Source organism: Corvus moneduloides, chromosome 4 (genome assembly GCF_009650955.1).
Source record: "Corvus moneduloides isolate bCorMon1 chromosome 4, bCorMon1.pri, whole genome shotgun sequence".
NCBI lineage: Eukaryota > Metazoa > Chordata > Aves > Passeriformes > Corvidae > Corvus > Corvus moneduloides.
The window spans coordinates 18,033,443-18,319,018 of NC_045479.1; the positions used below are offsets into that span (position 1 = coordinate 18,033,443).

Below are 285,576 nucleotides of genomic sequence, written 5' to 3' on the forward strand. Positions count from 1 at the left end.
TTTTTTACTAGGTTTGATTGCATGAGGTGATAGGCGCAGGTTTAGTTTCCCTCTTCTTTGCAGTATTCAAAGCCTTGTTGATGGTGGTTGCAGGAAGATAACTGATACTTTCAGACACTAAAATATTTCAATGAAATAACATATGATTGTCTGGCAAGCATATTCTGTGAAGTGGAAGAGAGCTTTGTTAAAGCAGAGCAATGTCTGTTATGTCTCTGGTATGAAATACTAGTTTTCTGACCTGATTTTTCATATGGAGGTTTCAGAGAGAGACATGGAGCATCCTCTGTTTCTCTGTGAATGGTCTCAACATATCACTCCTTTTCCAGAGCTATTCACCACCTAATTTCACTGGTCTCTGGTGTGACTAGACCCCAGGGAAACATCTTATGTGCTTTTTCTTCCCTGCAAAGCAGGAAATTGCCAATTTTGCATTATCAAAGGAATAGAGAGTTTGATGGAGACCTCTCTCTGTGCTTCACTGTGATACACAGTTATGCAGTAAATTTGCCAATGGCTTCTGCTGCCCAACAGAATTCCCACCCTAAAGCTGTGTGGCAAATGTTCTGGTTTTGGAGAACACGTCTAGGTAATGCCTCTGTGATCTTTAGAGACAAAGGATTAGCTGTGGCAGTCTGCTCATCCTAATGCATAAGGGCAAGACCTACCTAGTGTAGTCGGCCCTGCTGGGAGCAGGACATTGGCCTGGCTGACCTGCAGAGTTTCCTTTCAGTCCTAAATTATTCCATGGTTCCTGTAAAGCTGCCTGAGCATGTAGCCAGAATCAAAGGTGCTTTGTACAAGCAGTGCTGGAGCCATTGGTGCTGCAGCTGCCCTTGGGCAGAAGTTTGTCTCCAAGTGCTGCCTTCATTTCTCATGAGGAGCATGGAGGCACTCAAGAGATACAGTTTTGGGGGCTGTGGTGTGGTGTGCAGGGATCGTGCAGCCTGAACACTCCAGCACATTGCAGTCCTGACATGCCTCTGCCTTCCTGCATCCCATGCTTAGTTCACTGCTTGCTCCCATGGATGTAGCTGGATGGCTGCTTTTCTGCAGGACTTACACTGAAGAAGAATCCACGCAGCCAGACAGAGCCCCGTTGGGCACCCGTGGTGTTTGTGAAAGGCTCAGGAATCTCCAGGTATGACAAGCTAAGGCTGCCTGTCACCCCACCCAGTGATCCATTGCTCTTCACTATGAGTGGGTTTTTCCCTGTGTTCCTCACAGGGTTGCTGGTTGCACAAGCCAGCACCAATTAATTCGGGGGCAGTCCTGCATCTTTACTGGGATGCAGGTTTCACATGCCCCTTTCCACTGCTTTCAAACAAGATAAATCGCACAAGACTTTAACCTTTATTTTCTACACATTGTCTTTTTCAGTGCTGTATACCATGAAACATCCCTATAAACAGGCAGGAACTGAAAGAACTGGAGTTGCTCTGAGTTATATGAAAACCAACTTTGAGCCCGAATAGTGGCATTTATAGAGGCAAGTGGCTTGTTGAATAGTTGCTCAACTGCAAGCCACGATACTAAATGTCAGTCTGGGAATGCCATAAATCCTATCTAAAATGTGCTCAGGTTGTTTTACATTTCAACATGTTAGCCCAAAACTCTTCAGACAAGAAAAGAATAAGCAGTGTGGGTGGCATAATTGTTACTTTTTTAGATCCCAACCATATGCTTTTAGCAATCAGGACCTCATAAATTTTCCCTCAATGCTTGTCAGTGTTGCTTAGGTTTCCAACTAGGGGCTTTGAACTCTGCTGGCCCTTCTCCAGAGCTATCATCTTGCCTGAACTGATGTCTGCAGTTTTGGGGGTCTAGTGAAAATGCTCCTGTGGAAAAAAAAACACAGCCTTTATTGCTGAAAGACAGAACTTGACAGGTAGGACTGAGACTTGTTCCCATTTTAAATGGGCCTTTCTTTACTAATCACCCTCTCCTTTCTACTCCCACCCCTGCCTCAAGCTGTGGCTGTCCTATAGTTTGGTCCTTTTAGTTTTAGCCTTTGGCAGCTTGTGCTGCTCCTGTACTCATTTCCTCAACAAGTTTCCAACCAGGTTGGGATTTGGAAATCCTGCTCACCCCCCCAGGAGGATCTGTGTGAGCAGGGCCACCAGATTTCAAGGCTGTTTCCTTCTGTGGCCCATTCTGACCTGCAGATAAACCTCTGTGAAGCCTGCTGGAGACAGGCTGCTGCAGGGCTTGTAGGAGTTCTCAGGGAAAGGGCTTTGAATTTGTTTTGCTTTCATATGAATTATTTGTTTGTTTTACCACATTTTTAAAATTTAGGGGGGGGGGAGGTGCTTAGGGTTGGGGTTTTTTGGGTTTTTCGTGGTTTTTTTTTTTTAACCTCCCAAGTTTTGCCCGGTATTCAAAGCCTTTTGACTGGTGCCTCCTGTATGCTGGGCTCTGATGGGTTCTCAGCAGTGCCTCTAGAGCTATCTCCTGCTTATTTGGGGTGTGTCTGATGACAGAGGAGAGAGGGCAGAAGTGGGACATGGGGTTGTTTGCAGAACCCTAAACACATTCCTTCTGAAATCTTTTTTCCTCCTGCTGAAATCAGATTTCACCTTGATAAGTCTAACACTGTAGCAGACCCACCACAGGGATTTATGTCATCTTTACAGAGGAAGAAAAATTGCAGGAAGAATGATGTAGTGCTGCAGCTTTTCAGTGTGGTAAATTTAAGGTACTCAATTTACACCATTATAGCTCTTCAAAATGATCTAAGAAAAACACCTCTGAAGCTCAAACTTTGCTTACTTCTCAAATGCCAAGATTAACCTTTTGTGAAATCTTCATGTTAAACCTAGCTGCAATTTGGCAGAAGTTTAGGGAGGAGAGAAGGAAATGGTCTGGAAAGATGATCATGATTTAAGAAGCTGTTCTCAAACAAAGTGACCTCGTTCTTTTATTTCTATTTATCTAGCCTGTCTTCCAGAGAGCATTTTTTGGCTATCAAAACACATTTATTTAGATCTCTCTTTTCTGTGACCAAGACATTGTCAGCCAGTTCCTGAATTTTAACTGCTTGATTCTGCAACCTTAATATTTTTTTAACATTGGTTTGTATATAAATTCATACACTTAGTTTTAGGAAAAAATTGAAAAAAACCAGCTTTCCCAGCATATGGAACCATATGTACCCTCACAGGGGCCAGCAAAATGGCTGAGCTATTTAGACTATCTAGCAGAGACCTCCACTTGAGTTAAGAGTGTGCAGCCAGAGCACTGAAAAGTTGTTTTCTCTGGCAGGGTGGTCTGCAGCCCATGTCTGTCAGTGGCTGTAGTGAGGGGTCAGCAGCTCATCTGCAAGGGATGTATTAAACATCAAATTAAGTGTAAGTTAAAGGTGGAATATCCTGTTTGAAGAACAGAGGGTGTGCTGTGGATTTACTGTGAACCACTGGGCTGCAAGGTTTGGGAACTACTGGTCTTTGTGGCCAACTCATAGAAGAAGGTGGGTCACATTCTTTGCTAGGGATTTCTTCAGATCTGTCCTCCAGACCTCTTCTGGAGAACCTGAGCTTTGTCTCCAGTTGCTGTGAAAGAGTGGATGCACAGACATCCCTCCTGTCTCAGCTCCTGCCACACTCTCTTTCTTGTGAAGGTGGTCACCTCCCTTTACCCGTACTATCTAGGTGCTGTCACCAAGAGAGAGGTACCATCTGTGCATGCTGCTGGTTTGTCTTACACCACAGTGATCCCCAGCAGCAGAGAATTACTGAAATTCCTGCTTGGTCCTTGGTCTTGTTTTAAATTGGTGGTGGGCTGTTAGACCTTTTAACTTGAGAGGTCTGATCCAGCCTAACTTTTACTGTTTCTTTGTTGTCTAAAGATTGCTCATGTACCAAATACATAATTCTGCGGTATTTTCTGTATTTCCTTAGAGATGAGCAGCTGAAATTAATGTAGCTCTGCCTAAGCAAAGACAATAGAAGGGGTTTTTTGGCAGTGTTCACCAGGGCATTGCTGGTAGTTGTTTATAAAAAAACCAGAACAACAAACCCCAAACCAAACAAAAAACCCCCCAAGCAAACAAAAACCACAAAACCACACAACTTTAACTTAGGGCAGTTTTCTCACTCCCCTCTTCTTTCCTTCTCCAAAGTCTGCTGGTTGTCCATATTGCCCAGCTGCCGGCTCTGGCCTTCTGAACTCACCAGCCTCTGCTCACTGCAGCCTGCAGAGCAAACATGATGTGCTTGTGTCCCAGAACACTTCCAGCATTGATCACTCCTACTAAATGGTGCTGTAAACACCCACTGGGGGTTTGCTGTGTGATGATGCCTTGTGTGAGCACAGAGATCTCTCCACACATGGGCAACTGAGGGCCTGGTGCACAGGAACAGCCGAGTGTGAACTGCTGGGTTTGGGCACATCTCCTTTGGATTGTGGACAGATTTCCAAAGCAGCAGCATTCCCAGTATCCACTCCTGGAATACAGCACACTGCTTCCTTTCAGTGTTTGAAAGCCTTGCTTCAAAGCTTCAGAACTTCTAAATAAGGCAGGCAGAGCCTGCCTTATTTAATATTAGTGAAACACTGTGGTTTTCCCTAAATTCATCCTCCAAATGGCTGGGCTAATTTTGCTGGAACTCTCTGAAAAATATTTAGCCTGAGGCAAGCATATTAGAGGGGAAATTTTTGCCTGAACACCGAATGTTTGACAGTTGCAAGCAACTGAAATCAGGGTCTTGTGACAGGGAGTAGGAGGCAAATTTAACTATTTCATCTGTGCCAGGTGTCTGCCTGTACTAACATTTCTGGTTGGATGCATAAGTAATATGTGCAAGTCCATAATATATCCTTTCTCTTTAGGAACCAGCTTTATTCTGGTAAAACTCATTTAAGTCTATGGAATTACAAGACCACAAACCTCATATAACATTGGGAAATCAGGCTCTATGGATGTGCTCTGTGTGTGGTATCAATCTATTTGCATTGTATATATCAATAAGGCTTGTGGTGAAATGAGAAAAACAAGCTGCTTGTATATCATCTAGGAATGAGCCCTATGTTATGCTTAATATTTTCCAGAGACAAATGTGGTGACAGTCTTATCAGAAACACTGGCTGAAATGAAGCTGTTGGTCCAAACATCCTCATCATCCTTTATCCTAAAGCCAAAGCAAAAATGAGATGTCCCAGTGGGTGTGGGCCATGGTAACATTACTTTTTATCATTATTATTATTATATTCAGATGTTGGTTGTGTTTACAATTACAGTGCTGGCAGATGGACTCTATTAGAACTGCCAAATCTGATCATCTAGCCCCAAATCTGATCATATTACTGAGAACACAGTCTGGGATTTTACAGGGGCCGGAGACAAATTGGCTTTTTCTTCCTCGCCAGCTCAACTTGCCATATCTGTTTCAGAGTGAGGCACAACATCTATTTTATTGAGCCTCTGCCTCTTGCTCTGGATCCTTCTGGGTGGCTGCTGAGCAGAGACCAAGAAAAGTCAGTGGCTTTGCACTCTGGAGGGAGCAACACATGGGTATCCTTACAGATTTGGCAGGTAAGTGAGCTCAGGTTCACTGTGCATGAAAGACGAACAAGGGCTTGCTTTCCCATTTTGGCATTCCTTTTTTTTTTTTTTTTTTTTTTTTGTAACAAAAGGAGATGTGGAGTTGAGGAGAGGAAATTCCTTACAAGCCAGTTTATGTCATTTCTCTGTGGTCAGGCTGATTATTTTTCTGTCCCAGGAACAACAAGCCAACAGCAGCACTTGCATGGTGTACTTTTGATCCAAAGAGTAAAGTGGGCCCAGCAGTTAACTAGGACAAAAAAATCCTTCTGGCAGGTCTAGCTGCCAGCACTTAAGCGAGTTTCCACTACACAGACTCTGTTCCCTGGGTTTGATGGCTCACTGAGTGAAAATGAAGAAATGAGAAGGTTAGCTTGCTCTCTGGAGAGTGAGAGATGCTCTTTGGAAAGCAAGGTAGATGCTCTGATTGTATGCAAACAAGGAACAGACAAGGAAGCAGGAACTGCAAGGAAATTGCCATGTGCTAAAGGATTATTCTGATGAAACACTATAGGGTAACTAGTGGAGCAAAATCACTTGATCCTGACTCCAACAGAAGGCCTGTTGTCTACTCTAGGAATGACTCCCTGCAGCTGAATAGTAAAGACCCTCAAAGGTAGCAGAAACCTTCCACTCCTGCTTATTAAATCTTAGGACAGGAGTTCATAGGGCTTTGTGACAGCAGCCATTCTCCTGTCCCACAAAATAGGGAGCCTCCCCATTTACCTGACATGGTACTGGAAGGGCATTGGAGTCAGTCAGTCCAGCCCTAATTTAGGGAAGGGGATTTCTCATATCCCAGCTGACTGCCAAAAACTTGGTCACTGAAGTGGTCTGTGGCAGCATCTTTTTTCTTTAGGCAGGCAAGGGCTGTTACAAGTGGAGGTCCTCTAAAGGAAAAAGTTTGATTTGATGAAGATGGAATTTATGGTCAAGTTTTTTCCTTGGAGAAAACTGCTTGCAGGCATCCTAGGGTTTCAAGGAAATTGAAATTGCTTTTTTATTAGCAAAATTATTCATTGCATCCTACCCTGCGTTGTACAGTGCTTCTGGCATGAGGAGCCTTGGAGAGGGGCTGTGGCTGCAGACTCAGCAGGGAACACTTTCAGGAGCAGGCAGCCAAAAGCAGCTTCTCCTCAGAGCAGAGAGATGCCATGGGAGACAGGAATCTGCTGGATTCTGAAACTGGTGGGAGACAGATGTCAGGAATCTGTTTCTTGCAGAGATGAGATCTACCTTGGGAGGGTGCAAAGGTCTTCTGACACATAGTTTGCAGGGTATCCCAGATTCCTAAGCGCCACAGTGGGTTGTCGCTGCCATTTGTGGAGGCAAGGTACCCAGTGGAGCTGAGGCAGAGCTGCCAGTTCTCTCATAGCAGCAAGACCCTGGACCCAAAATGTCTGCTCTATTTTGACCTCAAGAAAAACTGTGATCTTGCTTTGAAAGTGGTGGGATTTTCCTGATCTATTCAGCTCAACAGCTGGGAGAGCATGAAGGCCAGGCCGGGGGAGAGAGGAGGGTGATCCAGAGCTGCTGCCCCTCAAGCAGCTCAATAAAGCTGTCAACCTGCTCCTTCAGATGGCTGAGTCCTCACAATTGCTCTTCCTGCCTTCCAGGGCTCAACACTGGAAGCTGCACCATGTTTCCCTTTGAGCTGGTAAGTTTCCTCTTAATTTTCTTTGGATTTTTCTAAGCATGCGCTTGACTCTTTCTAATGGATTTAATAATTGATTTTCATTGATTTCCTGCATGGTGTTTCAACATAATGTGAGAGACAATCCAAATGGGCTGAGTCAAAACCACTGCCGTGTGTGCAAGGGAAAGGTGTAGATAGTGCTATCAGTACAGCTCATGGAGAGGAGCCACTTTCTCCTTTGCCCTCAGCAATAGGTATTTAGGTTTTACGTGACTAAGAATGCAGCATTATCTTCTCCTTAATTCTTGCTTGTTGCTACTTAGCTGTTGTCTTTTTATTTGAATGAATAAGCGCCTCTGAAGAGGAAATATAGCTGTTTGGTGTTTTCCTTTTTTTTTTTTTTTGTCCCCTGTGGACAAATGCAGGGAAGCTCTGCTTAGATGTTATTTTAAGCAGCTCGTTTTTGCTGCCTGACCTATGTGACTGAGTTAAGGTCACAGGAAAGTGCATCTTTTTTCCCAGATTGCATGATGTGCTTCATGCTTTGGGCTATGCTAATAATTTTGATTTCTGGGACAGAAGGTAGAGATAAAAAGGCACCTTAATTCTACTAGTCCTTCCTAAAGCTTCTCAGAGGAATTCTATAAGCTTCCTCTGTAAACTGCATCATCCTTTAGTTTCATCTTGAAAAGTAAGGGCATCGACTACCCCGTGAAGGACAGCAGCACAGGCTGTTTTCCTGCAGAAGGATGAGTATAACAGAGCTGTCAGTTCTGCTCCTCTCTGAGTTTATACAGTACCATTAAGCTGACTATCATCTCTTCCATAATGTTGCTTCCAGTTATTTTGTATATTGGGAGTAGTATATGCAGGAGGGCAAGGCTGCTGTCATTCAGGGGGACATGAACAAGCTGGAGAAATTGGATGGCAGAGGCATGAAATTTAAGAAGGCAAAGTCCCACAGCTGGGAGATAATAACCCCATGCAACAGTACAAGCTGGGGAATGGTTGGCTGGCAATCAGCTTAAACTAAAAGGACTTGGAGGTTTTGATGGACATGAAGCTGAACATGAGTCAAAAATGTGCTATTTCTACAAGGAGAGCCAACCACACCAGACATGAGGTGCAGTAATACCAGCACAGCTGGCAGGTCAGGGCAGGGATTGTTCTCCTCTATCCAGCACTTGTGAAACCACATCTGGTGTAATGCATCTGGTTCTGGCTCTTAGAAAGCATTGATAAAAGCATTGATAAACTGGAGCAATGTTAGTGAGTGGCCACTAACATGGTCAGTAGGCGGGAGTTCAATGTTCAAGGAAGGCTGATGGAGATGGGTTTGTTCAGCTTTAAGAAGAGAAGATTCAGGTGGGACCTTATGGTTACCTTGAACTACATAATGGGGATTGCAGAGCTGCTGAGAGGTGCCCAGAGAGAAATGACAAAAGGCACCAGGCACAACTTATACCAGGGGAAATTCCTACTGTGCCTGAGGAAAAAGGGTTTCACCCGAAGAGAGATGCAGAGCTGAAGAGGTACTCAGAGAGGCTGGAGGCCCTGATTACCAAAAGTTGACTCTGCAAGACCATGACAAAATGTTGAAGGTAGTCCTGCTTTGAATGGAATGGCTGGACTAACTGTTCTCCCTATCATTCTATGTTGCTCTTTTATTTAGTGCCTCTGTATCATATCTTCTCCTAGTTCATGAGATTTCTCTATCAGACTGTTTAGATATTCAAGTTACAGCTGTTCATGGTCTCTTACAAAGGAAATACGTGTTGCCTGCAACTCTTGCAACGTAGATAAAAACCTAGGCCTGTGAACAGCTGGGTATGTCTTGGTGCTGCATTGTGTGTCTCACCCTGCTCTCACTGAATGCAAGTGCCATGTTCAGTGGCTTCAGAGAGGTTCTATCACTCTTAATATTTGTATTTAATTGATGTCATTCGGGCTTTCTTACAGATTAAAATGTTAAATCTTTACAGAAATGAGTGATTTCAGACATGAGCTCTTGCTTTATATTGAATGGCTGCTTCTTAAATACATATTTCATAGGAGGTGTGTTAATTTTGCCTTGTAATTATAATTACCATTTGATTCCCAAAATGGATTTCGGGAAAAAAATACCATTGTTACCATTCCAGTTCCCTCACTAATGGTTCCCACTCCTTTACTTGTCCCCAGGCCCAGGAACACTAGACAGGACTGTGGTACAGGTCTACTGGGAAGATCACATGTAGCTGGAAAGGAGTGGGGCTGTGGAACTTCTCTGGACAGTTCCCTGTGAGCCCCCCATGGCCCACAGTGTGCCCCTGCCCTCCTGAAGAACCCTCTCACCCCCTCACCCACCCCAAACATCAGATTATTCCCTTGTCTGGCCCTGGTACAAGTGAAAGGGCAAAGAGGGCTGGTGTAGATGGCTGGAGGAGAGGTGGGAACACCTTCAGACTACCATGAAAGGAGAAGCCGATGGAATCGTTCCCACCTGGGCATCAGCAGGCAGGTTACTGTTCCACAGCTCTCCTCGGTATCAGACAATCTGTCATTTGCAAAGGCAATTAAGAAGAGCACCACAAGAGCCTGCTCAGCTGAGCAGAGGGAGGAAAGTGCAGGCTCTGTGAGACGAATATGACCAGGAGCTGTCGGAGGTGCTGGCATCAGTCCCCGAATGATGTCAGTGGGAGAGCTGCACGGAGGTGCCTGGAGAACATCAGGCTGCTTATCTCATTTGCAGCCCATCCTTGCTGAGCTACGGGAAAGGTCACACTCCTCACTGCTGCATTAGGCTTCCTTCAGACCCTGCCCAGCTGCTGTGAGTGGATATAGAAGCAAAAAAAAGAAACGAAACCCGAAGCCAGCCTTGGAAAGAAGGGAAATGCAGCCACAGCGTGTTAATGCACTGAGAATGCAATGTTTGCCAAATACATCCTGCTCCTTTTCCACTAGCATATAAACCCCAGGGAAAACAAGCCTTTGCTGTTGCTGTCAGCTGGTGAGGTTATTCCTTTGGTTCCCACTGAGAAGTCGGGGCTGGAGTTCCTGGAGTCCCTTCTTGCTTGTATTACCTTGTGTTGCCAGGGGTGTTACAGTGGCTGTAAGCTTCCCTCACTTGCATTTTCCCTTAAAAACAGCAAGACTAGTCACAAGGAGACGAAAGAGAGGGGGACAAAGGCGTCAGCTTGGTCACTTCTGCTTACTTGGTAATGGTGTGAGAATTTTTTAGGAGGAAGTCGAGCAACTTGGGGTTTTTGAGGGCAAAGTTTTATGAGGTCCTTCACACTGATTATGTGTTCTGCTACCCTTTTGCAGGGGAAGGACACTGTTTTCACACCAACAGCACTATACTACCTCACTCCATTTCTTGGTGTATCTCAAACATGCCTCTTCTAATAAATGGGGAAAAAATAAGAAATTAATTTTCCCTCTTCTCAGAATCTACATGATGCTTCGACCAGTGCCTCCTTCAACAAAGCCATTCTTATGTAATAGCAAATACTGAGATTTTATTTCTTTGATTTTATTTATCTGATATGATACATTTTTACTTCACAGTAATGTGGCACAGCAGTTGAATTTTCAGTGCCAGTGTAAATAGTTCCTGCCTCATATTACCAATGATTGTATGATACTCTGACACATCCCTAAAGCTTACCTGCTCTCTTGAGTATTTTGATGTTCCCTCATAAAGCCTGAGGAAGATCTCAACCTAATGGAAATGCATTCAAGGCAAAAATGTTTTGGACATGTATTTGTTTCTTTGGGCTGCATTAGAGCACCAAGAGGAGAATAAAGCTGGGAGGAGGATAGAGCCTCCACATCCTCAAGTTTCTGAAATGTTTGCAACCAAATTGCAGTACTGATCTGTATATTTTAACTGGGTCACTGAGTGAGAGCCATTTGAATGCTTCATGCTCTGCATCTTCCAAGTAATTGCAGTTTAAGGATTCATTTTAATGTTAATTTTCCCACTTACATGTTTGAAGCTGAGCTTGGAGTTATGCAAAAAAGAGGCATTCTCGATCTGTTTTGAATCTGAAACTAACCAACTGTCAGTATAAAACCCACCCCGCATTATAACTGTACACAGTAAAACCTTTTACATTGTTCTTTTGAGGTAGTGAATGACAAAGTTTTCATTTAAAAAAATTACTCTGTCTTAAAGAAAGAAATTGGTAAGTTCTTTTAAGAGCCATAGGACAAGACGGTGCCTCACACATTCATGTCTAAAACTCTGGTTATTTCCAAGCGACGACTGAATGTTTAGACTCCTTCATCTGACCCACATCCCATCCAGATTCTCAGTTCTTTTTTTTTCTTTGTGACTTTTTTTGCATCTTTTTCCAAAACATGGCTCCTAAGATCAGTCCTGTCACCTCTAGACATTAGAACTGACAGGACATTGAGGAAAATGAAAACCAAGAGAAGCTTTTTGTTGATTGAGTGGGATTTAAAGCTGAGGGTTGGGACTCCTGGCTCCTTCTGCAGACTGCACCCCAAAGCCAAAAGGAGCATGAGTATTTGGCTCAGGGCATCCTCCCTGTTCTGGCCATGTAAAAGGGGAATTACAGCTTTGAGGAACTTCAGCGAACTGAACCTCTTGACTTCTTTCTCATAGCAGCCAGCACAAGTGTTTCAGCGGCTCTGTCTCCCCTCCCTCTGCAGCCCCGAGGGCAATGCAGTTCCAGACTGTGCTTTCTTGTAGAGTCTGGCAAAGTTCTTCCACTTGGATGGGGGTGGTGGTTACTCTGTTGGCTTCGCAGTAATGCTGATCGTGTGTTAAAGTCCTTAAGGGAGAACAGATACTTCCCCAAAAGAAGAGGAGCAAATTCCATCGACAAAGGGGTTTTGTTATGTAAATGAGTGCTTTTGCCAGGTGACCACTGGGAAGAGGCAGCCACTTGGCATGCTGGTGGAAGTGACTCTTGAGGCAGTGGGACAGCCTTAGTGAGCAGAACTATCAGGAGTGAGTTGAAGTGGTCACTGATGGCAAAAAGCAGCTGGAGCCACAAGTGGGATTGTTGGGATGGACAGAATGAGGAGAGGCTTTGAAGATAAGGAAAAAGCAGCTGAGTTAGATTAGGAGTTCAAAGCAAATGGCATTCTTTGAATGACCAGTCAAGAAAAGCAGCTTCAGAAGCAAGACGAAATGAGAGCTGGACAGTAAAGAAGGCCAGTAAGTGAATGATACAGATTCTATTGCAGAAATATGCAGCAAAAGAATGTAATTATAGTCATGATTTATTAAAATGAGCTGGGAAGCGTCCCAGTTTAAAGAAGCTTTTTATAGAGGAGGCAGCCCACATATTGCCTATCCAATTAACAAGAGAGATTTGTGGACACAGGATGTGGGAACTGGCACCCACAGGGTGAATGGAAGTGTGTCTGTAAATCACATTTTGACAAGTGAGGGAGAAGGCCTGGCTCATCACAACAACTCTGCTGTCTCTCTCTCTTTTTCTTCCAATCCAGAACTGAAGTGTTTGTCCCTTCAAACAGCTGTCCTGCCTTTGCTTCTTTTGATGCTGTGAAGTTCATCAATATTCATCAGAATTGGAGAGAGACTAATTTTCAGCAGAAGCCGCTGAATGGCACACTGGCAACACCAACACTGGCAACAAGGCCAGATCCTTTGCCTTTTGGCATCTCCCACCCTGGACACCTACCCTGCCACCACAGTGCTGATGGCTGGAGGAGGTTTGCCAAGGATTCAGATGTGATACCCACACTAATCCTACCAACTCCCAGTGAGAGCACAGGAAAATCTAAGCAAGCTTGCAAGGTGATGGGCAGAAGCTTTAAAGGGTGTGCCATTGTGTCTAGCTTGTTGGCAAAGGAAAGCCTTCACAATTCTTCAGAGAACTTGTCAACTAGCTGGTTGGATTATCTTTTTTTTCCTTTTGTAAATTATTATTGTTATTTGGCTTTTAAGTAGAAATTATTTTTTTAAACCTGTGAACTTCTTTTCCAAAGTTCTGGTCTGAGCAGATCAACTCACGTTCATCTTGCTCTACGACGTGGCTTCCTAGCTGTTAAAGAAGATAAAGCATCTGCACTTGTTTTAGGATTTGCTAATATTGTTCATGTGTTATGTGCACAGCTCAGTATTGGGATGAGAGTGTAAAAAGAGCTTAGAGCCTGTTTTGAAGGCATCACTGTCACTTAGGGCAAAGGCAGTTGTTAGAGATCTGCAGAGGTTTGTCACCCTGGGAAGAGAAGCCGTGGGAAGTGTTGGGCAGACACACCTTGCAAGGCTTGCAAGACAGCTCTGTCTCAGCAGTAGAGACCAAGCCAGCTCTGAAGCCGTGGTTGCACCGTTCAGTGCCTTCACTAAGCAGCTGTGGTGAGGTGGGATGGTGAGTTCAGGGGCAGCAGGAGCTGCATTTAGCAATGTCAACCTAAGCCCACAAGACTCTTGCTCCTCGTGATGGTTTTGCTTGCAATGGTTCCCTTCAGATTTGGGTCCTGGGACTCTGCCTAGACTCTGCTGGTGTCTATGGGTGCTACAGGTAGATGTCTACTTATTATTCCCTGGGCAATGACACATAGCTTGGCTTTTGCCAAGCTGATCCATGGCTGGTTGTGGCAGATCAGAAGTGATTCCAGACCTACCACATCTGTTACTTCATCAGTTTGCCACTGCTCCCTGCCAGGGAGAGTAAAATCTCACAGCTTAGCTGAGAACAAGGTGAACACTTCTTATTATTTCTTTACTACGAGTAACTTTTTTTTTTTCAGAAAGCCCCCCTATATCAACCAAATTAAGACATTTCTCCTATACCATCAGTGGCAGTCCGAAAATTCTGATTTGCTCTTGGAGTTTCCAGTAAAATTGTTGTGCCCTCAGGTTGTAGCTCAGTGAGCTCAGGTAAGGGCTGTGGGTACCCCAGAGTCTGAAGTTTTACATTAGCTACATACTTACCTTACATGATTGGACCTATTCATGGAAAAATAATATTCTTCTCCACTTGAAAATTTTATCAGATGGAGATTTCCATAATTCTGCATCCATAAAAACAGAGCAAGACAGAAATGTATCCCCAAATGGTTAAGTGCTTTCTGCAACTGTCTGATATTTAGGAATTTCATTTTGTGAAGGACATGCAAACTTCTGATTTTTTTTTTTTGTTTGGTCAGATCCATTTGCCACCAATCCAGATTTACTATGGATTTGGGATGTAAATGTGAAACTGACCCAGCCTCACTGAGATTTGCCTGGTTTCATGTCTGAGTTGGACTTGCCTTTGGCAGACGGGCACTTGCAGCTGATCCAAACCCATTCAGAAGCTCAGCAGATGCTTCTCTGAGCCTCTTCTATTTTTTAAAATGGAAACAAAGCCTAAAACCAGGTGCTTTCTGTGCTGTCTTGAATTACAGATTTTATTCTTCTTGTTAAAACACATCTGACACATCTTCTAGTTTATAATTTTCAAACGTGACAGAGTGTAAAACACCAAGTCCTACCTGACAAACAGTGCTGGGACTCCAGGAACTGCTCTTTTTTTCTAAGGCTCTGGGCCAGTTCTCCTGAATTCAATAGCAATTGAATTCAATTGAGGGAGACTGAATTCAATCAGCAGGGAGTGAGGGCTCTGTGTGCTGCAACACTGCAAATAAAACTGAAATTAGTCATGGACTTTGCAGAGACCCTGCATTATGGAGGAGTTTGGATAAGAAGGTCTTAACAGTCACTTTTAACCTAATTCTTGAGGAAAAAGGAACCCACATTTTTGAGATTAACCATCAGAGGATGTTTTTACAAAAAGTTTTATGAGGAGGCAAACCCCTCCTTTAATTATCTGGTCTGAAAATATCAGCAGGGTTTTGTTTCTTGAAAACGATAAAACCATTGCCACCATGCCTGCAGGTTTGCAAAAATTAAGGGAAAATGGGCTGCCATATCCCAGATATTCCACAGGCTGCTTGGACATAATAGTGTTATGATAGGTTTTGCATTTATCAAGAATGATCACCCTAATACTGAGCTAAAATGCTAAGTGGATAAAAAACTATTATTGTCGTGACTGACCTGAACCTGGCAGGATTCTTTGTTGCTTGTGGCTTATGTTGTTGAAATTGTTTCCCAGCTTCTAGAACTAAGGATTCTCTGCAAGCTGAGCTCAGACAAGATAGGTCAATAGCAGGAAAAGGAAAACCTGCTGCAAACCCATCTGAAGGCAAAAGGTTGGAACCTCTGGCTCACAGTGACTTGCAGGAAAGCCACCATCATTTTGTTTGCAGTGATTAAAGGTGAGCATCTTAGCCCTCTCTGGGATTTCTTGCCTTTGAAATGCACTTAGTTAATTATTACATCTTAATTTATTTTCTACTGTGGAATAAACCTTGCTGTGGGCAGCAGAGCATAGGAAGCACAAGATGGTGCCTTTCAGTGGCAAAGCTTCAGCTCTGGCATCCTTTTTCGCAGTGTTAAACCACAGAATCCACAAGGGAGGTGCCATAATAGCAAAATGATGTTAAAAATGATGGTGTATTTTATAAGAGCTTCAAGCGCCTCTCATCATATTTCCAGATAATCTCAGTTTGCCAATTCATCAAGTCATTATTCTCCATCTGTGATACCCAGTGATAACCAAATAGATTTTTAATCCATTTTTATCAACATTAGTGAGTTCATCACTAATGTGTTGAAAAAAACAAATGCAAGCATTAAAAGCAGTGTGAAGACAATATATTGTTATTCTAGCATGTGCTCAAACCTGCACAATTGCAAACTAAAATGTCCAGGTTTTCAATTTAGAAACACAGAGGAGTGATCTGTCTTTGGACACCACCATCCACACATATGTTGGAATTTTCTTTCTAGGGTTAGTGATCATGGGCATGCTTTGTCTGGCTTGAGACAAATCCACATAATCAGGTGCATAAATGAAAAGTCAGGGGTTGTAATTAGGCATTCACTCATACCAAATAGACTGCCTCTAGCCAGTATGAGCACGTGGCCTTAGACCCATGAATGGCAGGCCCTTTGCTGTCCCTGGAGGGGAACACAGGGAAAGTGTAAACCTTTTTTTCCATGGCCTGAATGCGGACAGACATCTACACACATCCTCTCCCCACAGACTGAGCTGGAGCCACTTCATCAGTGCAGCAGAAGTTCCTTTAAGGAACAGGCAGAGAAATTGGTGGCAATGAAGGAGACCTCTGTGCTGTGCCTTAAAACTTTTGAGTACTATTTTTCGACGATAGTGATATTAAGTAGCACTTTCCACATTGCGCGGTAGCACTGGGGACCTGAAGAGACCCAGGCCTTCCACTGGCACACGTGTTGGATCACGTTGTGTGCTCACAGCATCCTCCTCCCGAGCTGCACTATTACAGCTGGACACTAGAGAGCTCCTTGTACCAAAAACAGCTCCACAGGACGAGGGGAGGCTTCCCGAGAGGCGCCTTCCAAGCAGTGCCCCCCCTTCTAGGGGAATTTTAATTGAGTATTATTTTTGTGCTAAAAATTAATATTCTCAAGGGAAAGCTGTCTTTGCCAGAGCGATGGCTGCAGCTGTAACTCCACACCTCCTACCCCCACCAAGATAGAGATTTTGCAGTTGCAACTTGGAAACTAATTATACAGATAGCAAAAAGTAAATCAAATGCTGCCAGCTTGGAAATGATAATTAAGTTTTCCTTGCAATAACAAACACACTCAATATGTGATTTATTATGACTATTGCTGTATTAATGATAGCAATAGTCTATGTCATGCACCTATGCAGAATACATGTTTTTGTTTAAATTGCCAGATTACAGTCCCAGATGCAGGCTGAATTCTAACTAGCTCTCTGCAGTCAGTCTGCTGATAACCTTAAGCCTTACAACACACAAGCTATTGCTAAACACTACTCTATTAGCAAGCAATAAAACAGGATGAAGACTGGGTCTGCTTTTTTCATTAGCTGTGTTTGACCTGTCCCCCACAGTTGCCTTTACCCTATCAATCTTTTATTCAAAACCAAAACAAAATTCCCTATGCTGTCACTGTAAGGGCAGATGCATTCCTGCTTTGCAGCCTCTGACAAGCACAGGCTGCTGCAAGATGCTGTAGAGAAGTCACAGCCCTATGGTATTCCCATAGGGATTTTGCTCTAGGGTTGATTGGCAGTAATCTTGTCCTGAGGTCAGCAGCAGGAGGGCACAGGATTTTAGTGGGAATGGCTCAGGATTTTGCCTCCCAAGCAAGTCCTGCCTCACTCCCATCTCAAAATCCTGGAACGCAAAGACTGAAAAAGTCTGTTATGAAAACTGCTGAAAGGCTGGGGAAAGCCTTGTTCCAGCCTCTGCCATGCACTGTAGTTGTGCTTGGCCAGGACAGAGAAACACCTGGCACTCCTGGGACCTGTAACAAGAGTCCGGTTGAGAGGTCGGTGTCTGTGCTGCTGGTGGCACAGCTGGGAGACCAGGCTGGCACAGCTGGCAGGGTGGTGCCCAAAGTTGGAGGCTTACTGTTGCAGTTGCTTAGTGACACTTGCAGCTAGATGGACCAATTCATTATGAATTAAAATGTTCCAGATCCGATTAGATTACTTGCAGGCAGTCTGACAGGGCAAAAATAGTTATTACTGTCTGTGCCTGGATGTTGAGGAGGATATTCTGCAGGAATGAGTCAGATCTGATTGGGTTTATGTAGAAAGCCAAGGAATCAGTATTGAGTTCTGAGGAAGCTTCCCTTCCAGCACAACTTGACCGTGTTAGTGACAGTGAGCTGAATTGTATCGTGAACATCTTGTCACTTGGTTTCCAAAACCAGCATGTGACAATGGTCGCTGAAAACAAACTCTACTGCTTGCTTCTTTCTTCTTTCCCACCCACTGTCCTCTGAAAATGTACAGATGACTGGAAAGAAAGAGGATTTTCAGTGTAGGGCAGCTCCAAAGAAGGACCGTGTGGGAGGTGAGATGAGCTGCCTTTTGATTCCTCTCTTAGGAGCTGCGCTGGGTGAGCCTGGGCCGTGTCGTTCCACAGGCCCGTGGCTCCCATACATGCACAGCAAGTCCCCAGCACAGCCAGCACCCATCAGCTATCTTCCTAAATGACCTGGAGCTACCTGGAGGATTCTCTCCTACTTTTGTGAACAGACAGCTCGTAATGATAGAAAATGTAACAAAATCAATCAGCAGCAACTTGCTGAACTGGAGCTAACAAAATGAAAGGGTGTGGTGAAGTCAGAGCTTGCAGTCTCTTGCAAAACCCCATTCCTCAGAAAATTGTGTTTTATTGTTTCCATCCCTGGGAGCTCACATTACACCCCAGCTAAACCTAGCAGGGCCCTGTCATTCATCAGTCAGTTTTATGGCTTGACAGGAGTCTGGAAAATTAGAAGCCAGTTAAACAAATTAAAAAATTTAATGGAATCCTCTGTTTGCATCTTGCAAAAGAAAAAAAGGAAATGCCTTGGGATATCTTTTTCTCATAGGGAGGATCATATTGGCCTCCAAAAGGCAAAACATCAAGGTGGCCACTGGAGAGAGAGAGAAAATCTTGCAAAATTTTATGAAGGAAATGAAAATGTGATTCCTGTCAAGTCACCCCTCATAAGTCCGTCTTTTCTCATCAACATCTTGTACCATGTGATATTCAGAAAAAGTGAAAACACTAGTGGTGGCTATGAACTACTTTTCCCCTCTAATTTTACTTTGCTTCAACTGTCCAGAGAGCAAGTCTTTTGGGAGGTATCCAAGACCTCAACATCTAAGGAACCCTTTCTAGAATCTAAATATAATAGCTCTGCCAATTTACCTGACACATGTGGTTATTTCAGTGACAAAGAACTCTGGGACCTTCTAATCCCCTTCTCAAAAAAAAAAAAAATCCTCCAGTATCACTTTATTTATCTCCCCAAAATATTTTGGTATGTGGTCTTTGGGAAAATGGCTCATTTAAAATCATTGCTGTAAACTGTTATTGAATGGATGGTGATCCACAGGCTATTCCTTTCATCAAGATGTCACCCACTGTCAGGTCTGACTAATAAGAGTTTATAGACCAGTGATGAGTATAAGCAGTCTCAGTGACATGAATTCAAACTCAGCAGCTCAGCTTACTGCAGCTTAGCATGGATTAATTTCCCATGGCAGACACCAGCCTCATGCCAAAAAAAAGACTAACCCCTATCTTTATGATTTTTCTCTTCTTCACAATTGTCAGTCTATGTAAGTACAGAGATAGCAAGAAACAGGCCCAAATTACAAAGCGTGGATCTCTGCAGCAGTTCTTTGAAGTTGGGCTGTACCTGAGTTTTCCTTTGGGCTCCTCTCCAGTCCTTTCCCTTATGAAAGGATTCATTTTCATGTGTTTTTACCCTCTTCACCAGTAGGTTTGTTTAAGCAGCAGTGATACAAATGAAATTGGCTCTCAGGTAATGAATTTCTTTCTCTCTGTCTTTTCCCAAGGAAGGACTAAGAGTACAGAGGTGAACTGTGGTTTGGTAGAATGCTGTGTTTGCTAGTATTATCTTTTTTGTTTATACTGGAGAGTGTTGGCCTTTTTGCCCTGAGAAGGTGATATTGATGAGGGTCAGAAAAATCCTTAGGTCTTGCAGAGAATCACTCATTATTCTTGAAGCAGCTTCCAGGGAAGCTCTGTCTCAGTGTACGTGACCTCTATTCTGCAAAAGAAAAGGTTGCCTTGTGCCTGAGGACAGAGCTGTGGCATGAACTTGGCAGTAGTAAAGATGTGCTGGGCCATGGAGCATCTCTGGAAGCCTCTGGACAGCACACAGGAAAAACTAAGAAGGACCTAGGATGTGTCAGGGAGGTCAGATGAACCTGAGACAGGCCCCTGAATTTGATGTGATGTCCCAGGGATGGAAGAAAGGGGCAGCTGTAATGCACTAGGAGTGGTCTACTAGAGATGACAGAAAACCCTGCAGAGAGGTGTTGCCAAGCAGGTTCAGTAACACTGAGTTTGCTAGATTTGCTCCCAAATTGTGACTTGTTTTGGTTTCTATGTGTTCCAGGCTCCGAATGCTGTCCGGAAAGCTTCCAGACTTCTGTTGAGGGATCCTATGAGCATTTCAGCTGAACTGCAAATGGCTTTGGGCTTTGGGCTGAAGTTATGGCAAGTTTTGTAAGCTCTAAACTGGTAAAGCTCAGTACCTTGTTTTTTAAACTCTTTAGAGGCTAGAAGTTCTACTGACTGAGAAGAAAGCTGGAGTGGAATCAGGCAGGAGAAATTATCTGAAACACATGAAGAGAGTGAGAGTGGCCATAAGAAAGCAAGCGAGACTCATCTCCTTGGAGAGACTCTGAAAGGAGGGAGTTCTGCAGCCCCCATCAGCAGGAGGAGCTGGAAACGCTGAGCTCACAAGTGTGCGCTTGTCATAGGGGAAACTGGGGAAAGTCACATGTATGTCTCCCTAGAGCATGTCAGGAGAGCCAAGAGTTTGCTTTCACTTGGATAAAAGGTGTGTAAGTATTGTTAGAGCACATGGCTCATAATTCTTTTCATTGCCATATTTGCAGCCCCAGAACTCTGCAGTAACAATGTAACAAATCTCAACGTGAGCTAATGGAAGAGGGAAAGGTGATTTTAGCCAAAACAAAACAGGATTTGCACATGCTCTCACACCCTCATGTGTTCTTCATCCTGTTCCATCCGTGGATTACGATTTATTTTTCTCTCCTTGTCTGGGTGTTTGATGGCTCTAAGCCTGTTCTTTTCTGCCTCTCACCACTTCTTTAGGGCTTTGGTCTATAGTCTGTCCTCTGTTTCACTCTGTTTGCAGTTTAGGGGGGTCCTGATAAGCTGTACATAGATGTGCTGGCATCTTGATGCCCCAGGTGTCATCCGCACCTGCCTTCTCTGTATCTTCACAGCACTTCTACTGCTCCTTCTGGTGCTTCCACATCTAGATAATCACTTCCATTCAGAATGGGCTTCATATTTTTATTAAAAATTCCTCGAGTATTACAATGTATTTTACCTGTCTGCAGCAGACTCACAGGAGTGCAGGTGACTGCTGAAGAGCAGGGATCACTGGGGAGAGATCCTTTTATCCTACCACCAATCTGAGGGTCGCTTAGATGCATGGTCTGTGGAAACAATGGAGAGGGAAAAGGGAACACAGAAAAGCTACTCCAATCATTCCCAGCTGCCTCCTTCTCCATCCTGCTTCCTCCTGATGCTGCCCCTCTCAATCAGGCTTTTCAAATTGCTTCCTCTGAGAAGCTGTACAGGGTTTTACTGCTTTGAGTTTTAACTGATCTATTGGCTGGCTGTTAATTTCTCAAATGCCTTGGGAAAACAGCAGGGACAGAACCATCAAAAGCTGACTGGTGGGATAGCTCCCCAGCCAGCACAGCTGGTTTAGGTTGTTGTGACTGTGCTTGAGGACTTACCTGTGCTTTAATATAGCCAGAGCTCCTCAGTACACCTCAGTGTGAGAGAACCAGTGAGCAGAAGCAGAGCCCAGAGTGAATGACTGATGCATTGTTTTATCTGGAGTGTTTGTTCAACATAAATACTAGATAGTTAACCTGATTTGAAGTTATTTTATTGTAAAATAAAACTGTAGCTGCTTGCAAAAGTAAAATCCAAAGAAGTAACCTGAAAAAAGATGTCATATTCCTTTTGCAGTAGCTTTTATGGAAACTTTCACCCTCCTCAAATTACAGTGACTCCATGTGGCTTATTCTACAACATAGATTTTAATATTTGTGGTAAAATTTATTCCAGCTGTTGCTAATAATAGAGATATGAATAATATTATTACAGAGAGTCTTGACTGGGCTTGGTGCAGATTTATTAATTTGTAATTTTTCCATCCTGAACCCAAATATTAAAAAATGGATGAAAAGAAAGAAAGGTAATTGCAACTACTGGCTTCTACTTCACCACGATGAAATTGAGCTTGCCCGGTAATCAGAGAATAAATGGAGAGATTTCCTGATTTTATCCAACAGTCTGATTCTATCAGACCTTTTGCAGTGAATGCAATTCAGTCAAATGTAGGGATGCCAGAAGATCTTTTGTATAAATCAGTTACTTTTAGGCTGCTGCATTCTGGCTCAGAGATTCAGAGAAAACAAAACCAACTGAATCTGAATAGGGAACAGACTTGGGGTCTTTAACCTCTGTTTTTATTTTGACATACGGACTTTCAAGAGACAAGTGCAATGGGGAACCTACAGACAACTCTGAAGCCTGAGTATAGGGTCAAACTAACTGTTCCAGTACAGTCCAAGTTGAAAATGCCTCCTTTATCTCACCAAAATCAGATTCATCTTCCAATTCCAGTGTCTCCCTACAGGAGCAATATGAATCCCAACCACTAAATATTGATCGGAGTTTCTTACCCTGCATTTGACCTCGGCAGCTCAGCATCCAACTTCACAGCCACATGACAGTACACATGTGTCCTTGCACAGCCTCGTGGGAAGCATACGGTGTCTGAGCTACTAATGTCCATTTCTCAGGAAAGCTATCCTCTTTAAACAACTTCTCTCCAGCTGGATTTTCTTTAAACAGCCTCACGCACACTCTGCTTGTACTCAGAAACAATGTTCCAGGAAAAGTGAAAATGTCATCCAGGGCTATGCAATGTAAGTGAAAAAATGTTGGGTCATTTAAGAACCCCTCATTTGCTTATCCAGAAGTGGGCCTATCTTGGGTTGGGTTTTCCCTTTTTAAGTTTTATGGTTCTGAGCCATTAACTGATTTCCATGAAGTGCATGAAGATATTCAGCTTAAACTGTCTTGTAGTTAATCAGCAATAAACAGATGACTGTTACAAGTGATAACTCTTATGACTCAAGCCCTACTGCCTACACTTTTCCCTTGCTCTGCTGCAATAAAAAAGATCTGTCAGGCAAGGGCAAGGCTGAAGACTTTCTTTGGCTTTGGGAGATTTCTGCAATGCTTCCAGCAGAGGAAAAGTGCAGATCCATGCTCAGTAAGGAAAGAAAAATGCTTTTGCTCCTCCACTCCCCATTTCATCATGGGGTTCTGAACACCCAAATCATGCACACAAAAATGGAAAGTACTGATCTCCTTAGCTGATGAGTGAACCTGCTGGAGTGGGCAATCTCATCTGCCTATGCCATAGTCTGCCTCCTCTCAGTAGATGAAGAATCCAGTTATTCTCATTATTGGGGCTTGTCCCACCTTTGTAATGTCCCCGACCTTTAAACTGAGATGTTCCGTCCACTGTGGGGGTTCAAAGACTCTGTCCAGTCCTGCCCATAGACTAATGCTTAACTCAGGTCTCTTCAAAGGCAGAAAATGCATTTGTTGTATAAGCTGAAAAAGAGATTCTCTCTAATCCAGTAACAACTATGGCAAGCTTTTTCTGAGCTTGAAATCTCTCATTTTACACAAGCATATGAAACAGGTGACAAATGGATGTGAAAGTGGGTCACAGAGCATTCTGTGTTACTTGCTGTCTGTGTCAGGGGTGGGAAATGAGCATCCATGAGGATTCACCAAGCAGTGCTTACCATGTGGTACCTTCTTGTTGATATATAACTTTGTAAATACTGGCGAGTTTGAATTTTCAGGACTAATATTTAGCACAGTCTGTGACTGCCATGACGAGAAGGCTTATTAGGGGGTTGTGGGCTGAACTTGAAATACTATATCCTCTTTGAATAGGAGAGGTCATCCTGAGGATATTGGATTTCTTTGTCTCCTAAGGATCACAGGACCAAGGTACTAAGTTTTCCTCTCCTGCTCGTTCTGGCTCTTGGCCACAGCTGGAAGTGAAAGCAAAAACATAGGAACTTTCACTGGGCTTTAGGAAGAATTCACCAAAGAGAAACTCTCTGTCACTTGCATAGATCTAGAAGCAATTTGGTAACATGGAAAAAGGATCATAATTAGGAATTTTCCAGCTAATCTCAGTACAGCCTTTCACCATTGTAGTGCTCCCAGTAACTCCAAAGTGCAAATTCTACTTGACTAAACAGAATTATGCCTGCACTGAACTCCTTGGAAGGGTTCAGGCCCACATGGATTGCTCTCTGTCTCTCCAAAGCTCTTCCAGGACAGGCAGCACACTGGATTTAAGATGCCAAACTCGGTTCGTTTTTAACCATAGGAACATAATCTGTATCCACTGAAGATTCCATGCATGGCAGATACAGAGTTTCATCCTGGGGCAGCTGAAATGAATTGCAGTAACTGACTACAAGCAGAAATCAATTGGACCAGTTACCAAATGACTTAGTTTAAATGTAAAATTATTTGCTCAGACAGCAAGAAACTATTTACATGTGCTACTTTTGAAATTTACCTCTAGCTATGACCATATGGTAATTTAACTTTTAAATTGTATTTACTGCATTTTTATACTTTAATCAGTCAATGCAGAGCTAAACTCTTCAGAACTCTGCGTTTAAGGTTGAGACTCAAAACATTTGCAGTTTCTCTCTGCCTTTGAGCAGTTGCAATTGTCAGATAATAACAGATCAATCAGTGCTCAACCCTTTGAAGTGTATCTGCTCAAATGTGTCTCCTGCCTTGTACAGGCTGCCGTATGTTTTACTCCAAGTGGAGGCTAAACTTTCCTGCTTTAGAAGTAACGAGCTCTGCTCAATTAGCAGAGCAAGGATTTTTTGAGCATCGCACATAATTAGTTTCAAGGTCTCTAGTTTTAACAGCTATTTGTTAATCTTCTTTATATAGCTGGCACAAAACTTGGGATTCAAATACAACGAAGCAGGCAAATATCTGGAGTACTTCAACTACACACAATCCCAGAACTCAGCTTGGCTTTTCTGAGAAGCAATTTGGCTTCACATTTCAGAAGTGATGACATGGTTACTTTAGGTAGAGAAAGAACCAAGGCTTGCAGAAGGAGGAAATACTTCTTATTAGAAAACATATTTTTGGAAGTGGCAAAGCAACTTCAGAGAAAATCATTCCATCACTGTATTCTCTTCTTTCTCTCTCTCTCTTTCCTCTTCCTCTGTGTCTACGCCTGCATATATATGTACAGATCTGACATCCAGAATACAGCAGTGTTCAGTATTTGTTCTTCTGCTCTCTGAATTCTTGCTGCTGTTAGTGTTTTTATGAGTGGACAGGACTTCTAGCAACAGACAACATCTACAATTCAATCTGTGATAGTGACTGCTGCATGACGACATAGTGTTTCCCTTTGTGGAGAAAGTAGAAGATGATGTGTTTGTGTTTCAGCAGGTCTTGGTGTGAAGAACAGGAGGTCTACCTCAATGGCTGGCTGGAGCATTTCTTTGTTTCTTTCAGATGTTGGTTTGAGGGAAGAAAGGGAAGAACTGGTCTGTCTTGGAGAAGTGAGAATAGATTTTCTTGTCATATAAGGACTTGGCAAATCAGTGTTAACTACATGTTATGCATAACATTTCAATAAGCACATAAGAAAACAGTTTAAAAATAAATAGGGTTTTTCTCCATTGCAAAGTCTAGGTCTCTGTGCCAGATGAAAGCCAATGGTCAGTGTAGGTGCCCTCCTAAAGAGTGTGAGGGGAAGGAGTCTTGAGTGGGTCAAGACTGCCATCTCTCTCTTTTTGGTGTTAATTGAGCATGGTGGGTTATGGAAGAGAGCAGGATATTGTAGATCTGTATGAGAAGCAATGTTATTTATTCCACAGAGTGTGCCTGTTGTACTATGTGATGTTAGATGGCTGTGTATGATACTGTCAGGAGATATTGACAGGAAATTCCTTAATGGGAAAACTATTTTCTATCACCTCTTCATCATTTACTGGTTTAGAACTCTGCATTTTTTGTGAGCTTTTTGTAAAGAACTAGTTAAGCTCAAGGAGTGGACAGCAGGGCTTGTGACACAGCAGGGACATGTACTACAGTCCTGCATAACAAATGGAGAGACTTGTCCCTGCCCCCATGCCAAGTTGCCTGATGGCAGCCCTGGGCCCTGTCTTGTGGCAGGAGCAGGCTGCCAGTGGGCTGCCCCCAACCTGTGACGATGGAGAAAAACAGAAGGCTGCAAGACATTGATGAGAAAGGCTGTGTGGACTCTGATCCCTGGAGGTGAAGGACCAGAGGTATGGGAGTCTTGTTGGGAGGGACAGCCTGCTGAGGCTCAGCTGGGCTAGGGGACTGCAGATTTTGTTGAGCTGAGTAGCTTAGAATTTCAAATATTACCTGCAGTCTACTGTAAGGCAATTTCAATTCTTAAGTCTTACACACTGTTTTTGCTTTCATCAACACTACAGTCCATTCTGCTCTATCACCACCCCACCCCCCCCCAACCAGTATTTTAATTTATGTCAACCAAAAGTTCTGATTCCGCCTCTTAGGCACGTGTGCAATAGTGAGGTTGTTTCCAGAGCGGCTGGGTCCTTGTGGGCTCTGGTACTTCAGAGCCTCTGGATACCAGGCTGTTTCTCTTCCTGTGCCAATGCATCGACTTTGGAGTCTGGCTTTGCATGCCTAGACTTTGAAACTCTGGTGAAAATGAAGACCAACACACTATCACGAGTGGTCTCCCATTGCTGATGAAAGCTCCGTGCAGCTAACTGCCTAAATGTCATCAGCTGCTTAAAGACAAAGTTTGAATTAATGGCTCTGATTCTGGTGGAGTTTCCTTCTGTCCCGGATATAAACACACTGTCCTAGTCAGAGTTAACTGTTATTTTTAGCTACAACAAAAGTGCACCTGAAAAGCCTGTTCTGTTGCACTTGGAAAATACCAGATCACTAGAAGTGCCAAATATGCTGGGGGAAAAAGCATTCCTGGAGCGGGCTTGCCCTGGACAGCCTGCATGAACTTTCCAAGGCTTCCGCTCCCCTCTTTTCCCCACACGCAAGCAGGCACGCTCACACGCACACACAGGGAGCAGCTTGGAGCTGCACAGGCTGCTGGTGAGCCCTGCTCAGCGTATCTTTTCTCAAGAACAAATTCCAAGTAAGTCCACTATGTTCATTCACCTATTGAATCAAAGCCTCTTTGCCAAGTGGTGTTATTGCTTTGTTTGGTTATAAACAGGTTTTCTTTAAAGGGTAAAACCCCATTAATGGAGTCCTTGTTTTTCTGGTTTTTGAAAAAAACTATGATTACATAGTTCTCATACATGGGTGAATAGATGATCTGACCATAGCCTTTCCTGAAGTTATTGAGGCTTGTCACTAGCACAAGAAAAGTCATCTGTGGGAGGGTATGGACACATTGCAGCTCTCAAATGATTTTGGAAGAGGGACAGGCAATGTACCAGAGTAAAGGAAACAAGTTCTGTAGCACCAAAACGCCTTTTCCTCCAGCAGGACACAGTGGGGGGCTGTTTGGCACAGCCGACGCTGCAGCGTGGAGGACGTGGGCCAGCACTGATGCCGTGGAGCAGCGTGGATGCGGTGCAGCAGCATCGATACCGGATCAGCATGCACGCTGTGGATGCTGTGGAGCGGCGTGGGTGCCGTGGAGCCAGCCGGGATGCTGCCGCTGCTCAGGTGAGCACGGTCACAGGGGAGCCGCGGAGGGGGCTGCCCGCGGGGGTCGGAGGAGGCGCTGGCACCAGGCGGCAGGACAGCCCTGCGCCCGTCTCCCGGGAGAGCAGCGACAGAGGCGACCCGCCCGCTGCAGCGGGACTGCGCTCCCCGCCCCGCAGCGCTCCCCGCCCGCGGGCGGCACGGCCTCGCCTGGCTGCTGCCGTGCCGGGGCGCGTCCCCCTCCCCGGTGTGCGGCGGGGCCACCGCGGGCAGAGCCCACCCCGCCGACGGGCTGAGGAGGTGGCGGCGGTGTGACAGCGCGGCAAGGAGCATGCGTGCGGGAAGGGGCGCGGGGGGGGGAGGAGGAGGAGGAAGAGGAGGAGGAGGGATGGCGCGGGGAGGCGGCCGCTGTTTATTTGCAGCCGGGCGGGCTGCGCCTCGGCAGAGCGCGAGTGGCCGGCGGCGGTCCCGCTGCCCGCCCCGCACCATGCGGGCGCCGCTGCCTCCCCGCGCCGCGGCGGCGGCGGAGCCGGGGCAGCCAGCGCGGCGCCCCGCGCCATGGTGACGGGCTCGGCGCGGGGCTCCCGCAGCCGGGACCGAGCCGCGCCGGCCCCCTGCCCGTCGGCGGACGGGCGGCGCGGCGGGGCGGCGGCGGCGGCGGTGCTGGCGGGGCTGTGCGCCCTCTGCTACGGCAACTCCCTGCGGGGCGAGTTCGTGCACGACGACGTCTGGGCCATCGTGAACAACCCCGACGTGCGGGCGGCCGCCCCGGTGTCCGCCGCCTTCGCCAACGACTTCTGGGGCAAGCGCATGGCCGAGAACACCAGCCACAAGTCCTACCGGCCCCTCTGCGTCCTCACCTTCAAGTGAGTGTCCGGCACCGCGGTGGGGCGGGCGGGCGGCTCCTCCTCCGCACGGACCCTCTCCCGGCTCCGTGCTCCGTGCCCGGGCGCGGGGGGCGGCCGGCCCCGGGTGGGGGTCAGGGGGAGCCCCGCGGCCCCGGTCCCGCACCCTCGGCTTCGTGATTCAGCATTTCTGCCCGGAGCTGTGCGGGACGGGGGGCGCCCGGGGGCGAATGGGGGCTCAGCCGCCGGCGGGGTCCCGCGGCCCAGCCCGGGGCAAGTTTGCTAGAGAAGAGGAGGGATGAGGCGCCGCTCCGGGGGAGACCGCCGCTCTCCCGGCAAGTCCCCCGCTTTCCCGGCTGTTTGGGAGCAGGTGGCGCCTCTTCCCCGGGCTGCCGGCGGGATAAAAGGGAAAGCGGAGCGTTTGGGAAAGCGCTTTCGACTGGGGAAGGTGCTCACATGATTTCCCCGTGAGTTCCTCCTGTGCTTTATCTCGAGTACTTTTTCTCCGCGGTTAAGCGATCGTGCCAGAAACTTCCCGCGTTGCGTTTTGAAGCAGACCCATAGTCATCCCCACCTTTGTTCTTAGCGCTAAGTGGAGGGGTCATCCCCGCGGGTACCGCGCCGTTCCGTGCATCTCTCCTGGCAGCTGCCAGCCTCCCGTGTGAGTCACGGAGTTGCAGCCTCCCTGCTTCAGATGTTCTTTCCCTGTGTACCGGGCAGAGTTGTTGAGGAGCAGTTTCGGTTTTACAGAAATAAAAGTTGAGCAGCAACAAAGTGACAGCTGCCTTCGCTAATCCTAGAAAGAAAACTCTCGCCGGCCTCTCTCCCCGAGGAGAAGAATTTGTGGCAAATCAGCTCAGTTACAATCCATACAGTTTGTCATTCTTTCCATTAGCTTGTTGTCTTTTTAATTTATTCTGATGCAACATTAACGATGGTGATATTTAGCACGTTTTAGCATTTAGAAATGATGAGCGGTGCTGAAGAGCTGATGCTCTGGGATCGGTAGATGCTCATTACAAACCGGCAGGAATTGGGAATAAAGGGTATGGACGCTGGCAAGTCTGCCAGGGGAACGTGTTACCGGTTCCTGGCTCACTCTGCTGATTGAGTAACTCATTAGCACACTGGATATATGAATAGAATTTCACGAATATGTGGAAACTGAGTGTTTCTGTGAAGCCAGAGCAGTTTTGGGAAATGGAACAACCCTTTGGCACTCCCACAGAGCACTTGCTGCTCTTTGGTTGTAAAGGTGGATTTGGAGCCAAAAGCTGTCTGTATGGGCTGTCTGGGGAAGCACGGCTGTCTGGGTAAGGCTGGCATGCTTCTGATAAAGGAAAACTGAATAGATCCTTGTAAACTGGATCCTTTAGAACACGTTTTGTACCTTCTCCTTGAAGGGGGTCTCAGCACATTTCTGTAAAGAACGAAGGGGGAGTAGGTAGTCACAGGCAGAGCTGGTGCACACAGAGTGCCTTCTCCATTGTGTGTCCAGCCAAACTCTTGTAGTTGGGGGGATCCGTGTAATTAATCCATTCCTTCAGCAACACAGCTGGGGGTAATTGGAGAGGGGAGTGAACCTGTGTGTATCACCACTGATCCCGTTGCATACAATTATTTATCAGGGCTGGAGTGCTGGACTTGGCCTCCTAGATCAGGTTGCAGGATTGAGATTGTGATGCTAATGAGCAAAAGAAACTTAAACTTTAATAACAAAATGGAAACTAAATGTTCTAGATCCCATTTGTATGTATTTGAACTGGTTTTGCCTTTGCTATTTAAAGGGGCGTGTGTGTCAAAAAAGGATGAAGTGCTGTCTCTGCCTAGTCCTTTTTGGAAGGGAAGTGAGACTAATTTTGTGAACAAGATTTCATCCTCTATGCTTATAATAACCGTACAGCCAAGACATTGGGTCAAAGGCAGAGTCATTTGTTCGCCACTTGGCATTGCATTTGGAATAGGGAAGGAATCGTTTATCTTCCCTGGCTGCAGAGGGAGATTATTTCCACTGCATCCCAATTATCCTTCCAGCTTTCCAGTTTCCACATTCTTCCCATTTCATTTCTACCAGTAGGGTGTCAGAGGAAGATGTTAAGAACTGGGTGGAGTGAATCCTCCAAACCCAGTGCTTCCAAAGAAGCCTCGGGCAGCTTTTGCCAAGCGGCACTGAACCTGCGGCTGAGCCGTGTTTTGCCTGCCTGAGCCATCCACCCCTGCCTTGCCCAGCAGGAGGTTGCTGGTTGCTCTCTGCCTTCCTGCAGAAGGAAAAAAAGAATTTACCCTGATTCTTGTAAAAAGCTCAGCAGCAACTGATATCTAACAGAATGGAAATGAATGTTGCTAATACTTTTGTTAGAATTTACTCCACCCACTCAGAATACTCGAGAAAATTGTGTGATGTGTGCAGGAAGGAGGGAAGAGAGGACCAAAGTATTCTGGTATCTTTGTTTTTTAGATGTGCTCGTTTTGTTTAATTTATCTTGTTGTGCTAATTTGGTCAAATCTAAGGCATTTTAATAGCAGCATGAATCTTTATATCAGCCTAGTGGCTCTGCTTCTCTTGCATGAAACTTTCATCTGTAAAGGCTTGTTTTGTGTCTTGCTGTACTAAGATTAAAGAATCTGGGAGATCTCCAAACTGCATGTACAGAACAGATGTGAAGGGTGGGCTGAAATTTATATCTACAGATTCATCAATCTACAGAAACTTTGTCTCTTTTCTGCCTTTTGTGCCTGTGAGTATGAGAGTAAGAGGCAGGACTCAAGATGCCCTGTGGACTTCTCATTAGGCTGAACATATCCTACATATAAGCTACATATTCCTGAAATGACCGCAATTAAAAAAATTTATCACCCGTCTCTCAGAAAAATCTGAAGCAGACATTGCTGAAATTGTGTAACAGTAGTTCAGTGTCCCTGATGAATTGGAAATCATAAGTGACAGTCCTCATTCCACTAGACTAATGCTCTGGAGCCAAACAGTGAAAAGAGCTCAAGTATTTGACATTATTCACACTGGATCTGACAGTATGAATGATCAGAGGAAAAGAAGAGTGGCCCATGTTACTGGAACCATTAAGCAAAACTTAAAATATTCACAGAATTGCTGCACTCTTTTGTGTGGGTTAACATTGGAAGGGGAAAAAAGCCTTCATATGGACTGTTGAATTAAATAATGTTTGCTTTGTGTCTTTGGACTTTACTTATCTTTTCTCTTGACTTCTATAAAATAAAGGAATGTAGATTGAGTTGGTTCAGAAGCATTCCTATTACACATGGGTAACTGTTAGGTGACAGGTCCAGCACAGGAATTGAGATGGTAGGTAGTGGTTTTGCTTAGTCCTTCAGAAGAACTTCATGCTCCCTTCTCCAGCTGCTGTCAGAGGTGTTTACCTGCAGGTAATTTCTTCTCTAAGAAGTGATTCAATATACTTCTTTCTAAAGAAGGCAACTTTTTGGACTCAGAAGATACTATTTTTTTGGTATCTTCCTTACAAAATGTTAAGATGAAAGGTAAAAAAAAAAAAAGAACTGCCAATTCTGTAATTCACTCAGGATTTTATATTTAAACTGCTTTCTGTCTTACACCTTGCCTCCACTAACAGAAGTTCACTGAATCATTTATTCCCTCAGTAGCACTTAAGTTACTCCTTGTTTCCAGTGGTTTTGCAGAAATGTTTCTCAGCTGCTGAAGCAGAAGGTGCAATCCTCAGTGCTGTTTCCCTCCCTCTTTCTCTTTCTGTCTGCCAAATCCCCATTTAGATAGATTCTCCAACCCAGAAACAAACAGGTGATGAAGATTTGGTGTAGTCAGCAGCACAGTGAAGGTGTGCAGTGGTAGAAAATGGTGAGAACGGAGCCTTTCAAATCCCCTGCATGCCAAGATTTAAAGACTTTTAACCAGATATGAGCCACTTGGTTTGCAGGTGGCTGAGAAGTGAAGGCCCTGTGTGCTCAGCCTCCTTGGTGCTGCCGAGGCAGATGCTGGTGAGGGAGGTGCCTCGAGTAACAGCTCACAAGGGACAAAAGGAAAAGGCCATGTGGCCATGACAAAGACTTGGGAGGATGGCATGGCAGGGAAGCACAGCAGACACCTGATCTTCCTCGAAGGAGGTGGGAGTGACTGTTCCGTGGGAATGTGCTTGTCTCCGTGGGAAGGGTGTGAGAGTGTCCACTCCAGCTGCTGCTGGTGGCCTAGGAGGAGAGGAGCTGAAGGGGGAATAAGCTGCAAAAGGGAAGGCAGCTCTCCCGCCAGAAAAGACGTAGACACATAATTTGTGCAGAGAGCCATCCTACTAGTACTCTAGCTGGAAAAAAAAAAGTGGGAAAAAAATTAAAAAATCTGGGCTGTGCTCAGGTGCACATGCACAATGGATAACCTTCCAGGTCTGCCCACCAAGGCTGCTAGCCAGTGATGGCTTGGGTATGTACCTGCCTGGGAAGTAAACGGGGCCCTTCAGCAGTGGCTCAGTATTCTGGATTGGCACCGAGAGCCTCATGTGAGGCTACCGGTGGCTTTGGATCAAAGCCTTAAGTGGATGTGAGCTTGGGTTAGATTCTATAACTCACTGTCAGCATTCTGATCTGTCTAGTTGTTTACAGCTGATCCTTCTGTTTTTTCAGCTGTATCAGTGGCATAAGTTTCAAGGACAGGGAGCTGAAGAAAACCAAAACAACCTGGGGAAGGAAAAAAGACCTTACGTTTTCTTTGTTACTGATTTAATGCTATATTACAGCTTGACATTGCAGGGTAATATAGTGGAGCTATAATGTGTCAGGTTAAATACACAGTGCACAAGTATTTTCTTCACTCTGTACATCACAATGTTTAAAGATTGTGTCAGTATTTCTCTTGTACAGCTTAGTCTACTATTTCTACCCGCGCTGTGGCAGTCACTCTCCACACTGCTACTGTGATACCTGCCATGAAATTGATGCAGTGCTGGTGTAGCCACACTGGATGAGGTGGACTTTGTGAAGAAAAGCAGATGCTCTTGTAAGACTGGTTGTGTTAGAGCTAAAATATACAGACACATCTTTAAGCCCATAAGCTTTTCTTCTGACTCAGAGCAGAGTGCCTTGCTGCCATGTAGGTTTTTTCCAAAGCTTGGTGCCTCGAAGCTTGGGTTTTTTTCCCCAGTTCCAAGTGCACAAGAAGTCTCCCTCACAAATGGAACTTTTGTAGCAGGTGTCTGATGTTTATGGTCATTAAGTTTGGGCTGTGTTTCTCTAGGGTTGCTTGCACTCCCTGGAAGGAGGATAGGACTCCCATGAAGGGTTAGGGGAAGCTCCCTGCCTAGGGATGGGGAGTGCAGACCTGGCTGGGGGCTCATGCTGTCGTGCTGCTTGAAGCCAAGCCCAGAGATGAGGATTTGCCCAGTAGGAGAGGTGTGTATAAAGCATGTAGGATTCTGCCTTCACATTTTCTCAGTCCTGAATAAAATTTGCCTGTCTCTTGAATGAAAAGCCTTTTATGAGGGAAAGAGTTCTCTAATTCTCCTGAACGACTTGGCTGAGGTGAATGCAGTCATGCTTATCTTTGTTGCTTGCTTTAGTGGTGTCTGGTGTCTATTTAACACCTACCAGTTCCTGGGGATTTTCTCTCATCGGGCATTCTGTTCCTCTTGCACCAGTGTCACCCTTAATTTTCTTTGGCCATCTTTTACCTAAAAGGCTCAGCTTTCGACCAGCTTTCTTACCCACAGGAGCATCCTTGTCAATACTCTTTAGAGTCCATGGAAATAAAGTGCTCTGGCTGCTGCTGGTTAGCTAAAGGCATTTCTCTGCATTTCCTCACTGTTTCTGACTGCTTTCCTGGACTTTCTCTTTATTGTCTCACAGACTTGAAGAAAGAAAGGGAAAAGAAAAAAAGGCTGTTCTCTTTTCACTCACTATACCTTTTTTTTTTTTTTCCTTTTTTCTTTGCTTCTTTATAAGTTAGAATGGCATTTCCTTCACGGTCTTCAGCTTATTTCAAACTTACTTCAAATTTGGTGAAGAACTGTTACATTCAGTTTGAAATACTGTCTTTAGGACTAATAACTTTATACTAAATTTTGGTTACTATTGCTTTCTCTTCTTGATAAGTGACTGTCCTAGCTTGGTTTTTGATCACATCTCATCCCTTTCTTTCTCCACACTCTGATGTATGGCTGCTGAAGAGTTTCATGAGATGTTTGTGTCCTCAGCGCTTGCTGAGATGCTACTTAAGAATAATTTATAAGACAAACTGCATTTTGTTCACAATCTAGATGAAATGACACCTGGTTTGTCAGTTTGCTTGCCATCAGCTGGGTTTTTTCCTTCTCTAGTTTTCCAAGGCTGCTTGTGGAGGCAAAGTGTGAGTGGTGCTCTTGTTATTCATAACACAGGAATGATCATCAAATCACACTTTCTGGGGCTTCACTAGAAAATTCTGCCGTGGCACATTTGCCACTTTCAAGGTGCTGCTTCTTCCCAGTCTAATTGTGTCTTCTGTGTTCTTTTCCTACCCGTGCTGGAAAGCAATAACCTGCTTTGAATGCCTGCACTTAACTAGTGCTCTTGTAAGTGATGACTTCTATTCTCTGAGGGAATTGCTGTAGCTTGGGAATTGATACGGCCTCTGTCTTCTCACCCTTTGCCATTATAGCAACTCAAGGACCAAACCATTTAAGCCTTATTGTCCATATAATTCTTAGGCATTGTACTGTACTATGGAAAGATTATCAGCACAAATCAGCACGAAGTGCTGTTGCACTTTGTGGTGGAAACTGGCCATTGCACGAACACCACTGCAAAGGGGCTTATTTTCTGTTTACTGCTGCAGGTTTTTCATTAATCTTTGAGCTGTTTCCACATACAGCTTTAACCATTATTGCCACTGCTGCAGCTGCACCTCTTTTGGAGTGCAAATGCTCACTTTCCTGGCACGCAGTACATGCATCTGTGGAGTTTATCAGGAGATTCCACCATGCGCTGAAAGCGGGTATTACTTTGCATAAAGTTTGCCATATTTAACACACAATTTGAACAGGAAAAGATAATCACAGGAAACTTAATCCATCCTTATATATTAGATTAATTTATATAAATCTGCATATGAGCCTTCCTTTATAAAAACTGGGGGTGGGTTTATGAGGTGTGGGATGCTCTGAGACTTTCCATTAAGTGTTACTTGCTATAACAAGCTACCATTATTATCCTATGCATTTCTATTTCATAACATGTTGTGTTTCATTGTTAGTCTTTTGAAAATAATAAAACAGATTAAACTAAACAAGAGCTGCCTAGGGATAATAACAAAGTCTGAAAAAAGAGAAACTCTCCAATTATGGTTTACAATATTAATAAATCATAAGAGGCCTTAAAAAAGGTTGAATGAGTCTTCATGTGTACAAGTGAATGAAAAGCACTATTTTAGAGCCTGGGGGTGAGGTGCTGGTGATTATATACTGTAACTGGATATGTATGGGATTTGTCTGTGAGCATGTGCTCTTGCAGCATAGACTCCTCTGGTTCTGCGTCTGTGAGGATGAAGTCACTGAGTTCCACTCCATTTCCAGGCCCTCTTTGTGGGGAATTGCTTACCCAGAATGGATGTGTCCCTGTCTGATAGCTTCTCTAGAGGGCAAATGGTTACCTGGGCATGCTGACAGAGGTTACTTTTAAGAGACAGAATGATTTCCTTTCTTTTTGAGAGCTGTTGTACAGGCTCTACTCAGTGAACCTTCAGCAGCTGGTGCCTGTGGAAGTCTCTCTTTCTGAGAATGAAGCTGTGTAATTCCTTTTCCTAGAGTGGATGGTGGAAGAATGGTAGAAAAACTACTGCAGGTGGCAAGGCAAGCTATACTATTCCACTGTTCCTGGAAAACATCCATTAGCCTTAAAAAATCAAGGGATTTCTTAATTTTGGTGTACCTCCTGCATGGGCATGTAGTTTGGGCAGTGCTCTGCCTTGGGTGTGACATGCTGTGCCACACATGCTGCAACACTGGGGCCCAAAAAGAGTGTTGAGTCTTGGCTTGAATCTGTGTTTCAGCACAGCCTCTCTGTCCTGATGGGACATGTGATCAGTGCTGAGATTTCTGTAGTCAGTTCTTATTTTGGTGGTGGCGGGGGGATGCTGGTCAACTCTATTAGAAGATACCTGTCAATGTCACCTAGTACTGAGAGACTTCTCTTTGGTGTACATGCTCTTCTCCTTCTTTCCCCTGGGTCTTCTGAGGGCCTTTGCATTTGAACTGCCATTTGCCATTTTGCCCGAGGTTTAGCAGAACTCTGCTTCCAGGGACTCGTCCAGCAGAGATGTTAGAGCAATAAAAACTCTTCTCCAAGTATTTCATGGGTGGCTCCTCTGAGGAAAGACCTCCATGTCTGAGATGGTTGTATCTCCTCTTTCAAGGGTCTCCATTCCTAGGAGAGACATCACTTGCTGTGTTCAGCCCCAGATCTTTAGGATGCAGTTTGCAAACACATCTCTGTTTTGAGGAGCAGCCTGTTCAAGCAGCCTGGCCAGCCCACAGTATCTCCTCTCCTCCCTGTGTGCTCTACCAAGGCCATAAGATATATCTGACAAGTTGTGCTTTAGCTCAGACAGAAGCTATGATCTTCATGAAGAAATGGCTAAGGTCTTCCAGCCCACTTGATACAATTTTCCCCATTTGTGGGGCAGTAAAAGTATGGAAATATGAGGACAACACCACCCTCACCTCCCTCCAGTGGAGTACAGTTTTTGCTTGCCAAAACTTCTGTTTATGAACATTATGTTGGAGAAAGACCACTTCTTCCTTAAGTTTGAGATTCCTATCTCTGTTTTACTTCCATTGTTTGCTGAACAGTCTGCTGTGTATAATTGCTGCATGCTGCTGCCAGTAAACAAGACTGACTCTCTCTGTTAGGGTATTAAAGATTAAGAGGGGAGAAGTAATGTTTTATTTACCCATCCCCTTCTGCTCCCTTGCCCAGGAGTTCCTCCACAGTTCCTCTGTGGTGGAGCAAATTTGGCGTTCCATGGTAGGCTGCCTTTTGTCCCCCATCGGTGTGTGAGCTGGGGAGCTTTGCAAAGGTCTTGTGACTTGGATTAGAGCTGTTTGAAGACCCAGACTTGCTCACCTGTTTGACATACAATAAATTTAACCACTGCTAATGTTTCAACATCATTCTGCTGGGATTGTTTCAGGACAAAAGAATGTTTCCTTCATTGCCATGTGGCCTAATTTCTTATGACAAAGAGCTTTAGCAGCAAAAAGCACTGGTGTGAATATAGCACCTGCACACACTCACGTTTAGTGTTCATGGACCACCAAAGATGGTATTTAAAACATACTTGCAGTCTGATTTTGCTGTTTAATGGAAGAGTTACCTGAATAATGTGGTATTATGTTTGTGTTTTGTTCTGCTGTTTTTTATTTATTTAAAGAATGCACGGGGGAACAGCCAAGCTGCGAGGCTGATGCTTTTACAGAGCTGTTTTTAATAATTTGCATCAGGTAACTCACAGCTTACAAGCCTCATTGACTTGATGTTCACCCTAAGAAGGGGCCTGAAGAGCACACCCTGCCTTTGGGATAGGGGACTTGATGGGGGCACGAAGATCCCTTGCCTACAAAGTTCTGCCTCTCCTGCCAGCAGACCTGTTTTGCAGGATGGGAAGCGGTCAGATGTGATCTATGGAAATTAATAGTAGATTTTTCAAGAATATTGTCAGGTATCATAGGTTTGGTGATTGGTTCTCACAACTTGGCCAATCTCTCCCATTTTGGTGTATGAGTTCATATTACCTGATATCCTGAGCACTTGCCCTCACCTGCCTTCATCTGCTTTCTCCAGAAATCAGGTTGCCAGATCACAACTTTGGCATTTGAGGGGGAGCAGTGGATTGTGCTCCAGCTGATTTGCAGCCAGAAATGATTCATTTGTATAAAGAATGTGTCCTGCAGAGGGTCCCTGCCATTGTGTACATCTGCAGGTGTCTTGGAGTGAACTGTGGCTCCTTTAGGGCAGGGTGGCCCTGTGCTGCCCCTTGCTCCCCTCAGCATGCTGAAAACAAGATTCAGGCCTGGGGGTTCCCACTGCTGCAGCGTATTTGCAGCTGAAACTCTGGCTGGATATCTGTTACTGCCATTTGTTGTGGTTTGTCATTCAGTGCTGGTAGAAATAAGGGAAAGTGATGGATGTTGGTGCCCTGAAGTGGCTTGCAGGAGAAATGGGATAAAAAAAGAAAAAACCTCAGACTCTTCATGTATTCTTGAATCACGCAGACTGATGTCTTGTCAAAATGTAACTGCATCAACCCATACTTCAAAGTGAAAGGTCAAGTCATGCCAAAATCTCACATTCTGCGAACTCTCTGGGTTTCATCTGTTACCTCCACAAACACTCCAGTGGGAGCACAGCAGGAATGCACAAGTAAAACTGTTGGTCTGGTAAAGTTAGACTGACCTGGAAAATTCAACCCAGGACAGCTAGCACTTCCTTGCTTATGAATAAGAAATATAGGGAGTTATTTAGAAAAAAAAAAGCTGTCTGGCTCTCACAGACCTCTTCACACCTCCTCTGTCTCACAAAAAATACCTAAGGTGTTTTTTTATAGTAGCAACAGCTCAGTGGCCTTGCTGTTGCATCGTGCTTGTCATGGGAGACCTGGAGTCTCTTAGTAACAACAGGAAGGATTATTGACCCTATAGCATATTTACAACTGCATGTAAAATATTTAGATTGAGTCTTCTTTTCACTGGTTATCTTGTCGTTTGTGTAAAAAAAAAAAAAGCCCTTCACCATTAGTTAAAGGACATTTTTCCAGATTCTTTGCTCATATATGGAGTCTTCCCTAGATAGACACCATGTGTATGTGTGTGTATTTGTGTGAGTGTATATATACATATATATATATCTGTCCATCTGTACAGATGTTGTTAATACTGAAGAGAATTATCTTCAACTGAATGTAAGGCAAAGCTTGTCAGCAGCTGTTAAGCAAGCTGGCTGTAAAAAACAGTGACCAGAAGAATGTGTTAATACACGCTGTCAAACAAATGTCATAACAGCTTGTTACATTTTATTTTATTTTAATGATCAACACAAATAATAAACCCTAATTGTCTCACTGAGTCTAGGGTGATGTTAGCTAACTTATCTTTGCTATCAATGTCCTTACAAAAATGATGCAAACTATTAGACAAGCTTCTTTATGTCAGTAAGGCATTTAAATACAGGCTTAACCTTCAGTGTGTGGCACTATTTTGAAAGTTAAATGGGAATAAACGCTCATGTTATGCCAAGCAGATGCTCCAGTGCTTTACCAAGTCCTTGTCTTGGCTGTTCCTGGGCAAAAACATCTATTCTAGAGCAGAAAATAACTACCCATATTGTATAGCTGCCACATGGCCAACAGAACCACAGAAGGTGCCAACAGGGAAATAGGACAAGTGCCGTGGTGTTGGCCAGGGTGATTTGCTGCTAAGGAAGCACAGGCATGGTCTCACTGCAGTAAACTGCGCTGGGAGGGCACAGGACTCTCCCATCTCTGTCAAAAAGGTTGCCAAACACAACCACATAATATAAAAATTGGGGAAATAGTTTCTCTTTAATCAGATAAACCAGAAGTTTAGAGTGATTTTCAGTAATTAGTTTAATAGCACTAACATTAGATGGCTGCAAATGGGGCAAAAGGCATAATTTAGAGTATTTGAAAGATGTCTTGCTGTTGCAAGACCTCTCAAATCTAGTAATGGTTTTGTTTTGTTTCCTTATAGATTGAACATATTGCTGGCTGGCATGAACCCCTTCTATTTCCACGCAGTGAATGTAATTTTACACTGTCTGGTGACTCTTGTGCTGATGTATACTTGTGACAAAGCTGTGTTCAAGGACTGTCGACTTGCCTTTGTCACGGCGCTGTTCTTCGCTGTGCATCCCATTCACACCGAGGCTGTAAGTATGTGCCACCAAAGCTAAAAATAAACTCATTCTTCAAAATTTTAGGGGTTTTTTTAAGGAAATCTCTGAGTCATACAGAATGTTGTACTTGTGATTTTTTGCTGTGGGGTAGCAAAGGTGAGAATGTACTCTATTTAAAATAATTTGCAGGGGTCATTAGGAAAAAAGTGTATTAATACTTGCGGTCTTTGTGCTCTGGCACTGAATTCCAAATGATGGTCCTAATCAGCCATGCTGGGAATAAATGGACAGTCGTGAGTCTTCTGAATCCAGAGACCCCAGTGAGGCTGTGCTCTCCTGCTGGGGTATTGTTGCATGCCTTCAGTCATCTCCTATAGCCATCAATTTTAGGGAGAAAAAGTGAAGGGAGCATTAGTGTGTATTCTGGACGAGCCCTCTCAGACAGAGGTGATGTGACCCATGGATTAATTTATATTTATTTCAATTAAAAGCTCGGAGAATCATCTTCAGAAAAGAAGTTGTTAACGAACACCAGCATAAGTTTACAGAGCAACAGCTCATATTGGGCATCTTTCCCTTCATTATAAGGAAACATTTAAAGACATAGTCATTCCAAAGCTGCAGTCTGTTAGCACGAGGAGACACTTCTGTAGCTACAAGGAGTCTTGCTGCCTTTGAGAAGGAGAGGCAATGTCCAGTTCTCCACACTGTAAAATAGAAGTACACTTATTAGCTGAGATACCACTGACATCACACTACTCTCATTCCAAGCCTTTGTAAATGAGGGAGGGAAACAGCTCCTGTGGCTGAGAACTTTTGAGGAGAGATTACCTTAATAACAAAAAGCCACAAGCTTTGGAGTTGCTCCCTGTGCTGCGTGTGTGAACTAATCAGCTAGGCTCCCTTTGATAATACAGCTTTATATTTTAAGGGAGGTTTTAGAAGAGGCACTCTTGGAATTTATTTTTGTCTGGGTTAGAACTTTAAAAGGTTAAAATAAATGCCAGAGCTCGGAATATAACTTAATTATGTAATCTCAAAAGGGGTGAAATTTCAAAGGGTCTTTTATTTGCTTTATGGGTGATTTTTAGATCTGTATGAAATAGGATATTGAAATAACTGTAAAAAAGAGTGTTTATCCATTCTTCTTCAGTATTCCCTTTTTTATAATAAGATTTTGTTAATTAATATGTAGAAAAAACTCTCACAAACTCAGATTGTTCAGGAGCAATAAGTTCTATAACACTATCCCTTTTTGGTGATAAAGTTCATTCAAATGTTACTTATTATATGTCTTTAACAAATTTCAGTACTGGGAGTTGGATACCTTTCTCATCTAAGCCTTATTATACAAAATTAAAGCAGATCCCTAAAATTGGCATTTTCTGTGTAATTGTATTGGTATTTTATTGCGTAAAGAATGACTTTACTGTTGGCTTACTCATTTGTTTTGCCAAGTATGCAAAGAAATGCAGCAGACAAAACTGAGTGTATCCTACACTATCCAAGTAACATTTTGCTGTGCTGGGGGAGGATAACACTGAAAGGTCAAAAGCTTAAAATAGTAGCAGTGAGCATGGATTGTGGAGGCAGTCACTGAGTGTTTTAACATTTTTAGATGTGTTTTTACACCTGTGTGTCTCTTTTCGTTTCAGGTAACAGGTATAGTAGGCAGAGCAGATGTCCTTGCCTGTCTACTCTTTCTGTTGGCTTTTCTCTCCTATAATAGGTATGTGATAACACTGTGAGATTCTCTCATCTGAGGAGGGGAGCAAAGGCAAACCTGTCAGTGTTTGATGGTTGTTGGCAGAGGTCCTTCCCACAGCACTGCTGCGTGGAAGCGTCCTGGCCCCTGCTTGCAGCCATGGTGATGCTTGTGAGAACAAAAAAACATAAAACCAGAAGTCAACATTGACAATCCCTCTTCCATTGACATTGCAGCTGACCACACACCAGAGGAGGGCTTGTAAAACTTATAAAGAAATGCTTTCAATGGAAGGCAAATTGTCTGTATGCAGAGTGAAGAACAGACAGACACATGCCTGCCTTTCAAATGCTTGCTGTGGCTGTGGGACTCTGGAGCACCTGGTCTGGGAGAGTTAAGGAGTGTGTCTAGACCATTAGTCATCCTTTTCAGATGAAGACTTGGCACTGCTTGCTGCTCTGTGTTCTAAAACTGTAACTGAACAAGTATAGGTACAGAAATAGCTGACTTGGATGGGATTTCTGCACCTTTTGCATTTATTTGCAGTTAGAAATAACATTGCTTGCAGTCAGAAATAGCACCATGTCATCACAGCCATGGGGAAAAACTGCTTATATCCCTCTGGGGCTGTGTGCTACAAACCCACAATGCTGTTTTCTTCAGAAGGTTTTGAAGGTGTGAAACTGGTAGTGACCCCGTAGGAACCTGCCTGTTTGATTTTGGTTCTTTCCTACCTTCTCCCCTGTGACAGAGGCTTGCTGCCCAGTCTGTTAATGATTAGGACACATCTCTGACTCAGGAGAGTGTGGGTGGGATGAAGGAATTTTTGCTTGCGTAGTGCTTTTGGTCCCATAAGGAGAATTAAGCATGTGTGTTCCACATGACAGAAAGCAGGTGTTTTTTCTGCCTTCTCTGTACTTACTCTGCTTTCCTCTGACTGTTTCAAGTCTACTTTATTTTTCTGCTTCTCTTTTTTCCCCCTCTTGTGCACCAAGAATTCAAGCAGCTCCCCATATTTGTGTCTTTCCTTCCTGTCCTGTGTCTAAGCCTTAAATCATCTTAGATTGTTCATGTCTTAACATGTTTGTGTCAGCCATCTTAAGGCATTAAGGAAAAGTGTCTCAGTATTTGTGTGACTGTAGTAAACATGAAAAACAGAGCAGTTGAGATATTTTATGTCAATTCTGTTTTTCAGGAGTGTGGATCAGCTTTATGTTGGGGAACATTTCCCTCCCACTGCCTCCCCATTCTTTTTGCTGCTTAGTTTATTCCTTGGGACGTGTGCAATGCTGGTGAAAGAAACTGGAGTCACTGTGTTTGGTGTGTGCTTGGTTTATGACTTCTTTTCCCCCTCCTACAATGGACTCAAATTGTAAGTAACTTGTTATGCTCATGTTAAGTGTTATGTGCTTTTCAAGTGTTTTCACCTGTTGAGTCTAAAATATGTATGATTATCATATACAGCACTGGGGGAGCTGGACTTGCCCTGCTGAATTAGATGGTCCACAAATTTGGAGGGCACCACGATTTCATTCTGTGGTTTTGGGTTTTTGTGTTTTGTTTTATTGTTTTCAAGTTTTTTTGTTGCTCTCTTGCTACCTGATAACTTCTGTTGGGTAAATAGACCGGATGTGAAGAACTGATCCCTAAAATTCTAAATTCACCCAGGCAAGACTAACATTTATTTTTAGTGTGGGAGTTCTGACTGAAGCATCAACATCTTAAAATTTCCCTGGCTTAACTCTTTCCGTTCACAGTGTCTGCTTGATTATTCAGTTCCAATGCCATGGGTTTAGAAGTACTGTATGATGTTTAGTAGTGAAACCAGGTTTGATATTTTTTCCGTCCTTTCAGAATGGAAAAAGGGGGAAAATACCCATCCAATTCTGGTTGGAATAATTAACAGCTCTCAGCAGCTACTGGAGAAAAATTAAATACTTTGAAGTTTGTATCCCTCACCCACTATGTCACAAATAACTGCCATTTTCCATCTCCTTTCAAAGTCAGAAGTCTTGTTTTATTAGAAGCTGTTTTTTATCAATTTGTCTCCCAAAACATCCCTGGTGCAGATTTGTGAATGAACATAAGAGCTCACTGCTACTGGGAATGGGAGGTCTCACTCCTCATATCATTTATTGTGTTCCCACTGGTGCTGCCCCACCAGCTCTGGAACCTGTCACACCCTGCATGAGCTCGTGTGTATCTGGGTTATAAAAAGGACACTGAATTTGTGTTTCAGCAGTGAATTAAGTGAACAGAGCTGGCACAAGGCAAGAGCAGCAACTGCAGGGAGGAGAAAGGGGACTCCCAGGAGTATCCTGGCTTCCCTCCCTTTGTGGCCCTTTCTCTAGCCCCTAATGGGGATAGACCATGCCCTCTGGCAGCAACAGCAATCAGCGGGCAGGTACAATGGATCGGCAGGGGATTCCTCCTCTTTTCACTGGATAAGTAGTTCTTAGTGGTGTGACTGGTGGGCAAGTAGCCAGGGAGATTTCTGGGGACTGACAGCCAGCTTGCCGGTTAACACTTGCATTTACAGCCTGACAGGCCTGTTTTAGGAGCTGCCTGGCTAAAGGGAACACAACTGTTAATTAACTGGAGGAAAATCTGTGCCTTCCTCCTCCCTCCTTTCCTCAGTCTCCCCCTTCCCATAGGCCCACATAAATAAAAGCTTGACTTCTTCAAGCTATTTTTTTGTTTTAGTGGTGGCCAGTTGCCCAGATGTGGCACTATTTAGCTTGTAGGAATGAAGCTTTTTAGCCCAGATGTGCTGTATTCTCATGTCTTCTCTTGTTGCTCGTATTGTGCATTTATCTCTCTGTTTGTGATGCTCAAGATTTTATGAGTGTATTTGAATTTAAGGGGCAGGAGAAAACAAACAGTCTACTACGTGTTGCTGAAAACTTACCTGCTCCTTCTTCCAACCTGTACAGATTTGTTTTCTGTTTAAAAGTGGTGGGACATCATTTGTTTTCTGGAGCAAAAAATTAGGAATGACAGCACAGTGCTTCTCATCTTAACAGAGGTCCAGAGAACAGCTTGATACAGGAGTGCTCATCTTCTGTTGCTGTCAAGTCTCTTCCTCTAGATCTAATTAGGAACTAATAAATACTGTCCTCTCAGCACACAAAAACTTTGTTTTGGATTAAAGAAATGTTGTCTGTTGTAGTTTGATACCACGTTGTGCCGATTCCATAATGTTCAACCTTTTGATAAGTGAAAGTGCAACAAACTAAAAATCCTTAAATGCTTTTCTTTCCCCTTTCCCTTCTTTTTCTCCCTTTTCTCAGGAGAAACGGGGGCATTCTCCAGAGGCCTGCCCGGCCGCCCGTGGCCTCTCGGTGTGGCTCTCCGCAGGTGCCCCTGTCGGGCCGGGAGAACGGGAAGCAGCGCTTTGCTCACCGGGGCGCCTGGAGCTCCTGCCACCCGGCATCGCCCGAGGAGCAGCCGAGCGGGGGCCTGGCCGTGCCCAGCAGAGCCATGTGGGCCATTCGGAGGTACTGCTGCCTACTCCCGCTCCATTCCAGTGTACTTTGCAGCTGCCTTAAGATGTCGACTCGCTCACTTTGTTTTAGCCATTTTTATCCTGAAATTGCTGTGATTTTTCTTGTGCTGCTGGAGAGGGAAGACAGGAGGAGGTGGAAGGAGGGTTAAGGGAAAAAGGAGGAGAGAATATCTGAGGACTTGTCAGTGTTTTTGTTCTTTGATACTTGTATTTGTCTCTGTTTTCCCTAATGGATAGTATCACAGAATTCTCTAGAAAAGACCTCTAAGATTATCAAGTCCAGCCATTACCCCAGCACTGCCAAGCCCACCACTAAACTATGTCCCTAAGTGCTGCATCTACATGTCCTTTAAACGCTTCAGTGATGGTGACTCCACTGCTTCCCTGGGCAGTCTGTTGTTGACAATCCTTTCAGTGAAGAAAATGTTCCTAATATCCAATTTAAGACTTCCCTGGCACAACTTGAGGCCATTTCCTCTTATCCTATTGCTTGTTACTTGGGAGAATAGACTGATGCCCACAACAGGGGGCAGGAGGTTATCAATATAAAAAAATACCTCCTGTCTTGCTTCATGATCTTGTTCCTTGTTTCTTCTACTCATGTTTCTTCCTTTCTTCCTACTGCTCCTTTCTCCCCTCCTTTGCTTTGTGCTTTTTCCAGACACCCTCCCTCTTGCCCCCGCTTTTGGGAACATCCCTTTCTTACACAAGGGGAAAGCCTCTAGTTTGCCAGCCTCTTCAGGAGAGGCTGCAGAAGTTGTGTTGGAGAGCCCATGCACGTGGGATGGCTTCAGAGTGAGCTCCTCCACGCTGCCAATTGGCATTTGCTTCTTGGCAGCTGCCTCTTCAAGTGTTGTGAAGGATTTCTGCACATGGCAAATCAAGCCCTGCATATACATAGCTACTTTCTGTTTGAAAAGGGGCTCTCTGGTGGTGTAAGCTGCTCAGCTGCTCTCTTCTCAAGTGACTGACTGTGTACAACACACTTGCAACAACTTGCTGTGTGAGGGTTAGCCGTGGGATGCCCAAAGTGGAGCTGGCTTGGTCCCAGTGGCTGAGAGGGAAGCGTGCCTGTGAGAGCTGTGCTGTTGACATATTATATGATATGAAGTAGGAAGAACTCAAGACAATTTCTCTATTAAAATATATTCTGCGTTAAAAAAAAAAAGGAAATCCTTGCTATAGAAGAAAAGAGAAGGAAAAAATGAAGTTGCTGTCAAATCTAAGATTAATTGCGCAATTTTTCCTTGTAATTCATGTTGGCTTGTGTAGGTCTTCTTCCATGGCAAAAGGGGGAGGGGAAGACAAAGCTTTAAATATTTCAGAAGCTCCAAAATTTGTGGACAGGTTTGGTACAGTGTTCCAGTTTGGCTTCAGGTATCTTGTTTAGTGCACCAGATTACTAACTGGAAGGTTTCAATTAGAATAAAGTAGTAGTGCAATGATCTATACTTTTAAGTACTTGTAATGTGATCAAGTAGGTTTCTATTTAATAATAATTTATTATACATCTTCTTACTAGAGCTAACTGAAAAATGCAGGAAGATGTAATGGAGGAATTAAGGGAATTGGTCTAATTAGCAGCAACTGGAGCTAGTTATGTAAATTCTTGGTGCAGAGATATTTTTGTTCTTTATTGTCACTTGCTCTTATCTTCAGCTATCCAGTGAATATGTGGGTTGCAGTCCCAGTTGCCTTCAGGAGTAAGGAATGAGTTAGTCTGGATGAAATTGTAGGTTTTATCACCACAATTTATTGCAATTTTGAGTAATGCTGGCGTATGCTGCTGAAATGAGGTAACTAGAATCTCTTGTGGGTTGGATCCATCTCCCTGAGTTTTAAAACCTGAAAGAGGCTTGTGAGTGTGTGTGCCTTTGCATATGATAAAAATAGGGAAGGACAGACAGGAACTTTCATGTCAGGCTTGTACTTCTGTTTGGGGTAAGTGTCCTGTTGAAAATCAGTGTCAATGGCCATCGTCACTCATTCTCTTTTTCATGATTTGTTGAGGCCACTGAAAACTGGAATCTATTTTTTTACCTTTTTTCTTTTTTTTAATTGGCTTTGGTTGTGCCAGGTCCTACGTGCCTCGCACTCTGTGTTGCTGTGTGGTCCAGCCCACAAACACCTGCATGCCACCTAATCACTCTGATGGTTTTGAGCTGTGTAAATGAGCTGAGAACTGCAGTCTAAGCTTCTTGAAAAACAACACTCCACAATAGCTTGCATACTGTTGAAACTGAAATCTCTGTTTCTCTTTGGTGTCCTAGAAGCTCATTTTTATTGTGTCTGCTGGTGGTGAGACTCTTCCCTTGGAATGGACAATAGAGTGGAATTAATGCTGCTGTTTTCCATGTATATGAACTGTTGCATGAGGTTTTTTTGTGGGTTATTGTAGCAGGTTTGGTTTGAACCGGGCAGAAACACCAATTTAGTGTAGTGGTTTGGTCCAAAATACTTATTACTGTTTACTTTCTGTGGGATAAGAATTAGGAGAAACACAGAGCAGGCACCAAACTTGAAAGAATAAAAATAAGTAGATTAACAGACCTAAAAGGAGGAAAAAAAAAAAATCATACCACACCTTCAAAACTCTTCTCCTCCCCCCACCTTCCTCCCTTCTCCCACTGCCAATGTAAAAAGACAACCCTTGAGATGCTCAGTCTATTTACCACTTCCATAATAACCTTGTTCAGTCCATTTAGGAAGAGGAGTCTCTCTTGCTCGTGCTATGAAAACATTATCACAACGAAACAGCCGCCCGGGGTGGTTCTCTGCTCACATCATGTGAGTCCCTTCCCCCTGACTTGCAGCTTTTCCCACAACTGCTTTCGAGGGTCCACTCTTGAATTACTGGGGTAGAATTCTAAGGTTGAGCCGTTCAGAACCAAAGTTTTCTTCACCCATCTCTGGGAGCATTTAATCTCTAAGAATAGAGGCCCTCCTCCTTCCCTGAGAGCAAAGGGTCCTCATCTTCATCTCTAGGACTATCTCTGGGAGCATCTCTAGGAACTGAGGCCTTCTCCTTTCCCATTTGGAGCAAAAGTCCTCATTGTTTCCATCTCTCCCTGTTCAAACTTCTCATGAAATTACAGCTGCTTCAGCATCTGCCTATCTCAGCGCAGGTGCTTTTGCTTACGAGTTGAACACTCCACCCCCCATATCTTCATGAAATTACAACGGGTACTCTGATATATCATAGCTTTACAACAGAATTTCAGCTTTAAGCATCTCCTCTTTCTCTTCCCTCAGGTTTTCAGCTCTTCACAGCACTAAAAGGGTTAATCTCACCTTGGCCTTGCAGCTGGAATTTTGCTTATCACTGTTGGTCACATGAACTTTTGCCAGACAGCAGGGCAGCTTTCGGCTGAATCTTGGCCGCACTGGAGAGGGGGAGCCGAGCCGCTCCGGCTGCTCCCAGCAGGGCTGTGGGGGGGTTCCACGGGTGGAACAGGGCCCATCGGCTCCAGGATGGCCGTGGCCCGGCCCGGCCTGGCCCGAGCAGGGCCTGGGCTGGGCCCGCTGGCCCCCCCACGGGGCCCGCAGCCACCTGTCCCAGCACCGGGAACGAGAGAGAGCTCTGCCCGGGGCTTGTCTATTCGTAAGTGTGGATCACAGAGGCAGTCACAACTTTAAGTGGCTCAAAGAACTGTCCATATTCAAACTGGCCAGCTGATAGGTTCTGTCAGGTCACAGAGGAAGCTGTAAGCACCCCTTTGCAAGAACATCACTTCCAGGACTATGCTTTGCTAACCCATGACAGTTATTTTTATTTATGTATTTTATTTTAATTTTTTTTTGCCAGGTTACAGAAAAAGCAGGTGTACCTGGAGCTGTGCCCAACAGCATCACTTTAAATCTGTGTTGTATGTGTAAAAGAGAGTGTGGGAATGCACTAGTCATTAGCATTGTGGGATCCAGGCCCAAAACCCCATTGATCCAAAATTCAATGATCTCCTAAAGGCTATAGCAGGGATAAATGTGATCTGATGACTAAACTGATCTGGTGGCACTGTTGTTTCCTCTTACAATAGCAAGAGAAAGAAGATGGAAATGCTCTGCAGAATGTGGTGCATTCCAGAGATGTCTGCACTGGCCCTAAGTTTGATAAACTATGAGGAAAAATATGTTGAGGTCATAACACATCTTCCCTGAGTCCCTGTGCAGTGTGCGTGGTCAGGGTTTGAGCTGAAACAGATGCTGTCCTTCAGCATGAAGGAAGAGCAGAGGGAGAGGTGGGGGGAAAGCGCTGGCACACACAATGTGTGGCTACATAGCAATTGCTTGGCTTTTCCTCACTGGCTGCTTCTATTTCCAATCTTTGTGTAGCAATGATGCTTTAATTTTTTTTTTCTTTTTTAATGAGTATGATAGTATGCTTAAAACAGTAAGTTAGTGTTCAAAAAGAAGAAGTCTCAGCTGAATTTCCCCATGCCACACAGTACAATGCTACATTCTAGATTCGTAACTGATACAGACAGAATAGTGGGACCAGTTTCCCAGATGTGGGCTATCATGTGTGCAAACTTCCCCTTTTCTTGTATTTGTTAGAGGGTGTTTGATAGGAAGGTGTGGGTATGAAACTGCCTGGGTTATAAAAGTGCTAGGAAGACACTTTTTGTTAGATGTGGTACAACTTTCTTAAATTTTGGTAAGTTGTTCTTAGTTGCACTTACACACCCTGGAGGTCAGTGGTGGTTGTGTTCATACACAAAGCACAGCAGGAAAAAGCAATGTGTGCCTCTGAGAAAGCAGTAAGGTAACCATTATTTATGTTGTATGTGTGCCCCTGACCAAAATAAGGCAGAAGAAAAACCTGGATACTTGACTCTGACCTAAAAGTTCCTTGCTGTGCAACAGCAAAATAGCAAGGAAGTGTTAAAGGGCTTTGCAAACACCACAGCAAAAGCTGGTGGAGAAATTCCAGGACAGTTTGAGATTCAGTCTATGGTGAGAAAGGTCTGGGAGCCTAGCAGTCAAAATGCTTTTCTTCTCTAGGAAAGCAAAATGAGTAATCTGGAGCATGAAGCAATAGAGCCAGCCTAGGCTTTTCCTTTCCTCTTTCACTGGTGAAGTCCTCAGGGTTGTGAGATTTTGCAAATAAAGGCTCAAGCTCCTACTCTGTGGTACTCAGAGCAAAGGTTGGTCTTGGATTGCCTCTGTGGGAAAGCAGAGAAAGGGAAGCGCTGCATTGTCACTGGCTATAGGCTGATTTCTTTTTTTCCCTAATTGATAATTGAAACTGAACTGAGAATAGGACAATGCAAGTTAGCTCCAGAAGGCAGGTAGGGCCCTGAGTCCTAAGGCCTGGGGAAGCACAGTGTGTGCTGAAAGATGGCAGATTAGGTAAGTGTTCTTGCTATCCTGGGATCCGTGGGATGCTGCTTCTGTGGTGTTGGAAGTTTTTTTAATTCTAGCAGGTTTGCTAAGGCTCTGCTGTTCTTGTTATTTAGTAAGCTTAAGTTATGAATGAAGTTTGGCTGCCTCTGGGGAGATGTGTTGCAGAGGTGGATTTGGCCTGTGGTTTACTCTTTTCTGAACTCGGTTCTTAAGATTGTTTTTCCATTGTGAGTCTGAGCAATAGCTCTCTCTACTGCTGTGTCTGTACAGTCTGTGTAGGAAATGTTGAGTGAATCTTTTTCCCTGCAGTCAGTGAATATATTTATTGTCATGCACAGATGGTACCTGAGGCCACCAGAAGGCTCTGCTAGAGTCTAGAAACATTGGAGATATGGGTGCCCCTATGCTCACAGCCTTAGATTCAGCCAAGGGTTTACATGCTCTGGCCTGTAACTGTCTTCCAGAGAACCCTTGTGTAATCTTGGGAAAATAATTACATCTCTCTCTTCCCATGGCACATGCTGGAAGACGAGGCACAGTAATGCATGCTGCTTTTCCACCTCCATTTGTGTGATGTGCTTGTTGTTTTAAGATTTCTGTTCCCCTCCAAAAAAAAGAAACAAAGCCAAGGGCTCTCTCTTAGGCATGCGTGTGCCATTATGTGCCTTAATTTTTGAAATCTTCGAGTGCTGTTTCCGTACAAGTAACTGAACTCACTGCTTGCAGATTGAAGTTTAGTTAAGAACAGCGCTGCTTTGGTACGGTGATGACTAAGGTTGCATGCATGCAGAAAAAGACTTGTTTAGACTTCATTGTGCTGCAAAATTATGCACTCACCAGGTAAGAAAGACCTGATTTAATTTTGGCCTCGTTATGTGTTTATATTGTGACAGTCTTTAATTACACTAGCACATAGCTTTTTCTTTTTTGCACAATCCCTGCTCGATTCATTGCCCAGAATGGATGGTGCTCACTTAATGAGTAGCTATTCAATATTTTGTTTCTTCCTGGTCCAGAGCATTGCCCCGTGCCCTATTTACTTCATATTATTCAAGTCCTGCTCTGAGACAGATTTACAGCTTCTCAATAATTCCTCTGTGTACAGACTACCAAGTGCTGGTATTTCCTTGCAGTTTGTTACTTTAGTCTGTAACCTTTTAAGGTACTTTTGGCATAGTTTCTGGATGTGTAACTTCCTGACTATTCGGAACAAGTAAAGTGAATAGCCAGAAATTTTGTAGTGGGGAACCACATGGATGTTAAGAATTTGATTCACCTTTGTATTTACTTCATGGACATCTGCTGGTTGGGCAAGCAGACTAGCTGGTGCCAGCAGTGCCCTTTAGGAGTCAGGATTGAGAGATGAGGGACCTTTTCCTTTAGATGTTTTCAGACAGAGGAGACACAATGATACAGCATTCCCTTCCAGACTCGGAGAGGAGTGAACCTGGCCCAGCATGTGCAGCTTCTTCCGGCAGCCCTTTCCTTCCTCTCTCCCCAGTTTGTTGTCCTGCCTCATCTACTGCAGCCTGTCCTCATCTCTTTTCTTGTTTGCTTTTCCTTAGTCATTTAATTGTTTCCAGTCTTTGCTCCTCAGGCTTTGCCTTTTGGATCTTGCTGCTTTCCTCAAGAGCTACTGTGTCAGTCTCACTCCCATGGTCCCTCCTGTACTCCTGTCCCCTAAGTCCTTGCCCAGCCAATTCAAGGGCCCTGATCTGTGTCCTTGTACTGCCTGTTGCATCCTCCATGTGCTCCTCACTCCTCCCATCTCTCTGGTTCAATTTTCTGCCGTGGGAGCTTTGCCCAGCATGGGAGCAAGGTCCCTCTGGATTCTTTGAGCTGTCAGCACTCACTGTCTTTGCTTATCTCCTCCTTCGCTCTGCATAGGTTTCTGCTCCACAAGCTGCAAACCCCAGTTTCTTTTTGACCTCATTTCTCCAGCTTTGGGGGTTCAGCTCTCCTCTGCCTATAGCTAAATTGTGAGTTTTCCCTTTGCTTCCTGCCTGGGTTTGAGGAGGAGGGAGAGTGGAGGGCCAGGCAGAAGCCAGGAGCCTGCTCTACTCTGGTGCTTGGGGTGGAGTGGAGCCACAGCTGATCTCACTCTTTGCTTCCTTGTGGCTGGAAAAGTAGGCACTTGTGCATGCGCTTGTTTGAATAGAAGAAGGTTAGTTTTAAATTTGACACCCTTTGTTGGATCTGTGTTTCAGCCACTGTTCTGGATAGCACTTTTCTTGCAGTACAGAAAAACACCTCTCTCCCTCTTTTTAAATACTTCCTAGAAGGAAGTGGAAAGTAAATACTTTCTCCTGGACTATTTATATGTGACAGTACCAAGAGGCCCTGTTTATTTCAGTAAGCAGTGAATAAACTGAAGTAGTTTGCCTTCATGTACATTGAATGTCAGAAAAAAGGGACAAGACTGAGTCTGATGTTATTTTTCTTAGCTGATGATGGCTTAACACGTTCTAGCTTTTTTTTTCCTTCTTTTTAGAGAAGATTATTTAAACTTTAAAGATCTTTTAGACTTTCATTTAGTTCATTAAAATCCATTTTTGTGGAAACTGTGCCTGGGACAAAGAACGGTGCTGTGCAGAACAGAGTCAGGAGGAAAAGTTAATGACTGGTTTTGGTGGGTTTGGGTTTCTTTTTTCCCTGTCTTCTGAAAGATGCTGATCGCTTATTCATTTGTGTGCAGAGGGAGAGGGTTTTTTTTCTCTCATTAATGGGAGTTGCTTTTAAGCCCTGCAGTTGCAGTCACTTCATTGTACATCAGTCTCTTCTGTTCCCTGTGCTGCTAATTGGAAATCCCCAATTTGTAGGTGCAGCCTGTGTGTCCCAGAGCTGACTCACAGGAGCCTCTGTTCATTCCCTTTACTTCACAGGACTGCCTTTCTATTCACAGTTCATGGCAGTCTCATTAAAGCAGTGTTTGAAACAGCAGCATGCCCGTGTTCACTGGCTTTCTCTGAAAGCCCTGTAAACCAGTGTCAAAGAATTAACAGCAGCTGAGAAACAAGAACAAACCCTAATGGCTTGCCAGGTCATTTCCTTGCAGCAAATCTGGGTTAGTTTGGCACACAACAGTATTTCAGTCACCCAGGAAACAAAAAAAAAAGCCCCAACCACAACACCTGAAGATGGATGATACCCAGATTATTGCAGGTATTTCCCTGGATAGCAAATCTAATTGAACAATTTCTCTTACGCTTTGGCTGTCGGGCACATTTTTGGACATCTAGTGGAAACTTTTAGGCTGTTCTCAGGAGTGAAGGGATCAGCTGTAACCACCTACCTCATTAATGACTGATGCTTTTCAAGCTGGTCCATGTCTCCTCTGTGAACCTGCTAATCACAGCATGTATTAAGTGAAGGACAGCAGACTCTCAGGACTAAGTTACTTGGCTTTAAGTGTTCACTGGCTGATACAAGCAATCATTTGCTTGAAACCACGAGGACACCAATCTCATCAAGGGCGACTTTAGGTGGATGATTTCAGTTGTGTGATAAGTGTTACTTTGATTTTTTTTTTTTAATATGAAGTAGCTGTTGAGACTTAATATTTGATTTAAAAAGTCTAAAAAAACCCAACCTGCTAGCATGTGTAATGCTTCTCCCATCCTCCCTGTATGCTTTCCAAGATGAACAGATTCTTCCCTGACTAGAAACTTAATCTTCAAGTTAATCTAAAGTAGAGTATTAAATCCTCTTTCACATTTCTAATGCAGTTATCCCAATATTCTTTTCCAACGAGTGCATTAGAAACCTTAATCTTCTACTTGGCTTGGAAATGCTGGAACACACTTCTCTCTCTTGATCTTTGAAATGCAGATTTTTTGTTTCTATTCTTTTTAGCAGTTTCCAGAATGTGAATATCCAGGAAACTGCAGTGCAGAAGGGACTCTTGTAAATGCATTCCACATTCTCAAACATCCATGCTGAAATTCGGATATTGGCCAAAGTAAGCTGTGAAAGGCCAGGTTTGTGCTTGGGTTGTTGGAATGTTGCTGTCGAGTGTTTGCTTTCCAGGTCCGACAGGTCTCGCAGCATCTGGCGACACCCTGCTTTGCCTTATGAATTCTCATTGCCTGCCACAGCTGATCATGGAGTGGTTTATATGATAGTCTTCCACTGGAATATGCTGTGGTGGTTGTTTTGATTTTTTTTTTTTTTTAACCTCCTTTCTAAAAGTTAGGTTTGGTTGTCTTAAGAAAATGTCATTCTTTTGCCGTGTGGATAATGCAGTTGTTCCCTCTGTTTAAAGCTTTGATTGGCAGCATGTTTCCTGTAGATCCTCTGCTCAGGCTGGGGGCTGAAGTCTGCTCAAATCTCTCCTTTTTTGACCTGTGAAATCCCTTGGTTTTGCAAATCAGCTCTAGAGTAAGGAAATAATAAACATGAAATTAGTACTTTGAAACTAACTATGGTTGCACATTGGTTGTGCTAGTATAAAAAGTATGGAATAAAGTACAGTTCCATTTAATCTGTGAAAGATGCCAACAAACCCTCTGGCTGTTCTTCCAAAGAGGAAAATTAGCAGGAAAAGCTTGAGAAGAAAGTCTTCCACTGATTGTTCAAAAGAAAATTCAGGGAAAGAGTAATTATCAGTTAGAGGTGGAAGGGAGATGGAACATTACCGTTATATCCTTCCCATAAAACGCAGCTTTATCCTCTCATAGACCACTGTTACACATGCAGCTCCTACAAGACCACGTTAGGAATTTCTGTAGAGTCAAGCTGGTGTAAAATGATGGCCTTGGGTTCTCTTGGAATATTTTGGCATTAGCTGATTTAATTGAATTTACCATAATCTCTGCCTAATCTCGTGACAGCAGTTTGTATCACTGCACCTGTGAGTTATCTGTAAATGTTCGAAGCAGAGATGTTTCTTTTGTTTTCTGGTAGTAAACTCAATTAATTTGTTGTTGTTGTTCTCCCTCTTCTCCCCTGTTCTCTTCCATAATTATATCATGCATTCATTTCAGCAGATGAATTGCTTAGAATACAAATGTTTTTGGTAGAAGCATCAGGAGTTTTCATTTTAGAAAGCTGTCACCTGGTCTGTGGTCTAAATGGCTGCTAATGCTGGTCTTTCTAATCAATCTGTTATGATCAGCATTCCTTTGTTGATCTTGGCTGGCATACTGTGGATTCACTGTCATGACCCTGCCTATGGTCCTGAATGGTATCTCCATCATGAAATTACTCAGTATGGAAAATGAAATTCCTTCATTCGTTGCCCATACAAGCTTTTGGAGATGGTGGATAGCTTTCCACCCAGAAGGCATTTGTTCATACATTTGGTCTACTGACATGCATTAATATAAATACAAGAATTTTTGCATGATATTTCTTCAAGGAAAACAAACACACAAACAAAGAATTCCTTTTAAGTTAGGATTTGTCTGTTGGACTCCTATCAGTATATTTAACATAATAGCAGAAATTTGTGGGGGCACCATATCAAACCAGCAATCCATCTAGGTCTGTGTTCTGGCTGCGGTCATTACTGGATGCTTACAGAGAAGAGAAGAATGGGAATGGGGCCAGGACAGGGTTATCTTTCCTTACTGTGGCTGCTGAACGTGTGCCAGGCATTGATTTAGAGTCCATGGATCTGGATGCTGTATCTAGAGCACTGTGTTTAAGGCTCTCTGTGGACCTGTCCTCTGTGGAGTTGCCTAATTTCCTTTTTAGAACCCTTCTCTCCTCCGACTTTGAGGGCCTCTTGTTGCAGTGAGTTCTGTGATTTTAATTACACACCATATAAAGGAATCTTTTTGTTTGCTTGAAACCTGATAATTTCATTGGGAGCCCTTTGACTTTGTGTGATAAGAAGTAGAAAGTAATGTTGCTGGTTCCCTTCCCCAGGCCCTTCATAATTTTACAGTATCTCTGTGTACTCCCTTCCCAGGGTGGAGAGCCCTGTTCTCTCTCCTCTCTCGTCATGCAGACACCATTCCATGTGTCTGATGAGCCTTATTACCCTTTCCTGTACCTCTTCGATCTCTGTTAGATCCTTTGGGAAGTGGGCAGAGGAAGGGAAGGTCTCAGAATAACGTGCAGTACTCCAGATGCTGGGACTTGGATTTTTATGCGTTGTATTATTACTTCTGTTTTTCACAAGCTGCAATTTTTTTTTTGGTGCTGATTTATGGCATCACTTTTTTCTTTATTGTTTATTCTTTTGTTTTGACTGGAGTCTGTTTAGGTAATATGTGCAGTAAAAATCTGAATGGAAAAATCTGAGGATATTTTATTACTGTGTTTTCTGTTGTGTGTAGTGGCTTTGGCTGCATCTGCCTGGCCTGTTCCCCAGTCCATGGGAAAGACTGGAGCAAGATGCTGAACTAAGCTAAGCCTGGCTGGTTTTGGGGCCAGAGATGACACCAGTGAAGTCTGCAGCTGCTATATCTGGGTCTCAGTTGCCCAGATGGGGGGTTACACTATACCCTTCCCTTCTTAACTGTTGTTTGGGGATCAGTACTATCTTAAAGCTACCTTGGCTTGGGCAAAGCTTGTGGGCTGAGTAGAAGGGCAGAATCCCCTCATGTCTGTGCTCAGGGGGAAGCGTTACCTCTCTAAACCAAAGGGCAGAAAGTTGGAACATTTGCCCTAATTCCCACACATAAAATCTGACATAAAGCAGAGACTTAATCTAGGATTTCCCAAATCTTAAGCAGATGTACCTCAACAAAATCTTCCTCCCAGTAAATGGACAATTTCTTTCTTAAAATTTGCTGAAAGGATGGAGCCCCTCTGTCCTCCTCTGCTTTCCTGGAAGCTGAAAGCTTCAGCATTTGTTGCTTTTGAGTACAAAGATCTAGACAGTGCAAGCAGTGATAGCTGCTATCCCAGGGCTTTCATGTCACTATTTGTTGCATTATTTACTTTGATCTGATTTGGCCTCTTGACTCCATCAAAAGCGCCTTTCAATGTGAATTAATTACGAGAACTGCATTTTCTTCTTTCAATTGCCTTTAAAAGAGAAATAAATGCTCCCAGGTGGCATTAGGGAAGGAGAGAAATGGTTTTTTTCTCTGCACAAGCCATGCTTTTGTCATGGACCAAAGGCTTTCTCTGCCTTCCTTTACACTTTTGGAGTCTGCTGTTTTTATGGCTTGAATGTGCTTTTTCCTGGGAGTTTGGAAACGCCAGAACTGAATGAGACCCCTCAGTGGCATACCAGCCCAAATGAGCAGCTTTCTCATAACAAAGATGACTTTAATATTGCAGCAGAACACTCAGTTAATTATGAGGTGTGAATAAGGAATATGTTTCACAGTGCTTTGGCAATTTTCCTGGGTTCACTGATCCATAAACAAGATTATTCCCTAATAGTCCTTCATCTCCACCATTATTGCACAAGGATATTCAACTTTAAATTAAATTAAAAATTATCATCGTTAAAGTTAGTTGAGCCATGGCTAATCTTTTGAGACTGTTTCCAGGATTAACTATTTTAGATTTGCTCAGTTATTTGGGGAAGAGAGAATTTTTTGTCGTTCTTCCTGTGCCATTTTTATAAAGGCCACACTGTAGCAACCCTCTGCTGGGAAATGTGAATTAGACCAGTTTTTCTTTCTTTCTTTCTTTTCAAAGTCCTTGACACTTCAGGCAGCTGATGTTTTAGGGGGGAAGTGCTTCTTCAAGGTACGTGGCAGTTTTTTTACAGTTCTTTCAGCTTTTGCTAACCCAAGAGCAAGGGACTAAATTTGATTCCTGACTGCCAGCTGTCCAGCCCAGCTCTGTCTGTGGCCCTCAGCCAGTTTGTATGGGAGGGAAATGACACAGGCTATTGGTGCAGAACTGTCACACAGTTTGTGATCTCTCTGGGTTGTGCAGAGCTGCAACTCCTTGAAGTAATTTTTACCATTACTTGAGCATCACTGTAGATTTTTAAGGTCAAGAGGGACCATTTATGATCATCTAATCTGATCTAGAGCACGGTGCAAGAGACAGAGCTCCACGTAAGAATTACTGCATGAAGCCTGTGTTTCTCTGTGAGCTGTGTCACACATCTGTCAGCAGCCCTGAATTTAAAGACTTGATGTGATGGAGTATTTGAAGTAATCCTTAGGTGGATGGTTGCAGCAGTAGGCTGTTCTCGCTGTTTAAAATGTGCCTATTTCTAGTCTGATCTATCTAATTTCAGCTGCCAAGCACTGCATCTCATTATGTCTTTTTCCAGCAGATTAAACAGGGCTCTCCTTGCTGAAAGTTTTGCAGTCTGTGATTGTTGTTTTATCGTTTTTCCAGACAGACTAAAGGCTGGGCTTCCTCTGGGTACATCTACTCAGCAGCTGCTGTTGTGATGTAGTTTATGTATTTGGATTGGAACAAATCTCAGATTAGATAGTTGGGTCCTGTTAATAATATGTCTGCACTGGCATGGAGATCAGAGTGGGTGAAGCAAGCTTTCTGAGCATTTGCCAATCTTTCTTTGTTTTGTTGTTGTTTTTAAAAAATTTTTTCCTTTGGGTGTCATACTAAACTGTTTGAAAGCAGTAAAATACAGCTATGTTTTGCAGCGCAAAATTAACATATTGTGGAAGTCAGTGAGTAAAACCAAACTGATTAAAGTTAGCGTATCTTTGATAACAAATCCCTATGGAGCAAGAACAAGCTCTTCCCATGTGCTTGTTGTGTTTTTAGCACAACAGTGTTTCAATCTTAATTGGAAAATTAGTCGTATGAGGAGGTGCACTTGATCTTGCATCTGCACGCCCAGATGACATTTGGATGGTGTGCCGCTCCTGATCTTAGGAGCGCTGCCACGCATCAGCAAACGCAAGTGCTCCAAGTCTGGAGTTGACATTTTGTCTGGAACGGCTGTGAGCGAACACGTGGTCTTTGAAATGCTGTGCTGAGCCCCTGCTCACACTGGTAAAGTTGGAGAAAAGGGAGTGGAGAAAATTTGGAGTGATTGTCCCTTTTTAACACAAGATTGTCCCTCACAATATAGGTCCTAGCAGATTTTACACTGAGTTTACTTTTAGAAACCAGAAAATACATAGATTGGTATCTTTATTTCACACCCAATATGTTTGATAATCAGGAAGCATAATTTCAGAGGGGAAAAATGCCTTCTGCTGAATTGCTGGCAGCCTTACCTGGAGTGTGTAGGAAGCTGTCAGGAAAGCAGGGATGTCAGGTCTTGACCTACGTGGATGATGCTTCATTTGTGAGATTCAGTTAGACTAAAGTGCAAAGTAGTACGATTAATTTGGCTTCAGGTTCAGTGTTTAAGAATGCATTAGACAGAACTTCTGCATTATGCCTTTACACCAGATGAGGCTATGACCCAGCTGTCAGGCTACTCTGTGCTTACCATTATCTTTTACATGACTTTTCATATTCTCATATTTGATTTTTTTAAGCATCTGTCATTACCTCTCCAGAAACCCCTTACAAATAAGAGGTGCATCTTGCATAACTTAAGAGCAATTATTGTTCCATTACCAACTAATGAAGTGCACACTTGTATGAAAAGAACGATGACTCAAGATTTGATAAAGTTCAGTACGATTCTTAAGATAATTTCTGGAAGTGTTTTCTGCCTTCAAAGCTTATATTTTAATAGGTGGCAGATTTTATATGCAGTATCTTCCTTAAAAAGATACTAAGGAAGAAAAAACATATGTGAGAGCCTGAAAAAGGGAGCTGTTTCCATATCAAACTCAAGGCAGAGGTTTTGACAAAAGATGTCTCCCTGCCATGGGAGGACACCAGAGTTTGTGATTACTGATGTTGATTTAGTGTGGTGATTCAGTGTGTTCTTGTCCCCCCGGTAATTCTGTCAGGACATGAAGGAAGCTTCAGGGAAGGCAGGAGTCCTGGGAATTCAGTATGGCGTGGTGTAGCGGGTTGGGTTTGTAACCGGGCAGAAACACCAATTTAGTGTAGTGGTTTGGTCCAAAATACTCATTACTGTTTATCTTCTGTGGGATAAGAATTAGGAGAAACGCAAAGCAGGCACCAAACTTGAAAGAATATAAAGAAATTTATTAACAGACCTAAAAGAAGAGAGGGGGAAAAAAAAAATCATACCACACCTTCAGAACACTTCTCCTCCCTTCTCCCACTGACAATGTAAAAAGACAACCCTTGAGATGTTCAGTCTGTTTACCACTTCCATAATAACCTTGTTCAGTCCATTTAGGAAGAGGAGTCTCTCTTGCCCATGCTATGAAAACATTATCACAACGAAACAGCCGCCTGGGTTGGTTCTCTGCTTGCATGTGAGTCCCTTCCCCCTGACTTGCAGCTTTTCCCACAACTGCTTTCGAGGGTCCTCTCTTGAATTACTGGGGTAGAATTCTAAGGTTGAGCCGTTCAGAAACGAAAGTTCTCTTCACCCATCTCTGGGAGCGTTTCATCTCTAAGAATAGAGGCCCTCCTCCTTCCCTGAGAGCAAAGGGTCCTCCTCATCTTCATCTCTAGGACTATCTCTGGGAGCATCTCTAGGAACTGAGGCCTTCTCCTTTCCCATTTGGAGCAAAAGTCCTCATTGTTTCCATCTCTCCCTGTTCAAACTTCTCATGAAATTACAGCTGCTTCAGCATCTGCCTATCTCAGCGCAGGTGCTTTTGCTTACGAGTTGAACACTCCACCCCCCATATCTTCATGAAATTACAACGGGATACTCTGATATATCATAGCTTCACAACAGCTTTCAGCTTTAAGCATCTCCTCTTTCTCTTCCCTCAGGTTTTCAGCTCTTCACAGCACTAAAAGGGTTAATCTCACCTTGGCCTTGCAGCTGGAATGTGGCTTATTGCAGTGGAGGCGGGGGGAGCCGAGCTGCTCCAGCTGCTCCCAGCAGGGCTGTGGGGGGGTTCCGCAGGTGGAACAGGGCCCATCGGCTCCAGGATGGCCGTGGCCCGGCCTGGCCTGAGCAGGGCCTGGGCCGGGCCCGCTGGGCCCCCACACGGGGCCCGCAGCCACCTGTCCCAGCACCGGGAACGAGACAGAGAGATGTGGGGGGTTTGTCTATTTGTAAGTGTGGATCACAGAGGCAGTCACAACTTTAAGTGGCTCAAAGAATTGTCCATATTCAAACTGGCCAGCTGATAGGTTCTGTCAGGTCGCAGAGGAAGCTGTAAGCTTCCTTTGCAAGGACATCTCTTCTGGGACTATGCTTGCTAACCGATGACACGTGGTCATCCCTCAAGTTATGTTTGGAGAAGACTTTAGTTTTCATAGAATCATTAAGGTTGAGAAGGACCCTCAAGATCACGGAGTCCAACCATTACTAATCTAGCACCACTGTGTTCACCACTAAACTATAGCCCCAAAGTGTCTTTTGAACACTTCCAGGTTTGGTGATTCTTTCACTTTCCTGGGCAGCCTGTTCCAATGCCTGACCTCACTTTGAGTGAAGAAATTTTTCCTGATACTCAATCTAAACCTTCCCTGGCACAACTTGAGGGCATTTCCTGGTGTCTTATCACTTGTTACCTGGGAGAAGACACCGACCCCCAGGTCAGTACAACCTCCTCTCAGCACTGCAGGGGTTGTTGTGACCCAAGAGCAGGACACAGCACTTGGACGTGTTGAATCTCACAGAGTTGGCCTCGGCCCATTGATCCAGCCTGTCCAGATCCCTCTGCAGAGCCTTCCTGCCCTCGCAGATCAACACTCTCTCCTAGCTTGGTGTTGTCGGTAAACTGATAGAGAGAGCACTCAATCCCATTGTCCAGATCATTGATAAAGGTATTAAACAGAGCCCTGGGAACACCACCACTGAGTGGTCCCCAGCTCGATATAACTCCATTCATCACCACTCTCTGGGCCTGGCCCTCACCCAGATTTTTACCCCACGAACAGTGCACCTGTCCAAACCACGGGCTGCCAGTTTCTCCAGAGAAATGCTCTTGGGAGACGGTGTCAAAGGATTTAGCAAAGCCTTTTCAACTGGATAACGTTGCAGGGCTCTTGAGCGAGTCCAGATGGTGCTCCCAGGGCCTGCTTTTGAGATGTGGGATTTCCTGTGCTATCACCTGCAGGGTAATGCTCTCTGCCAGTTAGGAATTGTCTTCTCTTGGGCACCCCAAACACTGAGGTACTTAAGCAGGAAATTATTTTGAACATTCAGGTCCTTACGTTTAATGCTTTTTTGAGTAGAGCTTAGTGTGACGATCACGATCTGCTAATCCCTCTAGCAGAGTCCCCCAGTAAGTGGGACACATAATCATGATGATTACTGGGTCATTGCAGCAGAACAGCTGGCGCTGATTGCTGTAGTTCTGTTCCTGTTCAGCACAGAGGAGGTTTCCACATCTCCAGTATCCTCATGATAAGACTGCAGGCTTAGGGAATGGGATTTCAGTGCAGATCTCACCAGCTCACTAAACCTGCCTCTTGAGAGTCTTCTCACCTTCTTAAACTAGGCTTGGTGAATTTTAGATCATTGATTTTAAAGGCCTTTTCCAATCTGTTAATGCTAATTTTCTTGGTCTGCTTCTCTGATGGGACTTGCTGTGGCTTTAGTAAGAAGGGAGATGTACTCTCTGATTCAGTAAAAGAAAAAAGCCCCAAACCTAAGGAAACCAATACAATCCAGAAGATAATCTGCAGATGGTCACTTCTGTCAAATGAACATCAGGTGGTAAGGGACTATTTGGCTCATCAGACATAGAACCTCTTATCATGCACAGCCAGTTATGTAATTCCTTTCACAGACTAGCTCAGTGCTGCGTGTGTCCAGTTGGATTGTCTCCAAGGCTCCCCTTGGAAGGCTATTTGTCTGACAAGCTTGCCTGGAAAGCTTTCTTTTCCTTGCCTAAAGGCCTTGATAGCCAATTTTTGCCCACTTAATCCTTGTGTTTGTGCATCTCTTTTATCCTCCTTCCCTTTCCTGCCTGTGTGTTAATGTGCGGGCACACAGAACTAGAGAGACTGTCAAGTGAGCTACAAAACTGGAGTTAAAGTCTGAGAATCCAGCGCAACTCTTTATTTCCTAAGTGTTTCTTGGGAGGGGACACAGAGGATTGCCATTTCTTGTTACTAAATAACATAGTAACCTTCTTACTGGCTTCGTCTAGGCAGGTTTTGTGCTGTGACAATGGCTGAGACTCTCCAGAGAAGCTGCCTTTGCTTTTGCCAAAGAGAAGTGTATGTTTGGAGTGCTTGTTTTCATTTTTATTTATGTCCTTTGGTCAAGTGCCATGAGAATATCAGCAGTTTCAGAAACTTAAGCTTTTCATTCTGACTTGCAACCATTTTGAGAAAGCACAGAACAAAATACATCAGCAAGTGCAAATGTAAGGGATAAAAAAACCACCACCAGGATCCCCACCAGATACATTTAAGGTCATTTTATAGGTGAGTGAAGCACTAGAGAGCCTCCTGCTTCATCTTGGTAACTGGCATGCAGGAAAAATGAAGTCGAACTATTTTGTACAGTGGCTTGTGCTTATGCCTTGTTGTACACTAGTGCAAAACATGTCTAAGTGAGATGAGAACTGAAACTTAAAACTGGACCAAAAATATAAATATCAACACTTTCCCCACATGTTAGCAAAGAAACTTGCTGCTTCTTGTTTTCTTCTGGACTCTCAGAGGCTTTAGTTCTCATTCTATCAGGCCTTTTGGAGACCCCAGCTCCCTTTCCATGAGTGTGTTGGATAGGCTTCCTTTGCCGTGCTGATGGGGTGCTGCTTGCCTGTTATGTCAGAGTCTGAGTGACTGTGAAAATGATTTAGCCTGTGAGCAGAGATAACATAAATCATAGTTTAAGAAAAGGATGATTGTCTTTCCTTTCCTGGTTGTGTACTTCTGCTTCCCAGAGGATTGTCTTCCCAGAGAGACATCTGGCTTTTTTTCTGTCTTTGCCATGGATTTCTATCTATGAAGTCCCATAGAAAGATTGCCTTTTACTGGATAAGAGTGATTTGCTCCTTTTTGTCTGGACAGTCTGAAAGGGATGCTAAATCTCCAGGGGAAGGGTGTGTGCTTCTTTCATCTCTGTCCCCCTTGGAAGATGTGTAGATACAATGATCCCCATGCTTGGCCCAGCTCCAGGGCTGACTGACTTTTCTTCAGCCATGAGGTGAAGCTGGGCTCTTTTCTTGGCTGCAGCTGACCTCCATGGACATGTGAGACAATACAGCAGCTGCTGCTGGATGGGCTGGTGGATGGGCTGTAGTTCAGGTTGCTGCAGGGCGAGGGAAGTCCTCTGTGGGCAGGGTAGTTTGTCCATCAGCTGCAGAGCATCAGCTTCAGGCAAGTTGCTTTCCAGCTCTGACTAAGAAGCACCCATCACTCAGCAATGGTACCAACTCCTTTTTAGCTAAAGGAAAAAAAGCCAGAGAGGAAATATCTTGGAGCTGCATATATTAGTGGTCTGAAGTGTTTCTGGATCAGAGGAGACAAAATAAACTTTCTGCATGAGCTTGGATGTGTGGTGCTCGGCTCCCTCACCATGCTCTGACAGCAGTGTGATATGAAGGCATTTGACACCTTTCAATATTGGCATCAGGAAGAGACTCAGCCGTCTTAACACCTCCTAGCAGTTGGGTAAGTAATTTCCTGAGAGCAGAGGAAGGAATGTTGTCCTCCCCTCTCCCTGGCAGGCCTGTGGAGGTGAATTCCTTTGTTTTGGAAACAGATTTGATCTGAAAACATTCTTTTCTGTAACAAAAATAGACTTTGTGATACAGTGTCTCGACCTGATGTGAAGACTGAACATTTCTGTGGCAAGGAGGAGCCTTTGGTGTCAGGCAGTGGACGACTTCATGCATGGATGCCACACTATCTGCTCTGAGTAGCAGCCACGGTGTCAGCTGTGTACTGAGGTCCAAAGAGCTGAAAATGTACAAGTGTGAGGGGTTACGGATTTCTTCTCTACTCTTCTGGTAAAGTTCTGGTTCAGTAAAATCTATTATATGGAGCTATTTATGTTAAGAAACAGCCCAAGCAGCTCGGCTCCCCACTTTCACCTGCTTTGTTCCTTCTTCCTGCCTACATGCTGTGCTTGCTCTGGGTGGCTCAAGTGGATAGAACCTTTGCTTAGGATGTGTGCCAGCCTCCTGGATAGAGAATCACAATGTTCCCTGACCTGCTGCCTTCAGGAAGGCATTGTTTTTCTGCTGAACTCACAGCTCTTTGGTTGTCTTTTTTGTCTGCAGGAGTACTGAGCAGTCACCAGTCACCAAGAACCTGCTTTTGGGGTTTTTTTTTAAGGGAAATGACAATTGCAAAAGCAGCAAATGATGTCTGATGTGAACAAGCCCCTTTATTTTCCTTTCTAGCCCTGCCATGGTGGTAAGGATGTATTATTATGGGCTTTCCTAACCTTAGTTCACTTTGGTGGAATGGTGTTGGTGTTTTATGAAGTAATGAGTGTGTAAAATCCAGTAGAAATCAAATTGTCCCTTTAGCTCTACTTTTTTTGGTCCAAATATTTGTAAAGCAAATGGATGTATAGTTATGGATTAGGTACTATCTTCTAAGAAGACACTAAGAAATTAATGCAGACCATGTAGCAAATTGCATTTAAGTACCTATTGCCTTATTTTGCCACACTTGAGTGGGAAATGATGCTGCAGAGAGGAGTAATGGCGGCGTGATAAATCTCAAAAGGAGCACAGATGAGGCGTCCTTGTAACGAGAGATGACAATTAGCAACTGCTTTGTTCGGGATGGTGCCAGTGGTGTATTTGGATGCAGCAATTGTGTAGGTGTGGTGAGAAAGTAGAGGAGGGCCAGGAGTAAGGAAACTGACTCTTAAATCACCATTTTCAATCTCAACCAACTTAATATGGCATAATAGGAGCACAGTCTAGCAAAAGCACTGCCAAGAGATAAAATGCTGGGTTTTACTCTTTCTTCTGCACCTCTCTGCCCTCCCAGCATCCCCTCTGCTGTTCTCTGCAGATGGTTGGTCTGTTGTCAAATCTTTTTGTCCTTTTTTTTTGTAGTGAAGCTTTCCTTGCTGTGAAATAGAAGATCCTGCCTTACTCCCTTCTTCTTGCTGTGTGAGTTTTAATTAATGTTTTTGCAAAGCATGTTAAGATCCTTGAATAGCAGTGTGGTTTTGGCAGTGGTTCAGTCTCCTGGAGAAAAGCATATGCCTTAGAGTTTAGGAAAAAAAAACTGAACAGGTTTTTAGGTTTAGAAATTGACAGGTAAAAAGTCCAAACTTGGTGGGTTAAAAAAACCTGCCTTTCTTTAACTCATGTAACCTGAAACTTTAGTCTCATAAAAGCTTTTTTTTTTTTTTTTTTAAGTAAATGGAGTCCGGTGTCTTTCTTCCTGAAGGTGGGAGTCATCCCTATTGAAATCTTAGGAACAATGTTCATATTGCACTAGTTTATTTCCGAAGCAGTATTTCCTTACACAGCCTTCCCATTCTCTATACTCATGATAGAAATTAAAAGGAAACTTTGAAATGTGTCAGCTGTTCTCTTAAATGATGGAGCACATCCTTTTTTTTAAGCAGTTAAGGGAATGGAAACCACAAAACTTCTGGATCACTTTCAGTCCACAGTAGGGTAAAGATCCTGAGTGTGTCCTATATAAACTATGCCAGCTCAGTCTGACTGGGAAAGCCCTTTTTCCCAGTCTCCATTATGAATGCTTTGAAGCAGGTCTCTGTTTCAGGCTGATACCACAGTGCTGAGATGTAAATCGGCAGCAGGGCAAAACTGGGGAAGACGTCACCCACTTCTCAGTGTTAACCCAAGCTTAAGAAAGGTGTTTGCAGTGCTTGGGGATTTTTTTGGCATGGTTGCCTTGCTTACAAAATAACACTTGTGGAAACCCATGTTAGGAATGTTAGGAGTCACACCTGTGGTTCCTCTAAGATGGTTAGCTTCCTTATGGGAACAGTTCTGCATTTTCTACACACTTGCTTTTAAAAGTGTCCATGAAGCAGCTTGAGGACATCTGGGAGGCTGGATAACTGGTGCTTCTGGAAATTGCAGGGAAGCCATTTGGGATTCAAAGCTGCTTGTTACAAAGTGTTTACTTGCTGGTGAAGGTACAGTGTGCCACGCACACACACTAGTTCCTTCTTTTGGGAGCACAAGGAATTTTGTGTCCTATGTCCTCCCATTTAATTTCCAGTGGTGGTGATGTTGCCATATTTTTTGTGCTAGGCACTGCTGTGGGTTGTTTGATTTAATCCACTCTGCTATTCTGGAGGTGAAATCCGTGAAACTTCTGAGGGGAAGTGTGACCATGGTCTTATACATTCCTGGAGACCCTGTGGACAGGTAGTGTGGTAGACTGTAGGGTGGACAGCTTGCCTACATACACAGAGACAGAGGTGATAGTTACCAAAATATGTGTGTCTGAGGAGAAGCCCAGCAGTGCAGCTCATGCTGAACGCAGCAGTGATTGAGGTGTGCACACTCTGGTGGGATTCAGCAGCTGTGGGGCAGCCACGTGCTCCCCCTCAGACCCGAGGTTTGTGGTCCCAAAGAGCCTGCCCAAATTCAGCATCTTGGGAACTGTTTGGTCCCTGGGGTTTGGCTGAAGCAGATGGCTGAGGTGTGACTGCATCGACAGACAAGCTGTAAGCCATAAAGCAAGTATCTCCACCCTGTTTTTCCAGAGCTGCCTCTGCCAAAGTGCTGTAAGACTGGCTGGCACTTGGGATTCTGGATAAGCTCTCCTCTGGCCTTCTCGTTATTGATTTTAAGCATGTGTTACCATATCAACGTTATTTGTAGTCATCTTATTTTTTTTCCTGTCAAAAGGCAGCCTGTCTGTGTGCTGGTATTGTGAGATGACAGAAGCTTTTCCTTTTATGAATCTGTCTCTGACTGACCCACAGAGCAGCAAAGGGAAGGCTAGCCCTGTGCTTTTTGAGGCTCAGCAACATGTTTTTCCATCAAAGCTGGCATCAGTTGCTGTGAACTCAAAGGCAGGTTTGCCAAAAAGGTGAAAGCATCTTGCACTCTTTCGCACAAGAAATACCAGATCCAAAAGGTGTTTTTCTTCAGTAGTCACTCTAATTATTTTTGTCAAGCCTGAGCTGCATCTGGACAGTGTAGGGTTTGAGGGAGCTGAGTTCACAGGAGATGAGCTCTCTGTTGCTGAGGGAGAGAGAAAGAGGGTCCCCAGATGATGGCTCAGAGCAGAGGATGGCTCTGCATCCTCCCCATTCACTGCTGATCTGAAAGGGTGCATGGGGTGCTCGTTTCCCTTGACAAAAGCCAACCTTTCTGAATACCCCTCTGCTGCCACTGTTCTTGCAGGGGTTTCTAACAGCTTTCACCAGGATTTTAGTGTGTGCCTTGGGGTGCTTTGTTTTGTGAGTTTGATCTGTCAGATTCCCATTGAACACTGTCTGAGGCAGAGCAGAGAGGGCAAGAGAGGGAGCATCCCCTCCTGGGTGGGGGTGATGATCTGGGCCAGTGATGTGCTCACATGAGCATTGTAAATCCTGAATGCTGGGTTGGTCAGCATCAGGAATGCTGGCAGGACACTGATGGATGGCACTCGGTGGGATTGTCTCATTCTTCATCAAGTTCTGGCTCTCTACCAAGAGTTGTTCTAAAAAATAATCATAAAGAAGGGGAAAGAAGTTATGGTTCCTGCTGCGAAGTCAGCGAGAGCCAGCTGTTGACAGAAGTGAGAGTGGAATGGGGTCTGTAGGGTTTTGACTTCCTTTACCATAACTTGCTGGATGCTGACATTATTTTTATCAGATCTGGCCTTGCAGAGTCAGGAAGACAGATCAGCAAGAGAGAAAGAGAAATTGAAATAAATGAGGTGTCTGGCACGTTTGATTTTTAAAGTGAGCTTGTGTGCAACTGGGAGATGGTTGGCTGAGGCAAGGGGTGTGGTACGGTACAACAGAGTCCCTATTCTGCAGATGTTACTGGAGGGGCAGACACAGGATCCTGATCAGATGTCTGCATCAGCTCCAACCCCACAGCTGGCCATCAGCCTCGCTCTGTGCCCAGGGACAGGCGCAGGGCACGGAGGGCAAGGAACCAAAGCAGAGGGTGGCCTGCTGACCTTGGAGGAAGGAGGGAACACAAGCAAGCTCCTGCTGACTCCCAGCAGGGTGAAAATGAATTTATTAGATTCATCCCAATGAAAAAACCCCAAACACTTAGACATCCTCGAAGGCTTTGCTTAAATGACACTGTTTTTTATTAGCCCTAACCATCTGCAAACCCCTCTCCCCCCCAAAATGAAAAGGAAAAGAAAGCATTTTTCAGTAAACAACATGTTTTGTTTCTATTTTGGACACTGTCTAAATAAGAAATGTAGAAAAATAGCTAGATTTAGTAACAGTCACACTTCTCCCAGGGGCGGAATAGAAAAAGGAAGCGATTTAGATGTTCCTTCTTGTTCCCACCAGCCTGGGCTGCTGAAGGCTGGTCAGTGCAACTCCATGAATTTTTCTTGTGGAGCTTACCGAAGTGCAGTTTGGGGCTGGCAAAGCTATTTGCAAATCTGGCTTGAAATAACCAAAAAGTTTCAACTGAAACAAACACTTCTTTCCTCTCCAGGCATTTTAGAAATGTTACTGCTTCCCTGCGAAACTTTCAGTATGGCACAGATAATAGCTAAGCTTGTGTAATAAAACAAGAAAACAAAAAGAAGGAGGCAAAGAATCAGCTCCTGTTCTCTTTGGGAATTTCTGAGAATTGCAGGCAGTTCACTCAGCAGCAAAAGCCACCTTTTGAGCTGGGGCAGAGCGGGGTCAGTTCAGCACTTTCCTGGGGAAATATGAATTTATACCTGAGCGTTTGCCTGCTGTGGTGAGTGGAGCTCAGTGTTGCTCTCTGGTCCCTCTTTATTTTGCTCATTTGTGTAAGGTATTCCTTGTTCCATGTTTGCAAATGGATGCAGTAACCTCCTTTCTCCCTCTGTATTCCTCCTTCCTCCCCATTCCCGTCTCTACATTAAATGCTTGAGAATAAATTGGTAACTCTGCTTCATGGGGTACCTACAGCACTCATGGCTGACCTTTAGAAGTTTTCCCTTTTTTTGCCTTTCAATATGTTTGTAAGGAAGCCAAATCATTTAAACCAGCTGGAAGATCCCTGAACTGCTACAGTTCTATAATGTTCTATAATCATTTCCCTCCCAGCTTATAAAACTGGCTCTTTCTAATTTACTGCCAGGCCCTTTCATTGCAGAGTGGAATAATAAAGGTCTCTGAGGACTGTGTGCTTCTCAACTCTCTGAGAGATCGATGGGATCAATTTGCCTCTGTGTGTTTCGATGTCTCTGTCCTAATTCTGGAGACAGCTGCTCTGGTGTGCTGTCAGGTGGCTGTTTGCAAAGGGAGGGACTCCTGGATCTGCTCAGGGCTCTAAAACAAGCTTGTTAGAGTTAAAAACCCCTCAATAACCAAAAAAAGGGAGCAGGGGTTTATTGTTCTGTAATAGGTACTGGAGAGTTGGTCAGAGTTGTTATTTGTCCCTGAGGTGAGCAGCCCATGGGGTAATGCAGCACGTATGGTTTGGGCAAGAGTTTAAACTCATGCAGATGATTTATAGTGATTTTTGTAATGTGAGTTTTATTAAGTTGCCTGAAGCACAATATGTTCATCAAGGCTTTGCCTTCTTTCATTCCATCCATCTTGTAAAATCCGTTTCTTTCTGGCCCTTGTGAAAAGTGCCCTTTTGTGTCTTCTCCATCATAGCCCTGAGCTATCAATTCGAGGAATCGAAACCGAAGCAGACAAAACAGCCCTGCTCAAGTAAAGTGCACTTGGGTGAGGTGGTGCTTTCTGGAGGAAGCTTTGACAGGCAGCAGCCACTTAGGTAAACTCCACTCCACTGCTTCTCTGTTCCTCAGAAAACACTGCAGCAACCTCCTGCCCTGAGACATACTTTGGAAAAGGCCCCTTTTGCCTGAGTATAAATAATACGTGTACCTGTAACCTGAAAGTTTTTTCAATGACTTACAAAGAACAGTCTGTATTTACACTTCCCATTTTTTAATTATGTTTTAAAAATCTTACATTTGTTTTTACTCCCCAGTTCAGCTTCCCATGACTTGTTTTTGTTTGGCTTGTAGGTATATTGGATGCTTTACTTGTTTAATTGCATTTTAACCACAGGAGTGTATGTGATTGGCACTTGGAATAAGTCTTTATTTCTCTAGGAATGTTTGTAGAATAGCAATTCTGATGGCTGCTTTAGGGATGTTACATTTAATCAATAACTCAAATACAGAAATAACAGCAGCTCTCTGTCTTTCTTGGTTGGCAGTATCACTCATGCTGGCTGGTATTTTTCTCTTAGGTTTTCAACAAGGGCTATTTTTTGTGTTTAATGATAGGCTCAAACATATGCAGTGCAAATACTAAAGGAGAACAAGAAAAGAAAAAGACTCTCTTAGTTTAATGCAAATACCTGTTTCCTGTAAGTAAACCAAGCAAGAGTCTCTGGATTGGTTTTGTTGCAGCATCAGAGGGTAACAAGCCTGGAACAAACTTCCCCATGTGTTTTCTCTCTAGCCAGGTGGGTGATGTGCTTCTAGCATGGGTTGCCTGGGCAGAGGCTCTCAGTCAGGTGGGAAGGTGTGGTTATTCACTGTCAGCTCCAGCCCCATCCTGTAAAAGGTTGGGGGTGTGTTACAGGCTGTGGCAAAATCCCCAAGGCAGAAGCTGCTTGGATTTTTGGCTGAGTGCAATATTCCATAAACTTCCATGAGAAACTGTAGAGGATCTTTCATGCTTGCCAGGCTTTTAAATTTCAGAATTTAAGCCTACTTCTGTGGAGATGGAGACTACAAAATAGTGTTGTTTTCTTGCTACTGCTTATTTTTTGGAAGTTGCCAATGCAGTTCAAAGTGAATATATCTTAGTGACTTAAAGAAGACTGGAACATTTGTGGTTTTATTTTTCTGGCAATAGATGAGACTGAATTGTGGTCAAAATAGGATAAAATGTAATTATTTTTTATAATTCTGCCAAGTTTCAGGATTATTTTTTTATTGATGTGCTTTTTGGCTTTTACCATTTATTATCTGTTTAGATGAGATATAAAGAATAGCTTTGCAGAGGAAATCCATTTAAAGTAAGCCACTAATCTTTACCGGCTATTGCAGATTTTAATTTTTATTTTTCACAGATGAACCCTATCATAACTGAACCACAAATGTATGTGATGAAAGAACCAGTCCATTTTTAATTTGAAGAATTTAAGGATTTGTAGATGTTTGTATGAAAAAGCAACAGAGATAAAAGTTGTTGGAAGTATAGTGTTTGGTATTTCATGCCAACAGTAATAGCACAGGCACAATTTACTTACAGGGCTGCTGACAAAAGAAGTAATTGGCTGCCAATTTTTGAATTGTTTTCTTCCAGATTCTCTCTGTGTTGCAGTATAACTTTGGCATTGAGTTGCATTTGATTGCAAACATCAAAAAGTTTCTCTGAAGGGATATCAGCTCTGAAGAATGTTGATTCTTCACTATATCGCTAACAGACTCATGTAATTCATATTTAAAAAGAACAAGCTATTTTTGAGGATGTTAAAAATAACAGACTTTTTCCTAAGAGAAAAAAGTGAGGAAGGTTGGAGTTTTTTACCATTTATTTTGTATTTAGAGATGGCTTTGGCATATTTATGGATTGCTTTATTTAATCTGACAGAAGCAAAGGGACAGGGTAGATAAAATGTCAGATTAAGAGTTTTCCAGAAAGGAAGTACCTTCTTCCTGAAGTATTTAGTACTGACCTGCAGTAAGCTGTGTTTTAAGTAGCTGAAGGATGGGGAATAGTTTTTGGAAAAGGGACCAATCTCCCAATACACATTCTGGTTTACTGTCCTGAAGGTCCACAGTCCCCCTCCCCCATCAAAGCAGTGTGATGACTGCTCCTCTTTTCATCCTGTTATTGCAAAGTCAAGGATTCGAATTGTGGATGCCTAATTTCCCCCCCCCCCCGCCCCTCAATTAAGTGCAAAATGTGGATTTAAATTGAATTTTACAAGTAGTTTCAGAATAAAAAATACTTCCAAACATCTAGGCTTTGAAATAAAGCAGTGCTCTTCAGGCTGCCTTTCCCAGTGGTTCAGGTGGTCTCCCTGCATTTCCTTGCAAATTGTGCCCATATTTCCTTCTGAAACCAGACTTTTGCTTACCACTTCTACTTGATTTACCAGAAATGCTCACAGCTAAACCATTATGCGCCTCTCCAAGCGTTTCCAAAAGGTTTTTTTGAGGATGACCTGACTCCAAATGATGACTTATAAAATATAATTCAGTTGAGCAAATATATTTAAGGAAAAAACCAAACAACCCACAACTGAGCATTTGCCCTGATTGAGAGCATCTTTGCCTATAAAAGTTTTCTTTCTTCCCTCCTTCCTCAAGCCAAACTCTGTACCAATAACATAGTTTAAATTCCTTAAAAAGCTGTTTCAGGTTTGGGATTGGGACCAGCTGACTCTTACCTACCCCTATGCTTCTCATCAGTGCCTATCCCATTTTTAGGGATGATGCATGGAGTATAAAGGAGGATCACCAAAACCAGTGACAGTCTCACAGACATTGATTTCTGTGCCCTTTCTCTGCATTTTTCTTTTTTTGTTTGTTTGTTGGTTGTTTTTCTTTTAAAGTTCACTTATTGGCATCCTTGTCAAAGACAACAGCAAAAAGTTAGATCCTTAATTCCCTAATTGCATGTGTATAATGTTAAAGCTACCATGGTTCCTTCTGTAAATTAACAGCCTTGCTGGACCAGTGTGTGTTTAGTGACATGAAACTCTTTACAGAGAGCATCAAAGCAAGGCAGCAGGCATCCACATTTTTTATGGCTTGTTTGTAAATTTTTACTGGGACACTTGATTCCCAGGGACACCTCAATAATTTACACTCAGGGTAACAGAGCCTTGTGCATGAGAGGAGGATAACCTCCTCCTTTCTTCACATAAAAGCTGTCAAGTAAGGTAGTTTTTTGTGATTAGGAAGAGTTTTAGATACCGTGCAGACCTCGTGCTCCCTGCCTGTGCAAGCAGCCCCCTTGCCAAGCCTGGCCACGCAGAGTGAGTGTGCTCCATGGATGTGGTGCTGTACCTTGTGGATGGCTGTATTCCAGCTCTGCCACATCTTCCCTGTGCAGCCACAAAGGCAGCAGTCAGCCTTTAGGAGTCCTGTGTGGTTTTGGGTTCATCTGCTCCTGCTAGGCTGGTTCACAGAAAGCACAGCTGCTTTTGCAAGTGCAGCTGCTCAGGGGAAAGCAAGGGTTTTCCTGCTTCCTGTGCTGCAGTCCAGCTCCTGAGTGCTCACTGGGAACACCAGTGAATGGAGCTCCAGTGGCAGCAGTTTTTTTGGATACTGCCGCTGGATCTCTGACAGCAGCAGAGGTCTGAATATTGCCATGTATGTTTTCCTGGCTCATCTTTTTTCCCCTCCCTTTCCTCTTTGTGCCTGCCTTCCTTTCTTCTCCCTTTATCCCCTCTCTTCCTTGTAACACATACTCACATAGCCTTTCCTTCAGACACACGTTTTCAGCCCTCTGCAGTCCAAGCAAATGGTCTCCAGGCTGGATACAGGCATTGCAGGAGAGAAAATCTCGTATCTCAATGGCTCTGCACGAGCAATGCAAGGGAAGTCTGATGCTGTTCCTTCTAGAAGGTGTTTGGTAGGGCTGGAGACCTTGGGGAATTGTTACAGATCTCTAGTGAGCATTGCAAATAGAGATCTTTTCCCAGTGGCTTGTCACATGCCCAGAAACAGTCAGTTGTCACTGAAATCAAAGCCAGCGGCATCTCTGCAGTCCCTCTACTAAACAACAAATCCCCACTCCAAACTATGGAACCATGGAGTTTTCCCAGTGAAGTGGTTTCAGAACTTCATCAACATGGGCAGGTCTCTCTAATTGCTTTCTCAGGAAAAGCTGAACTGTTTTACCTGACACTTTCAAGGAAGAAAACAGTTTCAGCTTAACATAAACTCCTGGAAGAGAAAATTTTCAGCCCGGATGAATAAAGCTTGTTAAAAGCACAAGCAGCTGTAAAAAGGGATTTGTAGCTGAATGTGGGGAGCAGCCAAAGCTGCTATCAGTGCTGCTTATAGTGCAGTTGCTTGAAATTACCTCCATAGGAGCCTTTCACTGGACTAGGACAGGGAAAAATGAGCTTATGCCTCAGGTGTGTGTGATGCAGAAGAAATAAAATGGCTGAAATCGAGGGAAGCTTTAAACTGCAGGCATGGTGTTCCGGTTTCCCGAGACCTGGCGGATCTGGTGGCCATACTTTGATGAGGTCTTATTTTTCCTGTTAGCCCTCCTCCACTTTGTCTCCTCCTTGCACCGGTGGAATGTCTGGTATGAAGAGAAACCCTTTTTCATGTTCTCGGTCACATCTTTGATCTGTTAAGTGCATTTTGCTACTTTCCTTTTTTCTCTTTCTATTCCTGATCCCTTACTGTGCCTCTCTCTCCTCCTCTCCCTGTTCCTCCCAGTTTTCTTCCTCTACTTTCATCCCACACAGAATGAAGTATGGATTGCCTAAGAGAATAAGGAAAAGCCCTGAGTGGGATCACCTTCTCTGCTGTGTATGCCCTGCCCTTGCTTTCCCCAAAAATCCAGTAAACAGCAAAAATTCCAAATACGGTCACAACTGAAAATGTGCACAAAGTATACATGATATTATCAGTGAAAATGAGTTAAGGCAGTTGTGACTTTCATAAAACCTCTCCATGGCTCCCAAAAGAGTCTGTAAAACTGCTCCTGCTTGTGTGTGTTTATGCATCTAGGTCTGCATGGGGAGTGGTAGCTGGGGTTTAAGGCTCTCCAGGGAGATAAGGAGCAAGGATGCCACACACATGCTGTGGGGAAGGTCAAGACTACTCATAAAGAAGGAAGCAGGAGGGCTTTTCTTCTCCCTTGCAAAATCTGCAGCTATGACTGGTATTTTGTTTCCCTGAATAGACAAGTACTTTAAGCAAGTTAAATACCCAGATGTGTCTAGATATATTGGATTTTTAAAAAAGATACTTCTCCAGTATAAGATGCAGCTGCCTGGACAGATGATAAGGAAGTCCTCTTTAAGTAGGAAAGGTAAGGTGGTCTCTACAGACAGAATATGGCTCCTGTAAAACTTGCTTATTCTCAGCAGGGGACTCTGTCAAGCTGGTTTGGAATTAGTCTGTGCATCTATCAATGACCTAAAGCTTTGGCATGTACTTAAAATAGCCCCTTCTAAGTTTAAAAAGGTTCTTGATTAAAGGTGTCTTACTGTTACCAATAATTAAGAATAAGAGAACAGCCTTGCTTTTATATTCATCTTCCCAATAGCTTCCTGTAGTGTTAGGAGTTTGAAAGTGCCAGTTCAAAACTCTGGTGGTTGCTGGGAGTTGGACCTGCTTCCTAAGAAGAATATAAATGAGAGCAATGATCCTCTCAGAGTGAAGGGACCTGGCCAAAACAATCTCTTGATATAGCAACACTTATCCATACTTACCTTGGTCTTTGAGACATTCCTGGTGGAGAGTCCATCATAGATCTCAGTTGTTTATTTGCTTCCCTTGAGAAAGCCTTCAAAGACAGCACAGAGCAAGCTCACGTTTAATGCCAAAGCTGAGTCAGCTGCAGTGTGGGGTAAACCTCTTTCCAGTTGTGGTCCCATAGCTCACAGAGCTGTGGCAATGACCAGCAGCCAAGGAGCTGCCCCACACTGTTCTGTAAGCTCGAGGTGCCTCCAATGGCACAGGCAAATTAAAAAAGTTGCCTGCTTCTTAGAGAAGTTTGTTTTGATTAACCCAGAGTCCATCTGGTACCAGTGAAGTGTATGTTCCTGTAAACTGCACCATACTGAATTTTACTGGGCCACCTACCCTGCTCAATTATAGAACCTCGGAGTGCCCTGATGATGTAACTGATTCCAGGATGCTTTTCAGGAAGCTGAGACTGCCAAATATCTGTCTTGGTCTCTGCTTGAACTGTGTGAGAGAAGTCCCTGCATTATTAAGCTTTTCTTGGATTTATTATTTGTTGTGACTCTGGTTGCTTTGGGAAGTATTCCTGAAAGGCTTTTAAAAGATAGCAAGCAGATAATTACATGCTGGGTTGCTTTGTGGAAAAGCTGGCATGAAGCAGAAGTGGAACCCCTGCCCAAATGGGCTCTTTTCACACTTGTTTAGTGAACCTGATGATCTGGATTTTCTCCTCTAATTTTATAATTTTCTTAGGAAAATCTGGAAGATCCACACCTTGAAATGTTCACATACTCCGGAGGTAGCGTATTGCTGTGTGGTGCTACCATCAACACACTTTGCCTAACTACATCCCACGCCCAGTCTCATGTGGGAGCGGATGTGTGTGTGTGTTTTGGCATGTTCTTGGCACCACAATTGTGCTGGTTGGGGTGGAGCAGGTGATAGGGAGTGGTTCCCATGAATAGAGGGATGTTTGGCAGCCTGGAGAGGTTGGCCAATGCAGGGAAATCTGACCTGTAAATGACTTTTTACAAGACAGCTGTTAAAAAAGGGTATAAAACAGTTAAACTGTTAAAATAGTAATTTCTTTCCTTCTTCTGGTTAAAGAAAAATTAAGAGCTTTGGCTGATCTTAAGGTTGTCTGAGCAAAGTTCTGTGTTACCTTAGATGTGTTTGCAAGCTGAGATTTTACATGGAAAAAGCTACTGCATTTTACATGCTGTCACTGACACTTATCCAATTTCCTCATCCAGGTCCCGCTTGAAGTTCATTTGGTTTTGGTACACAAACTGTTTGTTGTTCTTTCACCTGCACTAGATGGGAGATGTTTTACTAGTTACCTTCCCTGGCACAGGTGGTAGCCCAGTGAGGTGTTCTGTAAAACCACGTGGTTCTTGTAAATCTTTGAGGCATTGAGTGTGACCTGTCCATTTATACCACTCCCGCAGGTCGATCTGATGGGTGGAGAGCAGGATTGCTGAGCAATGAACCATGGTATCTTTTGCGGTTTCCACACAGACTTCAGGACAGCAGCTTTCTCAAAATGGAAAAGTTTCACTTCTTAATTGAACTGTTCATTGCCTCACCATGGGTAGAGAGCAAACGCACGGCCTGGAGATGATGGCCACCCCACAAGTTTTAGGTCACTGATGCAAGGTGATGCTGTTTCTCAAGGATGAAGTTGGCAGACTTCTTGACACTGATAAAAGTGCTCCTCTGTCTGTAACTGAAGCCTTGGAGAAAGAGCTGAACTGTTCTAGTTGATCTTTTCCTAGAATAATTCCACCTAAAGCAAATACTTGTAATGGAAAATTCCTGTCTAAAAGTGTTGCAGAGAGTTAAAAGGAAGTGAAAACAGGTTCTTGAAAAGAGTCAGTGTGATGAATAGAAGGCTCTCCTCTCTCCACACATAAAAATGTAAACAAAGTGCAACCAAACACTTCCTGCTGCAAATCACGAGGGGATTGAGTTTGATAAAGGGCTCCAGTAGGGGACAAAAGCCTGGGGTTTGGTCCAAATGCTGTTAAAGTCAGTGAGAGGCTTTCCCTTTGGTTCCGGTGGGCTTTGGAGCCAGGCCATGGTGAGCCCTTGAAGGCCAACCTGACCTTTCATGGGGAGAAAAAGCTGAAGGCTTAGTTTCATCTCTCTTGTACTTGCTGGAGCCTGATTAAAATCAGTGGGAACTCAAGAAACTTTGCACTTTGAGGCGTTCAGCCCTTGAAGACTAGTCTGACATTTAAGTCAGGTTTGGTGCTTAAATGTCAACATTTGACAATAAGTAGACACCAAAGACTGAAAGTCATCTGGCTTGCTTTACACTGTGTGGTTTAGTTCCTTAGTTTTAGGCATGGCACTTAGGGAAAGTTTTCTGAAGAGCAGTTCTTTTGTACAAAACATCCAGATGTACTTCTTTCATCTTGGTAAATGCTGCCTCTGTTTCTTGCTGGCTTTGCCCTGGTGCTTTTTTCTGCAGTATAATCTTTTCTTCATCTCGCCATGGTGACCAGGCTTGCGAACTTCCTACTATAGAAAATTTGAACAAAACCCCAGATATTAAAGACTCTTGGCTGCATTAGGAAGTGCTTCAGTCTTGTTTTTTCAAAGACTTGAAGGGTGGAAGCAATCAGGCGATAGTCTGTCTTAAGGAATTTGGAGAGGAAATAAGATGTGTTTTATATGCTCGATGTTCACAGGAGAAACATATGAGGATTTCATGCTTGGAAAGGTAACTTGCTTGAAGGTGTTGCAATACAAACTGCAGGTTTTGTAAATCATTTAAATAGAGTATCCTAATACTGATTGTATGTTACGCAGAAGAACCTGCAAACGTTTTCCTTCTGAATTTATTTTGTTTCCTTGATATATATAACTTCTTAAAATAAGTTGTCTTTTTTCAATAGTTTTACCTCCTATATGCTTAAAATATTCCTGTTGTCTCTTCTGTATTTCTTGTTGTCATTTCTTTATTACAATGATGGAGCATCTGTAAGGTTCAATAGAAATGGAATTATCATGAAATTAATGTCATGGATATGGCACTGTTTGTTATATTAAGAAAGTTCCTTAGACTTTGGCAAGTGCTTCTAATCTGTATTAAAATAAATGCGTAGTTTTGGCTCCCAGTACAGTTTAATTTTACTCATTGAGAAACAGGAAGGGTTTTATGAACATTCCTACAACAGTAAGCCACCTGTGTGTTTGTGTCTGTGCAATTAATTGTCACAGCACTTTGTCAGCAGACTTGTGTTGAAACTTAAACGTGCAGAATGCGCTCCAAAATAAATGCTTAGAATCAGTTCTGCTAGATAGTTATTCTTCTCTCTAGAGACTGAGCAGAGAGCTGGGAACAAGGAGTTTTTGCATTTTAATCACAGTCTAAAATTGAATTGCTCTGTTTGGGTGACCTTTTAAAAATGTGTCTCCGTGTAGTCATCTGGGAGTCTGAAGACAGCAATCTCACTGAGACCCACATGGGATTTTTCTGAGGATTAAGGAGTTAATTGAAGATTAAAAAAAAAACCCAACAAACTAACAAACACACCAAAACCATATTTTGATGGCAAAACTGCAATGTATTACGGTGTGTATTACTTGAACTAGTCTCAGTATTTTACTTATGTGGAAAGATCTTTGAAGAGTAGGAGTGATGTCATTACTACTGCAACCACCCACTGCATTTAGGGTGGTTAAATCAATGTACACATTTTTCTCCATTTGAAAAATGAGTTAGTGTTCCAAAGTACTTCAACAAACATTTGTTTCCTTATATTTCAGCTACCTGACTGCAAATAACAACCAGAATTTCTTGTATACTGCAAGGCCTTTTTTGAAGAGAGCTGCTTTGGTGATAAGCTACGTAAGTAGGAATGGACTTGACCATGTATTTCTGTGTATTTGATGAGAATGAGCAATGCATAGTAGTATCCCAAAAGACTCTGAAAGCTCACATGGGAGATCTTAATACAAAGTTAGGCTTGAAAATTAGTCTAGAAAACTTCAGCTGGGCAGAAACAAGAATATTACTGTATTTTCAGCTCAAACCTTTAGATTTATAGTGGTTGCCCTTGCAACTGTGTAATCACCTGCAGGTATTTCCTGCCCTAAATACAGGGGACTCGGTGGCACTGGGCTGCCTGGTCAGTGACATGCTGTTAATGCCAATGCAGGGCTCAGTAAGTCATAAGAAAAACTGCTGCCTGATGCGCTCCAAGCAAGACTCAGCATGTTGCAGAGGAGAAAACAAGCACTTCCATGGGAATGTTCTGGGTGTGCTGCTCCAGGAGCCAGATCCCCTTGCTTGTCCCCTGACAAGCAGTTACCAGAAAGGTGAAGGAGTGGCAGCTTGCAGAAATTCTTCCAGGAATTAGGATTGCACAGCATGAGAAGCACCGATGGAGCTTGTCCTTACACCTGTGCCAGCATGGATAAATGATAAGAACTTTTAAAACATCAGCCGTGATTTTTCCCTCTGCATTTAGGTAGCAGTCAGTAGCAAACTTCTGCAGTCTACACTGCAGCAGAGTGAAGGATTTGTCCTTCAGAATGCTGCCTTTGTGGTGGGTACTGAGATGTGCCAGTTGCTGTCAGTAATGCAGGCACAGCAGAGGGACACACAACGTCACAGTGTGCTGTCTGTGCTGGGGGCTGGCAGGTTTGTCACCCTGTGTAAGGTGGCCAACTTGAATTGTGCCTAAACTGCTGAGCTGACTGGCTTTGCACAGCACGGAGAGCTATCACAACAAGACATTTGCTGGAGGACTTAGTTCTTCGTAGAAGTGCATTGCTAACGGAGATGTTCTTCTTTGAAGGTGATCCTCGTGTTGTATTTCCGCCTCTGGATAATGGGAGGTTCCATGCCGATGTTTTCAGAGCAGGACAATCCAGCCTCATTCTCACCGTATTTACTGACGAGGTATGATGACAGCAGTCAAACAAAAGTTTTCAAAAGTGTGGTCTTGATGTTACATTTTCCTACACTAAAATGGTTTGCAGATGAGAATGAAAAAAACTTGTTTTGTTGTCTTAACTTAATTACTTCTCCGTATTGCTCTGTCTAGAATAGAAAGCAACCAGAATTATTTGAACCCCAAGGCACATTGCAGGTCCTGTAGGGTTGTATTACAGGTGTTTTCTTACTGAAAAATGTGTGCTTATTTTTACACAAAGCCCAAAGAATAAGGTTTAGTTGCCTGAGCACAGGACTGGAAAGCCCAGTAACTGAGGCATAATTCTAAATCTTAAAACTGGCTGCTCCTGAGATGTGGGGTGGTGGAAGCATTCAGAGTTCTGGCTTCAGCTGAAGTTTGTATAAAAATACACTACACCATGCCTCTTGGTGTAGTATCAGTGACTGAGCAGTGAAGGTGGAGGGGCCATGTGCACGAGTGTTTGCTCTGTTTAGCTACTGAAAGACAATTTGGAGGCTTCTGCAGGAATTTCCCGATGTCTCAAATGAAAATGGGAGGAGTCTTCCTGTGTGTCATGTTCTGGCCTTGCTGGCTCCTCATTCCAACAGTGGAATTGCAGCTGAGACACAGGTTACGATCAAGCAATCCTTATCCAACATCTGCTGCAGAACTGGACTGGATCTCATTTGGGGAACCTTTATGATAACGTGGCAACAGCTCCTATTACCATCAAGGCTAAAAGTGCTTCCAGGAAGCACATTGTCTTGTTTGGAAAGCTCTGATGTGATTGTTTCCGGTGGAGTTATTAATGCCAGACTCGGTGCAGCACAGCGTGAAGGATTTGCTGCTGTCCCTTTTTGAGATGTTTATGCTGAGATGGAGGTCACCAAGTCACAAATGATCCTGGCCTAATTTCAGTTACCTCTTCTGTGCATGTTCTTTTGCGTGTTTGTCTCTTTGCCTATTCTAATGACAGGGGAGGGTTTTCTAAACCCAAAATCTGAGTCATTCTCAGAGTATGAAACAGTGACTATTTTTACCACTGGCACTGTGGATTTTATTAGCAGGCTTAGGAAAAAGAAGCCAGAGTGCTGCTGGCTGAGGTCCTCCCTTGGGCCCAGCAGCAGCCCCGGCTTCACCTGCAGTCCAGCAACACCTACCTACTCCAAATGTAATTAAGGAAATCCACTGCAGTAAAAAGCAGTATTACTGTTATGAAGGGATTCTAAAACCCTTTATTTATCCCAGTTCTTCCACTTCTGCTGAGCTTGATCTTAATCCTCATTTTAGTCAATTTACCCAGAAGCCTTTATCTTCCATTCAGGAAACCCAACCCTTCAGCAGGTCTCAGTGTCAGTCCTGCAGGTACAAAGACCCAGTGACTGTCTCTGAACTGACAGCCCATGATGCACCCTCTGACCACAGTCCTTATCTTGGCAACAACCTTTCCAAAACTTCCTCCCCTTTCAGACTCAGGCTATAACTGTAACCTGAGACTTTATCTTGCCGTGGTCAGAGCTGAAGCTATTGCTGCTGAACTGGCGTTGTGCCAGTCATCCCAAGTGCAGGACTGGGATGTCAGCTGGAGATAGCAAAGTTGAAGTGGCACAGGTGTGGTTTCCAGGAAGGTCGAGGAAGGTGATTCTGCTCTTGTGAGACCTCTCCTGGCACACTGCATCCAGCTCTGTGGTCCTTGGCACAGGAAATACATGGACCTGTTGGAGTGAGTCCAGAGGAGGGCCACAGGAGTGCTTGTGTGTATGGTCCAGCCTCAGAGAAGCTCCTAAGCAGTGTATGTTCCTCAGCTGTGGACAGCTACAGTGCAGCAGCATGTGAAGAGCTGGTGTGGGAAGTTTTCAACAAGGTTTTGAAGACAGTAATTAGGACACAGCACTGAAGCTAAGATGTTAATTGCAATTTGGGTTGAGTTGGGAAGAAGGCAGCGGAAGAGCTAAGTTTGCTGTCAAGACGAGAAACTAAAAGGAAGATCAGTTTTGGGTAGTGCTCTTGAAGTGATTACTAACACTGTCACTGTGGTTGAAGCAAGGGTTAGTCTCAGGCAGTGGGCAAGTTGTTTTGTAACTCTGAAGATCATTTAGGTCACAAATGGGAGTTTCTGTTTTCAAAGAGTTGTCCTTATTTGAGCTGGAAATGTGGTTTTTGTGCACGTCTCGCCAGGGTAAATGTTATGGTTTTCAACAAAGTTGAAACTTATTGTAAGACTTGGCCAGCTCTGTGGGACTAGAAGGAAGGCTGATAACAGTGGAATAAAAAAGAAAAACAGTCGTTTGGAGATGTGTGGCAGTCTTTGTGAAATTCATGAAGTTAGATGTGAAGCTGGGGTCTCAGCTGGCACGGGATGAACCCAACGGAGCATTGTAACTTTTGCAGGGTTTATTGAGGCCAACATTAGGGGCAGGTATAAGTTAGGGGGTTGAAAAAGTAGTGACTCATGAGGTCAGAATTTGTCATCCCTTAGAGCTGATACGGTGTAAATTACAAGACTGGGGGTGTGAGAGGTGTGTGCATCCATGATTGTGTGGAGGAGGGGGGCACGTAGAACTTGGGGTGTATCAAATGAATCTGAGAGGAGACAGGTTCCAAGCAAGGCAAGGAAGTGGCTTGCAACAGGTAGTTGAGCTGGAGAGCTTCTTCCTGCAAGATACCAGGAGTGTGCTGGATGTTTATGCAGGCTCCAAGAGAGATTTGCCAAGTTGAAATAAGAAATCCAGGCTACTAAATATGCAGAAAGCACATCCAACTCAGAAACTCCAACTCATCCAACTCCCCAGCTAGGAACTGGGGAAAAATTATCATCTTACATGCTTTACTTGGCACTGACTTTTGGTCATTGCTGGATAGACCTTTGATGTGGCTCAGTTTGGCCTTAGAAAATGCCTATGTGTTCTGTGTAACCTGTCTCCATTCTTGGACAACACAAATTAAAGTAGACAGATAATGATTTATTTAACAATTGAAAGGCTAAATATGCTGAAATAATGACAGTTTTTAAGTCTTTAAAAACAGTCATCTGTTCAGCATGCTCACTAAATTACTGTTGTTAAAATGAGAAGCGATATTCCCAAATACTTCAAAGCTTAGTGACATAAATGAAAGCTACATTTCATTGCCCTTCATTGTGTTGCTTGGCAAAGGTGGTTTGAGAAGATGAGATGTGTCCATCATTCCCTTTCCCAGTGGAGGCAGAAATGAAGGTGTTTGGAATCCTGCTATTCCTAAACCCTGCCATGAAAGCCTGTCCATCAGGCTGTTGTGCACTGCAGGAGGGATGTACTGTCTCCTGTGGCCTTACCTTAAAGAACACAGACTTTGATCTCAAAATCTGCTATGGGTAAGCGATATTTGAGATAGAAAACCCAATTCCAAGCCTCTGTTCAAACATTCTTGCTTGTATTAGGCAGAATTTGAGGGAGAATGCAATTAGAAAGGTTTTGAGGGCTACGCAGCTTTGTGTAAGCAGTGTACCGAAAGTGCAGCTCCGGAGTTAGGAGGGTGTTGAGTGGAGGGCTGACATGCTCCAGACATGTTGCACAATGTTTCTTTCTTCTTCCATTCTTGATGGGAAAGAATTAGGAGGCCTCTGGATATACCAACACTGTGGCAAGACAAGGGAAAAATCCATTGTGCAGCATGTCTCAAACTGTGTGAAACAGATTAAATCTTACCTATAATTTGTAACTGAAAGTCTGGTTTTTAAAAAAACTATGTCTTTGGGAGTCAAGTTATATTAATTTCTTCTGGCACTTGCCTTGTGATCTCTGGTGACTGATCACTCTGGGCATGAAGCAGGTTATTTGTGGTGCTTCCTTAAATAGTTAATGCATTTCTACTTGAACTGCCTTGAGATAACATTGTCCTGTGGTTGAACTGCTCTCTCTGTAAGCTGGCTTTCTGTATTCCTTTGCTGTTTCAATCAAGTAAATGAGAATTCAGTGCTGCAGAAAGCTGAAGAAGTGCTTATACATAAAAACTGGCACATAATCCTTTTCACAGAGATTTATGACTGTTTTCTGAGCAATGCATTTAATCATCCCAGTTGTAACTTCAAAGGGAATGAACTACCAAGAGGCAAACCAGAGACCTGTGCTGGGAAAATGGGTCCCTGTGCCAGCCAGTTCTGCCAAGGAAGTAGAAGTCAAGTGTAGCAACTACTTTGGTATGGAGTTTTCATGGACCTTAGGCTAGAAACTAGCATTAAAATAGACCCCTGTGACATGTCAACTCTTAATCAGCCAGGCTTGCACATGTTCCCTGAGTGGTGAAGTTCTGCCAGGCTTGTCAGTGCTTTCTATTGTGCGCCTAGAGGTGCTTAAGTTTGGCCCTGCGTGTAATCCCTGCAGGGGATCACTTTCAGGGATCCCATTCAGGGATCATTCCCAACACTTCTAACACTCTAAGAGAAGGGAGAACAACAACGTTGGTAAAAGTTGCTCTCATGCCTACCCAGGGGCCAGACAGTCCATACATTAAGTGTAAAGAGTAGTCTTTATTTCAAGGGGTGTTGGGAGATGGGTTAAGGTCTGGCTGGAAGATGCTGCTCCAAAGCAAAGCCCACCCTGCAGGGAAGGTGGCACTCTCAGAGCCACATGAAAGATTTCAGCATCTCTCTCATTCAGGTGTTCTTGGTGTGATGAATAGACCCTGGTAGTGCTGCTCTGGGATTTGGTAGGCATTTTAATGGGTTGTGGTGCTTGCTGCAAGTGCTTGTTACACAACAAGCCTTCCCTGCCAGAGCCTGCATATGGAGTAGAGAGGCTGCAGCCAAAGCAGACACCATTGACTGCTACAGGCCATGCATTTTGCTTTCCAAAATACTTCCACACAGATGTGCCCAGAACATCCCTTTGGCTCCCACCAGCATGGGGTGAGTAATGCTCTGGGATACAACAGGCCATTTCCAGAAATGTGGTCTGGTTTTTAATTTCTTGAGGATCTCAGTGGCTGTCCACAGAACCCTCCATCTGCTGCTGCCTCAGTGAGCCTCTTCTGAAGCAGTTGCCCACTGCTGGGCACTGCTGGGGAATTTGGGCTGCATGACTCTGGAATGTGCTGCTGTTGGTGAGGAGTTGAAGATCAGGTGTGATCACAAGGCATGTCCTAACCCACAGCACATGGAGGTTTGCAGTGCGAGAGCAATCCCAGGCTTTCCAGCACTGAGGTTCTGACAGCAGGCTTGGGTTTCACTGGAAATTCACAGGCTCTTTGAAAGTCTTTACTCTTCAAGAATTCAGTATTTTTCAGATTCTTAGCCACAGAGTTTAAACAACTGAGAAAGAGCCATTCACCAGATTAAAGCTCTTCAGGCTGTGTAGCTATAGAGGACAACACAGTCCGCTTTTCCCCCTGTGTCCTGCGGCGCACAAGCCCACCTTCCAGAGGAGTTACCTTGTTATTCATCACACTGCAGCTCTCTGTTGATCCCCATCTTTGTCTTTCCTACTCCTGTCCTCTACTGATTGGCAGCTCTTTTCCCTAAATGCAGAAGGTTTGATGAAAGGGAATACACAGGTACTTTTCCAGTTACAAGTATTTTCTGTCTAACTTATACTCACATTTGGGTGTTAAATGGAATTAGTCTGTCTGCTGCTTGTTTGTGTCGTTTACTCCACTATCCCTGAATGAGCTGGATAGACAGAGTGGGAATTTTTTTCTTCTAAGGCTCTGAAAAGAAAATGTTTGGGCTGACAATATACAGAGCAGGAAAATAAACTCGTGTGGGAAGGTATGACTGGGCTGGGAGTCCCCAGGGAAAGTGCAAATATATACAATTTGAAGACAATATCCTAGATACCACTACCTGGTTATAATCGCAGCCACGTGTGTCCTAGGAGGACATTACTGTGAAGTGACTCGTCAAACTCACTTGGGTTTAGTGCTTTGTTAGGGGATGAAGAGAGCCTTGAGCCAAAATCAGTTCAGATGTTAATACAAATGAGAAGCTCTTTTCTCTAATAAAAAAGCTCTTCTTACCCTTGTCGTGAACTGAAACCTTCCTGAGTGCCTAGCAGTGTGGAGGTTGTGTCAGAAGAGCATAACCAGGGTCTGTGACTTCTGAAAGGGCAAAAACTGTATTCCTACTTCTGTTTCAGATCCCTACCTGCTTCATAACTGCCCTTCTTTTTTCCCCAAGTACTAGTTAAGTGCACTTATCACCTGTCTTCTAGATAGGTCCATTTTTTCCCAACCAGGAGAATGGTTTGCCTTTGCTTTGTTAAAATCCCCAGTTGGGAGATGTTTCACTTGCAGGTGGGTACCCTGCTGGCTCTTTGTGGGTAGGGTTGTCTGTCTGGCTTGTCCCAGAACTGGGTGGCTGGTAGGTTGCAGCACAATATGCACTTAGAAAAAATAGGATCACTGGCCCCCACTTCTCCATGTAGGTTTGGTGGGACACGGTCAGAGCTTTGTGATCACTCTTGTAGCACAGTTTTAGAAAGAAATCTATAATCTCAGTCCTGGCTGCTGTGGGGAGAAAGCTTAAACTGCTCCAAAATCAGAAGAGAAAGGAAACGCCTCATAAATGTCTATAAATCTTGTAATTTTTTTTACCTAGTCTCACATTCCTTTTGCTCTCTGATTGCCTGGGTTTGGCAGAGCTGAGATGAGAGCTTTTCCAAGCTTGTTGGTCTCTGTTACAGCAAAGGGTTACAGACAATTCCGCAAGTATTTTCCGGTCATATTGTTTATGGCTTTGAGTAGTACCCTTTGTGTTCATTTTTGCAGCAGAAACAATCAGTTCTGATAGTTGTTTTCTGCAACAAGTTCTAGATATGAGTCATCCTGTATTTATCTCAAAGCATGCAACAGAGCACTGAAACTAAAAAAATTTGAAACTAAACAAACTGGATTGCCATGGCAACACTGGCTACCAACAGGAGGAACTGTGTTTTTCTGAGCATGCCAGAGATGACGAGAAGTGAAAAGAACACTTGATACCTGCTGAAACTTGGATTTGCATGCTCAGTTTGCAAATAAAAAATTTACTGCAATGCAAATGCTGTTACCTGGCCTGGGGGAAAACTGTTTGCCAGTTAAGAGGCAAAATCTTCCAGTCACCTCACCAGTAATACTCTGATTTTCATGGGATTAACTGGGAGAGTGGGAGATGCTACAGGCAGGGATTTTTCTCCCTTGGAATTCCAGTAGACACCAGAAGCAATACAGAGAAGATCATAAATTTAAAATGTCATTCACTTAGTCAACTAATTAAAAGAAAATACTCTTGTTGCCGTTTGCAGGTAGGTTGCTGAAATGTAATTAGCTCCTGGAGTGATTTCGGAATCTTCAAGTCTTTTCAAAATTTGCAAATTAGTTCCTTGAGGTGTCAGGTTTGGTCAGAGGTTTCTTCCAGAGTTTCTCCTGTGTTTAGCTTTCTCCTTAGGCTTGTGGTACAAGAGCCACATAGACGTGAAGGAATTATCATATGCTTTCGAGAGCCAGAAATAAAAAGCAGCACTGGATTGTCAGTAACTATTATTAGCATCCCGTTATTTTTTCCTAGAACCTAGAATAGCGATAGTTTATAGTGCTTTGTTTTATACAGCCATCCATCGTGTTCAAGGACAGCTTACCAATGCTGAAAGCATATCCAAACTTTTACTTGACTCAGAGCCTGCTCAAGGCTTTCTTGCAGCTTGCAAATGCCTCCAAAAGTCAGGCAGTGCCTTCATGGATCTTGGTACCGTGCCTGCTAATGGGACATGCACATTCAGTGAGGGTGCTTGGGAGATCACCCAGGAGATGAGGTCAAGGGTTCTCCAGTGGGGTGTCTGCAGAGGTCAACCAATTAACTGTACACTTACAGTGGTAATGACTGTCACAGGCTGTAAAATATTTCACTGCTGTTGGAACAGGGTATTTAAAGACTAATTACTGCCATAGTGGAATGGAGCGATTGTCCATCTCCTTTGGGACCCACCTCTGGCAGCAAGTTGCACATGGCTCCCAAGGAAGACTGAAGCCTCACAAGCACTTGGAAATAGGCACATGTTTACAAACCATTCCTGATCAGTGAGTGTCCTGCAGTTGTCTTCCCATCTTCAACAGGAGCTTGTCCTACCTTTCCAGCAGAAGTGCATTAACTCACACTGATCTGGCTACTCCAAATACCTCTACTTAAGTTATTAAGCTGACTCAATTTGTTATGGCAGCAGACTGTGTTCATTTATTCTGTGCTGTGTAGGGACATATCAGCTCCTGCCTTATCAGTGAAGATACAGAAAAGCAACTAGTTTGTCCTTAGCTGCAATGCTGCAGTTTGCCAAGATCCCAAATGTCATCTTGTTCCTTCCTACCCAACAGCCTGAGTAAACAGGGGGAGGGTTTTCTGGTGTGTGTTGTGGTTTGCATACAAACTTTCATGAATATTGTCATGCTTATTGAAAATATTAATATGCCAGGGCGTAAAAGGACACTCCCTCCAAAAACTGGGCTCTCCTAAAGGATCAAGGGCAAAACCAACTCAGTGCTTCTGGAAATCCTGTCTGATATACACAATTGTAGTAACATACCATATGCCATGACATTATTCAGATTCATCTAAATGGACGTGCTTTTGTTTTGACAATAAAGCTAGAAATGGATCTCAGTTTGGCTTTGAAGTAAGTAGCTGTAAATAAATGCTGGCAGCCTTTTCTGAGCTGATGTGTTGAGGCTGACGGAGAAGTCTGTTTTATTGTGGCTGAGCAGAGGTAGGTCAGGCCACACATAATGTCACGAGTGAGTGCCTTGGTGTGATTAAGTCCCACCAGAGTTTGTGTTGCTATGTTTCTCTGTAATGTGGGCCAGAAGAGATTGGGTTGGTGACTAGAAGATACATTTGTTTCTTTAGAAAGAGAGAACAATCAAAATTAAGAATCGTTTGAGCAAAATAAGGTTATGTTTTTGAGGGATGCTCTCTTAAATTGGAACTGGCTTTTTAATCACTGTCTCTGTTAAGAGAAGATGGATTTTGTCTCTTTCCCTTTTGTTTAGTACCTCAGGGTGGGGAAGGTGAGGAAAATGGGGGATATGGAAGAGAAGTGTACCAAATGGCTGAAAACCTTAAAAATGTGAGAATATTCCACTTTCCAGATTTGAGAACTTAGAAAGATATGTGGGAAAATGAGAATGAGCCTCTGTGACTGTTTACATTGAAACATTCCAGCTCAGTAAGCCTCCTTGTTTTGGGTCACTGTGCTGCTGGAGATGTTTGTTTTTTGGATGAGAAAAGAAACTGATATCCTAACTTTGTAGTTATTCAAGTATGTTTTCACAGAAATTTAGGGCCCAACACCCATCTGGGAACTTCCTGCCGGGAGTCACACTTAGCTTTGGTGTCTTACCATTCTGCCACAAATATAATGTTGTAAGGGGCTGCATTTTGACCACAAAGGGGTATGTTTCTAAGTGGCAAGTGAGACAGTCCTCTGTTTATATGGCTTGACATTTCTGCCGTCCTTTGTTACCATTTTAATAAACCTGCCAAGGTACCATGGCAACTGGGTGTGATAACAGCTGCCAAAGCAGGCTCAGATGGAAGAAATCCTATGCGGGATAGAATGTAATTTTTTCCTTTTTTTGAGTATTTGCCATTTTTGGTGCTGTGTTCAATGTGAATTTTTCCATTTGCAAGCCAAGGAGGGTTTTGTCTGTTTGAAGCCTGTCACAATTTTACTTGGTTGACTTCATGATTGCTGGAATAATCTGCAGTCTCTTGCACTTAAAAGTATTTCAACTTTAGATGCACTTTTTGGCAAATGCATGCCAAGAAGCAAAAGCCTGAGGCAGAGAGGGATGTTGGTTTGATTTGACTTTTTTCTTGTTTTCTTTAAGCCAGTTGCACACATGCTGTTCTTTTCCAGTCCTTTGAAAGCCCTGCATACTTCCCAGAGGGCAGCAGGCTCCCCAATTCCATTCCCCATTAATTTCCTCTCTATTGAGAATAACAATTATTGATGATTACAACAATTTGAAAGGCCCCCTATTTCCCCATCACTTGTGTGGCACATCTCATGCAATCTGGCCCCAGCCCTAATAAGCCGCGATGTGATCAGCTAAGAATCACCCCCTCCCTCCTTTCTTCTGTATTTTCTCCTTGTGCTTTGGTTTGCAAAGAGAAAAGAGAGAAGGGTCTGACTTTAATTGCTCCATGTTGTCCAGATAGAAGAAATCCTAAATTGTAAGTTAAACCCAGCTAGAGGGATATTTTGTATTGCAGCAGTGATGCAGTGAACTGTGAAAAAGTTCAATGTATATGTATGTACCTGCTTAGTTATTCATTTATTGTTTAAGCCAGCAGAAAGTCACTTCAAAAGTCTAACATTCAAATGGGAGTTGAAGTTCTGTAAGTTTTCCAAAGTCTGGTGCATAGAAACCATGTAAATATTACTGATCTTATGTTATTTCTTCAAATGACCTGTTGAAGTGCCCCTCACCTATGGTAGCATCTCTTTCTTGACAGAGAGGTGTGATGCTGCCTGTGTGTGCAGTGTTGTTGATCAGGTTTTTTTTGTTGTTTCCTCCTCCTGTGTAGTATGTGGTAAATGCCAGAGGAAAGTGTTCCCTGTGCTGGCAGTCATTCCATGTATTACATTACCTGTTCTCATTTGCAGGTTTTTAACTTATTCCTACCTTCTGGCCTTCAATGCGTGGCTCCTGCTGGCACCAATCACCCTGTGCTACGACTGGCAGGTCGGCAGCATTCCTTTGGTCGAGTCCATCTGGGATGTGAGGAACTTAGCCACGGTGTTCCTGGTGCTGGTGATGACATTACTCAGCCTACACTGCATTGCTGCATTCAAGGTAACCCCAAAAGCCGTGCAATACAACATAAAAAGAAAAGAAAATCTTTTGTCTCCTAATCTTCAGCTGAAATGGTTGGTAAGCGCATGTTTTCCTCTGGAAGGCACTGGAGTGAGGTGAAAAACCATACCAGTAATAACTAATGCAGGCAAGCTCAACTGCTGAAAATGTCTCTCTAGTTGAATGTCTCAGTGTCTAATTGGTCTGATTTGAGGGCAGAACTTGGCCCGGACTCCCACATTCAATTACTGTTAATGATCCCAACCCCACTGAAGTTGTTAAGCATCTCTGCCTCTCCCATAGTCATTAGGCTGTTTGTCACTTACTTCAAACAGGACTGGGAACTGTCATCTGCAGGGCTCTTTGAAAATAAAATCTATTCCTCTACTTGCACTTTTGCTATGCTTCTAAAACCTAAACGTTAGATACATCTTGATGAGAAGGTTTTTTTTGTCAGCAGAGTAATGGAATGTGGGAAATCGGAAATGATCTGGAAATTGTTCTTTGGCGTAAATAATACAGTTGGTAAGCCATACTTCCCAATTCAGCATTTCAGAGGTACCATTAATCATATTGCAGAAATCAAAGTGAGGTTGTGCAAGCCTTGTCGCAAGTCAGAGATGCACTTCCATGGAATGGGGCTTTTTTGTGGATCATAGGGAGTTACAGGCTGTTCCTCTTTCAGTTGTGTTGTGGAAGCTTCCTTAGGAGAGGTGTTGGTAGTCACTCTGGAAATAGTACAAAAGTTTCTCTTCCTTAAACGTATGTATCACTGAAAAGCATAGTTGAAGAGTGTCAGGTTTTTAATACCTGTGTTATGCTAAAATGTGCAGGTCATGTACATTTTCAGTCTACCCTGGCAGTCTTCCCTGTGCTCCTGATAAGAGACAGAAAATGAACCAAACAGTTTGAGACTGCGGAGTCATTAATTTAGATAATACATTGACAGATGCTGTATGGGAAATACGGGAAAACACCCTATTAGGTATTCACCAGTTCTACCTGCAGGTTGTATATCATCTCATATTCCTCCTGCTTCCATTACTCACAGCTAAGGATATTCAGAAGTGTTTGTATTAGACCTAATCCTGTTCTCAGGAAAGTTAATGATAAAATTCTCATTAGCCCAGTACTGAAGACTTCTGAAAAAATCTTATTCTGTGTTCTTTGAAGTTTTGTTTGCTTTTTATTTCTTCTCCTGCTGTCAGAATTTGAACTATGTGTTGGATTAATACTGTTAGTTTGCTTGAAAAAGATTTTACTTTATATTTTTATTTCTTCTTTTTCATAAAAAACAAAACAATTTACTCTGGATTTACGAATACCACTGTTTGGTTTGAAACTGCAAGTTGTAGGTTTTTTGTGAGAAATTCAGTTTTTGCTCTTGACCACTGTTAATGTTAAACAAAATGAATTTTACTCTTTGGGCATTTACTTACCAGGTGCTTTGAAATTTATCTTCAAGATTCCTTTGTGTTTATCCTTGAAACACCCCGAACACTGAATAAATTGGATCTGAAGTGACCTGCTTTTGTATCTAATCCAGTAAAACTAGAACCATCTTGACCAAGTGCTCTCATGGGCACTTGGATCCTCCAGCAAACCCACTGTGAACATGGAACTGGTGACAGTTCCTGGGGATCAGTTTGGACATGCTTCCCTCAGCCCTAGGTATAGAATCACAGAAGGGTTTGGTTGGAAGGGACCTTAAAGATCATCCAGTTCCAACCTCCCTGCCATGGGCAGGAACACCTTTCACTAAACCAGGTTGCTCAGAACCCCATCCAATCTGGCCTTGAACACTTTAAGGGATGGAGCATATGTATGTATGTCATTAGAGGTATAATTGGAAATATATTGCTTTTCAGGAAATTCTACATTTCTGAAGGTATTTTCTATTTTATTTTTAACAACTCACACAATCTCCAAATCGTGGTACTGCCATTCAGTGGTATCAAGATGATCATGTTGGGCTGAGCAGTATGAATTATCGAGGAAAGCAAACAGGAAGCAGTACTTTTCCTGGAAATACATTATGCCATTTGACTTCAAACAGTCCCTTTTATAACACGGAGAGGGAAGTTCAGGGCACATGGACTGCAGGCACAATTGGTTGCATTCGGTCCTAAGAAAGCATATTTCTAAATGCAACAGGAGTGGCTTTTTATAGGGCATTGCTCCCCCCAAGAAGGACCATCCTTCAGTCAAGTCCCAGCCAAGCTGTTTCTCTGTGTTTTACAGCTTAGAGGCAGCACGAGATGTATCAGTTGATTTCTCACATTTCATGAAGTGTAAGATGTTCTGCTTTCTTTTTGATGCAAGCACACAGAGCAGTCTTAGCAGCCATTTTTCTCTCCTTTTTCGTTGCAAGGTCTAACCTGGAAGAGACAGCTTGCAATTTACTAAGGGATGATTGTAGAGTGAACAAGCATGCAGTGTCTGTGCCTTTCTCTTTAGAGTGTAGGTGTGCAGGGGTAAGAGAGAACAAAACCTTATATTCCTTCTCAGTGGCACCATTGCTTTCCTTTCTGCAGCATGGAGAATGGAAATGCTAGGAATTGTTTTGGCAGCAGTGAAGACATTGGTCCAGTGAACATTGAACTGATTTTCAGTGGCGAGGGGTGATGTGTGTGCATCTGCAGCACAAACTCACAGGAGACTCACAGAATATTTTGTGTGGACTGTAATTAGAGAATGCATGGATTGGATTTCTGCCTTTGTTGTCGTTGAATTTTAAGCAGGGCTAATTTGTTGACGTTTGTGATTAGGGTAATAACTCTGTTGGGCATGTATGTGTGGTGCTGATAAAGGACATCTAAGGCACAAAGCTTTCTTGTTTCATTTTGTGGACGTTGTTATACCTCAGGAAGAGAAGAAACACTGGAAGATTTCTACCCATGGGTGCTTTCCTTGGAACACGTCTGTTACTAGATGGGGATTTAATGCTGAAAACTGCTGAAAGCAGCTCTCCAGTTTGTTTGGAGTGAGAAGCCTCCCTTCTCATCCTGCTCGGGCACCTTCACTGTTGTCCTCCTCTTTACTTAATGAGGAGGTCATTGGAGAAGTTGCTTTGTTAATTCCCTATGTATAACTTCCATTCCCTGGGTTGTTTCTTCTGCGTAGTGCGAATCCCTGTTGCTTGTCAGCTGGAGAGCTCCCTGTGAACAGCTTCCCAAGTAAGACTTGTTTCTCTGCATAGTGCTGAGGTGCACAGCTACCCTTGTGTCTTGCTGTAGCCATCCCTATCTATCACATGTCACAATTAATGCCTGTTTTCAGGAGGTTTGAGAGGAGTAAAGAAAAGGCAAGCTCCTTGTTGCATCTCCCACTCAGTAGGAAAAGGACCTTGCTGCTGTCTCTGGCCAAGATTTTTCCACAGTAACTAATGCAACAAAGTTGCAGTCCATTAAACAGCTCTCTGAAACATTTTGGGACTTGATTTTTCACCATTCGGATGCCCAGCATGCTCTGGAAATTAGCCTCTCTGGAGCTGTTTTGGCCAAGGCACCAGGAGTCACTGGCATGTCTCAGAATCCTCCGGTTCTGCTCAACTCTTTGCAGTGAACATCCTCCCACAGGCAGTGTGCTGGGGATGTGACAAAGGCTGGGGGTGCTATTGAAAATGCCTGCATTCCAGTGAAATTTTAATAGCTGGGAAAAGAGGATGGCATTTATTTATTGTTCATTTTCAAAGACAGCCTTGGCTACAAGGAATGGATGTAGTGTGACTTCCTGGTGGATTACAGAGGTACCAGGAAATGGATGAGGTATTCTCTCACTGGGAATTCTCATTCTTCATCAAGCATTCCAGTCACAAGGTAAGAAAAATAATCTGGTGCTTCAGATGCCCACTGGGGTAACCAAGGGCCCATGGCGCTGCCTTTCTTTGCTGGAAGATATGGGGAGCACCTGGCGGACTGGAGGGAGGACAATTCTTGGCATTATCATCAGGACGACTGTTATTTCTTTGACATGTCATAATAATTCAATGAGCATGAAAGGAAGACCCTTCAGATGTTTGAAGCGCCGCTCTGCATGGCATTTTTAGGTCGCTGCTTAATTAAAATGCAGCGCGATTAAAATGCAGCTTGTCCTGTAGTTGTAGCTGCGAATGTATGCGTACAGAGCACATGATGGATAGCATTCCACTCTCTCTGTGGTACCTGATATATGGAGGGCTGATAGAGGGAAAACTTGTGTGTGTTGTGGGCTAATTCAGCCGGGTGATCTGGGAAACTAACTTGAAACAGTGGTTTTTGCGGCTGGCCAGGCTGGGGGAGTGCATTGCAGCTCATACTGATGGCCCTCACTCATTTGTACTCGTGACCAGCACTGTGGATTTGCCTAATGGTGGTTCACACCTACACTGGTCCTACTTGCTCAGCAGGAGCACATAATGATGTGTCCCAGTTTGCCCATGTCCGAGGAGGGAATGCTACGAACAGTTCACATCGATTAAAAAAATACATCTAGTGTGCTCTAGGAGATAATTTTATTAAAGAATGTGCTTGGCTGTTCTGTGTGATGTGGCTACATTCTGTGTGTGATGGCTTTCAGGTTATATTCACTGCATGTGACTGACATATGTATTATCCTGATCTTTCATATGCTACAGTTGGTGGTTTTTTATTTCAGATCTAATTTTAAAGGTGATGCTGCTTCTTTAAATTTCCCTGCACGGTGCTTCTTAGCCAAGACAAGGCATTTTATACCATATTGTGATGGCTTTAATTCGTGCTGTAATTGGCATCATATTGCCATTTATCTGGTGGATTATATGTATGGATATCATCTGAGCATATTCTTCAGCAACTTTCAGACTAAATTTCTTAGCTGACAACGTTCAATACCATCCAGGAGAGGAATGCATTTGCATCTTCTCTTTGTGTGCATGTTTCTGTTGTTTTTGCTAGCACTCACTCTGTGTATTCTGTCATGCTATTTACTTTACCCTGCACTCCTGAGACCTTTGCCTCATTTCCCAGGTTTGGCATTTCATTAATAAATCACAGCTTATGGACCTTTCTGGGGAACAATTGCCTTTTATAATATTCTACAGTAGTACCAGCATAGTTAGGAAGTATGCCTAGCAAAATTTATATTCCACAACACTTCCAGAACAATACCTGCTTCAAAGGCACAGCAAGGTGAATAAGGCTATTTATTGATGGAGTCTATCTGACAAGCTGGAAACCACAGTCATTTCCATAAAAGGTCCATTTAAAATAAATCCTGCTTTCATTTTCCTGAGGGCCACTTGAATTCCTTCCACATAGAGAGAAGGTCAGGACTGTTGTTCTTAATCCTTAGCAGTGAGTTTTTTCTATGCTGCTTCTGTTGTTAATATTTGCTGCAGGGAGAGAGTAATAAGCCAGAAAGACTCTGTTTAGTGAAATCTGAAGGAAGGGGGGGAGCCCCTTGCAGGCACCCCGAGTTTGCCGGCCGCGTTTCTGCTCTGTCAAGTGCTGCAACCGTATCAGCTGCGTGCGGGTCCCTGGCGGGGCTGGAAGGAGCAGGGAAGCCTTCCCAGGGAGCTCACTGTGCCAGCTGACAGACTCAAGCTAAGGGAAAAGCTGCCTTAGTCTGTATGTGACTGCTGTTCTGGATTTAAAAAGCAAACACAAGAATTGTCAAAGTACCTTTTGCATCAGATTTTCTTTTGCTTGGTTTAAAATAACAGGTTTGGAGCGTGGTACTCTGAGTAAATATAACCAGAGCTGAAGTAGTTCTGATTTGGCTCACCATGAATATATTCAGCATCTCACCAAATGGGCTCTTACTGCCTGCAGCGTGGTGTAGGTAATTATCATGGGGGTAGGTAGTTCTGCCATTTTCAGCATATTAACGTTGAATTACTCTTTTTATTCTGCAATTTTCTTCTTCTGATTTGAGTTAGTATTTCAAAGCTTACTCAGAGCTGAAAGGTTTTGAAATGGCACAGTTGTAGGGGTGAGCAGGAGAGTGTAGGTGAAATGAGGAGCAAGAAATTTACAGCTGGGGGAGGGTAATAATTGTTCATCATGGCTTCTTGGCCTTAGTTAAATATTGTGATGCCAAGCTATTGTGGGGGTTTTGTTTTTTGTTAGGCTCCTCTTGTTCCGTGTTACCTTCTCAAGAGCAAACTCACCATGAACCGAGTTGCTTTTCCAAAGATCATGCTTTCATGTACTGCAAATGTATGCACTGAATTTTACCTGTTTTGTTTTGTTTTCCCCACCTAGTCAAGCAGCCTGCAGTCGCAGAATGAAAGGGAAGAGGGAAAAGCAGCCACAAGGTCAAAAGGATTGTCCTAATTCCTGGAGCAATTTGTTGATTTTCCTATTTCCTTTTGGAATGTTCCACTTCTCTTTCAAAGATTTGCGTGCTCCTGCTCACATTGGCTTGTCAAGTGGAATTAGAGGTTGCAGAGATTAAGGATTGGGAAAATGAGCTTATATCTTAAGGGAACTTTAGAAAGCTGGGTGAGAAAGACCATAAACACACAGCTGAATGGATGGATAGCTGACTTCTACAGGGAAAAAGAAAGTAGTAGATATCAAAATTTTACTTTAGGATACTAATATAAAAAGTGAAATATTATAGGATATATTTCTGTGCCCTATTATGGGAATGGAAAAGGACTACTTTCTGCTTTTATTCCATAATTAAAAGCCTGATTTCCAGAGCTGTTGAGCATCCACAGTTCTCATGCATGTAAAGCTTTTAGGCATTTTCAGCATTTCTGAAAAACGTGCTGTTTTACCTGGTGGCACAGACCAGGACTTTATTCCCTCTGGAAACAGAGAGGGAATTATCTTATTAGGGTGGTGTGAGATGTGTGCCAAGGATTTCTCTTCAGATAACCCTGGGTTAGGAAGCCAGTGCTCCTTTCAAGGGTTTTGATTTCACATTCTGACTGGTGTATGTTTGCCTGTGCACCAGTTCCTGAATAGGTGCTGCTGCTGGTGAACTGGAAAGTAATTTCTGTTGTTGCCAAATACTTGGAATAGTATCAGTGTGTCGGGTAGTAAATAAGCAGTCAGCAGTGGTTATCAAAATAGCATTAGAAATCCATGACTATTCCTATCAAAACTAGATGATCACCAAGAAAAATTTAGTTATTTTAGGAAATGAGCAAGTTACTAAGCCTGGCATTCAAGTAGCTGGTGCTACCGAAGATGCTGATTTTTAATTTTTTTTTTTTTTAATGAGATGAAAAAATAAAACTCCTAATGAAGTATAGTGATTACAGAATTTGTGGCTCTTTTTCTAGGAGCCGGCTGATTAAGACAGGTGTCTGAGCCAGTTTTGAAGTGGGGAAGTTACCTTTTGCTTACCAAATGCTTGAGTTTTTTGGACCATCTGTTAGCACCCGTGTTAGCACCCGACTTTTGGCATCATTTTCTTGGAAGCAGTTGCACAGGCAGCAGAGTGAAATAACCACAGCTCCGCAGTGCCCTCCTGTTTGGTCACGGTAGATAAAGATGTGTGTGTCCCATCCAGATTTCTGTGGTGACCTAAAGGAGACCATGCTGATGGTACATGGAGCACGATACAGCTCTGCCACGGCCCATCTGTGCATGCACCAGTGAGGTGGGACTTGGGAACACCCTTAGTGCTTCCGTGAGCTTTACAACCACTGAGATTTTTTTTCTTTGAAGGAATCAGTCCCTAGGGTTAATTCCTGATTAGCTTAATGCTTTCTTTTTATCACCTTATGCATGAATGGAGAGTGAATTTGACATGCTTCTACACCATCCCTTTTATCTTGATTGCTGCATATGTGGAAAGTGCAAGAGTGGATGTTTGCAGAGGCTGACCTCTTGCCAGGTGAGATGCTGCCAGTGCTTTGATGCAGGCTGGTGAGGAGTCACATTGCTGAGCTACTTGTGGCTTCATGAGAGAGTGGTACAGCAGGAATAGATGGAGTAGGGTTGTGTGCAGTCTTCACTAAGGGTTTGTACAAATGGATCTTAGGAATATACTGAAGTGTCATCCTCTGTGTTCTGCAGAGAGTCATGCAGCTTCTCTCAGTCTCTTTGTCTCTTTTGATGGATAATGCACTTAAATCCTAGGCCTGCAAGTGTTTGGAAATGTGTAATAGCAATCATTGCTTTTATACAGCCATGCACTACCAACTTTTCTGGATGCAGCTTTTCTGCACATGCAGTCAGGTGTTCCAAGCATAGCATCTCACTGGCTGCAATGGGCCATCCAGAGCTCACTGTCAGAGAGTTTGATGCCTTTGCTAGGAAGGAGGTCTTTCCTCCATGGAGCTGTAAATGGTAGAGAGGTGACACTTCCCTCATTCTCAAAATAAATTGTTAGAGGAGGGAATTAAACCCATTTGATTGTCACCTTCCCATCAAACAGACAAGCACGTATAAACACCTTTGGAAACATCCAGAGGTAGAACAGAATGGAATTATCTTGAATTTGTTTGCCCAGCTGCTGTCTTCCCTGAGGTGCAGCTTAGTCCAGCCAGGAGGAGTGCTGTCCTCACAGCTCTGCTTTCCAACGCCTCGGCCCTTGGAGGTGCCAGGCGATGTGAGCATCAGTCCTGTCAGCACAGTGTGGGCTTCATGGATCTGGCACCTCAGACCATGCTTTCTCAAGGGGAAAAATAAGGAGTTTGTGCTGGGTTTGTGCAAGTCCATAGTTATGACAGATATGCTGAAGTAATCTGTGCACCTCCTCCACTCACACTTTGAGGGCTCTGCCTTGTTGAAGACTTGTGCTTTAGTGGTAGTCAGCAAATACTTATTTATGGCTCAGGAATATGGCTTATATTTAACACGGAAAGACCTCTTTCAGTTGGAAATTCTAGAGTTTCTTCCTTTCCCCTCAAAGTGCCAAGGAAGCAATTTTTGAGGGTTATTGCTGTATTGATCATGTTTGACCTTGGAGTGATTCTTTGATATTTTGTTTGAGACAGTGGGACACTTTTTGTATTGCCCCTGGGAGGAATAGTTTTCTTAGGTTCTTTGATAAGTCTATGAAAAGTAAGTTAAAAAGTTTTTTCTTTTAATTGTTTTTTGGTTTGGTTTGTTGTTTTATTGATGGGGTTTTTTTGTTACAACATAATGAAGGGCTCATGTGAATTTGAAAATTCCCTCCCGCCAAGCTATTTACTATAATAAATGCTATTTTGATTTGAAATCAGCTTGTCTTTGACAAGAGAAATCATTCTAAGGTTAATTCAAACATGTTTGTTGTTTCTCCCCCAGCAGAGACTTCTGTGACAGAAAGACAAGCTTTGTATTTCCAAAAGAAAGCACTGTCTTTAAGAGGAAAGGAATTGTCTCTCTGGAAAAAGAATGTAGTGATCTATAATTTCTAGTCCTAGATATTTTATTTTAAGGAGAAAGGAAGACAAACAAAATTGCCTATTACTCTCTAAAAGCTTTTACTACTGCTCTGGGCACCTGGAAGATGCTGATTCTGACACCCTTAGCTCAGCTATCTGAAGTGGGATCATATGACCGAAGTGGCTAAACCAAATAAATGGCCCTAATATTTCTTTTATTTCTTTGCCTGGAAGATGTAGCAGGCTACGTATAGGTTGGGTTTGTTTTATTTAGAAAAACACGTGGAGGGAATTTCCTATGGCTTGTGTTGAAGGGAAGATCCAGCTGCCCACTGTTCCTGCAGCCCTACGACTGGCTCACAGGCACGACTGTGCATAGCACAAAACCAGCTGAAGCCTGGCCTTTAGGGGCCAGCTCTCCCCAAAAGCCTCTGCCTTCATGGAATGCTTTAAAAAGGGCACTGCCGGGTACTTTTTTTTCAGATATAAGGAGCACCATGGAGGGTTCTGCTGCTCCGTGAGGTTGGTTTGTGCCTGCTGGACTCCTGTCTCTGAGCCCTGCCCAAGGGACTCAGCTGGCAGCCCTCAATGGCACTAGCATGGAGTTGTGACTTGTTCTGGGGAGAAAAAGGGCATGCAGAATCATTTGATCCTTCAGCTGAGCTAATTCCCACATTTTCCTCTTTCCCATTCGATGTACAAGTTTTATTTGTCTTTCTCTAGCATTCAGTTTCCTTTGCTTATCTGCAGTGCTGCAGCCTTGAATAACACCGTGTCCTTCCTGGAGATGTTTAACTAGAGGTTGTTTCCCCAATTATTGATTTAATGATCGACAACTGGAGAAATATTTAATAGCTGGTTTGTTTGAGAGCAAGTGCCTATCTTGGGGACAGAGAACATTTTATGTGCCAGCAGTGCGCTCCCTTTGGGCCAACATACCTTCTTGTGCCTCCAGGTCTTTAGTGTCAAAGCCCTAGGGTAGAGTGGTGGCAGAAGATGGGCACCAAAATTAGGTCAGACAAGGTGGGAAAGGAGAGTCAAATCGCAAGAGAAAAATGGAGTATATTTCCAGCTCTGGGTGGGGAGGGAAGTTGAAGTCAAGCTAGAACTGGTAATTTTAATTCAGAGTTGAGAAGAAATTTTTAATCCTTTTTTTTTCCTATTCAATTTTCTGTTGTAATTACCAGGCACCTCTGCTCATCATCTTTATGGATTGATGTCTCCTTCAGCTCTGAGAATAATGTACTTTAGATGCTGTTGTGACTATATGTAGGCACTAGTAACTGTGAATCCAGGATACAGAGAAAGTGGATGATAGAAGCACCATAGATAACTGTGGTGCTATTTAAAACATATATTAATAAAGAAATCTGGAGACGTGAATTCTACTCCTCTCTCTGCCTCATGATTCCTCTTTGAGCCAGGAGAAATCAGTGCACTTTTTTGTCATCCTGTGGTTCAGCTCCTCTAAAGTGACATCAGAGCCTCCTGACTTGTACCCTTGCTTTTGGTACCCATAGAAAATGCTTGTTGTCTTTCCCATAGAATAGGATGAAAATATTTTAGTAGGAGGACTTCTGAATTTCAGCCACTGTCTAGACCAGGGCTAACTGCTGTTGCAGTATGCAGCTGTGCAAAAGCAAGACAGCTTGTACTGCTTGGCCCCGCATCGTTGATTGGGCTCCATTTCTCTACTCAAAAATCTTGTTCAACGTTTCTAAATGTAGCTCCCTCCGGCAAAGAGAATTCAATTTGCTCTCCAAAACTGAGAAATTGCCCACAACAATTAGAAAGTGTTTCAACCATTAAGTGATGCTGGTTGCATCTGTTTCTAAGCATGACAAAGCTTCTCACGATGTCTGCAGCCAGTGAGGAGCAGTATCTGGGGCGGGAAAGCACAGCTGTCTGTCTGGGTGATTGAACACACCTAAAGCTACATTTCTATCCTGGTGTCATTCTTTGAGAAGCAAGAGCTGATTTACTCTCTTGGGGTGGAGTGAAACCTGAAACTCAGCTTGCTCAGGCCACTTGGGTCTGTCCACGGCAGGATGAGTGGCCACTGCTGGTCACAGCATCCCCAGACGCCTGTGTTGGCGCCACGGATCACAGTTGGTTTGAATTGCACGTGGTAATTCCATTTCTCCTCAAAGAGCAAGCTGACATTAAAGTGAGTGCAAGTGAAGGACATTAACTGAGCTCAAGTGAAAATCATTAATTTCAGCATACAGCATGTCTCAAATTTCTGACTTTGTATGAATATGGAGACCTTGTGTGCCAAAGTATCATTTCAAGTGTAGATATTTTCCCTGAAAGGGATAAAATGACTGCATTAATGTGTCACTTGGGGCTAGTTTTCTTTACACAAAATATGACTGATTGAACAGTTTTTTCTCTGTTACAAACATTTAGGGCTGAACACAGCAGTCTGTGTGTATGTGATATGCATTTGTGTATTTACATACAGTCACACAGTCGTAGACATGCTAATGTATACATTCACACTACTCTATACTTATATATTACCAACATGAGTTATAGCTTAGGTGATAGCTGTGCCATGCATATGGTAGAGCTGACCTTGGAAAAGATTCCAAGGGTAATAATAGACACAGTGGGTAGTGTTTGTGCACTTTCTGGCTATATTAGATGCACCAGCATAAATATCAAAGATTAGTGTCTTGCAAAAATTTCTTTTAAATGCAAAAACATACCAAATGTTGATCTGAGTTGCTTTTTTTAAGACCCTCAAAGGAAAGGGGAAAGTTAGAGGTGAATTAAGTTGGATTTTTTTAGTTGATACTTGTTTAATTTTGTATTATTACAGAAACTGGAACACAAAGAAGTTTTGGTTGGCTTGTTGTTCCTGGTTTTCCCATTCATCCCAGCCAGCAACCTCTTCTTCAGGGTGGGATTTGTGGTGGCAGAGCGAGTCCTTTACATGCCGAGGTAACTATTGCAATTGAATTTTTTTGCTAATGAGACCACCATCTCCTTTTCTGAAAGCAGGCATGATTGCTTCTTCCCTTTTAAGTACTTCAAACATTATATTGCTAGTCAGTGTGTTCTCTGCCTGGGAGTTTTGGTGTTATAGCATGAGAGATTTTATAGTCAGCTGAGAGCAGATTGCTTGGCAGGAGCAAAGCTACTCAAAATCCTTACTTTTTTTTTAAACACAGATTTTTTGGTGTGCTTGACACAGCTCAATACAGAGGTGAGGTGTTGTTTCCTGAGGATTGTCCTCCAAGACTCTTTCTTGGTAGCAGTACCAAATTCAATTCCTCAATGATTTTATCTTAAGGATAGCAGCTAGGAAGTTAGCCTGTCATGATTTTATTGGGTTCTTGTTCAGCTTTCCCACTCCATTAGGTGGTCAGTGAACACAAAGGAGACTTTTGCTGTCTCGAGAGGCTCCTGGCTTCAGTTGTGGAATATGTGGATGGGCTCCTGCCTGTGAACTACTGATTGCATGCACATCTAAGAGTGGAGATTTGCAGTTGTTGAGCAGGAGGAGGAAAATGCAGTCACTTCTCCATCCCTCAGCCAATGCCCTGAAATTCCCCTCAGCTTCCAGCCTCTAACAATTGTCACTTCAGTAGTCTGGGTGCTTCCCATTGCATTTAGGCACGGACAACTTTGAGGCGTTACTTGTGACATCTCCACAGTATCCAGAGCAGAGGCTGCACTGGCAGTCAGAGGCCATTCATACAAGATGCACCAGAGCATTGCCCATTTCAGGGAAACACAGGCTGCTTGAGGCTGGAAAGGACCTTGGGAGGTGATCTGGTCCAAATTCCCTGTGCAAGCAGAGCCAGTTGCCTGGGGCTAGGTACAAACAGCTTTTGAATATGTCCAAAGAGGGAGATTCCACAGCATCTCTGGGAAACTTATGCCAGTGCAGTTTTTTCCATGCATGAGCATAAGTGGATGCTGCATCTTGGATGCTACAAGTCAGAAATCCCAATTCTACCCTTAGGTGCAGAGGGCCAGCCTTGATTTTATCTAATAGGACCTGCTGAGCTGCTGACAAAGCAGAAGTCCTCAGTTTCACCCTGAGTTAGTTTGTGACAACTGAAACAGAAGTTTTTTTCCACAAAACATTTAGACTGTATTCTTCAGAAACTGGGCAAATATCCTAAGAAAAATGCTTACAGATAGTATTTTGAAAAGCTGTACATATTCTGATTGGCATGGGTGTAAGCACTGTCACAAAAAGGCTGCTCACTGGTGTAAACCTCAGGCTGTGGAGGAGCTATTGCATGTGTCACAAGGCTCTTATGCAGTTAGGCTGTATCCCTGTGCCTCTGTATACCAACAAGCTTTTTAGGTCAAATTCTGCTGACTTTATTCACATCACTAGCCCTGCCTTTCTTTGATGAGGTTGTACCTGAAAGCATAGCGAGTGGAAGTTGTCTCTCAGAGTTATTTTGCAAATGATACCCTCAACTAATGGATCCTGCATCATTTCAAATTAACTTGGAAATCAGATTGCTTTAAATTCATGTAACAGAAAATGAGGAAACACATGAAAGAGCAAAACTATTAAGGAAACAGTCAGCTGAACGCAGGGCTGTGTTGGGTGGTTGCATTTCTGAATCTCAAAAGAACAACTGCCGAAAATACTTCAGCTGTCAGCAGTTCCTCGTTCTCCTCCAGATGAGACTGCTGATATAATGAGAGGAGGGGCAATGAAGAAGAAAAAAGGGTATGTTTGCACAGAGAAAATTAATCAGCGTTAACATGTGTGCATATAGTTTGTATAATGCTTTTCATCTCCCTGAGGGCTTTGCAAATATATGACCTACGAAGTAGGTAATTGATAGTTGCTACTTTTTTTTTTTCTTTCAGTTAGAAAGACTGAGGCAGAAGGATTAAATGATTACTCTGGAGTAAGTCTGTGTCAGAGTCCCTGGATCTGATACTTTGCTCAATCACTTCTGTCCTGCTTTGTGACATTTAGTTTTTGCTCTTAGCCCAGGCTGGCAGGTAGCTGGCATGAAAAGGGAAGGCAAGCCCTGGCAGTGCATGGGAAAGGTGAGCACTTTCATGCCGAATCATCTGGAGAGAGCTGAGCATCTCTTGCATCCTCTAGGTCCAAAATTGCAGGGGTGGTGAGGGGAACTTTGGCAAACATTCATGATGATGGCAGCCCAGAAATAATGTGATTTTGTTTTGTTTTGTTCTTTCCCTTGGGAGGGAAAAGGCAGTTTAGTAACGATGGCTTTAGGAAGCACTCGTGTTCTTTATTTAGAACAGCCTTTAGCAGTTTTCTCATGTTACATCTTGAAAAGGGGCTTTCCTATCCTTCACTGTTCCAGCTCTAAAACTCAGTTAGCAAGTCAGAGGTTGCTGTGCAGATTTATTTAGACAAAAGTCCTCAAAGTGGTGGAGAGGATTCAGTGATCTATGTTTTTGGGCTTATGCTGGAAGGCACTTTTCTATCTCTGTTTCAAGCAATAGCCTTTTATTGGTATTTATGCATGTGACACGTGCATATTTATGGATGGGACAGTGGTGTATGTGTGTCACAGCCTGAAGTCCTAATTCAGTGTTGCTCAGTAGGTACCTAGGGAAAATGTCAAGCATTTTCTTTTCAATAGAAGTTAAGTAAGGACCCAAGGATTTATGTAAAAGGTATTAAAAATAGAAAGAAGAAAGAAATAAGCCTTTTGCTCAATGTCTAATTATATGGCTGGGCCTTGCCTTCTGGGGATTGATGGGTATTTGGAACAATTTCTCTTCTGTCTGCAGCCCTGCCTCGGGGGAGAAGCATACAAACTATGTCAAAATGGTGGAATATTTTCTTTAATTGTGTTCAGCTAAACAGAAATATTTGGAGAAAATATTTCTTGTATTTATTTTTCATTTGAAGGTTACAAGAACTTACTTGTTTAAATTAGGAATTTTTAATAATGTATTACTTCAGCTTGAAAAATTTCATTGGAAAACAATTTATTGTCTTTTAACTTGTAATTTTTTTGTTAGTTTGGGGGTTTTTTGGGTTTTTTTGCTCTTTTTTTCCTGTCCATAAGAGGGGAAACCTTGTTTTCAGGAGGTCAAATGGTGTGAAATACTTACCTAGGGAGTGCTGGATAGGATACAGCTCTCTAGGCCAGTTTTTCAAAGTGGCATCACTTAAATAGCTGAATCAGTGAAAGGCTTAAATTACAGTTTTTTCCCCTCTTCAAAGTGTTGATGCTAACACTGCTCAGAACCCCACAGACAGTGTAATTGTTTGAAAATGCAGAACGGCTGAGTGCAGGCAGTTGTTCTGAGTTGTGAGCAATTTGTCTGTGCTTACACAGGAGCAGCAGCTCTTCCTCTGTGTAGCCCTTCACCGTGCAGAAACAGGAGCAGCAGTGCCAACTCTGGGGCTGTCCAGGAGCTCCCTGCCCTACTGACACTGCAGCAGAGCTGGGGCTCCCCTCACCTCATTGGACCAGACCTTTCCTACCAGAGCAATTTCAGTGTTTTCCTCATCTTTCACTGCTACCTTGGTAGCCCTGGCTCCTGGCTGAGCTGCCGTGTTGTAGCTGGACAGCTTAAGCTGTTTTCACAGCCTCATATGAACCTACAAATCTACCAAAACATCGCTCCGTGGGTTCTTTCCAATTTGCTGAGAGCAATAGGCAATCCTGTGGTACCTGCCCCATTTTTATGGCAACTCATTCGTGGTGGAGATTGCAGTGAGTGGGTTGCAGGATGGATACTTACTCTTTCCCAGAACAGGCAATTACAGGTTGCTGTCGGGATTTTTTCTCCAGCTCCTCACTATATCAAGAGTTGATGTTGCAGCCCTAATTGACGATACTAGGAGAGAAGATCACTGCTATATACAGGATGGCATTTGCTTCACCATCTATCTTAAAATCTGCAAGAAAGCCAGCATCCAGAAAAAAGCACACTTCTATTTTTCAAGAAATTAACACATCATGGTAAAGTTTTCCTCATGCAAAGCAGGGACCATATGAATTTTTGCCTTTGCATAGAGCATGTTTTTAATTCTTTGTGCTAATGCATTTGTTCCAACTAGTGTAATCCCAAACATTATTAACTTTTGTAATTGGAGGGGGAAGAAAAGAACCTGGCAGGTGGTGGAATCATCTGTAACTTTTGTGAACCTGATAATTTCTGAGCAGAAGTGCCTATTGCTTAGAAGGCAGCCACTTGAGGACAGGACTTACTGGGTGCTTCTCTTTTCTGGGAGTGTGTTATGTACTCCATGTTACCTTCATTTTCTTAAAGAGCAGTTGTGCAATGGGGTTTCAGTTTCCTATGCCACTCCTTTCTTCATCGTTATTTGAAGCTACAAGTTCACCGGGAGCTGAATTTCTGTTTTCCTTTCAGAATTCTTTCAGTATGAGATCAGATCCTGTAAAGGATCACCTGATTTACAGAAGAAGCTTCTCTTTTCATGTGGAGTCAAACACTGACCCAGCGAAGTCAGCAGTGAAAGTCCTGTTGGCTCCGTGGAGCTGGTTTATCTTCTCCCCGATCTCAATTCAACAACACAATTAAGCATTTTGCCAGTTTTCAAGTTGAGTCCACAAGTCATTTGGGCTTTGTATGTGGAATCCAAATTACACCTGTTCCATTTACTCGAAACAGACATGATTTCATTGCGTATTCTGTTGCTGCCGTTCTCGCGGGGGCCATGGGGCTGCCAAAGTTCAAATGAACTGAACTGGATTATATTCCCTGTAATTCAGGTGCAGACCTGAGGGCACTGGGAGAGAAATGGGAGAGCATTATGTGATGGCAATAGGCCAGACCCCAGCCCCAGCTGAGTCCCTCTTTGCTGTGAGGGATGCCTGTCCCTGCTGCAGGGTATCAGTTTGAGCAGCAGTCTGCAAAAATGGCTCATGGCTGGAGGCGAGGTGGTTGGGACTTCTGCTGAGGTAAGTGACCCCAGTTCTGCTTCCCCACCTGCGAAGTAGGGATAATAACTCCACTCTGCCCTTCAGAAGGGGGCAGAGAGAGTTCTCATTAATGAATAAGGAATAACTCCTTGTAGGAAGGCTAAATGCTGTGAGCAGCTACCTTATAGATGCATATCCAAACTTAAGCTCCTACCTTTGGAGGCTTGCCCTGTCCTATTAAACACTTCAAGGAGAAATCGAAGCAGCCATCTTCTGTTAATGCAGGCAAAAAATGCTGAGATGCCAGTGCCATATATTTTGATAGAAGGCAGTAAAGACGTAGGAATAAAAACTGAAATGATTCTGCAAAGCTGAAGAAGATGAGCTCATGGCGTGTTTGGTCTAGACTGCAGTATAGTGTTATTTTAACTAAATTTAAAACATGCTTTTGAGAAATGTGTTTTGGGCATGTACAGGAAAAAGCTAAAATTTTGTGGAGTTATGGGCATTAATGTCTATACTGGAAAGATTTCTGGTTTTGTTGTGATAGATTAACCTAAGGGAAAACCTTCAAATGCATTTATTCTGCTCTTGAAAATGAGAGATAGGTAAAGATATTGGTTTTAAAAATAATAAGTTAACGTCATCTCGTGGAAGTAATCTACTTGGTCATGTTGATTAAAAGCAGAATTCTTATTTACAAGGTAATACATTGGCCTTAAGAAGATGCCTTGTGAAATTTAATAGGTAATAGTCTTACGTGGAGTTTTTGGAGATTTGTGATGGAACTGAATGGGAAATTATTTCATACTACAGAATTCCAGGTGTTATGACAGTATTTAAATTGAAACTGTAGCATACAGACCCATCCCTACTGAAGTATATAAGATCTAGGGAAATTTCTGTGGAATCCCAATGGAATTATAACGGATTTTTCATTTATAAAATGTTTTCTTTCCGTAATTCATACAGTAATCAAAAACCTGAAAGGTTTCTGTGTTACCTGTAAATATTTCAGATAGAAATCTGTTGGATGTGAAATCTTGGACTCAAAGACTCTAATGAAAGGGGTTTGTTTATCACATGGCTTTTTGGAAGGAGGGGGAAATGTGTCCAAATGTTGAACAGCCATTCAAGGGTTAGTGAAATAATTCATTTCTAGTCTGTATTTTCTCTCTAATAACGAAAAGTTCCTGCATTTTCTCTTAATTACATCACGTTCTGCCTAGAGGATCACATTGCTAGTGGAGGTAAATCATTTTGATTACTTAGCTGATCATGTCTAAGTATCTTTAATACAGGCCTACATAGCTTTTAATTTAGAGCCAGTGACAAAGTCTTAGCACTAACTCAGAAGGTACCTTTCCAAGTTAGATATATTCTTCCAGTGTTTATAGTTTGCTATGTCTTTGTGTTAACCTGCAGACTTTATTCTAGGAAAAGCCTGCTTAATTCCAGTGCAAATTTGACATTTTTTGCAGCAGACTCAGTAGCAGGTTAAGTTCTTGGTTGTCACACTGATACTTCTGAGCTGTCAGGATTGTCCTTTTCCAGTGGGATTTCTTTTGTATGTTAAGTATTGTATCTTGATGGTCTTCCTGAAGTCTTTTAAAACCTCTAGTAATCAAGACAAAGTATATAAATTCCATATCATCCTTACTAAGAGACAGGGAGTTTAAACAACACTTTTGCCATTGTCCTGAAACTCAGTACCAGTGAATGGTGCTGGCTGATTCTGTGGGACAGAGACACATCCCACATCCTCCTTGCCTTGGGACATTTATTCCCAAACATGACTGTTACAACAGGTTTTTCCCTTGTGGTACCATCTGGTTGAGAAAGTTTTGGTACAACATCTTCCTATGAAAAATACCAAGTTTTAGTTAACCCAAAACTTTTTGCCAAGGTGTGCTGACTGTAGTTGAACTTTAGACAAAAAGGTTAGAAACAAAAGACTTCTCCAAGCCAAGATGACGTTTACAGTCAAAAGGAGATGGACAACAGAAAGGACAGTTGGGAAGAGCAGCCAGAACTGCTCCTTTAGAAGGAGACGCTCATCTGGGAGTTGGGACATTAAGGTTTATCTGCCCCACACTAGCATCTTTTCAGGATAATTAGTGCTGATTTATACCCTGCTGGAGCACTCGTTGGTGGCAGTTTGATCTGGACCTGATCTAGGCCCATGCTTACACTTTTGTTAAATTACCTAGCCTGTAACTTGCTGAATTTAGGCTATCCTTGTACCAGCTGCGAGGCAAAGTCTCAATCCAGCAGTAAACTTGGCAGTGCAAGGTAAACTTCTCAAAATTTCTGGAAAAGCTGGGCCGGTGCAGTGTGGTTATTCCAGATCAGCACATGGGCTTTCACGGCTGGGGAATTTTGGGGACTCTAAACTCTTCATGTGCACCCACTGCACCCCCAGGTCTGAGCCTGACCTGGCACAGTGGTTTCAATCCAGGTGATCCAGTTTGCAGGAAGTGCCCCAGCTTCTGAGTTTCTGGCTCTTTTGGGCGACTGAAGAAAGGGGTTTATTTTGGTCGAAGGTTGGGCTTGATCTTGAAGGTCTTTTCCAACCTAAATGTTTCTATGGTTTTATGACCCAAGTGCAACCTAGCATGCACATACAAATATACTCTATTTCCAGATGGAAACATTCTTTTTCAAAGGCCAGATTTCATTCTGGCCCAAACAGCTCCAGCCTTGAAAAACTTGACATTTTTCAAAAAACAGCATCTTTGCTACTCTGCCAGCACAGCTCATCACTGGAGCTGCATGTCTGAGAGTGCTTTTTGGGGCAGAAAGAACCACCCTGGCTATGCTTTTTTTTTGCCAGCGCTCCTTTCCACATCTACTGCTGTAGTGAGGCAGGAGCAGCCCACAGGGCATGCCGAGCGTGCTTTTTGCAATCAATTACTCTCCATTAGAGAAGCTGAGCAGAGCCGATGAGTTTAACAGGGATGAACTGCCTTTTCCCCTGCAGCAGCAGCCCTGCCTGCAAGCTGCATTTCAGCTGCTTTGGCTTTTCCTCTAAGTGCCTTTCCTCTGCTCAGGCTGCAGAGCTGGAGTAGCTAGGACTAGGAGCATGTAAAGCGTGTCTTGCCACGTAATATATGTGTGGTACTGAGGCTAAGAAGCTTGTGGGGAACTGTAAAACAGCGGGAATCCAAATGTTTGTGTTCAGCATTTAGACCTGGCAGCAGTCTTTCTGAAGGGCTGTGCTTGCTGCTCTCTGAAGGGCAGCAGCAGAGCATGCATTTAGTCATGAACACAAGGGTTAAACTGGCTTCAGAGCGGCGTGAAAGCGAGGGTTGATTTTTATGGAGGGAAAGGGAGTCATCTTAAATAAGTGCTGGAAATCAAGAATGAGTTTTGCAGCCTAGAAGGAGCCTCCCGGGTGAAATGCTGAAGCCAAGTGCATTTTCTGGTCTCAGTACACTTTTGATGTAATCCCTTTTGTTGCATTAGCAGCCCCTGAATACGGCTGTGTTTCTTCCGTGTTTCCACAGGCTGCTTACAGGCAACTCTTTCCCAAACTGATATGAGTGCATGTATGCATCTGGGTTCTTATCTAGGCTGAGCTATGAAATCTGGAGTAACTGCTTTGATGAAATCAGTGGATTTACTCCAAATTTACATTAGTGTAGTTGAGATTAAATCAGTTTTTAGAAAACCCTGAACAACTACTTCACAAGATTCGACATCCACAAAATTACCATTAAAAAGCATGAGGAATGCATCTTTTTTGCATAGTTTCTCCCACCCTTTTTTAACTCCTTTTTACTGCCCTGCCTGGGTGAGTTAGAAGAGGCTGGGACTGCAACTGCTGGTGTCCAGGCTTGGTTCTCTCAGAACTTCAGCTCTCAGCCTGCTCTGACTGAGCTCTGTGCAAAGTCACAACTTGTAAAATGCAGTAGAATGCATGACTAGAACATGTCTTGTTCTTCAGGAGCTTTCCACAGCAGTAGGTCTCCAGACAATTTCTGGAGGAGGTAAGATGGTTTCTGATGCAGGCAGATTGCTGTAGCAGAGCATCCTCTTAATCCTGGGCTGTGGCACATGTGGCTTTGATTAGGTGCCATCACCACAAGAGCTAAATGCAGTGAAACCATTCCTGACTTTTACTAAAAAGTGAAAAACCTGATCCATAGAGAGCTGTGTGCAAGCATCGTCAGTAACAGCCTCGCCTTGGGAAAGGAGCCCTAATGGCCAAAGGAAAGGTTGAATTTGCAATCTAATTACCTAAGACGTGTTTGCAAATATTAAGTATATGCTGTTTTGGCTCTAGCTTTAATAGGGCAATACATATAGAGCACCATGGGAAATAAGGTCTATATGCCACCACATTCCCATCTGCTTGTGCCTCCTATCACTTTGCTTCCTTACAGGTGGAACAGTATTAACAACCCACAGGAATTATAGACAAAAATCTGTCATTACCCAGCTCCCCGTGTGCAATCTTCCAGAATCACATGGCAGTAGCACAGAGGGTTTCCCTGCCGGGCTGCCTGGCCCTCGGCCCTCGCTGCAATTCAGGGCCTGCCTAAGGTACCACTTTAGTACTGCAGGAGTCTGAAACCCTGAGGAATTGTAAAACTGTTGGCCTGGTGGTCCATTTGCCCAGCTTTTCTGTTGCATCATGGAATTACTGAAGTTACAGGTTCTCCTTTAATGCATGCTCATTGTGAGCCCACATGAAATCTACTGCCATGTTACATGGGTGGGCTGTTTCTCAGGACCCTGGGGACCAAGCTGGCATGGACTTTTCACTGCTGTAGCAGGCTGTTGCTTATCCTACAGAAACCAAAAAAAATCTTAGCAGTTTTACAATAATCCTGTGGAAAATGGACTTAGAAAAGTGGGTTGGGGATTTTGTTTGTTTCCCATTGTTTTGGTTTTGCTACAAAGTATTTCAGAAAAGTGCTTGTGGAGAAATGGTTGCCTCCCTAGGAAATGCTAGAGTTAACTGAAAAACCAAATAACCCCCAAACCCACAACCCTGCAGCCTCAATACATATGCAGATAGCTATGGAGATGTCTGGAATGTAGTACTTAAGGGTAAGGTTTTCAAGTGGCAAACAAGTCTTTGATGAAAGGTCCTTTTGAGACAATTTTCTTTTTTTTTCCTCTGTGTGTGAATAAAACCTGATTTCCTGGCAAGCCAGTGGTAAGGTTTGATATGGAGTCAAGTCCCCCATCACTCTGAGAAGAAAAGCAAATCAATTTGAAATGTTCTCTGTGTTTGTAGGTGGTGGAAGGGTCACAGCAGAATTAACCACATAGGAAGCATTAGCTGGCAAGTTACCTTTATCATCTGAGTGCAGCCTCACCTGTATGGGCTCTTTCTACCAGGGTACCACTGCTTGGGCTGCTGCTGACTTGATAAAACTCAGAGCTGCTTCAAAGGGCTCCTGTGAAGCCTGGTGAGGTCAGGATCAAGGGAAATGGGATGAACTTGCATCTGGGGGTTGAACTGTGGCAGGGTGGGGGGGCTCTCCAGGTCCAGTGACTGTCAGGGCAGGTTGCTGCTGCAGCAGCTCCATCTTTGCAAGCTTGGTGCTTCACTGGTTCGAAACGTTGCGGTCTCTGTGATGAAGGTAATTTCTGTACTGGGACTGTTGGCTCTAGTGTGAAACAGGTGAAGTAAGGTATGACAGATTATGTGGTTTTGGAACTAGGAAACAATAGTAACAATAGTAACATAATTATGTTTTTTTGATGGATGCTTTAATACATTGGTGTGGACATTCTGTTTTGTTTAGAGCAGATCACGGGATCTGGAGGAGGGGTCTGGATTTGCCCTGATTTCACCACAGTTATTTGGCCTTAAGGCAGAAATGTAAAGAGAGATGCAAAAATTACTAAGGATAATAGCTTTGGGGATGTTGCAAGGAATTATTTTGCAAACTATTTGTGGCATGGAATCACAAACACACATGCTTTCCTGGCAGTAAACAACATGTGAGTGCTTTCTGTGCTTCTGGAACTCCCTGGCCTGCAAAAGACCTGCAGCCAGGAATGTAATAGCTGTCCTCAGCCAAGGGATGGGCTTGAAATGACCATGTAATAAAAATAGCCATGCAAAAAGATAGGGCTCCACGTGACACTGCACTGAAAGGTCCTACTACAGGTTTGCTGTCCCCACCCTTTCCTCGATGTTCTGTGGCAGGAAATAGTCTGAATTTGTAAGCCAAGCTCACCAGGTTCTGAAAATAAAAGTATTCACCTGCTTCATGCTGTCTGATCCTTTCCCTTCTTCTCCTTTCTTTCGGGTTCCCGTGCACTTTGCAGTGCAGGTACATTGACTGTAGGCTAGTTAGACTCTAATGTGGTACAACTACAACTCAGTCCTAATATTGTCAAAGTTTTCTCCATCTTACTAAATTGTAAGTCATGCTTCAATCCTGCCCTTTATTTAACCTCTCCCTTGGCAGCTTTGCAGTTTGGGATGCTGGTACCTCATGAGCTACTCAAGGCCCATCCAGCAACTGTTTGGGAACCCATTCCTATCTGTATTCGGACTTGCTGCTGAATCCTATAGTCTCGTTACCTTGCTGAGTGTGGACCCTGCTTTTGGGTTATTTCCCAGTTTATCTCTTGGGCAGTCCTGTGTGCTATTGAGAAAGGTATCTTGGTTTCCATTGCATACTCCCCATGTTGTGGGTAGAGTCCTGGACTGCGGCTTCACTGCTGTGTTTACAGTCCCCTGTTAGCAGAAAAAATCACTTGATGGCCATGTTTCAGGTTCCTGTAAGAGGAAGACTGCAGCAGACCTCCCTTACAAAGCGCTTTAGGAGCCCCCGGGTGGGAAGTGCCCTGTGGAGCTGGGCACTGCTGTGTGCCTGCATGGTGCCATTGCCCGTGTGGCTGGGATGGGAGCTGCCATCTGGGCTGAGCTCCTGCTTCTCTGTGGCACCCAGCATCTCTCTGAAACTATGGTGGTGGTGCACTGCAGGTGTTGGAGAACAACCCCTGGAAGCAGCACCTTTCCCAGTGGCTGTGAAGGTGTAATGTGATGCTGACTGTGCCTCAGACTGAGGACTGCTGCTGAGGCAGAAATTCCCAACCGCTGGGACAGGATTTGACATAAATGCCAAAACATTGATGTTTGCATTTTTTGTTTTCTGGACCCATTCATGATTCTGTAGAAAGGGTCTGTTCTTGAATACATGAAGGTGTAGGGAAATTACTTTGAAAGTGGCCTCATGCTAAAGCAATTAAGTAATATATACATCAAATAATTAATTCCAAGGGAAGGATAAAATTGAGGAAAGGCAAAATAACAAAGTAAAAACTGTCTGCAGACTTTTGAGGCATTTCTTGATGGAAAGGGAGGGATTATTATTAAGATTAGCTTTTCAGAGGTTTTAAAGTAGGGTTCAATAACTGTAAAGGCTGGATTGTTTGGCACCAGCATCTCTGTAGTTCTAAATGTCTGCTTGCAGTTAATGTAGGTGCAACAAATATTTATGTGCAAAAGAGTTAATGGAAAAAACCAGTGCATGTACAACAAGAAATGTGTTACAAGAAAGTGAAAGCATAATTGAGTGATTTAAATATATAGGTAACCACTTCTGAAAAATGGGAGAACTCAAAAACAACCATGAAGGGGTTCTGAATGATCACCAGATCTGATGTCTCTGGGTTTGCCCCATACTTCTGTACTTCTCTCAGTGTTCTGTAAGGCCCCTGTACTGTGCCAGAGACATCACCGCGGTGCTAATCAGTGCATACAACAAAGGCAGGTTTTTTCCTCAGTGAAAGGAAGAATTCTTGTCCCTCTCCATCCTTAGGAAGCCTAAGCAATAGCAATGCGTCCAGCCCTCCAAGAGGGCAGAGAAACCATGCCAAGAAGCACACACAGAGCTCCTTGAATGTGGAACATTTTCCTTTTTCTGATTTCCACATTGACTTCCACCATATTGCATGTTTGCCTGCAAGGTCACCTCTGACAGTGGGATTTTGTTCTTAGTTTTTCTTAACTCATAGCATTCTCACTGGGAAGTTGGTTGAACCTCTCTGTACAGACCAGGAAAGCCTCTAAATCTCTGGCCAGAGTGTGGGCAGGTGCAATGATCTCTATACCTCCAGCCTGCCTGCTTTTAAGTGTGGGATTCAGCTGGGGTTCAAGGTGTGCCAGTGTTAGGGAAGGGCTGTGCTTCTGGCTCGGTTTATTGATCATCCTCAAGTGTTATTCGAGAGCCTTCTGCTCCCTGTTTTCATTAGGGAGAGCTGCCTGGACTAAGGTTTTAAGTCTAACACTAAATCAGGTGCTAAGTAACCTGAAGAGTTTTAGATAAGCTAATAAAATTTGTTGAGCAGTAGAAATTTAAATTCCTTGTAAAAATTCCAAGTAGAATAAGCAACTATTAAGTACAGCAGCTGAAAGCACTGAATTTCCAGCTCAGAGGGACATCATTGGAGGAAATAACACAACCCTTGAATTAAGGTAAATAATTACTGAATTGACTTAAATTTATTCAGGTGTAAGACTTCAGTCCAAATTTGGCTTGTGAAAATGCCACAGTAATTATTAATGGTGAGCCGTAGAAGGGCTGGGGGCTGGAGATGACCGTGTGTCAGTTCATGGAAGGGCAGCAAGGAAGATCTGCCAGCACATCTCAGCTATTCTGGGCTGGGCACTAGAAGGGACAGGCTGGCCCTGATGTAGAAGTGCAAGAGCCAGACAGGTTCTCCTGCTTTTTGGTGGTCTCCATCACCTGCTCCTGCAGTCGCTCTCCTGCCTCAGCTTCACAATTTGTAAACCAGAATTAATAGCAGCCACCACTGGGATTGTTTAGAGACTTCCCCCTGTTAAAATGCCTTTCATTTCCACACTGCTCCAGTAGTGCTCAGTATTACTGTTATTACATGGTGCTTTCTTAGCTTGCTGTTCAGAAAAGCAGCTGCCTTCTGTGGCTGGTGGAAGCTACCATTATGCTGGGTGGTATTATGTATGCGACTGTACTTTTGGCATCCGGGTCTATCATTTAGATTAATTTGGAAATTGTGTAGTGACTTGAGGAAAACTGCTGTTGAATTAAAGTTTGTTAGCCCAGAAAATATAATTAGTCCAAAACCCCCAGTAATTGTGTAATAAATGCAATACTGGATGGTTTTGCATATAAACCAGGCACTTGAAATATAACTTTTGCTACATTTTCCCTTTCCTTTTTTTTTTCCCCCCAGCATGGGGTACTGCATCCTTTTTGTCCACGGTCTAAAAAAGCTGTCTACGTGGCTAAATAAATGGAGAATTACTGTTCTGACCCTCTTTGCTTTGCTGCTGCTGCTCTTCTCTTGGAAGACCGTGAAACAGAATGAAATCTGGCTGTCACGAGAATCCCTGTTCAGGTAGGAATGACTACAAGAGAATATTTGCATTTTTATGTTGTTGAAAATAAGTTTGTTGCATGGAATAGTTTTCTTTAGAAAAAGTTGTGCTATTGATGCATTGATCTAATTAACATTTTTATTATCATAAAATAACACTTACTTTCTGTTGTCTGATACCTGGGCAAAAACTGGTGTCAGCACTTTATATGCTTATGTACAAACTTTGGCTCTGACAAGCACATTTTTAAGACATGCTGTTTTTAAATAACTTCGATTCTGTAGATCTAATGATAGTGTAATGCTTTTGCTTCTAAAGACATAGCAAAATTTTTTTGCAACACTCCAGAATGCCATAGTAACGCTACTGAATATATTGAAATTTCTTCAGCAATGTTCTAATGACAAAAATAAAATGCCACGAAGTGCCAAACTTAATGTACCATATTTCATTTTATTTGATTACTCTTTGCCAAACAGCTCTCTTAACAACCTCATTTATGTATTTTCTTGCATTGAAACAGTCTGTTTCATTTTGTGTTTTGCTAGAAAATGTATTGCATTTGCCTCCAGCTGCTTTCAGCAGTTGTCTAATTGTGAAGTAATTGCAGAAACACAGGTGATCTGCACATGGGTTGATCTTTATTTCCTAACTTATTGGCCAGAGCAAAGTTTAATTTATGCAGCACTAAAAGTATGAAATTGTTTTTTATGTGTACCCTTTGGTCTTCAGGAAACACTACTGCAGTGGTTGGAGCTCTCTTAGTGGGGCTGTTTTTTAAAAAAATCTGAAATTGGGGTTTCTTCCCCCTGCATGATTCATGGAATATTCTGAGTTGGAAGGGACCCACAAGGATCATCGCATCCAGCTCTTAAGCGAATGGCCCAAACAGGGATGGGGATCAAACCCACAGCCTTGGCACTATTTGAACTCAGCTCTGACCACCTGAGCCAATCTCAGTTCTCTGCCTGTCTCCCTCAAACACTGTTTGCTGTTCAAACAACAGCAGCCACGGTGACTGGCCTGGACTCACACAGCAATCCACTTCCTCCAGTCCAAACCTGGCCACTTGGAGGAAAGTAGGAGGATTTCCAAGTTGGACAACTCTCTTACTGAAGGGGAGGTGGCAATAGGACAATTCCATTTGCAGAGTTTCAGGCATTCATACGGTGTGTTGTGCACAGCTGTGGTTACCCATGTTTAAAAACCATGAAGTCAAACTGTAGCAGATGACAGGAGGACATTTCCTTCTACGAAGGAGCGTTCTTGGGACAATATGGACTGCTATGGGGTCTCTTGCAGAAGAGAGAGATAAGGTCATGTCTGCTTAGTTGGATACAAATGGAGTTCTGTCCTTCCAGCCTCCATTCAAAGCAGGGTGACTATTTACTGCCAGCTCCAATTCCGAGGCTGTGGCACTGCTGCAGTGCAGCTGTCAGCTGGAGCTAATACACCTGTACCTCAAGGGAGGGAAGTGGAGTAGCTCAGGGCAGTACTCAGGGCTCAGTGCCTTGGGCTGAGCTGTTTCCCTCTTCAGCTCAGGAGTTTTGGGGACAGTACCAGGAGAGAGGTCTGCCCCAGGCTTTTGAGGGGATGGCAGAACTCTGTGTTCCTGCTGGGTCACCTCATATTGTGTCCTGTCCCTGAGACCAATCAGCAGCAGCTGCTGAAAAAAGCACTGTAAGAACAGGGCCAGCAACAATAATGCTTCTCTCCAGTTCTTTCCCAGCTTGCAGTAATCTGCAGTTTAAAGACTTCCTGAGTCAGGAGTTACTTGCTATTTTTGCTTTTAACAGCCACTGATGGACTTTTCTTCCATAATGTCTCTGCTTTTTCAAACCTATTTATAGTTTTGGCTTCTACAGCATCCTGTGTGCTGGGCTCCATGGTTAAGTTACAGAGCATGCACACTAAGATTTCCCTCTGTGTGCTCTGAGCCTTCTGCCTGATTATCTGGTTTGGTGTCCCCTACTTCTGGTGTGCTGAATGAGTAGTGAGTAACCATCAGCTTGTCACTTAGAATAAAGGCACTTCCATGCCTTGAACCCCCATGCCTTCACCTAAGGCTGTCTCTTTTTCCCGCTGAAGTCAGCTGATTTTGTACTCCCCTCAGATGGAAGCTGTTCTGCATTTCTGATTCCTCTAGTCAGTCTTCTCTGGATACTTTCATACTCTAATCCATCCTTTTGAGAAAGAGGCCAGAATTACCTTTCAAGAGGTATGTGCAGCACGGTAACATAGGACTGCTTTCTCGATTTGGTTCTCTTCTCCTACTAATTCCTAATCTTCTGCTTGCCTTTTATGACCGACCTCTCCTAAGCAGTGAGTGATAATTTCACAGCACTCCCAATGCAAATTACAAGACACCTACTGTGATTGGAAATAACTGGGTTTTAGACATCAATCTGTGTGGAGATTTATGCAGATTTAGGGAGTGTGTGTACACACTCTCTGTTGCTTGTGTCTGTACCAACACTGCATTTGTTGTGCCATCTTCTTGCCCAGCCTTCAATACTGTGAGATCCTTCTGCAACAAAGTGTAGTCAGCTTTAATTCCTGCAGTGTGATTCACATTGGTGGCATCAGCAAACGTGTCCCCTCCCCGTTTGCTCCCCTTTCAAGATCCTTTGTGAACACCTGAAGTACCTCAGGTGCCATTGCATGTCTCCTGGGAACCCTGCTTGCACTCTTCTCCAGCTGTAAAAACTGTTCAAATATTAATGCTCTTTGCTTGCTGTCTTTCAACTGAGTACTGATTCATGAGAGGATTTTCCCCTCTTACTCCATGACACCTTGGATAAATTGGAAGTCTTCGGTGAGGGATTTTATCAAAAAAAATCCCTTTGGACATTTAAGTGCTCAACATTGGTGTATGTGATTTTGGTTGCCTGGGCTATATTTGGATATTTGTAAAAGCTTTCCATAGTTTCAATAACATGTATTGTAACATGTATAGACCTGTTGAATCTATAAAAACACAACAGAGCTTCCCAAATAACTTCTTTCTGCAATATACAAGGCAAATTCTTTGTTGGACTGTAGTTACCTAGAAGTGTGCTAGAATTAGGCTTTATTATGGTTTTCCCCAAATTACCTGAAGTGAAAATCAGACTTCCTGGTCTGTTTCCCCCTCAAGATCCCTTCCCTGGAGCCATATGAGGTCATGTTCATCAACTTCCATTCCCGTAGTGCCAGTCTCATTTAAATTATAGGCTACCTACCGCAACTAATAGCTATATGTTTGGCTTCCTTTGGATGTATTCTACCAAGCCCAATGGATTCATAACTGTTCTGGGTGCTGATTTGTTTTAAAGCCTCTGTTACTGCCACTTCAGTCAGAGACAGTGCTTCAGTCTTGCCCCTGTGAGGAAAAGCTCCTGTGTGGCAACTCCTTCAGTTTCCCTGCAGTGAGCACTGGTGCAGAGAATCCATTTAGCTTTTCTGCTGTGGTCTTTTCTTCTTCAAGCACTACTTTTAGACCTCCATCATCTATTTGCCTTAGGGGATCTTTGGCAGGTTTCCTCTGTCTGATGTATTCCTTTATTAGCTTTGATAGCTTTAGCAAGTTTTTCTTTAAATCTCTTTTGGTCTGCCTAATTATGGTTTATGTTTAACTGGCTGACGTTTATGCTCTTTTCTTTTTTCCTTCTGTAGCTGTTCCTTTTTAGAGTGGCTTTCATTTCTCATAGCTGTCTTCACTGTGCTGTTTACCCTTATTGGCCTTTTTGTTGTCCTTTTAAGATCTTCTTTGATAGGTGTTACACATCTCTCATAAGTCTGTAACGTGGTAGGACCCTTCTTGTTGATGGGAAGAAAATGCAAAAGAATAGTATAGCAAGAAGATAAAGTCATCCCAGGAGTGAGAGATCTCCTCTTTGGGGCAGGAGGATGCTGATGAGGAGAGGAGGGAGAAGTGGATGGAGGTATGTGAAACAACAATAAATTTTAATGGACAGAATGGGAGGAGGATACAGAGCAAATATATAGATGAGGGAAAGGAGACATAAATCAACCTGCTTGGTAGTCTCTGTGTGTGTTGAATTTTTTTTAAGAAGTATATGCTGGGAGAATCTTTACTCACAATCCTAGTTCTTCATTCCTCTTTCTCCAGTTGCTGCTTTAATTAATTACTGCTTCTTCCCTCCTCTTAGTTTTTTTTTTTTTTTTCCTTTCACCTCTACTTTTTGTTCCATCATTTGCTTGGATGTGTTTCTGCAGGGTTGATTTTTCTTGATTCCCTTGGCTGAGGCTTAGTCTGTTAAATACGCTTTTCCTATGCTGGTCCAGGAGATGTTTGTATACTCAGAGTGTTCCTAGTTTTGTGCTTGTGCCCCATTCTGTCCCTTTCTCAAGACTTAACCTATTTTGATGTTGTGTGGCAGCACCGTTGCCGTCTCTGGGTCACTGTTGCCACTCAGTCTTCAGCCCAGGGGCCAAGTTTTCTGGATGCAGAAATCCTGCCAGGTCCTGGCTGAACCAGCAGTGTCGGGGAGGATGCTGCTCTCTGAGGAAATGAGGCATCTCCACACAGATGCACAAGCATGTGTGCAAGGACTAAATGAGAAGCAAATAAACCACAAGTATAAGACATGGCCAAATACGTAGAGAGATATTTGTGGCATTTTATTCCAAGACATCTCTAGAAGCCCCAAGCAGTTTGTCTTAGTGTGTTGGCAGGTGATCAGGGAGGACTGACTTGTTAATTATTTACGGAAGTGCCCTCTGGAGTGAATGCACAGGCCAGAAGGTCAGATTTGAACTGCGGTCAGTGTTAATGTCCAAAGCCAGGGAGAGGGAGGGGAGAGCTGTGGGCTGACCTCTGCATCCGCTGTACTGACCTTTCCAAGGCTTGTCAAGCTGCCACGTTTCCTGTTGCTCCTGGAAAGCGTCCGCACGCGCTGCCCACATTTGTGACAGTGCCTGGAAACACAGGAGTAACCAGAAAAGGAACTGTACAAAAATGATGCCCTCTTAGCAGCTCTCCTTTCCAAGCCAGGTCTGCTGACTTCAGGAATTTGCAAAAACTGCTTCAGCCCCAAATGTGTGGCACGTACTGCTGTGTTATTTTGTTAATTCTGAAAGCTGGCTCAGCTGAGGAGAGCAAGTCCCATTGCATTTCAGGCATGTTCTATAGGACAGTTTAATATGGCCCAACACAGATATCTGTGAAATCAGTATGAGGGGAGGAGGCCAAGGGAGGTGGTTGTTTGTGTCATCCAGAGAATAATTTGCTGTAGAGAACCTTTGTTGATGGTAATGATTCCCAAAGCAGAGGAGACAGCATCAGTTTCCCAGGGTTCCTGCTGAGGCAGGACTGGTCTCATTCTTCTGAACTGAGCACTTTCCATACGGATATCACAGAAAATCAGTGAAGCCTCAGCCCTGCACCCAGTCACCCTGTAGAGCAGAACATGCACTTGGGAAAACAAGAGGGGGTATCACAGGGCATTTTTCCCAGCTGAAGTGGAATTTGGATGATGCTGGTATTTGAGGTTGGAAAATACCAGCGGTATTTTATTTCTCTGATTTATGGCGAGTAGGCTTTTTGTTTTTCCACGGGGAGGGAGTGTTACATCAAAAGGTTTACCTACTGTTTGTTTTCCATTTATGTTGCTTACTGCTGTCGTAGAGGTCAGAAGGGAAGGAAGTCCTTTGGAGAAGTGACGTCCAGGGTCAGTGGGCTAATTTCTGACTGGAGCCAGATCGGTGCTGTAGGTTTTCAGAAGCGTGCGTGTCTGCTGGGCTGGGGAATAGGGAAATGGGAGAGTTTGGAAAAGCATATTGGAAAGTTATATTGAAATTGTGAGAGACTGGGAGCTTGTGGGAAGCACAAATGGAAAAACGTTGTGTTCTGCTTTGTTATTTATACTCCACCCTTTCCTTCTTGGCTTTCACTGTGGACATCATTGTTTCCTCTGTCAATGAGCAAACAGCATTCTCGACTGGTCAAGGATCAGTTGGCCAGGAGTGTTTGCCTAAACACTCCCAAAAATTCTCCTCTGCATCCAGTGCTGTGTTTGCTGCTGCCTCTCCCAGCGCAGAGGCTCCAAGCAGCCTCAGTCACTGCTATGTGCATTTACAAAATGAAACATCCCCCTCCCCGCCCGTGTGAGGAGAATAAATAGGTCAGTGTGAACAGTGTGATACAGAAGAGAGCATCTTAAGAACCCAGACCCATTTCTGCCTTTCCTGTGTCACCCCCGCCACCAGCAGAAGCACACAGATGCAAGAAGCTTTATTAGTGATGTTTTAATAAATGGGACCAGCAGAATTGGTGATAAATTCTACTTAAAGGAAAACAGTTCAGAATTAAAGTATTGAAACATATGCATCTTGCTGTTAAGACTGTATCTCATTGGAACTGAAGTGCTCGTGCATGTGTAATGTACTCCTCACTGTTAGCTCAGTCTGCTCTGTTTCAGCAGAGGCTGTAGCAGAGCAGCTCCTCGCACATAGCTCTGGGAGAGCAGCAGTTTTGAGTGCCATGTCTCTGCCTGTAACACTGATGCTGATGTAATGAAACCCTCTCTGTATAAGAATTAATATTCCAGTAATGCCCAGAGGTTGTAAGTGTGTAGTTAATAGCTCCCAAGGCCAATGGAAATTAACACAGCCATAGCAGTCACACATTACTTGCTGCTGGTGCAGTATATCTTTGTGAAAACTAATACAGAAAATCATTCTCTTAAGAATAGCATCAATTAACTGATTTAATTCAGCGATTAGTCACAAAATGTCTTATTCCTGTAGTGCTCCCAGTAAGTAATTTGGAAATACCTGATGATTAGGAAGCCAAATGCAAGGTGTACTTTTAATCTTAGTAGGCAAACCGTGGCTCTGTTGAGCTGAACTGTGCAACGCAGTTGTGGGTGAAGCTTTGGAAGCTCTCACAAGTAGGTGTCAGCGATGCTGGATGCCACTGGCTGCAGATAACCAAAAGGATACCACATTTGCCGCTGCAATTCCTCAGTGCTGTTTTGCAATGAAATCCCCCTCAAAGGGTTTTTGCAGCTCTGGGTGCATTCTTCCCATGCAAGAGAATGTGCACCCCACTGCAGGGGCTGTGTGTGAGCCTGTCTCATTATGATTAACTTCCATGCTCACCAGAGTTAAGCAGGAGAGACAGACAAGGCAAGGCAACAAGACTTGGGAATTCTCTAATCCTTGGTTTTCCTACCTGAGGTAGCAGGGTTAGAGATGCTGGGAGTAGAAAAGAGAGCAGCTGGCAGGAATCTGCTTGTGAGCAAGAAACAGGACTTTGTCTGCTTTTCCGTGAACAGATTCATCCATCCTTATTTCCCGCTACCTCAGAGAGCCCCTATTTATGTGCTGGAAAGAATTCCCCCATTAAACAGAATGCTGACTTCTCTGGATCCTTGCAGGGAAATGTTTCCATGGTGTACGTGCTCCTGTGATTTCTTTCTCTCTTTAACCTTGAAACAGCATTTCTTCTGGCTGTGCAAGGTGTACCTTGCTTTCTGTGCTCTCAATTAAGCAAATAGGCATATGCTTGCTTTGTGCCCTCATTATTAATTCCAAATGTTGAGTTCAGTCTACACATAGCAGGGGAGATGAAGGGGAGGGATGGGGTGGCTGTGCAGCCAGATATCCTCAGTCGTGTTTCATAATGCCAGAGCGTTATTTTGCCACCTAAGGGTTAGAGTCCCATTAGCCCTCACATCCTGGCCATACTCTGCTCAGCCTTAAGCAGTGCACATGTGCTGGTACTTGGAGTATGCCAGGCATCCCATCTAGTGCTGATGCACATGGAAAAGATACCCTCTTTCTGGTATCTGCAGTGCCAGGTTTAAATCGAGATTTTCATAAGGTGCTTCATGACACTCAAGTTTAAGCAGGGATTCAGTTTTTAGAAAGTACTACATGCTTTCCCTCTAAATATTAGCCATTTTGGTTTTGGTCTTTCAATTTAGTGATTCAGATTCTAAAACACAATAGCATCTGGCCACCAGGAGTGTTGCAGTGTTGGTGCTGGAAGTGCCTGCGGTGACAGTGACCAGGATGAGTTGAATTGCTGCCACACATTTATGTCTGCCCGGGGCACTTGGCACATGGGACAAGCTCGGAGTTAGAACATGAGTTGTGTTGGCACAAATGCACAGGAGGTGACGAGGTGCTCGAATTACGAGCAAGCTTTTCAGGAGAAGGGAGTGCGAGAAGAAGGTGGACCTAGGGGAAGATGGGGTAACCTGGCTGCTAATTGTGTCCTGCTTCTGTTCCTCTTTACAGCTCAGGAGTGAAGACCCTGCCCCACAACGCCAAGGTGCACTACAACTATGCCAATTTTCTGAAAGACCAGGGCCGTAACATTGAAGCAATCTACCACTACAAAACTGCTCTCAAGTAAGTCCCTTGGGGTCCTGGTGGGGCTCATGCTGTTAACCCATCTCCTTCCTGACAGGCATGGGGCAAGTTGGCTGCTCCTCATCCCTGGCTCCTGGGAGCAGCTTGGCTTTCAGAGCCTGGGAAAGTTCCCTGGCTCCGTGTTTGTGTGTCATGAAAAGAGGTAGCCTGGCTTCCCTCCAGCTCCACATGTGTGTGTGTGTGTGCACTTCAGTATATGAGATAGAAATGTTGCCATAGCTACACGTTGAGCGATGAGGTGTCATTTACACAGCTGAATGTATGCTGGTAAGCAGGAGGTAGTTGTCCTAAATGCGTTTTCAGGTTCCTGGGCCATTTATCTTAGTAAATTGTTAATGGTGCATGCCTGGAAAATGTCAGTGCGGTAGCCATCTGAAGTGCAGTAACAATAATGGTACTTACTGCTTGTATTGAGGCTTCTGTCCACAGAGCTTTGCATGAATGCTAAATTAATTGATCCTGAAAATGCTCCTTTGCAGTAGCAGGGCAAATATCATTGCTGAGGTTCTGTACAGGGGGAAGCCGAAGCAGGAGGATGAATTGCCTTGCCTATAGATGAGCGGTAAACCAGGCCCCAGGGCTGGGCTGTGATACAGGACATGTCCTGTGGTATGTGTGAAAGACCCTTCCTTCACACACAGATGGGGTCACTCCCTGTGAGCAGCTTCCTCCACTTGCTGCTCCTGCCAGTGCTGTTCACACAGCTCAGCTGCTCCCCGGGCAGTGCTCAGTGCACCAAACAGGTCACCCCAGTTCCCCAAACCTCTCCCCTCTGGTCCTTGGAACTTGGAAGAAAGCCCCTCTGGGAAATGAATGCAAGGAACAGGGCTGGGGGGATGGCATGGTGGCAAGGGAAAGCAAGCACGGAGCGTGCAGATAGTGTTTTCAGGAGTAGAAGCATGTTTGGGAAGGACAGACAAGGTGAAGAGTGGCTCTGATGGACAGCAAGGGCAGAGCTCAGCTCCATAGGGCATGTCAGGAGGTGGAAGAAATGTTCTTTCCTGACATGTGTTGTGACAGAAAACTCCAGAAATTACATGTATGTTTTGTCTTTTGGCCAGCTGAAGGGTTATGATAAAAGCTCTCCAAGGGCTCCTAACACACCCAGGTTGACCTGTGAGGACAGGAGTTCATTGTCACTGAGGAGGGACTGAACCTGGGTGAAGGTGATTTTTAGCTTTTTTGAGCAACATCCTGTTCTGTTTGACCATGCTGGGCATTTAGGAAGTCATTTAGAAAAACCTCCTATGTTTCCAGCAATGGAAAATCTAGCACAACCACCAGTAAACTGTACTGAAGGTTAATTACATTGGCTGCTGAAAATGTCCTCCCTTATTTTTAGACTGATTTGTTTAACACCAGCTTCCAGTCATTGAATTTGTTTACACCTTTTAATGCCACGCTGAAGATCCCATTACCAAAAGTCCATTTTCCATAGAGTGATCAACTCCTGCCTTAACCTGCTGCTTGATAGGTGCTGGTTTTTTCAGCATTACAAGGTTTTGCAGTCCTCCAGTTGTTCCTGTATCTAGTCTCTGAAATTTCTTCAATTTACTAGAAAAGCCCATTGCAAGTTAAAAAGAAGAGGGACTGACAAAAATTATCCAAGCCCTGAGGTGGAGTGCACAGAGTAATGTAACTGCTCCTACCAGCATTGCCTCTGCTTGTGTAAATGGGATTTGCAGACAAAAGATCTTCTCTAACTCAGCAGCACGCATTTATTGTAATTATAATGCTGTTTTCTGCTCTGCAGTATTTCAATTATGAAAGAGTCTGTTTTAAGAACTGGTTGCAAACATTTTCTCAGCTGTATTACATAGCACTGTTTATACTGATGGTGTTGTTTATAGAGCATCTGAAGCCTTGTTGGGGCTTGGAGCCCCACAGAACCAACTGTGCTCTTCTCTAGGTGCTTGGTGTCTCGTGGCACTGGTACTAGTGCCCACTTGCTTCAGTAATTTCAGGATTAACTGGCAGTCTGGAAAAGTGAAACTCGCCTTGCACATTCTCTTTCTGACCCAAAGGTGCAGGCCAGGAGTTGGAAGTCTCCATCACTGGGAAGCTGCACTACTTGTTCCCATCACATTGTATTCTCTGCGCTTATATATTCCTTATTTTTACTTCTTCCCACCTCTGTTACAAGGAAATTATTTGGGGTCTGTGTAATAAGCAATAGAACAGTGTAAGTAAAAAGTGTAGTGTGTTCTCTTGTTGAGGAGTACATTCTGTAATGTCTGTGTTTTCCCTTCAAACAGACAGACCCTTTCTGCAGTGCCAGGGGCTGTGTGGGGGCCCTGCAGCCGCTGCTGAGTGCCTACATTTGATGGCTGTGTTGAAGCAGTGGAGAAGCTGCTGGGTGTGGAACAGGCAGCCTCAGGCAGATACAGTGGCAGACCCTACACAGGTATCACAAAAACCAGCTGTTTATCCATCCTTACAGACACCAGCTCCTCACAGACTGCTCTGATTGTAGACCAATCTCCACAATTAGAGAGAAGGAGGTAGTAGCTGTAACATCCTGAGCAGATTTTGATGGTTCAGGATATTTTTGGCCACTGGCTTGACCTGGAAAGATGAATTACCACTCTGTAAATTTCCATAACAGGGAGTAGGCAGACCAGCAGCTGAGGTATTCACACAACAAGCTTTCATGATTTCCCACAGGTACCCCTCACTGAGTGCCTGATCTCCCAGCAAGTGTGGGTGGATCCATCCCTCCCCATGTTACAGAAAACCCAAGCTACTCAGGAGGCTTCACAATCCAATGGCAGCACAGCCAAGAGTACAGAGGATAAAAATATTATTTCTGCCTAGTGCTCAGTGAGCAGATCAATAGGGAATTAATAAGGAAATGGAGTCGATAAGGACACGGCTTGCTGCCTGGGAGCTCCTGGGAGACAGGAAAGGGAGAGCTGCAGTGCCTCAGTGTGTGATGGCTCATCCACTATTCCAGCTTTGTGCCAAATGACAGTGCAGGTCTGCTTGATCTCTGGTGAATGAGTTTAATTGTTCAGTAAACAAAAGTGATGTTGTCAGTCTGCACTGTGCTGCTTGAACTGCGAGCAATTGCCGTTCCACCAACTCCACCAATGTAAGGATGCACTTCCACGCGCTCCTGCTCTGCCAGAAGTGCTGGCTGCCATGGGTCTGCTTGGCAAAGCAACACATTGCTCCTGTGAAGTTGTAGCTGTGGGAAAAGATGTTGAAGTGCACACAAGTCACCTAGTAAAATCCTAGCAATTGGTACTAAATCCTGGAAAAGTGATCCCCAATGCTTTAACTGCTCCCTTTCCTGCTTTCAGACACAGGTGGGATTCCCTGCTGGCAAATGTTGGTGCACCTCTGTTGGCTTCAGGGCACAAAAGTGCTGGAGGAGTGTAATGTGTTTTCTCTGACAGTGAAACTGCAGGGGAGGTTTCCAAGGCAAACTTGGCAATCAGTCCCAACAACCACCTGTTGGTGCCGTTGCAGGTGGCCCATCAGATAACTCATTCCTCAGCCCAGCCCAGAGGCCAGTGACACAACACCCTGACCTAGCCAGGCTTGGGTAATCAGTGCAATCTAATTATGCTCTCCAAGAAGTGAAAACTGAAATGAAGTGCACAAATGGAGGATGACGTTGGAATTGGAGATGGAGAGAATGAAAAGAACAAAAATTCTTTGTATGTAGGAAAAGCTCTTCCTATATGTAGTTTGTAAAAGGGGAATGGAAATGGAGCCCTTCAGAGATGCCAGATGAGTTACCCGTAAAACAGGCCCGACAAACAGCTGGCATTCAGCAATTGTCGAGTGGGTTATAAACCTTTCATCTTACCTGCAGTAAAACAAGAAAAACACACCGCTGGATTAGACTGCTTCACTGGTTTGCCTGACATATGGTAGTGACCCCAGGAGATCCTGGGGTTTTTTTGGGGTTTTTTCCTGCAGAAAGTAAAGGCTGGAAATACTCCACCTGAGATGTGAATTGACCACGACTATTCTGAAAGATGGCCTTAACATTCTTGCTGCTTCTGCTGCAGGTTTGTGGCTGTTGTTAGGAATTCTGGAGAACCTCTGCTCCTGGAGATCAAACAGTGCTGATCTTACCTGAAATGTATCTCACCACTTGTCTCCCATTTGTGAGTGAGAATATGAGGTGGTGCAACCTCACTCAAATATGAAGAACAACTCTGATGTGCTAATGAAGATGTTTTTGCTGTTGTTGATAGTTACCAAGCTTTCGTCCTGCTTCTCCCCAGCCTTGTGTGCTTGATGTTACTGTTGAGACTGTTTTATTGCTCCTCAGGAAAGCACATGGGCTGACGTGCAGAGAGAGAAGAACGCCTGAGCCTTAAAACCCATTCGGTGAACATTTGTTATCAATTAAATCAATCTCCTTTTAACAGTGGAGGGAAGAAAAATAATTTGTCTTCCCTCCTACAATTGCACTCATTCAACATTTTAATTCCCAAAGCAGTTCTGTCTTACCATGCCTCTCCATGTTTGTTGCCAGGGCAGTGTTTCCCATGGAGGGCAGATCGATGTGAGCATCAGTGGGTGGGGCTGAAGGAGGTTGCTGGGTTCCTGGCTGGATAAACACACTAAATAAATCCTTGGGTGGACAAACACACTAATAATAGTTCTGGGCTATCCAAGCAACATTTCTGTGTCTGAAAAAAGGTCATCATCTAAAAATTCATGTTTGCCTTCTGGATGTTAAAACATGCCTGACAGCACAGAGTCCTGCAGGAGGCATCCACCTCATGTAGTGTGATCCTGTGAATTTATGTACATAAATGCACTGGTGTGTGTACCTGAGAATGCACACATTTCTGCAGCGTTACCTCTGTGTGTGTACATGTCCATCAGCAGGTTCCTAGCCACAAACTCCCCTTAGGCTTTCCCTGCCAAATGCTGCTGACCAAACAGAGCGGGAAGGGGACCAGCCTGCCACGCAGAAACCTTCATTCCCCCTTGTGGCGTCCTCTGGAGGAGGGAGCCTCTGGACAGCAAGTAAGAACTCTTGGCCTGCCTTTCTTTGCAGTTCAGGGAGCTGTTCTGCTGTTCAGCCTTCAGAGAGAGGAGAGAGTGGGCCAGGAGGCAGAGAAACCAGTATGAAAACACGTGGTGCTGCAATTTGTGTGGTCTAGCTCTTGCAGAGGAGCTTGCAAATAATACATCTTAGGCCATTGCTTACAGCGTGGGAACTGGGAATGCTGGTTTGGGGCATCAGTAAGGGTCATGAAATCGTGGTTATGTATCCTTAGTACTCAAACACAGGCTAGATGGAGAAGGGAAAACAGTGTAAGTAGCTTGTTCGTATCCCTCATTTGAGGGAACAAAATTGGTTCATAGCATCATGAAAATGGGTAGAAAAGAAAAAGAGCAAGGCTGTTCTTTCAACTCACTACATTTTAGAAATAAAGCCCTAATGCTGTAAGGGAGACTCAGGTTTCTTCTTAAGCTTTCTCACACACCTTCCTGCTGGGGTTTTATATATCTTAAATCATCGGTATCTGGGGTTGTTTAAATTCAGTTAAATTGCACTCTCCATGCAGTAAAAAAATTGTATTCTTCCAGCCCTTTATGTGTGTGTGTCAGTGTATTTGCCTTGAAAATGCCTCTCAGCATGGACTGTAGGTGGCCTTGGATACCATCTGTGATTTATTTCTGGGAAGAATTAAAATATGAGCACCATTTGTTAGCCTGTTTTTAGTGAGTAAAAAATGTGCAGTGCTGCTTTGCTGTGGCTGCTGTGGCTGCATTTGCTCCCGAAACCGTGAGTGCCCTTCTGACATTCTGATATTACTTAGATCAGGCCCTTGGATCAAGCCTGGAACATCTTCATAGAGATTTCATGTAATACTCTGCAATAGTGGATGTTACGAGCTGGAGGTGGATCATGTCCAAGTGGTTGGGAGTAACTTTGCGTGGTGGTCTGATTTGAGCTTTGACAATAGGCTTAAGGAGTATTGTGTAGATGTGTGGTGGCTGTCCTGAAGCTGGATGGAATTGTTGAGTATTTTAAAGGTAATTGATGGCTGAAAGGGCTGCTTGAGAATTCGAATCAGAGACTTCATGGCCTTTACAACACATTGCATGGGATGGTGGCCAAATTACTTCAGCCAGTGTGATTTATTTTTGAACCTGTTCTCTAGATAAAGTTCTAATCCCTGCCTGTTTTGAGGGCTGTTACCCCTCTGCTCAGTTTTTCTGCTTTTTAGTGATAAAATAACAATCAATCAAGGCACAGGCTTTTATTTACTTAAAAACTGAACTGGTATTAAGTGCAACCATGAGCCCCAATGCAGAGACAGTATGTGTGCATTTAGAGCTGTAGAAGCTGGGTGTGCCTGCTGGGATGGACAGATGGATGTGTAACTCAGCCCTGGACACTGGTGGTTACAGGTGGGGTCCCTTCCTATACCATGGTGTCTGTTGTGGGTACAGGTCCTTCAATGCTGCCCTTCAGGGACTTGCTGGCTTTTCAAATACATCTTCTTAGGGAAAAGCCCCCATCAGCTCTGAGGATGACAACTCCATAGCCTTTCTCCGATACTGCATCAAAGCTCTGCCTACTTATGTATTGGGGACTGATAATATGGGGAAAGAAAAATGCTTTTCTGATGAAAAGGTGTTTTCTTATTAGGACAAGGCATCTATTTTTATTTTTATGTGGGTTATGCAGAGAGAAACTTACGGCTGTATTTTGCACATGTTTAAGTCTACCTTTCACTTCTGGCTAGTGATAACCTCAAATGCAAGGGTTAGTTACTCATTCCCACAGCCACTGCTTTTTTCTTAGCCTGCTGTCCTTGTTTTTATGAAAATTGTACAGTATGGGGCTGTACAGCTTCCCCTGGCACCTGGGAGCCTCGGGAGATGGCAGGTGTGATTTCACCCCCGTCTGCTTCAGTGAGAGTATGTTGGTATTTTATCCCCTCATGTCACGTTTGATTGAAGGGCTCACCTGATGGTCTCTTGTTTGCTGTGGGGTCCCTCAAGATTCTTTGGGCTCTGTGGAGGTGCCTGCATTGTTCACACTGTCTATAAGTCAGGCATGTTGTGAATTATTAGTCCTTTGCTGGGCTTTGGGAGTGTTGAGGTTTCTGGGATTTTCAAGACTTACGTGGATCCTGCATAAATTCTTTATGTGAGAGAATAAGCAGACAGCCCCATTTGATAACCTCATGTTGCCTCCACACTTCAGGGAACATGCAAGTTTAGCAGGAAGGATTTTATTTATTTATATTTAGCTGTGATATTGTTTGACTTAAACTTTGTTTGACTCAGCTCTAACTCTCAGGCTTCTATGCCTGCCCAAATTTGAAAATGTAATGAAAATTTATAAATTGTAATATTGTTTAGTGTGCTACAGATTGGTTATTTGAATGGCAAGCTTTCAGATATTGTTGTGGGTTGGGGGTATTTTTCCTTAATGAATGTCAAGCTCAAAGAATTAACGAGGTTTTTGTCAATTTACAGATTAAATCTACTGAGAGTCTCTGGTTTGTTTGTTTGTTTGTTTGTTTTTTTTTGGCATTTCTGTCCTGGAGAGGTTTCCCTCAATATCAGGGTGCTCTGCCCTTCAGCCTTGGAGGCTCACCCTGCTGAGAGGGTTTGCTGGTGGCAGGGCGCCTGTGGGCTGCTGTTCCTGCCTGCTGGGCTGATGGGCAGGGGGAGAAGCCATAAAACCAGGACCTTACTTCCTTCCACTGATCCCTGGCTGTGATTCAGCACTTGCTATTTATACCCAGTCAGCCTCTGGAGATCCCAGGTTAGATCAAGATCCTGCTGTAGATGCTGCTGATCAGGCATGACCCCACACTGACTTGTGAGCAGGACCTCCCTCAGAAGCTGAGCTGGCCCATGTAACAGCAATGAGGATCCTCATGGGACCCACAGCACTGCTCAGGGATGCGCTTTGAGCCCCCAGCACCAGACTGGGATGGGATCACTCCCTGTCTTACTCCTGGTGTTGTGTCAGGACCCCCTTGCAGCTGAGTGCATGGAAAAGGGTGTGATGTAATACCCAGCTCCAGGCTGTGCTGTGTACAGCCAGGAATCTTGCTGCTTTGTCACGCTTTCACGGAAGAAGATTATGCCTGAGGCTTTCAAAGGAACCTAAAAGCATTAGATCTCTCACTTGCCCGACTTTCAGCAGGATTTCTAGGTGCTTTTTTAAATACAAAAACCCCAGCCTGCCACGACCTTCTGCCAAGCTGAAGGGTGTTACCTTTGAGGAAATATTGATGCAACTACTAGAACTCTTCAAGAGACAGCCAGCTGCTGCTTGATATTGCAGGATCACCTCTCCTTCTATGAAAGAAATTCAAATGTTGCAAGTTGAAAACCTTTTTGAGGAAGACATAGGATCTGCCTTCATGACCTACACATCATGTAGAGCCGCTCTTGGAACAAGGTGCCACACTGTCATGAGGCCATGACCTGAATTGTTGCCAGTGCAGGATTGTTCCCCAAAGGATGACTGGTCTCGGAATTACATCAAATCGTGCTTTAATTCAGCCTGACATAGAGCTTTATTGAGAACTCACATAAATACATGAAAATGAGTGTGATGTAATAGCAAAATTGGAAAATTGGCTTGAAATGGTATACTGGAGTAAATACAAAATGGGCAGTATTAAAACTTGGCACAGATGGAAACATTATTCATATAACATTCTTACTTTCGTTGGCAAAACAATGCCAATAATTACAGTATATATTGGAATGGGGCAAAACGTGCCTTAAAAGCAAGTTGCCATCCTGCCAGCAAGTAATTGGGCCTGGGTAATTAAGGCCTGAGTCCATGTGCCTAATGTGGCTGCAGGGAGCCCCATGGATGCTGAGCTTTGTGGTAGGGTTGGACAGGCATCAGGAGAGCCAAGAGTGGCTGTCAGGGAAGTGTCCTGTTGTATGGAGGAGGAGTGGTGAGAGGTCTGACCCAGGGCTCTTCAAGCTCTCCTCTTGCCACAGAGAGGTGACACAGCCTGTTTTGTCAGGGCAGCACAGGGGGCTGAGTTATCACAGCTGCCTCAAAGGTGGCGGGGTCCCTGTGAGTGCTGAGTTTAAATGCATTATTTAATCAAAAGATGCATTAACAAAAAACAGGCACACTAGATCTCCCCAACTGAATCATTTATTTTTAAATTATTTTTCATTTATTATTTTATTATTTATTTATAGAAGAAAATAGTATGCTTGGAGCTCCTTTGAATATTATGGAGATGATGCAGGCAGATTTTTCTTTCTGCTGCTGCCATGTCATGGCTGCTGGGTTAATGATGATCGGGGTTGCTTACGAGTTTTATAATGGTTATAAGAACTCATAAGTCACTGGGAGCGTGCTTTCAACAGGCTTTTTGTCAGTCCTTGGAGAGTGGTGAAGGGCTGGTCACTGGGCTGGAGCATCAGGAAGAGTCACCCTCATGTGACATCTCAGGACTGTCCCAGTTCTGAGAAGTGTCTCTGGGCTGCTTTCAGTAACCTCTTCTATCATGCAGTGCCTGTGGGGGGCTGCCCAGACCCCTGAAAGATGACATTACAGCCCTTTCCATGCTGTCCATGGTAGTTTTCCAGGCTAATTGCATGTTGGTCTGGCCCCATCCCCTGCTGCTTGCTACCCACACAGCAATGCCTGTGCAAAACCCACATAATGCTGGGTAGTTGTCGCACTAATGCCTTCCTCCCCTGAATACCCCTGGCACTAAACCAGGGGATGTTTAAAGGCAGGACTGTGAGCAGAGCTTGCCAGTTGTTTAAGTGGTCTCTCTCGATCTGAATTAAAAGAATTAAAATTCTTAGAGGATCATAGGTTGCAGTCATGACAACAAATTTCCTCCCTTTCTCTTCTTTCTGTAATTGTCTTGTAATTCAGATAGGAGCCAAACAAAGCCCTTCAAATTTTTTTTTAAATACCCCTACCATTTCAGATAATAGTGGCATTAAATGAAAAAGCAGAATAAATGGTCATCAGCGTTTTGATGACTGTATCTGTTTTATACCTGGTATCGTCTTGGGAAACTGGAAATCTCTTGACTGTGCAAGTCAAAAGGGCTTTTGTTCAGTGGTATTAGAGGGAATTTTGCTAACCTAAAAGAAGTGGGGATAATTACTAACAGGAGTTCTTGTGCAGTCTATACCTGTAATAGTTAAAGGGAAGGCTGCTGAAATTTATTCTGACAATTGCAGATACAGCATTGGAGGAACCGTTTGAATTATTCATTCTGCAACAAGGAAACATCCCACTTGTCTTCTCTTAAGAAATGAAATCTCAGTCTGCTTTAAAATGTACTTTCATGGGTTGCTTTCCCATAATTTTGCTATTCCAAGACTCCTATTATAATTATCCTTGAATGTAGATTTTAAAGAAAATTATTCTGATTTCTAAAGGAAAGGATAAACTGATTTTTTACATGAACTGCTACTTGTAGAATAAGTTTAATGAAATTCAGCTTTGTTTCATAAATAATGCAGCACTTGCATTTGATTAGGTGAAGCCTAGAGGAATTTCTGCCTAATCAGATGCATAGCAAGAAGGGTATTGCCTGCAGACTGTTACCATTATCAGTGGTGGTGGCAAGGAAAATACAGCTCTATATATGTCCACGTAGAAAGCTTTGTTTCGTAAGAGAAGCTGCAAAACAAGCTAGATATGTTCTAATAATTGATCTCCTGCATCTCAGTGTCCTCAGAGTGATGGTTTATAAAACAAAGTCTGGATTCTGAGTATTGTCGTTATTGTGGCATGAAGAGACTCCAGGTTAATTGGAGAGCTCCTTGTCCTGGTAATGTGTTTCTAACCCTTCTAAGAAATAAACACATTCTTCGTATCAATGAAGAATGGAGAAGAGACAATGTTTGCATTAGAGAGCTTATGATCAAAATAAGCTAATGCTGAATATTAGGATTCATTGAGACCAATTCCAGAAGTCTTGATAAACATCACAAACCTCCTGATAACTTCAAAATGGGAGAAGTACATGTGTCTCCCTCCATTACAACAAGCCACCTACAGCAAAAGCAAGTTCTTGAGTAAATGTTGGTTCAGTTGGTAACTTGTGGTCAAGGTTTATGCTCCTGCGTAAATCCTGCCACAAGACTTTGTTGTGCTCTGTTTTTATTCCCAGGGAGCTGTTATTGACAGAAGTGGGTGTGCCTGAACAGAGGGTAGTTTAAATAGGGCTGCTAGTCCTTTATTCAACATCCATGTTAATGAATAAAAAAATGATCTGGTCCACATTCTCTAGCCTGGAGGTCAACTGGCATAAATTGACGTGGAAGTATTCAGTAAATGTTTGTATCTCTGAGAGACAGTGGCCAAGTCCACCTTGGCTTTTGGGACCAAACTCTGACGTGGGCTCAGGCCTGGACCATTCTTGGGAACGATTTGAGGGTGGTATGAAAGCAGCATAAACTGAAAGAGGGCAAGTTTGGATGGGATATTAGGAAGAAATTCTTTACTGTGAGAATGTTGAGGCACTGGAACACATTGTTCATAGAAGCTGTGGATGCCCCATTCCTGGAAGTGTCCAAGGCCAGGTTGGATGGGGCTTTGAAAAACCTGGTCTAGTGGAAGGTGTCCCTGCCCATAGTGGATGGGAATTGGAAAAGATGGTCTTTAAGGTCCTTTACATCCCAAAACATTCTGTCGTTCAGTGATTCTGTAATGGCATGGATGGTCATGGGCTCAGACTCTGGCTCTGGTTACTTTACCAGAGGTGATTCTCTCTTAGGCTTGGTTGTTCTGCTGAACTCAGTTGAGTGGCAGCCTGCTCTACCACCATAATAAAGCAATATTCCAAATGAAATATTTGGAGAGAAATAAAAGAGCTGAACCCTAGCGGCAAAGCCCAACGCCACTGCCTTAGCTCGCTGGGGTCAGAATTTCTCTTAACTTTTGTTCAGATATGTAAAATTGCAGATGGCCTAAGTTCTTCAGGCCAGATGCTAAGCGGGTTTAAGCAGACAATTTGTGCTTGCTGAGGTTCTGGGTTTTCACTTACATTTCTTGGAAAGGGCAACAAGATGTAATGAATAAATGTAAAAGACAAGAAATAGAGCCCAGGATACAAGGGAGACTTGCTGTGATTTGCTGTTGAGAGGTTTTAGCACTGAGCTCGGAAGTGTATTTATGGAGCTGCTGGTCAGAACTGCGCACTTTAAAGGTGAAACCAGTTCCCTTCTTTAATCTTGAGTTTTCATTCACTCCAAATTGGTGCAAGCAAATCTCCTGGGCCTAAAATGCCATAGGAGCACTAAAGGCCAAGAACAGAATTAATTTCTGAAAATTTGAGAGAAAAACCATCAGGTTTAGGGCTGTAAAATGTTAATCTGTTTCTGACTTGCTCAAGAATTGTCTGAAATCCTTTTGCCCACTCATAACTCAAGTGACTTCATGTCAAATATTAGAGCTGGTTTATGTGTGAGTACTGACAGAAGTAGCTCATGCTTTTATCATAGCCTTCTGGTGAAAAAGGCTCAAAAAATGCAACTGCCAGAGCTTTTCCTTGGTCCAAAACGATGTCAAAATCCCATGGAGAAAATGGGAAACAAGACCGAGCCCTTGGTCATTTGCCCTGAGATGTTCTTTGCTCAAGAGTCTGGTCAAGGTGTCACACAGAGCTGCATTCCAAGTGCTGAAGAACAAGCAAGCTTGGCCCTTTTCTTTCCTCCCCTGCTGTTGCTCTGGAACACATTTCTCCCACCCTGGAAAGACTTAGACTAGATGACAGATGGATTTGAGGGCCAAGGTCAAGACTCCACACTACACCCTCATCATCATCTTGTCTTTTGCTGGTACTTCTCCAAGCACAGGAAGCCTCTCACATCCCAAAATGCATCAGGCTCACTGGGGAGCTTCAGTGATGGAAAGTGGTGCTATATCTATGTCAACTCAGTTCTCACTACAGATTTCCTACTCTTTGCTACTCTGTGACAAGTTCAGGTAGGGGTCTCTTCCCAAGTCACTTGAGCAGCGAATGCAGGTGGCGAGGGTGAGTGTGGACACTGGGCAGTGCACCTAAGGGCTTGCAGCAGAAGTGGTGACCTCTGCGAGACGGGATGCTCATCTGTGTGGGAGGGATGCTGGCACTCTGTAGTTTTTATTTGCTATGAATGATGGTCACTATATATATCTTTTGTTATTATAACAGGCCACTTTTTAAAAAACACACATGGCTGCATCCCTGAACAATTTCTCCTCAAATACGTGGCTTTGCAGTGCTTGTTTGCTAGGTGGAAAAAGGACTTGGGGCTTTTCTCTTACTTAATGGTGCACACCCATTTCTCCCAGAGTTCCCTTGACTGTTTCCAGCTTCACCCCCAAATAAGACCTTGCCAAAATCATTTATGAGCTGTGGAGTGAAAATGTGACTGATACAAATGTTGTAGCAGTGTATAAAATGCTAAATTATTCATGGTACTTAAGCACAGAAAATCCCAGGGCTGAACTGACATGGTGAAAAACTCCAGGCAAAGAAAAAAAAACCCCACCATGGAAAGTCTTGGATTAAAAACAGTTGCAAACTTTAGTCAGGCTATACTATAGAGTCTTAATTCCTTCTTCCTTTAAATGCCCCTTCCCATGCTGTACCCTGTGCTTTCATAGCCAACTACTTTTAATGTCATTATCCACATCACTTTCCCATGATCAGGGACCTAAGGCAAAGAACTATCAGATGACTTGTCCTCAGAGCATCAGAACTTCTCACACAGCTGGTCACCAGGGACCTCTGTGGGCGTCTGTCAGAAATTTATTTCCTTATCATAATGACCCTCAGTTCTCACCTACTTACCGCACAAAGGGTCCTGGATACTTGAATCTTGTCCTGGATCGCTTCCACGTCTGGAGTTTTCTGGTGAAGGACCTATGTACTAGTTTGAAAACAAACCAGTGGGAGGCACCAAGTCAGAATAACAATTTAATAGGGAAAATTTTAAAAAAGGCAGAAAACACTGGGTTAAACTGACAGAGTCAGGATACAACCTGACACCCTGTTAGTCAGGGTGGCGGTAGCAGTCCAATAAAATGGTGGCTACAGTCCTCCTGAAGTGGTGGATGTGGTTCTGTCGAAGCAGTGATCCAGTGGAAAGGGTCTGCTCTTCCTCAGAAAGTCCAGTGGTGGCTGTGTAGCGCCCATCCTCTGGAAATCCAGTGGAAAGGCTGTCTCTGGTGGTCAGAGTCCCAGATTATATCCACGCTGGGATGCTTGGTTCCTCCCTCTGGGTGGAGCATCTCACAATGGGGTAATGAGTCATGAGGCCAAGTGTTGATGAGGCTCATTAACAGAAGATGGTCTGGAGGGAGTTATCTCTGAGTCATGCACAGGACAATGATGGGCCATTAACAGAAAGATAGTCCAGGGGGAGGAGGCAAGGAAACACTGCCCCACCTGATTTCAACAGTTCATGAGGATGGTAATAGAATACACTGCAACCCAGGACAACCTACAAACTAAAATATTAATGTAGGAGCACAACTTTGAGAATTTAAACTGCTGAATGGACTATGACCTGCTGCTTAATTCGTGGAGAATTTTAACAGAGATGCACTGGGCTGAATATGTAATCTGGTAACTGAAACAGGCAGATATAAAGATCAACGGGTCAGATAAAAGGAGAACTGTACTGAACCAAATGCTACAAGAAGCTTAGAGAATTCATACTGTTAAGCAGTCTGGTTCCAGATTCTTTTATCATTTTGCTTGGTCTTGAAAGCATTGTTCAACAGCTGATTTCAGGTTTCCTTTTGCACTTTATTATCACTTTTATTGTGAAAAAAAAAGATTTTAAAACCCCAACAAATAATTTTAAATGGTGTAGTGTTGGATTCTGTATATATCAAAGCATATTTCCCTTGGAAACATTTTTTGACAAGGCAGTTCTTGCTTGTTGCAAAAGCATTATGAATAAAAACAGTCAGGCTGCTTTAGTCATTATGCCTGTTGCTTGAAGGGTAAGATAGGTTTTCAAAGCTATTCAGTGTTCCACTTTGCCCTGGAGGTATATAGGAACCATAGGAGAAGATTTGATTTGCAATCTGTTTGGGAGTTGAAAAGGGTCTTCAGGATTGCATCTGACCTGCAGCAAATGAAGGGAAAACAGGGTTTTTTAGCTGACATTCATCCCTTTATTGAAGGCCAAACAGCATTGGTGGCAGAGTCAGCTTTGGATACTTTTACTCAATTCAGCTTTATTTGTCAATTAATGAGCATCTGTAAGTTGGTATTTCATTTTTCCCAGGCTGTACCCTCGTCATGCAAGTGCTCTCAACAACTTGGGGACGTTGACCAAAGACGTGGTGGAGGCAAAGGACTACTACAGACGGGCCCTTCAGCTCAACCCTCAGCACAACCGAGCTCTCTTCAACCTTGGCAACCTGCTCAAGTAAGTTGAATGCAGGTCTGGCACCAAGAAAATTCACATTGCCTGTACATACATCACCAAAGTGGTTTTTTTCTGCCAGCTGGTGAAGAAATGGTGTTATTTCTTAGTGCTATCCAAAAGTGCCGGCACAAAGGTGAGGCTTAGTTTGGATATCCTTGTGCTGTCTGCCACATCACTCCAGGTGCTGTTTGCAAGTGTGTTTCAGTTGTAGGAAATTTACTTGTTCCAAAACAGGCATCAGAAATGAGTTGCCTAAACCCAGATAGTCACCTGAGATCTTGGAGATGTGTAAACCTTTCTAGGGGAGGAAGATGTATTGTTCAAAGGCAGGCATCAGATAATCAAAAAATTCCCTCTCTGCAAGTTCCCACTTCTCCTCATTAGCTGTATGGAAAGTTGTTGTGTAGTTTAGGCATAAGCACCTTATGCTGAGATGCTCAGAGCAGCAGAGGGTTCATTCCCTTGCAGAGCAGGTAGGTCTGGATTTGAGGGAAAGGCTGGTTCACATCCCTGTATGGTTAAAAACAAGTTGATGAGCTCATTATTTCACTCATTGTTATTTAGTGTCAGCCTTTAGCAAGGAGAATAGCAGACAATCATAATCATGCAAATTAATTTGACTAACCACATCTAAAGACTAAACTTAGATCTGTACAAGAAGCTAGTATGATAAGATCTGCAAAGGGTTCAATTAAAAAAAAAAAAATCTCCATTTAGCACCAGCAGAAAGGTCCTTGTTTTTGTGAGGATATTGTGGTATTTGCTGACAGAACTGCATAAACTACAGCAGTGAAAGTACATTTTTGCTGATATGAACTGCCCTTGTTTTGCTGATAATGGGTCTCAGTAAATCTTTTAGAGCAGACTGGGCTTTGTGCTGGTTATACCATGACAGGCTTAGTGTGGGACTGGTTTTAAAGTGGCACTGGGTCATTAAAACTTGATCTTTCTGGTCCTGAAATGTAACTTTGAGTGTGGATTTGTATAAAGGATATTAAGTGCGCTGCCGAAGTTCTACCTGGTCTGCTCAGTAGCGGAGAAATTATCAGAATAATATTACAAGTAAACCTTGAGGTTTACTTGTAATTTGAGGTTAGAATATGGGAAATGAGTAATCTTAAATAGAAAGTAGGTAAGTGCTTTACTGGGTATACTCACAAGGTAGGAAAATGGTACAGTCTTATTGCAAGAGAAATGAAAGATCTTTGTATTATTAATCAAATTTGGTTGATTGAAAATTATTTTAGGTGGCAATGGTGTTTAAAAATACATATTGCCTTTTAAATCCATAATGTGTGCCTTAATTGTTATTCTCTGCTATGTTTTGTTTTTTCCTTTCTTAATATAAAATATTAATATGAAAGGATGTAAGTCAGAAGGAGCACCAGGACATCCCACGTCAATTATGCTTAAATCTGGCCTGACACTGGGCTCTTATGACCCAGCAGATGGATAAAAACTGGATTTGTTGCACTGGAAAAGCACAAAGGAGACATGTGGGGAAAATTTCGTAGAACTGCTGTTTGTTTTCTGTGCAATATGTCATGTTTTTCACAATGTGATACTTAAGATAGTGTGTGTCCTGTTGGATTGTAAGTGCTCTGCATCCTTCTGTGGTGCCACATTTTGCAGTATGTTAAATGTGTGTCATGCTTGTGCTAAACTTGTCAAAAGGAAGCACTCAGGATCCACCTGCCCTTTTCCCACATCCATTCGCTCCCATTTTCTAAACTTCCTTTGGGCTTCCAAAACAGTGTAGCGCATCTGGGCACAGCAGTAGTATTATCCAGATGTATTGGAATCTGGGTGCCCTCATCTCCCTGTTCAGCTTTAAAAAACCTGCTAAAAAATAGGTGGAGTTCACGGTGGAGGAATTAGCACATACATAGAGCAGATGCTGCATGGGCAGATCCTAGATGAATGTCTCCCCTAAAATGGTGTCCCAAACCCTTTGGCCAGCACCTTTCCTGGATGATCCAGCAGCTTAGCAAAATATAAATAATGTCTTTATTTATATTTTCTACCCATGTCTCCAAATTATCCTTTCATATAGATATATAAATGTATATATATGGCAGCCAGTATTCTGCAGACACTAAATGCTAGTGTAATATGGGTAATAAATGAAATAAAATGGAAATTTGCAGAACATTACAGGCAGATACTACTTTCTGGCTGTGTTGTGAGACATTATGAAGAGTGTTTTGATTTTTAAACATATGTCAGAGAGAAGATAAATGGTCAAGCAATAAAAGCATTTTCTGTCCTCTTTACAAAGGCGTCAGAGCGTGGTGCAGATCAGGAAGAGACAGACCTGCAACACTTCAGGCATGTCCAGTAACAGCACTGCTTGTACTGGGACATGTAATGAAATTGTCTGGCATGGGGAATTCCCAGTTGAATTCTGCTGATTTCGTTGTACCCATCCCTGCTCATAGTGTGCAAATCTGATGGTGGATATTAGATTTCATCTCCTCTGGAGTACTGAGAAAAGGGAAGTCCAGGATTTTGGAAGGATGGGTCTGCCATTCCCATGTGGGAATCTGCCTTTCGTTATTCCATGCAAATAAGCTATTTAAGTGTCCATTGCATGTGATTTAAACTTGAGTAAAAAACTGTTTTGAGGACACAGGCTGGAATTTTTAAGTTGTTTTCTGTGGAAGCCATAGATGAAAAATGATGTTTCTATTTTCTGTTTGCACATAAAGAAGACAGCTATGTGCCAGAAGATGAATGTTCTCAGGAAGTATTGCAGGGTAATGGCTGCATAAGTCTCTAGTTTTGTTTACATATCCTAAAATAAAGTTGTATGTCATCATTTTTGTGCCTAATATAAATATTGGAGAGTAGATAATTAAACAATGCCAACAGATTTCTTACTTAAAATAGACCCAAAAGATGGCCTACCTGAAAGTGAGAAATCTCTCTGCTTTCATGGTCTGTGATCAGTGACACAGAGCAGCCTGATGCTGCTTTCTTGTGTTTTGAGTATTTGTTGCCTCTGTATAAATTCAGGTTCACTGAGATACAGATAAATATCATTCAGAATACCTCACAAATTTATAGCCTGTGGGTTGTTCTGTAAAGAGACAAGAAATAAAATATTGTGAACGTTTGAAATAAATATCAATCTCAGCTTTCTGTTGCAGGAAGAATGGATAAGAACTTCTTATTTGTGGTGCTGTATCAATCCACACCTAAAGCACTGCAATATTCAGTGCACTGCTCCTTATGAAGAAAAACCTCAGAACTCTCATGTGCTTTGAGGGTGTCACAGCTTCGTTTTCAAGGGGAAAGTGAAATGCCTAGAAACTATCTCCCCTGAATCTTGAGTTCACTCAAAGGACTGATTCTCTTCTAGATGTAGAGTAACATACAACATGGCCTGAGTGTTTGTTGTGGTTTAGTCCCATCTATTTAGGAAACCCATCTGTTCAGAAGAGGAAGGCCTGTCTGCCCTCTCTGATACAGGCTTCTGCATGTATGTGAGTGTGCTGACACAGGCTTGTGGAACTGCCTGGAGATGCTGAAGAACATCAGCTAGAGATTCCACGTGTGGAGATTTAAGACCTTTTAGCTAGTGAAACGTTCCCTCCTTTCATTCAGAAGCAATCTGAGTGGCGATGTTCAGTGATACTGCATCTGGCTTTCTGAATGGCCTCTGCAGGATACTCTGTGTCTCATGAAGGGCTGTAGGTGTCCCTCAGTATCACATACACATTGGAGACTGTGGTTAAACACCCCCCCCACAAACTCTGGCAGTCTAATTTTTGCAGCAGATTGAAAAGATAACTTAGGTTCCTGTTATAACTTAGGGTCTCTGGAGAGCATCTGGAGATCAAGCCAGCTGCTCAGAGCAAGCCTGATTGGATCAGATTGCTTAGGGCTGTGTCCAGCTGAATCTTGGATGCCTCCAAGGACAGAGATGCCACAATCTCTCCGTGCGACCTGTTCCAGTGTTTGACCACCTTTGCGGCGAAAAATATTTTTCCTTATATCTAATAAAAAATATTTTTCCTTATATCTGATCAGGATGTCCGGTGTTCCTACTCTGGCGTCTGTTGCCTCTTTTCCTGTCACTGTGCACCTCTGAGAAGAGTTTGGCTCTGGCTTCTCTGTATCCTTGTAAAAATTTGTTCAGAGGAGTTGTGGAGCCTTTGTCGAGTTCTGTGTTTCTGGCTTTAATACAGTCTAAATAACTTCACAAAATAAAATCTGAAAGTTACAAAGTCCTTTAGCGCACTAATTCCTAGGCTGCTCTCTGTTGCACGTGAAATTGGCTCCAGTGCAAACAGCCCTGTGCATCACCAGACTTTGGCAGGGTGGTTTAACCTGGTGCTTCTCCAACTGCGGGGCACTTGCAAAAATATGTAAGAGATGCTCTCGGTGGAAAGAGCTGTTCCTTGCTTTCAGCTTGAGCATGCTGATTGTAGAGGCAAGGCTGTGAGCTCAGGTGGGAGAGGGAGTCAAGAGAGGCTATTATAAAACAGGGTAATTTGGGTAAAAATTGGAGTAAGTGGTCACAGATTGCTCATGTCAGTTGAATTTGTTCTTCTCTCTGTCACAGTGAAGATACACATTACCTAACTATTCCTGCTCCAGATCCCCAGTTTATGGTAAATTAGCGTATTGGACTGTTCTTTCAATGCTTTGTGCTCTCCCAAATTGTAGGAGATTTATGTAAGAGATGGCCTTGATCCTGCAAAGTGTTGGCCTTGAGCCAGGAAAGCACTTCAACCAGTAATTAATTTTCAACTTGCATACATAAAAGTTAAGTACACATTTAAGTGCTTGGCCAGAGCACTTGGTATCTTGCAGGCCTAAGCCCTCTGAGAAACTACTGGATCTGCTTTTTTTAATGTAATTCAGTCTGTCACATAAAAGGATGCCATAATCTTTCCCTCTTTACCCCCACTTTCAGGAGACAAACATTGTTCTTGGATCAAATGGAGAAAAAAAGAGGCCATTTTGGAATAAAAGAGTGATTAAGAGGGCTGCCCCATGTTCAGAGGGAATGCTTGTGGTTAATGGGAGCTTTTACTGCTGCTGAGTGGATCACTTAATCCTTTTATTTCTGTAGCGGGCATTTCCTACATTTTTTGCCAAACATCAATACCTTTATAAAGCCGTCATCTGGTTTTGATTTATAAAAATGTGTCGTGAAACTCCAGCCAAGGGATCCCAAAGTTTTATAAATTGACAAGCTAGCTAGACTTTAATTAGTGTAGGGGAAAAGTGGTTCTTTATTTGTTTTTGCTTCATTTGTGTAATTTATATGGAACACCACTGGAAGAAGTAAAAGACCAGCACAACTGGTTTTACTTAGCTTAATGCACAGGCAAAATATTCTTCCAGTTACACAACTAGAAAGGGAAAAAATCTGCAAAGCCACATATATTATCAGCTGAAATTTGCACCTTATAAACAAGATCTGGTTACTTGACCATGCCACTCAGATGGAATCTAAGGCCAAAGCAGCAAGGTGTTCACGTACTTTCTGTTTCCTCAGAGCCCTTTGTTTCTTTTTCTAAGCCCCACTATTCGTATTCTTTGTACACCCAGCACAAGGAAAATGTTGTTTCAGCCCAGCTAAACATCCTTAGATATTTGTTCAGGAAACCTTCTCATTTTTCAAAGGAGAGAAATACAGAGCGATACTGGAGAAACTGTAGCTCAAATAAATAAACATCCCAAGATTTTTGTTAGGAAACCTTTTCCATTTTCCATAGCCATAAACACAGAGCAATGCTGGGGAAAAAACACTAGTTCATCAGCATAGCCACCTCTCAGCTCTCTCTGTTCATAATCCTTAGGATCTGAAGAACAGAACTCCTCCAGCCTAATGATCGACATGCTAAGGAATTATTTAGCAATCCTAGGCAGATATTTTCATTTCAAAATAATGGAATTGCAAGTAGATCTGTAAGAGCACTTGTCTAGGAACATGCAGAGACTCCTCAAGGTTTTAGTAGAGGAAATGAAGTGTTACAGTGCCTCCAGCCTACTGAAGTGAGAGTGAATGCCCTGTTCCCAGATCACAGTGCCTCCATCCTCTCAGCACCCTCCTTTCAGATACCTAACTGCATAGAGTCATTAAAGTCTCTATCCTCCCAGCTGCTGGAGACAGCGATGGGCTGAGGAAATGCTGGGTGCTCACAGTGTGGAGAGGAGGCGTGAATGAATCATTTAGTCTTTGTTGAAAAGGTCAAGCCGGGGACTTCCACGTCTCTTTAAAGTAGTTAATCAGTGGGATAACCTAAACATGTACTTACAGGAATATTTCTTTCTGGTTTTTTTCCCTCCTCCCTGCAGGTCCCAAGGGAAGAAGGAGGAAGCTGTAGTCTTGCTGCGGGACTCCATTAAGTACGGCCCAGAGTTTGCAGATGCTTACTCAAGCCTGGCCTCACTGTTGGCTGAACAGGTAACGGGGATGGCTCGGGTCCTCTGCCTTCGTGTGCATGCACTGCTGCCACAGCCACAGCACCTCCTGCACCTCCCACCCTCGCCTCGCTCACACGGGGTGGCAGGCGTGGGTCCACGCTGTCTGCACAGAGCTCTCGGGCTGCTCTACAGATGGCTTTTCCAGGATGGGAGGGAACTCATTCACAGTGAGTAATTACACCCACATGGTGTGGCTCTGAATTAAATCACTGCTGAAGTTGTGAGTAAATCCCCTCTCTGCGGCTCCCTGCATCTATGGAGAAGTCTTAATCCATTGCACCTTGAATGTTGTGACAGCAGGAGAGGTGAGTGCTTCCCTTCGCACACACACACACACGCCTACACAGATAACCTTGAGATTGCATTATAAATCATCCCAAAAGTAGGAATTGTCAGAAGCCAGGTGTCCTCTGCAGCCCAGATCCTGCCTCTTGCATGCACACACAGGGATACAGCCCCTGATTACCGTGGTAGATGACCACGAGCAGGGAGTGAGAAGGCTCCCTGGCTTTATGTTGCTCTTAATGAGTGGCTGTTCAATATTTTGTTTAACCTCATTGTTCATGTGCCTCCAGGCCTTATTTACTGTGCATGGCCCAGGCTGTGCTCTGGAGGCAGGATTACTCATTTCCTCTCAGGCCTGTTCCCCATGCTCATTACTCAGGCTCTCCCTACTCTCTGTAGTTAGGTAATTTATTTCTACAACATCCCTGTGAGGTGAAATATCGTCCCCACAGAGGAAAAGAGAACTTGAGGCACAAAATCCTTGAGCTCAGAAGGAGCCATGAGGTGTGAGTGCCCACACTGAGACCACCAAGCCCTCCTTTCCTCCACACCTGCAGCAGCAGATGAGGGATGCTGTGCTTTGTGCTGTGGTCCCTCTCTGGGGCTGTGGGGGTGGATGATAAGGTCCCTGTAACTGCACAGCTCCAGCACACCTCTGCAAACCTTTTGAAAACTGATTTTTTTTCTCCTTCAGTTTTCAGATCTAAATGTTCCATAGCATGGGGTGCTGAAGCTTTCTTTAAAGGTTGCTGAATATAAATACAGACAAATCAAAATGGTATCGTTTGCTGTTCTCCATTATTCTGGTTAGTGAAATCTTCTCTCTGTAAGGGAAGGGGATACATTTCAGCAAAAATATAGGCAGAGGTCTTGTTTGATCTTCTTTAATGATGTAGGCACTCTGCAAAACTCACCTATGATGTATGTGAATTACTGAAAGATGTTCTATTTTATTTTCCTTTTTAAGAGTATTTCAAATATTATCAATATTATCTGCAGGGATCTCAAAATATAGTGTATGAATTTAAAGATGAGCCTTGTTGAATGGGAACTCTGCTTTGAATAAGCCCATCAATGAAGAGTCTCCTGCAAGTACAGGACATGACTTCTCTGCAGTAATACCTGGTTTTAATATTAATTGAAATTATTAATTAGAACAATCGATTGCAAGGTCAGCAGAGCAGTAAAACCATTATGGAGTCCCGAGACCTTCTGCCCAAAGCAAATGCCATTAGTAAATCCAGCAATAATTCATCTCTCTTACATATGGATTGTTCATCCTCTTGTGACTTGAGTAAGTGGTAGGGAAAAAAGATAGTTAGTAAAATTTTCTCAGAAAACAGTGATTTTTCTGCAGACTTTTAACACTTTCTCATGTTCAGCCACAGCATGACTACTCGATTGTGCACCTCCTGCCTCACACACCCATCCTAGTGACCCCAGTAGGGTCTGTCCTGCAATACCTGCTGCTGCCCATGGCTGGGAGCTGCACAGTCACACCCTCCAGGGGTACAGGCAGAAGTTTTGGCATCTTCAGCCCAAAGGATGATGACAGGAGCCCATTTTTTCAGTTTTGGGTTTTCCTCTTTGTCTGAGCAATAGTGTTGAAAACGACTAAAAGTTACAAAAAGTGGGTTTTTGTCTCGTTGTGGCCCGGAGCTGTGTCACAGCTGTAGGGGTATCTGTGAGGCCAGGCAGGATGGCATCACTGTGGAGCTTTGGGGAAGGGACCATCGGGTCCCTCTCACTGGGATGTGATAGAAAGGGGCTGAAGTGCCAGGTTAAAATAACTTGCATGAGGTGACCGTGCCCATGACAACTTCTGCTTCTCCAGCTTTGCTCTAAGGCTGAAAGGGAAACGTGTGGACACAGTGAAATAGTGTCAGGATTGCCTTGGCCAGTCCTGCATGGCATGTTCCCCCCGTATTAAAGGGGATGAATCTGAAATAGGCCTTATGGTTCCTTCCCTTCTACGCCTGGAAAAAGTGCTGCTAAGAGGAATGTCTCAGGTGCCAGGGAATTAACCCATAACTTGATGTAATTGTCCTTTTCTCTCCTTGACAGCTGATTCTGAAGCCAGAGCTGACATGGGAAACACCACTGCTGCATTGTACAGAACAGTTTGGCTTGTTTGTGCCTTTTATAAATGCTTGCCTTTCTGAGTGCTCTTTCTGCTTGCAGTTGTAACTCAGTTGCACTGTACTGCAGTTTTCCTTGATTTCTATGATCACTGGTAACAGAAATCAAACATTTTCGCTGCCTGTTTTCACAACATTCTAATACCAATTCCCCACAGTTTCCCTTCTTCCCAGCTTCAGTTCCGTCCATCATTGTGTGCTACTTGGAGGCTCTTTTCAGGCCCTAGTTTCAACTGGTTTTGTATGTGTGTTCCTTAGAAAACAAAACTGTTTAACCCACCTTGCTGCAGAGGAGAGCCTACTCAGTCATAACCAAACTGGAAAACCGAGCCTTATGAAAAACAGACTTAAAAGCCTGGAGTTCAACTGAAAGATACTCATATGCATAATTTTTTTAATATCATAAAAATCTCATACATTTTTTAAGACAGTCTTCTGAGTTTTGTGAGGTTGATGAATGTTTCATGAAGATCTGGGAGTGGCATTATTAAGTGTTAATGAGAAGCAAGCCTTGATGAAGTTAGAGCTCTATTTCTGCTAAGAAGAGGAGAGGCTGAGGAGAGAAAGCTCTGGGAGGAATAGCAGGTTCCACCCTTGCCACTTTCTGACCGTGCTTAATGCAAACACTTTGTTAGATTGGGCAATGAGCCTGAGGCATGCAGGGTCAGGATGTTAGGTGCCAAAAAAGCAATGCAACCACGATAAAAGTGCTCAATATTGGTAAATGTTTTGAACACTCTAATCCAGTATGGAACACTAATCCAGTTTAACATAGCTCTTCCTTGCTTTAAAAATCAGGTTTATGATCAGTAAATAAAATAAGCTGACATATGTGCATACAAAGCTGCATTCATTGGCTGAAAATTAAAAGCAGAGGAAAAGAAAATAATACATGAATCTTGGAAAATATGCACGAAAAATTGCTTTTCATTTTAGTCAGTTCTGATGATCACTATAGTTTTCCTGACTCTGCAGGATAATGTTGTCAAATTCACATCAATTTATCCAAAATTTCCGAAGTTAAGCACTTTTTAAAAACGTGTTTCTGTGCTTCATTGCACACTTATCCTTTTTGCTGGCTGACCTTTATCATGTAAATGTGAAGGGACTTAACAGTGGCAAACCGTGTGATTGTGTGATCATGTCATACTCTTTCAGTGCAGTTCATTCCAGCTCTCCAGTTCTGAAATAGGAAGTGAGAAAAGAGTCCTCACATTGTGCAGCTGTGGAGCAAAAGCTGCTGTCAAGTACAGATTTTAAATCCAGGGCAAGCCCAGGGAGTTCTGCCATTTGCAGGCCTTGAGGAGAGTCCACAGCGGGGAGTGGACCAACCTTTTATTTCAGTGTGGATTCATTCCCGAGCATGGATCTGCCCTGGGAGCTTCAGGCCCTCCTCAGTGAAGAGCCTGTTGGCTGATTTTGCTTGGGAGCATCGTCGGGAGGCTGTGGAGTTTGTCACTGTAGGGCTGTGCTGCTCAGTGGAAGGGGAAGAATTGAGGAAAGCATCTTTGGTGCTGGAGGCTTGCCTACCACCCCTCTGCACCGTGCCTGTCTCTTCTGTTCACAGCCTCCTTCCACAAACACACCCGACAGCCGAGCTCTGAGAGTGGGGGGAAGGAAGGAGCCCATGCTGGTGAGCATGCAGGCAGTGGACACACATGGTCTGACTGAGGGAAGTGAAAACCTTTCTAAGTTGCTCTTTGATCCAAAAGAGAAATGTGGTCATTGTTTCAGGACTGGGCTGCCCGTAGCTCAGGCTAGACAGAACCCAGCCAGTCAGATGCTTTCTGTAGGCAGGGTATTCCCAAAGAAAAGATCTGTATTTTCTAGAAATGTTCAGCATCAACAAACCTCCTTGAAATCTATGCAAAATGAGGGCTCAGTGCAGCTGGGGAATCAGCATGATGGCGTGTCCCATCAATCCCAGTGAGCTACACCTCACACATTGACAACACCTGGTTTTAATCTGAATCTTTTCCGATTTCCCCCACTCTTTCACCACCCTCCATCTTTCTCCAGCTTCCTTTATCCCCCTGCACTTGCTCCCTAGCCATTGCACACAGCAAGCTTTCATTCTTGTATTTTCCTCACTGCTTAGGGAATGAACAGCACAGCTCCAGAGGGGGAATGTTAGCCAGCGAGATGCTCATTAAACAAATAAATTAGAATATATCAGCTCTCAGAAGATAGATATTTCTCAACAGAACCCACACAATCCCTGTTGCTGTGTTTTTCCTGGCTGGGCGTGTGCCCAGCTGGGGTCTCACTGGCATTGCACAAGCACCACCTTTTCCAGGTGTTTCACAGGTAGCTACCTTTGGAAAGGCATGGGGGAAAGCTGTCTGAATTGTTCTGGGACACTAGCTGGCAGCTATATTACATCCATGCCCTGGGGTAAAATTTTGGCCTGGAAGGTGGGGTGGCTGCAGGTGCCCTGAGCTCCCTGTGCAGCGAGGGAGCTGTCACAGAATGCAGGTGTGCAGCAAATGGTGCTGACAACCTTTCTGCCATTGCTAAGAAATCTCCTTCTCTTTTAAGGAACGGCTTCAGGAGGCTGAGGAGGTCTATAAGGCTGGCATAGAGAATTGTCCAGAGAGCTCCGATCTGCATAACAACTACGGCGTTTTCTTGGTTGATACTGGTAAGTGAGAGGACCAAGGGAGTTTTCCCTCTCTGCCTTCTTTGCTTTGATTTATTTTATTCAGCAGTACACATCTAAAAGGGTGTCAAAAGCTTCCAAGGCAATAGATGTTCCTCCACGGTAGCTTGGAAATAAATATCCCCATGCTGCTGAGGGGGCACAGCGCACTGGAATTCGTAATCAGTGCAGGCACTGTGCAGCAGGAGCGTTCAGCCCTGCTGTTCCCTTCAGTGTTTCTCACCATCTTCACACAGGCAGTTGCCCTCTTCAGTGTGAGCTGGGCAGCACCCTGACAGTACTGCCTTTTTTCCAGCAAGGCATGGCCACATCAAACCAAATCACAGGCACACAAATGGATCATTATGGTCTCTGGAGCATGTGCAGCCCTACTTTGTGACAAAGCAGCTCTTTGACTGTAAGGGTTAAGTGCCACCACTATAGAAAGGAACATGGCTTTTAAACCACAATCATCTGTGAAAGCAAAACCTTATACACTGTGGGGTGAATTGATTTTTCAGGAGCTCTGTAATGGCATCCTTTATTTTCTGGGCTCTTGGTTCCCATCCAACTTCCTTGGCGCTTTCTGGCATTCACATAACAACAGAAACGTCACTTTAATTGCCACCTTTTATTGACAGCTTTATGAGCAAGGCTAAGTTTGACAAATGACTGTTGGTTGTCTCACTGTTGTCCCTACAGATCAGAGCCAAGACTCAGTGATGAAATAGCGTAGGCTTAAAGTGTGTGCTTGCCACCCATTCTTTCCCTATCATGTGTGCCCAGCCCCAGTGGTGCTTGGGAGGAAGGGATGATGGTGTCTTTCAGTCTGCAACTGGCTGTTCTGCCTCTGAGCTGACACTTGGCCATCACTCTCCTGTAGTACCAGTGTGAAACAAATACAAAACCAAAATCAGTATTCATAGTCAAAAGAGGTGTCATGGCATTAGCAAAAGAGGTTGAGGTTCTGAATTTGGGCCCTGGCAAAATTCAAGCTTGCAAATAATAAAAATTCCTGCGTAATTTTCCTCTGATGTTGTACTCATCTTTGCTTGCCAACCCAGATAAACTGTCCTATTCCTGCCAAAATTTGTGGTTCAAATGTAGTGCAGAGCACTTTCTGGTTTTTGCACTTGTGTACCCTGCCAAAGTCAAAACTATCGTTTCCTGGTTTACTCCTATGCTTCCCTACACACAAACAACTGGAAAAAAACCCACTGACTTTTGATACTTGGGGCATGATGTGTCAATAACCCTCCTAGAGACATGACAAGGCATGGAGGAAGCGGCTGGTGGTGAGCCTGTCACAGGCTGCACTCTTTGCCGGCGGCGCAGGGAGATGCTGTGAAGCACCACGCCAATTAACTTGCAGGGTTTTGTGCAACAAGCCTCCAGCAAGTGTTGGCTCTGGGGAGCCACAACTCCAGACAGCTCTGCAGTGGTCACAGACACTCTGTGTCACCCTTAACGATGCACATTACCCGTGTGCTGAGCAGGGGAAGCGCGGCTGGCTGAGGGACTGAGGTGTGTGCCCAGCTGCTTCCCAGGATGTTTTGTAGATACAATTTTCAAAAACATCTGCCTGCTCAGTGGTAGGGAAAGATCGAGGCTGCTGCTGGATGTTTTGAAAAAGTTGTACCTTGAACAACATGTCCTCAGCCTTGGGTGAATCTTAAACACTTCTAAATCTCTCCACAGACGTTCCTCCTCTCTCCTGTAATGGACACGCTGAGATGTGTCCGTGTAACTTTTAAGTTGCATAGATGATCTCAGAAAAAGTGAACTAGATCTGAAAAACTGTGGAAAGAAAATTCCCACAGCAGCATGTTCAATGCCCCAACATGCACTGGCTGTTTTCGAGATCTGTTTTCCAGCTCGAAATGGAATTAAATACATTGTGAAGTGAATCGGTTTAAAAAATGCCAACACTGAAAAGCTTTGTTGGTGGACAAAGCTGTTTGAATATTGGTTTTCATCAGGAGATTATCTGGTCTGGGGTTTGCAAACCAATTAAACGAGCCCTGGGATTAAAAACGCAATATTTGCACTGCTGAAATGCTGGAACTTTATACTTTTACGATTATTTAGCTAAATAAAAATATGGTATTGAAAGTGGAACTTTAGGCATTGAGGTGGTGATCTTGCACCTCTCTTTTTGCTTGTATTTTGTTGTGGTGCTCGGTGATGTCATGGGCTGCAGGACCTTGCACATTTTCACACAGCGAAGCAGTGCCACCCAATGGCTCCTGTGCAGCACAGAGATGGTGCCTACGTGCACCATCTGCACACCTCTGCTCTGGGATTTATTGCCCTGAGTGGGAATTAGCTGGTCCCTGGCAGCTACTCCCAGTCCTGTTGAGCAATACACAGAGACTGAGCTGGAGCTCAGAACAACACAGCAGAGGTGGAGAGAGTAGTCTCTGTTTGGAGAGAGCTGAAACTATTTGCGGTTCTGGTGGTGGTGTGGGGAATACTGGGTGGCTTGTTCTCCATTCTTCATTGTCCATTTCTCCAGTGGGCCAGGGTGAAAGGATGCTCCACCAGGAGATGGCACATGTGCCCCAGCCCCTTCTCTGAGGTGGGCTCTGTCCTTAGCACAGGGGTTTTGTCCCCACTGCTGCAAGATCAGAGGGTGCTTTCAGTCAGGAGTCATCTTCTTGTGACTGTATCCTCAACTTGCAAAAACCTGCCCCTAGAAAATCTATTTCTCAGGATTGTCTGAATATTGAGGCCTAAATCTTAGTTTGGACAGCAGTTTCTCTTACATTTACATTCAAAAGGCTGAGTCAGGATTTCTTTCTCAAAATGTTTCCCATGCATACAGCAGTAGGTGAAAGAAAACCAGAACATTACTGCATGCTGAGTTTGAGACAGGGTTTTTCTGATGCACCAGTTTAATGGCTGTTCTCCTCTCCAGGGTCTCCCGAGCAAGCCATGTCCCACTACAGACAGGCCATCCTCCTGAGCCCCACTCACCACGTGGCCATGGTGAACCTGGGCAGGCTTCACCGCTCCCTGGGGCAGAACAAAGAGGCTGAAGTGTGGTACAAGAGGTGAGGATTTGGGGTGGGAGACAGAGGGTTTCCTCCTGCCCCTGTATGGCTTGTCTCTGCTAAAGAGCTTCTGATACACGGATGTGTCACTGCATGCATGGGGTTTCCTCCCTTCATTCTTCATCTGTTTGAAACCAGATTTGGCTATTTTTGGGGAATGCTTGGAAAGGCAGCATGAGCTCAGGCAGTGTTGATTTCCCTGGACTATTCCCAAGCCCCCAGGATGGACACAGCTGCTTTTGGCTGGGGGGTGCTCTGATGATAGTCAGAGGTTTCTCGGTAGCATGGGCAGGTTGTATTACCACAACTCCTACCCCGCCTGAAGCTGCTCTATGGTTGCTGCACCAGTAACAGCCATAACTGCTGCACAGCTCAGCACCAAAGCCGTGGCACCATTAGGAACTCCGGCCCTTCCCAGCAATGTGCCAACAGGCAGGCCCTGACTCTTGGTACGCAGCAGGATGGACTGGGTGGGGGTACTTTTGCCTTCTTTTTGGCATATAGATTTGTGCTCACACTCCCCAGGTTTCATCACTGTCAACTATCCCCATGCCTGCTGCAGGTTTATGAGCACTTTGGAGGTGTCTCTTCCCCTTTCTCAGGTCAGGTGGCCAGAAGGATTGCTGCTGTGGGCACACTCATCCCTCCCCAGGACTTGAAATTCGTGCTTCCCGGGTTGGGATGGTGCAGAGCTTTGGTTCTCCATCCCAGGACAAGCCCACCTCGCTCTTCCACTTTGTTCACCACCTTGAAGCATCCCTTTTTCCCAAACTCCAGGGCTCTGAAGGTATCCCAGAAGGCTGAGATCCTGTCCCCGCTGGGGGCTCTGTATTACAACACGGGGCGATACGAAGAAGCGCTGCAGGTTTACCGGGAAGCGGCAGCGCTGCAGCCTTCCAACAAGGACATCCGACTGGCACTGGTGAGCCTGGGGCCAGGGCAGGGCCACGACACAGGAGCAGCAGGTGAAGCCAGTGTATGACAGAGGGCTGAGCTTTTCAAGATCATGACTCTTTATTACGTGGCTCTGTTCCAGGCTCAGGTTTTGGCGATGATGGGGCGGACGAAGGAAGCCGAAAAGATGACAAACCATATCCTTAATGAGGATGCAGAGTGTCTGGAGTGCTACCGCCTTCTGTCAGCCATCTACAGCAAGCAGGAGCTCTATGCCAAGGTACCATGGCATGGGATACCCTTGTCCCAAGGGCTCACACACAGAGGTCAGGTTGAATTTTACAGTCCATCTCTCTGGGGACATGTCACGTGCCTCAGTGCACATCCAGTAGATTATTTCTTCACTAAAACCTTTAGTTTATCTACATACTAAGACTGAAGAGAAGCAGTGTGGTTTTCTTATCACTTCCACCTCCTGCTGCTGTCAGGCCCACTGCCTGTCAGCCCCAGGCATTTAAAACTCTCATTTCCCTGTGTGTTAATGACGTGGGGCAAACAAGGGAAGGAGGAAGACAACTCTTATGCTGGGAGTCCATAGTGGTGAGGAAAGAATGAGAACTGGGAAGGCACTGAATGGAAGGCACATAATGTCCTCTTGCTTTTTCACAGGCACTTGAAGCTATAGAAAAAGCGCTTCAGCTAAAACCAAAGGATCCAAAAGTCATATCAGAGCTCTTTTTCACTAAAGGAAACCAGCTACGAGAACAGAATCTCCTTGACAAGGCTTTCGAGGTATGATTGCTCTAAGACCTACCAGTGGTTTTATAGGCTAAAAGATCGAGTTTGCTCATTGTGTGTGGAAGTCCCTGGTGCATACATCCTGGCTGTTGGCCTTAGGAGCTCAGAGTGCATCACTGGTACAGAGAAAGCTATGAGGCAGCTAACTTTACCAGACCTAATTGCAACTTTTCTCCTCATTCCTGTATGGAAATACCGCTCCCTGCTCTGAGAAGTTAAGTACAGAATTGTGGTGGGATTGACCTTTGCTCCATCCAGCCCTAGCCACTCTTGCTGTCAGTGACCAGCTCCAGGTGGCTCAGCTGGAAGCTTGGGGACCTGTGAGGGCTCACCATGTTGTTATATCTCACCTCAGAAGCCAATAACTGAGAGGTTGGCTTGTCCTGTGGAGCAGGATGCTTGACAGCTCAGAAATTTTGTTAGTATTAATAATAGTACAGAAGCAACCTGGTCTAGTGGAAGATGTCACTGCCTGTAGGAAGGGAGCTGGAACTAGATAATCTTTAAAGTCCCTCCCAACCCAAACCATTCCATTATTCTCTGATTCAGAAAATATTATTTTGGCTGCTCTGAATATTCTCAATATCCCTAGAGATGTTTAATCCTGATTTGAAAATCCTTTCCTGTTGTGACAATGTAAAAAAAGTGCTGTTTGGCAGAGCCCAGAAGGTCCTTATTGCTTCTTCTCACACACTCAGTGTCAGTGGGGAGGGAAAGCACTGCCCTCAGGTCCTTGTGAAACCTCCACACAAGTGGCTCTACCACAGTCTGTTGCCAGCTCCAAATTAAAGCCTTGCAGATAAAGAGCAACCACATGGCTTGTAGTTGGCAGGCACTGTGTTTGGCACTGCCTAAGGAAATGACCCTGATGTGCAGGAGACCCCAGTGGTGCAGGGGGCAGGGACAGGGTTGCAGGTGTGGCTCCTTTCGCAGTACAGGAAAAACACACATTGGCAGGGAAAAGCTGGGAGATGAACTGAGCCATGAAGCAGTACCTTATATGCCTCTGCTGCAGAGAAACTGAAATTCACTTTGTGCATTGTATGTAAGAGGAATTTGAATTACATTCTGAATGGCTTCAGGAGAGGAAACTGCGTTTCTCTTTCCCCTCCAGCATTGGTTTTGTTTGAAGAGTCAGACTCTTAACCTAGAAATGTGTCATGTTTCTGTAGAGCTATAAACGGGCAGTGGAGCTCAACCCAGACCAAGCACAGGCCTGGATGAATATGGGAGGCATCGAGCACATCAAGGTACGACAGGTTTGGTTTTCCTAAGCAGCCAGGTGCAGAGCCTACTACTCAGGACAAAAAGCTAAATTGGTTTCAGATTGCCAGGAGCTGCATGTTTGTGAACAGCAAGTGCCCTTGACATATTTTATCCAAAAAGGAGGGAAGTCTCTCCACCCCAGCTAGAATTCCTAACCAGGTTGCTTGGTAAAGCAAATCTCATATTTTAAGAGTGCAGGCTGCAAGGAACAACCTGCTCCTCTCTAAAGCTTTTCTGCTTCAGTTGTTGACCTACCTTAGAAAAATGTCACCGTGAGTTGACTTTTAAGGTTCTTCTCTACCTAATTAATTTAATAAAGATGTCTAATGCAGAATACTGGCATGAAATTATGGAAATAGACAGCCTACCCTGTGGTTGCTTATTCTTTTGAATACTTTAGCATATCATTATGATTTGGGTCTTAAGGAGTCACATTGTGTGATGTCCTTAAGCTATCCTGCTGCCGAGTAATTAACTCTTCTGGTGCAACATAACAGAAAAATGTAAATCTATTTCTTGCCGTGTGAGTTTCATCAAATTTAGGCTAACAGCACTTGGTGATCTATTTAATAAAGAAGTATTACTTTTGTAAGCCAATAATGTCAAGTTTTTTAAACTCTGTTTCCCCTGTATTACGCTTCTCACCTTACCCTCAGAATGGACTTTGTGTGTGGAATGTGAATGAGATCTACCACTCATTTACTTTGTAGGGGAGCTACATCACTGCCCGTGACTACTATGAGAAAGCCTTACAACTGGTTCCAAACAGCAAGCTGCTGAAGGAGAATCTGGCCAAACTGGATCGCTTGGAGAAACGGTTCCAAGAAGCCCAGGAGAAAGACCAGACATAGCAATCAGTCACCAGCGGAAAGACACTCATGCCCCTTGGAGAAGAGCGTGGTGGAAGCCTGTTGCTCAAACTGATGCTGAAAGAACTTTAATAGGATTCAGAATTATGGAAGGCAAACTTTGAATGCGTGCTTAGGTTCGACCAAAGTTACAGGAGACGCTCGGCTCCTGTGGGACATGCTGGAGCATGAATGAAAACCCTCCTTTAATCAAGATTTATGTCTAGGCTCAACCCATTTTGGTCACACCGGGAGTGTGGGTGGGACATGGACCTTCAATATCTTGGTTGTCACCAGGGAAAACATGGAGACAAAGCACTCATCCATTGCAGCAGGGGTGAAGTAGCACCTCCTGTTACTCCACACAGGCTGACCTCATCCGTGTAGAGCACCACTGATGGGCTTCATTGCAAGTGCTGCAGACAGGAAAGATGGTCATAATGGTCACATAAAAAAGGTTCCAAGGGGTTGATGCTGAGGAAATGGTGGCCACTTTTACAGCTCTAAATGTGACTTGAAAGTTATTCTAAAGAAAGGGGAAACTATTTAAATATCACCCTGGAAGGATGATTCTACAAGTAGGACAGATGATCCTTTGAGGGAAAACCTAGCCTGAATGTTTTACTCATTAGACAGTAATTTTGTAGTAATTCAGGTTCATGATGTCACTTTTGTCAAATATCATATGGGTTTACCCTTTGCCCTCTCCCTCCAGGCCAAATAATTATTACTCTGAAAAAAGTTGAAGCATCCAAAGGCAATGGGAAGCTCTAGGATTACTTGTCCTCCAGCTCAGCCCCCAGTATGGAAAACAAACAACCTATTTAATCAATATAGGAGGTAAAGTAAAGCCACAGACAGATTAGGGAACATTTCCTAGCCTGGAAAGGTATGAAGGAGGCTCTTTTATGGGTATGCAGGGACAAAGCCCATTTATCATGGTGATAACACTGACAAAATACTTGGTCTAAGTGTTCTCACCACTCCCCTAAGAGATACAGAAAATGACCTATACCTGATCAGTCATAAATCTATATTTTTAAATACTGAGGTTGGAAAACAAATTCTCTTCAGAACTGGGGCTTTTATTTTTGAACTTTATTTATTTAACTTATAATAATCAAATAATTAATATATTTTCTCTGTTTTATATGAATTGGGCAGTATCCTTCACAGCTGGCCACATGGCTGGGCGTTGTGACTCATATTGTCTGAAGTTAGAAAAAGGGAGTACCAACAAGGCGTGCTGGAATAATTCCCTCTAGTGATTCTAAGGCAAGTGGCTGCAGAGCACATGGGGCCACACTGGCCATGCAATAGCAGCACTTCTGCTGCTTCCACTGGGGTTTGCACCAGTTCACAGGGAGCGTTACTGGGATCCTGCTTCGTGCCTTTGGGTTTGGACATCAGGGTAGGTCATCAGTTTCTTCCTCCTGCAGCAGTAAACTGCTGGAAAAGTTCTTTTGTTTGAGCTTGAGTGTGGCCAGACCCTGCAGAAGAGCAGCCCAGGGTTTGGCATTATTAGTAAAGGACAGTTTAGATTAGGTGTGCAATGCCTTAAAACACATCTGTCAGGAAAAGCCTGTGTGGCAGGCACCCCTGTGCTGCCCAGATTTAGCTGGCCATGGCACCTCAGCACACTCCAGGTTCTCTCAGTGGGATGGTTCAGCCATGTTCTGGTGGATTGCTGGTTTCGTTTGAAAAGCCTGCTGTCTTGCTGCTGGTGGTGGTCAAATTGCTGAGGAATTATTGATGTGACTCCAACTGCGTTTGGAGTGCAGGTGCAGTCGTTGCCCTGCCAGGGCTAATGCCAGAGCCATGGCTGTGCACCCACTGAGACCAGGCAGGACTGGTCCCCACTGGCCAAGGACACCGGCCAGTGCCTACAGCTGGGCAGAGGTGGGAGGGAGAGACTGCTGGGGGGGGAAGAGGTGGCACCACAGGTGTTTGAGCTCTCTCCCTCCAAACCAGCTTCCCAGGGGAGCACTGGGATCAGAATAAGCAAGTTGTTTTGCTGGTGAATTTTCTGCCCCCAGCCCAAGCAGCTTACTTTACTTTACGGGGCTGGGGGCAGGTTTGAGCTCCTGGGGCTGGTCAGCAACCCTCTCTTTTTTTTCCACACGACTGTTGTGGCTGTGGACTGGCTGAACTGACATTTCTGCAGGTCCCCAGTGCAGGTGCTCTGCTGGACACCATGCACAGAGTAGCTTTGCAGGGCGCTGGGCTGGCCAGGACATGGAGGTGGGATCATGCCAGCACAGTCCCACGGGATGGGGAAACCAAAGTTGCAATGGCCTCTGACAGCAGTCAGTTCCCTGTCATGCACTGCAAGGTTGTAGATGGTTCCTTACTGGGATGTTCAGCGGTACCTGGGCCAGAAAGCTCTCTGCGTGTCCCCAAGGTGAGCCTCCCTTTGGGGCAGCTTCTCCAAAGCCCCATGTGCCCAGGCTGGCTGTGGTGCAGTGCATTTGGGGGCTGGCAGAGCAGAGTTTGGTGCAGCCAGCCCTGACAGTGGTACCGTGCAAAGCCCCCCAGGGAGGAGGCATCTGCAGAGTGCTCTAACAGCCAGCTGAAGCTTGGGGAGTAGTGTGGGGAGAGATATGCCTCCTTTAAAAATGTGTATCAACGATAAACTGCCTCATAAAGATATATTAAATAAATACTATATATTCTACAGGCCTCACTGCAGTGTGTGGCTTAAAATTGTGGCCAATGGAACCTATTTTTTCAAATACAGAAGTTGTATTTTTTATAGCAATGCTTCATGAGGGGGAAGACTTAGTTTTATGTTTTTTAACTTCAGCTTAAATCTTAGTTTGTCTTTCCTGAGAGACCTGGTAGAAATTATTGTCTCCTCCTTGTCCTAAAACCTGATCAAAGCCATCTTGACCTCCTAAAATTGGTGTATATGTAGAAGTATAATACAGCTTTGGATGCCCCCCTCCCAGATCCTGGAGAAGGACTGATTACCATTTGTGCAACACTGTCTCATTTGCAGAAAATGGAGGAAGATGAGACCATGCTCCCAGTAAGGGGGGGGGTTTGGTTGGAAGGCAAGGCATATCCACTTGCCTGAATTGGGCAGACAGCATATCCAGGGATTTTAATGCCAGTTGAACCAGTTTACATTTCCAGGCTAAAAGGCCAGCTCTCCACATTTTAGAGCTGGGTTTATGGTAGTTGGAGAGAGGAGAGCTCAATAATGAGCCCCACATTCCTGAACCAGCACTTTATACCCCATCTATGCAGGATGACAGTCTGCAAACTGGCAGCAGATTTGGAGAATGGCTCAGACCATGGGCTACCAAGGCAGTTAAACCCTTGTGCAGTTCTGAGCTGACTCCCCGTTCTGTTGGCACCCATGCTGAAACCCTGTGTTTGTTCAGGGCATAAATCATGTCAAAGGTTTACTGCAGGCAAAATAGAATGGAGTGTGATGTGAAATGGGTTACCTCCACCAAAATGGAATGCTATTGTGAAAGATAAATCGAGCAACTTACCTTGGGATAACTTTATATTATCTTAATTAATCATAGGAAATGTTCTCTTCCTCTAGCATTGCACAGCTTCTAAAATAATGAGTTATAAATACATTGTTTTCTGCCAACTCCAGTGCTCAGCATGGTTAGCAGAGATTGCAAATTAATAAATGGCTGAAGATCTGTTTGGTGGGGGAGAGTTCATGCTCTCTGCAAGTTGCATTGGCTAAACCTCAGTGCTCACTAATATTAAAGCAGAGAATTAATGGAAAGCTGGTTAGGACTCTCATGTAATCACTGTGCATTTTAATCCTAAATGAGAAACATAATAATTGTGCTGCTTTCTCCTTTCCCCATGAATAATATTTGCAGCTGATGGATTTTATTTTGTTGCTTATTTAAATCCCAGCATTCTTTGCTTCCATCCCTTTTCTACCCCCCAGGATAAATGATGCAGTGGGGGACATTTTCTTTCTCTCATGGACTCCTTGGACTAGATTTTCCTACAAATGTGCAGGCAATTTGTTTTGGCCAAACAGTAATTGAATGCAGCAGTGCAAATGGCCTTCATTCCAGAGATCTTGAGGAGGACAGGGGGCTGTCCATGCATGCATGTGGGTAGAGAGAAATGTAAGTAAAAAAAATCCAAAAGAAAGAGCCTAACTTGCAGGGGAGGCTGGACACCCCTAAAATGATCTAAAAACTATGAAAACTTCTCCACAGTTAAATAAACTGTGTATGTATCTGGCCAGATACGGTGTACAATATTTGGTGAAAGAAGATAATTGTCAGTCTAATTTATTAATTCAGCAATTTAGAATAACCTTATATGGTCTTTTGCCCCACCTGTCCTCCAGCTCAGTGAAACTGAAGCTGGTGTATGATTAAGTCTCTTCAATCTTTATGTGATTAAGTTGACCAAGTGCTCAATTTCTATCTTTCATATATGCAATTATGCACAAGATTTCGAAAAAATTAGCCCTTAGAAGGCTTTTTGCCCAAGCTTCAGTCTCTTGAAGCAATTTCAAAATGCACCATTTTGCTTTCATGTACATTTAAACCCAGCAGCAAAAGAAAAAAAAAAAAAAAAAGACAAGAAAAAGAAAAAAAACAGCGCTTGGCATTCACTGGTGTTTTAATGTGGCAAAGTTGCTTCAGGTAACCTTGATAACTTTGTGCAAAAGTTCATTGCCATGTTTGTACTGACTTGCTGAAAATTTTTTCTTCTAGAAAATACCCCCAGTGGTATCCTCTGTAAAAGTTATGGTTTCTACAGCTGTATTACAGTAGAAATTTCTGCCTGAAGTGGATGTCACACTGCTTGTTCCTCTCATGCAGGAGTTGTTTGCATTGCCTGTTGTTCACATAGTTCTTATTTCTGTACCTACTTTTTTAAAATTTGCTGTGCATATCTTTTTAAAAAAGAAAAAAACCAAACAAAAACAAACCCACGAGGAAACAGCCCGTGGATTAGAAATATTTTAAAAATAAATTCATTCTTAGCAGCAGCTGGATGTATGTCAGTGATGCAGGAATTTGCAAAGTCTTTGCTTTTTTCACTGTGGGATTTATGGCTAGATTTCACATAAAGGAGTTATGCTCGAAATCTTTGCAGAAGAAAATGTATGTAAATGTCTATTTTATATAAAAAGTAAGAAAAGTAAGTGCTGTGCCTGGTTTTGTTCTCTTCCTTTAGGACCAGCTATGAACAAGTTCTTCTGGAGGTGGAAGGGCCAAAGTTTCTTACTCCACTTGACTTACATTTTATTTTACTTCCCCTGAAGTCCAGGTTATTGGTCATGTAGGAGCAACTATGCAGCATATGTGCTTGAGTCTGGACATATAAAAATATTCAAACAGGCATTTTTTGGAGCCTGAGCATGAGAAAAGATGTGGGCTGGTGATGTGGTGCTCATACAGTCTTGATGACTGGACATATTAAACTGACATAAGCTCTTCATGTCAGGCTTTATGCCTCTTGTCAGGAATGCATCAAACAAGTCCACAGAGTGCAAAGAGAAAAAAATAGAGGTTAAAAAGAAACTAATTTTGTTGTAAATCCCTTCTTCCTGACACACATTCCTAGACGCTCCTGCATGTTTCTAGGGTTTGAGTTCACTCAGGGGACAGTGATGGTGATAAACACCTCTGTTGAAAATGGACCTGAAAGAGAATCAAAAGCCCTGAACACATGCCATGGTGTTTCCTGCCGTCCTGGTGTGTGCAAAAGGCTCTGTAGCATGAAGGGGAATTGCACACTCTGAAGTCAGGCTGTACACCCTGACGTTCTCCCAGATCCCAACAATGAATCTTCTACGCAGTGCCCACCTAGGTCCCTGCAAGGCCTGAGGCACCTCAGGTCCGCTGGCAGTGATGAGGGGGGACATTAGATCCTGCTGCTGACCATGAAAACAGGCAGCAAACTACAAACAGGAGAGCCCAGGGAGGCAGGAACTCCCAGTGAGACATGATTGGAGAGTCTCCAAGCCCCCCTGTGTTGCAGCTCTGCAGCCTCAGCTGCTGAAACTGATTGGGGCTGATTAAAGGGGCTGGTTAGGTGGGAGGTAAGTTGTTCCTCCTGTGAGATGCAGAGTATAGTCTGGGCTCCAGCAGTGGTTGCTTTTCCCAGGCTGTGGTGGGAGCAGGCCTTCTCTCTGCTTGTGGCCCTTCTTCATCTGTGTGGTGAGTCCTGTGCGTGGTGTGTGGGGGCTACGGCAGCGAGCATCGCTGTCATCTGCTCTCCTGAGGTACCGAACAAGTGAAAGTAGCCAGTCAGTTACCACAGATTGTGCCAGGGCTTGGTGTGCTTGCCCTGGTGAGTGATTTTTAGGCTGCTCGTGCTGTAGCTGTGCTGGGACTGGAAGCCTTTTATACCTTCTCTGTGTGGGTGCTGCTCACCACAGCCCTCCTCGGCTGCTGTGGCAAGTGACCCATTCCCTGTGCAGGCTGCCCAGTCATCCCCTGGCTGTTCAAGAAAGACAAACAGCTTGGTCCTGCTGAGTTTGATAACTGTTCTCCCTAGGGCACCAGATCAAGCCCTTCTTGTACATCCTTCTGCAGTGGCTAATGTATTCATAACTCCCTGTCTGGCCTGTTCCTACACCCATGTGAAAATGTATGTCCTAGGGATGCTTTTAGGCAAGAGAGGGAAATAAGCACTAGACAGGTTGTGAAGTGGTTCAAGCCAGGCAGGAGAATGATTATGTTCAGAGTAATTTGCTCTGGTAATGAATAAGGAGCTTGAAACATCTGTCCTGCTGAGGCAAGAGATGGGGTAACCAGCTAGCTGCCATTCCTCCCACCCTGCTCCAGTATGATGCTGGTCCTTCTGCTGCTGCTAATGTCATTTCTCTCACCACCTAAGGGAACGGTGTTTTCTCCATCATTTACCACCTTGATAAAGTCTGTTTATTTTCTGCTTCACTAGTGGACTTGCTGCCATAGCAATAATCACCACAGTCTCTTACTGGAAAAGCCAGTCAGCACCAAGGGATATAGGGAGAGTTTGGTCCAGGTCAGTGGCTTAGAAAATTGTGCCTGAGTTTTGCAGTGGTCAAGTGCTTTGAGAGGTTGGTCTGAACAGGGCAGCGGAGCCCCTCTACAGCCTGGAGTGCTGGAGGAGTTGTGCAAGGTTCCCCACAACCTTGTGGGGTGAGTCCCACTGGTTACTGCGGAGGTCATGGAGTGCTTGGTGGTCTGGGTAGAGGAGGATGATGTGGGCTCCTCGGTGCACTGGCACTCTGATACGGTGGTGTGGGAAACTGGTGAGCTTTCTATTGCCTGTCAACCTTAATCAAATAGCATCACCTTCAAGCCTACACAAAGGGTATGAGCTCCAAAGTTAAGGAGGGCTGGAGTGGTGTCATTTTGGATTCAGTCTTGTGGTGACTCAAGTGAATTATTCCAGGCTCTCACCAGAGCAAACACAGTGTGAGTACCTCCTAAATCGTGAGCATTGTATTGCTTATGTTTGCATGGCTGGGAACTGAGATCTTATCCCAGCCTTGGCTTGGGAGAGGCAGGGGACCCCTCCTATTGGCATGAGGAATACATCAGACAGCAGTGATTAACAGAGCGATTTTTAGCTGGTGCAGATACAGGCCAGCTGAAAGGAATGGAGGAACAGCTGCTGTCCTCTTCTCAGCAAAGCAGCCAGAGGCCTGATACAACCCCTGTCCCAGAGCCCCCAGCCTGGAGAAGCAAACCTCTGGCTGGTAGGAGAAGTCGCAGTTCTTGTCTTTTTTCCTTGTGTCCCAGGTATTTGAGATCACTTCTTTCTGTGTGATCCTGGCTGTGATGGTTGAGTTCTGGGCTGGCCCAGGAGAGCAGCACTCCCCTTGCTCCCCCCACCCTGTGTGGGGTCTGCCAGGCCTGTCACTGTGCCCGTCAGTCCCTGCTGGGTGAGGACTGGAGGCATTTTCCCTAGAAAACGTAAATTGGGGATTGCCACGGGTTTATCTCAAACTGCAGTTCAGTGAAGCATCTAAGCCTTAATCAGAGCCAGCTGTCCCCAAGTCAAACTGTCCCCATGCTCACTGTCCATATTACTAAGGCACGGTTGGTGCCAAAAGCGATGTAAGAAAGCTGTGTCTCCTTGGGGTGTGTTTCAGACCAAAGCCAAGACTGGGGGCTGGGCCAGCTCAGTTCAGAGACAACATCTTTCATGATAACTTTACTGGCACAGGTTAAGTACCTCAGGGCACTTAAGGCATGGAAGCTTTTAAAAAGAAACTTTGAGTAGTCTGGTGAGGTCATTACAACCTGTTGCACTTCTTAACTTAATTTTGTAAGTCCCAGTTGCATTTCATTAAGAATAATTAGGCTACTGCATGAAATCTAAATTTGTTTTTTTTATGGCTGTGCACACACATCATGAAAGTACCTCACAGGAGACCTCAGCTTTGCACACATCAGCTTCTTGTAAAGAATTGCAATTTCTCTGTGTTTTCATTTATCTCCATATAATTGCCTTCAGCTTGGAGCTCAGAATGGAGTCAGGAAAGCTGTGGCACCTGGGATTTGTCTCATTAATTCCCTACCTGCCAGAAGAGCCTGAGGTAATGCATTTGAGCATGTGGGGTCTTGTCTCACTGAAAAACATTCTTTTCTCGTGTCTCCGATGTAGCCTGAAGTGTTTGTCCCCCTGACCCGGAGAGCCCAGAGGAGGCTCTGCAGCTGAGATTAATTGTTGGCAGACAGTTGGAGCCTGGAGGGCAGCCCTGGCAGGTCTGTGTTGCAGTGTGCTGCCCTCCTCTCTGGCAAAGGGGAGGAGAGGCAGACCACATCTCTTTTTCATCCTCGAATCACTGAATGCTGGTCACTCAGGAGAGGAAAGTCCTATTTGCACAGCTTTCCAAGTCTGGTCCAGGGTGTGGAAATCTCCATGCTACCGTGGTTCTTTTAAGTGTCTCAGCCACTAATTAGAAATGGTTTTGTCTTTAAAAGACCCTGCTCACTTAAGCAGGCATCCAGAGGAGCACTTCTGAGGCAGGAGGAGAAGCACTGGTGATTCCTGGCAACTGTCCCATCATTCTTAGTAGTCATGTTGGCTTCTCTACTTTAAATGCAAGACCAGCTTCACAGGCCTTGCTAAAGACTTCTTAATGGGCAGGGACAATGATATAAGGGGCCCCTTTTATAATCCATTATATTGTAATTGCAGACCAGTCATCTTCACATCTGTTTCTTGCCCAACTTGAGGATCCTTTTTGAGGACTAATGCTGAATAATGAGAAAGTTGCTATGGTATAAAAATTTCAATGTGCAAGATTAACCTTCGCAATGAGGCACCTCCTCGTTTCTTCATTCCAGGCAAAACCAGTCAGTGCTTTTACTCTCCACTGTCATGTCAGTGCTGTCCCTGTGTTCCCATTACTGCAGCATTTGCATTGCCGGGCAATCCTGGCGTCAGACTTTGCTGGGAAGCACGGGAACTTTCCATTTCCAGTAAATAGCCTCCTGGGATTAAGGCTGAGCTGTGCCATTACTGGGTCTGTTACTTATGGCTGGAAGTGATTAGAAAATGAAAGTAAGGTTTTCCCTGAGTGGGAAAAAAAATAAATCTTAATTTACTCGAAAGCACTGAGGCAAAGGCTCATGGTGAACCCTGGATACCTTGATTCAAAATGCTTGAGGCACGCTTCAGGGGCAGGCAGCCACAGCAAAGTGTGTGCCTGCCAGGCTGCCTGGACTTGCCATCTCCAGAGGCTGCATGGGTGAAATAGAGTGGTGGTAATTCAGTAATTAAACAGTAATTCAGCAGCTGGACTTTTTTTGTCCCACGCTGCAGTAGAGCACTTGCTGCATCCTTAGAGGAGGGTAAACACCTTCACTAAAGATCTGGTCTGCTGAAGATGGGATCTACTGTTCATCTGTTCATTGGGTAACTGCCCTGATAGTGGGTCTATCTACTAAATTGCTAAAAGAAATGCTGAATGGAAACTCTGCTGGAGCTGATTGCACTGAGTTTAACTGTGACATTATATTGCTTATAAAATATGCAGAAAAACCCTAATGGGCATACACTTGCCTAGTGTTAATTTAAGCTCCATGTAGCTGCCTAAAATAATCATAAAGCTCTTGGATGTAGGCCTCTGCTTATCTCCTTAAATGCACCGATAACAAAATTAGGAGGATTTACGGGGCCAAAAATATCTGGCAATCAGTTCCCATTGCTTTTAAGGCTTCTCACATGTCTTTTAGGATCCCAGACTGCAGGTAACCAAAGCTGAGCTTGATGTTTCAAGGTCCAAAATGGCATGGAGGCTCTGTGAGGCCCAAGGTGAAGGATAAACTATCCTTTTCCCTCTACGGAGCTGGCAGCAATGAAATTTGCTGGCACATCTCCTGGCAGCTCTGTGCTTCCCAGGTATGAACAGTGGCTCGATGGATAGCAGATGAGAATATCCAGCCTTTGCAGCTGGAGGTCGGGGAATCCTCTGCGTTGCTAATGTGAAACCAGCCTGGCTGAAAGTCCTGGTACTGAAAGCCAGCCCCAGATCCCAGGGCAGGACCACACTGAAGGGTTGCAGACTCAGTGTTTCCTCAGTTATGCCTCAGTTCTTATTTAATAGCACAGTTGGGTTAATTCCTGTCCTAGGTTTTGATTAATTGTCCCAGAAGTTTATCCCTCAGTGTCTGTGCTCTGGCTCCACCTGTGCTTGCTTTGTGAGATTCCTGCATGTCCTTGTGTTCCCCTCATACAAGGGTGCTGTTTCCTCCTCAGGTAGCTGCTGGAAAGCCCCTGGCTTCCCTGTGGCCATAGCCCTGGGCTATTAGCTAGCCATGGGCTGCAAGGGTGTTGCCCACCAAGGAGCAAACTGGATTAACTCCTGCTTCCAGTACTTCTGCAGGCAAAGGAAGAGCCTAAGGAAGCAACTTCAGGGTTTCAGCATTGGATGTGGCACAAGTCTCTAACTTCCTAATCTTTTCAAAGGCATCCCCTGTATCATAGAGAGATAAGATGGGTTGCAGCCAACCGGCCATGACTACCTGTGGCCATGAGATGGCAAATCAGGCAACATCAAGTAACAATCTGTCACTGTCATGTCCCAAAACACTGGCTGAGATGGTGATGGCCTAACAGTTTGGCCATAATGGGAGGAGCAAGGGAAGTAAGACCAGAGAAATGTTCACTTCAGGGCTCAGACATCCTGCTAGGCAGTGTGAGGAAGGCTGCCTGAGGGCTGCCTGTGTGCCTGTGCTCTGTAGCTAAATAGAGGTGTCGCTAGGCATGGACTAGGCTCGACAGCATCTGTGGAAGCTACAGGGATCCCTGCTTTGCTCCCCTGAAGGCTGGGCACTGCCAGGGTGCCATCAAAGCTTCCAAGGAGAACTGTAATCCATTTTTCTCCTGATATCGAGGAAAAGCAAACCAATATGACTCTGGATTGAACCGAGCTGAATCTTGAGTTTTGCATGATCTACACAACTCCTTTGATCTGATCAGTCCAGGTCTTTGGGGACAAACATGTGAAGAGTTTCTCACAAGCACCAAGCCATTCCAAGGAGAGTGATAGAGGCAGTCCAGTGTCCTTGCCTCTGCTAGGTTCTTCCACCTCTTTTGTCCTCTTCCCAAGTATCCTCCTGCTTACATTAACATTCAGTCTTCCTGATCTCTGCCTCTCAATTTGGCACGTATACATTAAACTGCGTGTGACTAACTTCAATTTGTATTCTCATTTTATAAAAGCCCACGTGTGACTGTGATGTTTTGGGAAGGGAATTGTTGGAACAGTACGACTTGAAGGAAGTTTGTGCCTGTAAATCAGATATGTCCCTGGAAGCATATTGTTCATGCATTCATTTGTGCATCCTTTCCTCTGCAGGGGATGGGGTTCAGCCCATCTGCCTTCCCCACAGGGATGGAAACTTCTAGGCTGGCACACTGTGTGTGGCCAGTGGCTGGGACAAGGTGTCCGAGGGTGAGTCAAATGGCAGGGTGTCCTGGCCACAGCTACAGGAAGAGAGTAATGGATACAGGAAAGGAGACTTTCACAAACAGAAATGCAAGAGAAGGTGACTCCTGCCAGATGGAATATTCAAGCACCCCTTTGCTCATCAGGTCTCCTCTGCTTGTCAGAGGAGCAGCCCCTGTAGGGATGTGCAGATCAGCATTTTGCTGCAGCACGGGACCTTGGAGCACGTTAGGGAAGGTTGCGCTTTGCCGCTGTGCATATTCATGTGTGCGTATTGTCCGCCTGTCATGAGCGGAGCCGTCCCTACAGGGTGGGGGCACTGCTCCTGTCCTGCAGGAGGTGGAGCTGCCCCTCATCGCCAGCCAGATCTGAGTGGCAAGGACCTGCCCCGGTGCGGGGCTCCGTGCTGTGTGTGGTGTGCAAGGGGACAGCTCGCCTGCCCTGGCTCCTCTGGACAGCAGCTTTGTCCTGTCCACCTGCAAGCCTCTTCCTCTCCTGGGGAGAGAGGGAAGCAACAGCACTGAGAGTGCTGTCAGCACTTTGCTGAGCAAGGGCTTTACAAGGAGCTTCGGGATAACGCGAGCAGGAGCTGTCTTTCACAGGTGGGAGTGTGGATGTGACCAGGAGACTGACGCGTGGTTGGCTCTTCCCCAGACCTGCCCTGGGCATTTCCAACAGCAGCACCTCCATCTCTGCAGGTGCCACCACCTTTGCTGAAACCAGGCAGGACCTTCAGTGGTCAGACTTCAGGCAGTGGGCAAGGGACCCTGGCATGGGCAGTGCTGCCAGGAGGCTGGAAAGAAGGCAGTTCCCACCTCCTCCTTGATGTCCCCTTGCAGACACTCAAGCCTTTTGATACCTTCTCTCAGACAGTCCCACAGGGCAATGGGCTGCAGCAGAGGAGTTTGCTCAGTGCCAAACTCTTCTCTGGTGGTCCTAACAACATGAACAGGGCCAGACTTGCCCTGCCCTAGGGCAGGCTGCTGGTCAGGATGTCACTTGTCTCCTTGTCACTTGTACTTGCATGAATGTTTCTTTTTTTCAACCAAGCAATAGCTTGGGTAGCTCCCTGCTCCCTGTCACACCTTGAATGAATATTTTGAAATCAGTGCTGCAGCTGATGTTAGCAAAATGGCTTTCATTTTTACATTCTTCATGGAAAAAAAGGGGTTTGTGTATGGGAAAGGGCAGGCTGCCAAACTACAAGTCGGATCAGGGGAATGTAACAACAGGACTTAGATTTGTGGGATTTAGGTTAAATGGTAACAGCTGAATGAGCAGGGATGGTGGCAGGTTCCCGTGACAGGGAGAAGCAAGCAAGCAAGGTTGTGTTGGCAGAAAAGCTGGCGTGTCATGGAAGAGCATTAAAGGTTGGGAGCAGGAATAAATGTCACCTTTCCCGCCTAATGGAATTTGGACAGGGTGACTCTGGAGGCCCCTTTGTGTGTCAGAGGACTGGTGGCACCTGAACACTGGTGTGGTGTCGTGGGGGTCAGTTGTGCCAGGGGATGGGATGCTCCTGTGAGAAGCACCATGGCCCGGAGCTCACCAGGCATCTTCTCACAGGTGGCTGCATTCATGACTTCCTTGCCCAGGGCAGGTATGAGTACTGGGAGGTTTTTTCCACTGTTTAGACTATAGGGATCCAAATTGCCCTGCTATTGCTGCCTCCCTCCTCTCCACCCACAGCAGTCCTGTTCAATTTCCAGACCCTGAAACAGCAGCAAGGTGTACTATCTTTTAATCTGAGATGGCAAAACCAAAGGTTTAAGCACGTAAGTCCCCCTTCAGAAACCATGCTGTAATAGCAAATCTGACCCTTGCATCCCCTGAAGGAGAAGCAGAAGTCCCCTCAAGCTGCCCTTTTTCTGGCTGAATGCAGCCCTTCCAGTTTGGTGAGGTGCCCCTTGAGTGCTGCATATCAGCCCTGCTCTATTAAAAGTCTGCTTTGAACGCTTGCCAGCTAGAAATCTGAACTGCTGTTGTACTCCTGAAGCAGCGTGCAGGATTGATCAGGGGTTATCTCCTCATCAAATACAACTTTGAACATGAAAGGGAAGAGGGGCATGATATTAAGTGCTGCAGCTCTCGTGGCTTATTGGAAGTGCCTTTTATAGCTGGGCACAGGTTTAGCGACTCCCCACTGGCCACATGTATTTGTCTGCACAGGTAATTACAGGGCTGATGCAAGTTATTAAAGAGATGGTGTTATTTCTGTCATAGCCATCAAAGCTGAGGTGTTGGTATTAACTAATACCTAACCTATTATGGCTTTCCTAGGAGTCCTTAATGATTATGCTTTCAAAGGGGCACTATCTGCAGCCAGGAAGGTGCCTCTTAATTGGGAGCAATAAAGGAGCAGAAGCCACGTGGCTCCAAAGTGGGTGTTAGCCTTTGCAAAGCAGAGCTATCCGGATCTGCACACACCAAATGCCCATAGGAGAGGAAGGGAAGCTTGATGTAAAAGTGATGCCTCATTAGAAATGAGCTTGGAGTAGCCATGCCAGCTCTTAGGAGGCTGAATGAATGTGAGCTCACTGTGGGACAGCTGGTGGGACAACTCCTGAAAGTTTTGGGATTTTTAAGTAGGACTTTGGGAAGGAAATTGCATGTTCTCCTCCGAGGTGTCTCTCAGCTGCGCGATAAGCCGTTTGTGTTTGAAATAGCTGCAGTATCTTAGCCTGTGCCTTGGCCAGTTGTGCCTGTACTGCAATACCCCATATTACCTTTTTCTCTCCCTGGCTGATGTGCCAAGCTCTCTCCCTGCATCAGCAGAGTGAGGTTCCCAAGGCATCCTGCTCTTTGGAGAAGGTGGTCTCATTCTGTACCCCCTGGCTTTGGAGTATAATGTCCCTCAGAGCAGGTGACTGTAGTTTGGCTGTAGTAGCCAAGCAATGAATTTTCCTCATGGCACCCCCAAAGTGTTTCCCAGGGCTCGGAAGCCCCAGCCCCTGCCGGACCAGGCACCACTCTCAGCAGCGCCTGGGTGACAGTGGCTGTGTGCTCCCTGCAGTGCAGATCCCCAGCTCTGCTTGCTGGGCAGGATAATGCTGCGTGGCAAGGCAGCAAGACACAAAGTCTATTTGTAATACAGATTCTGTACAAGCCACACTGTGGCTGGAGATCTCTTGTACCCTTTATCCTTTGGTCTGGACATATCAGTGTCAGCTCACACAACGAAGCTTTCAGCTACAGGAGGCAGGGGAATGAGATCGACAGGGCTGGAGGTATGTCAGTGCCACAGCACAAAGCTATCGCTGTAAGGAAGCATAAAGACCCCACTAGTGCTGAGCAAATTCATGGCAGTCCTCTGCTACTGGCAGCTCCCTCCCCAGCCACCTGATGCCAAGGGGGAAGATGATAAAATTTATCAGGTGGAGCCAGTGACATCAGTTATCAGCTTCTGGTGCATGACATTCCCAACCCGTGGTGGGACTGACAAGGGCAAGGCTCAGCCATGCAGAAACACACCTTTACTATTGCTTGCTTCTAGCCTGTGCACCTGGAACAGAACAGTGCTAGAGGACAAAATCACCTCGAGACTCTTCACTAAATTAGATGTAGAGTACTAGCTTGGATGTGACCCTAAATACGTGTCCCTCTATTTGAATGGAAGAGAGCTAATTAGTAAGTCCGGGTGCCTTGGAGGTGTGAGGGTTTCTGGGTATAGTTTCATGTAATTCATTGTCATGAAAAACAGCAAATCTGTCTGGCCCTTGAAAGCATTTTGTGTTTTTCGGTAGGAGTCCAAAGAGCTGGAGAAAACACCCAAACTGAGCAGGGCAGGGACTGAGGGTCACGTTCATATTTGTGCTGGTATGCAGTGCAGTGTGATGGGTGTCTCAAAAATGTCTTTCAACTGTGCATGATTATGTGCCCTGTCTGCCTTGTCTCCAGTATATGTTTTACTCCTACAGACCCTGGGTAGCAGAAGAAACTGAGTGTTTAGCTGGGGTCTGTCCAGATCAGCTTCTCGTGTTAGCACAGCCAGTAATGTGCTGGAGACACAGCTCAAAGGCTGGCTCTGGGTTCAAAACTGGCCATATGCCACAACAAGCATACAGGTTACTGGGTAACTGCAGATGAGACAAAGAAATGTGGCCTGTCGTCCCTCTGAAGTGGTAATAAGTATTTCCTGGGCATATTGACTGCCTCTGCTCTTTAACTTAGTAACGGTGATGTGTTGGTTATATTGTTGATCCTTAGTCATGCAATTCATCCTCTGGGAATATTTGGTTGTTCGTGTGGTTGAACTTTTGGGTGAAATCCCATCTCCTCAATTTCTTTGTACCGCCTCTAAATATTTTACAGGTAATAAAAGTCAAATAGTCTCTCGATCTGAGGCAAGGCCTTCCCTATGGGATCTAGCCTGGTGAACCACTGGGAGATCTGCCTGGATAAATGTGTGTTCAGCCCACTCTTACACTAACTCCTTGTCCCCCGCAGGTAAATCTTGCAGGGATGTCTTCCCAGCCCCTCTGCCGGCAGAGTCAGACTAGACCACAGCTTGTTTCTGATGGAAGCAGTGCTGGCTGTGGCTGTAGCTCACCTTCAGGGCCATCCATAAGGACTCTGAAGCAAGTGACCCTGCTAATGCTGTAGAAACTCTCTTCCTCTCCTTCCTGACCCCCTTAAAATAACAACTCTCCTTAGTGTGCCTGGCTTCCTCAAAAATCAAGTTGTTGATTTGTGTTTATTGCAAGTACCATGTGTTGTGTCCCTTGCTATCTGAGTGTTGCGGGCTCGGCCGGTGGCAGTGCCGCAGTGTTAGTGGAAGAGGGGAAGATTGATACTGCTAATTAGCTTGGCTCGTATCCCAGGGACATGAAGTGCCACTGGCTCATTGAAGGTCCAGCAGAGTATGTCATAAAGGTAATAAAAGGAGAAGCTGCACTTAAACCTTTGCACTAAGAACTGTTCAGGGGAGCAATTCAATAAAATCCTACCAGAAACATCTGTGATGCACAGGACTGTAAATTGTAGAGTTTCCAGGTCACAATTCTTTGCAGGGCGTATTTTGTCAATTACACATCGCCTTTGAACTCCTGTATGGGGGGCTGTGACTGTTGTAAGTGCTTGAAACCTGTAGCCACCAGTCTCATCTCAGGACAGCTTTTTCTTGAAGTCCAGCACAGGTTTGAGGGTGAAGGGAAAGGGGAGAGCATGTTGCAAACAATACAATCAGGCTTTTTCTCAAGGCAGTATCAACCCCCCACAAACTCCTCCTTATTGCATACCAAAGTGTCTGCTTCTCACTGTGCATGGGCTGCCTGATACTAGTTCCCACTCCTAGTACCAGCATCTCTTAATTCTTACTGTCTGTTGCACCAGGCAGTACAGCCTGTGTTCAGCAAGCAACCCACCAAGCTCGGGGTGAGCCCTGTTGCCGTTCACATCATGCAAAGCAGGAGCATCTTTCCTCCCCTGCTGGGAGAAAGCAGAGGTGGAAAACAGTGTGTCTTGGTTTCATCTAGGATTAATCTAGAGTTAATTTTCTTCCCAGTACGGTTCTGTGTTTTGGATTTAGAATGAGAATAGCATTGATAACACACTGTTGTTTTAGTTGTTGCTAAGTAGTGCTTAACTCTGAATCAAGGACTTTTCAGTGTCTCATGCTCTGTCACTGAGGAGAGGCACCAGAAACTGGGAGGGAGAGTGGCCAGGGCAGCTGACCTGAACTGGCCAAAGGGATATTCCATACCATGGAATATCAGCCCAGTATATAAACTGGGGGGAGCTGGCTGGGAGCTGCTGATCACTGCTGGGGGACAGGATGAGCATTGGTCAGTGGTGGTGAGCAATTGCATTTTGCATCGCTTGTCTGTCTGGGGGTTTATTCCTCTCTCTCTGTCTTTTTGCTGTCTCCAATTGCATTACAATTATTAATATTATTATTATAAATTTTTATTTCAACTGTTCTCATTTCAGACTCACAGGTTTTTCCTTTATTTTTCCCCAATTCCCTCCCCCATCCCAACAGAGGTGGGGAGAGATGGTGGTATGTGAGTGGCTGTGTGGTGCTTAATTGCCTACTTTGGTTAAATCATGACACAGTGTTAAACCAAGGGATGCTTGAGGATATGGAGACCTTTTCTTTGGTTTGCTGCTGCTCTGTTGATGTGAGAACCTGCAGTCTGGAGAAAAACCAAAATCAACGAATGAGAGATCACACACTTTCTGTGCTTGAAGGAAGAGCTCTTGGAAGGGCACTTCATTCGGGGCATTGACCTTTCAGAAGTACAAGGCATTGAGTGCTGCAGTAAAGATGACAACTAAAATGCCTTAAGACAAAGCTTAGGCCAGCTGCATCCCCTGCAGACCTGTCTGCAGTCCTGCACAAGAAAGGAGCAATCAGACCAAGATTGCCAACAGACTGTTTCAATGAAAAATGTGACATACTCACCAAGGGAAGTCTTGCCTAAGTTCTTCCAAACCCTAGCTTTTCCCCAGCCCACATTTAAGAAGTTTAAGTGTTTCAGTCTTGACAATTCCCTCTTTCGTGTCCACTTTGCAGCTGCAGCTTGAAGACTTTGCCGTGGAACTTAGCCTGGGCTGCATTTATGATGCAGTTACCGTTTGTTGTGAGGAAGAAGAAAACCAGCTGTGTGAGCACTAATTGTTTCAGACTTAAATTGGAAATCCTGTGGAAACAGGCATGCTTTATCACCCAAATATGCTGTCTGGTAACATGGTACTCTGTACCCCTGGAAGGGTTTCTGCAGCAGCCTTGAGGCTTTGTCCTTTTGTCTTGCCCGTCATGATGGCCAAGTGTGCCATTGGCAGAGGAGATCCCACATCCTGATCCAAGGTCCTGCTTTCCCATAAATAGCCTGCTGCTGTTGCAGGGCTGCATATGGGAGCATGGCTCATGTTCTGCTGCAGAGCCAGTGCAGTGCACAAGTGTGTGCTGCTGCATCTGGCCTCAGCTCTGCATCGCTCTCTCCCAGGAGATGACGAGACAACCTTGCTCTAAGTGTCACTGAAATAGACAACTGTTCAAAGAAAGGCAGAGTGAAAGGATGGTTGTTGGTGGGAGTTTAATCCTACTGAAATGGATTCTTAATAAATTGAACTAATTCTGTTGGAAATTCATTAATGAAAAACTGCTGGCCTTTCTTTCCCAGACTTTCAGAAGGAAATATTTTTTAATTCCTCACTTTAAATCTGCTTCAGTTTTATCAATATAAAAATCTTCAGTGAAAGAAGTGTTCTTCACTTTCTTTTTTTTTTTTTTAATTTCTCTATTTCCAGATGTTCTTCCTCCTTGGATGAAAAGAAAGCATGTTGTAATAGCCTGTCTTTTTTCAAAAAACAGCTTCCAGGCACCACGCTCACTTTTGCAGAGCTTGATATTTATTCTTGATGTGAAAAGCAATCTTGTGCTCAGAAGTGAAGATATTTGGACTGAATTCTGGTTACCTCTTCACAGACCTCTATGTCAACCAAAAATCAGAGTAGAGTGATCAGGGGCTGGTGCTCTTTCCTTTTTACCAAATAAGCTGGATAAGAGGCTTGAACTGTCTTGGGTTTGCCATTGACACGTGGTCTTTGGCAAAGGGTTCTATTTTTTCCCTCCTTCTATTTTTCATTTGGTCTGCGTGAAGCTGTTTTGAGGTGGTAATTTAGTTGCATGTGTTTACCAAATGCTGCATGACTATTAGCTCTACAGTTCCAAAAACAAATCTGGTTTCCAGTGGAAAGGACTATTTAAGTTGGGGGAACAAGGCTGACAATTTTGGATCTGGAATTTTTCATGGGAGAGCTTTCAGCATCCTGGAGCATTTCCCTTGATGCTTTCCAGCACAGCTTTGCCATCAGAAATTCAGATTCCAACAGGAAAGCTCCTCTGGAATAAAGTGCAAGCTTCCTATCCAGCTGCAATTATGGGGCTTTCAGATGTGCAAACTGAATGCTCTCCGTAGGAAGAAAAGTCTAGCAGCTGCTCTCTAGGTCCTTAACCTGGACATGTAGACTCTTCTAGAGAGATTTTGCTTGCCATGGTGACAAATTCAATTCTCGAGTGTGGTTTGTTGTTTTGGAGTTCTGTTCTGCACAATGAGCGGCATTCACACTGTGTGTTGAAGATTACTTGTAATTCCTCTGTAAGAAAATTAGGATTGCTTTTATGTACAAGTAGCATAACTATAGTAGATTCATTCTGGCTGCTCTTGCTTTCTAATCAGAAAGTCACAAAGTCTCTATGGTTTGGGGTTTTTTTCAGAAATCTATATTAGCTAAAGCCACAGGTGCTTACAGGATGACATTCCTCATCTTAAAAATACAGTTTCTTGTTCATTCCTGCAGATAATCTCTGTGAATTCTCAGCTCCCAAACCAGTGCTGAATTCAGGGAATACCATTCTGGTACATTTTCAAAATGATGGGGAGAAAGGCTTCAGAGGGTTTAGAGCCTGGCTTGCTTTTGTTCATTTGTTAGTAGAGAGGTGCTTGCTGTGTCTAACGATTTCCACATCATCTGCAGCTATTCTTTGATACCTGAGCTTATTTTTCAGGCTAATCCTGCTGCATTCTGTCAAGGTAACTTTAAAACAGAATAATTACTTGTAGCAGAGCTCCCTTTGCTGAGTAAGGGAGGTGAATCAAGTGCTTCTTTTCTTATTCTCACTGAGATATGAGATGACTAACATCTGCTAGCTGAAACAAGCAGTCTTGTTAATTCTGTCACTCCGATAGTCCCTTGAAAACCCCACTACAGAGGAGAGCCTTGAACCTGGGGACCAGTCTGCTATTGTTGCTTTCTACTTTCGTGAGTGTGTGCCCGCTGCTGCTTGAGGAGATGAGCAACTCTTCCCTTCCAGAATGGGGACTTGGTTTGAGGGGACAAGCCAGAGTTATTGACCCAGTCAGAGCTAACTCTTACTTCCTTTCTCTTACAGAGGAGGCAGGAAGAGAAGGTTCAGGATTAACTGCACCAACATTGCATCCGAAGGATGTCCCCTTAGGTAAAGAAATTAAATTCGGCTCAGTTGATTTGCTCTGAGGCTCTTTCCTTTAACATATAAGAGGATTATGCACGGAGGCAGATGCCTTCTGACCTCAAGTCCCCTTTCGTGCACTTGTGCGGATGAAAAGTGACACACAGGTGCTCCATCACTCATTATCCATACCTGTGGGACATCCTCTCCATTCCGGCTGCCTGCACTTCCTACTGGGAGCAGGGACACGGGGTAGAGTGTGGGAGAGATCCTCTTTCAGTACCTGAGCCTCACTTCCTGCCTGAAGGAGCTCCTCCTTAGGATTCAAGTTTTCATGCACTGCTTTTTCCTACCCCCACTACCTCCAGACAGAGCAGACAAATTTTCTCTCTCCTGCATCTTTGGCCTTGCTACATCCATGGTGTGAGGTTTTTTAGGAAAACAAGAAATTTGCCTGTGAAAGTATAGAGAGTTTTCTGTCTCTCTTGCAGACACCTGTGTATTTTCCCCAGTTGCTCCTCAGTGACTGTTCAGACACGTTAGTGGGGCTGAGGAGGCTGTCCTCACTGCTGCCCTGAAGCTACTTGGAGACTGCCAGTGTGACAGGGCTGTCACCAACCTGCTCACTGTGTGTGGCTGTCCGTGTGACCAGCATGTTCCCAGGCCCCTCAGCCTTTCTCCCCATGCTGTGCACTCCCCTGCTCCTCCAGGCTGGCGGCACGGCTATAAATTATATTCCCGCTGTTTTGTCCTCTGCAAGACCTTTCTTCTGCCCTTCCTCCGCGAGCACTGATTTTCGAGATGGGAACAGTTTGGTCTTCCTTGTAGGAGATCCATTAAAGTTAATTGAACTATCTGCTATCAGAGCCAGAACTGATGCAACACAGTTGTCACAGTGAGAAGCTCTTGCTCAGCAGTCCTGGGAATAAGTGACTAATTAGAGAAGAGCCAGAAGGGGTGTGTGACTGCTGAATTAGGAAGCTTTATGGCTGGCTCCAATATGTTTACTTTTATCATACAGGTCCAATAAACCCGTGCACTGGGCTGTGACAGCAGGAGACCATTGTAGAGTTCTAAAAGAGTCAACAGAACAGGTAAAACCAAAGCAATACCATTCAAAATGCTTACTTTGGCATATTTGACCCTGTAATATTTCTCAAAACAGATCTATATGTACAGATAAAAGTGTTGGCAGCAAGGCAAAATGACTGATAAGTAGCACAGGTTGAAGAACGAGAAATGAAATCCAGTCACTCTGGTTTCATTCAGCTGACTTGCAGTGTAAGGAAGTGTGTTTTATACCTGGTTCTTACTACTGGCAGTAAAAAGCCTTAAAATCTAATAGAGACAACTGTGTATCCTCAACATCTTACTCCCTTAGTGCCAAGCAATATATCTGTCTATAAAAACCTTGCTGACTCCTTCTTCCTAATGGGGCAGAGGAATAAATATATGTGGGAAAGAAGCTCAAGTGACTCACACTAGGCTTCTGCAAAACCTTAGTGGCTTATATTTGCACAGTGAAGCCTTCACTTTAGTCTCAGGAGGTCCATGTAATCTGTCCCAGTAATCTCAACTGAGTGGAGAGGTAGGGAATTTGTTTTTCAAAGTCCTTCCACCTTTTTAAAATTTCTTTTCATGGCCTCTTTTGAGGTTGGTCATAATTTGTGGGATTGTTTTCCCCTCTTCCTTTACAAGTGTCCTTTCAGGCTGCACTGAAAAGGCAGCTTGTTCCTCTCTGCCCTAGTCACAGATGAGACAGGTGAAGACTACTGTAGTGCATCCCCCCTTTGGCATGCTGAGCTATGACTTCAACATTTCTCTGATGCTGCTGAAATTACATTTCTGTCAGAAGCATTTTCTTCTTCTGCCCAGACCTAACCTCAAATTTATTTCCCGACCAGATGGGAGCTGAGCTAGGCAGTTGCAGCAGACATGAGCACCTGTACTTGAGAATGAAGTCTGTGAGATAAATTAATACTTCAGTTACCCTGGAGGGATCCCTGCCAGGATGCTTTGTGCTGGCTTTGTTTCTGTGGGAGGCCAGGTCTCTTGTCAGGTGAAGTAAAATTAGAGGTGAGCACTCTTAAAAGTGTCTGCATATGGACAGATGTCTATGGATCACTGAGGGAAAGGGACTGGAGAGAACTTGCACTTGCCAAGGCCCATCTATGATCCCAGTGAAACACTTCCCACTGTAGCTTGCTTGGAACTCTTTTTCACAGCACTCTTTTGTCAAGATAAACTATGACTGGTATTGCTTTTATAAAATTCTTGTATTCAGAGCACTGTTGAAGAACTGACTAGTCTCTCCAAAATCACAAGGCAAGGGGGTAAGAGCAGCTGAGTAAATAAAAGGCAAAGCAGTTCTGACTGAGGCATTGTCAAGCTAAAATGTGAGTTCTGCTCAATACTGCAGTCTTACGGTGGACTAATAAATTATGTCTAGTACTAAAGAGCACGCTTTAATCATATTTTGTCTGCAGCCTGTGCTCAGTCTTCACTCACTGATAACCCAGCGTTTAAATCAGTCTCTTCATTGCAGGCTGCCGCTGAGTCGCACCACTAGCTCTGTTCCCAGTTCCTGCAGGAGGCCTTTTCTGGGCAAATCTGATCCCAGCAGCTCTCTTCTTACCTGCAGCAGTGCAGAGGCCAAATGAGATCACTGTGAGTCCTCTCTCTTGATTGCTAGGATGGTTCTGGTGGCCCTTTGGGTCTGCAACATGGGAAATGGACCATTTACACTTTATAGAATTGTCAGATGGGGTGTTGGCTATGACAGCCCAAAGAAATCAGGCGTCTGTTCAAGGGTGAGGATTTTCTTGGACTGGATGGGACTGCTAAAGAAACATGAGTTGTCTTTATCTGAGATGAGTCCTGAATATAATGCCTGTGTATAAAATATCCCAAGTGCATTGGGGTTTTTTCTTTTTGACTTTTTAAGGCAACTTAAGACAAAAGTAAAAAAAAAAAAATCCAGGTGATTTCCTCCAGCAAGTGTCCACTTCCTCCTTGTCCTCATACCTTTCCCCTAAACAAAGGTTACTGCAAATTAGAATGGGAGTTTCAGAAGCATAAGACTTGTGTTCTACACTTCTGACTCTGAAATTGAATATAATCTTTGGACAGATACTTTTCTCAGTAAAAAGCAGCTGCTTGTGAAAATACCTACCAGCCCCATGCTTGATGGGCAGGAGAGTTTGGGAAAATGCTCTAAACTGATCTTGTGCATTCATGTATCTAGATCTAATTAGCACCACATTCAGAAGTCTGCAGGATAAATTTTGCCAGAGAAAGAGTAGGATATGCTAGTGAATAAGCACTGATTGCATGAAAGTGATGGCATCTTACAAAAAGAAGAGGCCCCTGTTCTTAAACTGAAGGACTCTCATACAGAGAAATGGGGGCAAAAAACCTGTTTGAAGTACTCCACGTGAACCCAGCATTGTCATACTGCTTCCCTGCACCAGCTCGCTCTCTTCTTCCCCAGAAGTTTCTTTCCTGCTGAGGCTACTCAGGTCAAGGTGAATTTGGCTTTATAGTTTCATTGGCAAATGGAGAAATCCACCACTTCATCTTGGGTAATCAGAAGGGATTTGAGAGATTTCAGAAAGGTTCTAGATAGCTTCAAGTCTCTTGTTTTACATGTTAAAGAAACTAATTTGTCATTCTAGAGAAATGTTTCACTTTGGCTCAAAGTAGTTGCACTAGGAAACTGCTGATGCAAAACCTTTGTATTCCAGAGCTTTATCCCTCCTCCTTCCCTGCATGTGCACACATACAGCCAAGCATGTTAATGAATAGGCGCGATTGTCCCACGTTGCATCTTAACAGGAAAAACCTAATCCTGGACTGAGTGTTTGTGTTTCTGCCCATCCTACATTTTATCCTATTGCTGCCAGCAGAAAATGGAATATTCTGCTGATATTAATAAATTTCATCTTTTTTTTCCCATGCATGCTGAATAAAATATGCCGCAGTTAGGAGCAGGAAATTAAAGTATATATTAAAGAAAAGAGCATGCTGTGGATCCTCTCACAGGTCAGATGAGCACTTGAACTCTCCTGCTTTGTGCTGCAGTTGCCTGTCTTTCTTCCTTGTGGCATCTTCCTTAGTCCCACACTGACCTAACAGCAGTGTTAGTACAGATGCTGACTATGGGAGAACGTTCTCCTAAGCTAAAACCAGTCAACAAGTCATCATTTGTATGGTAGCCAGGCCATCCCCACAGATAAGCTGGGAGCTGGCTGGACATCCCCTTGGATCTGACACAAGTGGCTGCTGACCACTGACTCTGAAGGCAGGAATGGCTCTCTGGCCAGGCAGCCGATGCAGGGAATTGCTCAGCTCTGTAGTGTAAATCTTTCTCAGAGGGGGAGGCTGTGGCAGTGCACACAGCTCTCACATACGCCTTCATACAAAAGGTTCAAAGCCCTGAGGGTTCTTTGAGTGAGATACTGACTCAAAGTTGCAGTATACAGGTACTTGGCTCCTTTATCTGACCTTTATATGATTGTCTTCCTGTTGCGGGAAGTAGAGGAGCAGGGATCTGTTACCACGGATGCTGCAGAATTCCCTTGCAGAATGCACTTGGTTGTGTTGCTTAATCAGTGCGCTCTTTCTCTCTCTCTCCCCCTTACCATTCTTGAAATAAGGTACTGCTTTTTTATCTTCCGTGTTTTGGGCTGACTCTCTCAGAGCAGAGAGAATTACTTAATCTCTTATGCACGTACTTCGCTTAAACAGAGCTGTGGTTTTGGATGAGACACTGTCAGCTTGCTGCTGCTTCTGAAACACAGCAAACAGCCTTGTCCTCCTAATGTGCCTCCTCCTGCCTATTAAGCATCTAAATGTTTCTCCATATCCAATACTGTGTAGGAGGAAGGATGATGAAAAGGCTGAAGTACCCGAGTTGCTGGCTGACATGAGCTTTGGCAACAAATTGGAGACCGCAGTTGCTCACGAATTGAAAAAGCAATCTGTTCAGGAGGGATGTGCTACCGGCGCTGCTCACAGCCTTGTGCAGTAGCCAGCTGCTTAGCAGGCACTGTGTGCTTTCCTCCTCTTCCCACTGGCATCCATGCTGGTGCTCCACAACACCACACCACTGAGATAAAAATAGGCCCCCCAAAGTGGTAAGCAACAGAAGGTGGGGATGATTTCTCTCCACATGGAAGTGCAGCACAGCCAACAACTATGGGGACATCATTAGCACAGCAGCTCCAGGGCTGGTTAGCAGAGGCTGGAACCATGCAAAAGGCTCTTGCTCGCCCTGAAGCAGGCTTTTCTCAGCTGTTCTGCACATCTTTGGGTGAGCTCGAAGCCATGGCAAGCTCAGTAACCTGAATGCAAAAACAGCTCTTAAAATGGACCTAGAGATGAGCCCTTGTGGCTCAGCCTGTTGGGCTGCATCATCTTCCAAACTGCAGCACCCACGCTACACTGGTGTTCCCTGCTGTCCCCTGATGCCAGCACAGGGACCACGTCCTCCAGCAGTGTTGGGTGTGTGCAGGAGCCTTGTGCAAAACTGTGATTGACTCATTGCTTTTAACTTAGACTGTGGTGGAAGAGCTCTGGATGCTTTTGAAGGCAACTCTCCATGAGGAAGGGCACCCTCCCTGTAACTCAGCCGGGCTGAGCTCTCTTCCACTGAGGGTTAAGGCACGTACCCTGTGTTCCCTCTCACAGGTGCTGCTGTGCAGAGCTGTTCACGCTGCAGCACCTTCCGCAGGAAGCAAATGTTCCTCATCTTCCTTCTGGACTGGAAGGATTTCTACCCGGCAGGAGGGCTGAGCCCTTCCCTCCCTGCACTCTCGGTATCCCGTGCAGTACACAGAGACACGGCATGGTGTCAGCATCCCATCTGAGCAGAGAGCTCATAAAACCTTGGTGCGGGGGGAGCACACTTACACAGAATTTAAGCTGCTGTGCAGAGGGTATGACTTTAAAAATTGCTGCCTTGGGAGGCAAACAACCCTATTATGCTTGGTACTAAAGGGACACTCAGTTCTTATTAGTGATCTTGTTTTCTCTCCTCCTGCTCTGTTATAACCACTCAGATGCTTCCAAATACTTCCCTGTTGATTTGGTCTCTTATTTAACGAGTGCTGAATCTGAGTGCACTGTGTGTACATGAAGCTATAGGCTAGGCCTGCTCTCCTGTGTTTCTGGAGAATCAGGGACTTCATAGACAAAAGTGTAATATTTCATAACTCTTCTCAAGAGCTGGTCACAAGGTCAATTAGAAAAAAAAAATTACATTTCTCCCTCAGTAGTGAGTGAGTGTTTGAGTTTGGTGGGTCTTTTAGCTCAGGTATGTGACCAGCTTGGTATCTGTTTCTCTCTTTTCCAGGCATTGATTTAAAGCACAGCTCAGAGCAAATTTCAAGCAAATCTACTTTCCTCTAAGGCTCACCCCTTTGTGCTTATAGCCTGTGTCTCTGCCTGGGTCTCCAAGGTTAAGGCAACAGGGCTGCCTTGTGATCATATACACATATACACAGCTCCTGCAGGCTTGTACCAGCTTGAACACTGAACCCTAAGAAATGATCCAACTGATGGGAACAGGTTTTAAATATTCGTATGTATAGAGAGAGAGATGACTTGTGTAGGTTAAGCTTTTTACCATTTTGGCCTTTCCAGTGAATAACTGTGCTCTTGCTAGCGACATCAGGATCTTCAGGCTTCTACCAGGTCCAGTAAATACTGGGGCAGGGGAGCAATGGGTTTAAAAAATAAGAAAAGTAAACTAAATATTGGAAAACCATTTGTCACCAGCTTTATTGACCTGCTAGATTCTCTTCAATCATGGGCAGAACTGCCAGGTTTTGTGGAAAGCTCTTACTGTCTTGTCTTAATGCTTTTATCACTGCAGTGCACATTTATCCACAGAATGTCCATCAGAAGTGGAGCTAGAAGAGCCCCAGGGATTTATATCTACTCCTTCCTCATCACGTTACATGGGAAGCACAGACTGCTCTTGGATACTCTGTCTCTGAAGGGCATGGCAAATACTGTTGTAAAGTATCCGTCAATAACATCATCACTGAACTGCCAAGAGGAGTTTCTTGGGATTTATGAAGAGAGTCAGAAAGGAAGAAAAGATCGAGGTAACAACAAATGATCCAGCTGAGCACACTCAGTCCTAGAAATTTCCCGCTTTCACTCGGGCCAGTTTCAGAAAGCCCCAGCTGCACGGCTCTGATGTGTTGGCAGCCTTAAGCCAAGCTGCGGAGCCCATGCTGTAAGCTTGGCTGAAGACCTTAATCCCTGTGTCAGTGTGCTGCATTGATCCAGCAGGAGAAGAGCCCCTTAGGGCCTCAGAGAACAGTAAAAGAGACTACAGAGAAATAAGCTGTGATGTCTGGGCACCCCCTGAGGGACACTTGTCCGTAGAAGTGACTTGTGACTTTCTGTATTGTCAGCTTCATTTTCAAAGGTGAGCCTGCATCCTCCATATCCTCTGAGACAATGGTGGTACATGATTTGCCTCTTGGGGGTGGAATGGGTGACTCTGAGCCACTGAGGGATCGGAGTGTGAATCTTCACGCCAGAAAATGTACTAACTACCACGCAGAAGGCTGCATTTTCCTCATCTTGACCCTGCTGAGGTGCAATCCCATCACTGAGACAGTGGTCTATAAATGCAATCCACAGATTAAAAGAAAGCTAAATTAAAAAGAAAGTGAGAACTTGAATGCTGCTTGCTGGAAAGTGAAAGTTTCTGGGGGCCTCTCTGTCTGCATGTGTGCAGGATGCTGTGCAATTAAGTAAAATCTTGTTGGAAACGCAGTGAGGCAGGCAGAAGGAGCACATCAAAGTAAGTCCATTTCAAAATACGTGGAGGAAATGCTTTTTGTTTCCTGTTTTAAAGAGTCTGTTCACAGTGTAGGGGGAAAGGAGAAAGGGGAAAAAAGTGCTGCGTCAAGCAGCAACTGGAAACAAAGGGAATTAACTGGAACTTGTTGGTGCAAAAGGTAAATGGGGAAGGGGGAAGTAACAAGAAAAGAGCGGGGAAAAACTCCAGAAACTTGATCTTGCAGAGGTTTTCTTGGGTATGCTGAAGGTGTTCCTTCTCCCAGCATCTCCTCCCAGCATTTCACTGGGGGTTTTTTTCCTTCCCTTCCCTCATCCCTCTTTATTCTCCCTTTGTATGGGTTTAATTTATTGTGTTTGCAGATGTTATGCAGAAGAACTTCATCTCTGCAGGTCTCCACGCTGATTTTCTGGTAGACAAAGTGTGGTGGAGAAATCCACCACCAGCCTTTGCGAGTACTGCAGGTGAATTTTAGTGTATGTGTTTCTCCAAAAACTTTCAAACCTGTGATGCCTCTGGAGAAGGTTTTTGGATAGCAAGTATTCTGTGTAGACCCTCATCCTGTTAACATCAGCAGTGCTGATGGCTACTGCTCTAGAGAAGAGGCTCTTCTGCCTGGGTGTAGTTGAGGGCTATGTGCGTGTTCATTGTAGCTCTCAGATAAGGGGAAGAAGCTGTTTTTTCCCTGACACTTGGACAAGAACACTCTTTTGTTACCGAATGCAGTAGTAATGCTTCCTGCTGAAGACTATTAGGGTAATGGAACATGCTAGGAATATCTTTTTCAGTAAGAAAACACCCACCAAATCTACAGTTTAGCATGTCAATTAACTGATTTGGGAGTGAAAGGACAGGAGAGGGGAAAGATAGAGGATATGCTAAGGAGCTCTTGGAGCACTCCACAACTATCTTCCTCCAAGAGCTTATTTGTAAAAGCACACAAAAAACTCTAGAAGTATATCTATTGATATATACTAGCTTGAGAATAGCAGTTTAGCTATCATAACTATTTACATGCGGTACAGAGGAAAATACTATCAGAAATGGGGCCATCAGTCAAAGTTTTGCCTGAACAGGAGTCTCACAGACAGCTCCCTGGAGCATCTTCCAGCACACAGACTCACTGCTATGTAATAGCATTTGTTATGGCTGGCACTTTTTCAAGGCTGGGTATATTAAACTAGATTCCAATGTCTATTTATGTGCCAACATATTGAAACAGCCTGTTTTCTCCTTTATTTCCCCCCTCCTTCTCTAGAGCTGGTGAATAACAGAAGTTTGTGGGTGCCTGTCTCTAAATTAAATTACTTTTTCCAGAAACGAAAACATAGAATTAGGCTTTAGCATCAGAACGAGATAGAACTTTAGAATGATGTTATGACAAGGTAGAAAGAGCCTGGAAAATTCAGAGTCAGAAAGTAACCAGAAAACAATTTAGTGTGCATAACAGGGGAAGTACCTATCAGTGGAGATGCAGTAATGGCACAATGCTGAAGCTGTAAACAAGGCTAAAGTGAGTTTGAGTTTTGTAGGATTATAATGAACAAGGCCTGGCCTGGTAGCATAGGATTGTGATCATTTTTCTAATTGATTTGCTATCTAATTGAACACATTTCCCCCCCCCCCCCCCCCCCGATGAACTTTTAAAATGAGTATTTTAAGGTTTTGCTCTTCAGACTGTCTTAACTGTGATCTGTGTGTTTCCATTAGGGTCATATATAGGAATTGTCCTAGTACCTGGTGAAAGTCCTTTTGAAACTTAATATTAAAACTGAATTTAATGCTTTACATTCTTATTCTTCCCAGGACAAAACCTATCAATGCCCCAAAAATTCCTGAGGAGATGAGCTTGACATAGATGTTATCCTTCCAGCTTGGGAAGGAATCATGCAGCCACTGGGATACCCCTGAGAGACACAAATGCCACAAGGTGAGCACCCAAGTTCTTCTGGCTCTTGTAACTCCCCTGTGAAACTCTGCAAACATCTGTGGCGTGGCTTTTAATGAATCCATGGGTGCTTCAGTGCATGTTAGAACACTGGGCAAGCTCCTCAAAGAGAGTTAGGAAAGCTGGTGGGTGCCAGTATGCTGCTCCCAGCAAACAGCAGACAAACCTGGCACATCTGGGCAAAGCTCTCACCACAGAGCACATCAGAGGCCTGAGCATGGCAGAACGGAGGGGCTAACAATAGCAATGCTAAACTATGTCACTAAAAATCTTCTGCCGCTTTCATCCGTTTCCCTTTCTTCCTCCCTTATCGCGCCTAGTTAGGGTAAGAGATAAATTTTCATTCATGTGGCAATACCATAGACTTCTAAACCATGTGAAAGGTTAACTTCAGAAATAATGAATAATATGACCAAAATAGATTTGGACCAGTATCCCGTCTTTGATTTTTTTTTTTTCTTTTCTCTTTAAAGGGCATTACGATCCCTTTTGCCTTAGCTCACATTTTGATAGCTATCCCTAGGAAGTAAGAGCCAATTGTTAAATATGCAGCATTGTGACTTTGTTCTTTGCTTTGTGCTGCAGCTGCCACCGGAGACTTATAGCCCCATTAAAATCCACTGTTCACCTTGAAGTTGTGAACTTTCTGGACTGAAGGAAATCTGTCTAATTGTCATGGCCAACTGATGGTGCATAAAGGATTTGGACTAACCAAAGAGTTACTAGGTGAGAGAGATCTCACATTAAGGCTGGGGCGAGAGGAATGGAGGAGCTTAACCAAGTGGTTTTTGCTGACAGACAAGGGATTTTTATATGGCACACTTCCATGCTCCGGGAGGGATTTCTGATAACACTTGGAGTTATGTCAGCTAGCCTAATACCCTCCCTTCCTAGAAATACTTTTGCAATCAAACTTGTTGGATATAAGGTCCTAATCGGGGCATGGCTGTGTCTTGGAACTATGTGAGTGTGTGTAGGATGCTCTTTCCCAGACTTTAACTTGCAGGAGGACAAATTGCAGCATATGTCCAAAGCTGTGTGCCAAAGACAAGGCAGCATGTCAAAGAGAGGGGGCCAGGGAAGGGGGAAGCTTCTCCTACAGCTCTGCTGAGTGTGAGGAGGTACCTACCTGACTAAAGAACTGTTGGCTTGATGATGTAGCATATTGTGGGGAAAGTGAAGCTGTGCAAGTATCCTCTATACAGAGAAGAAAAAGCACAGACTGGGAATTGAAACTGTTAAAGCACTTATGAGTAGAAGGTTCTTCAGTGCCAGCTCTCAGTTATGTGAGACACTCCAAGTGACTTATTCTGCAGAGGATGTGGATGTCCTGCAGTCTTGTGAGCATTGCATGGTGTCTTGCACAACGGAGTCTGAGGGAGGGGCTGCCCGTCAGGGCAGGGATCTCTTCTGACCAGAGTAGTCCAGGCAGGGAGAATTTGCCACTAGTGACTTGTAGTGGTTAGAGTGGGTGTCTGTAACTATTTGTCTGTTTGAGGAAAGCCACCCTTCTGGTAACAATACAGCCAGTTCTCTTCTGGCCATGTCTGCAGCCTAATGCATGAGCTCAAAGCTGAATGACATAAGGATTTTGTGTTAAAAGGTTTTTAAAGAGGGAAATATTTTCTGACACTGCACTTTGAAAGACTGTGCCTTACATCCCTCAAGAGAAAAAGGTTCACATCCCATTCTGGTCTTTTTTGCAGGCAACTTCTGTGGTGACACTCCTGTCTGTGCCATAAAACCTTGAGGTTCAGCAGTGACAGTGACCTTCCTTCACAGGGCTGCAGCAGCCATGAAAGGTTTTCTCTCAACTTGTTCTACTCAGAAAACATCATCTGGTAAGTCTGTTACAATTTTAGGGTGAGGATGGAGAAGTAGAGCCTAAAGTGTGGCTGTTCTATTACAGAATTAAATGCATCTGTTCTGAAGAGAAATGGCCATTAATAGAAGAGATCTGTTTGAGATCTTGAGTGTTGATGATTGAATGCATAAGCAGTGATCTAATTACTGTACTCGTTTCCCAGTACAAACCTGTAAAAATGAGATACTGTCTTAGCTCTGTCTGTCTATCTGCCCCTTTGCATTCTGCTCTACAAAACCAGAATCCCTTGTCCCCATGCTCAGTCTGTTATTGCTTCTGTAAGTGCTCTTCTGTTTCTTCCCCCAGTTAGGCAATAACACTGCCAGGTGCTGCTGTTACTGCTGCTCACCTCCCCAGCCTCCACCTCTGCCACACAGCCAGGGACCCACGCAGTTAATTGGGCTCAGAGTTTAAAGCCTAAAGGAAACCTCCCTCACTCTCCTGTTTCCCAGGCAGGGGCACAGCTGGTGACACGGGTGGACAGCTTTCTCTGTGAAAAGCAGAGCTGCCCTGGCACTACTAAGCAAATCAGTACTTTGATCCCTCAGAGAAAGCTGGAGCTTGGAAAGATGTGTCCAGTCTGTCTCTTCTGTTTTGTGGAAGCAAACTTGCCTTTCTAGCAATTTGAGCCACGGCTAATCTCCCCCCATCCCCTTTTCTTCTGTGTTACCTGTGCTCCTCACTGCTGTGTGAAGGAGCACATCTGCTTGGGCAACTGTCTTGGGCTTCAGAAGTAAAGCGCAGCAATTACATTTCTCCTATTAAAATGCATCAGACTTGCAGCGCTACCAGCAGAGATCTGTTTGCTTTTTCATGTGCACATGCACATTTCCTAGCTCTGAAAATTTGGAGGGACCTTTTCCATTCACATATGCCACTGTGCTTCTTTTGGCTGGGGAAGAGTTAATTTTCTTCTCAGTAGCTAGTAAGGGGCTGTGTTTTGGATTTGTGCTGGAAAGGGTGTTGGTAATAGAGATGGTTTTGTTACTGCTGAGCAGGGCTTGCCCAGAGCCAAGGCCTTTTCTGCTTCTCACACCTCCCTGCTGGTGGGGAGGCTGGGGGAGCACAAGGAGTTGTGACGGGACACAGCCAGGACAGCTGATCCTAACTGACCCAAGGGATATCCCATACCTTATGGCATCATGCTCAGCATATAAAGCTGTGGAAAGGAGGAGGAAGTGGAGAGAATGTTTGAAGTGGTGATGTTTGTCTTCCCAAGTAGCTGTTACCCAGGATGGAGCCCTGCTGCCCTGGGATAACTGAACACCTGCCTGCCCATGAGAAATGGTGAATTAATTCCCTGTTTCGCTTTGCCTGTGTGCATGGCATTTGTTTTATCCATTAAACTGTCTTTATCTCAACCCACAAGTTTTCTCACTTTTACTCCTCCAATTCTGTCCCTGATCCTGCTGGTGGGGAAGCGAGCGAGCGGCTGTGTGGGGCTTGGTGGCCAGCTGGGGTTACACCATGACAGCCACAAAGCAGCGCTGCTGTTATAAAAATGTTTATTTGCTGAATGTGCTTTGCCTTAAGCTACCATCTGAGATCATTTCAAGATACTCTTCCATGCTCTGATGTATCCAAAACTGCAGTGAGTTAATTCAGTGCTCACTCCAGGCACTCCACACAGGTGGTAGTCCTCATATCTCTGCAGTTTGCACTGCCACCAAATCAAGTACAGAAACATCCCTGAGGAATAACTGATTATTTAAAGTTGTTTTTGGGTTGGCTTGCGTTTGTTTAAAACAGGTGCTTATTGGGAGGGACGATTGGTCTCAGCATGGAACTGACCTCTGATTAATTAATAACCACTGTCTGGAACCCGACACTCTAAACGGGAAGCAGAAAAATAAATGGCTTAAGCCATCTGTGCTAACTTTTGCTTGAGAGCTTGGCTGTTCTTATTAGATGATTGTGCCTTTTCCTGGGGCACACAGAAGGGGTAGAGGGAGCCCATTATAAAAAGGTCAGTTCCCATGACACAACCCAGAGTGCTACCAAAAGAGGGGAAGTAGGGGCACGTGTTGTACCTCAGCCCTTAATATTCTCAGTAGATTTCTCTGAACCAGCTCTACCAATGATAAGATTTTAGTGGATTTATTTTGTTAAACTTTATTTCCTCCCCAGATTCATCCTCTTCTTTACTAGTTTCTGAGGAGAGTAAATGTTCTTTGCTTCCAGTTTTGTTCCTTTCCTTTCTTGTGCCTCTTGTGATCAGTGAAAGCTGGTGGGTGTGGGATACAGGATTTTTATGTGCTGTTTAATTTGCTGTTGTTACTTGAGATGGTTGGAAACGCTTTGGCAAACTAATTTTGGAAAATGAAGATTTATTGTAATGGAAACACTTTATAAATACCATTTTGACTGGAAAGAGTCAGGAAGTTATTCTTACCTGCAGAACGTGGCTCCCTGAAGAATCTGTGAAGAGCTGTTTACCCAGGACATGTTGCCAGCCTGTACACATCCTGCTAGCCTCCAGACAAGGGATATTTCTAAGCCATCTTGCCAACCCTGGCAAACAGATGGGCTTACTGTTTCCCACAGGCCTACATCTATCCAGAGCTGCCCTCTGGCAGCTTAAACCTTCCTGTGTAGCGTCCTGTGCTGCTGACAGTGGTGGCAGCAGAGATGGAGTATGAACTTTAATGTGTACCTGGTTAATAATATTAGGCTGAGGTACCATATGCTTCTCTTGACCCTTCATCTGCGTTTTATGGGATACCCCAGTGGTGGTGGCATAGGTCTAGAATGCTTCATCAGGATCTGTAGATTTGATGTAGGCTCCACCTATGTTGGGGTCTGCTGCCCGAGAAGGTGAGTGACTGACTTGCCTCAGGACTTCCTGTGCTGATCATAACAGCAGCAAAACTTTAGAGCACAATGTTCTCTGTCAGCACAGCACAAAGAGCACTGGGACCTCACTGGTATTCCCAAAAGTGCCCCTGCGATGTCACGCTGTAAGTGTTGAAGCATGAGTGTTGTTTGGCAGCAGATGTTAAAAGTGAAATGTTGACTCTTCCTGTTGTCTGAATTATGGGGGTGTTTAGAGAGAAGAAAATGTTATCTGTTTTCCTTCTTCCTTGCTCAGTGTCAGACAGAACAGTTCTGGGGAAAAAAGTACTTATTGTCAAATGTGAAGGATGTCAACCCCCTGCTTGTGAAAGCTGTGTGCACACACTGGTTTGGGTGGGTTTCCTCCTGGAGGTGGCCCGGCACCCCTGGAGCTGCAGAAACTCATTGTACCAGGTACCATTTGAAGTGCCACCACATTCAGCTGTGCCAGGGTTAATGATCATAATAACAGTCAGACAAGGGGCCTGGTGCTTGTGTGTGATGCTGAGTGAAATGAACAGCAAGCCTTTGGGCAGGCTTGCTTCCTATTATCTGGTTAAAACACAATGTGAGGGTTAGGAATGTGACTTTAAGGTACAAGTGTAGGCTAGACATGATCTAGAGAGCAGCAAAGATCACCTATACCTGTCTTCCCAAGCTGTCAGAGCTGTACTGTGACCATTAAAGTTAATGAGCCAGAAATAAGCAGGCATGTCCCAAGAGAGCTGGTTTTTTTTTTTCTCCATAAAGACTGGTATGCACATCACTAACATAATATGCACCTCCGTGCTGGGAGTAAATTAATGTCTGAGATGGCAGGAGCTGAAATTTAAAAGAAAGCTTTTAAGTTGCCCGTACCCTTTGTCTAAACCCCAGGATATTCCTGTTAGAGGAATATTTTGCTGCAGCAGATAATATATATATATATATATATATATATATATATATGGTGCAAAGGTTGGACAGAGCTGAGAGAAGTTACTCCTTCCAGTTTTCTGTGCACAACTTGGGGCAAGACTTGGAGGAAGGAAAGGAGAACTGAAGACAAACATTAAGCAGTGGGGAAATGTGATCTAAACAGAGCCAGTCCATGAGCACAGAGCACGTGAATAAGGGGGCTGTAAAGCACATGGATTTTATCATGTCCTCTTGGAAAATTCCACAGCTCTTCAAAGAACTGTCTAACTGCATGCACTGATAGGAGGCTTCTGCACTGAAAGAGTGAAGTCCTGGGTCAAACTTGCCTGAGGAAAGTGTCTTCCCCCAAGTCCCCAGACCCATGTCTCTTTGGAGGGTCTCATCTCTCATCTTCTTCGAAACAGCCTTCAAAATATGTTCAGTTTGACAGTGCTGTGGTCCCAAACAGTGGTATTCGGAGAAAGCCTGTTCTGACTCATTAAAACAGTGCTCTCAGGCATCCAGCAAGTACAGCAAGGGAATGTATACATTATTAAAGCTCTGTCTCATCTGTTCTGCTGTGTTGATGTGGGATATTTGGTGGGATGGAGAGATGAGGAAGTGAGCTAAGAAGCAAGAAAAGCAGTGGGCTGACAGAAGTAAGAGCAGGAAAGCTGTACCTGGGGTTGAAGGGAATTTGCTTTCCAACATAGGCCGTCCTGTGGCACCAACCTGCTTGCAGGTGGTGGGGAGGAAGCAAACATTGCTGTGAGATGCTTAACAGGATGGCGAGAGACAGGAGCTGGCAGTAAGTATGGGTTGCTCTGACACAGAAGAGCACCTGTGACTGATTGAGGTCAGTGACAGCTCACATTGGGAGCACTGCCAAGAGAGATTTCTCCTGCTCCCTAAATGTTGCCTGCAGTGTGTGAAACGTTTTTCACCTGGAAGCCAGGCTGTCTCTTCTGTTGGGAAGCTGGGAAAGTTCGGTACAGGCAAAGCCAAGCTGGAGGCTACGCAACGGGCAATGAACTCAAGGGAGATGAGATCACTCTCATGATATCTCAATGCCCAGGGCCTGTGGCCCATGCCACCCCTGCTGCTCAGCAGCATGGTCAGATACCAGTGCCAGTGTCTCCTTGGGACACCTCAGTGTCTGGGGAGGAGAAACTTCTCCATCCGTCTGCAAATTGAAGAGAGCTGTACCACCCTGACCTTCTGCCAGGAGATGTGGGATGTACATGTCTGAGTGCAGCTGGCTCAGACCTGGTCTCTGTCCTGTCTGACTAGCCCCTGTGCCAAACTCTGGCCTTCTTTTCCTTTTTCAGGGAGGCTCTTGGTGGCCACACATCTGTTTGTTTGACAGGCATGGCAAGTATTATGGTCTGGGGCTTTTGCGCATTTTCCCTTAATACAGAGGTGGTCATGAGTACTGGGTAAAGGTTTGTGAATCGGGTCACTTCCCTCCATACCCTCCCTCTTTGGAAGTCCAGACTTGAGCACCCTGTTTCAGAAATCATCTTTTTACTGCAGTAAACCTTGTGGTGCTTTAGTGCTGATATCCCTTCAGTTCCTGAAAGGTGCCCAGGAAATACTGTCCTTCAGCATCTGGGTGCATGGCTAGTGTCGAGTCCTGTACACAAGTGGTGCTGATCTGTCAAAGCAGAATTGGTAGCCCTGTTCCTCTGGGCTAACCTGATTTACCAGAGGGCAGGTAGCTGCTGCAGCAGCACGGGGAGCTAAGATGGACTGCTCTGCTGCAGTGTTATCTTGCTGGAAAGGAAGTGATCTGGAACTTGGTGTGATGGCTTATCCACTGTAAATATGCCTTCAGGTTTCAGAGAGGTTTATCTATGCCAAGCGCTTAGTCTTGTCTCCCACATTAGGGAGGCCATACTGACATGATTCCAGTTGCCAAAAGGTTGTTTTTTCTGTTTTATGTAGAAGGGTTTAGATTTACCTTCTTAGGGGAGGGTGGTATCTGACTTAAAGTTTCCTGTGAACTGGTAGCTAAAAGCTAGACCTGGAAGTGAAGTGTATTTGTGAAGGATTTTAATGCCCAGCCCTATCAGCATGTGTCAACGAATTACAAGACAGGAAACCTCTGCCTGCATCCATCTCCTCTGGTTTCAATTTCACTACATACACTTCCATTCTTTAAACAGAAGTTAGTAAGCTCTTTTCCATCCCTGTGCTGCTTATCATAGTCCACTTAAATATTTAAATATAAACATAGGAGTGTATGTGATGAAGCAATGCGATGTCACGTAACCAAGTGAACCTGGCAACCATCTGCTGCTGAATGGCTGAAGAACTGCAGCCTGCCCTTACACCAGGTCACTCTGGTGCAATAATTAAGAGATCATGTGGGTAACTTTTGATTTATTAGACGTACCACATACTAGTGTCTTTGTTGCTTAAAAGAAACCCTTCTTTCCCCTATCCCCATCTTATGCTGCTTTTGGAAAGAAAACCTCATATTCTAGCACAATTCAGAAAACATCAGTCAATCCTCACAAAAATAATAGTTCCCCTGAACCAGCAGGGCTGTAAATTGCAGTATTTTGTCAGGCTGCTGTTGCTGATGACTGACTTGTCGTGATATAACCAGCTTTAAAAAACTGCTCTGCCATCATGACAACAAATGTGTTGGGGTTTTGGCTTAAAGATGTGATCTCCCCAGTGTGTCTTCAGCTGTGCAAATAGAGCAGCTTAGTGTTTGTAATTTAGTGCTGTATCACAGACCAGGGAGGGCTCCTGTTGTGAAAATGTGTGTGGCATTAGGGGAATAACATCCTGACTGAAACCTTCCAGAAAGCGGGGGCAGGATGGGTTGCCATGCCTGCTCCTGGTGGCAAGGAGCTAGGCAGAAGAAAACCTGTTCTCAGGGCTCCTGGTGGGCCAGTCACCACTTCTTACACCTGGGAAGAGGATGTGCTGCCCAGTGAAGTGACAGCCTCATCCTAGACATGGTCCTGTGCGTGCCTTGGGAGATGGACAGAGCTGCAGGGTGAAACCAGGCTCCTGATCGTGCTTGTGGTGGTAACAGAATCCCCTGGCCATCCACAGGGGACTTTATACCTTAAATTTCACTGGAGGAAGAGCATTAGGAAAGCTTCTGGCAAAGCTGAAGGACAGCAATTAGTACTCCTCCGAACATTTTTCCTTTTCTCACCTAGAAATGGGCAGCCAGGTACAAGGGGTGTAACTACTGACCTGACAAGGAAAGTGTCATCACGTCAAATAATTTGGACTTCCAGTGCAGAGCTAGAATCGAAATGCATGTAGAGTATCTGCTGTTTTATTTTGTCCCTGAAGATCTGTTGCGTGGTCCCCTTTTGGGCCATCTGTTTGATACAGAGGCATTTGGTAAGAGAAGAATCCCACACAATCCAGGGTGAGGTGCAGCACTTTGTGCAGAGCAGTTTTCCCTCTCCACCTTTTAACAAGTGAGTCTGGCTCTTATATTCTAAATATACCCCTGAGGGAAAGGGAACAGCAGAACCAAGAATTATTTACATCTTTTGAAGGAAGAGGCACTGCAATACTGAAGAAGGAGGCATGTATGTTGGGGGGAAGGAGAGGTGCATACTGGCAACCATCTGCTGCTGAATGGCTGAAGAACTGCAGCCTGCCCTTACACCAGGTCACTCCGGTGCAATAATTAAGAGATCATGTGGGTAACTTTTGATTTATTAGACGTACCACATACTAGTGTCTTTGTTGCTTAAAAGAAACCCTTCTTTCTCCTGTCCCCATCAAGTAATTCCCATAAGTGTGGACTCTAATGAGCTCTTTTCTCTAGTTCTAGACTTGTTTGAAGCAAGGGTAGATCATACATTAATCTACACAGCATTACTCCTTTTTTTTCTTCTTTTCTTTTTTTTTTTTTTCCTAGAATAGCTCTTCACTGCAGGACAGCAGCTCTACCACACACCAATGTTATTCCTCATTCATCCCTTCAGAAATCCCTCACGCACAAGTCGCACAGCACTGATGTTTTTTGGCTTAAAGAGGGCACAGGAAGTGTTTAAGTGTTTACTGCACCAGCTGTACCTCTTGTATGCCATGTGACTGCAGTGTCAACACAGGGATTCAAAATCAGGAGAAGGTTCTCCTGACCCCCAAATCCTGCACCAGCCCAAGCTGCAGTTCAAGCTCATCTGGCTTTCTGGGTCCATGGGCTCTGGAGGTTGTATACTAAAGTTGTGAGAGAGAAGAAGGGCTTCTGCCTGGCATCAGTTAGATTTGCTTGAATGCTGCATGTGACTTTTTTATGGCACAAGAAATGGGACTATGAAATCCCAAATAGGCTTCTCATCATAATTTCTCAATAGCTGTCCTGATGCTGCCAGAAATGTCCTTCTCTTTGCAGTTGCTGCATGAAGTTGATTGTCCTAACAATGAGGGATGTGCTGCTTAATTGCAGTGGAGATGTTCTCCTGATTCATTTTTTCTCTCTTGGTGGCCTTCTTTCTCTTTGCTTCAAAGTAGCTTAGCAAGAAACTACAAGCTACTGGTTTTATAAGCAGGGGTTTTTTAAATTCTAGCTAGTGCTGGATTGAGTGGCACAAAATTCTGATTACTTTTTTCCCCAGTATAGCTTATGCTTAATGTTGGGGCTCAGATTTCTTCCTTTTCACGCTCTAAGTAGCCTGTCACATTTGTATATGGACTGAGAGGTCTCCAAGAAGAATCTGTAACATTTGGCATAACTAAAACCTTACAAACTCAAAAGCAGATCAGCATATCAGCATATCCTTGAAGCAGAATAGCCTGTGCTGGCTGGAAGCTGTGTTTTAGCATCTACATTTCCTTGCAAGAGCCAGTTTTGTATGTATGGTTTTTTTGGATGCAGAATGAATGCACTCACACCAACAAGGATCAGTTGCTATTTCCTTCTCAAGACCCATACAGGGTTTGATCTATGCTGGCTCTCCTTTAATTTAGTGGCACTCTTTATGTAATTGCTGCTTTTCTGATTTAAGTGCATGAGTACAAGCTGAAGGTTTGACACAGGCAGCCAAACTTTTTAATTGCCTTTAGCTCGTCTCTAGCTGTGGCACATCTCTTTGAATGCAGCTGACTCACGAGAAGGTCTGGGAGAGAAACTATACCCTTTTTAGTTATGCTTTTTCTCTGGCAAAATTGCTCTGTGAATTTTTATCACCTAATGGTTTCTCTGACACCTTTTAAAACTGTTCAGCTTCTCACCAAGAGACTATTTTATATGAGACTTGGGCCAGTAAACCATTTCTGTGATCTGGGAAGTGCTATGCTTCCTTCACAGAGCAATTAATTTCAAAATTAGCTGGGCCTGCCTGCTCAAGAGAAACTCACTGTTGCTTGGCTGCTAGTCCTGAATGGACCTATTAAATGCCATATTTCTGTAAAAAACCCAGCAAAAATCTATTGCTGACTAGCAGGTCCTGAAATTCATGCATGTCAAGGGAAGCATAAATAATTTCAGTGTGCAGTTTTGGAGACAATAGTGGTTTCTGGCTTAGTAAATACTAACTTACATCCAGTCTATTGAAAAGGGTGATTATATAAGGTAGAAATCAGCTGGGGCTTCAGCAGAGCTGGGAGGAACAGGCTTTTCTTCCATTCAAAATGCTTTTTAAAATTCAGAGCGCTTAGTGATATGGATGTTAATGGACTTATCCTGTCCTAAGCTATGTCCAGCCTTGTTGTGCTTCTCCCAGGTGGTTCCAAAGCACAGATAGATTGAAGCTCCAGCTCTTTTCACTTCCTTGTCCTAAGGCATCTTACAGAAATGCTATCACCCTGTATCACCCCCAGTTAAGTACGAGGGTGATGGGTCACCCTTGCTGCTGCCTCTGACCAGCCAGGTGGAATTGTGCCAGATGTAAGCACTTTGAGTTTGAGTCTGGAAATCACTGTGTTGTGGGTAGGTGTCTGCTCACCACAGCAAATCATAATGGCAGGCTCCCGGCCTGAATTCCTTTGTAAATGTCCCTCTCCTCTCCCAGCAGTTGCTCAGGAAATACAGCTCCTGTGAAAAGCCTGAGGAGCTCCTCACTCTATCACTCCCTTCTCTAGCTCAGATGGAATTCAGTACATTCTTTTCCCCCAAGAAGTTAGCAGAAGTATATGCTGTATGCTGCTCCTCCCTTGTAACTCCTTGGGAGATCTGCTCGCAGGTGACCTGGCTGGAAATATCCACCTGGCCCAGCACCAGTTAGAAATCTGGGGACTGCTGGAGGCCTGGTTTGTCTGCTGGGGCTTTTCTGAGTGGTGAAGCAGAAGGAAGAATACACTCACCCAGCTTGCAAGAGGGAAAGCAGAGATGATAACTTTTTAAAAGATACAACAGACTCAATTATACCACATATTTCGCTGTCTAGAAAACCATGATTTACTTGCTTGAGGGTTTTTCTTGTCCACCTCCGTTTTTATTAAGCTCATTTTTCTTTATTCCTGACCTGTGACAGCTGAAAGAGTTTTCCTGGGAGAGAGAAGATGAGTGTGTGCATGCATGTGGTGAGGAGCTGGGGAATAGCTGTTGTGCCAGCTTGTTGTGTGGAGGATGCTGGACGGTTTGGGTTCAACCTGAACCATCCTTGTCTTGTGGTCTCCACACAAGGCTGTGAACCCAAGCAGGTCCCTGCACATTTATTTTCCCATCTGCTCTTCCAACCCACTTGACCAAAGGCAAGTGAGCTGCAGGTTTTCCTAAAGTTGAGATTTTTATTTCCCAGAGTTAGAAGCAATAGCAGAGACTCCTTAGGGGCAAATGCCACACTGCTGATGTATGGGGCAGGCTGCACATCTCACTGTGTCTGCACCTCTGGGTACAGAAGGAAATCCTGGCAGTCCTTGCTGCCCTTTGCCTGCTCTTGCTGCTCAGCTTCCAGCTGAAATTTGTGCCCCACTTCCAGGTGCTGCTGGGTGTCGGGAGGATCTGTGAGGCACAGGAAGGAAAATCAGTCATAGAACGGTTTGGGAGGGAACCTTAAAGCTCCATCTTGTTCCACACCCTCTGCCATGGGCAGGGACACCTTCCACTATGTTATAATTGAACTGACTTGAGTTGGTTTTCGTAGCCGAGAGAATGGTTAAGGGTTCCCTGTTAATTGTTAATTAGTTAACCACTTATGGGTTATTAATGGTTTTGTCAGTTGATTGCTAATTGTTAGGAAATTCGTTGATTAACAATTGCTAAGGGGAAGTAGCGTTAGGAGCATTTTCTGTATCAGTGTTAGGATGTGGGGGGGGTATGCAAGTTGGTAACGAGGGAAAGGTCTAGAAGAGGGTCTGTGCCAGTCATGTCTCCTTAGCATAAGGGAATAAATACCACCTCCTGCTAGGACCGAGACCAGTGAATCACCCCAGTGACGAGAACCTGTCCCCTAGAGATGACATCCTGACAAGCCAATCGGACTATGGATGGTGGGAGGGCCTGGGGTGTAAGAGGGTGGTGCCTCTTGGGGAATAAAGGGCAGAGTCCCAGAGGGGACACCGATTTCTCTGCCCGCACGCAGGCGTGGGTGGAGATCTCAGCACGCGTCCTTTCTCTCACACTAGACCAGGTTGCTCAAAACCCCATCCAACCTGGCCTTGAACGCTTCCAGGGATGGGGCATCCACAGCTTCCCTGGGCAGCCTGTTCCAGTGCCTCACCACCCTCTCAGTAAATGTGTTTTTATGGCTGGTGACATGGTGTTCTGCAGACTTAGGCATCTGCTTTCCCTCTTTAGGGCAGCTTCCCTCCGAAGTAGTGCCCGGTGAAGATGTGCTTGTTTATTGCAGTGGTGTTAGGCCTCAGTCTTCCGGCTGGGTTTGGGCAGCCACAGATGCTCGGCACATTGGATCACAGCCCTAATTTTGAAGGTGCATGCTTTTAGGTGTGCCCTTAACTAAGAAATGGTTCAGCTCGGGTTATTTATGTTTGTCTTTGGGCTTCCTGTAGCTGTTTCCTCATTTTCCTCCTCTGCTGCCACCGCGTGGACACCTCCCGGTGTTCCTTTAAGGATTTGTATGAATCTGAGAAGAACACCCTCCATCCTTGATTGTGCTGCAGTTTCTTAACTGCGCACAACATGTTTATTGCTTTGCCATGAAATTCAGCAATGGGGACACGTTAAAATAAAGAAATAAGGAGAGAGAATCTCTGTCATGTTTTTCTTTCCCATTCTTCTACCAAAAGACTTGGAGAAGGTGTACCTTTTTCACATCTAGAAAAGGTTATGTAGAAGTAACTAAGTGCGCACGGCAAGTTACAGACCTCAGACAGAAGTTCCACAGGCATCTCAATCAAAAGCCAGGCTCAAGCCTTAGCAAAATTTTTCCAAAGGGCTGTTCCTGAGGCAGTTACTTGTAGAAGACTCTGTGTCACTGAGGGCTGATGGAGTAGCTTTTATGCGCCATACATTCAGCTCTGAAAATTGCACTTGGGATGCAACACCATTTAGGCACTTCTAGAAATATTATTTTGAGCAGAACTCTATTAAAACTACCAAGATGGAGTTCTGGAGTGGAGCAGGGACTATTGGAGATGCCTGGTGCAGTTTGTGCCATTTTCATGACACAGCAGCTTTGGAGCAGCAGTGCAGCCTGGATCCTGTTCACCTTGGGGCTTACTCAGGCCAGGGCCAAGTGGATAACTGTGTTTGAAACTGGACACAGACAAGGATGATCTAATTTTAGATTGGACTATAACTTAATGTCCTGTATTTGTCCATCAATAATTTTCAGCACTGAATGAATCATTTGTAGTCCACTGTTACATAAAAAAAGCAGCAAACAGATGCAACGGTGTTAGAAGTGATGCATTATGCTGGAGCAGGCCCTGCAAACTTAGCTTTTGTGAGGTTAAGTTGTTTCAGTGTCACACATGAGCAAACCACTCATGAGGTCCTCACTTTGCCGAGTGGTAGGGCTTCAGAACAGTATTCCTTCCCTCTGCCATCAAATGTTGAAAGCAATGAAAATTTGGGGTGAGGGGCTGATCTTCTCCCTTTTCAGTCCAGGGGTAGTTGCTGGAAGTAAACACCTGAGTGTGCTTTCTCTCTCTTTGTGTCAGAGAAAATCCTTGTGAATGGCTGGGGCACACTTGATCATTTTACAGTCTTGTTAGGGGGAAAAAGCTTTAAACAAAACACAGACCTCAATACAACAAATGCAGCTCTGGGTGTATGGAAAACTGTGCCGAGTCCAGTTTTCCAGGGTGATAGGTCAGCTGCCAGGACAGATTACAGCTGGATTCAGTCCTTGACATCAGCTGCATCGCAGGATGCTCAAATACCATGTGGTTTTAGCCATTACAGTAGCTCTGATGGAAGAAGTGTGGCCCTGGGGCTGTGAAGTCCTGGTGCCTATATGATAAGAGAATTGCTGTTCAGCCTCAGAGAATCAAAAACGACTTTCCATTTTCTCTCTCTTTCCTCCCTCTACTGGCTGACAGAAGGAGATCATAAAGCATTCAGCATTTTCTTTTGGTCTTCAGAGACATCCTAGTCTAGAATTCATCCAAACTTCCAGCTTTGACTCATCTTGAAGGTGGAATTAAACGAGCCAAAACAGCTGCATCAAAGACCTACACAAGGTGTTACCAGCGTGCTGTCCTGGGGCTAACTTTGGTTTCAGCCCTTGTCTAGCATCTGTCACAGGAATGTTCTGAAAAGGCCGGTGTCTGTCAATGCCTCATAAAATTTCCTGAGAAGTGAGTCTGGGACATCTGGCTGCCTGGGGCCAGGCTGACCTTTGTCACCCCAGCACTGCAGGACCACCAAGGGGTGTGAAGGCACCTCTGGAAGTCTCCAGTCCTGAAGCAGGTTGCAAAGGGCCATTTCTAGTGAGGTTTTGAATATCTCCAAGGATGGAGACTCCACAAGCCTGGGCATCCTGTTCAAGTGTCTGGCCGCTATTGTGGTAAAAAAGCTTTTTCTTATGTTTCATTGGAATTTCCTATATTTCAGTTTGTGCCCATTGCTTCTCATCCTTTCATTTGAGCATGCCAAAGGGAAACCTCCCAAATACTCAGTATTGGTGTTAAATGCTTTTACACCCCGGAGTTTTAGCCTTTTCCTTCTAGATTATAAAGCCTACTGCTTTATACTTTTTGGGAAGCAATCTCTGAGTATAAAATGAGATGATATAGCAGCAAACACTTTTTAAAGTCTGTTTCTGCTGAAAGAAAGCCTGTCCAGCTGCATTAAGAGAAATATGAGCCTCTTAAAGCTGCTCACCCCTCCAACAGAAGGCAGCTATATTCTGTTCTGCCTTAGACAATTTAGAGCAGCCATTTCAAAAACAGCCTTCAGCATTTTGAAAGCAAACATGCGCTCAACAAGGCTTCTAAAAAAAAAAAGGGACCCCCATAAAAAGCATGAGTAATAAAAGATAGTCTCTTAAAACAGCTGGTGAAATAATGGGAGGTATCCTGGACTAGAGTTCAGTTTTGCTATCTTTTTTGACTACTGACACCTCAATGCATGGGGTTTCTCTCTCTCCTGGACTGTGGGGGAATTATTTGGAACAGTCCTGCTTTAGATTTAGTACACTTTTTAGGCTGACACTGAGAAAAGCCATCTTTAACTATCTCTTTCACCCTCAGGAGTGCGTTTTGTCTTTCTTCTCAGCTTCTAGGAAGTTTTTCTTCTGTGGCAAACGTATTGGTTTTGCACGGCCTGGTTTTTGGTAGCGGGGGGCCACAGAGGGGGCTCCTGTGAGAAGCTCCTGGAAGTTTCCACCATATCCAGCATAGCCAGTCTCTGATGGCTCTGAAGGTGGACATGCTGCTGGCCAAGGCTGGGCCAATTAGAGAGGTTGGTAATGCCTCTGTGATGACATATTTAAGAAGAAAATCAAAACGAAGTCACACAGTTTTGGATTCCAGTCAGAGAAGAGGAGGAGGTGAGAACATGTGAGGAAAACAACATGGAAACACCAAGGTCAGTGGAGAAGGAGGGGGAGGAGGTGCTCCAGGCGCCAGAGCTGAGGTTCCCCTGCAAGCCGTGGTGCAGCCCATGGTGAAGCAGCTGTGCCCCTGCAGCCCATGGGGATCCACGGGGGATGCAGAGATCCACCTGCAACCCATGGGGATCCACGGGGGATGCAGAGATCCACCCGCAGCCCTGGGGATCCACGGGGGATGCAGAGATCCACCCGTAGCCCATGGGGATCCACGGGGGATGCAGAGATCCACCCGCAGCCCTGGGGATCCACGGGGGATGCAGAGATCCACCCGCAGCCCATGGGGATCCACGGGGGATGCAGAGATCCACCCGCAGCCCGTGGGGGAGGTGTCCGTGCCGGAGCAGGTGGATGCCTGGAGGAGGCTGTGATCCAGTGGAAGACCCGCTGGAGAGAGAGGGCCCTTGCTTCTAGGCGGGAGCAGCCTGTCCTTGGAGCACTGCACCCCGAGGAAAGAGAGAGCCACGGTGCAGCAGTTTGGGGGGCTGTGTGCCCGTGGGAGGGGCTCACGCTGCAGCAGGGGCGGTGGGGCTGCTGCTCCTGAGAGGGGACCCACGCCAGGGAAGTTCACAGAGAACTGTCTCCCCCTGTGAGGCTGTGGGATCCCTCCCACGGAAGACTCCTCTCCCAGAGCAGCGGAAGGAAATCTTGGTGATGGACTGACCAAACCCCCGTACCCTGTCTCCCTGCACTGTCGGTGGGAAGGAGGGAGGGGCTGGGGGGAAAAGGTGTTTTACAGGCTTATTTTACTTCTCATTATCCTCCTCTGATTCTGTTAGCAATGAATTCACTTTGTAACTTTAAGTTAAGCCTGTTTTGCCCTTGAAGTGTTTTTCTCTCGGTGCTCACCTCAACTAATGAAGCCTTCGTTAATTTTTTTCCCTCTCTCCTCTGCCCAGCTGTGGCAAAGGAGGGTGAGCGAGCGACTCTTGCGGGTGCCTGGCGTTGGGCCAGCGTCAAACCACAACAAAATGTTTCACACCTTTTCTTCTGAGAGACTCAGAAGTATCCCCTGTACTGTGCCAAGATGAAATCCTCTGTCTTGCAAGGTCACCCCGCTACTGAAAGCAGTTTTGGAGATGTAACCTCTACAATACCTTTGGCAATACTTTGTGTGGTGATTCTAACATAGCACGTAGTAGTCTCTACCTCTCCTTCTCACCAAACTGCAGGTTTTCACGGGACAATAGCCCTGCCTCTGTAGATCACAGGAAATCCTGAGTGTGAAGTAGGAATATCCCATCCAGGCTACACAACTGTTTGGGATTGGCATAATTTTCACATCACAATACTTGTTGCTCTGAGGTGTTTTTAAAATTTCTGCAGAGGTTTGTGGTGGGACAGTTCAATCATCCCCTTGCCAAGAAAAAAATATTTTGGTTCTGATCCAAAATGTTTGCAGTGAAGTGCTGCCAGTAGGATGTCTAGTCAGAAGAATATAAGATGGATATTCATAAGCAGTGATAACAAACTTGTTGGCCTTTTTTCCTGGTCAAGTATGAAATGTAACTGCAATGTAACAACAATGCAGAGGGCCCCTGAAGCAGTGGTTCTTCTGCACGGCCTGTTGTGGCTCCAGAAAGTTGAATCCTTTAGAAATTTCCTGCAGAAAAAGGAATACAAAGGATTTTAAGATGCAGTGGTGTCTGTGAGATCACATGTGATGAAAAATGCTGAAGTTCTGTGCAAAGCTTTCTGGTTCATTTCTCTCCAAGCACATCATCCATGAGACAATGATCTCAGAAGTTATGGGGCTGCCATATTAAACACTGGAGAAGTAATCCCTGGAGGACTAAACAAAATCCACGACTGTAGACGAGAATATGAAATACTGTGGTTTCCAGTCATAGGGCTGGTGTGTTTCCCTTGCACTGGCTTCCCAAGAAGTCCAAGGGTATAATGAATTGTCCTGGAAAAGCCGATTTGGCATTTTGTTGGAATATCCGGGTGCAAAGTCTGCAATACCAGATTTTGCTGGGAAGAGTGATGAAAAGCTCCCTGTTTCTGGAAAGCATTGCACCAGAGTGTTGCAGCCATGGGAAATACTCACTGTCCTGTGTGTGGGACTTAAGAAGTCATTCCTGTTGGCTCAGCAATAACCACTGCCTTCTCCTCTTTCTGTTTCTAGAGGTCCGGTCCCCTGAGGCAAGCAAACCTGGTTTGTACTTCTTCAGGGTAAAAACTCTTTGCTTTCCCAGTCCCCATCCTGCTGCCCATCCACTTTGAGGGCTGTGGGAAGAGAGCTGCCATTGAAGACAGGTAAAAAAGCTGTTCAGTTCCTCAGCCTTGTCCTGATCTATTGTTACCAGTCCTCCAGCATTGTTTGTTTGGGGGAGAGGGCTTGATACCAGTGAACAATTGTCCATAACCTTACTCAATGTGTTGTTCCTTTGAATTCAGAGGAACTCGTTTGTTTGCAGATGGTCCCTTTTCCTAAAAAGAACATCTATTTTTCTTAAAAAAAGAACCAACCCCAAGCCACCCAATTTCCCATGAGTAGTTTCCCAAGCTTGCCGGGAACAGGCAGTGGTTGCACCCTCAAGGCTGCTGTATGTGTTTCTGCGAGAGCTGCAGCTAACTCTGGGTTGTGATCACTGCTAACACATCCATGGAGCGAGAAGTATTGTGGGTGGTAAAATACCTCTGCATACTAGCTTCTGCAGTGCTTCTAGTTTGGTTTAGAGCATCAGCTTTGACTTTGTTATTAGCAGAAAAGGAGTGAATGAGGCGTTTGGGAATTTTTCTTGAAGACTTGTTAACAATTCTTTTAACACTAACTGGACCATAATTTGTGCAAAGAGGGGCCTGCCTAAGTAGTGGCAACCCAGTCTTCTATCTTTGCATTTATCTGAAGAGTTTGGCTTAGGAATAGTAAAGAAGGGGTGCCACCACTGCTGTGATGTTCTGAGAACGAGCCAACCCAGCCCACTAAAATCACAAACGTCGCAGGATTTCTCCCAGCACAAAGCTGCCAGCAACTAGGACTCAGGCTACCCTGGAGCCCCAGATGCCACCTCTGACCTGAGCCCAAGACAGCGGGGGAATGAAGGTTTTTTCCCATGGAAAACGGCCACCGTTTGCATCCATATGCGTTTGCATATGGCCCAAACGGGGTGCCGCCTCCTAGAATCATGAACATGGCAGGATTTCTCCCAGGCCAAAGCTGCCAGCAGCTAGGACTCGGGCTGCCCTTAGAGGCCCGGATGCTACCTCTCACCTTACAGCAAGACAGTGGGGGAATGAGTTTTGTTTCCCCTGGAAAATGGCCACCATTCCTGTCCAGTCACTTGTGGCTGATGGTGGGGTACCACCTCCAAACTCACAAATGTCACAGGGTTTCTCCCAGACAGGACTCTGGCTGTGCTTAGAGGCCCAGACACCACCACCTCTGACCTTATTTTGAGACACTGCGGGGCTGTCTGTTGTGGAAAATGGCCTTTGTTCACATCCAGGCGCCTTCGGGCAAAAGCCCACCACAACGGGAGCTTTGATTTCCCAATTTTTGTAATGAAGCAAGAGATGGAGGAGGAATCCCTGCCTTGGACTGTAATATTTATAGCTAGAACGATCTCCTTTCTCTTTGGAGCATATTTTGTATTTATGGGGACTAAAATAATTTACTTGTATTCTGGTGTGAACTTTTTCAGGGAAAAACTAACAAGCTGAATAAAATGAAGAGGTGAGATTCAAAATGAAACTAGCCCTACTTCCAGTTAAATTAACTGGTGTGATCAGACTGCTTTTATGCATTTAAAACCTGGGAAGTCTAGAAATAACTTGCAGAGATGACATTGTCAGGTGCTGCTGGGAAGTGTTTCCAGTCATTGTGTGGGAATATCCAGAAGCAAGGTTGCTAGATTCTTGGGCCATTAGAGCTTATTTTTTTATTAGGGGAGCAGTAAATAGCCTTTTGTAGCTAATTTATTGTGTTCATTTGCCTGTGTTATAGTGTGGTAGTAATTTCTGCATGCACGTTGCAAGTTGTATGGCTGCTTGCATGTAAATCTCTTACTCAGGTCAGTTTGCACGTTGTTAAGGTCATGTAAATTCACATAAATATTGTAACCTGGCTTCCTTTGTTTCTTCCTGCAGTCCATACTCACTTCATTGCTGCTGGATACCAATCACAACTCCACTTTTGATGAAGCTGTGCTAAGAACAGATGCACCAGACAGCACAGATGACCAGCCAGGGGTACTGCAGGAGAACACATTCACTGGGAAAACAGGATGGATGGGATCCTCCCACGCTGGGGAGGGCAGAAAAGAGGATGATCCCAATGAAGATTGGTGTGCTGTGTGTCAGAATGGAGGGAAGCTCCTTTGCTGTGAGAAGTGTCCCAAAGTATTTCCATCTGTGTCATGTCCCTACACTGATGAACTTTCCAAGGTAATTATGACCCCTTCAATTCCATCTAAAATTGTAGCAAAAGACATTAGACTTGTATTATGAAACCCAGGATAAGAAGTTTCAGTCTCAGAGAAAGAGCAGTGTCTTCTTTAAATATCAGCATAGTTCACTGGTGTAAAATATTTGGATAGCAACTTAGATTAGCCCATTGATCATCTCTGTGCTACTCTGAACAGGCATACTTCTGGAACTATATCTTTCTTTTAAATGTCATTTGAAATGGCACATAAAAATGTTTCTCTTAGTTTTTGAAACTTCAGATTCCAGGGGTTTTCTTATTAAAACAATGCTATGTTACAGCTTTGTGCCATAAGGAAAACCCAGTAAGCTTACAGTAAGCACTTAAATCAATAAATACTCTTTCTGGCAAGGAAACAAAAAGTAATCTTGAAGCAGGTAGATAACTATGTATTACAAGACTTGGTTTCTATTAAAATTAAATATTCAAGAACAAGTCTTTAAAATGTCTCATTTTTACTGGATCATTCAGTGGATGATCTGAGGTAACGATGTCTGAGGGCAAGGGAGCCAAACCAGCTTGGTGGCAGGTGTTCAGATCCATAGAGGTGCATGCTACTACAAGTGCACTGTGTTCCTGGGCTCCAGAGCACAGTTAGCTGAAGTTTCCTCCTGACTTCAGATGTATCAGGGTTTTGTTCTCATCTTTGTGGGGTTGCTTGCTTTTTTTTTGTTTCCCAGCTGTAGGTCTGCCAACAAACTTTAGTCCCTCAGCATTAGTTCCTTCAAACACACAAAATAACGTTGTTATTATTATGGCAGCAGGGTCAGTCAGCTGCTTTCATGATTGCTTTTTGTTCCTGTTTCAGATGGATAGAGCAATGTCATAGGTTCATACACTCACAGGATGGTTTGGGTTGGAAGGGACCTTTAAAGCCCTCTAATTTGAACCGCCCTGCAATGCTCAGGGACATCTTCAACTGGATCAGGTTGCTTGGAGCCCCATCCAACCTGGCCTTGAATTTCCAGGGATGGGGCCTCTACCACCTCTCCAGGCAACCTGTGCCAGTGTTTCACAACCCTCACAGTAAAAAACTTTTTCCTTGTATCTAGTCTGAATCTACCCTCTTTCAGTTTAAAACAATGTTCTCATATAGATTCATAAGGCCTCTGCATCTTTTTCCTTCACTTCATCCAATTCTTCCTGATCCTTGGATATTGTAATGCATCATTCCTCTATCTTTAATTTGTTTCTTGTTTTCTTGTATCATAAGATCTTCAGGTCATGGCCTGTATCAATTTTTGCATGTCTGCCACATCATTTCTGTAAGGCCCATCCAGGCACAGAGGTGACATTGTCATAAACCACCCTGTGAAGTTAAGAGAGTAGAAAGTAAAACTTCTTGAAGCAAAATGCCCGTCATTCACCAGTGTATGCTGAAACTGGCAGATGGTGAAAATCTTTGGATCACTCTGAATAGGAAACAGTAAGATTTTATTTTTAAATTTTTGAAGTCTTCTGCCTTACTATTGAGATGAAATAAAGGGTGCTGCAGAAACCATTTCCCATTTATGGAGATGCTGTTATTAGAATGTACCTCTGAGCAAATACATGCAGTTGGATCTCGTAACTGGTTATTGCTGGATTCTGTCTTCTGTGTGACGATTCAGCCCTCTGGTGGTTATCTGCAAGCATGCAAGTTTCTTTTTCTGTGGAGAACTATATGAAAAACATAGACTGTTCATAGTTTTTTAAAACTGAGGTTCATAAATTGTGTTTGACAATCAGTGGACATAGCTTGCAGAACTAATTATGTCATAGTCTTATGCTGACCTTTAAATCTCCAGGGTTGTCTTATATAAACTGGTAAAATCATGAACATCTGAAAGTTTTAGGGAGTGAAATATTTTCAGTTTTACAAAAACTCTTGTCTGTGGTAATCTCTGTAGATTAGTAGTGTGCTGTAACAGATCAAGCTTGTAGAGAATACGTAGTTCTCACTATAATACTAATACTTTTCCTTCTGTTCAGCCCACATGATTCCTTTAGTCTCTCTGTAGTTATGGTTGTACAGGGCTCTTAAAAGTGCTTTCCTTAAATCCTGTGAGCTCAAGTGAAAAATTTCAGTACTGACAAAGGTAGAAATCATCTGTCTGTCTTTCTGTTAGGACACCATTAATGACACCAGTGCCACTAAAAGGAAACAAAGCTGTAGTAAAGCATTTTGGCCAGCTGTCTCAGCCTTTTGTAGTGTTTTAAAAATCACCACCAACAAAACAACAGAGATGCAGAGAAAACCCACCCCACAGATGAGGGACTTACCCAGAAATATGTGGAAAGCCTTCTGTCAAAGGTGTGCTCCCTCACACAAAGTCTTTTTGTCTTCTTTAGTGGAGAGTGGATTTGTACATTCTGTTGGGATTTGTCCAAGCCAGAAGTTGAGCGTGACTGTGATAAACCTGCTCACGGCTCTGAAAAAAGAAAATTGGAAGACACCATGGGTTTGGCACCCATAGACCGTAGGGTAAGGATAAAATTGCTATTTAAACCTTTTAAACCGAAGCAGTTTTGAGCTGTGTTAGAAACTTTCATCAGTGTTTTACCTGGTTTCAGTTGGCAACTTGTGTAAGTATGCTGAAATTAGTATTTTATGTGGGCTCTTGGTCTACATGTAGAGCCATTTATGGCAGAGTACTAGGGAGAAGACTCTCAGGTTCACGATGTACGACACTGATAATGTGGGTGATTTTGATGAGATTTATTGCCAATACAGTACCTAAGTATTGCCAATGCAGTGTATTATACCAGCAGGTCTAAAGGGCTGTAACATAAGCAGGTACAGCTGGAAACGTGCAGGTTTGCAGAAAGCACAATTGCAAAGCAGCAGAGCACCCACAGAGCTACTTTAGGATTTTATCTCCACATGTGGCTGGATCTTAGCCCTGTTACTCCCCTGTCCAAAACGGAGTGTTCCCAGGGCTGGATGTACCCTGCAGGTGTCCCTGCTGGGGTGGGATCCACCTGGAAGCTGCCCTGCAAGCTCTGGAGATCAGTTTGCCCAGTTGGCCCAGTCTCCAGGAGCATTTTGTACCCTTTTGCAGGCCCACGTGTACCAAGATCAATCACAATCTTCACCATTCCCCCATCTCTGGAATGCATTGATTATGCAAGCATCCAGACAGCTCCTCCTGCAATTCCCACCTGGTGTTCTTATCTTAGGATAAATCACACTGCCCATCAAGAGCAGTGTGTGTTTGTGTGTGTGTGGAGGACAGACTGTCACACCATTATTTACATGGCTCGATGGACATTTTGCATTAAATGTAAGTCCTTTAAAGATTCTGGTAAGGGATCAGCAAGCATAAAATCACACAAAAGTATTTCTAGAATCTCTCTCAAGGCTCAAGATCCAGTTTAATATATTTGTATACACAAAGAAAAAGGGGGAATACTAAGCATCTGTTCCATATTTTCTGTAGTTTGTGATTTTAGAATAAACCGTATAGGATTCCTGAACTACTTGGGTCTCTATTTGTCTTGACACAGAAGTGTGAAAGACTGCTGCTGTACCTCTACTGCCATGAAATGAGTCCTGCCTTTCAAGATCCAGTTCCTCCCACAGAATGTACCTCACTTCTTCCCATTTTATGTTAGCAGCATGTTTGCCATGTTTCTAATGGCATTCCAAACTCCATTATCAGAAGTCAAACTCCACAGATATTGAATACATTAAATATGTTTAGTTTTATTAAAACTCTGTGAAGGGGGGAAGTTAAAAGTTGAAGCACTGGGTTGGCAGGAGATTTACAAGTATTCCCCAATAGCTGATTTTACTTAATACTTCAGAAATAGTTACAGAAAGTAAGTTCTAACACTGCTGACTTCATATCCTGAGTGATATCACTGAGAAGGTGAATTGGGATGTTTTTGGGGGTTTTAAACATTACCTGATTTTGAGGACTGGGGTACTTCATAGTACAGATACGATATAGAATTTCTTATTGTTAGCTTGAAATTTGTTAGTTCAAAATGGTACACAGTACCTGGGTGCATTAGAAGTCCAAGGACACACAGAGCTACCACCATGATCAGATGAAAGATGTTCTTCAAACAAGTCAGTGGCGAAGGACAATTAAATGGGGAAAGAGTTCATCCAAAAGTAGTATGTTCCTATGCAGCCTTTATTCCATTTAAATAAGAATTCTGAAGAACATTCCACAGGGTTTAATAATAAGAAATGGCACAAGAGATTCATTGATTAACCATATGATGGCCATGTCTTACTAAATTCAGGTATGAAAAATGTGAATCTAGTTAGGAGAAAGTAGGAAAAAAATATAAATTAAAATTTAAATTAGAAAAAAAAAGTACTACCACTGGTTTTCTTCTTATTTACTTTCTTATTCTTTCTAAAGAAGAAAAATCTTAACCCTACAGCCACAGTTTGAGTATCAAACCCGTTGATATCTCTGAAATTTGCCACCATTTCAAAGGACTTATTTCATATGGTGGTCTTGAGAATGAAACTTAATAGATAGCTTATTTGACTACACGTGAAAACAGTGTCCACACCAAGTCATTGGCTCTATTATATGTAGTCCGTGGAGGTGGAGGGTTTATGTTTCTCTATGATTTTAAAACAGGCATTGGAAGGAGTATATTTTAGTCACCAAATTGTCATAGATCACTGTTATTCCAGAAGCTGTCTGCATGTTAAAAACCACAAGTCTTATATGTTTGAGCTATACTTTGAAGATGAGACTAAACCTTGCCCACTCCCTCAAATCTAAAGGCTTATAAAACAATAAATTATGAACATGATTACATTTGGGAGGGTTGGTTTTTTTTCTCCACTAAGGTCCCTGATTACTACAAAATAATCAAAAAGCCTATGGGTTTGTCAACCATCAAGGAAAGACTTGAAGTGACCAATTCATTCTACACAAAGCCAGAAGATTTTGTGGCTGATTTCAGACTGATTTTCCAAAACTGTACTGAATTTAATGAGGTTAGAAAAGTAGATACTTGATCAGGTTTTGTTGGTTTAGTTGCTTTCAGGAAAACTGTAATGGGGGTAGAACTTCCAACACAAGAATTTATTGTATTAAACTTGTTTTGATGATGAGACTGAGGTGAAATCATCGATCAGATTTGACACTGCTGTGGTCTGAGATGACTCTGCAGTGGAGATCTTTCCATGGAGGGGAGGAGGATGGTAACAAACATAGCTGAATGGCAGGACAGCAGGTAAAGAAAAGGACAGTTTTTTATCATGCAGGTTAATGGTGGGCATTATGATTTAAAAATTGGTTTCATCCTCCTTGCCTCAGATCTTAAATTCAGTGGGATTTTCATTCTGGGAGCTCTGTACTCACCCTTATGATTTCAAGTTGCATGTTGAGTGATTATTATCCCCTACTGCACATAAGGGAACACGTGGTGAAATAGGGATGCAGGTTCTGAGTGGACCACAAAATGAGAGAGAATTACAGTGGAATAAAGGCTTCTCCAAGTGGCCTCCATGGGGTTCTCATCCAGTCATCCTTGATAGCCAGGAGTTATTCCCACCACAGTGATCTCCACTTCAGGAAACTAAAAGCTCTGGTGGGTATGGATGACTTTAGGACTGCCCAGTCTTCCACATTACAGTCATTGTCTACTGAGTAATATTTTCACTGTTACTAAAAAGATCTGTAAGCTAGAGAAGTTTCTAACACCCTGAGGGTATATCTATGTGTTTCACAGCATAACACAACTTCTGTCCCCCTGCCCCCACCCCAGTCAGGATTTAAGAGTTCTTCTTAGAATCTCTTTACATAGCTTTCAGAACCCAGGCAGGGTGGCTTTTGTGAGTGGCTTCTGTGGTCACCTGTCAGAGAAAAAAATCATTGGGGGGTGTTGAAAGATCTGCCCTCGCTCTCTGTTTTGCAGACTCGTGCTCTTTGGGACCCTGTGTTCTGTAGCCATTCTTGCTGCTGATTGATGTTTTCTTGTCGTTTGTACCTAAAAGTCCTAGTGTGACCTGAGTACAAAGCTATTTCATGATGCACTGATGATGTTAATTCACCCAACAGCCTGACTCAGAAGTGGCTGATGCCGGCATGAAACTCGAAGCCTACTTTGAAGATCTTCTAAGGAACCTTTATCCTGAGAGAAAGTTCCCTGTACAGCCAAGCAGCCAGAGTGAAAAAGAGAATCCAGAACTTACTGATGACTCAGATGATGACTTTGTACAGCCCCGGAAAAAACGCCTCAAAGGAGAAGACCGTCAGTTGCTTAAATGAGCCCCATGTGTTACGACAGGAAGTTTTTTAAAAACTGAGAATATTTATCACTGTTCTCACTGTTTTGACTTGTAGGTTTGTGAATATTTACTAGACTTTGTACCCCATCTGAAACACAAATCTAATGGAGATCAAGGCATGTGAAGAGCTTCTCTGAAGTTCAAACCTTTCATCTCTTTTCTGGAGCAGCTCAGAAATTGCCATTTGTGTGGAGTGACAACTGTTTAACTTTGCTTTGAAGAAGAAGTTTGTATAGAATTGAACCTCAAAACATGACATGGGTTCAACATGTGGCTGAGGTTGAAGAAAGTGTGATCTCACCAGATTTTTAATTTTACCAAAGGCATGTGGCTGGCCATAATTTGATCTCTCTGTACTGTATTCAACACAAACCACGAAAAAAGATGGTATAATGTTACTGTCCTGCAATACTGATTGGTATAATGAAAGTGTAGTTGCCCCCAAAGAAGTTATTGGGAATTTTAAAATGTAAGGGAGAGGGTATTAAAAATAACTTTAAAAAAAAGGAAGAAGAGGAATTTGTTTGAGAGTTTCTAATGGAGTAAGTGAAGGACAGAATATTTTGGTTTGCACCATTTTTCTCACCACCAGCAGGAAACAATGGTATTTCTGTACTATTTTGTTTAACAGGTATCTCAAGTGTGATGTACCTCTGTTTAATGATCGGAAAATCTTGAGTGGAAAAATGTTTGTTTGCAAAACCAGTCATTTTTGTGTATTTTTAAAGAGGGGAGAAAAAGCATCCTTTCTGTCCACAATCCCTTGTTCTTTTTCCGTATTTCTAAATCTGTCATTGTCAGAATGCAACCAGCATTCACCTGGGAGTACACAAGTTTGAAGAGAAAGAAGGCTCTTCAGCCCTTCATCTATCCTGGTTAAGATCACCACAAAATGAGGATGAAGTACCTTATTTTGTTTGGTCTACTTTCCAGAAGCTCTGACAACATTAGGATTGCTTCTGCCCTCAGAGGCTGCGGAGTTAGAGCAGTACTTGTCTGTGGTTGCCCTAGCTATTGTTTTTTAGTCTTCATTTATGTCATCTTAAATGAAAACTCAGTGTTTGGGAGAGCAGACAGCCATTTGGATTAATTGAGCTCTGACTGTGCCAGAATTCTGCAGTTTGACTTGTGAAGACACTTGAGCGTACCCAAGCCTGCTTCTGCCTGGCTCTGTAGCCCTGGTGTGGTGCATAGAGCATGGCAGAGACTGGATCCAAGTGCTGCTTGTGCCTCTCTGCTGCGTGCGTGTGGAATGAGAAAAAGGCCTGGCTTTGCCTCTCACCCGATGAGATCGTGCCTGTCTTTGTCATAGGGTGGCACTGCACACTAAAACAGAGTGGCCACTCCACAGGGGCCACAGGCCACCGGCGAACAGCCGCAGCACGCCAGCCCGGCGCCCCCGAGCTGCAACGTAGTTGCTGGGAGCCTCGAAATCCTCCTGCCTGCCAAAAGCCTGGCCCCAGCACGGTCTGCAGCCAAACCTCGGCGCTGACCATCACCTCGCACACCTGCCGGGGTGCGTTGGTTCAGCGCAGCCTGGTTTTATTAGTGGGGGCGGGGGAAGCCACGGGGCGGCTTCTGAGAGAAGCTGCTCGAAGCCTCTGCTATGTCCAGCAGGGCCAATCTCTGACAGCTCTGAAGATAGACGTGCTGCTGGCCCAATTAGAGAAGTTGGTAGTGCCTCTTTGATGACTTATTTAAGGCAGGGAAAAAAACTGCGCTCAGTTCTTCCGAGGCGCGGGGAGGTGCCGCGGCCGGGGCTATCGCGGCGCCGCAAGAGGCCCTGTGGGCAGCGCGGCCATGTAGCCGCCACCGTCTTAGCATGGCTTAGTGGCTTTTAGCCAGCTGTACTGCGAGCAGAAGGGCAGAGGCAGGGGCTTGTTCTTTGCAGCACTCTGCATAAAGAGAGGTGCTGAATGGTGCCAGGGCTGCTGCAGCTGGCACCGCCTGCATGGTGGCGGCGGGGCTGGTGGCGCAAGCATGGCGAGCAATTCCCCGACAAGGAATCCAGACAAGAGCAAATTCTCAGCGCTGCAAACTCCTACAGAAGTCTTTGAACTGGTGGAACTTGGTGACAATGCTACTTACGAGCAGGAATTTTTTCTTCCAAGTCAGAGAAAAGGAAAGGTGGAGACACGTGAGGAGAACCGACATGGTGGCACTGAAGTCAGTAAAGAAAGAGGAAGTGCTGCAAGCGCCGGAGCCGAAATTTTCTTCGGCGAGCTGTAGTAAAAGACTATGGGTAAGTAAGCTGTCCCCCCACAGCTCCTTGAGTCCACGAGAGACGCAGGGGTTCACTTGCGTGACAGAGCAAGTGGACGCCAAGGGGAGCTATGAAAACCTTCACTCATGTAAATGAGTGACTCACGGGCAGCAGTTTTTCCTAGCCGGAGAAGAGGAGGAGGTGTTCAGCCTGTTTTGCCCGTGAGAAGGACTCCCATTTCAGCAGGTTGGGCGGGGCTGCTGCTTGTGAGAAGAGAACCAAGTTGTAGAAGTTCACAGAGAACTGTCTCCCATGGAGGGGGGACTCCACAGTACAGTGGAAGAAAGACTCTTTTTTCTCTGAATGAACAGAAGAAATTAGAAGTGACAAACAGATTAAAAACTGCATGCTTTCTCTCCCTGCGTTGTTAGTGGGAAAGAGGCAGGGGCTGGGAAGAAGAAAGTGTTCTAAAAGTCATCAGTGAGCAGTGTGGGGCCTCAGTCAGGGCCCTGTTCAGGGTGTGGTGGTCTTCTCTGCAGCCTTTGTCATAGAGTTTTGGTATAATAGGCAGAAGTTCTTCATGAAGATGTTTAAGTCATAAGCTATAACATTTCAGTCTCTGACAAGTGTAAGGTACGGCAAGCAGCTTTGGTGTATGGTGTAAGAGACAATGTGCCACCAAAGCCTGGCCTGATACAAGAAGGGACTTTGAGTCACTGGGGAGGTGAGTGATTTTGCAGAGAATTTGGCAGCTGTGGGAGAGTAAGAGCCCACAGGCAGCAGGAGCAGGTGCTGGAGAGGTGGCCGAGTGGGCCCTCCCAGGAATTGGTTAGAAAGGCATCTCAGGTATAGAAAAGATATGAAAGAAGGAATAAAGAAAAGGTAGAGGTACAGGCAAGGATAATGGCACCGTGTTTACAGCCCCTGATGGGAAAAAGTGCAGGGAGCCCCAGGACCAAAGGGAAGGGGGTGAGCTCCAGGACAGCGACTGGGAAGGAATCAGTGTGCCATTTGTAAAAAAAACCAGTAGAAACTGATTGTTAAGGGTGTCAGGATCTGCTATCGTACTGGGGGCTCACCACACTGGAGCCCTTGCTGAAGCGTGTTTCCTAGCAGACATGGGGACTTCTCTCTCTGATTGGAATTTTATGCCAAAGGGGGAACAATTGTTCAAATATTCTGGTAAGTGGGAAAGATGAGCGGGTGCATTTTATTCAAGCACGACTGGTGAATGAATGTGTGTGTGTGTGTATGCGAATTATTGCTGTGTGTTTTATCTTCATGGCTGCCTTTGGCCATTCCGTTCAGACGCATTGTACAGGGTTGGGAGAGGCCACGAAGCATGAGGCTTGAACAGTGAGTAGGCTTGTGTCCACGGAGGAGTTTTATACTTTTTCTCTGTGTAACGAGTGTCTTGGGGTGACTTTATGATGTGTATCCCCTATCACTGCTCTGTGCCCAGAAATTAATTTTGTGCTTTTCTGTGCCTTTAAACTGAGCCTGAGAGGGGGAAGAGGAAAAATACTGAGTGAGCTTTCCAAAGCAGTTGTTCAAGGATACACATACATGCTCCTCGGCATCCTGCTGAGGTGAGAGGAGCAGGGGAAGCACCCTGCTTGCTTTCCAGCCAGCTTTCAGCTCCTCTTCTCCGGAGGGAAAGAGAGTTGAACTTCATTTTCCTGGGATTTCGCTTTTTCCCTTCTTCTCTTCTGGACTGTTTCAACATCAGAACACATCAGGAGAATTCTCCACCGAGGCCCCGGAGGTGGGCCTACATTGACCCAGCTCCAAGGAGGAGGCGAGAGACCACACCTACAGAAGGACTCTGAACTCCTCCCAGGTTTCTCTCCACAGCTCTGAGGAGGAGGAGGAGAGGGACCACACCTACAGAAGGACTCTGAAATCCTCCCAGGTTTCTCTCCACAGCTCCGAGGTTTTATTATTCAGCATTATTATCCTTTTACTGTGTGTTTGATAAATAAAGAGTTTTTTTGTCTCTTTCATTTTTCTCCTAGGAAAGTTTCTTTTTGCCTGAACTGGGTGGGGAGGGTTGGTTGTAACCTGCCTGCTATCAGAGGATATTTTTCTCCACATTTGTCTGATCCCAAAGCCATCGCTTTGGGGTTTTTTAACCCAGTCTAAGGCTCTGTAGTGACTGTGTGCAGCAAAACTGAAGGGCTGCCATGAGCCAGGGGAGTTCTCTGGCTTGCTCAGATCCTGCTGCTGGGGAGGCAGCTCCAAGAGAAGAAGATGAATGGAGGGACCAGGCTGGGACGGAAGCTGTGGAGAGTCTGCTTCACATCCCTGCCCCTGCCAGCCTGGTTCTGATGTGCTGCTGTGGGGTGCTGCAGGCTGTTCCCCCCTGAGAGCTGAGGGTGCAGACCCTCAGGGGTTGCTTGAGGTCACAGGAATCACTTGAGGTCATTGGTGTGTCTAGTAGGGGTTACTTGAGGTCATTTGGGGTCACTTGAGGTCATTGGAGTCCCTGATGGGGTCACTTGAGGTCATTTGGGGGTCACTCAAGGTCATCTGGGGTTACTTAAGGTCATTTGAGATCACTTGAACCCATTTGGGGTTACTTGAGGTAATTTGGAATTGCTTGAGGTCATTTTGGAGTCACTTGAGGTCATTTGGGGGGTCACTCAAGGTCATTTGGGGTCGCTTGAAGTCATTTAGGGTCACTTGAGTTCATTTGGAATCACTTGCAGTCATCTGAGGTTACTTGAGGTCATTTGGACGCCTTGATGGGGTCACTCGAGGTCATTTGGGGGTCACTTGAGGTCATCTGGGGTTACTTGAGGTCATTTGGAGGTCAGTTGAGGTCATCTGGGGTTACTTGAGGTCATTTGGGGTCACTTGAGGTCACTTGAGGTCATTGGAGCCCCTGATGGGGTCACTTGAGGTCATTTGGGGGTCACTCAAGGTCATCTGGGGTCACTTGAGGTCATTTGGGGGTCACTCGAGGTCATTTAGGGTTACTTGAGCTCATTTGGAATCACTTGCGGTCATCTGAGGTTACTCGAGTCCCTGATGGGGTCACTTATGGTCATTTGGGGGTCACTTGAGGTAATCTGGGGTTACTTGAGGTCATTTGGGGGTCCCTTGAGGTCATTTGGGGTTACTTGAGGTCATTGGAGCCCCTGATGGGGTCACTTGAGGTCATTTGGGGGTCACTCGAGGTCATTTGGGGTCACTTGAGGTCATTTAGGGTTACTTGAGGTCATTTGAAATCACTTGCAATCATCTGAGGTTACTTGAGGTCACTCGAGTCCCTGATGGGGTCACTTGAGGTCATTTGGGGGTCACTCAAGGTCATTTGGGGTCACTCGAGGTCATTTGGGGGTCACTCAAGGTCATTTGGGGGTCACTCAAGGTCATTTGGAATCATTTGCGGTCATTTGGGGTTATTTGAGGTCACTCGAGTCCCTGGTGGGGTCACTTGAGGTCATTTGGGGGTCAGTTGAGGTCATCTGGGCTCACTTGAGGTCATTTGGGGTTACTTGAGGTCATTGGAGCTCCTGATGGGGGTCACCTGAGGGTCACTCGAGGTCATTTGGGGTTACTTGAGTTCATTTGGAATCACTTGCGGTCATCTGAGGTTACTTGAGGTCATTGGACTCCTTGATGGGGTCACTTGAGGTCATTTGGGGGTCACTCAATGTCATTTGGGGGTCACTTGAGGTCATTTGGGGTCACTCAAGGTCATTTAGGGTTACTTGAGTTCATTTGGAATCACTTGTGGTCATCTGAGGTTACTTGAGGTCATTGGACTCCTTGATGGGGTCACTTGAGGTCATTTGGGGGTCACTCAAGGTTATTTGGGGTTACTTGCAGTCATTTGGGGTTACTTGAGGTCATTTGGACTCCTTGATGGGGTCACTTGAGGTCATTTGGGGGTCACTCAAGGTCATTTGGGGGTCACTTGAGGTCATTTGGGGTCGCTTGAGGTCATTTAGGGTCACTTGAGTTCATTTGGAATCACTTGCAGTCATCTGAGGTTACTTGAGGTCATTTGGACGCCTTGATGGGGTCACTCGAGGTCATTTGGGGGTCAGTTGAGGTCATCTGGGGTTACTTGAGGTCATTTGGGGTCACTTGAGGTCACTTGAGGTCATTGGAGCCCCTGATGGGGTCACTTGAGGTCATTTGGGGGGTCACTCAAGGTCATCTGGGGGTCACTTGAGGTCATTTGGGGTCACTCAAGGTCATTTAGGGTTACTTGAGTTCATTTGGAATCACTTGTGGTCATCTGAGGTTACTTGAGGTCATTGGACTCCTTGATGGAGTCACTTGAGGTCATTTGGGGGTCACTCAAGGTTATTTGGGGTTACTTGAGGTCATTTGGGGGTCACGTGAGGTCATTTAGGGTTACTTGAGGTCATTTGGAATCATTTGCGGTCATTTGGGGTTACTTGAGGTCATTCGAGTCCCTGGTGGGGTCACTTGAGGTCGTTTGGGGGTCACTCGAGGTCATTTGGGGGTCACTCAAGGCCATTTGGGGTTACTTGAGTTCATTTGAAATCACTTGCGGTCATTTGGGGTTACTTGAGGTCATTTGGACTCCTTGATGGAGTCACTTGAGGTCATTTGAGGTTACTTGAGGTCATTTGGGGGTCACGAGGTCATTTGGGGGTCACTCGAGGTCATTTGGGGGTCACTCAAGGTCATTTGGAATCATTTGCAGTCATTTGGGGTTACTTGAGTTCATTTGGAATCACTTGCGGTCATCTGAGGTTACTTGAGGTCATTGGACTCCTTGATGGGGTCACTTGAGGTCATTTGGGGGTCACTTGAGGTCATTTGGGGTCACTCAAGGTCACTTAGGGTTACTTGAGTTCATTTGGAATCACTTGTGGTCATCTGAGGTTACTTGAGGTCATTGGACTCCTTGATGGGGTCACTTGAGGTCATTTGGGGTCACTCAAGGTCATTTGGGGGTCACTTGAGGTCATTTGGGGTCACTCAAGGTCATTTAGGGTTACTTGAGTTCATTTGAAATCACTTGCGGTCATCTGAGGTTACTTGAGGTCACTCGAGTCCCTGATGGGGTCACTTGAGGTCATTTGGGGGTCACTCAAGGTCATTTGGGGGTCACTTGAGGTCATTTGGGGTCACTCAAGGTCATTTAGGGTTACTTGAGTTCATTTGGAATCACTTGTGGTCCTCTGAGGTTACTTGAGGTCATTGGACTCCTTGATGGGGTCACTTGAGGTCATTTGGGGGTCACTCAAGGTTATTTGGGGTTACTTGAGGTCATTTGGGGGTCACGTGAGGTCATTTAGGGTTACTTGAGGTCATTTGGAATCATTTGCGGTCATTTGGGGTTACTTGAGGTCACTCGAGTCCCTGATGGGGTCACTTGAGGTCGTTTGAGGGTCACTCGAGGTCATTTGGGGTTACTTGAGTTCATTTGAAATCACTTGCGGTCATTTGGGGTTACTTGAGGTCATTTGGACTCCTTGATGGAGTCACTTGAGGTCATTTGAGGTTACTTGAGGTCATTTGGGGGTTACTTGAGGTCATTTGGAATCATTTGAGGTCATCTAGGGTTACTTGAGGTCATTTGGGGTTACTTGAGTTCATCTGGGGTTACTTGAGATCATTTGGAATTGCTTGAGGTCATTAGGGGTTACTTGAGGTCATTTGGGGTTACTTGAGTTCATCTGGGTCCAAGATACTCATTACTGCTTATCTTCTGTGAGATAAGAATTAGGAGAAACGCAAAGCAGGCACCAAACTTGAAAGAATATAAAGAAGTTTATTAACAGACCTAAAAGAGGAAAAAAAATTATACCATACCTTCAGAACACTTCCCCCCCCACCTTCCTCCCTTCTCCCGCTGACAGTGTAAAAAGACAACCCTTGAGATGTTCAGTCTGTTTAGCACTTCCACAATAACCTTGTTCAGTCCATTTAGAAAGAGAAGTCTCTTCTTGCTCGTGCTATGAAAACATTATCACAACGAGACAGCCGCCCACTTCCAAATATTGTTCAGTCCATTTAGGAAGAGGAGTCTCTCTGCTCGCATGCGAGTCCCTTACCCCGACTTGCAGCTTTTCCCTTTCGAAGGTCCACTCTTGAAGTTTTTGGGGTACAATTTTAAGGTTGAGCCGTTCAGAAACAAAAGTTCTCTTCACCCATCTCTGGGAGCATTTCATCTCTAAGAACAGAGGCCCTTCTCCTTCCCTGGGAGCAAAGGGTCTTCCTTATCTTCATCTCTAGGAACTGAGGCCTTCTCCTTTCCCATTTGGAGCAAAAGTCCTCATTGTTTCCATCTCTCCCTGTTCAAACTTCTCATGAAATTACAGCTGCGGCAGCATCTGCCTATCTCAGCGCAGGTGCTTTTGAACACTCCACCCCCATATCTTCATGAAATTACAACGGGATACTCTGATATATCATAGCTTCACAACAGAATTTCAGCTTTAAGCATCTCCTCTTTCTCCTTCCTCAGGTTTTCAGCTCTTCACAGCACTGAAAGGGTTAATCTCACCTAGGCCTTGCAGCTGGAATGTGGCTTATTGCAGTGGAGAGGGGGGGGAGCTGAGCCACTCCAGCTGCCCACAGCCCTGCTGTGGGGGGGTTCCACGGCTGGAACAGGCCCATGGCTCCAGGATGGCTGTGGCCCGGCCTGGCCCGCTGGCCCCCGCACGGGGCCCGCAGCCACCTGTCCCAGCACTGGAAACGAGAGAAAGCCTGTGCCTCAGGGTTTCTATTCTTAAGTGTGGATCACAGAGGTGGTCACAACTTTAAGTGGCTCAAAGAACTGTCCATATTCAAACTGGCCAGCTGATAGGTTCTGTCAGGTCACAGAGGAAGCTGTAAGCACCCCTCTACAGAACATCCCTTCCAGGACTATGCTTGCTAACCTATGACATTCTCCACCCCTCACCTCTGTGAAGACACATTTAAGAATTATTATCAAAGTTACATTCAACTTCCACCCCTCGACAGTTCAGTACAGTTTCAATGTAAGTTTCTCACTATCATTCTACTTAACTTACGACTTAATACTTGCTTTGCCCAGTATTTCTCCTAATTCTTATCTCACAGAATATAAACAGTAATGAGTATTTTGGACCAAACCACTACACTAAATTGGTGTTTCTGCCTGGTAACAGAACCAAACCTGCTACATGCTGTCGTCATCGTTGCTTGGTTTGTTTGGTTTTGTAATGGCAAGTTTTTACTACCTGAAGAGAGCTGCTTGCGAGTGATACCATCCCAGAGTACCAGAAAAGAGTGAAGAGAGGTTAAGGAGCAGAACAGAATGGTGAGGGAGACCATTCCAGCAACACTGGGGTGGTCAGTGCATGCCACAGTAGTGGAGATTTAAAAAAATAAAGCAGCACTGCCACTGCAGCATTTGAACTCTGAAAGGTCCAGCTTCACATTCAAGCTGTTCTCCCAGTGGAAAACATTCCTGCGGTCCAGTTACTTTGCTGTGTGCTGTGAAAACTCTCTCTTGAAAGAATCCCCTGGGAAAAAAAGCCTGACTCACCTTCCACCTGGTGGTTTTGAATATCACCCTGACAATCATCCGAAATCATCGCTGCAGTGAGGTTTGACATTCAGATTTTACTACTTCCGTGCAGGTGGTGTTTTAAGGTTGAGCCGTTCAGAAACAAAAGTTCTCTTCACCCGTCTCTGGGAGCATTTCATCTCTAAGAACAGAGGCCCTTCTCCTTCCCTGGGAGCAAAGAGTCTTCCTCATCTTCATCTTTAGGACTATCTCTGGGAGCATCTCTAGGAACTGAGGTTTTCTCCTTTCACATTTGGAGCAAAAGTCCTCATCGCTTCCATCTCTCCCTGTTCAACTTCTCATGAAATTACAGCTGTGTCAGCATCTGCCTATCTCAGCGCAGGTGCTTTTGCTTACGAGTTGAACACTCCACCCCCCATATCTTCATGAAATTACAACGGGATACTCTGATATATCATAGCTTCACAACAGACTTTCAGCTTTAAGCATCTCCTCTTTCTCCTCCCTCAGGTTTTCAGCTCTTCATAGCACTAAAAGGGTTAATCTCACCTCAGCCTTGCAGCTGGAATGTGGCTTATCGAAGTGGGGGAGGGGGGGGGGGGCGGAGCCAAGCCGCTCCGGCTGCTCCCAGCAGGGCTGTGGGGGGGGTTCCACGGGTGGAACAGGGCCCATCGGCTCCAGGATGGCCGTGGCCCGGCCCGAGCAGGGCCTGGGCCGGGCCCGCTGGCCCCCGCACGGGGCCCGCAGCCACCTGTCCCAGCACTGGGAATGAAAGAGGGCTCTGCCTCGGAGTTTCCTATTCTTAAGTGTGGATCACAGAGGTGGTCACAATTTTAAGTGGCTCAAAGAACTATCCCTATTCAAACTGGCCATCTGATAGGTTCTGTCAGGTCATGGGGAAAGCTGTAAGCACCCCTTTGCAAGAACATCACTTCCAGGACTATGCTGGCTAACCCATGACAACAAGAACTTCGAGGAAGTACTACGTTCTTTCAAGATGCTACGGCAACAACTGCATCTATGTTGTGGATTTTTTCCCCCCTTACCTCAATTCACCTGATGATTTTCCTGGTTTTTTTTAGTTGTGTGTGTGCAGCGTCACTGCTGATAGCGCTGGAAGTCAGGGGTCTTCATCTCACTTCACAGGAAGGGTAGAAAACGTGTTTATTGAATCATAAGGAAGGAAAGGTCCTTGAGAAATTTCCCATCTGTCTACGCAAATCGTAGCTCTTACAGTGTTCAGTTGCAATTTTTTTGTGATGGAAACAGCATGGAGAAGCAATCAACATCAAATGCAGCTCACAGGGAGTGACAGATTCCAGGAGGTTGTTCTCTTTCCTACCCAATCCAGCACCAAGCATCCACTCTCATTTTACTTGCTAAAAAGGGGGGAAAGCAAAAATAGTACCTAAAATTAATAAAGTGCATGTAAAAACCATAGGACTGGATACAGTGGAAATGAACACGTGTTTGGGTATGTCCAAAAGGTCTCACTTCTGACAGGCAATCCCCGGGACTGCTTTGAGAGGGGACAGGTACTGACCTAATAAACCAGAGCAAGCGTAAATACACTTGTTCAACGTCACTGTCTACATTTCACTAGAAGTTACTTACTTCTTTTTTATTTAGTTGGTTCATTTAGATCCAGTTTTAAGGAACACATCTATTGCCTGGAGCCTCAGGACTAAATATTGCCGTGTTAAAAAAGCTTTTATGTCACGTATTTAAATTCTTGGGTGGGTTGGATGTTTGTAGGGTGTGAGGCCCGTGGACCCTGTGTTCAGCAGTCACCACTGGCAATCCCTGAATGGCTACGCAGACAAATGTCATCTCTCAAATGACCCTGAGACCTTACAAGCTGAATTTAAGATGCTGGATTTAAGATCTAGTGGGCGCTTCTCTGAGTACACAGAAAGTTCCACAGATTTTTATTTTTCCATCCTTTTGACTTCTGCCATGTAAAGGCCAGCAGCTGGAGTTTGTAACTCTTATTTGTAGCAAGGAGGATAGCAAATTAACTGAGTTAATTCCCCAGGAAAAGGGGGATCCCATTAAGGAATGACTACACTGCCACTTTTCTCAACCACTTTTAGCCAGAGTTGTTCCAGCTGTAGCTGCATCAAAGCTTTTCTTTTATGTTTCAAGCTATCTTAGTAATTACTGTAAATCCAACCCCATGAAGGCCTGAGTGTCTCTGGCCTCTGCTCATGAGGTTGAATTTCACCCACAAGGGGAGAATAAGTTGGTTTGTCCCTTTGCTTGTGTAAACTTTGATTCCCCCCCTCCCCCCCATTCTCTACGAGTTATCATACAGGCATTTTAAATTGCATAAGACTATAAAGCACATGCACTTCTAAAAGGCAACCATTTAAGGAAACAGGCGACAATTAATCTGTTAAGCCTGAAAACCAAATATTAACTGTCCCACACACCTTAGAAAAAATTCAGCTGTGCCCCAATGAGGTGTGTGTATACCTATGTGACAGGGGTGCGTTTGTAGGGAGGGGTTTTCTGAAGTCTGGTTCTGAAGCCTGTTGGAGAGGATGAAAGTTTGGTAAGAAAGTTCCACAGGTATGTAGGCTTGGCAGAAAGAGCTCTGAATGTAGAAACTGAGGATGAGATAGAAATGAAAGCAAGTTTTGGTATAGAGTAAAAGATGTTTTGCTGAAACACTGATCGCTGAGTAACTGAGAAGGCAAAGGTTGGAGATTAGTTGGAAGGAGATTTTTAGGAGTAGGACAAAGGTATGTGACTACAAACAAAGACATGTTTTTCACCAAGTAAATAAGTCTCAAGAAGAGCATAAGTAAATAGAAAACATGTCTTTACCAAAAAGAGAGATATGGCAGGCAAACAAGAAATGTTGATGTAGCAAGAAGAGAGGTCTGAGAATTTTCTACTGTAAGCTTAAATTGTAACTTACTTACTCTTGTGATTGGATAATAAAGAGTATATTATGGTGATGGTGGTAGCTATGATAGGCTATAGGCAAATGTAAAGGTATTGTGTATGGTGCTTATTGGTTGTTATGTGTTAAGATACTCAGCAAAGAAAAGTATATAATGCTTTGTAACTTGAACAGAAAGTGGCTCCAGGTATGCCTACAGCTGGAGCTGGCAGCTGTAGGGCTGGCTCTGCATACCCACTCCCTGAAATGCTGTAACTTCGCCTATGCAAGAAACAGCTTTCAAGAGAGCCGCCTGAAGTGCAGCCAGCCTTTGTGAGCCCTTCTCCTATAGAAGCCCTCATAACCCAGTTTGCTCAAACATCTGCCATGCTCTAGGCTGCCAAAGAATACGGATTATTGTCAGCCTGTGGTGTTGTGGTCTCTACGGGTCAGAGTGCAGAGTGACACACAGTGGTGTGCCCATGCTGCTGCAGGCCATGAAAATCTCCATGCTGGTACAGATGAATTGATTTCAATCACAGACTATTAAATTACACCACACCCTAATTAAACTGGTGTGACTTTCACAGGGGAGACTGCTGATTTTAGACTCGCCCCCTTAATCTTTGTGCTTAGTGCTTTGGCTGATTGCTTCATAGGAAACACTGACCACAGCTGGTGGACTAATGAAGGTGGGGCTCCTGCCTGCCTTGAATCTGATGAAGAAATTGTTTTAGTGTTTTAGGTGTTCTGTGCATCTGCCGTGCTCTCCCTCTGTGAGAAGCTTCTGGTACTCTCCTTGCAGCACAGGCAGAGCAGAGCGTGTGCCCATGAAGCTGCAACTTCAAGTCAGGACTGGAGATAGATGTGAAGAGGGGCTTGCACAAGCTAAAGCTCAGACACATGAGGTGGCTGGGGCTGGCAGCCTGGCTTGTTCCTTTACAAGAAAAAAGCTTTGGGCAACTGGGATAACAGTGCTTGAAGCTGCTGCAACAGCACGTTCCTGTGTGTGCCTACCAGGCTTGTGAAACCTCAGGAGAGCTGGGGATGGATTCTGGCTGAATCATCACCTACCAGTCCCTAAACAGCATTTAGATCCACAGGAGCTCCTGGTGTGGTGGTACCTACCTGCAGGGCCCTGCCCTTGGTCTCGATGGGCAGTGTGACTGCAGAGATGGCACACACGATGCACACAGAGGAGAAGAGACACAGGGCCCCGATGAAAGAAGCGCTCATAAGAACCTGCAGGCCAAAGAACATCAAACAGGAGCTTGCTGGTGTGGGGGGCTGGCACTTAATTAGCAATTAAGAGTGGACAAAGGGTCACAAATGCCTGAGAGACTCCACAATAGAAAAAAAAGTATCTTTTGAACCTTAAGAGCTTTCAGAAAGTATCAGATATTAGTGAGCTGAACTCTGTGATGACAGATACTCAAAGCTACATCTGGCAAAGACCACCCAAGTACTCTGGACATGGGACTGGGGGGGAATTGATTACATCCTCCTTTTTTTTAGGATGAACTTCAGGGGCATCTCTCTGCATTTGATAGCAGTGCTCAGCACAATGTTTACCAACATTATCAAGCATGCTCTTACTTGTGATATAAATGGGGCCACCATAGCTCCCACACGGCACAATGACCCACTTGTCCCCATCCCCAGTGCTCGCATTGTGGTGGGATAAACCTAAAACAGGCCAGAAAGATATTGGATTAGTACAACAGCAATCCATGATGTCTATACTTGTTTTCCTTTTTAAAAACTTTTGTTCAGAGAAACCCATTGTCTTATCAAGGGCAGCTAGTGGGATAAGATGTGAAAAGAAATAAAAGCTCCCTTGGGTCTCTTTTGAGCCACTACAAATCTGTCATTTTTTGCCCTAAGTAAAGTTTTAGGGCAAGTCAAAGCTGGATGTTATTCCCCTGCATTTGTTTAGCACCACTAACCACCACTATCTCCTGGCTCTATGACCAGAATCACAGAGGTTAGGCTGGGTGCTAAAGGAAGAATTCCATTAGTACTGCTGGGCCCTGTATCTGGAAAGCAGGAGGACAAGGTCTTGTCTGCAGCTTTTAAGTCTGCCTATTCATTTTTGTCAACAGCACTTTTGTTTAGAAGGAGGAAAAAGGAAAAACAGATCCCAGTAAGAAATCTCCAGGCTTAGAAGAATGCACTTTATGTAGTTTGTTTTTCACTTTCTCCCAAACACCAATGTGCCAATAAAACACTTAAATATTAATTTTTCTGAACTTTAAGTCCTCTTAGTATCAACAGATTTTAGCAAGTATACTCACATAAGCCTTTGTTTAAACACTTTACTGGGCCAAGCAAATGGAGTAAATTAACTGAAGAAGAGTCCAGGCACAATTGTGAGTAGAACTGATTTATGGTATGGCTGTTACAGCAATGGTCTTCACATCAACAGCAAATAATTCAAAACTACTAAAATTTTTGTATTTATTAAAGCCTGGTGCAAGTTTGAATATTACAGGGCACTATTAAAAGTGCAAGGGAGCTGCTTCTGTTTGCTTTGGATCACTTTACTCAATCAACAAGGAAATCCATTTAACTCCATACAACTCTTTTTAAAAAAAGAACAACAGAAAACCCAACAGAAAACCCAGCAATTTATACTTAACTCGCAGAACTCATGGTTCCAAAGTTGTATGAAGGACAAACTCTCGGAAGGATTAAAACTACTTGTAGACAGAACATGGCAATTTCCATTGGGTAAAAGAATTGTATATATAACCCAGGAAGCCAGAGATACATAGTTCAAGTAAGGGGACTCTTAACTAGCCCATAAACTAGCAGGCAGTATTCCTGGGTATTCACAAATGGTATTTCAAGCCTCCAGGCAGCCCCACATACCTCAAGGAGAACTCACCTCTGCTGTGTAAATGTAGATGGTGTTGAAGTTTGCTGAAACCAAGGCACGCAGCACGAAGAGAAAGCCAACCATGCCTGCGCTAGAGAGAAAGCCAGTGGAGCAGTGTTAGTGTCACTGAGAAGCATCTGCAGAGATGCCAGAAAGAAAGAAAGGGGAAAAAAGGGAATGAAAAATATAACTTCTTTCTGGTGGATGTTGTTAGTGTATTTTTAAATTTTCTGGACTATTAAAATGCCTTAGGGCATATCACCATGTCCCACAGCCATGGGGAGGAGAGGAGAGAAGATCCAGCAGACAGGAATTGTGCAGCAAGATTGATCTATTTCATTACTTTACAAACTCTTTTATAGACTTTTTTCTTCATAGTCTAATTGGACAAGGATCAGCCACCCCTTGGGGGTGATTGGCTAAAATCCTAAAACATCCATTGTCAAAATATTTTTCTACTATACTATAAACAAGACTTTTCAAGGCTGCAGGTGTTTGGTTGTTTACAGAACTCTGCTACCTCTTCTGTGAGAGAGAAAAGTCTCTCACGGACTTAGAAAATAGCAAGAAAATCCTTGCTAGCAGCATTTTTGTATCCACACTGGACTGTGCTAGAAAGCAGCTTGTTGGATGCTTAGGGGAAGCCATGTGGGCTCAGTAATACAAGTGAGCCCCTCTGCACACCACTGCACCACAGCACCTGCTGCCACAGCTTTCCCAGGAAAAGGAGAGCCAGTCAGAGACTTTTCCCAGACCTACAAGAATTACTGGCCTGACAGACCAGTGACCTGAGAATACCACAGCATACCCTCAGCATTGCATACCCTCAAACAAGACCTAGAGTCTAAGCCGGAGTACCTCGAGGTGCAGATATTAAGGAGCAGAAAGAATAGAGCTGTACATCCCATGGTGATACACAGGCTTAGACGTCTTCCGAGGAGATTGATGCTGAGAAGGTTCACAGGATTTACTGGGAATAAAAGGGAAAACCACAAAACATTTGATGATCTAACTGCAACGACTGTCTGCCTTGACAGACCTTACACAGTGTGACTCAAAGATACCTCTCTGCATCCCCAGTGCCTACCAAGTGTTCTGTAAAATGCACAAACCCTGTCATTCTCTTCCTGTACCCTGTAAAAGCTTGTGATTTGCCCCATACCCCTTTCTTTTCACGCTTCCCCTCAGATGATGAAGCCTGTGCTTCTTGAAATTGGCTGTGCTGAGGCAGGACACCAATGTCTGTCCTGAGCCATGCAAGCGAGGCACTGCTGGGTGAGCAGCACAGGCCTGGGTGGTTTTGCTCGCTCTGGCCACAGCCCAGCCAAACACAAGAGCCTGAAGGTTGCCCCATTGAGAGCCCTGCTGAGCCAGGAGCCACAGGCTCCTGGCCTGTATCCCAGAAGCTGCCAGCAGTGCCAGGTTCTCGTCGGCCCCTGGCACGTCACCAAGTGCATGCAGAGCTCAAACCTTTGCCGGGAGCACTGTGAGAGGGGAATGGCAGGGCAAGGGTGGGGGAAGAGGTTACGTGCGATCTCCCCGACGGTGCTGATGATCATGGTCTGGTAGGCAGCAGGCCCAAAAAAGTGGCAGTGGCAGGGGCTGTGGCTCTCCTCAGAGTCATCACCAGAGTCCTGCAGTGGTGGGGCCACAGAGCCACAGACGAGGTCCCGCTCCAGCAACTCAGCACTGGCCAAGATGACGCCGTAATAAGTGAAAGCTATGCCAAGCCTGTGGGGAGAAATGCTGCAGTGAGGTGCAGCTGTGATGGCGAAGGCGAGGAAACTAAAATGCAGCAGGTTTTGGGTGCCCTGGGATCTCTGCTGCTGCTTGTACCAGCTCTGCATGATGGACCACCTTAGCCTGAGCACAGCAGTGGCCACTGGTCACTTGTCCCATGGCATTCCCCTCCTACGTGTGTCCATGCACTGCTCTTCCTCAGTAAACCCCACCCCAGCTCATAGGTCAGCTTTGTATTGGGTTTGCATGGCCAGGTTTTGGCAGTGGGTGGGGACTACAGGGGTGGCTTCTGTGAGAAGCTGCTGGAAGCTTCCTCCATGCCTGACAGAGCCGGTGCCAGCTGACTCCTGCTGCTGGCCAAGGCTGAGCCCATCAGCAATACTGGTAGTGCCTCAGGGATAGTATGTGTTAGAAGGGGAAGAAACTGCGAAAGTAATGGCAGCCAGAGAAAGAAGTGAGAACATGTGTGAGGAGCATCTCTGCAAACACCCAGATCAGTGAGAATGAGAGGGAGGAGGTACTGCAGGTGCCAGAGCAGAGATTCCCCTGCATCCCATGGTGAGGCAGCCATGCCCCTGCAGCCCATGGAGGTCCATAGTGGAGCAGAGATCCATCTGCAGCCTGTGGAGGATTCCCATGCCAGAACACGTGGATGCCTGAAGGAGGCTGTGACCCCATGGGAAGCCCATGCTGGAGCAGGACTTGTGACCTCCTGGGGGACCCACACTGGAGCAGCTTATGAGGAACTGCAGTCCATGGGAAGGACTCCCATTGGAGCAATTTATGGAGGACTGTTTCCCATGGGAGGGACCCCACACTGGAGCACAGGAAGAGTGTGAATGTCCTTATCCTTCCTACCCAGGGATTTTCAAGAGGAGTTTTCATTAACTGGCCGGAGAGGCTCACACTGCACCCTGGCTGGCTGTCAAGAACACAGCATTGGTGATGGCAGCCTTGCTTTGTCATTACCAAGTATTTCAGAATATGCCTGATCATAAGCAGGCTGAAAAGTAATTTCCACTTTTTTATCCCCCCCCGGAAGTTTCAGAAATGAGCAGCAGAATCTGGGCCACCTGGGAAGGCAGGGAATGCTGGGGGGGATGGGAATGCAGACCCAAGAACATTCCAGGGACTCCTGGGAGGACTAGGAGGCAAAGAAAGATAAAAAAAAAAAAAAAAGATATTTCATAACACTCATAGAAGTCAAGGAGAAAAAAACCATAAAAAATTCAAGGCCTGACTTCGCAACATTTTGGGTCAATGGGTTCCCATGGACCTATTATTTACACGTTTCCATTCCAGACAGCAAAGTCAATGAAACATGTATTACCCTTGCAAACAGCTGCTGGGAACACTGCATATGAAACCTGTCTCCTCCACCTTAATTTCCCTCAGCGAGTAGCACTGGTAATGGTGAATGTGTTTCTGCTGGAGCCCCGTCTCACTGGTCCTTTGGCCTCCCTTGGGGAGAACAAGTTTACCCCAAGGAGGGAAGCAGAGCTGCAGGCACATCCCACTGCAGGCAGGTGTGGGCTGTGCCCCGAGGCTCTCCCCTGGCTCCCAGGAGCCGCCCTGTCCTGAGCAAGGACTCACAGCAACATCCTGGAAGTCCAGCCCTTTTCTACCTATGTTAACAGCAACCAGTCAGGGTATCTGAGGTGTGGTCTGAAACAGGACAAACCTATGGTGATCCATGTCCCCACGGTCCCCTCCAGCTGCCAAGGATCTGCAGCCACCATCTGAGGCAGAGTGGTGTCCTGTTAAAGGCAGAGTCAATGGGAGACTTCTGCTCCCTGCACACTTTCAATTGTCACAAGACAATGAGCTGATAAGCAAGAGAAGAAAAAGTTTACCATATGATCCATATCTGCAAAGTGGTTCTGAGGTATTTGGGGTGGATGAGGTCCTTGAATCTTCCCCTTCTTTCCTGCAAATCATATGATAGAAATAAAAGTTTTTATAAAGGCATCTTTTATACAGGAGCAAGTGTTCTGTGAGAGCAGCTGGCACTCCAGGCCCTCCTGTGCTCCCCCTGTCCCCAGGCTGCTGGTGGCACAGACAGAGGCACAGATGGTGCAACACGGCACCCACCAAACCTCCAGAGAGGAAAGCCCCGCTTCCCAAGAGATACCCACAGGAAGCTGCACTGCAAAGGATGGAGGAGGGGAGAAGAGAACATCATGCGCTCTCCTGGCCCCCACAGGATCCCCCCAGATCCCAGCAGTCTGGTCCTGTTGTGACGGTGATGGTGCCAGAGGGGGCCCTGGTTGCTGCCGGGGGCCAGCACTGCTGGGGCTTCTGTCAGCTCCCACTGGCCTGTGTGCTGCTCTGCCTGTGAAGCAAGCTTTTGGCCATACACATCTTCCTGGGAGGCCTGTAAGTGCCAGCAAGCAGAGACAGGCAGGCACTGGGGGCCCTGCCTGCCCTGCTGCTCCCCAGGATCCCTCCGCCGAGGGGAGACAAGGTCACAGGGATGGTGTGGGTTGCCTTTATTTTTATTTTCCTCGTCATTGGTTAAGACTGAGAGGGTGCCCAACTAACAAAAGCCCTTCCCACATCCAATGTGGGTCCATTACATAAATTCAATTAAACTACAGGGAAGCTTTAATCCTAACTAATTCCAATACAATAGCACCATCTTGCATGAATTGCTAAGGACAATACTTGGTGCCTGTGGGATTGAATAAGCAGAAAAGAGGTCCAGAAAATGGATTTTAAAGAGCTGGATAATAATTTTGAGGCCCTGGACAATGGATTTGTCTAATCTTCCTCTCTTGGGGGTCAAAGGAGCCACCTGACCAAGTTCCCACCTATCAGTCAGCAGGGCTCACACTGGGGGGAAGGGGGAGAAGCCTGGGGGGCCACTGTCTCCCCTACAGCACCCACATATGTTTTTGGGCATTTCAGTCCAGCAGTGATCCACTCCTGAGCTCCTCAGCTGCCTACAGGTACAGATGGTGGTATCTGTGAAATGGTCTCTCCTGCTCTGACCCTCTTCTGCTGGTCTCGGGGACCTGAGGTCTTGTCAGTGGACAAGCCAGGTCAGGGGCTGGGCAAAGGCTCTGGGAGCACTGTGTTGACCTCATGACAGGGATCCTTGCAGCCTGCCTAGTCACAGCCCTGAGAGAGACCCCAAGGGACAGTTCCCAGATCTCATGGCAGAGGGAACACCCCTGCAGGATGGGTGGGCAATAAGGAACAACATGCTTTGCCAGGAGCCCTTTTTGTGGTAAAGGAAGCAAATCTTTTCTTAGCACAATATATTTCTGAGAAAACACAAATTGGGGAGGAAAAAAAAAAAGGCAGAAAGCTCCATTCCATTTTGAAGGCCAGGATTACTGTTTCTCCGAAAGGAAACGACATCTCCATCACCACATCCAAGAGTTGTTTGGAAAAGAGCCAAGCAAGGAGGACACAAGAGGCAGAGCAAGACGTGGCTGGCAGTCCCTCTCCCTCTCTGAAGCCCAGATGCCAACAGCCTAGCCTGGGGTGGATGGGCTGGGCAGCCTTGGCTTACCTTGGCAGGCTCCCTCAGCTGCCCCTCTGGCATGGCCACCCCATTCATCCTGGCTATCCTCTGCAGCGTGGCCAGCGCAACCGCCGTGTTTCCTGTGGTCATGTTGTACCGTGCTGACTCTGGGATGAACTGAAAGCAGAGCAGGAAGCCTTTCTGCACCTCTCTTGTCCTGCTCACAGCTTCCCATCACGCCCAGGAGCCTGCTCAGATCAGCACAGGGCACTCCATGAGCTGGAGCAGCCTTTTGCCTGTCCTTCTCCCCAGCCATGCCCTGGGGTACACCGTGTGTCCCAGCCCCTCATACCCCACGCTGGGGGGCTCACCCTGCCCAACAAATCCATTTGTTGGTCCAGCTCCTCAGGGGTCTGCCACTGAGGCATCTGTGTCAAGCACATATGAAAGGTGAAAGCCAAAGACACGGGTTTAACAAAAACAATCCTGAATTAATTGACATTCTAAAATGACATGAGGCACATATTACTTGCCCAAGCGAAAGTCTTGAAGACACAAGGACATTAATAAAAAGGAAGTCATGGTTGAAATGTAGGAACTAACTCATCACTATCATTTGGTGCTTTTTCCAAAATAAAATACCTTTTAATTAAATGGTGTCTCTATTAAATTATAAACAATTGCATCTGTTTCACTCTAATATGAATTAAAGACTCCTTTTTAAAGGTATGTATAGTAACTCTGCCTTTTTTTTTTTTTTTTTTTTTTTCCTGGAGAACAAACTTTTGCTATGCAATTTTTCTGGCAAAAATAATCAGAGAAACTACACACCCAAGTTATACGAGTGTACATTTACAACAACCTAACATTTGCCTGCCCAGGTGGACTTGTGCATTCACTCAGCTGCAGAAAGGGCTTTTACATCTGCATGGACTCCACCAGCCACAGCTCAGCACTGCAGTGCCCGGGAGCACTGTAAGCAGGGATTTTCCACATCACCCTCCACAAATCAGGTGGTTCTCATGTCCAAGGCTGACTTTTCTGAAGCAGAAGGAAACCTGGTGAAGCTGTGGTTAACCCTGACACTCATTTGCTGTCTGAATACTTTACTGAGGCTGCTTTCCTCAGCCCTAGAAAATGTAAAGACTGAAGAGCGTGTGCTGTGCCCAGCATTAAAGCAAAGGTATTACTTGTGGTTTTTTGCACACCCTGCCTTGCCTGACTTCCTCTCAGTGCCTGGCCCATCACCACAATCCCTGGGTACTGCTGGCAGCCTGGACACTGGAACCTGGGCTGCTGGAGGGATACAGCAGACCAGTAAAGCCAGGCCATCCCCAGCAAGGTAACATCTCCCCAGCAGCTGGTCTGCAGCCCCACCAGGACTGCAGGACCCTACCAAGCCACTGGGTGAGAGGACTGAAGTGGAGAAGGGAGGACACAAGAAGAGCCCCAGGCTTGCAGGGGGTGGAGGGTGATGCCTCGTGATGCCTGGGGAGACATCAGGGCAGTGGCAGTACAGCAGAGAGTGGGGAGGGGAGATCTTCCTACCTTGAACACCAGGATGAGAAGAATGCCAGGGATGGAGGCAATTCTGATCAACCACCGCCAGCCGACGGTTGGGTTCACCACTGACGCCAGGCCAATGATTAACAAGGAACCTGCCAGCCAGAACACCTTTCCAGGGGAGAGAAAGGGCTTAGAACATGAACTCGTGGCAATGATTTGTTTATTTTCTTCCCTTCTGGTCCGGTTCTGTGCATAGATGGCGAACTGTGCTAGGGAATGCTGAGGTTCAACAGAGCCATCCCTTGGCTGTCTGAGAAGCTGGGCTTGGGTTGAAGGAAAGAGGGAAAGACAAGGGTTTAGGGAGGGACAGTGGAGGTAGACTTAATTAGCTCCAGGTGAAAACCGATAATTTGCTGTGGCTACCATTGTACTTAAAGCCACTGCTTTTGTCCTCCCAGTCACTTCTCTGCTAGTGCTCATGCCCACGAATTTTCCTCTTGTCTAGGTCTCTTCAGGGAAATAGCAGATTTACGGGCTCAGAAGGCAAAACTAGGCCAGATTTCCACTGCTGAAAGTTGGTGGCTCTCCAGTAGACTCAATGCCAAGCTGTACCAACAGAGAATCTGTCCTCTGCTCTGCAAGTACATTCCTTCCTGAGGTTTGCTTGTTGCCATTAGGAGACACGTGCCTTTCCAGGGGATCACCCAAGGGAGCTCAGCCAACACAAATCACAAAAGCTGCAGCAAATTCATGAGTAGCCTGTAAGCAGAAATAACAAATTTCTGGGGAAAAATACAAGATTTCTCTTCTATAAATCTTTGTGTTTCTGATGACACTTTGGTAATGATGCCCTTGGATCCAAGAGGCTGCAGTGAAAAGCAAATTATCCCTGCCACCAAATTATCCCTTTCCACCAGGAGTTTGGCTCAGCAGTGGGATGAATTGGTGCACTCGGAGGGGTCACCACTGATCATCTGCACAAGCAGCAACTACCCACTGCAGAAGTCTGCAGTAAGCAATGACCCAGCAAGTGGGCACTTGCTAACCCTAACCCTCTCAGCATGTCTCAGGCCACATTTGGGACTATCTGTGCTAACCCTGTCCTGTACAAAGCCCCTGCAGAACCTGAGCACAGAGAGGAGCAGATTGAGACCTCACCTGGCAGTCACTGCATAAACCACTTTGACACTGAACTGTGCCATAAATCAAATCCCTCCGGATGGGAGAGAATTTTCTAGAAGTCCTTGCAAGGAGTTTCAAAGATAAACCGAGACTTCTCCTGGAGTTTCAATGCTGCCGGACAGTTGTTTATTAAATCTTATCAGAAGAACAGAGCCACCAGCGTGACCCAGGTACAGCATAGAGCACAGAAAGCAGGAGAGAAGTCCAATTATCAAGATTTACACGGCCTTTTAAAGATAATTTAACCAATAGTTACTAAAAACATATATTATTTTCACTTTCCTACCAATTATTCAGTAACACGGGCAGGAACTGCGGAATTCTCTATCCAGTCATTCCAAACTACTTTTACTGCAGAACATGGAGTAGTAGAAGAAGGAGAAGAAGGTTTGGAGAACAACAACAATCCTCCATTTTGGTATTTTTTACTCTTATCTATTTACTACAAAGAGAAGCCCAAAACCTCTAAATTTTTCACCCTGTGACAATCTTACATAGTAGTCTATCACCTAATTCACACCACTGTATTCTCTAGTTCTTGTCTGACTGTTGGTAATTTTTTCCAAGGTTTGAAGCTAAAACAGTGTTGTTCAGGGGGGTAAGAACCCTTAAAAACAGGCAGAGAAATATTCTCGGCACTCTGGGTTCCTACACCACTTTTATGCCTGGGGGTCCAAAGAGGGGGGGATACACCTCAGCTTGGAGTGGGCTGGGAATGCTAGTGGCTCCAGTGCCTGCCAGTCCATCAGCACTGGCCCCATTAGACCAGGCAGCCCCATTATCAGTAGGACAACCAAGAGCCTGGGTGTCAGCCATCGCTCAAAGTCCCTATACAATGTTTGGAGCATCAAATTATCTGAGAAGATACTGCCTCTCTCCTGTGTATGTCTTTAATAACACAGACAGCACACTCTGAGGTGCAGGAGGCAGCAGACACTCGCTCAGACCCAGACAAGTGTGGTTAGTCTGGGAGAAGTGCTGAAGTGCTGGAGACCTGGCTTCCAAACTGCAGGGGGACAAATCTCCCGGGACTCGGAGCTAGAAGAAACAGTGATGTATTCACTTTTACCTGAGACAAGGGCAACATGTATCCCCGGTATTTGGTGGGCAAAAATTCGGTTTTTATGATAAGTCTAGCAAAAAAAGAAGAAAAAAAGCAGAAATACAGCTGCAATGAGAATTTCCATACAAATAAGTAACAGTTCAGCTCAACTCAGATTGTGAATACCATCCCTCTTCCACCTTGAGCACCCAGTGATGCCATGAAGATTTTTTGCCTTTTCTTTTATACCCCTTTTATACCTTTTTTACAGCTTCTGTATTCTTAGTTCTTTTTGCCTACAGTCTTGGACTTGTTTGTCAAGCTAAGAGACTAAACATTTTAGAAGCTTTGTAGTGAGGGATCAGTGTGTCCCAGACCCCAAGGTCCTCTCCAGAACACATTCTGTTAACTAAGATAGAACCATCCAGGGAAAGGCTCCTTGGGGAGGGGGACTCATTAGAGCCTCTCACTGGGGAATTTTTGATAGATATGCTAGTTAGTAAAACCTATAATGTTATACCCAATCTTTTGGGGCTGTGCACTGCGGTGTGCATTTCAGTGCATTCGACCTGGACATAGCGCACCTGAGGATCCTTAAAATAAATACCAAGGTAAAATCCCTTTTCCCCTTCTAACCGTGTTTGACTCTTGATTTTAAGACCAGGAAAAGGCACCACCAGAGACCAGGAATCCCTGTCCAATATGCCTCCCACTCAGGCACCACATTACATGCAAGGGAAACACAAGGCACAAATCCTTTCTAGCCCATGGTTGTGGGATACAAATGGGTAAACACCACAGTCTGTACATCAGGAAACCTATGGGAAGGTCCTGTGGGGTGACTGAGGTGTCAGCACAGGCATAGATATGTTCATAAAAATGAACATTTTAGTAAAAGGGGTTTTTTTCCATTGAATAAAGAGAACACTCTGCTCCACTTTTTAAATGGTTGGAGTGCCCTTGGGGCAGGGGGCTCCTGGCACTGGCATCTCTCAAGCTCCCAGGTGTGAACTGTGCTTCCTTGGCTGGACAGAGAGAGCGAGGTGGGAAGAGACCCACACTGGCTCCTTCTGTCTCAGCCAGTGAAGTGTTTTATAAAATGTTCCATTTCCCTCCATCATCAGAAGGCTCATTAGCAGCCTTCATGGCCAGGGAATGGGGGCCCTCCTGTGAGGGAGGCAGTGCACAGAGCTCAGCAGTTGCATGACCCAGGCACAGGTGCCTTCTCCTCCCAACAGCACCTCTCTGCCTCACGTTCTTTCCTTCAGCAAAGGGCTTTTGGATCAATGTGACCAGTTTGGGGCTTTCCTCTGTGGGCAGCAACCAGGCTTGGAGGAACCATGGAAGATGCTGAAATGTTTCCTTTGTTTCCATAAGAGAATCAACAACAACAACAACAAAATTATTTTTCCAGGCCCCTAGTGAAGTTGTTGTTAGTATTATGAACTTCTCCTCTCCACATCCCCCTTTCTGCCCCAACAGGACAGAAATTTCATTTCGGTGGGAACGTTTTACATCATTCAAAAGGAATTTTCTACTTAAGCAGAATTGTTGTGGCTTTTTAAGGAGGAAGCAGTGTTTACTCATCTGTTACCTGTCTAATTGTTTTTATATGTGCTTAATAATCCCTCTGTCACCAGCTTCATGTAAACCAGCTGCCCCACTATATTCCAGGCCTCAGGAAACTGCAAATTAGGTGAATGGACCAGAATCTAGTGAAATTGCAGAACGGCTTTCTGTTCCACGGCAATGTGGGAATCTGGTCCCCTTCCCCCTTCCATCCCCTCCCTTACCTTCCCTGGGAAGGCGGCTTGCACAGCCTTACCCTTGCGCATGGCCTGACACGCCACCTCCTACCATGGCCCGCAGGAACACAAACCAGATGTAGGATGGGGCAAACGAGGTCAGCAGGGAGAAATAGGCTGCCCAGAGGAAGGAGAGCAGCAGGATCTGCAAAAGGGCAAGAATTAGGGTCATTAAAGCACAGGCTCAGCCAGGTGCACAGCTCCCGTGGAGCGCAGGAAAAGGACACGCAGCCCCTGGCAGTTGCTCACCTTCCAGCGGCCGTACCTGTCGGCCAGGAGCCCGAGCACTATGCTGAACACCATGTAGCCAAAAAACACCATCTGAGGGGGATGGAAACACAGTTGTGGAGGGCCCACTCCCAGCTGCACCAGGAGTGGTGCTCTGCTCCTTCAGCTGCAGCTGAGCTGTGTGCTCGCAGGGCAGCAGGAGGAACTGCAGTGCCCAGAACCACAAGTGAGTGGCTTTCAGGAGATGGCTTTCTTTGTGTAGGCATTTACTGCTGCATCCCTCAAAGCTGGGGGTGGATGGCAAGGATTTCAAAATAAGCATGTGGAAGTGGGGACTTGCTTTGGCATTAAAGCTCTGGGCATGGACAGCTGCTCTCATCAGCTGGATTTCTGGTTGTCTACACTTGTGGTACTGTTCTTATCCCTGTAAGGAGGCCCTAGGAATTTGTTTGGTTTGCTGGGAAATGTGCTTTCCAGAACCTGTGGTGGTGCCTATGACTGTGATCACATGCTGGATGACCTGTCTGGGGGGAACATGAGTCACTCACTGTTGTCACTAAAGCCACCTGCCAGTCTTGAAGCTGCCACTCGCATCGGATGAGAGGGGACACAACAGCTATCAGCATGATCTCCATGGCTTCAACCACCTTTGGGAACAAGTGTGTGCATTAGCAAGGAAGGAATCCACAAGAAGTCCTACAAGCCCTGCAGCCATGGAAGTGCTACCATGTCAGAACAGTCCTGGGAAGCCATGGTGCCTCCACAGTGGTCTGAGCCCTGTGCCTGATCTGGAAGATGTTGGTGACAGGGAGAGGAAGAGAGAAAGGTGCACCTAGAAAGCAGGTATAGATACACTGTATATCTAGCACGTTTGGAAAGAGTCATCCTTGGCAGAGAAGACTCTTACCCTGCTGTCTTAGAAGATCTTCACCTATCTCTGGAAACCAAGCTGCTTGGGTGGGTACCCGGCTGTGAATTCAGGCATCTAACATGAACTCTTAAAACTGTTTTTGGTTAAAAACATCATTGCTCCATTGGCTGCTTGCCCCAGCAGCTGCCTTCAGTTAGGAATGAGCTGATGGTTTACACACAGCGTCAGACTTTTTCACCTCAGCTGCAGCGATCCTCATGGATAGACCCTCACTACATCTTTACCCCAGCCTGGCTCAGGCTTTTGCCCAAGTTCCCAAAATAGATACACAATTCACCCAAGACCATGAAAGTTAGGAAATTTGTCAGGTAGCTGGGTGAGAAGACATGAGGCCTTCTGAGCCAAATTGCACAGGGTTTGGGTGTCATGGGTATGGCATGAAAAATGCCACTGCGAGGCTGAACCTAACCCTCAGGCACCACTGAAGATGTGTCCTGACAGTGCTCCAGGGCAGGGGCCAAGCCACGATGCTCTGGGCCAACCTGCTCAGCTTTGCCCTGAAACAGGTCTGGCATCAATGGGGCCAAAACCTACTTTCATCAGTGATGACAGTAGCAGAAATCCTGCTTGAGAATATGTGTGTGGAAAAAAACGGGCTGGCTGCAATATGTGCTTATGGTTGTTATTGCACAGTAATGAGGAAAATGAGAAGAAAGCTTTTTTCAGGCCAGTGCAGATGGCTACAGATACCTACCCCAGTGCTGCCCATGATGAGGAAAAGCATGATGTGGAACCTGCCAAACCCAATGGTTTCCACAGCTTCTTCCACTGTAAATGTCTTTTGCCCTGACCATGAAAAGAAAATTAAGACACAAAAACTGTCAGCAGTCAAACTGTACCTCCTCTTCGTGAAAAGTCAACCTTTTTCATACTACTGTGGGACTGCACCAGGAAAAAGGCTGGAAACATCTACCAGTTTTGTGTCCACTGACCAGCCCCTGTATGTCCTGGTGGCCAGGAACAACAGGGGGTTGCTGAAACAGCAGCCAGTGGGAATGGAGGAAGGACAGCCTTGTACACTTGAAATTGCTTTGCAAACAGAATAACATTTAAAAAATTATCCCAAGTAAACAAACCCTCAAATTACCAATATAAACAAATGTTTACAAAAAGCAGAGGCCTGAGAAAAGCCAAGCCAGCCAGCTCTTCCCACTGCCATAGGCAGCAGTCACCAGCCTGGTAGGTGTGATAGGAAGGGAGCATAGGATGCTGATGTTGTGGCTCAATGTACAAGAGGTTTTAAGTAGCTGGAGTGGCACTACTGAGGAACCTCCCTCTACCCCAGCTAAATAAGGACCCAAATTTCTATTCCTGCCAATACAAACTCACCTTTTGGTGGTTCTTTTCCCTCTGTGTGGATTTCCTCCAAGCCAATAGCATTTTCTGCCTCTTTTGGTGCAGTGGCCATCTCAGCTCCTGCTGGGACCCACTGTCACTGTGGCCAAGGCTAGGATTTACCTGTGAAACCTCGCGACAGTCACAAAGTCACCTGAGCAAGAAAACAGCAAGGCAGTTCCTCATGCTGGAGGAGAAACATTCAGATACGGTCAAACATGAGTTTGTTTCATGCAGCTACTGGAAGATGTCCCTTGGCATTGGAGTTTTGGTGAAAACCACATAGAAACGTCCCAGAGTAAGTTAGTTGTACTGACAGAGATCAGTCATCACATCGCACTGACTGCTTTTATGGGAAGTCCAGGGCCTGCCTTAGGAAGTCTGCCTAGGGAAGGCTGGAGACCTGCTAACCCCAGAGAGTGTGTGACAGCTTCCCTGTAGGACTCAACGGGTTCGGTTGGGAGATCTCTATAAGCAGATCTTGGTACACAGGCGGTTTATTGCAAAGGGCATGGGTATAGGGGCACTGCTCAGAGCTGCCAGACTCAGCTCTGAGCAGGCCCAAGAGAGCAAGAGAGTAAGCGGGTAAGAGAGAGAGAGAGAGAGAGTGTAAGAGCAAGAGAGTAAGCGGGTAAGAGGGAGAGAGAGAGAGAGTGTAAGAGCAAGAGAGTGAAGAAGAAGTAGTAAGAGTAAGAGCAAGAGTGGAAGTAAGAGCAAGAGTAAGAGAGGAAGTCCTGGTTACAATACAATAAATCATCTTCTGTACTGAATATTCTAATTGTCACTAACCAATCTAATACAAGATACAAATCCTATAGCATTTACATACAGCCTATAAGAGTTCTTATATTACCATAGAGTGTTACATCTTAACTTCTAAAAACTACTCTTTGGACCCCTTCTGCTGAGCTAGTAGGGTCTGCTCTGACCCTTGGACCTGCTTGCAAGCAGAGGGTATTGTTCAATCAACAGGGGATTACCTTCAGTCGGCCATACCATTGTTTTCCAGTTGTTCAGTAACTAAGACTTGGTATTTCAAAAGTGGCTTTCATTTCGATGTTGCCTGTAGTTTTCATATTCCCAAAATCTTTTGTCAGGCAATCATATTTATAAGGCTTTCCTGTTTCATCTTCCCCAACACTTCCCCAGCGCAGAGGTCAGTGAAATGCTGATGCTGCATCTCCAGGAGCCAAGACATGATACAATCAGTAGTGGTTACCCCTGTTGGAGGCTCCCCAGTGGGAGCTGGGTTTGAGTGGGCAGTAGAGGTGCTGCACTCTGCAATTGCTCAGCCTGGTGGGAGCCCCCACTGACGCAGAGCCAGGTGACCCAGCCAGCTCCCTAACCCCAGGATCTTGGGGGTGGCAGGGGTAGCACTGAGCTCCTCACCCAAGTAGCATCCAGCTTCCTGCTGCAAACCAGCCCCTCTGCCTCATCCCTTGCCACGCTAATCCCCATTCTTTCAGGGTATCCATAACACAGCCATGCACTCTGGATTGCAACTGGAAGCTGGATTCCTCTGCCAGTGTTTCTGGCTCTCAGCACTAGATCCTTTGGCCTCATCACTGTTGCTTTTCCTCATCAGAAAAACTCATTTTAATCCCAGGGCAGGGATTAAGCACACTGATTGCTGTAACCCACAAGCTTTCCTGCTGAGTGCATGCTCAGACACTGCAGAGGGCGGGGCTGAACACATCTTCCCTTTGCTGACACCCTCTCCTTTGATCACCTCCCTTCAGGAGTGCTGGGCTGGGCCCAGGCTGTATTCACAGCCAACCAGCAGAGACCGGGGAGGCTGCAGAAGGGCAAGAGCCGGAGGGAACTAATGGCCAAGAGCATGTAGTGAAAGATACAAACTCCCATTTGAGATAGAGGGCAGCGTGAACACAGAAAGCATGGAATTACAGTACTCCAGGATGGATACCTTGATACTATACTGAGGCACAGTTAGGAGGAGGTCATTAAGGGCTAATGGCAGATTAGTCGGTCGGGTCACATACCCTAACCTTGCTGTCACAGATCATTACAGTCCAGCACCCAAGAAGATACAAAGGATATTGGTTATATCTGTCTCTCAGCAATGTTCTTGGAGGCAGCAATAGCTGCCATCAGCACGCAGTGCCACCAGCTGATCATGAAGGCCAACAGCTAGGGGCCATTTCCAAGTGGAACTAGCTCAACAGAAACCAAACAAGGTGTTTGGAAGAGCCCACGGGAAGAGGTGAAGATTTCCTGTGTGTCTGAATCGCCAAAGGCTTTGCAATAACAAAATCTGGGCACCTGTTTTTCTCCTTTTCTATTCTTTTATGACTAGGGAGGGACCTGTAAACACATTCAGCCCTAAGCTGCCACATCACACCTCTGTCTGGTTAAACAGACACTCTCCTCCAAAAAGTCTGTGGCAGGCACAGCCCACGGTGCTGGCAGGACAAGCATCAAGCCCTGAGCCTTTGCCCGCCCATCCTGATGCTGGGATACTCTGCTACTGTTTGCTGAGGGGTGTTGGAGCATTTCAGTTGCACTTACCCACTCTGGGCTATGTGCCACAACACTTCCACAAAAGGGGAGGGGAACCCTGATCCCCGGTGCTGCTGTGCAGAACTCCCAGCAAGGGTTAGGTGGTCAAGCAGAAGGCTGCAGTGCCACCTCCAACACCCCACAGTAGCCACACACCCTCAGAAGTATCAGGATGGTGGATAGTACCTAATGTGAGAACCACACTAATCTTAAACAGCAGCAGGTGAGCAGGTGGGATACATTCTCTAGCATCTCGAAAAACACCAGAAATCTGTGCAGGCACAGTAAACCTCACAACAGTTCCTACCAAACCTGTGTTTTGCTCATCCCAAACCTTTGCAGCCCTGTTTGCCTTGATGGAGCAGCTAGTGTCTATCTTCAAGGAGTCACAAATTTCCCTCTATTTGTAAATCTAACTAAACACCAATTACATGAGCCGAAAGAGCAGCAGTGGCACAGCTGCTCCTGGCAGGGAAAATAACAATCCTCCAGCTGATGGGAACAAGCAAGAGTACAGTGAAACTGCGTCTGAGGCCCATCAGAATGATGTCGTGACCCCGCTGCAGGGCTGTGAGGCACGAAGGGCACACAACATGCAGTGCTGCCTGTGACACCACCTGGGAACTTCGTCAGTAAGGTCAGAGACCTTGTGTGGCTGACAATTTTCCCCACAGGTGAGAGTGGGGGTATCTAATCGTACAAATAATCAGATGCCCCCAATACTAAGCAAGATTTTACTAAATATTTATTCCTTTATTTAGTGAAGGTTTCTTACCTCTGTGGCGTCTCAGGCTCGGAGGAGAAGACCTTTCCTCTTCTGACTGTTTCTCCTCTGCTATTTACTTTTTTACCGTGTTGGCAGTGCTGTGCGTTTGGGATCCAGCTCCCAGGAGTCAGGTTTCCTCCTTGCTGGGCACGGGCAGGTCCCTCTCTGCCTGCCTCCAGCACCCAGAGGTAGGAGCTGCAGGCAGGATGCCCAAGTGCTGACCTGTGCTTATCTCACGGCATCTGCAGGTCCTTCACAGGCATTGCCACCACGGGTGTTGGTGCTTTGCCCATCCCTTCTTGTGAGGATGACTCCAAGCAGATGGAAGGAGGGTGCTGGGGCACATCATTATTGAAACACCAGCAAGATTTTATCTGATGGGTTCCAGAGGTAGGTCCTGCAGCAGTCAGTGCCCACATAAGGCACCTTTGCCACCCCCTGCTTGGGCACTGCAGCCACCAGCCCTTCTTAGGCTAGATGAAGCCAACTCAGGCACTAGCACCATGGGAAAAGTAAGGTTTGCTTCATCCTTCTAAATTTCTTGATGAGGTAGTAAAATGCAGGGAGTGTTCATGGCTTAAACTGCCGCAGTGATCCCGATTGCTATAAAGGCATTTGCGGTTGTTAAATGTTATACTGTGAACTGGTTAGGCTGGGGCTGGACTTTGTGATTGGTTAATTATAAGAGTTAAGGTTAATTAATGTCGGCGCTCGAAGTGTACGGGTGTAACACTCCCATATAACCACTAGATGCCAATAGCCTGTGAGGTGTCTTACATCACCCTAACATCCTGGGACATGGTTGATGGGCTCAAAGAACCAGCGGGAAGGAGAATGGAGGAGATGATTGGACAGGAACGCTTCCCGAAATGTGCCGGTGAGAAACCCTAAAAGGACCAGTGGGAAAGGGGATTGACAAACGAACCAAGCAGGGTGAACCAGAGGCTATAAGAACTCTTGCAGGGTTTCGCCCCACGTCCTCCTACCGTTACCTTTGCATACGGGGAGCGCCCAGCCTCTCGAGAGTGCTGATCCTTTCTGCTTTGTCCTTGGGGTCCTGGGCCTGTCCTGGGTCCCTGCTTCCAGCTGTTGTTTGTGGTTTGTTTAATAAATCAGTTAAACCTGTTCAGGTGACTGCCCATTCATTTCACAACCTTGTTGCGCAGCAAATCTCAGCGCTATGACAGGTGTGGGCTCGTGACTAGGAATGTATGTGCTGACCTTTACTACTCCCCGTTGGTGTTGGTCTCACAGGGGTTTCCAAAGCCCTTCTGTTCTGAATACATACACTGAGCTGGCAGCAATGGTGCGACTGTTTTATCAAAGTGTGTAACTCCCATGCTGAATCTTACACTTCCAAGCATCTGGAAGATATCTGCTACCAGCTAGCATATGCTATCTCACAGCTTTATTTTATATCTTCTTCTTAATAATATCCCATATTCAGTCGTTATTGGCATCTGATGAATGAGATGCACGATCCAGTCTGCCAGATCCATACCATTATATTTTCATTGCAAAAAGACAGTGTGTGTGCAATCACAGGAGGGCGCAGATGCTTCAGCATTCCAGCTCCCCAGCACCGAAGGGGAAAAACATGACCAAAATTCCAGTGAAATTCTAAGCCACAGAGATGAGCTTTCAGGCCCAGGTGTTTGGGATTGCACAAAGGGATACTATGTCTATTACATTTTTTCAGCCACCTTGTGGTATTTTAATTATTTGCCACAGAAAGGCAAAGGCTGCTCAGAGTGAAGCACAAATGGAAATGCCTACAGGCATGAAAGGTCCGGGAGAAACAAAAGAGTGGGAGTGAGAAGAAAGGTCTCTATGCTGGCCAAGGACATGATGGAGAGCCATTGTATGGGTAAACACTGAGGAAAGTGCTGTTTGCTGCAGGAGCCAGGTGCTGGACTCCAAGAAACTGTTGACTCCTGGAGTTTCTGAAAGCTCAGCCCAAAAGCTAGTTCATTATCACCAGTCCAGAGGACCTAGGAGACTCAATACCTGGCTTTCTTCATCTTCCACGTCACAAAGTTGTCCTGGTGGGAGGGCATAGACCCACACAGCAATGGCTCTCACAAGAAGGAATAAAACCTCAGGAAAGAATATCTGTGAGTGACTAAATCCAATTTGCTTGACTTTCTTTCTTTCTTTGCCTTTCCTTTCCTACACGGTCATTCACCGAGTTTTGTTTAATGTTCATTCCCTACAAAATGACTAAACTCATGCCACCAGAAACAAACTACTCCCCAGCAATAGGATGAGCTTTGGATCCAGAAGCACCCATTCCCCCCTAGGCACAGATCCTGAGTCTGCTGCAGAGTGGCATGCTGAGGTCCTGGCTTGGGTCAGATAATGACAAGTCACACCTCTTCCAGCACTGGGTAGAATTCAGATGAAACCACTGGGCTTTTGGACCAAGAAGGCCTATTAGTCTGTGACAGTGGACTCTGCTGGACCTGACCACACCCGATGTCCACATTCACAGAACCAGTTCCACTCAGCTTAGCAGCTGTGCAGGGCAACAGGCACTCACTGCTCTGCTCCAAAATCCTCCTCATCCTCTGCAGGAAAATCTTTTAAAAACAAAGCATTCTCTGGAACATTCCTGGGTTTTTAAAGAATTCTTAAAAACAACCCAGAGGAAACCCAGGGCTCTCTTCAAAGTGCATTAGTGCAACCCTGCCTCTCAGCAATCTGAATGCTTCCTGAATATTAGTGGGCTTGGTCCTCTTGTGGAGTGGGGAAGTACTATACCCGTATCACCAGGCTTTGCTGTGTTGTTTGGTTGCACACAGCAAGAGAGAGAACTGAATACAGAATTAAGCCCAATGCTTGAGTTGCTGTTCAGTGCAGTAAACAACAGACCATCTTGTCACCTGAGGTATTCACAGGATAACTTGTTTTTCTCGCTGTAACTGTAAACCTTAGACAAAGAGCGAAACACCAAGAAGCTGTGAAAGGAATGGATATTCTGTTTCTGGTAATCATCTTCTCAGTTACACTGCAATCACATGGAAGGCTGCAATAGATAAAATACGTGTTTGTGCAGAAAACTCACCCACTGTTTCATAAAGCAAATGGTTTTCTCTGCGTTTGCTAATGCATCAAACTGGTTTGGCCTTTCTTGCTGCAAGACAGCTCTACTCCTGAGTAGGAATAGACAAAACAGGCTAGAAGGAAGAGACAAAGGTGATGTGCATGTGCTGAGCAACTGTGACACCATCTGCAGTCACGTCTGTGTGGTTTTTGCCTGTATCGTAGGTTACCTGTGCCCAAAGAACTGGTGACCTGGGACCACGCATGGGTCACGGACACACTCCTGGGTCCACCTCTTCTCAGTTCCAGCTGCTGCTCCAAACCCAAGCTGTTGAAAAAGTCTCATGGTAACTGCTGCCCAACTTCAGTACAGCTTCTTGAGACTGCAAGGGTAAAACTGGGACAACTGCTTGGCTTGGGGCTGTATTTTCTCCCCTGTCACTGTAGCTGGAGGTGATTCTCAAGCCTGGCTACTGCAGAAACACAACCTGTAATGACTATCACACTGTGTGTCCTGCTGGGAACACTCCCAGGTGGGTTTTTTGGTGGAGCTGGATATCAAGGGAGTGAGGTTTGAAAATAAGGGCTTATTCGGTCATGCCCCTTGGAAGGGAGCACTGTCCACTCCAAATCCCTCGGTGCGCTCTGTTTTCTTTACATACTTCAAGGTTAAAAAAACCACAGCCTGTTATGATTAACGCTATTCAGTTTGAAAGATTAGTAATTCATGAATATTTCAGCAGATCGCAGTACATCAGTACTTCAAATTCATGCCAACTGTTTTGATTCCACTCTTCTTTCTGTTCAATAGGTATTAACATTTCTACACAATCTGCTTTAACAACCCATCTTGAAAAATGCAGCACAAGGGGAGTCATCTTGAGTCTTCAGTGAGAAAAAAGTCAATAGAAATAAATAAAATGGCTGCCAATGTGGAAACTTTTGTTTACACAGCTCAAAACTAACACTTTTGTTAAGTGATGATGTGTGTACATTTCTATAATCCAGTTCTGTCAAGCCCTGGAGCAAATCAGATAAAGAGGGGGTTATTCTAGTAAAGCATGTAGAAAATTGCAAGCCTGCAATACGATCTGTCTTTTAGCTGGTTTGCATTGTGTGCTAAATGAAGGGCTGCAATCCTATAAGGGAATTAATCATGTCATATGATCAACAACAGACTAATCATATTTTCCTTGGAAAGAAATATACCCCAATGACAAGGCAGCAAATGGAGCAAAACGCATGTGAGTTGATTATTAATAGCCGGTTTAATTCCAAAGCTGCATCTCCTCTTTTCAACCAAGCAGCAGGCAGCTGACCCCATCAAATGCTGACCACCAGGTACTCGGCAAAGACATCAGTGGAGACAAAGCCAAGGGTCCAGCCAGTCCTGCTGATAGAGGTCAGCTCTCAGCTGATACAGCAGTGTGGAGTGTAGCTAGGACATTTTCATCTACAGCTGCTCTTGTTTCAAGAGCCACGTCCCATTCTCTTTCATCCCACGTACCCTACTCTTTGGGTGAGCCACCACAAGGAAACAGAGCCTGGTCTGAGGAGGGAAGCAGTGATGCACTGGCTTCACTCTTCTGCGGTGCCATTGATGATGTGCTTGAAGGAGAACGGAGAAAATTTGTACCCGGCTCCCACGTAGAACTTGTTCTGAAATTCCACCCTTGGGAGGAGCAGAGAGAGGCATCAGTGCTGCCTGTAGGCAGGACCTACAGCCAGCCAAGAGGCTGAAACATGGCACCCATGGGAAAAGGGGGGCCACAAGATGGGGGACTCTGAGCTCAGAGCACAGGCTGTTTATGGGAGCAGCAGTGAGACACAGGCAGCCCAGGGAGCAGCCTGGCACACATCAGCTCTGACTTTCTATCAAGCCAGACTGGAAATGCTCATCACAAGGCCAATCAACAGAACCTTGCCTGGTAACCTGCTTCTAGAAGCTCTGAGAGCTGGGGTAACCACCTGCTGGTTGCACACTGGTGGGAGACAAACACCTCCTCCTCCCTGCACAATAACAAGCGCCTCACCATGGTTTGCCTTGGCAGTGTTTAGGGTTTGTGGTGGGACATTATGTGGTGAAAAAGACCACAGCTTGGGGCTCAGGTAGGATGCTGAGTTAGGGTGGCAGTGAAGGGTGTTTTGTCACCTTGGTCTTGCTCGCATGCTGATGTGTCTGTACTGCTGTCCTTGTCTGGACTGATGACCAGTTAAGGCAGACATGGGCTACCTTGGAACAGGTTTGCCACAAAGCCTAAGCAGCCTGAACTTGACTTGGGCTGACAACACAAGCACTGACCCAGGTTTTCATCAGGTTTGCACCCCAGCTGAAGTCTTGCTGCCCTAGGCAGCGGTCTTCTTAGATCCCTGGCTGGGATACACAGCCAGTGGAGTGGCTGTGCTGCCTTTGGGCCTGGTAACTCAGGTCAAGGTGGCCTCAGTGGCTCTGCGTGTTTACCAGGACAGAACTGCAGGTTGCCATTTGCCTCACATGCTCACAGCCACCACAGGTGCAGGAGGATACGCTGGTTGCTCCAGGAAGCAGGTGAGAGCAGGGACCTCTGAGCTCCCCTTGGAAGAGTCTCCCTCACTTCATTTGCCAAAGGCAACTGATGTTGCAATGCACTGGCACAGCACGTCTAACACTCGCTGATGGCCCCCCTTTTTCCACAGCCTGTTTCCTCCCAAAGACTGCTCTGGGAAAAGCTCCAGAGGACTGCCCCACGTACCAGTGCAGACGCAAGGCGTGCAGGAAGGCTGAGAGCCCCTCCATGACCAGCAGGATGGCTACTGTCAGCACTGCAAACGCTGCGAAGATGATGAAGATGGCGATGAGACCTGCCCAGCCGCTGCTGCTGAGCCCGTTGTGCATCACCATGGTCCAAAGGACCTCTGACAGCTCTGCAGAAGGAAAGAAAAGGAAAATAGTGCTGAGCAGCAGCTATGGACTAGGGACAGGCACAGCATGCAGTCTGCCAGCTCACCATTTTTCCCAGTTTGTAAGGCTGCAAAGGACTATGGTGGTTCTCCAGGCAGAATACATAGGACCGCCCCTAGCTAAGCTTTTTAGTTGTTTGTTTTGTTTTATTTTATTTAGGTATCTGTCCTCCATGTAAAGCTAATGTGTATCAGCTTCCACTCAACTCCTACTAAGCTCATTTGTGTGCCAAGAAGTACAGCTCACCCCTGTCAATCCATGGCACACCACACCACAGCCCCCCCTCCCCCCCTTGTCTGTTTTCCTTTTTTTGTGTGCTCAGTTCTTTAGGGCAGGTGCAACTCCTAGCCATAGGCATTACAGCAACATTAATAAAAAACATTTCAGAAAAACTAGAGACATTGAGAATCTAAGTTCCAGCCTGAGGCAATTTCCAGTATTTGAGCATCTGTTTTTATCACAAATCAAGACAAAAGACATTGAAATGCTGTACATTTCTCATGGAATGTGATGTTCCACTGAATGTTTCTAGGAAAAAACTCAGTGAAAATGACAAACTCCAGAAGCTCTTGAGCCAGACCTTTTCTTTCTTGTTTGCTGAACAAAATAAAAATAAGTGTTTCAAGTAATTTCGGCATTCATTTGCGTGCCCCAAGGCTACAGCAAGTGCCTCTTGGGAAAAGCAGCTGTGGCTCCCATACTGCCTTTACTTCCATGGGCTGGACTACACAAGTGGGCTGCACCTCCCACGTACCACACACCATGAGGACTGTTCCAGAGGGGTGGCTACAGAGCAGCACAGGAAAGGGGCCCCAGCCAGTGAATGCAGTCAGAGCGGCCAGGGATCACCTCTGAAAAATGAGATGCCCACCATGAAACACTTGGAGTGATCTAACCTGAAGCAAAACATCCTGACATACAAGTGTCCACAAATAGAAACCTGGATTTCATGAAGAAATTTGCAGGAATAGTCAAACACCAGCAGAAGCCGTGACCAGCATGGTGAGGAGACTGAAGGTGGACAATCACTCACGTGCGTGGGCCAAGCTCAGTGCCCAGAGCCGCAGGTAGGAGGCTGTGTTGGAGATGCAGCCAAGGCAGTATTCAATGGTGTGGATAGCTTGGTGGACAAATATGTCTCCAAAATTGAACTGAAACAATGTAAAACCAAGTAAGATTTATTAGTTCTCACTTCAGGGCTTCCTGGTTAACAGAGCAACACTGCACCCTAGGCTCTTCATACTCCTTGCTATGTCCTGAGCAACAAAAAGGTATTTCCCAGGAAAAGAGACTGCTCTGAAAAGTGTCAATTCTGTATGATCTTCCCATACATTCTCTCTCGAGAAACACATTTCCAGTGAAAACCAAATGTTTGGGGAACAGCTCATGTTCCACTCATGCGATTTCAAATCCTTAAATGTCAAGCCAGTTGCTGCCAATCTGTGATTTCTTATAGAGATAGAAATTCTTATGTAAAAGAGGGGCTTTCAGACTATCTGCCTGTGGGCATACACATTTTGGGAGATATCACTGAATAAGTGTATCTCATAATAATGAATAAGCAAATCTGTGAAGATCCCCTGTGGCTGTGAACAGCCAGCCATATCCACACTCAATATTGTTGATACTCCCAACTGCTACAAATATTTTTGTCACTTTTTCCTCTGTTGCTTCATACTGTAGAAGCTCTTGACAATATCTGCCAAAGGAAGGATTGTCTCCCTAGTCAACACTTCTGGCTGCCAACTTCTAAATGCTCCTTTGCAATTTAGAGGAAGGAAAACTCAGCGACTCCTTGAAAAGGGTTGACCTTCTCTGGGTGCAATGTGGAAGTGAAACAACCACCCCCGAGGAAACAAAAGCTTGAGGTTTGTAAAAGCTTGAGGTTTACAAGAATGCCTGCCACCACCAGGCAAAACCAAAGGAAAAATTTAGAGGAATGAATTCATTGAAAGTTCAGACCCTATTCTGTCTGGAAACACAAACTGTTGCTACAGTGTGTGTTGATATCTTGTTAGAAAGAAGGGCTGGCAACTCTGCAAGAGTCTTCTGCTTGACTTTGTGTTTTCTACTATTGTGTCTGTATGAACAATTTTCTGTCCAAATTTTCTTACCTCTTCATCATCACCCTCATGTCCTTCATGGCCACCACTGTGGTCTCCCTGGGAAGCTTTCTTGGAGTGATTGGTCTCTGGGACATCTACCTCATTTTCATCCCCAGAGTTTCCTGAGATGGCTTGAGAATGGATCTTTCGGAAACAAAACGCAGTATGTTTGGTTGACACCAAAATGAAGAAGTCCATGGCACAGAACTCACTCAATAACCTCATGGTGGCTAACACGTGAAGGATTCTATCATGAACACGAAGACAGTTTCAAAAATAGTCGGACATCGTGGACCACAGAAATTGAATATTTCCGCCAAGCAGCCAATAATACCCAGATATTTTCCATCCTAGAGCACTTTCCAGTGGTTCCAACTATTTTGTAGCTAGTTTCTAGTGTCACAATGTTTGTTTCCACCATGAGAAGATCCATCACTTTTAGCAAATGAGAAAACTGAGGTACATTAAAGCTGATGATCTCAATTAGATGCATGCAAATCAAAGGAATTAGTGTCAAGTGAAAGAGCAACAAAGCCTGAGAGGATCATGTGACTTGATGAAGGTCACACAATTCTTGGATACAGGCAGAAATAAAATTCAAAGCTCTTGATTCACTTTAAATTCACAAAAAACCTTGTAGCAACCTCTCTGCAATTATTATTTACAGGACTTTTCTAGAGACCTCAACAACCTGATCTAACAGTCCTATTATACAGCATAACCAAACAGAGACCTTATGGCTTCTGTCAGGTTCTGCCCTGTCACCCTTTATAGCTTCCAGCAGGTTTCATGGGAAAGGTCTCCTGACAACGCTTTGTTTGCTATTGCAGCAGTAATGATTGTCACACTCGCTTTGTCTTTGCTTTACCTGAATGTCAGCCTGGAAAACAGACTTTGCTGCAAACATATAAATCTAGGGGAACGTAGGATGTGATCAGACAGCTAACATATGAAAATTAGGAACAGAAGTATGGGGGCACAATAGGAGGTGGGAAAAACCTGTCAGATGTTGCTGGCATAAAAGCAGGAGATGGAGTCAGCCATGTCAAGCCTCCATCCAAATCCCAGAAGAATGACAAAATAAGAAATTACAGTGCAGAGGCAGGGCTGCAAATGTCTCCCAGGGACCCGGCTTTCAGTTATAGGTCAGAAGTGACTGGGTTGGAAAAGGTCAAGCAGCAAAACCAGCATCTCTTTCTTCAGATGGAAACATCTGTGCCCTATTAAAGGTACTCCAGGCACTAACTCTGACTATAAAGAGAAGTAAATCTTGACTGACAAGTAAAGTCCTGTTAGCGTAATAAAGGAGACAATTAATGAACAACTGCAAAACTGCAGCTGCCGCAGTGTGTGTTGAGAAGCTGTGGGCAAACCACAGAGCCCATGGGAAGGAGGGCTCTGTTAATGTGAAGGCAATCACTTAGGGCAGAAAGATCTTCTAGAAAGCAGGCAACAGCTTTTAAATCAAGCCTCTCCTTCATGCACCATTACGCTCTGCAAGGCCAGGACTTTCACAGATGCCCCATTTCTACAGAGCAGCAAACTGGTGGTTAGTGGAGATTGTGGACTGACAACTGAGGTCTTCTCCCTGTTTTGGCTTTACCAGCACTTCAATCTTTCTGAATCTTCTTTGGTTTTGGATACAACAGGTGGAAGAGCTTGTGTCAGCTTAACAAATAGGTTATGCCCTTGCTAGTGAAGCTCCTGATTCCAGGGAAATGTTTCCTTCACTGGAGATACTCAGCTGTCTGGACACAAAGCTGAATAATGAGCTCTAGGGGACCCTGTTCAAGCAGGGAGTTTGGACCAGATGACCTCCAGTGATCCCTTCCAAATTTAGCCACTCTGTGATTCTAGTTTAGGTGGTTCAGACATGTCCACACATGTCCTGTAGCGTGAAGCACACCTTGAAATTGTCAGAGAAAGCCTGAGACCAAAGAAAAGCAGAAATCGATCACTGCAAAGAGTTTTTGGGGTCTGTCACCTCAGCTTTGACTTTGCTGTTGTGAATCCCCCCTGACTGATCCACATCCCTTACCATGCGCTGCGCTTTCTGGTGGTTGGCTCGGAGGATGAAAGGCTTAATTAGGAGCATCCAGGGAACAGCAATCAGAGCAAATATGACCAAGAAACTCTGCACTTCTTTCTAAAAGACAAAGCAAAAAAACCCAAAAAGTTGCTTTACTTACCTTTAGCCAACTACATTTATGGTTAGAAACCTGAGTCCGCATAATGGTCATTTTTTAAATACAACAAATACAACTCCCTATTTGGCTGCATATCCTCTGCTTGCAAGAACATGAAAATAAATGTATAGTGCTTAAGGCTCCAGAAAGTATGTTCAGCTAGAGATGGTTGGAGACCTGGAGATGAAAGGCTTTCATGCTGAAAAGGGTTAATTTAGCAAAATCCAGTGTTACTGACTTGAATCTGGCTGCTCAGTGTCCCAAGTGAATGTCCTAACTGTGTGTGAGTCAGTCAGTCTGCCTTGCTTTGATCAGTGTAAAAACGCTGCAGTAAGAGTCAAGTCAATCAACTCTTGCTCTGGATTTACTCCACATCCGCAATTCCAGACGGGAATAGAATCCCCATCACTTAGGCTTGGTAAAAACACTGTCCCCACAGTATAAGGTGTGTTCTTACATCGCAGTATGGCACCCCTATTGCTGTCCTGACATAACTGTCTCTACTTTCAAAAAACAGCAACAGCAAAACAAAGAAAACCTTAAACTACAACTTCTGCATCTTTTTAAAGCTGGCTCAGCTCTCTGACCACATTATGGCTGGTCTCATACAATATTTTCATTCAGACTGTCCAGGCAGATGGCACATTCTGTTCCTGGTGGGGCAGGCGGACAGGAATATGAGAAAAAAATTGCCACCTTGGGAAAGCTTCGGGTTGTTACAAAGCACAATGTTATCTAAAGACTTTTTGAAGGCTGGGAAGACTGTGTTTTTCCAAACTCCCCTGAATCCTTACCATAGTTACTTGGAGCTGATCAGTCACTAACTCTGACTCACCAGCTGTCCCTAAAACTGAGCTCATGTTGGAGGGCCCAGAGTGTGCAACTGTATAGGTATGGGTGCACACATGTGGCTGGATGCAGCACTTGCTTGCAGATTCTTCACTGATGCTGCTGATGTAAAGTCAATTAAAGAAAAAACCAAATCCATGTTCTGAGAATATAAATAGAGATGACTTTAAAACAAGTTTTTTCTTAGCAGAGCTTTTGTTGCTTGCTTTTTATTTTTTTAAAGTGAACTCCCAAGAGGAGTTATTTCTGACAAAAAGCTCCCAGAAAATCCTCTAGCTACTTCTACTTTTTTTAGGTGAAAACAGAAAGTATTAAAGCTTTCCAAAGATGAAATAGGAACTTGTCAAGAAAGGGAGATGTCTCTAGCATCGTGACCAGACTGCAGGACAGCATGCCTGCAATATCCAGCTTTGCATCTCTAGTCCCACTTCTTTGATTTCCTCCCCCAACAGTATCTTCAACCACATCATTATTCTTGTAAGAATGACACTAGGAAAGAGATTTCCTCTGCATCAATGATTGATAGCTTCTCTCTCCTCCCTGTTGACAAGGCCAACACAAATACCAGAAGAATAAACTTTACTTCTGTGACTGACACTTGTGATTGAGCTTCTGAGACTGTTCCCCACATCTTTATGCCCACTCTCCACAACACCCACTGCAAATACAAAACTACAGGGGATTCAAGCTGCTTGGGGTGATCCATACCTGATGCAGATACAATGGAGCATTTGAACTGTCACTGTAATTGAACAGAAACATGTTGATGAAGTGGATGAGGATGCTCGGTGCTCTCTGGGATGAGTGGACATCAAAATGACACCATTTGAAAATAATCATGAAGACCAGGTAGCCAAAAAGAGAGATAATAAAAATCATCTCTGGAATGAACTGAAGGATAATGTTTATGTATTTCCTGAAGTAGCTGGAAAGAATCAGGAAAGATAACTGCAATTAATACACTAGATATTAATACAAGTTTGCACCCAAGTCTAGCAGTACTGTACACTATTTAGTCTTTGGAAAATAACCTAACAAATATACAACTATCACTAGCCAAGAAAGAAGTCCATAATTACAGGCTTTATCAATGAAAGCCACTGTTTAAATACAAAAGCTCTATTATACTGATTCTCTTCAGATTTTGTTCTTGACCTACCATTATCTCAGCACCCCAAAAGATTATTACACTGAAATAAAATCAAATTTTCAAAAAACAGCTGATTCACAAAGTTAAGCATTATATGCTGAGGAAGGTCAGAACCAGGTGTAGCATCAAGTCTGTAGGGTCCTCTCTGTCCTCTGCAAACCCTTTCTGTCCTTGAAGATCACTACATGCATTCCAGCTTTGGAGAGTCTCTCAACATGATAGTGTCAGCCCCTCCGCTCTATCACCATTTTTTAATTTGTTGTCACAAAATATAGAGGCAGAGATACACGAACACACCCACAAATCCTGACCAAGGTCTGCTAAGCCAGGTAAAATGCACACGCACATGCTCTGCAAGATTTCAGTGTGCTTTGGTTTAGGCCAAAGAGCTTGTCTTTCAAGAGAAAAGTTGTCGATAGTGGGAGGTGCTGCATACTTTTAATTTAGTGTGCTTCAATATTTCTGCAGAATCGAGAATATAATGAAGTAAGTTAAAAACAGAGTTTACCGAAGAAAATATCTGCAATGTTATGGCTGTCCTTTGGACTTAGCACTGTATATCAACCATGGTGTAGCCAGTCAGTGTATGGGACATTTCTGCTCACACTGGGGAAAGGTCAAAGTTCAAATCATCAGTCCAAAATATGAGGCTTTCTCTGAATGGAAGACACCGGTTTAGTGACGAGGACTTGTGTGCTGCTGCAGCAACAGGCTTGGTGAAACAAACTTACATGTGGTTGAAGAGACTGAGTATCACCCCAAAAATCATGTGCACAATCCCTATGACAACCGACATCTTCATTTTGTAGGAGTTCAGGAAAGTCAGCTTGTTTGTTGCAACATTCCAGATCTTTGGGTAAAGGAACAGGGAGAGAGAGAGTGAAGAACAAGATTTTCAGGTGTTTGATCAATAACAGTTTTGTGCAAGTTGTTGTTTTGACACCATCAATTTACTCCTACCAGTTCTAGTAAGAGGGTAGCAAGGCACAGAAATCTAGATGTTCCTTTTATTACTTTTCCCTCTGACAAGGTATTCATCTAAAAGGTATAAAGTATTAGCCTGGTTTAACAGAATAAATAACCGGGATTTTAAATGATCCAATGACTTTGCTTCAGTCCTCCAGAAATTACTGCAAAGGCTGGTAGCAGAACCTAGATCTTTTCTGTGTCATATCCTGTCCTTAGGCTGAGTCATCTTCTTTAACAAAAGTGGAAGGGCATCAGAAATCCCTCCTGCTGCAACCAAAATTAGTTCCACCCTCACCAGAGAAGTACTGAGCATTTTCAAACTTTTTGTTCGAACAGAAAAAACTCTTCACAGCTCTTTGGCCGTGGAGATCAGTTAATTGCCTGCCTCTCTGTATTAACTTTTTAGCAATGTTAGGACATACAACCCTTCTCAGTCCTGCCTTTTTTATGCTACAGAGCTTTGGGTTTGCTTCTCCTCTCTTCTCAAACTTCCTAGACCCCAAAGTCTTCTGTCCTCAGAGACAGTAAGTAGGTACCACTTTTCAGACACTAAGCATAGCACCTGAAGAGAAAGGAGGAAGACAGGATTATTTGGAGGGTGAAACATTAGCCTTTGCATCTTCTCTGGATACCAAAGAGACTGCCTAGCTTCTTCCTCTCAGGGTGACTCTTTTTTTCCAAGATACACCCCAGTCATCCCACCAGGATTTGCAAAATGCAGTGAGCCATCCATCCATCAGGACAGATGACATGGATAACCTCTTCAGAGAGGGCCACACAGAGGCTGGTGCTTCCAGTCCACCCCTTCCCTGCCAGCACTTGTTCAGCCATTCTTCCCTCCCAGCCAGGACTTTCACCCTCTTGAACAGGGAGAAGCCTGGTTGGAAGAGGTAGTCTAGGTCAGCCTAAATTAGAGAAGTGTCAGGGCAACATGCAGAAAACTCAGCTGCTTCTGACAGGATTTCCTGAACCAGACTGCCCACATCCTGGGCAGAGCTTTAGAGCTGGGTTTAAAAAAAACTGGTTATGAGGACCATGTCTCTGAGAATCAGGGGAAGACAGAGTTTCTTTGGATGACCAGTTGAAATGAGAGCCCATCCAGCAGGGATGGAGGTTACTTGACTAATACGAAGATTGAAACTGGAAAGCTTGATGTTAAAAACTACGTTTCAACACATGGTAATGACAGAACAACAAGAAAAAGGGAAATAGGACATAGAGAAGAAAATGTGGCTAAAAGTTAAATAATACTGGCATTTACTTCACATTCCATACCATAAGTAGACTGTATGAAATTTGGAAGTTTGCCTTCAAACTGGTGAGGTATCTCTGGAATGGGTTAAGTACTCAAGTAAGGAAACAGAGTCCAGTAGACAGGAGGTAGAAAAGAGACTGTAGCACAAGACCACTCTCCAGGAAAATCGAACTTCCTTCCTGCTTACCACTTTACTACTACTGCCTGTGCAGACCTGTCGGCAATATATTAATTGCTAATTGCTAAAGAGAAGCATCAGAAGGACTGAGGAGTGGGAGGGGCAGTGGTGGTTAAATGAGTAGCGTGGGACCTGAGCACGATGTAAACGGCATGGAGTAAGGGGTGCAATGTGCTGGTTTTGCCAGGAGTAGTTATTTTTCTTCACGGTGGATGGTATAGGGCTGTATTTTGTATTTGTACTAAACACAGGGTTGATAGTATAAAGATGTTTTTGTTATTGCTGAGCAGGGCTTACACTGAGGCCTTTTCTGCTGGCTGGTGAGGAATTTGGGGGTGCCTGGGAGATTGGGAGGAGACACAGGTGGGACAGGTGACCCCAACTAGCCAAAGGGATAGTCCAGACCATGTGACATCATGCTCACTGTATAGAATGGGGGAAAGAAGGAGGAAGGAGGGATATTTGGAGTGATGGTGTTTGTCTTCCAAGTCACCATTATGTGTGAGGGGACCCTGCTCTCCTGAAGATGCCTGAACTCCTGCCTGCCCATGGGATGAGATTACTTAATTTCTTGTTTTGCTTTGCTTGTGTGCACAGCTTTTGCTTTCCCTGGTAAACTGTCTTTATCTCAACCCACAAGTTTTCCAGCTTTTACCCTTCCAATTCTCTCCCTGATCCCACTGGTGGGGGAGCGAGCGAGGGGCTGCATGGGGCTTGGCTGCTGGCCACACAAACCATGTAAGGAACAGACAAAGAGCAAGAAGTTGAAAAGCACAGCTTCAGGAGAGAGTGCAGGGAGCTACTGATGTACCTGACATGTAGAAACAGGATTGAAATACAAATTATCTTAGAGCAATTTAATTTAATTACCGGATCTATTCCAAATGGATATGGATTTCCAGAGTAGACTCCTGGGACTGCTGGATCCAGCTGCAACACTGTATTGTCTAGAAGCACATCCTTACTACAAGAGAAAAGGGAAATGACCTTTGCAGCTTAATCTCTCCGTCGAAGCCCCTGGTATATTTATGTGAGGTGTGCTGAGGACTACCACAGGATATCTGTAGCTGACTCCAGCCTTTCTGTGACCTGTTATCCTGCACTTGTGTGCATGTAAATGGGCCCCACACAATGACAGCCTCTCTCACACTGATAATTCTCTAGGCATCGGTCCTGGACACCTGCAGATTTTTATGCACATCAGTGCCTGAACAAACAGGCGTGTTCCCAGGGACTCTACATTTCCATTTCAATAGTGAGTTCATCTGTGTGTGTCAGACAAAACCTCTGATTCATTCATGACCGCATCCACAGCAGGGAGTCCTTCCCTTCCCCACACAGGCAGTCTCTCTGTCCAAGCCTACATGCTCCATTTGGTGTTTTTACATCATTCCTACATTTAGCACTTACTTCCAAGTGTTATTTTTAAACATGGGGATGATATGCCAGGAAGAGCCAAAGAAGTTGAACGATTTGGAGAAGCAGTCATTGTAGATGAAGCCAGTGTACATGGAGAATATGCCCATGAGCAGGATCAGGTAGCGCCCGCTGAAAAAGGTGTTCCAGATCTGCAGGGGGAGAAGGCAGTGCCAGTGACCAAAGTACCTGCAGGTCCATCAGTTGGTGGGCCTCAACCAACAGTAGACTTGATTGTACTAATCTATGTATATACAATTATTTATAGAAAATTTGGGGTCCCTTAGGCCCTCTGTGTATAAGTAGGCAGAACTGCCAAATCTCTGCCTCGCAGGTATCTTTGAATGATCTCCACTCAGCCTTTGGGAGGCTGCATGTCTCTCCTTTATCAAATGGGGCTGATGAGCCTTTCCCTATGCTGATAGGCTGCACCAGCTCCCTGGAACTCACCTCATTAGTGCTTTTCTGGGCCAGAAGGCTCTTCTCATTAATGACCATCCAGAGAGCGAAGCCCAGCATGACAGCGCCATGGCCACAGTCCCCAAACATCACCGCAAACAGGAAGGGGAAAGTAATGATAGTGTAGGGAGCTGCAGGAGGGAAAGGTCGAGAAGTTCAGCTCCCCCTAAACAAAAACGCCTCATCAGAGAAGCAGTCTGCCCCAACAGGCCATTCCTTATAGGTACTGCCCTTAAAGGCCTCCTCAATCCCTCCCTTACACACCAGGCAGTCACATCTAGTGCAGAACAAGCTTTACCATCACAAAGACTGTTCAGTTGTACCTTCCTTGCAGTTTTATCCTTTGTTTCTTGTCTCGCCATAATAAACACATGTGTAAATAGCTGCATTCTGTTTTGCAACAGAAAAAATGTGTTTGAAGTTTACTACCATATTTCTCAACCTGCTCAGCCTCAACAATCTGAGTTAATCTGGCCCTTTCCCACGGGCCCCCATTTCTAGGTTTCAATTAATTCTCAGTGGTCTCTCTGAGATCCTCTACCACTGTTTCACACTTTTATCAGGTCCTTTAGGACTTCTTTGCCTCTACACAGTGAGCTCAACTTCCATTTCCCTTATGAGCTTAGTTCTCTTCCTCAGAACTGCTACCTCACCATTTGTTCCTCGTCCTGTATTTGTGTAGTTCATTATTTCCATCACAATCATTCACTGAAGACCAATAGCCAAATTCTTTGCCTGAGAAAATCCATGCCCATACACCAATCAGTTCCAACACAGTTCAGATTTCTCAGTCAGCACTGGGTACATCTAGTGAGAGAGCTCAAAGGCTTCACTTAGGCTCATGCAAACCAGATGCACGTAGCTGAACATTTCTCACCTGGGTTCATCTCTCTGTAGTTGCCCACACCGTATGCATCCACGATGTTCTGAAACCCAGCTGTGAACTTGTTGGTCCTGTTGAAGGTGGGCGGTGCCATCCTGGTGTGTATGGCAGTGAGGATGGGGGCAATCGTGGAGCCACTGCGCTCCTGCAAACCCAGTGACAAGGACAGGCACAGAGTGGATAGGAGAGAAGAATTGGCCCCACGATACCACTTCTGGCTCGTGGGTCTGTCACAAACCTGCTAAGATTTAATGCTGATCTTAAGCTCCCTCAAAAGATGGAACACCAAACAACCATGAAACAACCTGGACTTGAAACAGCAAAGGGAGTCCCACATTAAGATAACAGACAAGTCTGAACATAAGCTCAACATATAAACAATTCAGTGTGGGTGAGAGCTTCAAGGACCCAAAATGCTGCTCTCTTACCATTCCTTGATGGAGAGCTCTTTTTATCCGGTCAGCATCAGCCACTGGGAACCAGATCTCTGCAATGACACACTGCTGGGTGACGTCGATGTTACAGCAATTCAGGATGTGGTAGATGGCCTTGATTTTCTTCACCTTGATGCCCCAGGACCACAAGTTGGCTGCTGCCTCGTGCAGCAGGCGTTGGCGGTGGGACTCGGTTTGTGTTATCACCTGTAAGCACAACACAGGGCAACACTTGATAGGGAAGCACAGGGGGCACTCAGTAGTTAATTGGGGAGGGCAGATGGAAGAGGGTTGATGAAAAGGAACTATTTGTATGAATGTGTGGGTTATCCTGGGGAGCAGCACGTGCAGGTGTGGACACAGGATCACTCGACACCAGGTGCACAGTGCTGCTCACCAAGGACTCTCCCTGCATGGTCCTGAGTCACTGCAAGTGTAGAGGAGACCACTGGAAGTTACTGAGCTGTGGCATTGGCTCCCTACCCAGTTGCTTACAGACTGGCCATATCTCACCATGTGCTCCCAAGCTGCCATTTCCTGCAGGCAGCTCTGTGCTACGAACTTGGGGCATATCATCCCCATGAGTAGAGCTACAGCTCATGGTCTTGGGACCTCCATGCATCATGTGGCCACCACAGTGCTGCTGTATAACAATGGAGATAATGAGATAATGTGTCAGGAGGATAACCTGTGTGGTCTGCCACACTGTTTCAGACAGGACCAATATCTGGGCAGGTCCCACTTGCAGGGTTGAGTCCTCGGTAAAACCACTGCCACTTACTGTGTTTAAATCCTCAATCCTTGTGTTGACTCCGTCAAGCATTTCTCGGCGCTCGGTGGCAGACTCTGGGCAGGGATAGACTGTGGCACGAAATCTAGCCTCAGTAAGAGAGAATTGAGAAACACCAGTTATTTGACTGAGTTTTCTTCCTCCCTACTCTTCTCAGCTCAAAGGCAGGCAAACTGGACTTCATTCCTGAGCCAGTAGTATGCCCAGTATACTCTTCTCACATACTATAAAGTCACACTTGATCTCGTGGAAAGGTGCAAATAGGTACATTTATCCCTTGACGAGAATAAGGATCCCTTCACCTCTTCTAGATGAAAAACCCTCCTTGTCTTAGCTCATACACAGTACCTGATGTCTTACAGTGGTCAGCACTAACACGTAGGCACGTCCCTTCTGTCCACAAGCTGTTTGAACTGCGATGAGACTCAACAAAAACCCACCCTGGCGAAGGCAGCCTCTCGCTAACACAGTAGCCAACAGATGTCCCTCTTGCACTGAGGCTGGAAAAATACCGTGTCCCTGTATCTGCACTACCCTCCTGCAGGCACTGGGAGAAGGCATCGGCTGAGCTACTGCTGCACTGCAAGCAAACGCCCTTTGTGCGAGGAGGCTGCATAAGTAAATAAGCCTGTAAAAACAAACAAACAAGCAAGCAAGCAAACAAAGAAAAGGACTGTATTTCCAGGATAAAATAGGAGAACGGCTGTATGCTTCTGGTCCACCTGTTTGGCTAGACACCTTGGGGAAAAGGGAAGGATGGGTGAAGGGTTTTAAACATCTGAGAGCAATATCTGTTACGTCAGCTTAGATAAATCAGTATAAATGCTTTTGTAAGTGTACCCTCAAGGTTCTGTTTGGGACATTCAGCAGGTTTATTTAGTGTGGTATAAGAAGGACTAACGTGGGATTCTAACATGTGAGTAAAGGTCTTAGCTCCAAGCAGGTACTGCTTCAGCTATAGCATGGAACTCGACCTTCTCTAGTACAGCTGCAGGTCACCCTGGTGTGAAGGTGCTTCCACCAGCGCAGCACACTGCAGTGTTGTACAGGCACAGTATGATCCCAGTACAGACCATTAGAAATGAGTTGCATGTCTCTCTGAGAAGCGTGCAGCTACCTGTCCTGACTGCAAAGCAAGTCCCAGAGTATCTTCATGCACGACAGCAGGCACAAGGAGTTCCTCCTGGGACCTCACAGGCCACAGGGTGCCCTGCTGCTGCTCTCCACCTGCAAGCCTGAACTGAGCTGAGATTCTGTAGTAACTAAAACAGCAGAGATCCCTCCTTTTTTTTCCTGCTTGGCTTGTTCAGTGATATCTAGTGCATGTGCCACCCCTGCCACTTTGATACTGCCCATCAGATCTGCAGGAAGAGATCCATCCTCTTTGCAGAGCGGAGATCTCCTGGCCCTGACCTAAGGCAACACATTTCCACCATCCTGCCATGGATACACTGAGTTAGCGTTGCTAAAGGGCTGTCTTTCCGCACGTGAGATGAATTAAAAGATGATGTAACAGGGTCAGAGGGGTCTATCCCTCCTTAAGAGACAAAAATGTGCAGGCTCTGTGTACAGATAAGCATCGTATTCTGGCTTTGTCTGAGCGCAGGATATTTCACCACCTGCTCTACAAAATCAGTTCCAGCACACATACAAGTGAGGACAGTTGCAAATTGAACAAAACATGCTGCAGTTTCCTAGAGATCAGCCCAGAGCTGTGTGTAATGACAGCATGTGCTCTTCAGCTAAACTTCCCTTTCCAGAACTGAATTTCTCCTCACTCAACACCTGGTGTTCATTTCCAAAGGTTATTCACCCTACCTAATTATTTCCATCTTCTTATTCTTCACAGCTCTTAGTTCATCTTTAATAAGGATTTTTAATCAAACTTGAAAGCTCATTCCTCCATGCTGTACAGTTCCCCCATTCCCAATAACGTTATTGCAGCAGTGCTGCTTTGATCTTTTAACAGCCATTTTGCATACTGAGTATCAGCTTTGCCCTAATGGCACAGACATCTCTGAAAGCTCCAGGAGAATTCAGCAGGGAATCCTTACATTGATAAACCCAGTTTAGTATTCACATTAGTACTGAGGCAGCCGCAAGAAAAGGAGGAAGAAAAAAATTCTTACATTTTCCTCCTTCCTGCTCCCTCTACACCTTTCACTAATAAATTTGTGCATGGACTTAATGCTCATGAAATTGGCAGACTAATGTTACCAATTAGAGTCAAGCAGGGACTACAAGCGTAACTTGAGGCACACAGCTCTGCAAACAAATCTTAGCCTGCCTTGCAGGAGGCTGGCTTAGACCAGTCCCATGATTTTTGCAGGATATTTACTTGTCATGAATGATGACTTAGTGCTAAGCAGAAATGTCCTGCTGGGGCTGCATTGACACTGCCATCTGCTTTAGGTATAGTCAACCCTGCCTTAAAGGTGGACCAGGCTAAAATGTCTTGGCCTGGGTACCAGGGACGGCTGATGGCCCACAGAGCACAAAAGGAGTGTCAGGGGATGAATACATTCAGAAACCTGCCACTCAGTAAAATGTCCATGTATATGTGCACATTGGCAACCAAAACATTTGAAAGGAAGAAGGAACGTAAGGGATGACTTCATTAGCACTGCAAAGGGTGTCCTGTGGATTTGTCTTTGGTAGGGGTATTTTCCTTCAGTTACAAGGGCCTGAGAGAAACCAGTCTAAGTTCCTTTATGGGAACCTACCACCACATCTGCAACACTGGCTCCTAGAAACTTTGCATGTCACAACCTCCCTGCAGGGATCTGCTCACATTTCCAGCACTGCCTGATGCCTTGCTGCAGAGGGTTGTGCCTATGGTTTGGGTGATTTCGGTGTCAATCAACAATGAATATGTTGACAGGCATTGTACTGTGTATTCTTTTACTCCCAATCCCAGAAAAAAAGTCTTGGGCTTTTGACTGCAGGGAATTTTAAATGCTGCAGGGGAAAAAAAAAATTTACATCCAAAATTAAGAACTTTCAGCACTCTGTGGGCAACCCCATTCAGCTCTAAATGTATGGCCTGGCAACTTGCAAGGCCATCAGCACAGGGGAAAATCCAGTGGGAAGCATTCAGCACCAGCAACTGCCCATGAAGAAGGGGAGAAGGGTTCTGAACAGCATCTAAAAAGCAGGCAAAGAAATGAGACTTAAGAAGGACATGGGCCTGCTGAAGCAAGTTCAAAGGAGAAGAATGAAGATGATCAGAGGGATGAAGCACCTCTGCTATGAGGAAAGGCTGAGAAAATTGGGGTTGTTCAGGCTGGAGAAGCAAAGGCTCCAGGGAGACCTTACCACAACCTTCCAATACCTAAAGAGGCCTACAAGAAAGCTGGAGAGGGACTTTTTACAAGAGCATATAGTGATAGGACAAAGGGGGGATGGCTTTAAAGTGAAAGAGGGTATGTTTAGGTTGAATATTAGGAAGAAATTCTTTACTGTGAGGGTGGTGAGGCACTGGCACCGGTTGCCACAGAGAAGTTGTGGACACCCCATCCTTGGCAGTGTTCAAGGCCAGGCTGGATGGGGCCTTGAGCAACCTCGTCTAATGGAAAGTGTCCCTGCCCATGGCAGGGGAGTTGGAATGAAATGATCTTTAAGGTCCCTTCCAACCCAAACCATTCTATGATTCTATTATGTGCAGGAAATTGTAATCCAGGAAGAGAATGAGACTTGCTGAACACTCAAAGACCACTGGCAGCAGCAGACTGATCCTGCACAGTGGCTATGGCAGAACTCACTGCACGTCTGAGGTTCACGATCAGAAATCAGTGACTGAGAGCTAGGAGTCTTCCCTCAGCTGTCCATGACTGCTTTATAGACAGATGCCCACCTCAGGAGGGCTGAATTGCTCTCTGGATGGGCATTGCCCTCCACTGCCCTTAGAAGGTATCCTGGAGGGCCCCATTTCCAGTGCAGGAATTGCTCACAGACCCCAGGGTTCTGTCACTTCTTGGGACTGAAGTCACTCATGCCAGCTGGATGAAAGATCTACCTGCTTTTATTCTGATTAAAGGCAGGATGTAAGGAAAGATCTGCCCTGAGCATGGATGTCAGAGAAGAGCAATTGCTCACCCTCTCCCTGCGGCTCTTGGCGGGCCCTGCCTGGCTGAGGGGCTACACCTGAAATGGGTTTGGTGGCAGGAGACAGATCCTCTCATCAAATCTGATTTACACTGCAACAAAGCTCATCGGTCATCAGTGTTATGAAAGAGTAACAAAATATTCAACCTGAATTATCTTTTCAAGATGCTTAACAGGGTGGAAACAAGTCAGGTTATATGAAGCGTTCATTTCTCTCCTGGGCTCTGTCTCTGATTACACAGATATTGCTCAAAGGCCTTGGGAAAGGGTTGAATAAACTACAGCATCAACTTTTTATGAAGTGCAGGAAGGCTTGAGACCAAGCTGAGGATTACCATGTTCCCAGTCTTCAAGTTAGGGCCCCTGATTTTCAGGGGAAGAGTGCTGAGTATTTTTAAAACAAAAGTCCCTTGTAGATATTCCAAGTGAAAAACCTAGCAACTGAAGCTCTCAAGAGCTGTGTGTCACTTTGGAAAACGTAGGATCTCGAGTTCCACGTGACAAGGTGATGGATGTCTTTCATGATTAGGAGCAGCAGAGCCGAGGAGCAGAAGAGAGGTTGGTTGCAGAGCTGACAGCTAGAGAGCTGGAGATCTGATCTCTAGCTCCAAATTCAGCCAGCCTGAGCTGCCAGTAACCATCTCTATGGGAGTCACTGTGGCTTTGCCACAGGCCTGCCTTACCCATCACAAATCTTCTTGATTTTTTGTTTAAGCTGCTCTCCTTGATAGAAGATAATGAACACGTTCTTCTTCACCTCTTCTCTCTGCAACACACAATTCAAGCAGAATTTAACACACCCAGAGTCCAGTGCAGAGAAGTCAGTGGGTTGTTTTTATCCCCCAGCCCCAGTTTCCCATCAGCAGTGTTTTCCCCAGATGCTCTTTCAGAAAACAGGCATGGGCAGCAGCTCTGGGTTATGTGGGAGGGAGCAAGGTGGAGCAGAGGGGACAGAGTTCCACTGGGGCACAGGGCTCCAGAGGCATCCCAGAGACACCAAGGGGAATCAACCCTCCATGGCTAATTCTGGGTGGGGGCAGCCACAGTCCACTTTCATGGTGGTCCCTGTAATACAGCTGCCCTGGGAGGCCCCACATGCATCTTGACAGCCAGGAGAAGGAAACCACCTCAATAGTGGCAAAAGGGGAAAGCAGTGTCAAAGAATCTTCTCCCATCCTCCAACTTTCCCACCTTTCCCCTAGAGGCTGCCCTCAGACACCGAGCTCTGGAGAGGCAGCCAGTGCTGCAGCATGGTCCAGGGCACCAGCTTTGTGTCTGCAGGTCACAAGCATCCACACAGGGCAGAGGAAAGCAAAACCAGGTTGGTACCTACCGTCACAGGGTCCTCCATGGGGGTGTCCATTTCCGTGTACCTCAGGTAGATGTTCCCCCTGCAGGCTCGCCACAGTAAACGCTCAAAGGGGATCATCCTTTCCCTCTTTATTACCCCTGCTGTGAATCTGAGCAGAGTTACAGGATAAATAAATTACGAGCCCATTCTAGGCTTTTTAGGACCTGCAGGACACATGATTTCACAATCCCTTGTTTTCTGGTCTGTGCTAGCCAAGGCTCTGCTGCTGCAGCAGACACTTCTAGGAAAAACTTCCCTGCTCAAGCCTGGGTTTTATCTCAATCTACTGACTTTATCCTAGTGTTCTCTCTTTAAAAAAAACTTTCCTAGATCAACAGGTGAAGGAGAAGAGACAATTCTGGCTAGAAGTGGAGGAATGGAGAGATGCTTAAAGTCACACAAACAGAGAGTGCCTGAATGGCAGAGGCTGGAGGTAGAAATATTGAAGTGGTGGTTTATCTTTACTCTCCTGTTTTCCTTTTCTGAGAAACATCAGACTGCAGCCCAATGCAATACCATGGCTGTTTCTGTGGTTAGACATCCATCCATGAGGACCAGGCTGGTAGCCAGATGCCTGAGTCCAGAAGTCATGGGTGAGATGCCTTAAGACAGCAATTTTCAGTCAATACCTACTAAGGGATCACTGGAATTGGTGGCCTGGAAGTAGAAGTCCATTTGTCCTACTGACCCATAACCTGACCATAGTTTTGATGATAACTTCTGAGGACAGTCACTCTCTCATCTTCATGGAACACCCTCTGCTAAGAAGCTGAAGGATGCTGTGCCAGTGTCACAGCAATGCAGCACAGGTGGGAAGCATGGCCAAGCTGGAGGCCATCACCAATACACACCCCAGCTTGGCAGCTGCAGCTGCAGGAGTGCTTCTCAGCTCCAGCAGTCCAGATGTGTCTTCACTGAAGAAATCATCTGGCAGATTGGTTTCTGCCTGGAAAACATTAGTTTTAAAAAACACTCTTCAGCATTGCCAGTTTGAAAACTATTTTCCCATTTTTCTCCTAATATTTTTTCCCCAAAGGTAGCTTTCCACAGAGATTTAGACCAAAGGAAAAACAAGAAAAGTAACTATATCTTAGGAATGGAAAAGCATAAATGCTATTTTCAAAGAGATCTGGGAGCCCAATTTTTGAGCCCCACTGACTCACAGAGCAATCCGGGCTCCAAAATGAGTGAGGTGTTTTTGCAAACCTCATAAAGGCTTGTGGTAAAGACCTCTAAAAGCAACATACACCAAATGAAAGTGCAAGTATTTTTAAGAGCCTTCCACATCTCTTTTGGAAGAGTCAAGAGGCCTCTCACCTCAAAGAAGTCCTGGGTTTTCTTCAGCAGATGTTTGAGCTCCGTCAGCTCAAGGAAGTTCTGTTTCAGTGTTTGCTGGTTCTGGTTGGCTTCCAGCAGCTCGGCTTCAAGTTTCTCCAGCACTGTCTGTTCAGGGTCCAAGCACATCCAGAAAAACTCTGAAGCACATATTGGCCCTTTCCCAAGCTGATAACAAATCTCAAACAACAGTTTTCATTTTTTTCAAGGGAGAATAGAGAAATATTCAATGAACACTTCAAAAAACACTTTTTGTTAGAAGATACTCATCAATGCATCATTTTTTTTTTCCATTGCAAACATTCCCTGCTGGCTGTGTTGTCCTCTTCTGGCACTGGAGTTCTGATGCCCCTGACTCAAGCACAGGCAGGTAAGGTGGGTGTGTGCTGTTGGTGTCTCAGCCTGTCTGGGCATCTCTGTTCCTTGCAGACATCTCAGACCCCAGGCTGACTGGCTGTTAGTTTACTGACTACAAAAGCTACCTACAACATGGCCATTAGCTTAGGTTCATTAGCTATAGGCCAAAACTTAGGTGATGATGTGGGGCCAGGAACACACCAGGAAACCAAATTGCTTGTGAAGCTGAAGCCCTTGGAAAGCTTGATTTTCCTTTCTAGTCACTTACATACACAGCATTTTAAAATTACCCTGTCAGTAAACTTAGCTTCCAGCTGGGCTAGAATAAAGCATCCCTTGCACATCCAAGGGCAAGGCCCAAGTGTTTGTGTCAGGTCCCAGTATCACAACCGTGCTCCCAGCAGGACAGACAGTCCTGGTTTTTCATGCAGTGGAGTTGGTTCTCTTCAGCTCTCCTGGTAAAACACCAAACCCCTTCTAATTCTCTCCTATAGGATGATGGGGGCATTCTATGAGAGTGATACTTTTAATATAATACGTTAATATGTGGGACCAGAGGAATGTTTCACAGGGGATGGTAAAAAGCCTGGGATCCTTTAGGAACATGTAGCAGGACTAGCCTCAAGCTAAGTGCTGAGGCAGCAGCTCGAGGAGCACCTCCTCAGGCAGGGAGGGTTGTGCCAGCCTCAGGCACCAGATCCTTCCTTGCAGGGGAGGGCTCTGTTGAGCACATTACACAGACAACCTGGTGCACAGCCCTTCTCTCTCCTGGCTCCACTCCAAATTCTGTACCTCCATATCAATCATTTCCCGAGGCAGGGGGGTCTCTGGGTACTTTTCTCCTTTGACTATCTCAACGTTATCTTCCATCTCATTTTCCAGAAAACCTGCAAGGAAAGGGCACAGAAGTCTCAGCACAGAATCACCCCTGCTGCATCATCCTGGTCACCAGCTTGGTGCTCAGCGAGGACCGAGGCCTCCCATGGCGGTGTGACAAGATTGAGTGATGTATGAGGGCCATCATCCCAGCACACACACACAGCCACCATGGAATGAACACCCCCAGCCTCCCTTCTCAGTGAAGAAGCTGTTTCTTTTGAAGCCACAGTACCCACTCCCAAGTGGGCTGCTCTCAGCCCTGGCACAAGTGGCCACCATGGCCCCCTTTATTTGGGGCACTGAGTAAGGCATGCGGAAAGATCAGGTTCCACTGCTGTGCCCAACAACGGCAAGTGCTGCCACTGTGGCTCCAGCAGGCACCAGTGTTGTGGTGGGGAGAGTGCAGAGCTCCCAGGACACACATCCACAGGACAGTGGGAATCACGAGCTCTGCTGCTTGGATTTTAAGGACTTACCCGCAGACTGAAGCCCTTGGCCACAAGAAGTGTGTGCCAACAGCTGGTGTGCTGGTGTAAGGGTCAGGTTATCTGGATTAGCCTCCTGCCCAGCCCCAGATTTACCTTGTGATTTTATAAAAGCTAATTAACCTCCTTTCAGTTCAGTTAACCATTTTCAAAACAGGGGCAACAATTTATTGCCCATATGGGGTGAAGTGGTAATTAGCTGACGCATGGAAAACATTTCCAGGGACTCAGATGAAAACATCACCATTTTGCCACTAATTCTGCTCCCCAGTGTGAGAGCACTTAAAGAAATAAATCCCACACCACCAGTTGGCAGGAAGCCAATTGCATTTGACAAGCGTTTACTTACGCAGGATTCTCTCCAAGGATTCGCACCTTCTCACTTCATTCACAAACTTTCTCTGGAAGCTGTTGACATTCACATTCAGCTAAAAACAGGAGGGAAAACAAGCCTGGGGCTGAAGGCTGCACGCTGCTGCGCTCATTTTTAACACCAGCAGAGAACCAGAGTGCCTTTGGTGCGGATGGCAAACACCACTCTGTCTGAGAGGGTTCTACTGGCAGGGCAATACCGTGAGCTCCCTCGTGGCCAAGGACATGGTGGCCTTCCACACAACCTTGCTGTGACAGCAAGAGTCACAGAGGGGTCCTCAATGGAAACACCTGCTGTGTCCTGGTGATGCAAAGAACTGTTCTAAGGTTGTGCAGAGGGCGTGCAGAGCACCAGATGGGACTCAGGGATGGGTTGAGTCTCAGCATCATCTTTGGGTTTCAGACCAGCCTTGGGGAAGTCCCGTTCTCACCATGGACTTTTTGGCCTCCCTACAGGGGCATCTTTCCTAAGTGCTTTGAAGGAAGGACAAGCACACCCCGGGGCACATCTCTAACAGCTCAGCATGCCAGCCAGGGACTACTCACGTCTCTGAACTGGACCAGCCCCAGCTCCCCCAGCTCAGCCACGCAGCAGTAGGCAGCCTCCACCTGCAGGAAGAGCTGCTTCAGGCTCATCTCCTCACTCCGGAAGACGGAGGCCATCTCGCCCGTTCTCCTCTGACCTGGAAGGCCCTAGCAGTCTCTGTGGCAGCAGCACGGTCTTCCTTGCCCAGGCAGGTGCAGGAAGGTGCCAAGCTCTGCAGGAACATTGGGGTCACCGAGTCAAAGTGCTGGAATATAACCCAGTGCTGCTCATCACATCCTCCAAAAGGATTTCTTCACCTTCTAAGATCCTCCTTGAACCCACAGGAGGCTTCATCCCACCAGAGCAGTGGTAGATGATATGGTATGTGTGTGCCACAGGGAAAGGGGGAAGTCACCGGTCTCCTCTGACAAGTGATGAGCAAATACCCTGCTCTGTTCTCTGCTGGACCTAAACACTTCAGACCACTGCACTCAGGCTCTTTATTTGGCTTTTGGGTGCTGTGATTGGAAAGGATTCGATTTCTCTTTGCCTTAAACACACAGACCCCCCCCCCCCCAAAAAAAAAAATCATTTCACCTTGCAATTAGACAAGAGAAAGAGGCCTGACTGGTTCTTTATCACTTCCATGGATAGTATGAACATTGCAAACCCATCTGGAGCGTGTTACATGGGCGTGGGGAGAAGAGCAGACTATTTTCTTTAAATTAAAACAACCTTTAAGATTTCAGAATAATTTTCTCCCCATAAAGGACTGTTTTCAAAATGAGATACATGAAATAACATGCGTTGCACAAAATTTCCTCTCATCTCTGTGCTTCTTATTATTTACTTTGAATAACCTGAACATAGAAATTGTCTTTAGTTGTTCTCACACAAAATTAACTGATCAGCATGTACAAACACAGTAATTATCTTTTTCCAGAGAAAAACATGCAAGTGGATACACTTCTTGCATGCATTTAATTCTGTAGCAAGCCTATATTTTATAAATAGCAAAATAAAATCCCTTTATAACCTCACTTCTACTTGTTGACAAGGGTAGAAAGTTAATTGTCTTTAACCCCTTCTGTCTCTATGAACCTTGTCTTTCAGCATTTTTTTTATAAATTGTGGATTCTATGAATTCTCTTTATAACGTAGAAAAGGTTTATCTTAAATATAAGAGAAGCATTTCACAAAATAATAAAGGCTTGTTTAACAGGAGCATGATAGTCACAGGTCTGTGTTTGCTCAAATATCCTGGGAGGCTTCCTTCTCCTACTCTCTGTACCCATTCACTTGAGAATTTAAGATGCTGAAAATACAATGTATGATAGCTAATAGCTTGTTCAAAGAAAACATCATGTGCCAGCTTAAATGGATTGAGTAAGTATATGCATTTTAAATTTGGTTGGATATTTTTCAGCAAACTGTATTTTTCACAGGAAAAAGAGGCAAAAGGTGCAAGAAACTCTCACCATGCACGCAAAGAAAATCTGAGGTAAATCTGATTTTCAAAAAGTTTAAAAGATCATCAAAATGTCCAGTCTTAATTTCTTTAGACTGAACAGTGTGAAGAAACTATAATCTAAAGCAGTTTGTATTTCTAAACCTGCAGTTAGCTTGCATTAAAAAAAAAAAAAAAAAAGCTAAGAATTTATAGAACAAAACTCAAAATATTTAGAAATATCTTAATTAAGCTGCTTCAAACCATTCAAAGCCAGGGTTCTACTTTTCCTTGGTAATCAGTTAGTGAAAACCCCAAAAGCTCACTTTCATTTTGATTTGGAATGAGAGGGATATCTACTGCAAGGAAGGCAGAGCTTTCACCCCTCAACCATTCCTACAGATGCAGGAGGCTTGCCCAAAAGCACCTGCTGGCCAGCAATGCCTCTGTCGAAATCACCTCCCCCCTTCCCTCCTCTCCCTCGTCCCCAGTTTTTGCTGTGGCAGGAAAGCAGCTAATTGAGAGCTGCCTCACGGGTTCCCCCGCCGCTATTTCCATGGAAATGCATTAAAGCGGGCCGGCTTTGGGCAGGGCAGATCCCGGTGCCGCGAGGAGCTGGGCAGAAGGTGCAGGAGCTGTCACTGGGGGTTACCTGTCGGCCACCGCGCTCCTTTCCGCCAGCCCCTCTCCGCAGGGCAGGCGAGCTGTCCCCTGGCTCGCCCGCTGTCCGTCCGCAGGTGACAATGACAGCAGGGCTCTGCAGTGGCGCCGGGAGGGGAGGGCAGCCCTGGCCAAATGTCCCGTCCCGCACAGGGCACGGCAGACCTTTGCTTTTAAGGTCAGAACTGGTCTGGACCAGAGAAGGGAAACCTCTTCTGTCCCAGAACAGCCCCCGGGTGGACCGGGCCGGACCGAACGCTTTCTGGCTGGGTCGCCACCTCTGCGCCGGGGCTGTGCCAGGTGCCAGGCGTGTTGTGGCAGCACGCGGCTTGTTGGGACTGACAACAGATGGGAGAACCTGGCTGTCACCGCCCCGGCCACCCGAAGGGAGCGAGAGCCTTTGGGAGCCGCCGTGCGCGGAGCGCTGTCAGCCCCTGGCACCTCATTCGCCCGCTCTGCGTGGAGGATCGGCCGCCAGGGAGGTGGAAAAAACTTCTGCGCTGTTTCTCGCTGGTTTTTCCTCGCCGAAAGCAGTCTGGGAAAGGACAGGGAAACAATGGGAGATTAATGATTTTCCTGCCGCGAGGGGACGGGCAGAGCGATAGAGCAAGGAGAGGGCTGGGAGAGCAGGGCTCTGTTAACCAGGGGCAGCGCTGACAGGGAACTTGATTCCCACCCTTTGACATAACAAATGCTGGGGAGGAAAAGGGGCTTCATAGACTTTCTGCCACTTCAGCTGCTAAAGCAAGGGCTCCAGAGAGAAATCTGGCCGGTCATAAAACCAATGGCTTATCTGCCACTGAGGGAGAGGAGGCAGGGTTTCACCCTGATGAAAAGTCTGGCTTGGGACACTGCTAAATCTAGCACCCAGAAGAAAAATTTCCTCTCAAAAGAAGAACTAATGAAAATGCATGGCTATATCCAAATTGTAAAGTACCCCTAAATAAATGCTTTCTCAGACCTGTTCTTTTGGAGGTTCCCAGTAATCCTGGCCCAAAGAGACAAAGGGTATAGTTAGTCCATGGGAGCACTGCCAAAAAATGAGCAATAGCAGAGGGTTTCCCAGCAGAGGGGTTTTCTATTCAAAGGGACAGAGTGGCCCCACTTCGCAAGGTTGGCTTTGGTGAGAGGGGTCCTGCTGCTTGCTCAAGTCCGGCTGTCTCGAGCTATGTGACCCAAAAAGGAGATACTAAAATTACAAGGAAATTTTGACAAGTGGGCCTAAAGCTTACATCTTGCTCAGCAAACCACGCAGATGAACTGGCTGTAGGGCTCCCTGGGCTCCCACCCGCTTTGGCTGCTCTGTGCTTCTCCTGGACCAGCCAGTGCCCATGGTCAGCTCTGCCTTCTCTATCAGTGCTACCACAGCAAGGGAGTAAAGGCTGATCAAAGTCAGCACCTTCTGCTGGGAAATTGGAAATTTCCTTGACGAGGCAGACGTGAAGTCACTGCCACTGACCATGTGAATGCCGTGCAGGGCTGTGGAGAAGCTGGGGTGGCAAAGGAAGGACTTTGCCTTCCAGCCCTTGCTGTGATACTAAACAACAGGAGTCCTCACTCAGTTCCAAACTGGTGCATATTGACACAACAAAATGAAACAGCTTCTCAGGCTACTCCCCTCACCTCTGAACCACAGCACATTCTTCCCCCTGCGTTCACATGAAGACACCAGGGTTTGCTTCCTCTTTGCTCCTTTGCTGCTCTTACTCAGCCCTACAGTTTCACACAGCTACTCCCCTACAAGCTGTTGGGGCTGGGGGAGCAGAAGGGGTCCCCAAAGCACATTTAATTGCCAAAGGAAGCTGCACTAAGCCAGTTGCTCCATCCCATTAGCTGAGAAGTGAGCAAACATGGGAAGCAAGGATAAAGCTGTCTCTGCTCCCCTCCCCCCACCCTTCCCAGGTGAGAAGCGGAGAGGAGAGAAGCAGAAAGCATATCCTATTTCATGCCTCTGGCATGTGGAAGTAAGAACATTATTTTATAATAATCCTATTAATGCAGATCAGATGAAGATGGCTGGCCATGAGGCAGCATTTGGAGAAGCCCCATCAGTGGGCTCTTTGTTGGTGCAGGCAGCTCTGCCTGGACGAGCTGAAGGCAGCCTTTCTCCGAGCCCTCCACTGCCTGACTGGTCTTAGGCCCTCTCACTGGGGTCTCCAGATGAACAGCGTGGGGTCAGAGTAGGGCCACAGGCTCAACATTTGTCTAATACCACTCCCAGCCTGGACTGGAAAACACAAAAGGCAGTTTGTGTTTTGTGCAGTTTTCCAAAATGCTAGAGTTGCTTTCCTCTGTGTGACAGAAAGCACATCCCCTCTCCCCTTCTTTCATGTAAAGAGTAAAAACCTTTGTGGTTTTGACTTTTTTTTTCTCTGAGTTCTAAAAACCAACACCCCTGTTAACAGGCAGCTTTATCCTAGATGGCTATTTTCCACATCAATGAAGACACCAAACAAATTGGCCCTCCCCGATGGACACATTATTGGCAGCAGGTTTAAGATCTTGTGCTTTTTTTGCAGCAGCAATCAGATTTCATTTGGAATGAAAAATATAAACCAATCCCCTGGGTAAACAGAATATATATACATATATATATATATATATATATATATACACACACTTTGGCCACCAGAGGATCTTAGCCATGAAGCTCTCTGTGGCACAAAATCTATCGAACAGCAGGTATTGCCTCCTTCATAACCATCAGGAAAAGCTGGCCAGCAGCCCTACACACTGTGCAAGAATCTCCAAGAGGAGAGCTGGGGAAGTACCTAATTTTAGAGTAAACAGTCTTGTCTTGAGAACTGCATGAAAATGGGAGCCCAAGGAAAGGAAGCCGCATCTCTGCAGGGGCTGCAGTTGTGCCTCATGTGCCGGGGCACCCTCGTGGAGGGAGACGGGAGTAGAAATCTGGGGAAGGCACTGGAGTGTCTTATCGCTCTTCAGGCAGTCACAGCACTGAAATATAAACGTGTTATGAAGAAGAAATGAAACAAATCCAAATCCATGTCAGGAGATGATTTTGCAGAGCTCCCATTGTGTCTGAACTTATCAAGCAAAGCCTTCATTTCCAACCCGATCCAAAAATCACTGAAGCCAAGCGCAGCCTGTTCACCGCTTCAGGAGACTTTGGAGCAACCCTTCCTGAACCACAGAGGGAACACATTTTGGAAAGGAAAAGAAATACATTATGTTAATTGTGCAAATGCATTTTCAGCATCCCTTAAAAATGGAGACATTTGCCTAGAAGCCGACGGAGTATTTAGTTAATAGTTAAAATTCAAAAGAGATTTCATTAAAAATCGAATCATTCATGCAATAGCAGAGCAGTTTTGTCTTTTCATTTCCCCTCAAGCATTTTTTGCTGCACAGAACACTTTTGAATTCATTTACTTTTACAAAATTAACTGCCAGGTCAACTTTCAGTGGGAATAGAACATGAGAAATTCAGAAGGGAAAGGTCAAACTGGCAGACAGCGGAGACCCTTTACCACTTAAAGAGTTGAGGTTTAGTTGTGATGCAACAGGTAGCTCATAAAAATACACAAATTAAAGGCAACCTCCACAAAAGGACTGAGACACTGAAATGAGGCAAAGAGGAAGATTATCCCATAGGTGAATTCCAGGCAGCTCCGAGCATTTTACAGCATCTCTCCTGTGTACCGAGGCCAAGAGCGGTGGCTGCTGGGGTCACAGCCCTGCCCGGCTGCCAGCAGAGCATGGCTCTCACCTCGTGCCACACCTCGGGTGTCAGCTGAAGGACAGAAGGACGGGGCTGTGCATCCTGGCAGCAGCAGGAGGTGGCTGTCACGGGCCAGCCGGCACAGCCCCAACTCCCCCAGCACCGATGGCGTGTTGACATGAAAACAGGGAGACAAGGTGGGTAAACACGCCCGTCTCAGCTGACCTGCCTTCACCTGTGGCTCAGTGTGCCCTCTGTCTGGGGCAACCTCTGGCTGCCTTGTCCTGATGCATCGTGGAAGTATTCACAGCTGGGTGGGAGCAGAGCGTTTTTGGTGGTGAAGACAACAAGCGGGTTCACCCCGCAGAAACACTGGGAAGGGCTAAGCCTACGTGGGTTTTGCTGTCAAGGTTTTTCTTAAATGAAGGGAGACCAAATCAACCTCACAGCTTTGCAGAGCTGCACCCCGGTGTGTGAT

General features: G+C 44.9%; 4 protein-coding genes and 2 long non-coding RNA genes across 10 annotated transcripts; 4 read left to right on the top strand and 2 right to left on the bottom strand.

Annotated features, from left to right (window-relative positions):
- Positions 1-27,450: 27,450 nt before the first annotated feature.
- On the top strand, positions 27,451-166,616 carry TMTC1 (transmembrane O-mannosyltransferase targeting cadherins 1). 3 transcript variants are annotated; one of them, XM_032105560.1, is made up of 20 exons: positions 27,451-27,566; positions 40,129-40,306; positions 41,929-42,002; positions 43,174-43,350; positions 45,269-45,475; positions 80,956-81,037; positions 81,990-82,093; positions 92,699-92,888; positions 104,999-105,120; positions 119,217-119,381; positions 127,609-127,722; positions 142,969-143,112; positions 149,425-149,533; positions 154,515-154,617; positions 157,532-157,667; positions 158,445-158,589; positions 158,704-158,841; positions 159,231-159,353; positions 160,532-160,609; positions 161,336-166,616. In XM_032105560.1, exons 1-20 carry the CDS (start codon positions 27,466-27,468, stop codon positions 161,474-161,476), a joined length of 2,631 nt encoding a protein of 876 aa, XP_031961451.1. In that variant the 5' UTR covers positions 27,451-27,465; the 3' UTR covers positions 161,477-166,616. The 3 variants fall into 3 exon arrangements, with proteins under 3 accessions (XP_031961451.1, XP_031961452.1, XP_031961450.1); XM_032105559.1 differs by lacking the exon at positions 27,451-27,566 and adding an exon at positions 28,104-28,411; XM_032105561.1 differs by lacking the exon at positions 119,217-119,381.
- Positions 166,617-189,184: 22,568 nt separating this feature from the next.
- On the top strand, positions 189,185-213,359 carry LOC116443262. The gene is made up of 6 exons (XR_004239795.1): positions 189,185-189,742; positions 191,927-192,050; positions 192,654-192,794; positions 193,775-193,909; positions 210,727-210,857; positions 212,691-213,359. It is a non-coding gene; the product is annotated as an uncharacterized LOC116443262 (long non-coding RNA).
- Positions 213,360-214,350: 991 nt separating this feature from the next.
- TRIM24 (tripartite motif containing 24) lies at positions 214,351-219,298 on the top strand. The gene is made up of 5 exons (XM_032107307.1): positions 214,351-214,453; positions 215,359-215,491; positions 216,514-216,588; positions 217,826-217,975; positions 219,042-219,298. The coding sequence occupies exons 1-5, from the start codon at positions 214,380-214,382 to the stop codon at positions 219,249-219,251; spliced, it is 642 nt and encodes a 213-aa protein (XP_031963198.1). The 5' UTR covers positions 214,351-214,379; the 3' UTR covers positions 219,252-219,298.
- Positions 219,299-226,167: 6,869 nt separating this feature from the next.
- LOC116443265 lies at positions 226,168-226,979 on the top strand. Its single transcript, XR_004239796.1, has 3 exons — positions 226,168-226,269; positions 226,533-226,564; positions 226,943-226,979. It is a non-coding gene; the product is annotated as an uncharacterized LOC116443265 (long non-coding RNA).
- A 3,117-nt stretch (positions 226,980-230,096) lies between these two features.
- Positions 230,097-251,388, bottom strand: SVOPL (SVOP like). Of its 3 annotated transcripts, XM_032107308.1 has the most exons (15): positions 251,253-251,388; positions 247,955-248,114; positions 247,320-247,411; positions 245,716-245,787; positions 245,487-245,611; positions 243,689-243,752; positions 241,480-241,605; positions 239,980-240,108; positions 238,316-238,389; positions 236,251-236,453; positions 235,581-235,692; positions 234,732-234,813; positions 233,441-233,530; positions 232,973-233,086; positions 230,097-230,336 (listed from the first exon to the last, which is right to left on the bottom strand). In XM_032107308.1, exons 2-15 carry the CDS (start codon positions 248,031-248,033, stop codon positions 230,325-230,327), a joined length of 1,374 nt encoding a protein of 457 aa, XP_031963199.1. In that variant the 5' UTR covers positions 248,034-248,114; positions 251,253-251,388; the 3' UTR covers positions 230,097-230,324. The 3 variants fall into 3 exon arrangements, with proteins under 3 accessions (XP_031963199.1, XP_031963200.1, XP_031963201.1); XM_032107309.1 differs by lacking the exon at positions 251,253-251,388 and having other exon boundaries at positions 247,955-248,412; XM_032107310.1 differs by lacking the exons at positions 230,097-230,336; positions 232,973-233,086; positions 233,441-233,530; positions 234,732-234,813 and having other exon boundaries at positions 235,606-236,453.
- A 4,146-nt stretch (positions 251,389-255,534) lies between these two features.
- ATP6V0A4 (ATPase H+ transporting V0 subunit a4) lies at positions 255,535-282,016 on the bottom strand. The gene is made up of 21 exons (XM_032105396.1): positions 281,409-282,016; positions 279,330-279,541; positions 278,761-278,839; positions 277,840-277,934; positions 276,673-276,798; positions 276,207-276,301; positions 275,338-275,464; positions 274,688-274,770; positions 269,892-269,985; positions 269,105-269,317; positions 268,671-268,821; positions 267,785-267,924; positions 267,329-267,486; positions 266,789-266,882; positions 264,248-264,366; positions 263,075-263,291; positions 261,370-261,477; positions 259,341-259,475; positions 258,260-258,377; positions 257,018-257,189; positions 255,535-255,957 (listed from the first exon to the last, which is right to left on the bottom strand). Exons 2-21 carry the CDS (start codon positions 279,444-279,446, stop codon positions 255,864-255,866), a joined length of 2,535 nt encoding a protein of 844 aa, XP_031961287.1. The 5' UTR covers positions 279,447-279,541; positions 281,409-282,016; the 3' UTR covers positions 255,535-255,863.
- Positions 282,017-285,576: the final 3,560 nt, after the last annotated feature.

Excerpts from the sequence above, each read along its gene's own strand:
- TMTC1 (XM_032105559.1), top strand. The coding sequence starts at position 28,104 with ATGGTGACGGGCTCGGCGCGGGGCTCCCGCAGCCGGGACCGAGCCGCG. Across the intron at positions 45,476-80,955 it reads GCCATGTGGGCCATTCGGAG|CTACCTGACTGCAAATAACA; the intron begins GTACTGCTGCCT and ends CTTATATTTCAG. Across the intron at positions 154,618-157,531 it reads CGTTTTCTTGGTTGATACTG|GGTCTCCCGAGCAAGCCATG; the intron begins GTAAGTGAGAGG and ends TCTCCTCTCCAG.
- TRIM24 (XM_032107307.1), top strand. The coding sequence starts at position 214,380 with ATGCCCGTCATTCACCAGTGTATGCTGAAACTGGCAGATGGTGAAAAT. Across the intron at positions 214,454-215,358 it reads ATCACTCTGAATAGGAAACA|TGGAGAGTGGATTTGTACAT; the intron begins GTAAGATTTTAT and ends TGTCTTCTTTAG. Across the intron at positions 216,589-217,825 it reads AAGATCCAGTTCCTCCCACA|GTCCCTGATTACTACAAAAT; the intron begins GAATGTACCTCA and ends TTCTCCACTAAG.
- SVOPL (XM_032107308.1), bottom strand. The coding sequence starts at position 248,033 with ATGGCCACTGCACCAAAAGAGGCAGAAAATGCTATTGGCTTGGAGGAA. Across the intron at positions 245,612-245,715 it reads ACAGGTACGGCCGCTGGAAG|ATCCTGCTGCTCTCCTTCCT; the intron begins GTGAGCAACTGC and ends GCCCTTTTGCAG. Across the intron at positions 233,531-234,731 it reads TCTACATTTACACAGCAGAG|GTTTATCCCACCACAATGCG; the intron begins GTGAGTTCTCCT and ends GGCCTGTTTTAG.
- ATP6V0A4 (XM_032105396.1), bottom strand. The coding sequence starts at position 279,446 with ATGGCCTCCGTCTTCCGGAGTGAGGAGATGAGCCTGAAGCAGCTCTTC. Across the intron at positions 269,318-269,891 it reads GGATTGAGGATTTAAACACA|GTGATAACACAAACCGAGTC; the intron begins GTAAGTGGCAGT and ends TTGTGCTTACAG. Across the intron at positions 266,883-267,328 it reads TTTAAAAATAACACTTGGAA|TAAGGATGTGCTTCTAGACA; the intron begins GTAAGTGCTAAA and ends TTTCTCTTGTAG.